General features: G+C 34.1%; 7 protein-coding genes across 21 annotated transcripts; 2 read left to right on the top strand and 5 right to left on the bottom strand.

Moving 5' to 3' along the window:
• Window positions 1–1,708: 1,708 nt before the first annotated feature.
• LOC111053189 (V-type proton ATPase catalytic subunit A) lies at window positions 1,709–38,947 on the bottom strand. 11 transcript variants are annotated; one of them, XM_039437986.1, is made up of 14 exons: window positions 38,821–38,947; window positions 30,829–30,933; window positions 29,456–29,568; window positions 28,297–28,402; window positions 27,568–27,689; window positions 27,005–27,142; window positions 25,690–25,841; window positions 24,301–24,442; window positions 21,044–21,173; window positions 19,700–19,826; window positions 9,414–9,662; window positions 7,830–8,036; window positions 6,576–6,765; window positions 1,709–4,318 (listed from the first exon to the last, which is right to left on the bottom strand). In XM_039437986.1, the coding sequence occupies exons 2-14, from the start codon at window positions 30,899–30,901 to the stop codon at window positions 4,226–4,228; spliced, it is 1,842 nt and encodes a 613-aa protein (XP_039293920.1). In that variant the 5' UTR covers window positions 30,902–30,933; window positions 38,821–38,947; the 3' UTR covers window positions 1,709–4,225. The 11 variants fall into 11 exon arrangements, with proteins under 11 accessions (XP_039293920.1, XP_039293921.1, XP_039293924.1 ...); XM_039437987.1 differs by having other exon boundaries at window positions 38,749–38,888; XM_039437990.1 differs by lacking the exon at window positions 38,821–38,947 and adding an exon at window positions 34,380–34,624.
• LOC111053190 (probable N-acetyltransferase san) lies at window positions 37,501–53,682 on the top strand. 2 transcript variants are annotated; one of them, XM_022340041.2, is made up of 4 exons: window positions 37,501–37,719; window positions 39,643–39,779; window positions 44,817–45,003; window positions 51,529–53,682. In XM_022340041.2, exons 1-4 carry the CDS (start codon window positions 37,619–37,621, stop codon window positions 51,725–51,727), a joined length of 624 nt encoding a protein of 207 aa, XP_022195733.1. In that variant the 5' UTR covers window positions 37,501–37,618; the 3' UTR covers window positions 51,728–53,682. The 2 variants fall into 2 exon arrangements, with proteins under 2 accessions (XP_022195733.1, XP_022195734.1); XM_022340042.2 differs by lacking the exon at window positions 37,501–37,719 and adding an exon at window positions 39,095–39,287.
• A 1,299-nt stretch (window positions 53,683–54,981) lies between these two features.
• Window positions 54,982–98,871, bottom strand: LOC111053191 (hormone-sensitive lipase). 2 transcript variants are annotated; one of them, XM_022340044.2, is made up of 12 exons: window positions 98,253–98,871; window positions 82,738–82,924; window positions 79,747–79,864; window positions 78,478–78,585; window positions 73,845–74,035; window positions 71,270–71,546; window positions 69,647–69,835; window positions 67,701–67,784; window positions 64,389–64,674; window positions 62,489–62,630; window positions 61,478–61,603; window positions 54,982–56,404 (listed from the first exon to the last, which is right to left on the bottom strand). In XM_022340044.2, the coding sequence occupies exons 1-12, from the start codon at window positions 98,609–98,611 to the stop codon at window positions 56,297–56,299; spliced, it is 2,175 nt and encodes a 724-aa protein (XP_022195736.2). In that variant the 5' UTR covers window positions 98,612–98,871; the 3' UTR covers window positions 54,982–56,296. The 2 variants fall into 2 exon arrangements, with proteins under 2 accessions (XP_022195736.2, XP_022195735.2); XM_022340043.2 differs by having other exon boundaries at window positions 67,575–67,784; window positions 98,253–98,867.
• Window positions 98,872–100,307: 1,436 nt separating this feature from the next.
• On the bottom strand, window positions 100,308–121,605 carry LOC111053192 (coiled-coil domain-containing protein 6). The gene is made up of 10 exons (XM_022340045.2): window positions 120,883–121,605; window positions 116,175–116,324; window positions 115,404–115,636; window positions 112,787–112,947; window positions 110,698–110,833; window positions 109,385–109,515; window positions 108,965–109,116; window positions 106,518–106,651; window positions 104,748–104,813; window positions 100,308–102,494 (listed from the first exon to the last, which is right to left on the bottom strand). The coding sequence occupies exons 1-8, from the start codon at window positions 121,096–121,098 to the stop codon at window positions 106,526–106,528; spliced, it is 1,305 nt and encodes a 434-aa protein (XP_022195737.1). The 5' UTR covers window positions 121,099–121,605; the 3' UTR covers window positions 100,308–102,494; window positions 104,748–104,813; window positions 106,518–106,525.
• A 3,690-nt stretch (window positions 121,606–125,295) lies between these two features.
• Window positions 125,296–137,115, top strand: LOC111053194 (quinone oxidoreductase-like protein 1). The gene is made up of 9 exons (XM_022340047.2): window positions 125,296–125,697; window positions 125,818–126,025; window positions 129,033–129,101; window positions 129,456–129,566; window positions 130,927–131,061; window positions 132,052–132,170; window positions 134,190–134,324; window positions 135,533–135,684; window positions 136,467–137,115. Exons 1-9 carry the CDS (start codon window positions 125,620–125,622, stop codon window positions 136,564–136,566), a joined length of 1,107 nt encoding a protein of 368 aa, XP_022195739.1. The 5' UTR covers window positions 125,296–125,619; the 3' UTR covers window positions 136,567–137,115.
• Window positions 137,116–140,628: 3,513 nt separating this feature from the next.
• On the bottom strand, window positions 140,629–151,545 carry LOC111053195 (thyroid adenoma-associated protein homolog). The gene is made up of 3 exons (XM_039437981.1): window positions 150,264–151,545; window positions 148,196–148,362; window positions 140,629–143,941 (listed from the first exon to the last, which is right to left on the bottom strand). Exons 1-3 carry the CDS (start codon window positions 151,537–151,539, stop codon window positions 141,659–141,661), a joined length of 3,726 nt encoding a protein of 1,241 aa, XP_039293915.1. The 5' UTR covers window positions 151,540–151,545; the 3' UTR covers window positions 140,629–141,658.
• Window positions 151,546–164,592: 13,047 nt separating this feature from the next.
• LOC111055896 (cytochrome c oxidase assembly factor 6 homolog) lies at window positions 164,593–212,591 on the bottom strand. 3 transcript variants are annotated; one of them, XM_039437978.1, is made up of 5 exons: window positions 212,282–212,591; window positions 195,049–195,131; window positions 171,387–171,450; window positions 166,968–167,121; window positions 164,593–166,012 (listed from the first exon to the last, which is right to left on the bottom strand). In XM_039437978.1, the coding sequence occupies exons 4-5, from the start codon at window positions 167,109–167,111 to the stop codon at window positions 165,323–165,325; spliced, it is 834 nt and encodes a 277-aa protein (XP_039293912.1). In that variant the 5' UTR covers window positions 167,112–167,121; window positions 171,387–171,450; window positions 195,049–195,131; window positions 212,282–212,591; the 3' UTR covers window positions 164,593–165,322. The 3 variants fall into 3 exon arrangements, with proteins under 3 accessions (XP_039293912.1, XP_022198897.1, XP_039293913.1); XM_022343205.2 differs by lacking the exons at window positions 164,593–166,012; window positions 166,968–167,121; window positions 171,387–171,450 and adding exons at window positions 190,881–191,158; window positions 193,750–193,915 and having other exon boundaries at window positions 212,282–212,527; XM_039437979.1 differs by lacking the exons at window positions 164,593–166,012; window positions 166,968–167,121; window positions 171,387–171,450; window positions 195,049–195,131; window positions 212,282–212,591 and adding exons at window positions 190,881–191,158; window positions 193,750–193,934.
• Window positions 212,592–243,793: the final 31,202 nt, after the last annotated feature.

The following is a 243,793-nucleotide window of genomic DNA, read 5'->3' as shown; positions in this document are numbered from 1 at the left end:
TGAATACACTTTTTCATAATACTCCTGAGTCCTGATTTGAATTTAAACAGAATATATAGCTGATCCATCAGTAACAAAGCTTTAGGAACTAAGATTTTCCACTGATTCATTTGAAATGAAACAGTTCTGAAAAATATCAACTTATTAGTCCAAAAAATCTTTAGATAATTCTTTGAAACATCAGATTCAAATGTATTTTTCTTTCAAGACTCCAAGTACGCGTACCATACTGCATTTTCAAAAACCTTTTTCTCTATTGATTTTCTCTCCACTTGTTAGATTGCATTTTTGCAAAATCCATAATACAAATATATTTTATTTATCGCTTTACTGGACATTATTCTCCAGACTGTCCAATTTGAATTGGGGTTTAAAGCAGTTTTGGGCGAATGCCTGTTGTTTTCACCTGAATTTAATGTAGGCTACTGTATGAATAAATATATAAACTATGCCATTAAACTCTTGGAATTAATAGAATGACATGACGGATAAATAGAGCATGCCCTGTGTTTTAGGTACATTGGAAATTAATCACCTATTTTATACAATCACCACCTTATCTAATTGACCAAAAATTTACTATAAATTCAAAAACCAACTTAATGTTTATCCAAAATAACAACGACGAGCTAATTATAAAATTTTCCATGGAAATGCATAGATTTGGATGATTATAGTCTGCTATTGTATATATAAAATTCTTGATCATTGATCAGTAATTTTCATATTTATCCTTGGAGAGGATTCATTCTCTAGACCTCTACAGAAATCGATCTGAATCTGGTAGCCAACGTTGTTTGAGTATATATAGGAAGTCTATTGCCATTATTTGTAACAATCAGATTAGATAGAAATAATAGGTATTGTTGCATTGAGACTGTAATGTTGAATCATTGACATGCTATTAAGCCAGTTACACATACATAAATTTTTAGCCGTCCTAATAGATTCTACCAGATAAAACGGAACTTGACTAACATCATCTGTTTAATCTAATAGGATTTGTAAGGACCTCAAAAAATCGTACGTCCAAAAATTGATGTGTGTGTAACTGGCCTTACAGTACAAAACTTTCAGTCCAATTACAAGTTGGATATAAGCTTTGATTCAAGTTTGATCCTAGATTAGATTTTCAAAATAAATTCAACGATCATCAGATCAACTTGACCAACTTTCAAGCAAACAATCGCAGATGGTGATGATTATAGAGCTGATTTCATGAAATTTGAGAAACTTTGGACCAACATTATAGATATATTGTGCTGTCCTGAAAGTATGATTGTGCCGACTGGGGCCATAGAATATATTTTGGAATAGTGGAAGTTTCCGGTGTGCAATTCACGCTATAGTGAGCTACACTATAAACTGTCAGCATTCATTATAAATAAGAATAACGTATCCCATTCAACCAATGCTGACAGACTTCAACATTATAATGAATCATATATGATTTTATGGTAATAGTGAAAGATATCTATATCATAGCCTACTTTATTCTATGAATCTCACCACAGCATAAGAATATGCTCCTAGGACAACCCATGATACGGTTCCCATACAAATGAAGGAAGTACATTATTCAACTTCAACTAAAGATCCAATCTCTATTATCCCTCTAGATCCAATACTCGCCAATCTCTAAACTTCTCTACTTTTACCATTGATACAACTATTTGGATAAAAGGTTACATAAATAATACAAACCATCTAACAGCTACATACTTTATTCTTACTACGAATTTACATCACTTACCTCTGTTTATGTTCAATTCATTTCAACAATTCAATCACAAAAATTAACAAATTCTAATCAAAAATTTTCAAGAAAGGAATGTTGATACTTTTCAGTTAAGATTAAGATGTGCATCTCTTCTGTACACATGAACAGTAAGTGTATATATATTATAATAACACATATATACCTTTATATAAATATAATTTATAATAATTTTATGTATAGCTCATTATATATTACTTATTGTGAACCCAAAATAAATTTCTAAAATCTAGCAACAATTTATCTAACACTAAGAATTGTTAATATATTATTGAATTTACACAGTGAAAACACATATGACACCACAAATACTTAGCAAACTTTCCTCGAATTTTTAAAAATCACAACAGACCTTAATCTGAGTGTCTGAAGTTCTTATAATATATATATATATATATTATACTCCTGAACAATCCACCATAAAGAGTACTAAGCCAACATTTTAATGACACTGAGACAGATAAGCTATTAAGAAATACGCTGGACAGCAAGGCATTATAAAGTAGCTGCCTTCATCAATAAATTATTATTAAAACTTGAAAGCTTGGGAAGTTTAAAAAAATGCAGCTTCTATGATAAATAATATTAAAACCATTAGGAAATTGATTTTAAAATCCAAATAAATTAATAATATGGTTAAAATTCAACAAAATTGCACAGCAAACTGAAAAACTTTCATTAAATTGTTATGATAATGAAGCATAATATTCAATATTCATAGGAGTGATTGAAATATTGTTGATTGCAAAGTTAGAGATAATAATCTGATAAGCTGTAATGGAAAATTTCAATACAAGCCTCTACTTTGAGAACCATTCTCCTGAATATCTACTAACTTATGGTAACAATTATCATTAATTATTTATAATACACAAGTTTATTAAATTTTTGATATAAAATTTGAAGGAATATTGTCCTCAAACATAATTAAAATATTATTACAGAAAGACCCAATTCTTCCAAACCAAACTCGAATTGAGGCTTTCAGTCATAGAAAAGATATCTACAAGGAATGTCTGTAGGTGGTTCATTTATAATTATGTTAGTCTGTGATTATTGGAGAGAACAAATTATTAAAAATTATATAAAAATAAAACAACAAAAAAGAACTATAGTATTGGATTCGCTTCATATAAGTTAAGTTATAATTATTATCAATTTATCACAATAGCAACACCGAAAATGATTCTGTAGAAAATTTAAACTATACACCTAGAACACAATCATTTCGAATTCTTCCAACGAAAAAATTTATAGTACTTACGCCAGTAAGTATCTTCAAAATATGAGGAATAAATTATAATACTGGGTTGAAATAATCTCATCAGAATTCATAGTAAAACAGTATGCTAATATTATGTGATGTGATCATTGCAGCAATTTAAAAACAACTATATAAAGCTTGAGGGTTGAATGAAGTATTTGGGGTGAATTCTATTATACAATTTATGGGATAAGGGAAACACTGACTTAGCAACAGGGTCTCTAGATATATTTATGAGTATTACTAGATCAATTTCTCAATTCACACTAGAAGTATAATTATTATTGTGCTCACTTCATAACTTCCAAATAATTAAATAACTTACTACAAGTATTTTTCAAAATAGTAATAGTTTTCATTGTAATGACAACGAATTTTCAAAACTCCGATAGCAATATAATAGACTAACTAGAACCTAGATTATGTTCAACCATAACCGTTTTTCAGTTGGAATGGTAAAGATATAGAAGCCTGCTAGGCCGTTAAAACTTCCACTTGTCTTTGACAACAAATTATCAGTCTAAAATATTAATATTTCAATTTCAATATCTGTGATGTTGTGATTGAATAAAATATTGTGAATAAAATAGATTTTAAATTGTATTCGATACAATGAGTAACTAATAATTTTATTATTTGATCTGTGAATTGATATTGTTCTCCACATTAAACGAGTTTGGACTATTAAGTATTATATATAATATATTATATCTATCAAAGAATACTAGCTTCTTCACTAATATTTCTCCAGATAACTAATTATTCCCACCACCATGAAATACACTACCTGTTAACATACAAGGCATATGTGTGTAGTAGTAATTATGGTTTAATGATCGTAAAAATTTACCAATCAACAGGAATGACACAATTCATGTGCTCCTTACTTAGAAGAAGATTTAGACCTATAATCTTATAACAATGATAATGATTGCTACAACGAAATGAAATTAATGAAAATGTATGTATATCTCTCTACTATACAATGATGATAATAATGTGTGACATCGAATGAGTATGTATGAGTGTGGTTTGAAAGGAGGTGGGAGCAAATATTCAATACAATAATCATTATATGATAACAACCACTGATTAAAAAAATGATAAAAAATTTGAGAACTGTTCAAAGTATAGATTTGAAACGAAAAAGGTTGGGAAACCTTAATTCAAGGTTAAGATGGGGTTTAGTCCTCGAGGTTTCTGAATGCTTGCTGGATGTCTTCGTGGAGTTGTTCGAAGTCTGCCTTCAGCTTGGTTTCTCCCTCCTTCTGTGGGTCCTGTAAAACATTACAAACAAATTGTAGTTTTTTGAAAATACTAAAAAAGATCTCTATTATTCATACGTTATTATCGTTTTCAATAATGGCTTACAAGATAATCCATTACAATAGTCCATTACAAGATAATCGCAAATTAGATAAAAATGACAAGTATTCTCTTGTTCCAAAGTTAGTAGACAGAAGGTTGGTCACTCATCTACAGTATTCAAGTTGAAATGCAATTGGAGTGGGGGAACTGCAGCCGTGACGTAGGCTGTAGTACAGAGTAGGCAGAATATCGCATTCTTGAAAATCATACAATGACGTATAGTCAAATTATATAACACAAACATATTCTGACATGCAAGCTTTCTGTTTCTGCTTTATAATAATTATCAAAACATTTTAATAATACAAGCATTTTGCTATTTAAAAGCATAAACCCCACCTCCTAACTCACCCTTTCAAACCCTAACGGTTTCTCCATCTTCTAGATCGTGTTTATATTTTGTAGTTTGAGTATACATCAGCTTGTGAATTTCGGGGATGAGATATTTTGATTCTCGTAGAACATGACTGTGTGCTCGATACCAGCATGTGTTCAGCGCATATATATGAATGGACAAAGCATCGGATTTATTGGGATCGGTTTATCCGTTTATTGGTTTCTCAAGATTGTTTTATGGGTTAATCTGAAATTACAATAGTATAACATTGTCTACTAACGCTTTTCCAGCTTATTAACTTTTTCATGTCACGTTTTTAGATCCTTGTAAAACTTTCAACTTCATTTTATGCATACAAGTTGAATGAACTTAAAATATGTAACATTATCATTAGAATCGGTGATTCATTCGCTATAAGTACGGAGAATTTTAAAGTTCTAGGTCAATCTTGAGGGGATTAAACGTCGATGTATTTGAAGATGCAGTGGATAAACTGTATGCTCAGTGTGGTTACTCTATCACTTTTTTACTACACGTGACGTCAGGCTGGCGTCCCCCCCCCCACTTTGAATCGTACATCTGTGAGTGATCAACCTTCTGTCTACTAACGTTGGTCTTGTTCTACTATTAATTTTATTTACATGAGATAATGGTGATAAATTCCCTTATCCTAAGAATAAAAATAAGGATAACTGAGAACAGTTTTTTTTCTGTAAGCGATTGGCTCTGTGGTTGATCTGATAAGCTATCAGTAAGATGAATGCACCGACTACTCCCGTTGTAACGTTGGCCACTTAATAAGACTCCTCTGAATGCTATTTATGAATTTAAAGATCACTTCCCGGTGGTTCGGAACCCACCTACTTGAACTGAGCTCACTCTCTTATCATGAAAATTTTATTTTTAAAAGCCTAGTCTCACTTTTTTGTACTCTTACTTATGTATAATGAATCATTGTAATTATTTTGTAACAATTTTTGGGAGAAATCCTGTTTGCTTCCATGTTTTCATAAAAAATAAATCATCGTCCGTCTCATTTTCTACGCGTAAGCTTAGAGCTGATATTTTCTAAGGGTATCACCCTCAGAAAAAAAATTGCCATAATATTGGGTCAATTGTGTTATTCGCTTAAAAACAAATGTTAGAGAGACCCTAAATGTGAAGGTTTCATTGATATTTTGATTAAAAATTTCAAATTGGATCAAAAATGTGAAATACGTAAACATAAATGGTGGTGCTATTTCGCGGCTTTTGACAAAAATTGGACTTACTGCTTGAATTTGCAAGGTTTGATAGAGTAGTAAATAAGAAAAAGACACATTTGAGCGGCGCTTGGCGCTTGAGTTAATCCTGAAGAAAATTGGAGCTGATGTAGAACAAGACAACCTAATTTCCCCACAAAACAATGACTTATCGACAGCCAAGATCCAATTGGTACATTTCAAGAACTAAGATTGCTTTATAATTCTGCGGACTGTTGTAATCTGTTACTGAGGACTCAATGTGTAGCACTCAACTTACAAACCATAGTTCCATATTAGACTTTCATTAAGTTTAGCATTTTAAATGTATGGAAACTCACGTTTCATTTCGAAATTAAATACAGAAATAATGAAGAATCACGATTTTCTTCTTTTCTGGATATTTATTGAATTTGTTTGCTTCATTCAGAAAAAAGGTTGGTAAAGGGAAAACAGCAACCATCTGAAACTGTTCCTTGATTTCTATAGTAGATTGTTCCAAGAACTGTTATACTCTGTTATTTCATTCATAAGTTAATTGATAGATGATCAAGAAGCCATCGAAAATATTTTGAATGTTGTAATTACCTTGAATTTCATGGAGGAGAGCTGATAGAGGATGTTGCCCATGGAGTCCTTGATGACGCTCCACGTGATTTTGTTTTCGCTCTGCGCCGTCGACTCGACCGCGTGTCGGGCCATGTCGTAGAACGCAATCATGTTCTTCAGCATGCCCACTGTCTTGTAGAACGGACAGAATCTGTCGTAGGCCGAGTAGCTACACACAAAGCACGACGCAAACAATAGTGTTAAGATCAGCTTTGCAAAATGATACAAAGTAATGCCAATTCTTATGAAAACTAAACAAGTTATTATGGAGATCATAAAGTACACAAGTAGTTATCAAGTAGTACATTGTGATGTGGAGTATGTCAATTATAATTAAGATTATGTAAAAATAGTTATGGATGAGTATAAATAGCAAAAAACACGAGCTAAATGAAAAACACGAGTTTTTATCAGAAGTTGATTGATTTGAAAATACTTCACCCTGGAAGACTGTGAGAATAGTTTTGAATCTGTCTAAGTGTGAGTTGCTATACAATATAGATTAACTGGTTTGAAAATACAGTACTTTACCATGGGAGATGAAACAGATTATTATGAAGATAATAAAAGAGCTATTATGAGTTTTTGAATGCGTAGTGGGCTGATTATTGACTACATAAGAGAAAACCGGAATCAGGAAAACAGGTTCAAAATGTATTATGAATTGATGAGAAAATCATAATGTGAACTTGTATGTGAAATTATTATAAATGAATACTGTTAGATGGACAAAATGATTGGATCAAGTATAATGACAATAATTGATTTGTGAAAAAGTCTGAAAAATGTTATTTGGAAGTACCTTAGTTAAGTTCTACAGAATCAACAGAAGGATTCAATATATGTTCAGGATTTAGAGCTAATTTATAGCACTAAAAAATATCAAATTCAGACAAAATTATAAGAAAACTCATGATAATAATAATAATAATACGTATCAACAATTATTTATATCACATAAATATGTGAATAACTTTTCTCATTCACTTCTGCAATAGGCCACTGTATATTATTATGTGAATTGACATGTGTGTGAAAAAATATGTTTCTTTCAGCTATTGTATGCAACATGTATAAAGTTTTTCAATAAATTAGAAATATTTCTAGACAACATTCCAGTGTTTCATTAAGGATAAATATCAGTACATCTCACCAACAACAGTATCTGATGTTTCTTTTAATTTTTAATGAGAATAAAATTGTATTTGATTACAGCTAATATTCGCGTCTTACCTGTTCTGTTGTAGGAAGTCGTCCTTGAGCACCTTGGCCACCTCGAGGGTAATCTTGTCGGACTCGGCCAGCGACGCCTTGCCCACCAACTGCACGATCTCCGACAAGTCCTCCTCCTCCTGCAGGATCTCCTTCACCTTCGTCCTCAGCGGCACAAACTCGGCGTAGTTCTTGTCGTAGAAGTCATCCAGGGCTCGCATGTATTTACTGAAAATCAACAACAATCATATAAACATAAATTATTCGACAATAAACAACAATCCCAATTATTCGAATTGAAGAGTTTCACTAGCTCATTCAATGCTTATGACAGGTATTCAAAGTAATCAAGTCGTTTCACTAAACTAGGCCCGGGTTCTAGGACATATATTGAATACAATGTACAAATAAATCTATTATGTGATACAGCATTATTAGTGTAGATTTAATAAGTTTCCTGGAAACTGGACTTAACATTGATTCTATTCAATCATCTTTATTCATTTATCTTCAACACAAGACACAAACCAAATAATAAAAATACATGAATAGCATTTGTTATGGTTGTGCAACCATGAGGATTTTTTTTTGAATGAATGAATTTATTTGCCAAAAACAAAATACAAAAACTTCACAAAAGAACTACTGCACTTAACTAAAATACATACATAAAAATTAAGGAAATGTTAATTTATTCAATTAGAAATAATAACGAAATAAATTATATCAATTTATTTGAAAATAAAAGCCTATATTTACTCTGGAATTTCCATTGTTTAAGGTTTTAGAAAAATATCTAGTTAATCAAGCAAATTAATAGATCGATCTCCTTCTCACATTACTCATAGGGAAATGTAGATGACGATAGAAATAAAAAATTAATAATACTATTTCAACGACTTTCAGTTTTAATAAATTATTCAAAATTGACGAACCAAAGATGTATTAAAGAATTTACAGTTTGGCCGGGTGGCACAAAATCTTTGTGAACGGCCAGTACTACAGAGAGGTGCTCCGTCGACTAACCACCCGAGTTCATCAAGTCCGTCCGGGGATGGCCGATTCGTGGATCCTCCATCACGACAATGCTCCGTCGCACACCTGCCTGCTCGTCACCGAGCAGTTGGCCAAACAGTCGAGGGTAATGTTGCCACATCCTCCTTACAGCCCGGATATGGCACCAATGGACTTCTTTTTGTTCCCCAAGATCAACAGACAACTTAAGGGGACGCGGTTCGGGACTCTGAAAAACGTTCAACGTGCTACGACGAGGGCTCTAGACAGCATAGAGGTTGCCGACTTCCAGGGAGCGTTCAGGGATTGGAAAATCCGGTATCAGCGTGTTATCGACTCTAATGGGGACTACTTTGAAGATTCCTTAAGAAAAATTGTAAATATTTTGCAAATAAAAAATTTCCTGAGGTCAGTCCGGTTACTTATTATACAGACCCTGTATAAACATTTAAACATAAAGAGAAATGCAAAGCCGTCGACTTGAATCTTAGACCCCACTCCGCTCGGTCAACAATGAGGCCTACGATGTTGGGAACCAATAAATGCTTTATTTATTATTTTTACTATATAGAAAGGCTTGCAGACACTAACCTGTAAGAGATGAGCCAGTTGATACTGGGAAAGTGTTTGCGCTGGGCGAGCTTCTTGTCGAGACCCCAGAAGACCTGGACAATACCGAGGGTGGCGGATGTAACGGGGTCGGAGAAGTCACCACCAGGCGGCGACACAGCGCCCACGATGCTCACGGAGCCCTCTCTGTCCGGGTTGCCCAGGCACTTCACGCGGCCGGCACGCTCGTAGAACGACGCCAAACGGGCGCCCAGGTAGGCCGGGTAGCCACTGAAACCAGCAAAAAGTCACGTTTCATTCAGCATCATAGATTGAGTAATGCTTACACAGGTGCTTCACACTTTTTAACAGATTCAAGTGCAATAATCATTATTATATATTCTCTGTTTGTACCATACAAAAGAATAGAAGCAATGAAATTGATACATAGTAGACAGAATTCGATAAATGTGGAAGTATAGATTAGTGAATGTAACGTAAGCTTAATAAGAAATAATATTATATAAAGTGAAGTTAGAAAATGCAAAAAGTAAGATGTGAAATCGAAGTTCAATCATCCGAATAACCAAGTTATCTAAAACATGTCCAAGATAGAAAGAAGACAGAAGAAACGTTAGTAAAAAGATCGATAGTACGAAGAATCGTTAGTAAAAAGTCAGGTTTGTTTGAACATGATAAATTGTGTAATTGTTATAGATCGAGTGTAATAGATGTGAAGGTATAGATGAGTGAATGTACGGTAACGTAATAAGAAATAAAATATAAAGTGGAGTTGGAAAATGCAAAAAAATGAGATGAAAGTCTACAGTGGAACTCCAAATATCTGAATAGAAAAGTATACAGAGAAAGAAAACAGGAGAAACATTAGATGAACATCTAAGGTCTAAGATCTAGACTTTTTCTCTTCAAGGGGCAGGAAAAATCAAGTGCATTGCACTTTTTGACAAATTTGAGAAGGTACAGTAATTATTAGTCTAAGTTGTAGTTTCTGTTTGTATCATAAAAGAAAATAGAAATAATTTACTTGTTACATAAAGTGTTATTCACATAAAACTTTATTAACAAAAAAATAATAAGAAGTGTTGATAACTTCATAAGTGAGAGACATGTGCGCAGGTATGAGTGCAATATTACAGAGAAGTAAAGAGAAGTAAGATCGTCAATTGTGGATGAGGTAATAACGGAAAATACTAATTTTTATAACAATGTAATTTCATTACATCAGAGAAGCAGAATCGACAATTTGGAGATAGTTGGAATCCCGGAAACCACAGGAGAAAACCTCATAAACGTACTCGAACGCCTAAGTAAGCCTCTTAAACTAAATTTCAAAGAAGAGGATGTTTCGGTGGTGCATCGCGTTCCAACAAAAAAGGAGACACTTCAATTATTGTCAAATTCACATCACGAAGGAAAAAGGCTGCATGGCTCGCGGCGGCAAAACAGAAGAAGGGAATCAAGCTGAAGGAAATCTGAAATTCGCCGACCGACAATCAGGTTTATATCAACGAACATCTTTCACCATTCTTCAAGCGTTTGTTCGGGAAGGCCAAAAAATTGAGAGATAAAAAGAGACTCATGTTTGTCTGGATCAGAGACTGTAAAATATTTGTAAAAGAGAGCGAAAAGTCGCGAACAAAAAGAATTACTTGTGATGAAGACATATTCAATTTACTTATCTAGACATATTCAACGGTGATTGATATTTTCCGTAATGACAAAAAAGCACAGTGCATAGGTTCATTGTCATTTGTTTTTTGATCTTGTCTTTGTGATAATCAATACATTATTACACATTTTTTTATATATATTTTTTTATTTCGGATTAATAAGTCTATTTTTATTTATCCACCATTTTATTCACGTCTTTGTATAATACATCTTCTATATTATCTAATTTTTCTTCCATATAACTTTCTTTCTTTACTCCCCTCACTCTTCATTCTGCTTCATTTTTTTCTCTTATATACAAATTTATATTACGATATAATTAATTCGAGTTATATGACTAATAACAATAATTAAAGCTTCGATGATTTGATAGATCTGGGATGTTACAGTACATTTGAGAATGATGACATAGTTAAGTTTTACCCCGATCAGTTTGATGATGGTTCCAATGATTTTATTAATGTTATTCATATGAATATTCGAAGCATAGAAAAGAATTTTGATGAGTTTTGTTATACTTTACAAAATTGCAAACTAAATTTTGATATTATAGTTTTATCAGAAACATGGATAAATGAGAATAAGAGCTTCGATTATAGTTTAGATGGTTTCACTGCACTAAGTAAACCAGGTCATCTGAATAACTGTAATGGTATATGTGTTTTTATAAAAAAATGGTATATTATTCGATGAAATCACTCAAGTAGGGGAGCAGATACTCTTTCAATGAGATTACAAATGAATGGTTCAATTATAAATTTAATAGCAGTGTATAGATCTCCAGCCGCTGACATTGATGTTTTCTTACCTGATCTTGATACGCAACTGAGAGACATTGATAAGACACAATAAATTATTTTGCTGGGTGACTTGAATATTGATCTATTACAAAATAGTGAAACCTCAAATGAATATATCTGTTTATGTGAATATATCTGAATATATCTGAATATACTCAGTTTAATTCAAATAAACGGTCTCAAGTCGTTCATTAACAAGCCAACACGAGTAAATGATAATTCTGAAACCTGTATTGATCACATTTTTTACAGAGGTCCGAAAATTGGGGAAGAAAACATTCTAGGAATAATTCATAAAACTTCTATAACCGATCATTTTTGTATAACTCTACATATTAATATAAACAAACAGGAACCTAATAAACCAAACAACTTGAATCATTACAAGGAAAAAATAAATTATTTCAAACTCATTGATTTGTTGAAGGAGGTTGATGAACTTTCTAATCTGGACGCCTCTACATACTTGGATGATATAGTTAACCGATTCGTAGAAAAGTTATTATCTTATAATTATAGAACTATCAACTCATCAAATAGAGTTAAAAAGTAAATCTAGACCTCTAAAGGAATGGATAAGTTCAGGTTGGTGAATTCAATAAGAATAAGAGACAAAATGCATAATACTTTGAAAAAACAACCTTTTAATGTCACGTTGAGAGAAAATTATAGTCTATAGAAATTTACTAAAGAAGCTTATCAAATCAGCAAAAATCAACTTTTATAAGAACAAATTAAAATCATGTGAAGGGAAGTCTTCAAAGAAAATTAAAATCTTCCTTATCTGGAAACCACTGCTGTTTCTAATTTCCGCCTAGTGAATTCTTTTTTTATGCATCCTACAAGTTCACAAGAAGTTATAAAACAAATAAATAATTTAAAAAATGGTGCATTCTCTGGTTCTGATAATTTAAGTAGATTTTGTTTAAAAAGAATAGCAACTTTTATAGCTCAGCCCCTAACATTAATTTTTAATGGATGTATGGAAACTGGACATTTCCCAAGTCACTTTAAAATTGCAAACATAATCCCATTGCATAAATCTGGGGACAAAAAGAATCCAGGCAATTATCGTCCAATAAGTCTCATAAGTAATTCATCCAAAGTTTTTGAAAAAATAATAAAAGAACAGGTTGTCTCATATTTAAAAAAGTTCAATTTAATAAACCAGTATCAATATGCCTTCCAAGAAAATAAGAGTACTGAGGATGCCATGACTGAACTTGTAAAAGAAATAACATCTAATTTCAACACACATAAAAAATCTTTGGCTGTGTTTCTGGACTTAGCCAAAGCATTTGATACTGTCCCACACATCAACCTGCTTGAAAAACTTGAAAAATATGGATTTCGTGGTCCGGTCTTGAAGCTCTTTGCTGGTTATTTGGGGAACAGAATACAAATGATATCTCTGAATGGAAAAGAGAGCAAAGTAACTTTAACAGAATTCGGCTAACCCCAGGGTACAGTTATTTCTCCGATTTTATTTTTAGTTTATATAAATTATCTATTGAGTCTTCCTATCAAGGGATGTAGAGTTTTGTCGTATGCTGATGATACTGCATTGGTTTTTACGGGGACTTCATGGGACAACGTGATATCCTTAACCAACATCGGACTCTCTGGTGTGAGAGTGTGGCTTGTTAGAAATGCGTTGACACTGAATTACTCGAAGAGCGTTTATATGACTTTTTCACCAAGCTCAAGTACTCAACCCGATGATATCAGAATTCAATTAAATGCAGTAAGAGTACACAATGTAAATTGCTTGTATGGCATGAACGGTGGCAATCGTAATCAACCGGCTTGCTCCTGTCCCGTTTTAGAAAGCGTGACCAAAACAAAGTATTCCGGTGTTACTCTGGACCCTCATTTAAGATGGAATGAGCATATAAATAGTATGTATAGCAAAATGAAATTTACGATCCACAAATTTTATAATTTGAGCTTACTCAAAAACAAAGGTCCAAGTAAAATGGTATACCTAGCATATGCTCAGTCAGTCTTCCAGTATGAAATTAGGGTGTGGGGTGGCGCTTTCAATGCACATTTCAAAAAATTGAATGTTATTCAAAAGGATATTCTCAAGGCAGCCTTGGGAGTGCCCAGACGATACCCTAGTCACCAACTTTTTCTAGAATTTGGAGTTATGACAGTCAGACAGCTATATTAGAAATCTAATTAAATATATCAGCAATCATACAGATATCTTTACATTGCATCAAACTAATTATATTTTCAGATCTGCAAACAGATACATTGTTCCTCGAACTGACTTAACTATATGCAGAAGACAATTCAACTATATAGTAAATAAACTAATAAATATTATTCCAGAACATTTTATAAAAATAAACCCCTTCTAAAGCACTTAAAACAAAAATTGAGAACTGGATCAAGACCGAAAATGTTGTTATCAAAATATTTCAACTCTAGGCATTCATCATGTATTTATTATCATGTTTTATTCAAATTATTTCCCCCTTTACTATCTGAAAGTTGTCTATCAAACTAAATTCAATTGATATAATGTTATCCTGCTCTGATTCAAATTAATTATTTCCCCCTTTACTATTGAAAGTCGTCTCTCAAACTGAACCCAATTTATATAATGTTATCCTGCACTAATTACAAACTCTTGATAATTATATCAAAATGAATATTTGTTTAACGAATTAAATTTTGTTTACGTTTATGTTTATACTATGAACTACTCCACTATCATGTTTTTTCTTTTTTGGAAGTGTATGCTAATTTTTTGTTTGAAATGTTTGCTAAATTTTTTTGTTTCTACAGTTTCTTTTTTCTAGTTTTCTCAAATTGGAATGCTTACTGAATGCTCGTTGCTAGCGCACAAATTTGTTTTGCTTACAACGCCAATATTATAATTATATTTTATTATTATTTAGTTTCAATAAAAGCTTTTGTATTTTTGTTAGTAAATTTCTAATGTATGAAACTGAATTTTGTTTTCCATGTTTTGTGAATTATTTATATGAATTTGGCAATAAATTTGATTTGATTAGATTTGATAAAGTGAAGTTAGATAATGCAAAAAGTAAGATGTGAAGTGGAAGTTCAATCATCCGAATAACCAAGTTATCTAAAACATGTCCAAGATAGACAGAAGAAACATCGTTGGTAAAAAGTCAGGTTTGCTTTGAGCATGATAAATTGTGTAAATGTTATAGATCGAGTGTAATAGATGTGAACGAATAGATGAGTGAATGTACGGTAACGTAATAAGAAATAAAATATAAAGTGGAGTTGGAAAATGCAAAAAAAAAAATAGAAATGTCCACTACAGTGGAACTACAATTACCTGAATAGAAAATAATACAGAGAAAACAGGAGAAACATTAGATGAACATCTAAGGTCTAAGATCTAGATATGTGGGATTTTTCTCTTTAAGGGGCAGGAAAAATCAAGTGCATTGCATTTTTTGACAAATTTGAGTACCTAGGTACAGTAATTTTTAGTCTAAGTTGTAGTTTCTGTTTGTATCATGAAAGAAAATAGAAATAATTTACTTGTTACATAAAGTGTTATTCACATAAAACTTTATTAACAAAAAGATAATGAGAAGTGTTGATAACTTCATGAGTGAGAGACATTTGCGCAGGTATGATAGATAGATAGATAGATAGATATATTTCTCGATCCATGAAACATCTATAGATGCATGAGATCACGTCAAAATATTAGAACACATACATAATAGAGTACTAGTCAAATTAATATGCCTTTATGGTTTCAATGGTTTTTATAGCATTACAGGTCTAAGCTGGATTCAGGCAGCTCAAAAAAACTCGTCAACATGATAGAAGGGGTTAGCGCAGAGCCACGTATGTAGAGTTTTTTTGAACTCTATGGTTCTCATGTCTCTAAACTTGAGGGGTAATTTATTAAATAAACGTCTACCCATTATCAGATGGCTGGACCTTAGCCTTTCCAGACGGACAAAAGGAATGTTGATGTCATGACTATGTCGAGTATTAATCCCATGAACGTTCGATCTACATTGGAGCGTTTTTCTACACTTATGAGTGTGAACAAGGCTATTGAATATATACAGATTCACTACCGTAAGAATGCCAAGCTCAACAAAAAGTGGCTTACAGTGGGCTATTCTATCGGCTCTACTCATTATTCTGATAGCTCTCTTCTGCATTATTAATACCTCTCCAATCCTGGTAGCATTACCCCAGAACACCAGACCATACGACAGAACCGACTGGAACAGAGCAAAATATGAAGATTTTACATATTCAAAAGGCAAACATGACATCAAACGCAGTAAGAGGAAGTTCACTCGAGACAACCTATCTAAAACCGTATCAATATGAGGAGCCCAAGACAGATCGTTATCCACCGTCAGTCCAAGAAATCTGGCCTTATTAGAAATCGAGGGGTCGCTCACATATGGTCTTAAACTGAAGACAACTGTCTGTGTCTTGGCTTGGTTCAATAGAAAACCATTAGCTGCAAACCAATCAGAAACCTGTGTCATTGCATTAGTAGCCCCTTCACCAACTGTCAGAATATCACGACCAGTATTTAACAGAGTAGTGTCGTCTGCATAGATATATGTATTGGCATCCACATTATAAGGTAAGTCATTCACAGCTATCAAAAAAAGCAGAGGCCCAAGAATGGAGCCCTGAGGAACTCCACATTCAACACTCACTGTAGGTGACCATTTTCCATGAATCTCAACCGTCTGTTTCCTGTTACAAAGGTAGGAGCAAATCAAATTAATGCTGTACCCTGGATGCCGAAGTAATTCAGTTTCTTAATCAGAATCTTGTGACTGACACAATCAAATGCCCGACTCAAGTCACAAAAGGTACCCCAGGCAAAACCCTTCTTCTCAAATTCATTGAGTATGTCCGTGACAAGAGCATCAATGGCATTGGTTGTTGATCTACCTCTACGAAAACCATATTGGGAGCCCGTGAAGATGCCCTTGTTCTCAAGAAAAAAACTCAGCTGCTCCGAAACAATACACTCAAAAACCATTCCTCAAGACAGGTATGAGCGATATTGGCCGGTAGTCTGCTGGATCCTCTCTGTTACCCTTCTTGAAAATCGGACACACTCGGGCAATCTTGAGGAAATCTGGAAACACTCCTTCTCTGAGGCAGGCATTAATGCACACTGACAACGGCTCAGCAACCCACTCACCAATTTCCTTCATAAGAGAGTTGGAGAAATCATAAAAGTCCCTGGATCTTGATGATTTCAGATTCCTTATTACTCTACTTACATCCTCAGGAGTGATGAGCTTCCAATTGAAGCTAGCAGTGGAGACAGGGCAACTACTTAAAAGCTCTCCAAAAGAGACATCAGTCTGCCTAATCCCTCTTCTTATTTCTCCCACACAATGTGCAAAAAACTGTGCAAAGGTATCTGGATGAATTGGAGCTATGTTCCTCCTACTTTTTCCAGGCCTCAGTTTGTTTATGATTGACCAGGCTGATCTGCATTTATTAGATGAGTTGTCTATCACTCTGCAGTTATAATTCCGCTTTGCCACTCTAATTGCCTCTCTGTACCTCCCCCTCATGACCCTATAATCGCAACCAGCCTGAAGCGTACCCAAGACCCTGAAAGAATCATAGGCTGACATTAAATTAAGACGCATTGACGCAAGCTCCATAGTGAACCATGAGTTCTTACTTTTCTTTGATCTTAGAGTGTTGGAATTTCGTCTTGTACTTGAATGCCTTTTAGGACATGTAATGTCAAAATGATACATCAAAGTACTGAAAAACTTATAAAAAACCGCAGAAGATGGTAAACTATGACTGGAGCTCATATAATCCTCATCCAGACCCAATTCCAAATTCCAATCAATCCTGGATATGCAGTACTTGAAATGTTCAACATTACCAGCCGAAATACACCTGAAAGTTTTGACTGAGGCATCCCCCTTTGCACCTGGTTCCGAGGTCTCCACCATGTCACGCAGTTCAAATTTGACAGCATCATGATCTGAGTAGAGAAAAGGGAGTATGTCAGATCTAACATCACCCAAACCAGCGTTGGAGAAAACATTGTCCAGGCATGCCAGATTACGAGTGGGTTTTGAATTACAACAATAGAAATCAAACTGGCGAAGCAAATTGATGAAATCCCTAGAAGTCTTTTGATTTCTCAAAATGTCAAAATGAGCATTCAAGTCACCTCCAAGAACAATCCTGTACTTACACCACCCAGAGAGAAAAAATCGTAGTATCTCTTCCAGCTTTTCCAAAAACAGGCCAGGATCACTGTCAGGAGTGCGGTACAAAGAGACCACTATCAACTTATGTGACTGAACACGCACTGCACATGCCTCTATGTGCCTTTCAATACAGAATTGAGACACCTCTATTTGCTGACAAGATATGTGATCAGCACAGAAGATCAGTGTACCTCCGTGTGATCTTTCCTCTCTAGCATAAAAGGATGCCAACTTATAACCGGGGATGACACACTGCTCTCTGCCCGAATCGCTAAGCCAATGCTCTGACACACAGACAAAATCAAATCCATTATGTCCTGAACAAAAATCCTCCAACAAATCAAATTTTCCTGCAATTCCCTGGATATTTAGGAACAATAACCCCAACCACAACTCCCCCAAACCCGAAACTGACCCATCCAGCAGCCCAATGTCACTCAGGTTATCACTGGGCATGAGCACCGACTCCCAAAAAATCACCCGCATCAACATTGGAAAATCCTTCATGATTCAGCGAATTAGACAAAAGAACATGGTCCACATTACCCTGTCCGGAGGAACAGATTGAGGCTTTGATTGATCCATGTCAGCACTGCTGATGACTGCAAACATTTCTTCAACCAATTTCAATTTCCCTTTTTTGTTAAGATGCAGACCATGTGCAGTGTGCAGAGATCTATGGTATGTCCACAAATTCAGGATGCTGATTGAATAATCAGGGTAAAAAGCAGGAATATTACGGATGATTCTGTTCACTCTTTTGATTGCAACATTAGTCAGTGAGCCTTCATCCAAGTCATACCTATAAGGTACAGTTGTGAGAATGATATTTGCATGTCGAAAACTATTAACAACTCGCATCAGCCTCTCAATGAATCTATCAGCACAATCCTGCGATAAAATATTGAAATCAAAGCTATTTGACCCCCCACCAATATAACAAAGTCACCAGGTTCTGTGCCCCTAATCTCCTTTTCTGATAGCATTTCATCCATCACCACCTCCAGAGGAGCACCAGGAGCAACGTGGGAAAATATCTCATAATACGATCTGGTACCCCTGGACAATTTCTCTCTTAGAATCTTATTCAGGCCTCTCCCATGACTATCCGACCATATTCGAATACCAGGATCCCTTTTAGGTAAACCAGCACAAGTCCCTCCAGCAGTCACCGATCCAAGTCCCCTTCTTCAAACTTTCCAGCCGCACAAGAACTCCCCTGATGTGCGGTGCAATGAGTGCAATATTCAAGTAAAGAGAAGTAAGATCGTCAATTGTGGATAAGATAATAACGGAAAATACTATTTTTTTTAACAGATAGTTAATGTTCCTTACTGTAATGACAAATTATATATACCAGATAACCAGACTGCACCAGACTGTACACCGACCCGAGTAAGACACCAACCCAGCCGCCAGAATATGTTGTCTCGCCTGGCGACCCTAATGTAATGAGCGCATCAAGGACTAATGTATCGGACACTTGGCGTGACAATTGGATACAATCGTTGAAACAGCAGAAAGTGAAAAATTGTTTCAGGGATATTTTAGTTTGAAGATCTACCTGTCGACTGAATTGCTTCAGGGAAAATTTAGTTTGAAGATTTACCTGTCGGCAGGCATCTCAGCCAAACGACCGGAGATTTCTCGAAGAGCTTCGGCCCAACGAGAAGTCGAGTCAGCCATCATCGATACGTTGTAACCCATGTCACGGAAATATTCAGACAGCGTAATACCTGCAAGCAAAATACAAACGTAGTCATTCAGTCATAGGCAGTGTCACTAATAAATTGAAGCGTAGATTGTTCATTGATAGGTTAGAGGGAATATAACAAGAGGAGTGTTTTTAGTATTTACAATTGCGGCAACTTACTGAAACTATGCGTTGACTACAAAACCATGATGAGTTGAAAGAAATCAAATCAAGAAGATATTGAAGTCAAGAAAATACAACATTTATTTCAATGATACTTATTGAAGTACAAGATTGATATCCTACGATTTCTCCCTCAACACATGATAGATAAAACAATAATTATTGTGGAGATACATTACACATACATTAGGTTGGTAGGCCCAAGCAAAAGGAAACAGAAACCAATAGAAAATGAATCAATACAATTTCAGATACTCAAAGAATAGTATGCCTACACTTGACGTGCCTTCTAATCTCTCAGATTAGACAATAAAAACTTATGCTTTTTGACAAGCTCAAGCTGCTTAAAGAAAGGGATCATGGATACGGAAAATTAGTGGAAGATAGATAGTGCTTGTCATTACGTCACTTTCCATTTACCAATTATATGTCTAAATTGAATGAAAGGGACCTGATATCAGTGGATATTTACCATATCATCGCCACAACATCACAGGTAGATATGTCTAAATGGAACGTGACGTAATGAAAACAATGGCAGTAACTTTCCATCAATTTTCAATGAGGCTTGTCTTGGCATAAAGCTGTAAGCTTCTATATGTCGTAGTTTTTCTATCGATGAAAATAAATAAATTTTCATTGCCGCTTAAAGGCTATTTCACACCGCTGTAGCGTAGCTTGAAATATGTATTTTGAAAGACATAGCCGACATATCTCCTAATGTTAATCAATCTGTCCATTTCAAACCGGCTTAGCGTACATTAGCATTTTGAGATACGGCGGCTATATCCTTCAGGAGACGTATATCAAGCTATGTTACGGCCGTGTGAACTAGCCTTAAGATTCAATAGGGGTGAAGAAGTTAGGAAACTTAGCTGGGAATAACTGTTATTATTCAAATATCAATAATATTCTAGTTGGGAAATTTTAAAATCAAGTATGAGTTTACCAGTGTAGATGGATGCCTCACGAGGGGTGAAGGAGTGTGAAAACTCAGGTGTGAATAATTGATATTACAGTATTATCAAAATCGATAATATTCTAGTTGGAAAATTTAAAAACGAAGTATGTGTTTACCAGTGTAGATGGAAGCCTCACGAGCGGCGACAGGCATGTTAGATGTGTTGGCGACCAATGCTGTACGCTTCATGATCGATTCTGTCACGCCGTCGATTTCAACGGTCAGCTCGGGGAAATCTCGCAGTACCTACAAAATTAAACACAGAATAAGAATAGTTATGCTGCGTCTATGAAATAAAATAAAAATATCCTTTATTAGGCGTAGTAAGGATTATCACCTAGTTGAGACTACTAGGTCACCGTGGAATATATATATAAGTTGAAAATGAGTCCTGAAGTTTCACGTTTAAAGTTTCAATAACTCCATTACACAATATTTAAATGCATAAAAATTGATTGGTCTTCAAAGTTCATTATTACTTTCCTTGCCCTATTACCATAGGTAAGGAAAGTATTGCTTTCCGAAAAAAATTAAGGTACCCCAACTTCTAAATTTCTATACGTTTCAAGGTCCCTGAGTCCAAAAAAGTAGTTTTGGGTATTGGTCTGTATGTGTGTGTGTGTGTGTGTGTGTGTGTGTGTGTGTGTGTGTGTGTTGTGTGTGTGTGTTGTGTGTGTGTTGGTGTGTGTGTGTGTGTGTGTGTGTGTGGTGTGTGGTGGTGTGTGTGTGTGTGTGTGTGTGTGTGTGTGTGTGTGTGTGTGGTGTGTGTGTGTGTGTGTGTGTGTGTGTGTGTGTGGTGTGTTGTGTGTGTGTGTGTGTGTGTGGTGTGTGAAGACACCAACCAGCCGCCAGAATATGTTGTCTCGCCTGGCGACCCTAATGTAATGAGCGTCACGTCACGTCACTTTAATGTCACATCAGACACTTGACGTGACAATTAAATAATTAAACAGTAGAAAGTGAGGAATTGTTTCAGGGATATTTTAGTTTGAAGATTTACCTGTCGGCAGGCATCTCAGCCAAACGACCGGAGATTTCTCGAAGAGCTTCAGCCCAACGAGATGTCGAGTCAGCCATCATCGATACGTTGTAACCCATGTCACGGAAATATTCAGACAGTGTAATACCTGCAAGTCAAAATACAAGCGTGAATTAGCTTAATTCACGTTTATTCAGACATCGGCAGTGTCACTATCAACGAAGATTGTTCGTTGATAGGTTATACTCCGTACAAAATTACATCTGACTTGGAGGAATATGCGGCGCAGAGAAATGGAGGGAGATCGGCCAATTACAGTGATTAATAGAGTCATAGGTAGAAGTGCAGTTCTCAATTTGTCGATTAGTCAGTCGACTGAATGCTTCCAGAGAGATAACTCCGTGAGTTTAACATGAGCGCTAGAATACTCACGAGAAATTAGAGAATGCTGGCCGGCTTATGACGGTAACTTTTCCGCCGTTGTATCCCTACCTCTGTATGCCTTTTCTGCTGCGCATGTCCCTCTCAAGTCCAAAGTTATTTTGTACGAAGTATAGAATGAATATAACAAGATGAGTGCTTTTAGTATTTACAATTGCGGCAACTTACTGAAACTATGCGTTGACTACATAACCATGATGAGTTGAATGAAATCAAATCAAGAAGATATTGAAGTCAAGAAAATACAAAATTTATTTCAATGATACTACAAGAATGATATCCTACGATTTCTCCCTCAACACTGATAGATTAAACAATAAGTATTATTGTGGAGATATATTACACATACATTAGGTGTGTAGACCTAAGCAAAGGGAAACAGAAACCATAAGAAAATGAATGAATATAAATTCAAATACTCAAAGAATAGTATGCCTGCACTTGAAGTGCCTTCTAATCTCTCAGATTAGACAAGAAAAATGTACAAAAAAAATTGACAAGCTCAAGCTGCTTAAAGAAAAGGATCATGGATGCGGAAAATTAGTGGAAGATAGTGCTTGTCATTACGTCACTTTCCATTTACCAATCATATGTCTAAATTGAATGAAAGGGACCTGATATCAGTGGATATTTACCATATCATCGCCACAACATCACAGGTAGATATGTCTAAATGGAACGAGACGTAATGAAATCACTGGCACTAACTTTCCATGAATTTGCATTGCCGCTTAAAGGCTATTTCACACCGCCGTAGCGTAGATTAACATTAGGAGATACGACGGCTATGTCTTTCAGAAAATGTATTTTAAGCTACGCTACGGCGGTGTGAAATAGCTTTAAGATGAGCAATTTAAGAGGAGTGGAGAAGTGTGAAAACTTAGGTAGGAATAACTGTTATTATTATTCAATATCGATAATATTAAAGTTGGGCAATTTTGAAATCAAGTATGAGTTTACCAGTGTAGATGGAAGCCTCACGAGCGGCGACAGGCATGTTAGATGTGTTTGCGACCAGAGCTGTACGCTTCATGATAGATTCTGTCACGCCGTCGATTTCAACGGTCAGCTCCGGGAAATCTCGCAATACCTAAAAAATGATACACATAATAAGTTTTCTTATTCTGCGTCAATCGCTGTGGAATATATGAAAATTGAAACATGAAAGTCTTGAAGCTTCAAGCAGACAAAATTTATGCATGAGATTGTTTATTTCAAACGGAATAAAATTGTTCTATTCTATGTTTCAAGTTTCAAAAACTCCAACATACAATTTAATAACATTGAAATCAATTGGTATTCAAAGTTCATTATTTGAAAACAGGCTGAAGATATGTAGTTTGCAGCTTGAAATAGAGAAACATACATGAAAGATTCAAGAAAACATATTTTTCAAATTCTAACACATGAACTCGCACTCAGAGTTATAAGTAACAGAGTATAATACAATATTCATGTCAGGTTTCATCAAGCTCGGTTAAGAAATTTGAACATATACATATCAGGAAAGCTTTGCTTGTACACTGTAACATATTGTGATTCTTTGGCAATAGTTACTTTCGATAATACCCGTGCACACTTGTAAATTGAACACAGCTTGACCATGTTCAACCAAGCTTGATGAAACCAGGCATTAGAAATAGATATTTTAGAATTTCACAATTAATGCTAGGTTGATTGTTCAGGATTCAAATAGAGCAATAACTTTTCAACATATTAGCTTATCTGGAGTCCATGCAAACTTCCTCTGCTTTGTTATTTGTTGATTTATATATTGGTAGGGATAAACAAATACGATATTCAGAAAATAATCAATTAAAACGTCTTCTATCTCTGAATTTTGTTATACGGTGAACAAAAATAGTAATATTTTTGTAATATTAAGATAGTAATCATTTATAATGGATTATACTATTTGGAGATGATAGATACTGTAATTTGATGTTGAATTACCTCAGACATTTCGTTTCCTCTCTCTCCGCAACCGACGTAGACAATGACATCAGAGTTGGAGTACTTGGACAGAGCTTGTGAGATGACAGTTTTGCCGCAACCGAAAGCACCAGGGATGGCGGTCGTACCTCCCTGCACACAACTGAAAATTCAACAAAAATCATTAGCTACGGTAAAATATAAAAAACAGCAATGGAAACAGATTTTCAATGGAATCGAATGACAAAATTGAAACAGATTGTATCCATCATACTTGGATTATTGTATAATATTCTGAATCTATCTTAGCATTCATACTACAGTATTCATTGATAAAAACAATATGAAAAATTGTAGTACCCTTTATTATTAAAAACTTAATATTTTAACAACGACTAGTTTCGACCATAGATCATTTTCAAACTAGTCGTTAAAATATTTTAAAGTTTTTAATAATAAAGGGTAGTACAAGTTTTTATATTTTTTTTTATTAATTTGTACAGAGGTAGCCCATATAAGTGGAGTGTTTTTACAGTATTCATGTATTAGATGGTTTCTCAGTGACCACGAATCTTGAAGTTATCATTGGCCATCATAAACAACTCAAAATGTTACACAAATATATCAATTTTTATGTTGTTTTTCATGATGAAAAATGTAATAATAACTCTGTTAAAAATTCTTTCACAATTTTCTTCTTCAACCTAAACGAGCAGGTGTAACAGTGTTCCGCAATGGGTAAAAATCATCTTCAATGAAGTTGAAAATTTGTAACAAAAATATATTGACTCCGGCTGGAAACAAACCGGAGATTTTTCCAGTTCCAAATTCAAGCACGTTGGCACTGCGCTGTGGGTAAATTGATTGACTTTTCATAGGACTTTAATATTTTTTGTTGAGGATGATGCACACATGAGTTCTAGGCTAGTGCTTGGGTAATGAGTCGGATGATGAAATGTGTGGGTTCCTACAGCTCAAGGTGAGCTCCGAAACACCGGGAAGCGAACATACAACTAGCAAATTGGAGAAAAATTCGTTTTTATCATTAAAATTAGAATGAATAGATTAATAGGAATAACCATCCGGCAAATTCACAATCTTTGTTCAAAATTTCAAGTTCGACAGTTCAGATATGATGGTGCGTCACACAACATATCCCTATCTTTCCTGTACTAAATTTTAAGTCATTTTTATGTACGGTATACTAGGAATAACAAATCAATAGTATCAATTCTACTATAAATGATAAAAATTGTCAATTTTCTATAGGGATTTGAGTTATTGGTTGTACCAACACTATGAACCCAATTGTATCCTATAAAAATTAAGAATAGAAGTTTGAAAATGAAGTTAATTAGGGAACAATAATTGAATAGTTTACTAATTAAGTTGATTAGGTAGCATACTCACGGGAACAATGAATCGAGCACACGCTGTCCTGTCAAGAGCGGATAGTTGGCTGGCAGCTTCTCAGTGACAGGTCTCGGCTGACGCACGGGCCACACTTGCAACATCGTGAACTTTGATCTCTCGCCATCGAATTCAGTTTCCAACACAATGTCCTAATTAAAAGTAAAAATTATATCAGTCATCAGGTTATTTGATTGATACGCTTATTGGAGAATACTGTTGTACTTGACAGTTAAAGTTGTAAGGGATAAAAAAGACGTTATATTCAATAAAAGCAAAGTTATCAAAAGCAATAGCAGTAAAGTTAATGACAGCAATAACAACAAGTTATTATAAGAATTAAAAAATAATTAATATTCAATAACATCAAAAACGACAGTACATCTATCAAGAGTTTTCCTAGTTGAAGCATATAAATACAATCTCCAGATGAATAGGAAGTTTAAAACTCTTTTCTAGCGATATTATTACTGTAGTTGCAGTAAGCCAGTAAGCCAACTTCAGGGTCACATTTATAGAAGTTTAGAAGACTGTCTTGTAAACCGAAACAGCTATCAGAATTATATGCAAACACTAGATAAGCATAAATTCATAAAATCACTAGTAAACTTATTTATTTCCTCTGAGACAGAGCAGTTTCAGATATTTATTCCATTACGAAGCTTCCCAAAATTTGAAAAATTAACTAGAAAAGCAATATTATTTTTTGTTCACATAAATCATTGGGGTTTGCCTAGTATGTGTACATTTTAGTAATTTTTCAGTTTTACGAGACACACTATATTTTGGAAGAAGCATTCGATTCATGTCAACGTCAACCAATGCAAACCGAGCTGTAGTTGAAGTAGTAAGAATGAGTTGTATGCTGTCGAATTTAAGATTGAGTGATTTTCAAGCGATGTGTAATAATTGCTGTAGGTACACAACAATATCATAATTGTTTTTATCCAATAATACTGTGTGGATCACATGGCTCCATTCAACATACAAATTTTACTACTTGAAGCTCAAGTTTCAAGTTCGCTTAAGATTAATAATGCTGTGAAAATCGAGAAAGGCACCTTTTTATAGAAATGTACTTGTGCCAACTACAATATTGAATATCAATTTCGAAATAACTTTTTTCAATTTCAATAAGTTATGGAATCGAAAGAATAAGACGTTTTGATTTGTCAATACCCCTATATTTTACTTATTCTTTCAATTATGGAGAAATACCACACCATCTCCACCCATACAATCAAATATTTATGTAATCAATGAATAAGTTTGAGTTTGATAAACTGAATCGAAATAGTTTAGTTATTTCACTTACATCAACAGTGTAGTTGCCAGGAGGGGCAAGATATTTGACGGTTCCCTTGGATCGTGGTGGCAGAATGAGTTTGTGTTTGACAAGGGTGTTCTCGTGTACAATGGCATATTCGTCTCCTCCGGTAATATGGCTGCCGACCTGCAAAATTACAATATTTATTATTAGAAGATAACAAAGTTCAACGAAAAATGATACCGATTTGAACGTTCAGAGTACGACGGTAATTTGAACGAAACAATTCAAATTTATTTGAAAATTCTTGAACATGAATAAGTTACTATTTTAAAATAAAATCATACCAATTTTTAATAAGTGTAATTCAAATCTAAATAGTTCATCATAAATAGTTGCACATATGCTTCGAATGTTCAGTACAGCTTATTTACAAGAATGCAAATCTAAACTATTGAACAATATTTGGAAATTGAAACTACAGTACTCTTTCGATGTCAGGTTGAAAGAGAACAAAACGTTATATTTTAGATTCTGAAAAAATTATCAAGAGAAATCATAATAATTCCAAATGTTTTTCTTTGCTGAACAAATACAAATATTGTGCTTACTTTGATGTTCAATGGATGGAATTCCCAGGCAGTGGTTCTGCTTAGAGCAGGCACGTTGACTCCCTTGGGGATGTAGATGCTGTTTGACAGCTCATTGATGTCCTTCAGAGGTCTCTGGATACCTGTACACAATTATTAGCAACCCACATCTCAAAAATAACTTCATAAAACTACAAATATATTCTATGAAGATGAGCATCATTAATGAATACTTCTCTACTACGATCAGTTCAGGGAGAACATAACAATGAAACAAGGAAGTAATAATCGTTTTTTTATTAGAATAGATCTAACACTAGTGGTGAATATACGAGTAAATTCAAGACAGAATTCTAAACATTACTGGAATCATTGTTAAAAATACCCCAGGAATCTTGAGACAGTCATATACAATGAGGAGAGACTCCAATGAACCAGAATTCGTCATTATAGAAATTGAATATCATGATAAGCAAGCTAAGAATGAACATATTCAACAGCTTTCTTTCCAACAAACGTTTACATCGGTCGTTTTACACATTCAACTTTACTTGAATCAATAATGATTTTTTAAATGCAATATCACCTTTTCAGAAAATATCAAATGATTTGTATTTTGCAACATTAGAATGTTATGTTCAAAATCATTTAACAGCACTACACATCATTAGTTACAGATGTGGAACATTCAATCAAAGCAATCCAATATTATGAATATCCATCTATTAGACTAAACTTAGATTTACTGACCGTCAAAAATGCTGCCCATGATACCAGGTCCAAGTTCCACGGACAACGGCTTGCCAGTTCTCAGCACTGGATCACCCACTGTCACACCTGATGTTTCTTCGTATACCTTCAAGGCAAAAATACACCCGATGAATAGAAAATACCAAGAATGCGATAATTGAATGAATATCGAGTGACCTGACTGGCTCAGGACTGTTGTCTTTGAGAATCAGAGTGAGTTTTCAGGTCGCAACTGATAAATTTCAGGGCTTCTGGAATGACAAAACGTTTTTTTTTTAATGGACCTGAAAACATGTCTATCCGAGTATGCGATAATCATGCCAAAAAACATGGATGAGGTTGATAAGTGCCGCTGCGTTTGGTACAGCTAAGCTTCATACAGATTTTGAAAATATTATTTAGAAAATCAATATTCTCATCCAATTATGAATTGTTTAGTCACGACAATAGTGTTCAAATTGCAGCGATGTGAGGGGGTGATAGAGTAATGCTCATGCGTTCTATTTCAACGCAATCTATTTTGAAGTAACTGACAGGGCAGCCAACCGTATGTTCTATTCACTAACCAAACCGATTCTTGTGATTGAACCATGTATAGCTTGATAATACAAGGGTCGATCAATCAGGTTGAAATTGAGTTCATCGTAGGTACGAAATATTGTTGATTGGATTGAAATGAGAATTATATGAATGCGAACTCAAAGGTTTCGAAAACAATGATGTTGAAAAATCGACATGTTCAATTATTATCGATGGTTTTTTATTTATATTCAAATATAAATTTTATTAAAAATTGTTTACAATAAAAATCCAAAATACAAAACAATAAAACCAAGATACAAGTATCATAGACAAATACAAAAATGACAGGCTTCATAGTGGGGTTGCTGAATAGTATGAGAGGAAGAGAATTACCTAGCCAACTATGGTTTCTCATTTAATAGGCGAATGAAGGGTTACTAAAAGGCAATTAGAGGTGAGGAATGAAGGGTGAAGATGAGAGAAGAAGGGAAGATTGAGGAAGGAAGAGAAGAAAAGATAGGCAAACAACAAATTGTAAGCTGATCAACATGAAATAAGTTGATTGAAAGTTCTAAGACTGTCTCTGAATAAATAAAAATATATGTTTTACATGGATAAGTATGAATGAAAGACAAACCTGGATGGTAGCCATGTCGCCTTCAAGACGAATGATTTCTCCGACCAGTTCATAATGGCCGACTCTCACCAGCTCGTACATAGCCGATCCTGACATCTTTTCTGCCGTAACCACTGAAATTAGGAAAATAAACAATTGATGGTGAATAAAAAATGGGTAATTGAAAAATACAATAATATCGGGGGATTCTAGTTCAAGTAAACCAGAAAATTGGAAATAATTGAGATACAATTGAGAAAATGAACTGGTATTATTGTTGGAAGAGTCTGGATGGAGTGCATGAGCAATGAGAGATAATGAAGGTTTAAAATGTAGTTAGACAATTATTTGTGTAATTCTAATTCTTAAACTATAAAGGTTAATGTGTGTAAATGAGCTGGAATTATTTTGGAGGATTCCTAATTATATAATCTAGTGAGTTTGGACTTCCAAAAGTTGATGTTCTTTCTATTGAAAGAAATAAGAATTATTGAAGAAATAAACCATTTTTTATGAGTTTGAGTTTATTGTTTGTCTTCCAACATTAGTGTGCTAAAACTTGAAGGAATATTTGTTATCAAATAAAAAATTAGCTGTCAAATTTCTGTTAACTAACTTCGTTGAGTTTATAAAATGAAAAATCAAGTCGGCCTGTGCTGAGTACGGAAAAATGTATCAGTAACGGAAAAAAAGCAAACACTAAACCAATCTCTATAGTGAAAAGTAGCGATTTAGCAAACTTTAAAGCAATTTTTCAATTGGCAAGAAAGTTTTGCTGATTCTGCTATCAGAATATTAATTAAAAACTCTGAATCAGAATTTGAGCTGATAAATTCAGTTCATTTATATTTTCAAAATTGTGCTAGAGAAGGTATAAGATTTCTTCCTACTGTAGATTATAAATTTTTCTGAAGTGAGTGACTAAACTTTCAATAATTTTCATTTTCATTTCAAAATTTTCACTCTCAATTTTCTCTTTTTATAGGTATTGAATAGAATTCCATCAACAATTGAGATTTGACTCTTTTTTCCTGTAAAACAACAATAATGAGCACACAAAAACAGGAGCTGATATTTGAAAGGCTAGCCGCATTTTGAGACGCGAAGACACGTGACACGAGTCTACCAGGTAAGTTAATATCATATATTATGATATTATGATGCTCACATGAAGACAAGGCTGGCACCTATGAATATTATTATAATGATAATATGATATTAATTTGTCTAGCAGACTCGCGTCATGTCCTGTCATGTCACTTATCATGCGACAAGCCTGAATAACAGAAGCAACTTCAATAGACTTGAAGTCAAGTGCGTCGCTAGAAAATTGAATCATCAAATTAAGAAAAACGTTTCAATTCAAACGAAAATCTATCATTTAAAAAACTTACCAGGACCGGATACAGCGAATACGTATCCATACTGTCCCTCCTTCTCAACATCTTTTACTTTTGGCAATGTCATCTTATCCTATTGTTTTTGTCTGCTTCAACAACCTGTAAAAACAAGTCAAAAGGATAACTTAACTTAAAATTCATTAATTATGAAATTGATTAATGAAGAAAATTGAGAATGAGATTTAATAGTGCAGTATCCTAGTGTAGAATCAAAGGTGAATAGGAATCAACATTATCCTTTCTCAATCATATAATAAAAATAAAAAACTATTATTCATTTTCAACTGAACCACAATACAATAGGAATATCGAATAATGGGATTTGAAGTGGATAATTGTTCAATTCAACTTGATAATATCACGGAAAAATCAAAGTATTAAAAATAAAATACCCAACAGCCAATATTTTATATGAGTACAATACAATTACACATCCGGATTCGGAATATGATATCTAAACGAACAAATAAAAATAAAGACGTAAGTTTATTTCAAAAATCTGAATGAGCAACTATAAACGCTTTGTAATGAATCAGTAATTCACTGTCAAGTCAAGATAAGGATTTACGATGCTCTAAAAAAAGTGAATTTTGCAAACGTTCAAACAAGAAGATAATTTTTATGCAGCATTCATGAATTATGGAGGAGTCAAGTATCACATAATTCAACAATTTCGGCAAGCCATCTTTATGCACTTCAAAATGTCAATTTAATTCTCCTAATCGATGAATCTAACCCTCCAATTCTATGATAATATTTATCTTTATGATTTACTCAGAGTTGCAGGCTACTCACTTGGTGATTAATTTTACAAATCAGAATTCAATTTGCGGAGGCCGAATTTAAAAATAAATCTGGATTAGCTTAGAAATGGTTCTGTAACTATTTAACCCTACCTATAATTAAAATCGGTTAACGACTCTTAGTCTACTATTACTGACAATTAATACATTTTTAAAGACATTTACATAATATATACTTATTTACTTCAAATATTTGAAACTGTATTTATATGGTGAGGTATTGTAGCAGAATAGCATAGCGTATTTTATGGAAAGGAATGTATTTATTCCCATGAATAACCAATATCTGAAAAAGGTATTAACAACAAATATTAAATTTTAAAAGTCGAACATGAAGATTAATGATTCAAACCTTTTATCCGTTATTTAAATATTTAATAAAAAGCTGAGCTGTAATTATAACACCAAATCTATCAATAAAACTAATATTATAATATTTTATCATCATATTTTATTCCGCTGTTGTTAATACCAATAAGACCTGCCATGAATTTATCCAACGATCATACATACTGTTGCACATTGAAAACAAATGTAATAATGAAGATTAGCGTGGTATGACACAAGCTAAAACGAAAAGCCACACTAGACAAATTACTTTATTTGAAAGCAAAAGGCTATTAAGTTAATTCATAACACGACAAGATTTCAAACAAGCCAACGGTGACGAACGATAGTTATGTGGGAGCAGCTTAAAAGTTTGAAAAATGAAAAAGACAAAACAGTAGTAAGAGCAGAGGCCCGGCCGGCCAGTGGGCCAGACAATACATTATGTTTTGGGCAGCTTCCAGAACAGAACAAAGCGACGAGCACCATAATAAAGCAGTGTTTGTAGTCCAAATTAGAAATCGCCGCCAACAAGTGGCTCCTAGCTTATTCTTTCGGTCGAGAGTGGTCACTCAGAATAGATTAAGCCAGCTGTCACATATGAAACTTCACATAATGCATTGAAATCTAATATTGTTTCAAGAACAATTATTGTGTTTGAATGATAATTGAGTAACAATTCTCCAGTTTAGGCCACCATCACGAACTGCGATTATTAATTCACTTATAAAATGGTAATAGTGTGTTCATAATTGAGTAGAAATAATAAATTATTATACTAGAACCAACATTTACAACTGATTCAAGAGTCATGAACAGTAACTTATACTGTAGTAGTTCTATATTTATTTATATCCACAGTATATACTTTGTAGTATTTTTTATGAATTGAATAGTACCCTTTTCACTATGAAGTATTTTTTCAATCTTGAGTAGCCCTACGTTACTTCTTGGTATCACAAAGTAAAAGGAATTCTTTCAATGTCGTAGTATCTACAATGATAAGCCGTCAAGTAAAGCTCCATTGTCCACGTGATACATTGGAATAGAATATTGATTCAAAAATAATTCTATTGCTCACTTAATAGCAATTGATTCATGATATAAGGATTAACATCGCATATATATGGATTAACATCGCAGTTAGTGATTAAATCCAAAGATTTAATTTGTTCCAATAAAATCCAAAGATTTATTTTGTTCCTTATCAAATGTCAAGCTATTTACTTCCCGATTCATTGTTGACTATACTACTGATAATGATCAATGAGATATTTCTAGCTGATGCCTTACGCCTTACACGATAGATTGAAATCGTAATGAACAATTGAATAAAATTCTATAATTATTCTATTATCATAGTGAGAATAGTTTTAAAAGAATATTTGTGCAAGATGGAATCGACCCAGCACCTTCAAATTTAAACTTCTCAATAGTGAAGGGCCTAACTTGGTTTTCTGTTGTTAATATTATTTTGAAATTGTAGAGTATGTGACGGGGTACTTTACAGCATATAAATAGGAATTAGTTTTGGGAATATAATAGGAATAGCATATAATAGGAATCGTTAGTTTTGTACAAAATACGAGTAATTGCAATCTACTCCCAGATCCATACGAACAGCAATTATGCTGAGATGAGAAATTTAATATTTAAGTTGAAAACAAGATTTAATATGGCAGGTGGAAATTTTACTGAGAGGTTTCAGTAAATTAAGTAGGTAAGTTTTGGGATATGTATTTATTTTCCTTACAACAGTATCTTATTATTTGTGCTTATTCCAATAAAAAAATGTGCTTACACGATTTTAAAAATATCATAAAAAAATGAGATAATACTTCATAATTAACATGACAGATGGTATTGAATATCTAAATGTAAGTAATTTGGACAAGTGAATATGTTTTTAAACCTGCTAATAGGGGCAATACTGTTATTTTTTCTAAAAATTTATTATTACAATATTATTGTAAAACTGGTTTTCAATCGGACCCTGTAAATGTGTACAGGTAAAAATGTAAAACTTCAATTAAATACAACAGCCGTCATATTTTATTTCAATAATAAATTATTATCGTCAAGCAAACAAAGAATCACCGACAGTGAATAATCACCAAAGGGCACACCTAGTAATCAGCTAGTTATTTACTATCTGCATTAATTCCTATAGAATCATATAAACTCTCAATTAGTATAAACCCTAAATTTACAGTTATAATATATGAATCACAACACCATCATCATAATATCATATGCCAAAGTCTATAGGCCTATGACTCACAACATAAATACATTAAACCAGATAACTAAATCCAAAGTAACGAGTCTCTCATAACACAATACCAAGATTCACAAACAAATGAGGCCATGATATTATTTGGAAAAATGATAAAACGACGTACTCATAGCGCATACCTGAAATTTACAGAAAAATACTACGGTTAACTGCCCTACTATCCCAATCACAGACTGAACATCTCTTCAGTTTCTTAACAATCAAATTAGACTATCGAATAGTGATGCATTGGGCCTTGATACAATATGAATCACAACAGCCAGTAAATAAAGAATGGTAGTCTTCCCTTTCAATTGGCCGTTTCTACAATGAATAGAAATCTAATGTGCTCACAATAATATTCTTCAAGTAACTACGCTCTTATCTCCCTCCACATTACAAACGTCTCTCGACTCCTCTTTCTAAAAATTTCCCTCTCTTTCAAACATTAATTTCTCTCTCTCTCACAAGCATGCGCGCAAACGCCGAAATTTAACTCTCCACTTTTGTCTGTCTTAAAATAATGCTATCAGTAATTAATAGCTGTCGTTATCAAATAACTAATACAAAGTTGTAGCTACAACACTACATGCAGATAAATGTTGGAAATCAATACTGAGACTGAATTATGTAAGATTGTAGGAGTAATCATTCTCAAATTATTTAGGAATTCTTAATATTGAAAATTGCAATATGAAGTATGGCTGTCATTGAGTTAATGTGAGAATGTAGTTTCTTCAACCGCGTTGTCATTTAATAGAATCTATTAATATTATGTCTATACAAATAGGTAAGTAGAGAAAAAAAATATTGTGGAATAGATTTGGCTGCAATTGTATGAGCACAAAAATTCAATCTAACTTACCACCGTAGAATGAGTCATCTAACGTAATCAGGAGTTTGCCGAAAATACGAAGGAACGTTATTCAACCATTAAACTGGTTGAATTCGATTGGATTTTTGTGCAACTGACCACTGGTGACGCTTTATAGCGAGCATATAGAATGTATGATTAGTGTAAACGAGAAAATATATAGTGTTAAAAATGAATACTGTAGATTCATTCATTATGGAAAAAGGGCGTAACAACAAGCTACCTATCAAATTACTAAATATTACTGTTTCATAACACAAATATTTAATGTGTCCAACATATTACTGAATTAGAAACTCAGTAATTCATTATAATCAACTATTTTAAATCGTGGAGTTTATTTTCACGCTGAATCAATCTACACTTTCAACTTATTATTATTATTATGATAATAATAATATTGGAGAATCAATAAGATAAGAACCCCGGTTCCAGAGTAGCATTGGCTCAGGACAGATGAAAAAGAGACTGATAAAAAAATAAAAAGAGACTATTCGGAAATTCTCTTTGAGTAGAGAACTGAAGTGACAAGACATTTTCATTCTTTATCAGATTCATAACTCCAAAAGACTTTATTGTGCATTGCAAGACAATTCAATCAATGACTTCAAGATGTATGTCCAAGACCTAGAGAATGACTTTTGAAAAGTTCCAAAAGCTTTCTCATGAGTGAATTAACTGATTAGGATTGGGATATATGCCACCATAAAGCTAAGCAATATAGCCTTTGAATCAGCAATGAAGCTAATTAAAATATACTAGCTAAGGTTTTGTTATGTTCAAGGGCCATATGCTCCATCTACATCATACGCTTATCTATGATTACATGTGGAAATGGTCACATTTTATGAAATTCCGGGTTTAAAACAACAGTTAGTGTTGGTTTAGACCTGTCACTGTTTAAACCGAGATTGTGCATATGGGCCTGAGATCATGAGCTTGGGTCTAAGATGGGCAATAGACACATTATTATTACATTATTTTTGCCTATATTGAATAATATCTTTTTACTGAAAACTGAATACAATGTGTTTTTACTGTATACTGAAAACATTTTCCCTATATTGAAATGTGTTTTCACTGAAAACTGAACACAATACAATGCCTGAATAAGTTTTAGAGTTTTAGCCTAAATTAAATATAGAGATAAATTCATATATGTAAAATTCTCCTGGATTCTGAACCACCGATTCTGTTAATACGTTTCAACGCAAATAAAGAGAAAAAGTTCGATAGGCAGTGTTGCTGACTAACGAGTAGACATCTAATTGCAAATTGAAGTGCCAGGACCAGGTTCAGGCGGATATCTTTCAAGTGCGCCTTTTTCCACAGCATAATGAGGTACGGCCTGATACTTTGTGGTCATGCAGCGGATGTTAGGGCAGAGCTCATCCTACAAAAATAGGTGCTGAGAGTAATGACGGGTAGTGGGACACGTGAACATTGCAAACTCATCTTTCGGAGGCTGGGGATCCTCACGGTGTACGAACAATACATTCTGCTGTGTATGTGAGGGAGGAGGGGAGCAGGTTGTCAACAAGAGTATCGATCTACAGACGGAGCTTGAGAGGAGGAAGCATGGTTTAGCTGCCCAGATACCAACTCACCATGACCATGGAGAGACATCCATACCTTTCAATCAAGATGTAAAACAGGTTGTCACAGAGAATCACGGATTTAGAAGCTGAAAAATTTGCAAGGACCATGATTCCTCATGACTAGAGGAGAATCATCTCTATTCCCTTGATGAGTTCCTGGGATGCTCATTTGAGGGATGGATATGACACTAACCAGATGTGACACTTCTAATCCAGAATCCTGGTCATAGGCAAAGCGAAAGGTAATCAATCTTTACTTCAAACATATTGTGTGACAATAATAATGTCATGATGTTAATGAAGAGAGAAGTTCATTTGTATATGAATAGTATCAACAATATAATCAACACCTAAAGGTTTTCATTGGTACATTATTTTTGCTCAATATTATATAAAAGAAATGGCACAATCAACTAAATCACAAGGTGTCTATTGCAATAATTATAAATGCAAAGGTCAATTTATTACCAAAATTTAATAAAAGTCACAGAAAATCATAGAATAATATTGAAAGGTTACGAAAAATTAGGGATGATTAGAAGAATCAATTATGAAAAGGAAAAAATACAAACGAGCTAATAAGAACGATTAAAGAAATGCCACGCCCAGAAAAAAGAATTATTTTTATAGAAATTATATAAGAGATTAGGTAAATATGATAAAAAATGTCTGAAAGGAAAGAATGCAGTCTACAATATTAGCATGTTTAAATTGAATTAATTAAACATGAGTACAGTATCAAACTCATCTGGGAATTTTACCATTCACTAATAATAATTGTTGAATCATGTGATGAGAATTAATCCATTTGAAAAAATATATATTATTGAAACATGAAGTTTGTCTTTTAATCACAATAGTAGAAGGGAAATATTATTGTTAGGCTATTTATTTGAATAGAACCCGAATGACCATAAAAGCTATAAAACACATGATTCAGGTTGCACATCAGTCATATTTTCTTTTAGACTACCAGAGAAGAGGAAACTGTAATTGGAATAGAAACTGGTAAGTACCTAACAGTCATTGAGCTAAATAAATTGTTCAATAAATAGAATAGTGTAAAGAGAAAGAAATGATAATTTACAAATACCTATACCTCTTAATGTTTTGCTAATAACTAAGAAATATTACAAAAAAATGATTAAAAATTGTTATATAACAATATTAAAAATAATGAAATCAGAAAGAAAAACAAAATGCAGTAAGATAAGTTAGGTGATTGCTTTGAATTTATAAGGTTATGGTAAGAAAGTAGGTAGGATCACAGCCCTATTCAGAAATGATTAGTGCATCAAATGTCTTAATCATAAATCATTAGTAATAATTGAGTATTTTAAAGTGATTTGACCATAATGTGAAAATAAATCAGGCATTCGCGGATAGAATAATATTTGAATTACAAATTATCTAAGTAAAAATTGGGCTTTCCAAGTAATAATTAGTAAAAACTTACATAGATGATAAATTCTAGTAATTGAGGATTAAAAAAAATTAAAATAAGCAAAGAAAACACTAAAACTGGCAGTTTATTTTAACAGGGGAGTAAAGTAGGAATGCACTCACATGACCAATAACCTTATTCTGTACAGCACTTTTATAGGATTCTTAGCAAACATCAAAGAAGTGAACAAGAAAACATGTTGACCAAATGTGTGTTACAAATAATCCAAAATAATATAATCAAATCAATGGTCACTTTAATCCGATTATTATAAGAGCCAACTATCAAAATTATACAAGTAGGCGGGTCTTTCAAGAATGAGGACAGCAACGCTTGATAAAAATCTAATCAATTTTAAGAATATTGTTCTTAAAAATCCGTGTTAAATGATTGGGTATAGCTTTATTACTATGTATTTAAAATAATATTAGCAAAATAATACCAAGTGTCAAGCTGAATACAACAAATCGTAACTATTTTGTCAAGCAGACTTCCCTAACACGAGTACAGGTAAGCTATCTGTAATGTCCATGGGATTAATGCAAAATTAGCAGAAAATCAAATGCAATATTGTCTTAACTAGTTGAAAATACCTTTTTGTAATAATAAATCGATGAAATGCAAGAGAAACAGCCAAATATACTAAAAAACTTGCAAATACTTACTGACTACAGAACAGCACCTCACCCTAATGTGCCAGCTGATATCACAAGACCTGTCAGCTGACACAGTCGACATGACTGCTTAAATCGGTCAAGTCTTTTTGTCACTGTAAAATCGATAAAAAACCATAGAAATGAACGTAAAAGTGGTAGAATAATTACAAATTAGACATTTTTGATTTTTTATAACAACATTAGTGAACAAAAATTCATAATTCTTATTTTCAAATCTCACAAAAAGTCTAGTCAAGTAAGACTTTAATGGTTTTACTGCGCATGTCGGGTAAGATTTTCGCCAATCACATTGGAGAATAGAATTGTTGGTATTCCATTATTTCCTACACTATGGTCAAAGTATATTATTTTGGCATGTGAACTTACTAATTTCCCTTGTATTTTATAATAATTTATTTAATTTAGATAGAAGAGCCGAAAAACTATCCTACCAATAGGTTATAAGCGATGACTAGGTAAGAATTACAAATTGTTTGTTAATTTACTTCACAAAATTGGTGACTATCAAAGGAAATTTGAGGTTATGTTGAAATGTTCGTCACCTCTGTGGTTTAAAATAATTATTTTAGTATTAATAATTGTAATATAGTTAAACATCCACTTTACTTGAATTTAACTAAATTGATAACAAGCTCTAAACTATGATTACATAATTATTGACTTTCCTAGTAACAAATTTGCCGCGGTTTCTAAAAGATTAGGTATTTCACCATGAGCTTGGCAAAATTTTCACGAATTTTCAAGAAAGCTATTTCCGTATAGTTTATGTAATTAAGTATATCTCTTATATGTTTATATTTTTAATTTCAGGGCTAAAATTGAATTGGGTGATGTCACACCACATAATATAAAACAACTAAAAAAGCTAAATACCGTCGTCTTTCCTGTTTCATACAATGAGAGGTTCTACAAAGATGTTTTAGAAGTCGGAGAATTAGCAAAACTAGGTAAGTTTTTACTCATTTTTTGCAAACTGATTTTATCTTGATACAAACGTGTTATTGTTGATAATGCATTAATATAATTTAATACCTACTTATTAACCTTCCGGTAGTCATACCCTACTCAATCACACGAGCAGCCGCGTGTTGCATTTTGTACAACATCCAATTTTCCAAATGTTCTGTAACTCACTCTGTTTACTATCAAAACATATTAATTAATTGTATAATTACTTTTTCCATCTTATTGGAATATTTTACGCCTATAGCCTACACATTTGGATGGTTTCCATTTCATAGCCCAATAAGGTACATCAAGCAAATCCATCAATTCTGTGTTATTGGTTCGTTATACAGTCCCCGTATTGAGTCTTTTGAGTCTTTCCCTATCTTATGCACTGTCGCGACTAAATGGCACCTAAAGACTGAACCATTGCTCGGTTGATACTGCAACTCAGTATGGGGTGAAAGTTTTGGAATGCATAGGTGACTCATTCACTGACACCACCCCATTCAATAGTTTTGTGCAGCAAAAAAATGATACTGTTGTACTTTATACAACAGCGCGACTGCCGGAAGGTTATTATTATAGTTGCCAAAGAACATCATATCTATAAGTTGAAAACGAGTAAAGGAATATTTCATCCATTCTTGTAGTAATCAATTCATCAATTAACTACTCACAGTCTGTGCATCACAATAATAAAACTCTCAGAAGAAAAAAGGGGATTCCTGAAGGAAAGCCCTTAGTTTCCTCTTCAAAAGTGAGTTTCCTGGCTGAAACTGACAGCGTGTCTACAATTCTGGCTGACTGGTAGATGAGGCTGCTCTGGGCCCTCCCAATCGGTAACATATCAGATCTAGCCTCAGCCTGTTTCTGATGCCATAGCCATGCACATCACCCCTGTTAGGCACAGCATGGACACTGTAGCAGGCATTTATAGCTGATCTGTAAATGAAAAGATTTAAAACAGTGAGAATCTTCTTACCCACACAAAGAGGCCGACAATGTGCCAAAAAGTCTGCCCCACAAAGAATAGGATTGACCATTTTCTGCACCAGTAGTATAGTTTTTACCTCAGAGGCATCACCCCACAAGGTGATACCACATGCCATCACACTTTGAAAGAAGGCAAAATACCCCAAGCGGAGATGGGCCTCCGGTATACATCTTCTCAGACTCTTGAGCAACAAGAGCACCCTGTTCAACGTGCAACAGGCTACCTGTATACCTGTGTCCGCCCCAGGAAAGCGTACAATCCAGAGTGAAGCCAAGGATCAACGATTTAGTATACAATTATATGAAATTTCTTAATCAAGGAACAGACCAGATAAATAGAAGATAGACATGGATAGATAGGATCATTAAAAGTATGATATTAAACATGGAGAAATAAGGGGACTAAAAATTAGCCGATCATAAACAGAGCACATGTCATTAGAGAACAATGATGGAATGATCTTAGGGCTTGATAAGAAGTCAACTCCAATCAGTCGGGAATCACAAGTATCTGGGTTCAAGCATAGAATAAACAGTATAGAAATTTTCACTATAGTGAGGTCCACGTTATAATGACAGTATTTGTTCAACTTTGGCTTTGCTATCCTTGTCTATCATTTGACAAAGCCGGTAGTGATATCCTTTTTCAGGTCCACAACGATGCCAATTATGTTTTTGACAGTGTAGAATTATAATTAATTAATGCAGAGAATCGGCATCGCTCTTCTTCTATCTTTATCCACTGCCATTATAACGTGGACCTCACTATAGCCTAGTTCAAGTGTTCAGAGAAATGAAGGGTTCCATGTAGAAATGCAGCATACAAAAAATTGGGGATGGATGAACTGATAAAGAATGAGTGGTGCTCTTTGTGATGGAAGAGTGAACTTTTGTAAAATGAAGGGGAATGTATATAACTTAAGTCAGTAGTGATGTGAAATTTCCGGGAATTTAAGGTCGAGGAAATTGGCTATTCCTTAATTTCATAAATTCCTAGGAATTTATTATTCTTGTGGAAATTTTCTAAAGAAATGTTATGTTTTTTTTTCTATTCAAAACAAGTGGCAACCTTAATTTATTCATAAACAGTTATAATTTGAGCTATATAAAAATATGAGAATAAGTAACTTTAGAACTGTAATAAGTTCAAAGAACTCATTATTCTAGATCATGGGATGAATATTTCATGATAGGTAAAAGGAGGTGATAGGTGATAGGAGAACTCTTATTTCCAATCATTCTATTGTATAGGTCTACCACTATTATCAAGCTACTTTTATTTATTGAAAGTTAATTCTGTTGTATATTAGATATCTGCCTGTCAGATAATCGAAGTCAACAAAATGTTGGGTGTACTTCGCCTTGTAATGAACAAGAAGTTTTTTGATAGTATAATACTAATAATGATAAATCATCTATTACTTGCAGAAAAAAAGTCTACAATAATTTAGGCTAAACAAAAATCCAAAATAAAGAGCAAAGTACAAGAGGACACATTACTTTGAGTGAACCAGTAAAATCAATAGTATCGATATAATACATAATAGTGTTATATATATAGATATATAATAGTGTTATCGTCCCGTGAAGGTCCCGTGTTATCGGATGGGCACGTTAAACTGTCGGTCCCGGCTGAAGTATGACAGTCGTAAGGCCCATTGACGGCTTAAATTATATATTCAGGCGGTGGGACCTTCCCGCAAGGGACTCCCCACCAACAAAAGCCATACGAATTTACTTTAATACAAGTGATCACTGATTTACTCAAAATAAGTGTAGCCAAATAAATAATCATATAGCCTAGTAGATGTATTGATTTGATGTGCGAGCTATTCATCCTGTTTCTATTAATGAATTGTTTTATTGATTATCATGTCAGATAAGACTAAATTTGAACTATTTTAAAAAAATTCATAGAATATAATAAAGTTTTAATGAAACCGCTTCTGAGGTCTTCAGAAGCATTACCTCCGTCACAATATACAGCAAATGTCACACATACAACATAATAATTGGAAAGATACTATTCTAAAAGAACTACAATATCATGATATATTAATATCATGTCCAAACAAAGAAAGAGATTTAAAAATATATATTCGAATATAAGATATTCTGGTCTTGAAATACAATGCAGTCACACAAATAAAAACAAACAAAAATGAAAAGTAGCAGTAGTTGATACAGTATGTACTCAATGTATGTACCTCAACATAATATTAATAATTTTACAAAGTCCTAGTCAGTTCATAGAACTCCTGGAAAGTGTAAATGGGGTTACTGATTAGGAATATTTTTAGCCTCCGCTTGAAAACTAGATTTTACAAACTTCTAAATTGTTCAGAGAGCGAATTAAAAAGCTTAACACCAATGAATAGAAATGTTTTTTGAGTGCTAACATACTCGTAGCGGTTGGTGATCAAGTTGTTCCTGCCTCTAGTTTGATATTCATGGGATATTCCCTGCTCAACAAAATTATTCAAGTTTTGCTTCACAAAGGTCATTGAAGAACAAAAATAGAGGGTAATGTCAGTATTTCTAATTCTTTGAAGCTCTCCTTACATTGAGTGCGTTTTGGCAGACCACAAATAAGCCTGATAAAACTCTCAATTATTCTTGGCCAGAAAAATATTCTCAAAAGATAAGTTCCTTTCCACTGGGAATATTCCCCACCCACATCACTGGCTGTGTGAATAATTTCAATAGCAATTTATAAAATATGGGAGCAACACATTACTGGCATACTTACAAACAGTGAAATATATAAACAATATGATACCAGGCTAAATACTCACTGGGTTCCAGGACACACTTTGGAATTGTAACTTGGATTAAAGGTCTTGAGAAAAATATTCTAGATTGGATTCCATTGTGAAAAGGTTTGATAGTGAGGTCAGCTTTGCTGTATGGAACGGAAGCATGGCCCATTCAAAGGGGGCAGGAAAGAAATATTGAAGTGACTAGGATAAGAATGGTGAGATGGATGTTTGCTTACTTACTTCTTACTTCCGATGTCTTCACCACGGTGAAATCTGTGGGATAACAAGAATAAGGAATGAGTTGTGTAAAGGCACAGTAAAGGTTGGTCCACGGGGTAAGAAGATGCAGTTGGCATGGATGAGGTGGTTTGGTCACTTACACGGAGAGAGCAGCATTTGCATCTGGATGGAGTGAGAGGACGTGGTAGAGCAAAAAAGAGATGGAAAGTCAGAAAAGCGGCTGACTTGCAGAACGGTTGGTGGAGAGAGGGAACATAGAGGGGGGGGCAGGGTGTTGTGGAGAAGTAGACTGCGATGATGGAATGAATGTCGACCCCATTCAAATGGGTTGAAGGCAAAGTCAAAGAATAAGAGGAAAATTGGCAAATAGACCATAAACTGTACTCAAATCACAATGATAGTGTCACAGATCATGTATATATCCACATTGAAAAGTCAGCCATCTCTTAATTACGAGTAATATCAGTCACCTAGACAAGCACCTGGAAGATTCAAAGATCTTGGCGATTCCTTACTGACACTCAGTAATAAAGTTTAGTTTAGTTTATAGACTACCTGCGTAACAACTTGTAATATAGAAAAGTTGAATATGCTTTATAAAGCACCTCCCCCCTTCCCAGCCACAGCCCCAACAATTGCCACCACTGGCCCACCCAACTGTTCAGGTCAAGCGCCGCCACTGGTGAATGGTTGAACATCCACACTTGATCAAAATTCAGTTGCACTCGCGTCAAGTTGAAAAACTTTGAATCACATCGTTTCACCAAAATATTTTTTTTCTCATTTGAAAGCATATTTACTTTGATTTAGAAATATAGTTATCAAATATTGAACCTTGAGGTTTATATCGTTTTGAGATTGAGTTATTGTACTCACAAAACTGTGTTAAAGCAGCCTCTCTTGATTTACTGTCATCTATGATAATCAAATGTATTAAGATGAGACTTCTTTGAAAGATCTTTCTCAATTTTTCTTGTCATTCCAAGCTAAAATTCATGGGAATATCAGCCTTGTTCTAATTGTGAATCACTGTTTCAATTTCAGCTTATTACAATGACATTGTAGTGGGAGCAGTCTGCTGTCGCATTGACAATGCGGAGAATGCGAGGCGGTTGTACATAATGACACTGGGATGCCTGTCGCCCTACAGAAGGCTCGGAATCGGTTCACTCATGGTACAGCATGTTCTCAGTTATGTAGAAAAGGATGGAAACTACGATAATATTTACTTGTGAGTATAACTGATGTTATTTATTTGTAAAATAATCAACAAAATCTCTAAAAGCTGAATTTATCTTGAAACTAAAACAAAGTTTTTCGACTAGTGAGAGCATTGTAAAGCCTAAGGTTGGCCACTAACGGTACGACATGATAAACATATATTTTAACCATACACACCTTTCATCATGCATTTTTTACTTTCCTTGCCCAGTTACCATAGGTAAGGAAAGTATTGCTTTCCGAAAAAAATTAAGGTACCCCAATTTCTAAATTTCTATACGTTTCAAGGTCCCCTGAGTCCAAAAAAGTGGTTTTTTGGTATTGGTCTGTGTGTGTGTGTGTATGAGTGTATGTGCGTCTGTGTACACGATATCTCATCTCCCAGTTGACGGAATGACTTGAAATTTGGAACGTAAGGTCCTTACAATATAAGGATCCGACAGGAACAATTTCGATCAAATGCGATTCAAGATGGCGGCTAAAATGGCGAAAATGTTGTCAAAAACAGGGTTTTTCGCGATTTTTTCGAAAACGGCTCCAACGATTTTGATTAAAGTTATACCTGAAATAGTCATCGATAAGCTCTATCAACTTCCACAAGTCCCATATCTGTAAAAATTTCAGGAGCTCCGCCCCATCTATGCAAAGTTTGATTTTAGATTCTCAATTATCAGGCTTCAGATACAATTTAAACAAAAAAATTCGAGTGGAATAGATTGAGCATGAGAATCTCTACAATTAATGTTCAGTAACATTTTCACCTAAAATTAAAAATAAGCTCGAAATTCGAGAAAATGTGATTATCCGATTGCAAACTGTTGGCAACTGTTGATTCTTTTGAATGATTCACTATGAAGAGATAGGAGACCTCGTGTGTCTCCAGCGTTATTGCCCTGTCACCAGCTGGCTCAAATCTTTGAATAGTAGACTTGAGATGCGCGGGAACACTAGCGTCAGGTGATCAATTTTCATAACGGCAAGGAAAGTTGTGTGAGTGCGCCACACCAGATTTTTGTCATCAGCGAGAGGCTTCTAACATGAAATGAACAACCAATAACAATTAATAAACCACAGGAAATTACAAATTATAATGATAGAAAAATAATTTAACTTCGAATAGAGCAGCGAATTAAAAACAAACAACAAAAAATCGGAAAATAAAAACCTAACCTCAAAAAATTTGGCTCGAAGCCTTTCGTTGTGATGACACAACAATGTATTAATGACGACATACGTTCATGTATTTCATATCTTAGTGGCCAGTCTTATGCACAGGACTGTGAATCGCATGATCGCAACGACTCTCAGCTGTCTTTGAATTTTTGAAGTAGTCGTGTGCGCAAGGGTCAAAAAGTAAACACTTTTTAGTAAGTAAATCAATCAATCAAATTAAAATAAGGCAAAAAGCAATAGGACTGATTCCATGAATTGTGCAAAGTGCATTCATGTTCAAGTTTGGCATTCAATCGGGTATTTATCAGAAGGCAATGAAATACGTGTGTATAGAAATCGGATACTTGTAGGCAGACACCGAGGGTAAATGATATGTTGTGATACTCTGCTATGGATAATGGCCGGGACATACATAACCGCACCGAGCCCGCGCCGCGGTACGGCCGAGTGTTGGACGTACTACGGTGAGCGAGAGAAAACAAATGCTTTCAAACGTGTAAGGACACATACTACCGCACCGCGTCAGCACCGTCACGGTGTTTGTTGCCCGAGCCGTGCCCGCGCCGTCACCGACTAGTTCAGTTTACTTTTTGACGGTGACGGTGCGGGCTCGTTTAACATAGAGAGTGAAAAACGTATTGAAGAGATACGGAATTTTACAATTTGTACGATCAAGTGATGAGAAATATGGTGAACGGAAAAATAAACCAAAAGTAAAAGTAGAACCAAATAAGTTAAGCAAAAGGTATAATAGACATAATAATAAATGATAAAATAAACAACTAAAAGTATAAAATAAGGAGCCCGTGACTGTCTTAAATTTTGAATTTAAAACCAATTACGTTTAGATACACAAGGCAGAAGATAACAATTTTTTGTTTCATAGAGACATTGATAATTGAAAATCAATCTTTAAAAGAGGAAAATGTTCGTCTGAGAGAGCAGTGGAATGCAGCTATTGACCGTTCAATTATGAATGATAAACTGATTATGGAGATGAAGGAGAAAAATTCATTTGAGATTGGAACACAAACAGAACATTTGCAGAGTTTTCATTCACTTACTACTACTAAAGATGCATTGGATAAGGAAATTGCAAGTCTAGAGACTGATATCGCTAAGAGTAGAATCTTGATTAGTTCATTAGAGATGGAACGAAAAAATCTTGCCGAATATTTATCTAAAGTAAGCAAAAATATCGAGATTACTGAAGAATTAGTTCTAGGGGATGGCAATAGGGAGATACTTGGTTCAATACCTAAAATCACTTGTACAAAAAAGGTAGAGAGAAAAATAATGATCTTCTCCGATAGTCAAGGACGTGAGCTGGCTAACTTATTGCAAGATATAATTTCACATCCTTATAAAGTCTCAAGTTTTGTGTATCCTGGTGCTGGTTTGTGCCAAATCTTGAATTCAGTACATAATTGTAGTGAGGTGATGCAGTTGAATAAGGACGACTTCTTAATTATAATGGGGGGAACAAATGACTTTGATTCTTCAGCAAACGAAAAAGATATTGTAATTCTCAGACTTGCAGTTGAGAATTTTCTGTTTCAAATAAGACATACTAATTTAATCATGGGGACTGTACCGTACAGATACGACATGCCGCCCACCTCATCTGTGAATATCTTGATAGAATCACTCAATAACCATCTGAGGGAAACTATCTCTAAGAATGCTATGTTGCTAGAGACATGGGATCTTTCTGCTGTTGAACATACTAGGCACGGTCTTCACACTAATAAAAGAGGGAAAATGAGAATTGTCAAAAGGATCTGTACCATAATTGGTGACTCTCTCAATGGGAAACAAACTTGTTTCTCTCCCCCCACTTTGAATAGGAGATCATCAATTAATGATTTGCATAGAGTTGAAATAATAAACATTGCAGGCTCTGAGGATACTATAGGTGTGGTTCCTACCTGTCTGGACGCTTTGTCTTCCGGACATTCAAATGAAGAATTGAATTTAAACTTTTAGCTCATGACAATGAGGTTGATTATGGTCATAGTATGGTCAACAACTTCAGCCTGGATGCACAACAAATTGGCCTACCAATACCTGTAATTCTTAGTCAAACTAGAAAACCAAAACCTCAAACAGATATATTTCTGTTCTGGAATTTACAGGGCCTGACAAACAAGATTGATGATCTTGCTCTTTTAACGACTCAATATAGTGTGAAAATTATTGCAGTAGCTGAGCATTGGCTCAGAGATACTGAGATGAATTGTATATCAATTCCGGGATTTAGTCTTGTATCTTATTTTTGTCGATCTGATAAGAGCAGGGGAGGAGCTGCTTTATTTGTAAAAGAAAATATTGTCATCAACGATCTTACAGATGTAAACAAATTATCCACTGAAATGGTATGTGAAGCTTGTGCCATTGAGATCCCAGAAAAAAGTAATAGCTGTTTCAATTTACCGGCCTTATAACAATGATTATGCTGTTTTCACTGCCTTCCTAAATTGTTTGTATGAGATTCTTTTGTTGATTTTTAAACGAGGTTTTTCGATAATTATTGGTGGTGATTTTAATGTAAATTTTGATCGTGAGTATAAAGAAAAAACACAACTATGCAGTATGCTCGATAGTTTTGGTTTAAGTCCTACCATAAATAGTATCACAAGACCAGGGATAGTAAATCCAGGATCTTGTATAGATAATGTATTAACAAATATACACGGTAGTAGATACAATGTAGATGTCATTCATACAGCTCTTTCAGACCATAATGCTTTACTTTTTGAAGCTGACATAACAGTTAAGCCTGCTCCTCTTTCTATGGATCACAGATTTGATAAAATTAGGCTAATAAATTATTGTAATATATCTCATTTCTTGGAGCTTATTGGATCTGTTGTGTGGTTTGATGTTTATAAATCAGATAGGGATAAAAAATTCAAAAATTTTCTGGACACATACTTAAAAGCTGTTAACACTGCTTTTCCTTTAATTTTTCCCAAGAGAAGAAATGCAAGACCTGACACTAAATGGTACACAGGTGAACTAAAAACTCTTAAAGATGAATGTGATGAGTTGTATTATCTCTATCAAGTTTACAGATCTCAACATTTAAAAAATCTGTACAACTCCTCTAAAAATAAATATAAGAAGTCAGTTAGGGATGCAAGAAAAAAGTACTTCAGTCACATGATTCTCAGTTCTCAGAATGTGAGTAAAACTACTTGGAACATAGTTAGATCACTGTCTAATGTTAACACAAAATCTACCAATGTAGGGTGCTCAATAACTGCAGAAAAGTTCAATAATTTTTTCACAGGACACATAGCAAACCTTAGCAGTAGGATTCCAAAGAGCAACCTGCTCTCTTCTGATTATTTGGAGAGGGTTGAGAAGCCAAATAGTAATTTTTCTTTTAAGTCTGTCACTGTGGAGAAGGTCTATGCAATGATTCATAATCTAAGTAATAGTAAATGTCTAGATATTTATGGCTTAAATTCTCTTTCATTGAAAGTCTCTGCGAAGTATATATGCGAAGTATTAGCCTACCTATTCAATCAATATGTTGTTAACTGTTCTGATTTTCCTCCTGAGTTGAAGAAAATAAAAGTAATACCTATTCATAAAAGAGGCTCCAAAGATGATCCATCAAACTTTAGACCAATATCAATAGTGCCTATATTTTCTAAATTATTTGAGATGATAATGCAGGAGCAACTCTCTGAGTATTTCGAAAAAAATAAATTATTGTCAGATAAGCAATTTGGCTTCAGAAAACAGTGTAGCACAAGTAAGGCTGTGCAGAAATTAACAAATCAAGTTGTAATGGATCTTGAGAGTAGGTTTCTTGTTACTTTCAGATCATTTGATATGAGTCGTGCGTTCGATACAGTCCACCATGATCTGTTATTAAGAAAATTGGAATATTATGGTTTGGAAATTCAGTCTGTTAGAGTGATTAAATCTTACTTAGAGGGGAGGAGTCAGTTTGTGTTTCAATCTGGATTTCTGTCCAGTGGCAATGATGTACTGTATGGTGTTCCTCAGGGATCCATACTAGGACCACTATTATTCATAGTTTATATAAATGACTTACCTTCAAATGTTGATTGTGCTACCAGAGAGGGTTTCTTGTTTGCAGATGACCTGGGTTTAAAAATAAAAGCTAATACCACATTAGAGTTAGATCACCTACTTGTGAATAGTACAAATATTGTGACTGATTGGTGCTCAGCAAATCATCTTACACTCAATATAGATAAAACCTGTGATATTAGTTTTAGTTATAATAATAGGTTACCAAGCAGTATTGAATCACTAAAGTTCCTAGGTATATATATTGATAACAGACTGAATTGGTTCTCGCACGTGGAGTCCCTAAGTAAGAAATTATCTAAAGGCCTTTATATGTTAAGAAGATTGCGTGGAGTTGTTGATGTTGACGTTTTGTTAAATGTTTATTATGCTCAGATATTCTCATTGTTGTCTTATGGAATCATTGTATGGGGAAATTGCAGTAGGTCCATTGAGATTTTTAGGCTTCAGAAAAGGGCAGTAAGAATAATAATGAATGAAAACCAAAGATCTCATTGTAGGCCTCTTTTCAAAAAACTTAATAGAACTTCTAACCTAAACTTCCCAAGTCGATGACAACAAGCATTGTTGACGTTGACATTCAGATTGGCCAAATTTCAAGTGTGCTAAAACAGCTGATCAAAAAACTTTTCATTATTTATGTTTATTATTCAATAATTGAAACATTTATAATAATATCATCTTATTGCCATATGAAAGAATAAAAAAGTATAAACTCAACCTCCCACATAATTGAACATAATCTTTTAGGTTATTTAGACAAATCAGAATAAAAAATGAAAATACTTGGACAATTTCCTGATATTCAGATTACCTCAGATTTGCTAGAGCGATGACCTTCCACTTTTGCTTTCAGAAGTGCTTAATGAACAATTATTCTCATATATATATTGTATATTTTTCTGTGTGGCGAAAAATAGCGTTCGCACCACGGGCAAAAATGTTTTTCCGGCTCTCAATCTTTTCTAGTCCTCGGACTTGAAAGCCGATTTCGAGCCGGAAAAGTCTCATTTTCGGCCCTAGGTGCGAAATATACTATTCCGGCTCTCAATCTTCTCTAGTCCTCGGCCTACGGCCTCGAACTTGAAAATCGATTTCGAGCCGGAAAAGTCTCATTTTCGGCCCTAGGTGCGAAATATACTATTACACACTCCAATAGGAGAACATTTAAATATGAAACGTATTTATTGACTGTAGTCAATATTTGTAGCTTCCCCTACAAATGTTCAAAAAATATTAAATTTTGTTTAGTTTTTGAAAATGTTTTTGTTGATAATCTCATTTTTGTTTGCAGACACGTCCAAGTAAACAACATCGGCGCAATAGAATTCTACAAAAAGTTTGGTTTTGAAATCCACGAAACGAGGAAGCACTACTACAAACGTATCGAACCAGCGGATGCCTACGTCCTACAAAAAACAATACGTCCTACCGCCGCCCCAACCATAACCCCATTAACAAACGGAATCGGCAATCATCATAGTGAAAAATGAACACTAAACCATTCAAAAACTGTTCTCCGGTCATTTAAAGACATTTCTTTCAAATCCTAGCTGAATGTGAAGCCTGTATTGTAATGTATCAAACTCTACCTATGTTCCTTACATTGTGAAAACGTTTTTAAAACATTCATTTACAAGTGTAGAAACCTTGCCAAACTTCTCATTACTCTCAAATTCTCAATAAAATAAGTGTTGTCTGAATTTTCAGAAACTAATTTTAAATTTATTGTTGAAATCTGTCCTAAATAGGAATCTCAACCTCTTCAGCTTTGCTAATATTTTCACATCATCTATACACATTAAAACTTTTTTCTATAAAATTAAGCTTTTCTTGAATTAATTCTCGGAGAAACTTCATATAAATCGTGGAAAATCGTAATTTTTCTTACTATAGTTGAAATTTGATAGATTTCGCTCATTTTTGTTACTTCCTTGAGCAAAATAAATTTTATGAAGTTAGTAGTCTTCACATTATTATTGATAAATTACAGTCTTCTATATTATTTTATTAAAGTTTTTCAATTACAGTTTAATAGATTTTTATTCACGTCATCCCTAGTATTTTATTGCAGAAAATATTGTTGTTCTACATGTATATGTCCAAAACTTTACTTCATTGATAGTTCTGGTTGAATATATTCTAAGGTTCAGGTGAATTACAAGTTCCTATATGAATATTTTTAATTAAAAAGATTCAAAGTATTTGAAAACTCAACTATTTATAGACGATTTTCTTTATACTCTGAGTTGTTGAACTGAATTATTGATTTTCATCTGAAACTGGCCTAATAGTATAATATTTTGAAAATTATGTTACCTCATTTAGAATACCACCCGAGTTAATGGAAATTTATTTTCCAATAGTTGAGAAAGTATGAAAGCTTTAGATTTTTCAACTTCTTTTACTAGAATTTCAACTCTAATAATTAGATTTACATTAAAATTAAACTGTTAATAAATGAATTCTTAACCGTTGAAAAGAAATAAAAATCGTCAAGTACTCTATTAATACATTCTAATGATATGCACAATATCTTCCAACAAACTATATCCATTTTCCAGTTTGAAACATGTTGTACTTAAGATCATGAAAATGTATTAATTTGTTACTTGACGATTTTCATTTCATTTCGATTATTGTAGTAGACCTTTATAGTAAAATTTAAATTTAACTGTGTATTGTCTCATTGGCACTATTATTTGAATAGACTTAGAACGTTGTCAAAAATCTTCTTTAATTAAATAAAAATTAATATTTTACAGAAGCATGCTTTCGTGTGTGCTCACACATCATCAGCTGTAAGCTACAGTAAAGTTACAGGAAGTAGAAAGATTCCAACTTAACAAAAACAAAAGCAAGAGCTACTTGCTTTTGTTAAGTTGGAATCTTTCTACTTCCTGTAACTTTACTGTAACTCTTGCAGTAAAAGTAGCTCTTGCTTTTGTTTTTGTTCAGTTGGAATCTTTCTACTTCCTGTAACTTTACTGTAACTTACAGCTGATGATGTGTGAGCACACACGAAAGCATGCTCCTGTAAAATATTAATTTTTATTTAATTAAAGTGGATTTTTGACAACGTTCTAAGTCTATTCAATTATGGAAAAGTTCCACAAAATCAACATTGACACTATTATTAATAATTGATGTCATCTTTAGAATGGCCATAGTCAATTTAATAACGCCTTTCAACTATATACTGTCAAATTATCTTAGTAAAATAAATATTAAGCTGTTTCCATAATTTTCACGAACCCTGTTTATCAAGTCTTATTTTTAAATTGAATTAATTTCACAATAAAAGTTTCTTGTATCGCTATATTTCTAAACAATTGTGCAGCCATCAATGTAATGCTCACTGATTCATTTCTGCGTTGTTATTTGTTGAGATTACCGTATTTATTGAATAAAACTATGGGTTATTTCTATTAAAAGCTTAACATTGTAATAATATGTGTATTTTTCATAGAGCAACCTTCAAATTCGAGTTAGCAATATAAGTTGTACAAATCGGATTATTGTTACTGGGAGACTCAGTATTATTAGACCACCAAGACCATTAACTATTTCCAAATTCAATTTATTTACAGCCAACAATATAAAAAATTGTAAACAAGGCTAATACTTTCCTTACCTATGGTAATAGGGCAATCACTAGCTACAGGTCTGGAAACGGTTTTATTCAATTTTCAGGTAATTTTATATAAAGTACGCTAAATTGTACATCTTAATTAACAGCAAACCAATACCCGTAGGGCTTCGTTTCGGCAGGGGAACTGAAATTCCGACGAAATCTTTCAACTAATCTTTCCTGTATAACTTGGTAACAAAGCATTTTCGGACCTATGTTAATTGTTACTTTTTTTCTTCTTTTGATGAAAGGAATCACGCCCAGACTTATGGGCACATTTTTCAGAACATTCTGTATAAGTTTGGCTAAAAATCAATTACAAACTTCAACATCATAGGCTCAGTTTTATTTTTTTCTAGTTTTCGTTATTTTTACTTAAATTTTACTCGGACTTTAATTTTTTTAGTAGGGGGAAAAATCATTTTCTCAAATATTGGGGCGATGTGTGTGTCCACTGTCCACGGTGTAAACTATGACCGTTCATCATAACTGGGAAATTTTGGGGGTACTCTCTAGAATCTAGAAGAAGCTGCTTGTGCATTTTTCAAGGATATGAACTGGGTACTATGGGCAGTTACACTACACTTAATAAACTATGATATGTAAAAATAAAAGCTACATTGAATTTATTTCTCATAATAGATGGTGAAAAGTATCAAAACTGACTCACTTTTCATAGTGTTATCTGTAGTTTTGTGCTATCTTAATCCCTCCCAAGTTCATTATTATTATTATTACTCTAATTTTTACAAGAAAGCACTGAATGGGAGAGAAAAACTAAGGATACTCCTTGTACTATTTCTCTCCCCAATTTAGATAATATTATTTTGAAAGTCCGAAATGAGGTTATGATTCGACTTTTCTGAAATTTAGTCCTTTTTCACTAAAAAACAACAGAAACTTATTATAGTGCAATTCTTTCATCTTTTGTATATTTTTTCAACTTAAACAATATAAATAGAGAAAATATGACATTGAAAGTTAATTATGGGTTGATCCGGACACAAAAAAATTATGCCCCATATTCCATTTTTTGGTTAATCCTCCATATCGCCACTGGTAAGAACTCACCTCTATAACATTATTTGGATGGAGTTGAAAATAATTTACATTTCCTAATAAAAAAACTAATAATTTTTATTGATACTTAGTAAGTATAATAACAGCATCTTTGGAAAAACAGAATTGTTCTGGAAAGCTGGAATACAATAAATAGTATGAAGATTAATTTTGTTATATATTTTATTCGGAACTCATAGGATATCCGACAAAATATTCAACTTATAAATAGTAATCATCAAATACCTGGATTGATAACTGAAGTAAATTATCAAAACTAACTGGAATATCAGTACTTAAAAATGTCTCATCACAACATTTACAATTTGATTAATATAATATTATTTTGTACCTTATTTTATTTTCGAAGAAAACTGAAAATAATTAAGATAATTATTCAGAGATAAAAACTAAATAAAATGAAAATATTTTCTTATCCTCATCAGGATTTTTTTTAAAATTACATTTAATTTTTGCATATTATAATTTTTATTGTGTATTGAAATAATAATATTAGGCTTTCCTATATCAAGACTAATGAAATATTCATTTAAAAAAAGAAACTATTGTTAGTTTCAAACAATAAAAAACGTTCTTCCATTATCCGCCGTAGACTTGATAAAAGATCTTTAAAATGATATTCAACCAGAATAAAATACTTTGACAATATTAATAACAAATGAAATCTCAATGAGAATAACTAAATAATCTAAAATAAATTTTATGTAACAATATTATTCTGAAACAATATAATATATATAATTTGCATCAAAAATAGAACAATTATTTACACAAAACTAAAATTAATGATACAATTATCATACTAAATATTATTATTGATGAAAAATAAGCATAAATATTAAATGGTGATGCGTATATTGTGAGTTATAAAATAGACTAATAAACTTATATTAAAGCACTAAATTACTACGTTTACAATACGAAGTAAATTACTAGTAATTGGAATAAAACGACACAGCACCTTTCACAATAAAACCAGTCTGAAGTTAGACCTAGAGCGCTACCTATAGTACATCAATCCAGATGCAAGAGTCTAGAATGATACAGGAAGCCACTCTACTCTAAAAAGTTTCTCAATATTTCTAGACGACCCTCAACATTATCACTTGATGGTTAGTTATCTCTAGTTCAAACTATAATCAAATGTCATGGCCAATATATAGTATTATTTTTGAACTACTATACACCAAAATGCATTATATAAAATATATTATGTTACCTTTGATTAAGCTTATCGTGATAAAAGACGTCTCTAAGCGCTGCACTAAATCATGTTTCAGTTAAAAATAATTTGACTTAGATGGAAATGGTTTGATTATATATTACAAAAACAACATAAGTGATGTGAGATTCATGTGCTGGGACTCGGAGTCTCCTCGACGACATCGGTTGGCAAGTTGAGCAGACTCTTTATGCGCTCAATGCACAGCTTCGATCCCTCGTACGCTTCTTTGCTCAACTGTAATTCAGTAAAAACAATTATTAGAGCTTATCTCTTGTCATAAATAAATTTCAATTCAATGTTTCATCAATTTTCTTCACATGAATTCTACAGAGTAAAATTGGTTAAATGGGTAGCGATGATGATATAATATATAAGGAATGCTGACAATTTAAAGTGAATCTCATTATACACCGATAATATATACAGGGTGTTTCAGAAGTAGTGTCGAGAATTTTAGGGTATTGTACCTGGATGCTAGGAGACTACAAATGTCATATTTGAAGTGTCCAAAACTCAGCGGTTATCCTTATAGCTGCCATTTTGTTTTTTTCACTTAAAGATTTTTATCCCAAGAACGAAATGTTGTATTGATCTGAAATTTGGCATGAATATTTATGCTATAAAGACTCAACTATAAAAAATAAAAAAAAATTTTCGTTGAAATTTTTCAAAATGGCGGCCATTTTAAATTTTTGATGGCGAATATCTCGAAAACCGTCCATTTTACAGAAAATTTACAAGAGACAAAAAAGTTAGCAAATTTTTTCACGATTCCAATGATACCTAATTTATTAATATTGGTCGAAAAATAACAGAGAAATTAATTTTTTTCGTACTGCATGCATGACCACTTTTCACCATTTAAAGATCAATATTAATTTTTTTAATAATTTCATGAAAACCGTTCTTATTACAGAAATATACAAGAATAACTTTCCTCCAAATTTTATTTTACATTGAAAAATATTAATTTCACTCAAATCGGTTCACTGATACTAATGCAGCAATTGCTCAAAATGCCGTCCTTCAACTTGATTACACAGTCTGCACCTTTCAATCATGGACCGTCGAACTGCTATAAAAGCATTTTCATCATCTTGAATGGCACCTGCTGCAGCAACCACTCTTGCCACAAGGTCTTCTTCGTTTTCTACTGGCGTGCTGTAAACAAGGTCTTTCATATGGCCCCAGAAAAAAAAATCTAAAGGGTTGAGGTCAGGTGAACGTGCGGGCCACGGTACTGGTCCACCCCGCCCAATCCACCGCTGACGATAGGTCATGTTCAGAAAGTCCGTAACAACATTTCCGAAATGAGCAGGGGCACCATCATGTTGAAACCAAATATTATATCTGTTTGCAAGAGGCACATCTTCCAAAAGTTCTGGTAGTATGTCTCTTAAAAAAGTAATGTACGTGGGAGAATTCAGACGATTAGGAAGAATGTATGGTCCGATCACGCGATTACCTAAGATACCCGCCCAAACATTCAGCGAAAATCTATGCTGATAACCACGCACTTTGACCTCATGAGGATTGTCTAAGGCCCAGACGTGACTGTTGCGAGAGTTGAAGATTCCTTCTCTTGTAAAGCTGGACTCATCGGTAAATAACACATTTTCTAGAAAATTTGGTTGGATAATGTCTTGCTGAAGAAACCAACGGGCACAGTTTACTCTTGGCTCATAGTCGCGTTCAACCAATGAGTGAACTTTTTGAAAGCGGAAGGGGTGAAGTCTTTCCTTGTTTAGTACACGCCACACAGAAGAAGCACTTGAATTGATTTGCTTTGCAACTGCTCTGTACTGCATGCAGTACGAAAAAAATTAATTTCTCTGTTATTCTTCGACCAATCTTAATAAATTAGGTATCATTGGAATCGTGAAAAAATTTGCTAACTTTTTTGTCTCTTGTAAATTTTCTGTAAAATGGACGGTTTTCGAGATATTCGCCATCAAAAATTTAAAATGGCCGCCATTTTGAAAAATTTCAACGAAAAATTTTTTTTTTATTTTTTATAGTTGAGTCTTTATAGCATAAATATTCATGCCAAATTTCAGATCAATACAACATTTCGTTCTTGAGATAAAAATTTTTAAGTGAAAAAAACAAAATGGCAGCTATAAGGATAACCGCTGAGTTTTGGACACTTCAAATATGACATTTGTAGTCTCCTAGCATCCAGGTACAATACCCTAAAATTCTCGACACTACTTCTGAAACACCCTGTATATATAAGGTGATTCATAATTATGGTAAAATATTTTAATACGTGATAGTAGAGGTAAAAATAAGAAAAAAAGTTCATATAAACATATATCCATAAACGCTTCATTAGCGAGCTATACAGGGTGAAAGATTTCGCCCGGAATTCAGTTCCTCTGGTGAAATACACCGATGCTGAATTGTTTGGGGACTAGTTTTTGAAAAACTTATGCTGGATTCATATGAAAAAATATCTGAAAAATTGAATAAAACTAGTCTGGAAGCTGTAGTGTGAGTAGTTTTTGAGAAAAAAGTTGAAATATGCAAAAAATTTAAGTAGAAAAACACAGACTTCTACGTTTGATGCCCAATAACATTCTTTAATGACCAGTAAACAAATATTTTTTCGCAGTAAAAATTGTAGAGAATTTAATTCTGAAAAGAATCATGTAAGCTGTGTAAACTAAATTCAAATAAAAGTTGAATAAAATGTATTCTTATGTAGTACATTACACCATAAAAATTTGCTGTTTTATGAGGAGAGAACTTATAACTCATATGTTGTAGCTGATTGCAAATAAAACATGGATTTTAATAACAGCTGTTTTAAAACAGCTGATTTATTATGTTTTAAATAAGAAAATATTCAAATGAAATTATCAGCTGAAAATTATTTTCAGAAATACTTTAGCTCACTGTTGAACAAAAAAAAAACAAAAACAAACTGTAAGTTAGGCCTACTGTAACCGCGCTGTGTTTTTGTTTAATCTATTAACCAGTTATTTGTAACCATTCCACTTTGCTTTCGTGTTGAGTGTTAACTTTTTAAAAATGGCAGGTAATCTTAGACATTATTCATACTCCGAATTAGCTGACATGCATTTAATGTATGGAGTGGGACACTACTGTAATAGTACTGAAGCAAGACGTTTGTATCAAGAGAACTTTCCTAACCGAATATGTCCAAGTTCAAGGTTTTTTGCCACTATTCATCAACGTCTGTCTGAAACAGATTCTTTGATATCCAAAGAGCACATTCATGCAGGCAGACCCCAATCTACTATGACTGTTGAGTTAGAAGAACAAGTTCTTAATGAAATTTATGAACATCCAGAGAAGAGCACAAGAGAATTGTCAGTGCAGTTTAATGTCAATCAATCTATTATTTGGGGGATACTAAAATAGCAGAAATTACATCCATACCACCTCCAGAAAGTTCATACTCTATTGCCACGAGACTGTATTCCCCGTGCTAGTATTTGCCAATGGTTTTTAGTGAAAATTGTTTACCCAAACTTTTTAACAACCGTTTTATTTACCGACGAGGCACACTTTACAAGAACTTTTCATAAAAAACCGAATATTTTATTTGCAATCAGCTACAACCTATGAGTTATTAGTTCTCTCCTCATAAAACAGCAAATTTTTATGGTGTAATGTACTACATAAGAATACATTTTATTCAACTTTTATTTGAATTTAGTTTACACAGCTTACATAATTCTTTTCAGAATTAAATTCTCTACAATTTTTACTGCGAAAAAATATTTGTTTACTGGTCATTAAAGAAAGTTATTGGGCATCAAACGTAGAAGTCTGAGTTTTTCTACTTAAATTTTTTGCATATTTCAACTTTTTTCTCAAAAACTACTCACACTACAGCTTCCAGACTAGTTTTATTCAATTTTTCAGATATTTTTCCATATGAATCCAGCATAAGTTTTTCAAAAACTAGTCCCCAAACAATTCAGCATCGGTGTATTTCACCAGAGGAACTGAATTCCGGGCGAAATCGTTCACTCTGTAAAGCTCGCTAATGAAGCGTTTATGGATATATGTTTATATGAACTTTTTTTCTTATTTTTATCTCTACTATCACGTATTAAAATATTTTACCATAATTATAATGCCATGTATAATGCCATTGATAAAAATGAAAGTAATAAAAATTCAAGTCACAATACGACTATATTTGAACAGTTTATGACCTAACTATGAAGATGACAACTTTTGTGTAAAAGATCTGGTATATATCTTTATTCGTATTTTAATTAGCTACTCACTGGAATTTAAGCCATTTTAGGTTATTGGTATTCATATTAGTCGTCGAGCCAAAGTTAATAGACCATAATTGTATGAATTTACTTGTTTGAGTACGATAGTCTCAGACATCTTTTCAATTTTTATCGATTTTTTTAGAATATATCCAGAGATTTTCTTAACATCTACGATCTTCACTACCACAGACAAACTAGAATATTCCATTTTTAATTATGATTTTGAAAATCTACAGTAGCGCTCAAATTATCCGAACTAATTGGGACGGGACCCAATTTGGTTAATCAAATATTCGGATGGATTTCTTAAAAAAAAACAACGGGAAATAAAAAAAACTCAATAAAATATAGGCTTATTAATAATAGTTAATTTTTTAATTAAATCCTTCCTTTCCTTTTTCCTTCGTCCTGGTACCACCAGAAGAAGGAGTTTATTATAGGAAATATAACAAACAAAAATGAAAAATACACATAAAAAGAAATCTTACAAACAAAACAAATGAAGAATAATAAAAAAAAGCAAGAATGACAAAATATAAGAAGGTTCCTTTACAGTGGAAAATTTCAAATATTATAAACCAGACGAAATATAAATTCTCCAAAACCTTCTAAAGAAGGTTTGACTGGAGGAGTCAAGTTTTACTCCTCAAAAAAAACCCATAAAAATAGTACATTGATATAATCAATCAGTGAATCCCAAAATAATAATAATCAATTACTTCAATAATAGGCTATTACTTCAATAATAACCACTTAAATACTTCTTTGCATGAATTATACTTTATTAAGAGGATTAATACTTTTTGCAAATATCGAGTATTCGTGGAAATTAACGGGAATTTCGCCTGATTTCTTCTGAAAGCGATACGGATAATAATTGAAGTTCTACTGTATTAAAAAAGCAAACATTGGGAAGTAGGCTACTAAAAATTATTAATGAATAGTTTTCAGATATTGAATGAATCCTAAAATATTTCACGTCTAATATTATTTTTCATTATTTGAATTATTGATAATATACAGAAAAAATGAAAGAGTAGTTACATACCAAAGAGAAATTGAGAAAGCCGTGTGGCAAGCCTTCAAGGACATCCAAATGCACGTCAGTGCCCAGTCTTTTCAATTTTTTCGCCATCTCCACACAATCGTCAAGGCACGGGTCCATGTGTAACGTCTGCAGAAAATAAGACAAAAAATTAGAACTCCATAAATCTGAAGAAATCTTAATGTTGCAAAATACTATAATGTTGCAGTCACAAAACTGTGTTTATTTTACAGTAATAATTAAATGACCTGCATAAATCTCAAGGAATTCTATTATTAAAATGTTGCATAGTCACAGAACTGTGTTTATTTTATTTTAACCTGTTTATTTGATGAATAATATTGTTTTCTGTGATGCGTTCAAAGATGAAAATTGAGTTTAAAATAATTGTATGAGGTGAAACATGATTATGAATTACATTGGAAAAATATGTAATCAATTCCAACTTAAGTCAATTCTTGCCTTTATCTGGAATTTTCCTTAATTCTAATTGAAATTTGGAGTTGAGAAAATATTTTTAACAGACGAAAGGTGAAGGAATTAAAATGACAAGATGATGAATTAAACTTGAAAAACTATAATTTCAATTAACTCTTGCATTATTCTTCTATTTTCCTCAAATTGAAATTTGGTGATGTCAAAAGATGTTTTTGTGGCAAAATGGTTTCATTAGTCATTGATAATATAACATAATCAAATTTTTAATCATTATCTTAGCTTGTTTACAAATATTAATAATAAATTATATTTTAAAGAAAATATTTGGATTCAATCACCATGAGTGAGTTGATTTAATCACCATATCTTTCACAATGTGTATGGGCACATTCATATAGGCATCACTACATAATAAAGAATAATTTTTAGAAGTGAAAAATCATATTGTGGCTTTGTAGAGCATGGCAATAGAACACAGCAGATTGAACATACTCTCGTATTACACGAAAAATATTACAAAACGGAATTATTAATTCCAAACACCATTTGTGAATAGGTGACACATTTAATACTCACAAGGAAACACGAAGGAGGGAATTTCTTGAGATCTTCATCAGAAGCTAGATATGGCGAGAGAAGAGGATCATTTGGTACTGCAAATTTCAACATTTCAACTGGAATAGGCAGTGTTACCTCTTCATCATCATCAACTGACGCGCTGAAAACGGAAGAAAAATTATTACTAAAAGATGAAGGTTTTCTGAAACGATGTGATTTGAGAACATGAAGTTTGCCGACGTTAGACGCATCATGCACAAAAATAGTTTTAGAAAATTTGCAATCCACACTTCAAAAACAAAGTTTTATAGATTTTCTAAGCACTAGATGACCAGAAGATAAAATCTATCTATACATTTGAATTATTATAAATAGTTCAAAGTTTATCATATATTATGTTAAAAAATATTAAGAAACTATTTTTCAAAAAATATCAACATGAGTGTAGTGATTTGATCACCATATTTTTTACAATGATTGTAGAAACATTCACACAGACATCACTACATAATAAATAATAATTTTGAGAAGAATTGTTGAGTAGTGAATTGATAACGCAATACATGAGGTAAGACTCAACATACAACTAACATAAAATTAATACTATTGTATTTTAATAAAACCTTAAAGTGAAAAAACACTCACATTCTTTGGTGTGGCGACGACCGTTTCGTGCTGGTATTGCACATTCTCAAGCCCGACAGAAACTAAAGTATTTAAGGTTATGAGGGTGAGTATTTGGTCAGAGTGGGGGTGGAGGGGAGTTTTGGCGGTTGATGGAGGTGGATTTAAATGAATTTGTCGAACAGGGTGTGGGAAGAAAATTTGATTTGATCATTGAGAATATTGTTTGGCTGTTGTTTGGTGTACTTGTATATTTCAAACTGTTCCAGTACATCTAATTTTCTGTTTTTGTGGGAATAGTGGAGTATTTCAAGGTTATTGTCTATGTCAGGGTGTGTGTGGTCAGTGGAGATAATGTGTTCTGCAAAGGTGGAATGGGATGAAGGGTGGGTAATGGCTCTTGTGTGCTCCTTGAATCTTTTGTTGAAATTTCTGGCTGTTTTTCCTTTGTAGAATTTACTGCAATCTGTACAATTTAGTTTATAAACTCCTGGTCTATTGTGTTGTTGCTGAGGGGTGTTGTGTGGGAACAAGAACTTCTTGAGTGAATTTGTGGTTCTGTATGCAATGTTGTATTTCATTTTCTTGAATGATGCTGCTATTTTGTAAGTTTTACTGTTGTGGTATGTGAGAGTGACGAATTCTGTGTGAGTGTCACTATTGTAGCTGTAAATGTTTAGCATATTGTTTTTGTTGTTTTTAATTTTATGTAATAGTTTATCAATCATTGAGGGTTTGTATCCCAATGACAACCACAGATTACAACACCGAACTGCGAGAAGAATGTACAGTACCAGCACGAAACGGTCGTCGCCACACCAAAGAATGTGAGTGTTTTTTCACTTTAAAGTTATATTAAAATACAATAGTAATAATAATAGTGAAAACGAGATGGATAACCAACAAGGGATAAAATTAATGATACAAAAATAACTTTGAAGTTTTAGATTCATATGTATGAAAAAAGTAAAAAATAATTGTTTTTTCCTTAGACATCAAATAAATGGCAAAAAATAAAAAGAGGCCAGTATAATCAAAAATGTTTTTATATTCTACGATTCAGATGTTCATCTGAAGAACTAAATATGAATAGAACCCTATTAATTGGGAAAACTCTCCCTGTTAAGCCAAAATTGACCGCTCGGAGAAGATTTTAGAATTTAGAAATGCACTTGGTAAATTGGGAAAAAGAGAAGCACTAATTAAAGTAAAAATACACACCTCAAATAAAATTTCTTAATTTACAAAAATATCTGATAAATAAGGAAAATTCTGATCGAAAGTCAAAACTCACCTCTCAGATAAAGTTTTTCCTTTGGCAGGAGACTTGACAGCAGATGCCTTATCATCAGGCAGCGATTTCCCATTAGCAATACCATTTCCATTAGCAATGCCATTTCCATTCATCGATCCATTCTCCACATTCTCCTTTTCCTCGCCATTCATGCCGTTCTCTTCGGGCACAATTCCGTTGGCCTCGTGTGCCACATATTTATCGAATATTTCGTCGACATTCTCTTCTTTGATCGTATTCACTTTGTTTGTCACATTCGTCGAGTGCTCGAGTCCGTTGTAATTCTCTGTAGAATCAAGAGGGAAAGAAACAAAAAATGATAATGATGAATATGAATAAATTACAAACTTATCTTTGAAATTCGAACAATATAATGTAATACGTATAAAAAAGGAAGCAAATTTAAATCAACTATTTCAAGCTATACAATATTTTTATACTTCCAGGACTATTGACAGAGTTCTGTTGAACATAATTCAACAAGATTCAGTGTTCAACAATAAATACAGTTCAATATTACAGTAATCCAACTATGGAACTTTTTATATACTTTCTGTAATTTTGAACTTTTTTATAGGGTGGATCAGGGAATTAATTGGATAGATCATACGGGATGTTTGATCAATAATTCAGTTGATCAATGGGCTAAATCATCGATTGATTCAATTGAAATTCAACTATATCGATTCACATTTGATGCTTAAATTGGAATTATCCCTATCACTATTTTATCAACTTCAATATTCTAAACACGTGAAAAGTACCGTACACCATACATAATAATACAAAACAATACAAAAACTCAAAACTTAAATATGATTTTGTTGGTTTTCTTTGTGTTGTGCTGAGTTAATTCTAGTTGAGTTCACATACAACACAGCAGACAACATGTTATAAGTAGTAGGACAACAATTCTGAGCACAACACAAGACTAATAAAAATTATCAAATTGTATTCTGTTGTGTACAGTAATGTAGTACTTGTAAGTATACAATGAAACACTACTTTACTTACATTACTTGCAACTACGTTCGATTATGGTTATATTTACGATTCAATCATTTTTATACATTTTTATTGAGTTGTGTTCAGTTAATATATTTCTAAAGGTGTTTTTGCGCTGTCCTGTGAGCGAGCAAAATACAAAAAACAACTTATTACTGAACTCCAAACATCTATAAACGATAGAAACGACACAACACAATTTTACTAATAACCATACAGTACTGGAGATATGTTTCGTAATGATCAGTTGTGTTGTTCTGAGTTTTGTGGTAACACAACACAAATTTTGAGTAATGTATGCTTTACTTGTGTTGTGCTGAGCTTAATTTAGTGTGAAAAATCTGGTCACAACACGAACTAACACAATGAGACAATACAAACACAATGTTTCCACTAAAAATTAACAGAAACAATACACCACAATTCTATGATAAAATAGCTGAAATTTGTCTCAGTTATGTTTTGACCATCCATCACCTCCCTCAACTCTATGACACAATAAGTTAATTGATAAAACGCTACTCCAACTTCATATCGTGCAATACAAATTCATATTTGAAGTAAGACCAACACCTATTATATAATTTTCACTTTACTATTAAACCTAATATTGAAAGATTGTTGGAATATAAAGATAGAGAAGAGACAAATAAAATAATATTGAATAAAACCGATTAATCATAATCCAATCAAACCCTAATTTTAATTTGTTTCATGGTTCGATTCCTGGCTGGATCTGTCATCACACATCACCATCCATGCACAAGGTATGCGCATTTTTAGGTATTGTTCGTAATAGTTGTCTTAAAGGCTTTTCAAGATATTATGAGGATAAGAACTGTGTTCGACATACTTTACTTGTTCCATATTGGAGGAATAATTTTCAGGGAAATGTATTGTAAAATGTACACTTTCTGGAAATAATATGAATTTGAATGTGGGCTTGTTCTAACTGGTTTCTTCTTATGAAACAAATGATATATTTTTTCGCGAGTTGTTCATTTTGTTAAGATTCATAAATTGTATTATTTTCCTAGAAGAAATTTATATTTTCAAACTAACAAGATAGTGGTGGATTGAAGGAGCGAGCATTCAAAACATATAATTAAAAAACCAGGTTCTATTTTGACAAAATTGTATGACTATTGGATGAATTGGAACATTCTTTTTTGGAATTAGAATAGAAAACAGCTTGATTCATCAGCAAGAAATATGAATTTGATGAAAATATATTTTTGTTAATTGAAGTTATAAGTACAATGAGAATTCTTTAATACATTGGAACCTTTGTTCTAAAATTATAGTAATAAGCTTGGTTCAGTCAGAAGAATTGTCATTGGATATATTCAATATTATTTTCCACAACCAAATTGAACTTTACTGTTATCATACAAACTACTATTGAACAGATTCATGGTGATGTCCGACAACCAGAATATATTTACAGAAAATATTGGATAAATTTAAGCAAGATTGAATACCACAACCAACACATTTCCTGGTTCGATTCATGAGTGTGAAGATGATAAATATAATATCATAGATAATACTTATTCCCTCCCGATCAGTGAACTTTTGTAAAAATAATAAATGAATAATAAGTTGGATAAGTTCGGATTGATAAAAAAATTGATAATTCCTAAAATAAGCGGAGCTGTACTATAAAAAAATTATCACCAAAAGATAATTGGATCCGATTAAACAGAATAATAAACCATAATCATGATAATGCGCTCGATAAAAAAGCTAAATCTGATCATGGATAGAATTATTATTGGGATAAAATTCGATAATGATCAAGATTAAGCTCAGGTTTCAAGATCGATAAATCTAATATTGAGCGGAATGGAGCTAAATAAAAAATATATAAATCCTATAATGAACAGGATTGTGCTGGATTTAAGAGATTAGACTTCTGATAAGCAACACGAATGTGCCTGATTTACAAGAAATATGATAATGAGCAAGATTTTGCTTGGTTCATAAGGTGAATGAACGTAATCATTATGCAAGAAATATTGTTCTGAAATAATGAGAATGATGAATATGAACAGTGCTGTGCTCGATTTTGAGGTTGCTAGCATGAATTGAAGCGAATTTCCCTCAGCCAAAAATTCTTTAAAAGCCGTTCAACCAGTGACCGTTGCAGCAAGCCTTGCAAACAAATATAACATAACACACCAATTTGTCTAGCATCATTTTCTTTCATTTCTTCGGCCGAGTAATCGATTTCGATTTCAACAGTGGTATCTACATATTTGACAGGGCTAAGTTTAGTAAGGTAGGATCGTTTGGACTCTTCCAGACCTGGGCGCACTGAGTAGGAGCGGCACAGTTTCTCTTCGAAGCCTTTCACCGCAGCTGCGTAAGCCTCAGGCGTACATGCGTAAGCTGAAACAGAAAAAAACATTTAAATGAAACTTGGAAAAAATTATTGATAAATAAATTGTAAATGAAGAAGAGTATCTTCAGTTTCTATCTTTAAGTTATCGTGCATGATGAGGGTACGTCTCTACCTTGAAAGTATTTAATGAAAGTCTTTTCAAGATAAAAATAATAACAAATAAATACAAAATAAGAACATTCTAAATTCTGAACAAAGTAAGTAAAATCTAAAAACATCACAGTTGAAATAAAATTGATGCTACATAAAAATATCAAAGTGGAACACAAATTCCGGGATATATTTTTACTATAATACAGGTATATGTGTTACTAGTTCTAGGTTCTAAAATCAATAGTCAAAATAAATTTCTGGTCCAACACAAATTTCATATACTGTAATTGATTTAAAAACTTGTTATGAAGTTCTTATCCTGTTTTAATATAAAAGTTATATTTTCCTGAATGTGACAATTTCACACTTCATATCATTCACGAAAATGTTTCACGGTTATATTAAAAAAAAATAATTTACCTCACGTGAAAGAGGAGATTCTGTTCTACAAATCAAAACCAAGTACCATTTTTTACCATTTCGGGTTACCGAGATACACAGTTTTCAATACAGAAATTATTAAATTATATATTCTGTATATTGAAATATGGGATGAGAAAATAAAGGAGGAATTTTCTATTTTTTGATCAAATTTCAGTTATGATACATGATTTTGAACCGCCTTGACGGGCTGAGAAGAATCAGCTGTAGTATGAGGAGATGTGATCATTCAGTCAAACGTTATAATTGTTTAAAGTTTTGATCCTTGACATATCCTTATGCATGCCCCCCACTAGGAAATACTGGAATTAAGTGTATCTAACGGGTGATTCTCATAGAACATAACCCTCGTAAGACGATTTCAGCCGAAATTTGTCTCTTTTTCGTTAGGAAGGCCTTGAAAATTTATTATAATGAGAATTTGTATTTTGGCTGTAGGACATGATTTTCTATTTTTGGGTGTATTCCCCCTCCCCCCTCTACTAAATCCGAAAATTCCTAAGGAATCCTGTTCAGAATTAATTTTTGTTTCACGAGATGTGTGGTTTTTTATCATTACTAGAAAAATATCAAAGTTGTATAGGGTAGAAGTGGTAGGTTTGCATAATTTTGAAAAAAAACCTTAAAAAATACCCCTTTTTTGAAAATTTGTAGCTCCGGAGCCAAAAATGGTAGAGTCCTGCGCGACCACTCAATTTATTGGAAATTTTATTATCTTCAATATTGTGGTGAATGCTTTTTCTCGAAAAACTCAAGGTTGTCGAGATTAAATGGAAATATTAAAAAAGTAGGAAATTTTGGGGGTTTTGGGGGTGAAGCCGCCCTCTGGCGTGTCAGAAAATTTCAGATTCGAATTCAGCGCCCCAAAATATATATAGAACCGTCGAGAAAAATTCTTACGGGACTGTTTCCTGAAAAAAGACCATTTGACTGGACTGCTAGTGTACATACAATATTACTTGATCGTCATTTCAAATTTATTCTGCAGCCTAACATTTACAGTATGACTCAACTTTCGGTATAATTTACTTTTTAGTAAGTTCGTTCAATTGATAATGAACTCAATCATTTTTGTTTAATTCAAATACGTTGACAAAATTCTAAACTGCAGCGCTGTATATCGTTATGAATATGTAAGCTTGAAACTTTACTCTCGGTCAGGGCCACCTTCTGGTGCGGCTACTGTATCAGATAAGTTGCTACTCTGATAATAATTGATCAATTGAGACTACCTTTAGGCTAAGTGAAAAAATTAAGTAGAGAAGGTGGATAACCTAGAGAAGGTATACGGTGTAAGGTGGTACAAGGTGTATACCTCTCAAGCATCCGGTGAGAAATCCGAGAGGCAGAAGAGGATCCATCAGACAGAGAAGACGCGCCGGAGAGGGCACAAAGCTGATGACGACCGGTGTGTAGGCGAGGAAGATGCCATCGGGAGGACGCACACCCATCTGGATGCATTTCAGTGTCAGGCACAGAGATAGGTTGCCACCCGCCGAATCACCTGTTCAATTCCAATAGAACACAAATAAATGAGACGGCATACAATGTAATGCAGAGTACATTCTTATTACTGGATCCCCATGTGAACAAATACTAGTCTCATGTCCGGTTTCATCAAGCTCAGTCAAAATATTTGAACTAGTAAAGCGTACCCGGCCTTACCATGTTCAGATGTCTTGACCGAGCTTCGTGAAACCGGGCATTAATAGTTTAATAATGCATCCATATTTATATTACAGGAAACAAGACGATCGATAAGGAAACGTAATTGCCATGTTTCAAACCTCTAATGTTGGATTGTAACAAGCGGAACCATACTTAATTCTGCTAGATACTTATTACTTAATACTTGATGTCTGATGATAAAACTGGAGTTCTGATGATAAAATCAAAACTCAAGACACGTTTTGACTACAAAAACTATCCAGGTAGAAAAATATAACATACAGTACTGTTATTTTACTATAGAATAATTGAATGAATGAGACAGATTCTTAGTATGGAAAAGCTCCACATCTCTTAATCAAGTGGTTATTACATATACAACAATTCTATACTATCTCAGTAACAGTTATGCTGAATTAATAAATAAAACTTGATTTCATTAATGAAATTCTATTCCTTTATGGTAATTAATTACTGAAAACTATAAAAATTCTACAAAAGTCATGTCCGTTTGGAAATATCAAGTTGTTATTACAACATTATAGTTAATCATTATAAATAATTAGTACGAAATATTTCTCTCATGAAATAGTACTAAAGGCTTCACAATGGGTAAAGAAATATTGTATAATTTTATTTTATAAATTTATTTATTACATTTTGTGCAGATGTACTTGTGTACCTGAGGAGAGGCACAACAGGGTCATGCCCAGGTACATGCTTTACCATTTCTAATTTATACTATACAGTCCAAATAAAAATGTAAGTTATGATACTTTCACTTTTCAAAAGAACTATTTACACTTCAAACTTCAGAAAACCAAGCAAATTTTAAATTAGATCGTTATAATAAATGTTTTCAATTAACAAACTACAAAACACTAATTATTCAATATATATTATAATATTACTTGCATTAAAAGTTCGAAACATGTTCTGTTGGAAAAATAAATGTTAAAAGGGTACTTTCATTTATTGTCTAAATTTAATATTTTCTAAATTTGGCTTAGTGGTTTTGTGTTTTGTTTCGGTTTTGTATATGTTTGGACTTTTTAACATCAAAATGAACTTTATTCCGAAGTGAAAAGTGTAAATTTTAAGTATTGTGCTCCCTATAACCTTAGTGTCCGGTTTCCCATTAGGGAACTTTGGACTATATACGGCGAGGTGGAACTACCCTTGGGTCTCCCCACCATTCAAAGCCATACGCTAATAATAATAATAATAAGATATTGTAGAAAAAGTATAATGCTATAATGCATCTACTGACCGCCAACGACAATGCGCTCAGCAGTGGTGCCCAGGAGAGCAGCGTTCTTGAGTGCCCAACAGTAGGCGTAGAAGATGTCCTCGAGCGCCCTGGGGAAGGGAGCCTCCGGCGCGAGGTTGTAGTCGATGGAGAGGATGGGCACTCCGATGCACTTGGCCCACTGGCACAGGTAGGTCTCGTGCGACCGTGAGCTCTGTGCCACGAAGCCGCCGCCGTGACTGTGGAACAACAGGCCCCGTGATGGCGGCTTCAAGCCTTTGCTGTTCGCTTCACCCATCTCAAAACAATAAACCAGTAATCTATCTAAATTCTGAAACTATTATCAGTGATATTACATTGAAATACAATAATAAAGTTTATCATTGTCTCTTTTCTGTTTAGGGCTACTTGAAATATACCTAAATAGAAATAAAAATCTCAGTACCCTTTTTTGAATTATTTTATCACAACATGTTTCAACATTCATACTAATTATACTAATCTAAACAATACTAAGATAAAATAATTCAAAAAAGGGTACTGAGATTTTTATTTCTATTCAAGTTTATCATGTTTGTTACAACATTTTACACAATGATTGAAACTCTGCCAACTGTACACCATCAACAAACTATTAATGATTGAGTTCATAATAGATTATTAACAGCTCCTATTGAGAAAACGATGTGTTGAAAATATACATTTGTTGCTTTATTTCTATTAATTTAATTTTATTGCGGATGATGCCCATATGAGCTTTTTGCTTGTGCGTGGGTAATGGGGAGTGCGAGGATGAGTTATGAGGTGATCAAACGTCCATGCCTTATCGATGGCATTCAGCGGGATTCGAACCCACAAACAGGTCTAGCAGACTGAAGGGTGCCACGCCTTAGTCAACTCGGCTATCTGGCTGGCAAATTAATGAATGCTATTATGTTGTTAATTATTGTAGGTACAGCTCCATAGACTTATATTACACTTATATAAATCACTAGCAGGTATTCAAATGTATAAATGAGCATGACAGTGCTTTCCAGCAGCGGCAGCGCTGCCTCCACCACGTTTTTAGGGTCCTGGGCCGGCCCTGCCACTTTATGAACATGATTATGAAATAGAACACAAACTTTAACAATTCAAACACTCTCAATATTGTTACATACCATAAAATTACAATTTCGATCACACAATGGTAAAATTGAAAGTGAATGGGAAATTCCAAGTGTAAAAAAGAACATGAACAAATCTTAATCGATTGGCATGATTTGTTATGTTAGTTCATAGATAATTATTATGTATACATGATAGTGTTAAAATAGTGAAATGATAAAAAGTATTAATAGGTAGTTGATATGACTACATACTATTCCTTCCCATTTCAAAGCTGACTTGATTGATAAATGAATAAAACTTGGGTGTTACAGAATCATATATAGTTTCAGTATTTGATATACACGTATAATAAATTATGATTACAATATTATACTGAAGATAATAATACTATTTCTTCGTATTTCAAAGCATACATGATGAATGAATAAATAATAATAAAAATAAATCTAAATTGATTTCCTTTAAAAAAATACAAACAAGCAATTAAACATAAGAAGTACAAAATATCTAAAATACAATACAATAGGTCTATAAAAAATATAGAATTTAATTCTATTGGAAATTAACCTACTCAACTATGGGAAACCCATGTACTAGAGTAGGTGTGAGTAGTAGTAATAGATTCTGGGTGGGGGTGCAAACTGCAAATACGTTGGGTAAGTGAGCTCACATATTGTTTGAGATTATGTTTTCTATGTGATGTCGTCCAGTTGAAATAATCCAGTTCTTAGCGGCAGTTTTGAATATTCTTGGGTTTTCTATTGACTTGATTTGTGCAGGAAGTAGATTGTGGAGTTTTGGAGCTAGGTGGTTGAAGTGTCGTTGATATATTGCCTTCCTAGCCACGTTCGTAATAAGAAGGTTTATGTTTCTTGTGTTATGACGGTGGTTGTTGAAAGCTTTCCGGGTTTTGTGTAGTCTGCAAATTATTTCCAAGGAGTAGAGCTGTCTTATATCCATCACCCCAAACTCATTGTAGAGCTGGTCTGACGGATAACGAGGTGGCCTCTGTTTGATGATCTTCATTATTCGTTTTTGCACTTTTAAGAGGGGGTCAAGGTGCACGTAGTTTGTTCCCCCCCCATCCTACAATCCCATAGGTAAGCAGAGACTGAACTAAGGAATAGTAGACCATCTTTATGCACTTCTCATCAATCAATGTTCTCTGCATTTCAAACTTGTAAATGGTCTTTCTCAGCTTCTTGCAGAGGTTATCTATATGATGGTCCCACCGTAGAAAAGAATCTAGTACAATTCCAAGATATTTTATTGTCGGTTTTCTGTGGATTATGAATGCAGTACTGTTGGAAAGGTTGACTGTTAAGAGGTTTTCTGTGGGCTGTCCATGCTGTGTTGCTGAGAAAGTTAGAAAGTTGGGAATATGGACAGGACAGTATTAAATTTATACATGATTATATAATAAACACGTATAGTAAATTAAAGTAAGATCATCAATAGGTTGTAGGTAGTTGAGGCGACAACTTACCATGCCTTCATACTTGAGAGCAGACATGAGCCTGACATCGAGCGGCTTGGGGCCGATGTGTGCAGAGGGGATGGGCACTTGCAGCGCAGTTCCGTCCACGCGATCAATGGTCAGCGGCTCCGGCGCAATTGAGATTATCCGGTTCACTCCAACTGATGCAGCTACTAGATTCGGCAGTCTTTTCATCATTTCTGCAATTAACACCAACATTTCAGCCTGTATTATAAATGACATAATCAAATAAATAAGAATAGATGACTTTTTATATGAAATAAAGTAGAACTAGAATGACTTTTTATTTGATGATGTGGCGAAGCTTGGTCAGTATTGTCCACTCTACCACTTAACCATGAAGAAGAAGGGAATATGCTATGAAAATTCATAAAGAGTAATTAATAAAAGATGGATATATGAAACACAGAAATTGAAAAATATCGTCGGCTAGGAGTGATGACGCCAAGACTCCAATTTTGTCCGAGATGACATTTACATCATAGGTTAAAGTTGTTGAATCATAATATGTCAAGTTATTTACATCACGATGAAAGTTATTGGAGTTAGTTTGGTTATTCAGGTAATTATTATTCTATCTGAATTATTCAGAAAATTGAAACAAACAATACAAATCTGGTGTGGCGCACTTACACAACTTTCCTTGCCGTTATGAAAACTTTCACACGCATATAAAGTCTATTTATAAACAAAGATCTGAGCCAGCTGGTGACAGGTCAATAACGCTGGAGACATACTATCTCTTCATAGTGAATCATTAAATAGAATCAACAGTTGCGAACAGTTTGCAATTGGATAATAACATTTTCTCGAATTTTGAGCTTATTTTCAATTTTAGGTGAAAATGTTACTGAACATTATTTGTAGAGATTTTCATGCTCAATCTTTTACACTCGAATTTTTGTTTAAATTGTATCTGAAGCATGATAATTGGAAATCTAAAATCAAACTTTGCATACATGGGGCAGAGCTCCTGAAATTTTTACAGATATGGGACTTGTGGCAGTTGATAGAGCTTATCAATGACTATTTTAGGTATTTTAATCAAAATCGTTGGAGCCGTTTTCGAGAAAATCGTGAAAAAACCTGTTTTTATATTGTAAGGACCTCAAGTTCCAAATTTCAAGTCATTCCGTTAATTGGGAGATGAGATATCGTGTACACAGACGCGTACACACACACACACACACACACACACACACACACACCACACACACACACACCAATAACCAAAAACCACTTTTTTGGACTCAGGGGACCTTGAAACCTATAGAAATTTGGAAATTGGGGTACCTTAATTTTTTCGGAAAACAATACTTTCCTTACCTATGGTAATAGGGCAAGGAAAGTAAAAAGTGCACAGTTTTTTGTGTGCAAAGCATGGTGCATTGTTTTCTCATTCTTGTTTTTGATCTTTTATAACCATCTTCGAAATGGAGCTGATTAACTCTCTTCCGAAATGTATAAAAATAGAAACGGAAAGAAAAATATACAGATACAAATAAAGTGATTGCATAGAGCTACAAGTGGAAAGGAAGAATATACAGGCGCAAAAGTTGGAGAAAATAACAAAATTAACAAAAAAGAATAATAATTGAAAGATCAATCAAATATGTAAACCGAATTTAGAAGAGTGGGATGAGTGAGTTGCTAGGAAATGATAAACGGGAAATAAATTATTGGTGATGAGAATAACACGCGATAGATAGAGAAACGAAGATAGATTAGAGGAAGCAAGAACATTAGACAAAGCTGGAAAAGCTTGGAAGAATTTTGTCGAAGAGAATGAAAAGGAGGAAAACCCTTATCACGATTGAATCAGAGTACCAAGGAAAACTGCAATATTTTGAAAGATTCTATAATAAAATATAAGAAAATTATTAATAAAATTGTTATTGAAGAATAACCATTTATCGATTGTAAAAATTCTATTGTAATTAATAAATTTCAATAATTACAATTTATCAACCAATAAGTACCTAAATATCATAGATTCTAGTTTTTATATGGAAAATGGTCCTAATGAGTACAACTGCATAATTTTATAGATTTAATTGGAAAAAATACTATAAATATTACTTGATCAGGTGAGGTTTCACTATAATAAGAAGCTGGATTTATTGGAAAAGTAAAAACATTTTTCTGGATGTCAAGGCTCTTATTCGTTTTTCAAACTAGGAAAGGATTTTTCAGTTGTTTCAAAGAATTTTGTGACAACTAACCTGCAGTTATTGGAGATGATGTATCTGGTACAACTATTATGAAAGCAGCATTGAGGAACCAAAAAAATTTAGTTCAATAGTTTTAGTTCATGTATTCTAATTCCATAATTTTAGACAAGAGAGGGTTCAATGAACATATGAGAAAATAAATTTTTCTAGAACCAAAAATCTATCAATCAAAGCCAATAAGAGAACAATATTTTCGAATTGTCAACTGACTGATTAATTAATGGTGTAGCTTTCCATACAAGAAATCCAATAAATAAAACTTTTCTACTTTCTAAAATCAATCCTTTTCATTTTAATATGTTTACTGGATGTTATTGCAATTTTTCAAATAACTGCAATTTTCCTACAATCAAACAAATATTATTTATCCTTAAATAATATAATTCGAAAACATGTTACATATAAATGCTGGAACCATGAATTATTAATACAATCTAATCTAATTGGTGATATTTTTTAATGCTAGGAGATTATTGGATTATTATTAGGATCATTAAGATCTTGGTAATACTATTTAATTGAAAAATCAACATTGAATTTCAAAATCGAATGAAAAATACCAAATGATACTCACAGCTAAAATAATAAAGTTTATGCCTCTTAAACTTTAATTCGATCCTACATAGCATAGTCTGATTTTTATGAATATTAAATCATTAAACCATTCATTAGAGAGATGGAATACTTTTGCACTATTTATAAATTAAGAACATTATTATACATTTAGTTATTTGAGTGAGCTAAACAGAAAGTACGGTATTTTTGAAGAGTGTGAAGCTTTAATGTTTTTTAATAAAAAGCTACTTCCTAATAGAGACCAAGGTAGTTTATAAACTTTCATTTGAAATGAAATATTTTTAATAAGTGAAAATCTAAAAGTTTTAAAATAGTGTGTGTAACTCAAATTAATTTTTGAATTGATTAATAATTACTTCATCACAATAAATTTTTCATTTTTTCAATAGAGCCCAAATGACTTAATGGTTGTCAATTTCTCCAAGGATATTCATAGATGAAGTTCAGTTTATTAAAAACAATTCAATCGGCTATCTCATACATACTTCAATTAATCAGATTGAGTTGGAGAGCTAGTCAACAATTATTATCAATTTATTATTCCAGATGAAGTTGAATTTGTGGCTTCATTTGGTAGGAATGTTGAATTTTTTTGGGACGGGCTTATGCAATGAATGTTAATTAGTAGTCATCTGCTAAATAGAGATAAGCATAGATAAAAAGAAAGCGAACCTTGGCCTCAGTCTGTGTTGAGAAGCATGTATGGCTTCATATTGAGATAATTTCGAAAGCTCCACCAGACACGTTTCTCCTGTTAAAGCCGATCATCCTTCTATTTATGAATCAAGTCCTTCACTTTAGTGTTAGACAATAGTATGAGGTTTGTGAATGGACATTGTGCATTGAGTTTCTCATTTTACACAGTAGTGTGAGGTTTTGTGAATGGAATTACAACAATTACACAACAAATAACAAAAATCACACAATACATAGATAGCCTACAATATTTTTAGCACACATTACCTTATGCAATTTACGATCTCTAGTTACCTGATACGAACTTTCATATTTTTAAAGGTAATGCCCATATGAGTATTGAGTATTCAGTATTGAGTTTGTGCACAGTTAATGGGGAAAATATGATGAGAAATCTACTTTTAATTCTAAAGAAATAATTCAAGTGATTTTCTATGTACTTAATACCAAATAATTGATTTGATCACAATGAAGTGTGATTAATAATTGTAAAGATTCACAATTGAATCCGTGAACATGAAACCATTTATTTATTCTAATTTCAATGGTACACACCACTTTTACCGTTATTCAATCAATAAAAAATCATTTTATGCTAAAGTAGCAATCATGAATATTTATGAATCTCATAACCAAAATATTATTTAAACCTTATTACATATAAGTTAATTTGATTCCCCTGATTGATAATAATTTGTTCTTCCAGCCTCAAATTCATAATCTTGGCTGTTTAAAATTGCGTATACATGACGAATCTAGAAAGCCAATTGGAATTTGTCTTTATGGGAACAGATTTTTCATATTGAACAGAGGAAACTATAACATTAGAGAATAATTGATGAGAATTTATCATTTTACTTGGGATGATAAAATAGAATTTAATTGTTCTGGAACTTCACAAAAACTCAACTTAAGAAGTGATGAGAAGGTAGTTCAGGATTCGAAAATATCAGTCATTTTTTCTTCATGATTGAATGCCTATTTCCAGTTGTACTCAAATCACTTGAAACTCATAAATTAAATAATATGTTTTAAATGTTCAAGATATTTTCTAGATTCTACAGATAAATTGTAGACTTATAATTGTAACTTATAAATTATAAGATTGGAGTGCATACCATTCTCTCCAAGGAACCAGAATTGTTTACAGAAGTTTACAGATGCATACTGGGAAATATTAACGATTCTCTTTGCTCGCAGTTCTGGATTGACCAAATATTTACTACCTGAAAAATAAATATGAGAATGAATGAGCTATCTTTCAATGTTTAAACAATCTCGCTCCAACAGAAAACAACTAAAAATATTGGTGAAGCTTGAAAATGTACAGTTTACATCCTCACATCTTCTTCCTAATATATTTACTGACGGAGAAATAAATGTGAAAATGAAATAATGGCAATCAAATTTAAACTTCACAGTTCATTAAGTAAGGACAGACAAAATATAGTTAAGCTTGAAACATTTGCAGCTCACAATTTTTCATCTTCCGGAATTAGACAGGCTACTGAAATTTATTTTTAGCTCGAAATCGAAGTTTCATTTCCTGATTGACAATTCATGCCATTTGAGAGGAAATTGAACATGCAACCGGATATTTATGGGAAACAATGCATACTTGACAAAATTTGCTCCAATCGATATTTTATAAAAAAAATTATTATGTTATCTATACTGTGTTATTCGAGAACTAATAATATCAAGAAAAAGAGGCGAAATTCGAACTTTCAAACTTCAATTTGCAGAGATCAAAATCTTACAGCTCTCGCTTTTTGTAAAGATTTTCTACAATACAATGTGGAGGCATAAATTTGTGAAGAATCGACAAGAACACTATTGATATAAAAAACACACTGACAATAATGAATTGGAGATGTGAAAACTATAGTAATAATTGGAAAATCCAATTGCTTTCAATTGAAATCCAACTATTGGAATTTTTCTTAAAAACTATGTGCAGTATTGGAGGATTTATAATTTCTAATTATTTTTATAAGTGGTTATCTATATTCAATTACTTTTTCACATGATATTTTTTTGATCTTTCACTTTTTGTATTATTGGAAAATGTTAAGAGTGTTCCCTCGTATTAATCCAATATATTTTGTTTTAAATTTTATGACAACTTCAAGTCTCTCCAATGCCAACATTCTTTGCACCATATTTATTTATTTCGAATAAAAATGTTTCAGATTTCTACAACCAAAAAGGAGATAACATTTCCATGGTAGTTATTCAACTTTTTGAATATTGAGATCATTAATTACGTGACAAAACATTCCAGTATATCAGTTGAAATGAGGAATTATTGCTGAATCTATTTACTTATCAGTTGCATGCATCTTTTGGGGAAAATGAGAGGTTGATGACTTATGACTTGTACTCACTGTTCCACAGGGAACTGGTGGCCCGTTCGAAGACCCCGCCGCCGCTGTAGTAGATCTCACTGAATGATGCCATCAGGATTCCCAGCCCTTTCAGCACTGTATGCATCGATTCGCAAAACTGGAAAAATATTCATCATACTATACACTTCTCCTTTTCGGGCTGGTGCAATTGATGAAATGAAATAAAAATTCTCAAGTGCCATTTTAAAATGTTTTATTCATTCACCACGACATGTTTCAACCATTTATGGCCATTTTCTAGTTGGAATCCCATAAATGTTTCCCGTTATCTCATACCAACAATAGATACTGGTCAAAAAATACTTAAAATTGTCACTAGGTGAAAGAGTGGTCATTCATTTTTCAAAATCGAAAAACTTGTATCATGTAAAATTTTGATGCGGATTTTAAGAGGATTACGGTTCTATGGAAAAATTATTTTTTGGTGATTTTCCGTTGGCTGTATTCAATCTAATTGATTTTTTCCAAAGTGTATACTAACCTGTTTTTAAAGCTCGATCCTCAAGGAATTGACAGTCGAATATTGCTTTCGAATAAATCAACAGACAGGATGACTAATTCAAAACAGCTATTAAAAACTTGAAGAAAGTTATTAAAATTGAAGTTTAAGGCTAATTCGTAGGTTATTAACTTTCAATGAATGCGCGTGATTCTTGAAATGTTTTAAAAACATTGTTACCTTAATAACAAGATGATACAATATTTCATTATCAAAATTAGAAATAATTATTAGAAAGATTATAATATTTTGGAAAAAATATTTTTGAGAATGTTAAATACTAATTATTTGTAAAGTATGAATAAGTTCGTTTGAAAATGAAATTATAATTTTTCTTGATTATTTTTTAGAATACTTTAAGTAATAAAACTAATCAGGCTATCTGAAAAATGACATTCTAGGATATTTCCTTGTTTCCAAATTTTAACAAGCCTTCCAATAATAATAATATTGAGTAATGAGAAAAAACAGATATAAATCATGTCAAAAAAGAAAAATTCTTGAATACTGTGTGACTAATCCAATCACTAAGACTCAATAGTTCAAAAAAGACTTGAAAATTGTACATGATTTGTATTATTTGAATTATTCAAAAGCGATTTGACAAGACTGTAACAACATTGCACATTTTCTTATTCGAATTGATTTTATTGGAATTTGAGCAAATCGGTGAATCAGATTAAATTCATAAATTGTTAAGGAAGTTGATACCATCAAAAATCAGTAGGGTATTTTCAATCTACCAACATATTGAACACATCAAACATTCAGAAAAATAAACGGCGTTCTAAATAAACATTACTTTTAAAAGTCTCCTCACTTTCTTTGTTTGAGAAGAGCATTTCATCGAAAAGTTTCCTTATGTTATTTCCACAACCAAAGAGGAAAATATGCAGTAATATTCGGACAACCGGATAACACCGTTCAAATATTTATGTTTGGTAAATATATTCATAAATAACAAAAGATATCGGGGCTTTCATAATGCGCTCCAGATTGAAGGAAGCGGAATTCTGTAGTATTGATATTATAATTCTGTACATAACGGTGCCACGATAACTGGGACTGCCGCAATGTATTTACATTCGAGGTTGGAAAACTAGAGCAAAGGTCCTGGTGCTACCAGCAGTGCATTTCTACACAATGAAAAATAATTGATAAAACGAATATTGTACTCAATAATTGAATTTTACCGCGGTGCCGACTTTCATTCAAATTGAAGCAGGAATGAATGGAGGATAGACTTCATCAATATTGATTGGACACAATACAATACTGGACAGAACTGTGTTGATACTGTAAAAACCAGTTCAACTAGAAAAAATCTCTTCCGTATCCTGATGAATTACGTTATTTTCACTACTTCAATATTGAATATACTTCTCACTACTATTGTCTCAATATTATTGTTTACAGAAGATTAGCATGTGCTATTATGTTGTTTATTGTGTTTATGGTGATTGTTTATATTAATATTGTGTTGTTTATTGTTTATTTACTTTTTCAACTAGAAAAAGTCTCTTACCTATCCTGATGAATTACGTTATTTTCACTGCTTACAATATTGAATATACTTCACACTATTATTGTCTCAATATTATTGTTTACAGAAGATTAGCATGTGCTATTTGTTGTGCTATTATTTCAAGTTTTGTAAACGATTTGAAGTAATTTCTCGACTTCATGACTAAATTCTGATCATTTGAATGATTGAAATTGAATCTCACGGATTTTATGAAAAATGTACTTATTACTAGAATTGTAAATCTATATAATAATGATGATGAAAACCGATTATAGGTTTTTGTTTGTCTCAGAGGTCTGAGTCATATTTATATTCATTCATATCAGGTAAGTGATGCACTTTCGGTACTCACGTTGAAAGGTGAATGCTTGTGGTTAGCTCTACTGACTGTCATGAGTCAAATGACTTGTTGGTGGTTCTGAAACGTAGAGCTCGTCATAAGCTCGAAACGAGCATCATGGTCATAACACTCATGCTAGGTACGTTTTTGATAAGTGTAATGTGTACTCTATTTTTCATCACCTTGTCGAATATAATTTTATAAGTAATTTTGGTGAAGGTAGAAATAATCTTCAAATCGCTTCAAATGTTCTAAAGCTTCAAACAATCTAGTGACAAGATTTGTTGGATAAAACATTTGGTCGTATACAAATGATTGTATTCATCTACTCATTTGTAAAATCATACTACAAATTGAAACACCTATTTTTAATTGAACACTCTTTATTCTTAAAGTGAGATTTACTGTCATATTATATTCCATATAATATTATAACATCAATGCTCCCATTCAATCATTCTAACACTTTTAAGTGAATCTCACTTCAGCTACTCTTTCTCCTGTTAAGCACTTTTTCTCTACGATTTATATATTCATCGATCATATTCATCGACAACGAATGAATTTTGAAATGGGATCGATAATCAATTGAAGCAGCAAACTAACCTGAAAGCCAAGACTCCTTCCATAGAAACAATACTGATTGAGGTTGTTGGCTCTGTAAAGTATCTCCTCAGGGGCGTGCTCCTCCCTGGGATAGAGGGAGCCCGGGTCGCCCCATGTGATCAGCTCTTGCAAGTGGGTCAGGATGAGCAGCAGGGAGCCCACTCCTTGGTCTATCACTTCCAGTTCCCTGCAAAAATAAAACAAAGTCAGAAATCACATTGTTGAAAAACTGGACTGAAAAAATGGTTCAGCTGGATTATCTGGTTCACCATAACTGAAACAAATTAATAGATGATTGGTGGTTTTGACCAAATTGATGTATAATAATAATTATTTCAAATATCCAATGAAAGCTATATACATAGAATAAGGACTTCCGCTACTGAGAATATTGACCGAAGAACTAAATAGCAGAAGTTCAATACTTGCAGTAGCAAGTCCTCAGTTCATCTATTTATATAGCTTTCATTTGAAATTATTATTATACAGTAATAATATTCCAGAAGTTGGTTAACTGCAATTCTAATAAATCTTCATTCGCCCAAGCTTTTATTTTTGTCAACTAACTTTCAAGTGTCATTTAAAATCTTTTTGTATCCTTTTTAACTTATGCAGATTTCCTTGTATCTCGGTTCAGTGTTAAAGGGACATTAGTGATCAAATTTCGCCACCTCATCCAGTAAGAGCCAAGAAAGACAAGTCAAGCTTGGTGTAATTCACTTTCATATCACCCTACCAAAATAAAAATTGAAAATATAGTTTTGGGTTCAATAGTTGAATTGAGAAAGGTTAATACGAATTTGGACAACACTTTTTATCGATATCAGGAATCAGATAAGTTTTAGATAATAATTGGATTTTGGAGAATAAATGAATGATTTATCGGATATACAATAATATTATTCTCGTCTTCTAACCAATGTATGTAACATGTGTCCTTGATATGCATTATTGAATAACCATATAACTTCAAATAAACTTAACTACATTGAACTTCTTAATAAAATGAGATTATTAATTAGTATTATTATGTTTGAAAAATCAATATTATGAGATTAAATTATAATTATTATGGATTCACTTTCAATTTATTCAATTAAACATACGATAAAACAAAAAATAGGGATGGTTGAGAAAGAAACAATTTGATCCTTTTCTTTCTGCCCAAATCATTGCAATGATTCGATATTTCAATTCATATTAAATAAGTAAATTAACACTTATGTTTCTCCCAAGTCTGAAGACCAATATCAAAGACAAAACCCCTTTCCTTTTGTATGTGCTATTATTAATATAAGTAGATCATCACAGTAGAAGTATTAGAATTAATTTTATTGGTCCTTCAGGTACTGCAACGGTAATTTGTTTTACACTTAATTTTTTAAGCATTCATTAATGGCGCATGAGAATTTCATGGATGAATTTTGAACAAATCCACAATATTTTGGAAACGTAAATAATCAATGGCATTCGAAAGCGCTCTATTAAAAAGTACGAATTGCTTTTATATACTATGAGAATGATGACTGCAAACCTCCAAAATGTAGTCAACAAATTGAAGAGCTTCTCATGTGTGTGCATGCATTATTGGTGCATAATCTGAGAAAAGTCCCTCAACAAAACCAATGTTATTGTAATTGACTTGAAATACATCTTTCTCAAACATGCATTTCTATTATGTTTACATAGAATCGCATAAAATTGGCATGCCCTGAACTAAATACATGAACAATTAATCATTGTTTGTACACTAATGAATGAAAATTCAAAATTTAAAACAAATACGAATCACAATGGTCTTATTCAAGAAAACTTTCTGATTATATAATCATAAGCCTCTATTTTACTTTAACCTTGTCTAAAATTTCATGTAAACACTTTTGTCTCACTCAATAATTAATTATTACTTACATTATACACCTGTCCTTGAAAACAATTTGATGAGTATGAATTAAAACTTAAATAGAAGTCTTCAGAGCAAAAATAGAAGTCTATATGGTTCTTTAGGCTAATTAGATACTTTAAAAGGAGATCCAACCAGAATTGTTCAGCAAATAAACTGTATTATTATCGTCATAGAATCTTTTGTAATGGATTGATATCATAGAGAACAAAACTTTCCAATGGCATAAAATTCTATTGTTTTCCTGTAATTGTGAGAACTAGGTTTTGTATGTAAAATTATTAATAACTCCTTTTATGCAGACATGGATTACATGATTACTTAATCTTCTTTTTAATAATTCTGAAATGGATTATGATAAAAATATGGGTTTACTCATAGAATAATATATCGTATAGATCATTCTATACAGACATGAATTCAAGATAATAGGTTATTTATATTACTGAAATGAATACATTTAAAAATATGAACGGGTTGACTCATTAAATTACTGTCAATTTAATTTGAAGACTTCCAATAATTAGCAAATAGATAGATATTCTACGCCTATGTAGTAATTTGCTTGTCAAATAAAAGTCCAGACGGAAATAATTATTGTAAATGGCGTCGTCAATTACCGTACTGATATGTAAGCTTTCAATTCCTTCCCAAATTTTCATTCCCACTCTCCCTTCAAGTCCTTCCTATATTCCTTTTTCCACTCTCCACTCTCTCTTTCCAATTCGCATAATTATACTGCATTTCTTCTCCAAATCTCACTTTGACCTTTATAGTTTCCACAAGATTTAATTCTAATCATCCTTAGAAAAGGTCAGAGCTCACTCAGTACCTACTGTCGCTCAGTCACTGACATCGTTCGGTGTGGTTACCAATTCCAATTTGCTTTTGAATATGGACCCGGTGAAGCTATCGTGATATGATATTTCAATCGTGACCGTGGTAATAAGTGGAGTTGAGAAAATTAGAAAATTCATTAGCACTTGAATGCCATATATATTTCTCGATATATCACTGTATACTCTTGATTTTCAATAGCTATGCTCATGACAAATATAAGCCTATCAATGAATGCATGTTTTTAATATTTATAGATACAGTATTTGATAAATTTATGATGAGGGGGTAAAAAAAATCGGTGATCCCTAGAAACAGGTGGCAATTGGAGACAATGGGAGAGAATCCTGGATACGCTAGTGATATAAGTCTGGTATTGCAAAAATAATACGTCTTCTGGGAATTCTATCAACAGAACAGTACGTTTTAAGTTGGTTGATACGGTATCAGGGATTTTTTATCAGATTTTAAAAAAAATTCTTATTTGAATTTCTGATCTGGATGATCATCATATTTAAGAAGTTTAGTACTCTTTCAGAATGTTTTTCAGGAGAATTAGGAAGTTCTCTCAAAGTGCCCGATGTTATGTAATCATGAAAGAAAGCTAGCTTTTTATGGAAAATATTCGTGAAAAAAAATTGAGCAACTATAGAGTGCCGTCACGCCTAATAACTGTGTCACTCATTTAGTATAGTAATCAAACAGAGAAGAAGCTACTCATTACATGCACCCACACTAATTGAAGTTTACAAGCGAAAAATACAGAGTAATAGTTGTAGCAAATCGCAATTTTACTCCAAGAACTTATAATCAAATGCGAGCTTTATATTGAATTTAGACAACCAATTGATCTCTGATGACAGAGTGAAGTATCTTCATCACATATTCACTGATTTCAAGTCTTCGATTGAATCATTATTCAAGTTTCTATGTAGCTGGAGATTTCACTAAAGCTACTTTAATTTTCTTGTGAAGTCAATTCATTATTGAATTCAGTTCACTCAGTCTTTACAAAGTCTCACTGAATTCCGTCCGCTCACGTATTCAGCACTCAACTTTGCCCACAATGCTATTAATGTAAAAGCCTCAAAATAAAGGCTTCTTATCTATTTCTTAATATTCCTTATCGCAAATATGTGTCATTTCAGACTTCATTTAACTGCATTATTGTAAATTAAAGATAATCTTACTAAATACAGGCCACTAAGTCTTCTCTGACTCAAAATTGATTAATTTATTCAAGTTTCTTAGACTCATATATAAAAGTATCTCCGGATTTCATTGAAACTGCATTACAGTCATCCTAGTCAAGCTCATTAATTTTAGTTTGGAAGTCTTTCTTCACTGACTTCATATTACTTTACTAATATGAAGTAAAATCTTGTTTACTCGTATAATAATAATATTCGTATGGCTTTTCTTGGTGGGGAGTTCCTGACGGAAGTTCCACTTCGCCTGAATATATCATTTAAGCCGCCAATGGGCCTTACGACTGTCATACTTCATACTTTATCTGTATTATAATAAAGGAAAGAACTGGCTTATACAAGTACGGGATAGGAAATTCACGAAAATATTTATTTACCGAGATTTAATTACGCCATGTTTTCAGTTTATCAAGTTTTTAATTGGACCCTTGAGGAGCAAGGGTTACCTGCTAGTCATTAATAATTTCCAGACCATACGATTACACATTGACAGCAAATCCAAATTTGTATGTCATTATCAATCATCAAATGAATGAAATATTTTCAAATTACAGTGATATATTTTTCAAGCTTACTTGTCACATACATGTCACTTGAAACTCCATCCAAGTTCTATAATTTTTTGTAAGGTCAAGTCAAAGTTTTTCCTCACCAACTCTTCACTGACCGAGTCAATGTTGAGCATTCAAGGTGTATTTTATTTTTTCCTCCAAGATCATTGAGAACTGGTTGCGAATCGGCTACAAACAGGTCTCTGCTCTGACGTTACTAGATTTGCCAGTAACGTGAGCATGTGTGAGTGTGTTGGTGTGCGAGATTTACAGACCTTGATGAGTGTTGTGAGTCGTCTACCGGTCTACAAGTAGTCAAGTACGTCAGTAGCTCTTCCTAAATACAAATCACCTTTTGGCCGATCGCTGTTACCAATTTACTCTCTTTAATATCTTTCTTCAATAATTGTTTTAGCTCGGGTCTTTTGCCGTCGGTAGTCTGGCGTTTGAACTTTTAGTCTAGATTCCATCCTTGATTTGACTCTCCTTTTTTGCTGCACTTTTCATGTAGCCTATCTCTATCTTCCCTCATTACATTCAATCTTCCTTACCTGTTCAACATTTTAGCAACATCCCTCACAAACCCTCTCCCTAGTTTCTCTCATTTTGTCTCACAATAAACCTCTCCCTGTTTTCTCCCCTAGTCTTTGTCATTTTCTCCATACAATCTCCCATTTCCTACTTGTTTTTCTATCACTTTCTGACATTAGGCCTATCTAAAAATTCCCTCTTTTCTCTTCCCTTGTTTCTTTCCTCACAGTAACTTGTCTTCTGCCCTCAAACTTTCAAACATCGTCTTTTCCACGATCTAAATTTTCTGTTTATTTTATTCTAATTATTTTACAGCTCCTCCCATAAACTATCACTATCTTTTAATATTTCTGTACATACAACTATCCTTATCTTCTTTCTCTACATACAACTATTCTTACTGTTTATTCTCTCCCTCCTTTATTACTTTCTCTACTGCACCCTCTAACTATCCATATCATCTTTCTCCCTTCAACTCCCCTCTTGTCTCTTCTCCCTTCATTCTTCTCATCTTCTCACGTTCTTTCTTCTCCCATACTTTTCCCACTTCCTCCCTTACATTATCTAAATCTGTCTCTCTTTTCCTCTACCCATTACCCTTTTACTTCCTTCTACACACACTATCTTCTTCTTCGTTTTATCAGCTTCTCTCTCTCTCTCTCTCTCTCTCTCTCTCTCTCTCTCTCTCTCTCTCTCTCTTTTGGCCACACGCCTGAACACATACAGCAAACAATAACAAACTGCGTCACCGGCTTTGATTTTCAATCGATCTCGTTCCCATGCAAGCTTTGTCTTCACCTGACTTCATATTACTTTACCTATATGAAGTAAAATCTTGTTTACTCGTATAATAATAATATTCGTATGGCTTTTCTTGGTGGGGAGTTCCTGACGGAAGTTCCACTTCGCCTGAATATATCATTTAAGCCGCCAATGGGCCTTACGACTGTCATACTTCATACTTTATCTGTATTATAATAAAGGAAAGAACTGGCTTATACAAGTACGGGATAGGAAATTCACGAAAATATTTATTTACCGAGATTTAATTACGCCATGTTTTCAGTTTATCAAGTTTTTAATTGGACCCTTGAGGAGCAAGGGTTACCTGCTAGTCATTAATAATTTCCAGACCATACGATTACACATTGACAGCAAATCCAAATTTGTATGTCATTATCAATCATCAAATGAATGAAATATTTTCAAATTACAGTGATATATTTTTCAAGCTTACTTGTCTCATACATGTCACTTGAAACTCCATCCAAGTTCTATAATTTTTTGTAAGGTCAAGTCAAAGTTTTTCCTCACCAACTCTTCACTGACCGAGTCAACGTTGAGCATTCAAGGTGTATTTTATTTTTTCCTCCAAGATCATTGAGAACTGGTTGCGAATCGGCTACAAACAGGTCTCTGCTCTGACGTTACTAGATTTGCCAGTAACGTGAGCATGTGTGAGTGTGTTGGTGTGCGAGATTTACAGACCTTGATGAGTGTTGTGAGTCGTCTACCGGTCTACAAGTAGTCAAGTACGTCAGTAGCTCTTCCTAAATACAAATCACCTTTTGGCCGATCGCTGTTACCAATTTACTCTCTTTAATATCTTTCTTCAATAATTGTTTTAGCTCGGGTCTTTTGCCGTCGGTAGTCTGGCGTTTGAACTTTTAGTCTAGATTCCATCCTTGATTTGACTCTCCTTTTTTGCTGCACTTTTCATGTAGCCTATCTCTATCTTCCCTCATTACATTCAATCTTCCTTACCTGTTCAACATTTTAGCAACATCCCTCACAAACCCTCTCCCTAGTTTCTCTCATTTTGTCTCACAATAAACCTCTCCCTGTTTTCTCCCCTAGTCTTTGTCATTTTCTCCATACAATCTCCCATTTCCTACTTGTTTTTCTATCACTTTCTGACATTAGGCCTATCTAAAAATTCCCTCTTTTCTCTTCCCTTGTTTCTTTCCTCACAGTAACTTGTCTTCTGCCCTCAAACTTTTAAACATCGTCTTTTCCACGATCTAAATTTTCTGTTTATTTTATTCTAATTATTTTACAGCTCCTCCCATAAACTATCACTATCTTTTAATATTTCTATACATACAACTATCCTTATCTTCTTTCTCTACATACAACTATTCTTACTGTTTATTCTCTCCCTCCTTTATTACTTTCTCTACTGCACCCTCTAACTATCCATATCATCTTTCTCCCTTCAACTCCCCTCTTGTCTCTTCTCCCTTCATTCTTCTCATCTTCTCACGTTCTTTCTTCTCCCATACTTTTCCCACTTCCTCCCTTACATTATCTAAATCTGTCTCTCTTTTCCTCTACCCATTACCCTTTTACTTCCTTCTACACACACTATCTTCTTCTTCGTTTTATCAGCTCCTCTCTCTCTCTCTCTCAAGTCCTCTCTCTCTTTTGGCCACACGCCTGAACACATACAGCAAACAATAACAAACTGCGTCACCGGCTTTGATTTTCAATCGATCTCGTTCCCATGCAAGCTTTTATCCACTCCACAACTGTCTGTCTATATATTGATTCTTATGGGTTGTTTTTTATTGACCCATCATATTTATAGCTCCGAGTAGCCTATTGTTTTTTGTTCTATTAAGCACCGCACCGTCTGTCAATTGATTTTAGGATTTTGGCAGTAGCATGCGCCACGGATTCTAGACATAGAAATATTTCGAGCATCTCAACAGCACTTCTTGAACCATTACGGGAGTTTTGGGCGATTATTGCCAGGATCTTAGACAAGCATGTGATTCTAAATGGGCATATTCAATGAAATACAGAGGAGAGTAAAAAGTACAGAATAACATATTTCCTTAATGTAACAGAATAGAGAATAAATAAAAGAATGAAGCTTGAATGGAAAGAGGTTTGAATGCAAAATTACATTATCATTATTTGAATAATTCAAGTAATTACATGAAATATATTGATTAGGTATGCTTTGCAAAACGCATAATAAATAGAATATGAAAAAATGTACTACGGAAAAGTAATTTTTCAAATGAGAATGTTTCAAATGGAAATACGAAAATTTAGATAGAATCATTCTATGCATAGGATTTTCCTTACGGGGTTTTCGAAGGTAGATTTATCAGGGACTAGCCAAATACGCTTTTCTTATCTCTGACATTACAATAGACGAAATACTAACCAAATAATATTCTTTTATCCGTGGTTTACTTTGTGCTTTCTATGTCAATAGTTAAAAGGTAGTGAGCCTTATGTTGTGATAATAAAAAAATGTATATTCAATTTGGCTATACAAGTTAAATTGAATAAATTCGTGATCTGAGCTTCTTCGAAATTTCAAAAAAGCAGACGATTCTAGTTCTACCTTCTATCAGAGATGGTACATTCGTAGACCTTAGCTATTATTTGAGCTTCTATTCTAGATAATTTCAGCAAAATTCGTGTTTTATCGATATTAATATTATAATGGAAAAATGACAGGCGTAGAAATTGACTAGTACAATAAACTGCTTGTATATTGTACTAGTTTATATTATGATTATAGTATCGGGCTCCGTAACATTGCTTATGAAATTAGAAATCGACCCTTAGGTGACGAGAAGAGAAACTCTTCAGCTTATTGACTGCATATTTATTATTGTGATGTAAGGAGAGCGACAAATAAATAGAACATGTTTTGTGCATTCTAATCAAGTGGGACTTGTAATAGGCATGGTCATTGATAACTAACCATCACTAGAAGCTTTAGCATCAGTACGAACACTTTACTGATATCAAAGATATTATGCATAACATAAAATTAACTGACAATGATGCCATCAACTAATGTTTGTTTGGATACTGTGGATAAAACTGTCTTAATAGAAAATATAACCTTTTTTTATTTCATTATTGAACAATTCTTTACTATCCATAAAAACATTGTTCAATTAAAAAAATATTAGATGGAAGAATATAATGTAGTAAATTAAGATGTAATCTTAAATCATAATAAGTTCTAATGTATCCAAATATATTCTATGAAGTCTAATCTTGATTTGAAATACTGAATAACTGAAATACGTAGAAATTAACAAAGCTATTTCTGAACAAAATTCAAGAATACATTTGAGATGGAAGAATACAGTCCACTCATTGGTAGAAATATTAACTGATTGATTTGGAAAGTTATTAATAACGTGTAAATATTCAATATAAAATTTATTTGTATCAAATAAAATTAATAAGAAATGTCATCATCTTTAAGGACTTTAAATCACAAAATGCCACTGGATTCCCTTCTTTTACGTTTCAAGAAACCAAAGTGTCTTGGTTTAGCTTCTGATAAGAGCCCTGAGTGGCCTACAAATCAATACTCATTACAAATGGAGAGCAATGAGTAACAAACATATGATTGCATAGAGGTGAAGGTCATGAATATTACAACATTCGAAGCTAGCAAATTTATTCAGATGCAAATGATGTATCTGATTTTTGAAAGGATTGAAACACAGTATCTACTTGGCCTTTAAAATTGTATATGAAGTGTGTTGACTCGAAAAATGTATGGAGGTAATAAGCGGAAAATCCTCCAGAAAATTTGTTCAAGTGACTCTTCACTATCCCAATTTTTTTTAGTTTTGGTTTTAATTAGGAATTGTTTGTTGAAAGAGATGTTTTTTAATGAGGATGATGCCCATAATGCCCTAGGGTTGTCCATTACATTCTTACGGATGATGATAAGTAGAGGGATCTAAAGTTTCACATGAGCTCCGAACCACATGTAAGAGATTTTGAATCTCAACAACTGTCAGTTAGAAGCTAACCTCAAGCTGAACTGTCAATAATCTAGTCTCAGCGATTAGATACCACTCTGGCCGCTGATTTAACGGAGTTTAACCACTTGGATCAATGAGTTCATGAGAGCTTCATAAGATATCGAATATGACAGTAATACTTCGCTAGAAATATAGATATAAGCTACAGTCTTAAAGTGTTTTACAACTTCAGTAAACAGAGTTGTTTTACTGTCCTACAGTAGAAAAGTTGTTTTTGCCAAGGGTGATGTCCACATAAGTTACAGAAATGAAATGAAATAATACTTTATTAGGCGGAGTTAGGACGTTAGTTACAGGCGTGTGTGTAGGTAATAGAAAAGATGATAATGCGAGATGATATTATAGGTGGGCCCCGAAACACTGGGAGGCGATTTTAGAACTCGTCAATGATCATAGCAAAGACCTCAAGTGGTCGGTCACCCATTCAACGAGAGTAGCAAACTTATGAATCTTAACTCATCTGAGCGATAAAAATAATAGTTTACTGAAAAATAGTATCAATAATGATTATTTAGTTGAAATAGTACAAGTCACATAATTGAACACTATTATTTTCCTATCGGAGATTGGAACTAATGACTCTACCGAATTCAAGAATGTAGGAACTAGTTTAGTTTGAGTCTAGTGCAAGGTCATTAAGCAGTCATTTCATGCTTGATTTGAATTGAGAATCGTTGCAATCACTGCAATCGTGAAGAGGATCAAGCTACTACAATAAAATTAGAATATAATTCAAGATAGAATTGAAGTATTTAAAATGAACTGGAATCTGTGAATAAGTAGCTATGGAATATTTGGAAATTAAAAATGTATTAATATTATTTTTATGTCAATATTTCAGAGGTGCAGTAAACAGATTTGTAAGATTCTACTGAGATTCATAACAAGAAAAGACTTTCAATATTACAGAGATAAAATATTTGTTTTCGTTTTTGTTTGCAGATGCTTGAGAACATGTTCCTGGAGTATAAACATTATTGAATTTCTTACTAGCCAGGCGAATGTTATAAGAAGAGTACTAAAATATGAACAATAATTATTTATTCAGAAACAGTTAGTCACCTATCTTGAACTAGAATTATTACATGAAGCATTTTTTGTCTTCTTCCAGATAGGAGCATTATTTTAATTGGAATGAAACTTTTTCAATAAATTATATTACTTTATAATATTAATTCCATTTCAGTAGTGGATTGTAATTTTCTTCTTTATGCATTTCAGTAATAGTTTATGAATTCACAATTTGGATAAGGTGTTGTTACATAATATTTACAGGGTTATAGCCTTACTCTAATAAGATAAAAAACAGATTTGTACGGTATTTTACACAATAATTTTAACTCATTAATGATACAGTAGGCATTACTCATTAGTAATCTAATAAACCTAGTTACAGTATTCATTAATTTTTATGACTATTTTTAATATTATAACTTTGTGTGTCAATAAGATAAGATAATCGTCCCTTGAAGCTGGAGAGTTACTAAATAATACTTTGAACCCTACATTTCAATCTTATCAACAAATCAGCCATTAATAGGCGCACTATGATTCATTCAAGAACTTTCTAATACTCATTGATTATGAATTACAGAGACTGAAGATTCGATGATTCTTTGATTCATTTAAATACCATTAATTATCGAAGATATCACTAAATTGTATTCAATCAATGAGCAATTAGAATTGGCTGAACAGGGCTTACAAGGGACAAGAATAACAATATCAATTTTGCTCACAAACCAATAATGTTGATGCCAATTTCAAATTGCTATATTATTTATTCCATATAGTGATCTTGAAGATGGTGTTTAGCTTTACATCCCAAGTACGAAAATCAGAACATATACTTGATCCTATTTTTTTTGAATTCGGAATATAAAATTTGGCTGAAAACCTCAGTAATATTTGCTGAAATTTATTATACATGCATTCATACATTCAATTTATTGAATTAAATTGGAAAAATTATCTGATACTTCATGAGATACTAATGAGATAATTCATGATAAACTGACGGAATACTCCTAATCACGTGACTTATTGACAATTTTATGAATTTTAGTAGACTAACCAAGAAAATTTACTTTCAAATTGGTTTGGAATCCACCTGAAACTGAAAATGGATTAGGCTAAGCCTTATGAATTTTAGTACAATAACCAAATAACCAAGAAAATTTATTTTCAAATTGCTTTGGAATCCGCCTGAAACTGTGAATGAATTCAGCCTTATTTCCTTTACTCACTCTAGAAGTCGAAAAGAAATTATCTTTAGCATAATTTATAATAATTACGCAAATTCGTAATTTATTGCATAAACAATAGTTTACAAGCTCATCAAATGGTTCATATTAAAAGTATTTACATTCATCCCATAATTCCTTCTTGAGTAAAATACAAATGATAATTTCCAACCAATATTACTTGAGGTGAAATAACAGCAGTAGACATGAAATTTCCTAATTCAATCAAATAGTTCAAATCAAACTTGCATTCAGATCGCTGTATTGAAGATGAACATGATCTTGAAATTACTATAAAAATGAGCAGGTAGGTAAAGGACAAGACTGATAGAGTGAAAAACGTCAAGAAATAACAATAAATATAATTTTGAAGAGCCAATAAGAAGAACACAATATTATAAGCCCACTTCATTGGTCATGATCTTGTATTCAATTGTTAATAATTTTCAACTGATTTGATTTTTTTTTTTTTTGTATTTATTTATAATTCTAGTTTTTACAAGAAAACACTGAATAGTAGAGAAAACTAAGGATACTCCTTGTACTATTTCTCTCCCAAATTTAGAGTAACCTGGTGACACAATCGCACGATGATTCCGAACAATTTATTTCATGGGTAATTAATTCCACGTGACTCATCACAGACAAAACAAATCAGAGGGATTGATGATTTTTGGCAATTGAACTAGGAAATATAATTGCCAATAAACGAAAACTGTTTGCATAACAGAAAAACACTGATAATGACAATTGGAATGCAATAGAGATAGAGCTTTATCATCATTAATTCTATTACATAACAAAAAACTGCTGTTCTCAAGTTCATGACCTATGCTGCCTGCTCCTATTGCCTTAATCATCACTTAAACTAGCCGATACAAATAGAGGAAGCTATAGTGAGTTTTCACTAGGAGCTGACAGCATTGGTTGAATGTAAAGAATGGGTGTTATTTTAATGCGGGATGCTGACAGTTTGAAGTGATTCTCGACCTACCAAACAAGCCCAATAAACGGCGCGACACACTAATCAAAATTCTATGGGGGTCAAATTTTAATTGAAGGTCAATGGATAAGTCTGTTTAATGTTTTTCGATAACCAACGGAATTTCCTAGCCAAGTACATGTTCCAACCAATTCATGTATATGGGCGTTGTTCTTGGGAAATGAGTACGGTAGTGCTTTGCATGAACTTGAAACGTGTTTTGATCACACATGCAGAATATATTTTATTATGTAATCGATAAAATGCGTTGTTAATATTGGAGTTGAATAATTCAAAATATGAAGAATCATTCTTCATAATATAATCCATTAATATGTTGTTAAGCCTTGTTATTATTTATTATATGTAAATGTAGAAAATTTTGAGTTAAGGAGGAAGAAAAGTTAATTTCATCAAGAAATTGAAAATATTAATTAGAATAGTTGTAATTAATGGATGTTTCTTGAATATCGAGAATATTATCAAAATAATTCTGAGCCAAGTTATGAAGGAAGAACATTTTTTTGATTTGAGGAAGAAAAATGTCTAGTTTATTCTTGGCAACATTTCGAATAGGAATTATTGGGTGCTGAATAAAAGGATAGAAATATATATATATATATATATAATATATATATATATATTATATATATATATATTATATATATATATATATATGGTATGAATGATAAAGAAGAATGATTTGGTGAAATATGTTATTGCTTAGAAAAGAATAACAATGGATAATCGGATACTCTCCTGATATGGACATCTCCTCAGAATTGATAAAAACAGAAAGCCTCATCAATACATGGAGGCCAGGGCACAAGTCAGACGACCTACAGGAAGGCCACGGGTGACATGGGAGGCAACTGTTTCACGTATAGCAGCAGAGGAAAGACCGTAAATCAGTAGAAGAGAATGGCTGCGGACAGAGAGCAGTGGAGAAGATGGATCCGAGGCGACCTCCCAACGCTGTGAAAACGGCACACTGGGTTAGATAAAGAAGAAGAAGATAATAAAGAATAGTAGTAGAGAGTCTTTAGACACTGAGAAGTAGCCTGTATGAATGATAAAGAAGAATGATTTGGTGAAAAAATATGATATTGCTTATTCTATGTTAGGTCTATTAACTTACGGTTCTTTAATTTTTTAGAGAATAGAATAAGAAAGATAATAATTTAATTTTATTCTCTCTGTTTGATAGGCCTACTTACAAGTAAGGAAGTAAGTATTGGGATGAATAACCTTTCAGAATTGAATCTTCAATGCTAATTCACACAAAAGAAGGCAAGAGGGAAAAAGTTCGGTCAAAATGAGCAAAGCAGATAATCTACAAAATCACTGGATTGCCTATTTATGAATAATTCAATAGAGTAATTTCTAATTAGTTTTCAAATTTTCAAGCACTGAATAATATTCTAAGGTAAAGTTGTAATATGACACTACCGTATATAAAACTTAAAAAATAAAATATTGAACTAGAAATGATAATAGCGGTTAGATGAATCAATGAATCATACTCTTTATACTGAAGAAGAAGCTTACAGATTATTATTATTACAATATAGCCTACGACCAATTGTCTGTGTTTCTGCGCATGAAAATATGCTTAGGCTATAAGTTTACTAAGTATTTGAGAGTATTAGCTTAATAGATTTTTCTGACAAGGATGTCAGAAAGAAAAAAAGAAAAGAAATGAGATATAAAGAAAAATAAATTAAATAGTACTATATGATCAATGACATGCCGGCTTATTCAAATAATTCACTTATTTGTACAGTATAAGCTTAAAATTCGCAATCTTCAATCTATTCTATCTAGGCCTTCTATTGTCTACTATAATAATAGAATTGACAAATTTAGATAAGACAATAAAAATGCCATTGAAATATTCTAAAATAAAACACCTACTTTTACTATTCTTCAATCATTAAAAAATAAATGAATTGAGAGAATGATAGGGTATGACATTCTGACCTAGGAAGTAATAAATTATGATACCTACCAGTTACCGTAACCTTAAAAAAACTGTCTGAATCAATAAATAACGTACGATAAGAAGTGTTTAATAAGGTGGTAGCCTATGCATCAAAATGTTTACTTTCATGATTTACTCCCAACTCCCATCCATCATGAAAAATGACACACTTTTTGTAAATTTTTCCAAAGTTTACAGCTTGGCTTATTTACGATGATTAAACTTACAACTAAGAAATTGATAAATAAACATGCTAACTTCTTAATCCTCATAACATTTATTAGGTTGAAGGATATTTTTAGGCTGGCAAGAATTTGACTTAGGTACTTATTTGTTATATGAATTTGTCTCTTTTGTATAGGGTAACCAAATCAAACAAATTTTCTTCAAGATAATGAATTAAAAATAATTCTAAAAAACCAATACGAGACTTATACTCTAAAAAGTGAATAAAGTATACAGACTTACTTCAAAGCTGTTCCTCTCCTGAAAAAATACGAGTTTCGGTTGGAAAATATTTGTTTATTAACTTTCACACCGTGTCGAACAAATGAGTCTGTCACCAAAACATAGCTCCGATATCCATTTCCACGTGAATTCTCATCAAAATCATATTTTGGGCAGATTTCTCGATAATATTCAACAAGAGGTCTGATGAGAATCAAATTTTCAACTATTGACATAAGACTTTTGTAAATTTTTTTACCCACTGAACTAGTGTCATTTTTATAATAATCTGCATTATTTTCGCATAAATCACTCAACTTATCATAGTCTGCAAAAACATCCTCAACACAAACACCATTATTCGAATCCTGACCTTCCATTATGAAATCCTAATAATTAGATTCAATAACTAAATGAAACAAAAATTTTGACATTAATTTTCAGCGTACTAGCGAGTGTCTACATTCTTATCGAAAATCATGCCGAACAGTCTGAAAGCTCATGGAACTCGAAAACTAATCAACGTTGTAATAATGTTAACGATAATTTTGGCCTTCAAACACCAGAAACTGTTGACTGACAAAGTGACAAAGAGAATCTAACCTGAACATGTTTATGCTCTTTGAAGTCTGTCAGAACCAGCTGTTAACTGCAGGTTGGCCAACACATCATTCAAAACTTCCCTTGAAACTAAATAAAAGTTTTGAAGTGACTCAATAATAATATTCTCGAATAAACTTTGTTGGATTTTTATTGATGATACTATTCAAAACACGCATGAAAAATTATTTCAGTTGCAGAAATTGATAGTATAAACAGTACAGTATAGACAGTAATATAGAGATAATGGAGCCAAGTTTAAATTTTTTCTTCTCTTTTGTGCATTGTGCGTGGTGCTGGTGATGAACAGTCATGGTATCAAAGGGGAAGGCCTATTATAACAATGCACAGAATACAAAAAATAGAAACAACGTTTCAAAAATTGTTTCTTTACACCGTAATAAAGGCTCGTATTAAGCCTTTGCTCAAATTTTTTCGAGGCGAGACGATACGCCTTTGCTCAAATTTTTTCGAGGCGAGACGATCGAAGGAAAAAATGGACAGCCGAGCTACGACAAATATATCCCATTTATATAGCATTCACACTCTGACATTCTTGTCAACCTTCAACCATTGCAGTGTGGATGGCAAAAAGACCAGCGATTTGGCGAAATGTGAATAACAGCCCACCACAGGCTCGGCCATTGGTGGGACACAAAGTTAGTGGTCACACAAGTGAAACACCACTCGGTCGCCAGAAACTGGTGTCTCTGCTGGCGACTCTAGTGTAATGACCAAACCATACTGAAAAATTGATACCTCGCAATTCTCTTGGACACTTGGTGTCATTCTTCTGGTGCCCCAATGTAATAGACGTACGGGCAGAACAGCAGATTAAACACGGCAAGGTCGGCAGCTACTGATATACCGTACTCTGGTGCCCTAGTGGTGAACCTGCCCGGGATACCAGTGGTTAAGTAAGTATCAAGTGTACGTGTCTAAAATGAGCTGGGTCGATCTGGCAACCTATGAGTCTTCACCAAAATCTGGTGGCCAAATCAATGTGCAACTATATAGTGTGTGGGAAGAGGTTTTTTCTACACGAAAGTAGAAGCAAGCAAGTAGAAATAGGAGAAAATTGAATAAATGAACACCATAAATAGTTAAGCCCAATTTATTGAATGAAAAATTGAGATTTTCGCCATATTTTGATAGGCGTTTCAACAGCTATCCATGAAAACACTTAAATATAGAACTCCCATAATCTGTCAACAATTGAATATTTTCCAAGAAAACTCGAATATAGCAAATATAATACAGGAATGTAGATCAAACCATTTACAATTTTTAATGCAATAAACAAAGTACAGTACTTGCATAACTCAATCAAGTTCAAATAATACAATTTTTCCCTGTAACTTACACATAAAATTAAAAGTAGTGCCAAAAATAAATAGGATTGAAAACGGAAAATGAATAACTTATGATATTATACAGTATAAGAACACAAATCAAATAGAATAACATACAATATTGTATTATAGAAAAAACGAAGTTTATTTATTTCTCACTATAATATTTGATAGCTATATTATTAGCAACAATGAAAGATACCAGATAATAATTATTAGTGGGCTGTATTCCAAAAATAGATATCATTGCAACAATAATTTTATAATTGTAAAAGGCATTTTTAATGTGAACACTTATATTGAAAATTATCGAATGAAAAGAAGCTCTCCTCCTCCTTGAAAATAATAGTTTTTATTTGAAAACCTGCCGCTAGTTGAAAACTAAATGCATCCTAAGAGAGAAGGACAATTAAGTGAGAAAACTAAAGCATTTCAAGTGAAATATAGGACATAATAAATAATTATTTTCAACAGATATTTCGTCATGGAAAACATGATTGAAAACATAGTATCTCGCAATACAGAATTGTAATAAATTCAAGTAATATACAGTATTTTGGAAAACAAAATTTCAGTTGTGAATAATAAATGGTATAAAAGTAATATACAGAGTGATTATAAAATGACTTTACAACTTTGAAAGCACATAAATATTTATTGAAATAACTTACAGAATTGAGAAAGGTGTCATTTTGTTACAAAACACTTTCAAGTTTAAGGTGTGGGTGTTATTTTGGTTCGATGTGACAACCGTTGGTAATGCGACATACATCCCACCGATAATCGATTTCTTGCCAGTCGAGCTACACTCGTACCAGCATATCAGGTGTAACTTGTGCAATCTGTAGCGATCCGTTTTCGAAGGTCATTAAGATTGTCTGGTAGAGGCTGAACATGAACATTATCCTTAATGAAACCCCACAGGAAGAAATCCATCGATGCTAAATCCGGTGAGCGAGGTGGTTATGCAATTGGCCCTGCATGGTAAATCCAGCAAAGTTGAAAGCGAATGTCTAGAAAATCCCAAACTTCTCCATGGAAATGAGGTGGTGCACCGTCATGCTGAACAAGATGAACAAGTGCTCTCTTACTTTCAGCCTGACGGTGAACCAGCTCTTCCCCACGGAAAAGTTCGGGATTTTCTAGACAATTGCTTTCAACTTCGCTGGATTTACCATGCAGGGCGAATTGCAAGGCCCCCTCACTCACCTGAATTTCTTCTCCAGTGGGGTTTCATTAAGGATGAGGTTCATGTTTCGCCTCTACCAGCCAATCTTAATGACCTCCGAAATCGGATCACATTCGGATCGCTACAGATTGCACAAGTTACACCTGATATGCTGGTACGAGTGTAGCTCGACTGGCAAGAAATCAATTATCGGTGGGATGTATGTCACTTTCCCAACGGCTGTCACATCAAACCAAAATAACTCCCAAACCTTAAACTTGAAGTGTTTAGTAACAAAATGACACCTTTCTCAATTCTGTTAGTTATTCCAATAAATATGTATGTGCTTTCAAAGTTGTAAAGTCCTTTTATAATCACTCTGTATTTCTTCAGTTGATCAAAATACGACATACCAACCAAATAGATTATTTTTCTTCATTAATTTCTAATACAACCAGAACAAATAATTCATTACATCACAGAGCACTTGAAATAGCATTTTTAATATTGATATCAGCGCAAGAGTGTGAAAAATGACCAAGTTTTAAAAAAAAGTTGTTGAAGGTCCTTAATGTTTCAGATACATCTTCATTGAAATAATAAAGAAAATTGAAAGAAAAACTTCACCTGAATATGATCTATTCCATAAATTATGACAACCTCTATTTTCAAGCAACAGAATCATAGTTGCTCCCTATCATATACACTCTGCGCAAATCATCACACTCTAATTGATAAATCCTAATTCATTGTATCATACGAATAAGAATGTTAACTTAAAGACTAGATCAAAATTTATAGCTTTAAAATGCTTGGAAACAATAATAATTAGAATGGTTAGTTTGTAATATACTGTACATCTCTAGCTGATTATTATTGAATGAATTGAACATTGAAATATCGATTGATAAATTGTGCCAAAATGAAGAGCTGGTTAATCAATTGTGTTAAGAGCATTTTTTATAGAAGAGATCGCAATGAATATATTGCAAAATCACAGGAGACAACTTTTGATATGGAAAAGTGATTTGTAAGGTCAGTAGATTTAAAATCAAATTTCACCCATCAATCGCAAGTTGTAGTCATTCACACAAAATACAGTATGGCTGCCTCTTGATGATTGAGCTGCTCTCCAATGTACATCTGAAAAATAATATAAACAAAGGTTACTATTTAGAATTTTGTAGTGTTCTTGAAAAAGAAATAAATAAAATAATAAATAATATTAAAAAAATCTTAAATCTAGAGTACCTTAAAATGAGATATTTTGCTTTTGTACAATCGTTAATACAGTATGGTATAGTCGTTTGGGGTGGGGCCTATGATATCCACATTAGTGATTTATTCATAATTCTAAAGTGTATAATAAAAACAATATTAAATAATTCCCGTGCTGACAAATGATTTTTAAATAGTAGCGCTCATCGATTTTCCATCAAGCTGTTTACTCAGCAGAAGTCTTCGGGGTGAATTGCAGCATTTAATTTGGATTTTCGTTTAATAATAATAAATAAATCCACGTTGTATACAAGTGAATCTCTATTTGTTGATTTCAAAGATTTTACAGAAGACAACTTTATTTCAAGAGACTCCTCAAACATATAGTTAAAAATAAAGATAAATTCTGTAGGATTGATAGAGCATTTTACAACTTAAGACTAGACAGTTCGCTGAGGTATGTTGTTCAAGATTCTAAGTTGAGCATGTTAAGAAGACAGTTGATGTATATGAGCTCTAGATTTATTAATATGATTCCATTTGATATTCATCAAAGAGTAGATTTGAAGGGAATAGAGGCTTGGATTAAGGAAAAGTATTTCTTTTCCCTGGGTCCTGAATGGTGGTAATATATAGCCTATATTTATATATTTTTTAAAGCAATCTCTATTTTATTTTTTGTAATTCCTAAGACCTGAATGGTAATCATATTTTTCATTTGATCTCTGTTTTGTTTCAGTTTTTCCTATTAGAAAATCTTATTTGTATTTTCTCTCTCAACATTTTTTATTACTCTTTTGTTTTTTTGCAGTGATATGAAATAGCTTTTCTTGTCATCAACTTGATTTTGTATTGTGTCATTTTTAGTATTTATTTTGAATCGGTCTTCTTTGCGACTCCCACCAGCGGTCAAAGACTTTTATTTTGCTGGTGGTGCCTGAAACAATTCTTAGTTTTTTAGTTCTGGGTGGTTAATTTTATTTTATTTTCTTGTGATAAGTGTTTGATTTATTAACCCTTTATTTGTTGCGTTGTTAAATTTTGGCAATAAAGAATTGAATTGAAAATAGCTATAACTCCAATACCAAAACCGCAGGTAAAATACATGACCAATGAGAACATACAGAGTGGGACAGAGCCGATTGACGAGTTTGGAAGGGTTATAAATAAGTAATGAACCGTTCAACTTGGAAAAAATCTTTAATGGGTTCAATTCAGTTTGAAATATAGTTTTTGGAAATTATATCAGATAAATGGCGGCCTTAAGCAGCTATACATTGATGTAGCGTATTTTAGAAGTTTTAGAACGCATTTTGGCACACTGCGATTGGTAAGGCCTGGATCTCTTCTCCTGATTAGCTCCTTTAGTTCTTCCAAAGTGTGTGAGCGATCTTTGAAAACTTTATTTCTGAGGTAACCCCATAGAAAAGGATCTCATATGCTTAAATCGGGTGAGCGTGCCGGACACTTCAAGTCCACCCTTAGTGAGATAAGCCGCCCTGGGAACATTTGTCTCAACACATTCATTGAAATGCGCCCTGTCTGGGCTGTAGCTTCATCCTGCTAAACCATATTTCTCCCAAGTCATGTTCCTCAGCAAGTTCTTCCAATTTGGGGCTCAGAAACATTTGTAACATTGTCACATAACGCTGGGAGGTGACATTGACGGTAATGTAGCAATTCTGAAAGAACTATGGCCAGCACATTCACCCGATTTAGAAGCATATGAAATTTTATCTATGAGATTACCTCAAAAATAAAGTTTTCAAAGATCCCTCACACACTTTGGAAGAACTAAAGGAGCTAATCAGGAGAAGAGATCACCAATCGCAGTGTGCCAAAATGCGTTCTAAAACTTCTAAAATACGCTATATCAGTGTATTGCTTCTTATGGTCGCCATTTATCTGATATAATTTCCAAAAAAATTAACAATTTAAACAATATTTCAAACTAAATTGAACCCATTACAGATTTTTTTCTAAGTTTAACGGTTCATTACTTATAACCCTTCCAAACTCGTCAATCGGCTCTGCCCCTCTCTGTATATGCACTTACTTCATCCATTCAAGACTAAATCTTTTAGTTTGATGAATCAATGAAAACGATGGTGTCTTGTAATCACAACATTTACCATCCTGCCAAATAATGATGGATGAATTTAAATAAGTCAAACTTACTAATAAGCACAGTTCCACCTCCGACCATTGAATGCACAGGCAACAAAGTATTTCTCTCTAAGTATCCTGAAAAACACAATACAATCGAATCAGTTCTCAAGTAAATGGGAAGATTCACCTCACTTCTCTATCCTTTAGTATCCTGAAAAACACAATACAATCGAATCAGTTCTCAAGTAAATGGGAAGATTCACCTCACTTCTCTATCCTTTAATATTCTTTTCTCTAGAAGTAATGTTGACCAGAGTTTTCAAGACCTCTTCAAAAAAAGACACTGAGCAGCCTAACCAGCTTTCTACAATATTCTACAAACTATTAAATGATGTGATAATAACAATTATCTTGTTCCGCTAGTTTTTTCATACAATATCCAAGTTTCAACGCTCAGCTCATCATATCCCGCCTATTCTGATGTACCAGGATTTGTGGAATCAAATCAAAATGATACAGTATATACTTATTAGTAATTAGATCATCGAAGTTATGGCGTTATTATTTCAAGTGAAACAATCTTATATTTCAGTTCATGAAATTATCGGCAACATGAAAAAGATCTCCGGCCAAAGAAAGATTGCACACGGATTGGCATCATTTAAATTATTTTCCGCGAATTGGGTATTTTTTTGTTTATGTTGGCAGTAATGTTACTTGAGATAATAATGCATGCTTTGTTCAATTGCGTTCAGTTAAGTAATCCGTTCTAGTGACCGGAGGGTGTATCAAGCTGGATTGCCATACACTAGTGACAGTGGAAGCGACCGGTACGGTGAGAATATTAATCCCATTTTCCCATAAGTTCCATTGGATTATTCATAATCGAATGTTTCGATGAATGATTATTCATACTCAGACGTGCTGAGTGGGAACAGTCCAATCAAAACTTATGGAAATTATATTTTTACTGTGCCGATCACTTTCACTGTCACTGGTGTGTGGCAATCCAGCTTGAAGGTCCGATATTCATCTGTAGACACTCCGTTGTAGCAAAAATTCTCTAAATTACGTTATGGTTGTGAATGAATTTTGGCCCCTGACACACCTAACATAAAAAAAAACACTAAACGATGGACTTCCTCGATGCAACAGAAAAGTAGAGCAGCCATGATTAACAGCACAACAGCAGTGATGGAATTATGCCCAGTTTCTAGGACACTTATTATATCTAATGGACTATTCAACTTAAATTAAATCTATAGGTTCATTGGCCCATTGGATTTGATGTGTCCTAGAAACAGAGCCTAAGACTAGCAGCTTGAAACTTGCCAGCCGGGTTGGTCTAGTGGTAAGGAGCGTTACAAACTTCGGTCTGCTAGCACCACCTGGTTCGTGGGTTCGGATCCCGCCGATGGCATGGACGTTTGATCATCTCACCAATTCACCAACGAACTTTCCATAACCCACGCAGAAGCAAAAAGCTAGTGTGGGTATCATCCGGAAAAAAAAGAATTTGCAGAGGTATAAACATAAAGAAAAAGTATGAATAATCAACGCAAACAACAGTACTGCAAAATTGAACAAAATTTTGCACATAATAATTGACTCACTAACGTATAAATAGTGTCCCATAAAGAACAACATTCAAATTCTCAACAAAATCGTTATTACTTGGAATTTTACAATCATTAATAATTGAAAGTCAACAATCAACTGCAGGAAATACACTTTCTATTTTAATGGAAAATATTGTAAAATGTCAAGTATATAATGATTTAATCAACAACCCAAGGGCTGCGTTCTTTATTGGTCACTCTATACTAGATGGCTACTCACCGGTAGTTCTAACATTTGGTGGTGTCCATAGGAGAAGCGGGTGAGGCAGGGGAGGGGGAAGTGGGTGCGGCGGGAGGTATGGCTGGCTTGATGAACCTCTCAGACGGTCGCTGACCTGGTCTCTGGTGGTGAACCTACAATCAATCAATCAATCAATTTATCAAGTTGGATAGATAAAACTAGAGATGAGTTGTTCAGGTAATCATTTATAATAAATGATGAGTCAAAAGTTCAATCAATGAGCACGCTCTGGGAACACGGTAAATTGTGACTACCGATAAAAAGTTCCGCATACCATGGGAGCCATTTTGACAGTAAGGGCCGTTTGCACAGTCAAAGTTTAAACTGAATTTAATCAGCTGGTGGCTTTGATAACCATTCTTGAAATGATTTCGTCTTTGAATATTTGAGATTGATGAAAGTGGAAGTAGTACACACTACTCTGGACGTTATGTTTGTAAAGCTGCCTTTGATCATTTACGCAGCTAGGCCTAGTAGACGACACACTTTGGTAGCAATCATCTTCAAAAGTGCGCGCCAAAAGTTTGAACCAAAGATTTTGAAGTGGCGTTCATGGGAACAAGAAGTAGTTTTGCACCAGTCTCATGACATGGAACAATTTACCACTGAAACTGAAACAATTTACCATTTACCGTGTTTCCAGAACAAACCCATTGAATCTCGAGAGAGAAGAAGAATTAAGAACAGCTCTTCAGCAAGTACGGTGATTTATGGACCGGAATCCAATTAAGCTTATGGACTTTCAAAAGATTAGGTATTATAACCCTTGCTAGTATGTACGTATACAGCAATGTTGTCTACATGAGAGGAAATGAAAACGGCTTTATACATCTCAAGTTTGATTTGCTGAATTCCTGAAAAATTTCCATAGACTTAGGAACACGATAAGATCTTAAAAAATGTCACCTATAGTGGGATTCACTTCAATCTCTCAGCATTTCTTATAAATGCCATCAAATCTTTCCATTCAACAAATGTTGACAGTATGATATCAATATCGTTATAAATCAACTCTAAGAGCCGTTTGCACAGTGTAAGTTTAAGCTAAAGCTTAAACCAAATCTGTTTTTTTTTTGTTTAAACTAAAATTCCGTTTGCGCAGTATCAGTTTAAACTCTCTATTGAATTTAAACTCTGGGAAAGTTTAAACCTCCAAAACAGGAGGTTTAAACCAAATAATTTGGATTAACTAGACATCTGTAAGATTTGATGGGAAAACAAATAGTAAATTATTTTTCGATGGTTGTTTTTAATGCTTCTGTAGACGATAATAATTATTTAAGTTATAGTGAATCATTATTTGAATGTAAAAATAATTATAATGGAGGAATTGATAGAAGTTTTTAATGCGATTGATAAGATGACTGCTAAGAAATTTTGGAATGAGAAAAATTGGGCGAAAAACGAACCATTTAAATTTCTGGGATAGAGAATTTTTTAACGGGTTTACTTGAGTAAAGCAAGTGCCAATTATTTAGTATTTGATTAAATAAACCACTTGATAGAAAATAAGACAATTTTTATTAGTGGTCTTTGATTAGAAAACATGTTTTTAATAACACATAACTGAGATATTTCTAATAAACGAGGAAGACAGTAGTAGATTTAAATAACAAAATAAGGTTTTTATCTTACAGTCTAGAATATATTTTTTGGTACCAACTAATTATAAGTTTGTTTCTAATAGTAATATAGCATTTCATCATTTTTTGAAGAATTGATCGCTTTCCACTTTTATTACCGTACAGCTTACAGCTCTGTGGATTTTGAACGAGGAAATAGTAGCTACATAACCTCAAATTACTGATGGTTTGTAAACAAATAACAAATTTCCTGTAAAAATTAACCTTCCTGATATTATAAACGATGACATTCTATTACCAACCTAACGCTAAACTAGTTTAACTTAAATTGGATTGGTAAATGCACTGAGAAAACCGATTCAAGTTTAAGCTTTCAGATTATCTTAAAATCGATTAACTTAATCGAGTTTAGCAATCTATACTATGCAAACGGCTCTAACTTGGTTAACTCCCAAATTCTTGTCAAAATGAAATGTTGAAAACATATTACATAGGTCGATAGCTACCTGGATTGTCTTTAGGACCCTTCTTATAAACGGGGACAACTCTAGAAATTTTGAGTACTTCTGGAAATGTTCCATCTCTAAGGCATCTATTTATACAATAAGGGTCAAGAATATAAGGAACTTTTCACCCACTCTGTATATTCGTACATTATTGCATACTGTCATATTGCATTTTTTATTGAAGTTTTTGGCAAAATAAAATTAATTTGATTTGAAATAGATTTGGTCGAATAGCCTTCTTTAAACAGAGAGGGTATCAAGGCTATAATCTATTTCAATGCACTATAGATTGGAAAATTAATATTAAAAAGTGAAATATGTTTAGTGTGTTACTTACACCAAGGCCCATATTGGAAGTATTGGAACTATTTGACATATAATGGACTGGGCCGAAATTGGCATGAGGTGGATAATTGACAGTGGCTTGGCCACAGGCGTAGCACCGAGGTAGAGATGACGACAGGCAACCATCACGACTATGACCTAAACCTACAACAAAAACGAATTTCACATTTGAAAACTCACAAAATCAAACTTTAAAATAATCAAAATCAACCTGTAGAGTCTATAGTATTATCTGATGGTGTATAATGTGATAATATGATGACCAATAAACAATAGATAAAACCTATCAGGAATCAATGATTGAGAATAATAATTATTTTTACTTTGTATTAAAAATTGTGGTTTTCAATCTAGAGTAAAGTATATCAATAGATAAATTTTTGTTTCTGAAGTAAGCAGATTGTTTACTCACCGCCTGGACTAAGTGGTCTAGATGAACTGGGTGATGGATTGTATGGTACTGGACTAGACACTACACAGTTCCTAAGATTCGCTCCAGATAAGGCGGCCTCATTGTATTGACGCTCTTCTTCCATTTCAAGGCTGTCAACATTCAAATTCATCTATTAATCTAATTAATGCACATGAATAACTTTAAAAAATGCAAACGAAAAAACTTGAGAATAAAGATGGTTAAATGTGATGATCTCTACCTTCAATGTGAGTGTATTAGGGATACAAAATACTGAATAGAGTCTATGCTTGTATTATTGACCAATCAATCAATTATATTTAATAATTATCAATACTGTAATTATAAGGATTTTATCCATGGGTTGTCATGGCAAAATTTTGAAGTGTTAAATACTTATAGTTTAGTAGCATACAGATATGTTTGGGAACATGAATTAACGAAAAAATAATAGGAAGATAAAATATACATGGGACAAGACATAAAGACAGATTTTGGAGTTATAAAAATGGTCAAGCATTATCTTTATTTACTTGGGCGTTACAATAAATGAAGATGGTAGGGACAATGAAGATATTTCAAGGAAAATACGGAAAGGAAAAAAAACATTATCAAAGCATTGCATCCAATTCTGTAGAGTAAAACGTTAACAAAAACAAACATATATCAGGCTATGATAGTGCCAATATTGACGAATGGATCTGAGGTGTGGGTCATGGATCAAATATATTCTGCAAAATTACGTGCCGCGGAAATAATGTATTGGAGGAAATACGCCGGTCTATCAATATTGGATAAAGTTAGGAATTGAGTATGGCCACCTAGGCCGAATGAATACGGAGAAAATACCATTGAGTCTTTGAACGGACTCCAAACCAGCATTAAAAACGAGGTAGATCAAGACAAGAAAAATATGAATAGCCAATGTTGGAAAAGAGTTGGAATGCAGAGGTTTGCGGAAGGATGACTGGAGAGATAAGGAGCGATGACAAAGGGGATGCGAGAATCGACTCTAAGTTGCAAAAGCTTGCCAAGAAAAAAAAACGTTTAGTACTATCCAAGAGCATGAAAATTTACAAAAATTTGAATAGTGGCAGCATCTGTTGATTTCTTCCAATTTCTTTTCATTCTCTCAGTGAGGGTAAATGATACCATTTATCATTTATCCTGTTTTCTGATCAACGTTTAGGGGTATTCGTAACAATTCCAACACAAATAGCAAATAGTCCAAAATCTTTGAGAAAACGTTCAACTATCTTCAGAACATCTATCATAAATTATATACAATAATGAAGTGAACATGATTAAATTACCTGCTTTCTGATTCGGACAAATGTCGGCAGAGGGCCTCTCTACGCTCGACTTCAATCTGCAGCTTCTTTTGCAGTCGCATGTTCTCCTCTTTGATGTGCTTCTCTTCTTTGGCATATCGCTCCATTTTCTCGGTATCTAAAATAGAACACAAATTTAATAAAAACACTTGTAGACATTATCAGAAACAGACGTTTCCAACACTATTTTCACACAGAATAGTAAATTATGATTCATTCATATTTATCAAATGATAATCAACACAACAGGAAACAAGAAACTAAAAAAAATACAAAACGTTTAATCTTCCTGATTTCTACAGTTAAGAAAAATAAAGTTTATAGCCATTCACAATTCTTCAAATATTCCTTCCACTTCCTATTATCAATAGAAATAGTGATAGACGTTAAGAACGCTTGGAAGGAGTCGAACTTGTGCTCCGCGTAGCGCCTATGATGGAAATCAAATTGTTAACACTTTTTATTATTTAAATTGGATAATATTTTTCAATATAATTGTTAAGATCATTACAAGAGTGAGAAAAAGTGGCAACTGAAATTTTTAAGTGGTCTAATAAGCGAGTTATGGGTCGTTAAAGTGCTAACTCAGTTTTCTTTGCAGATCATAAACGGTTTCGACTATATTTACAGAACTTACCTTAAAAATTCAAAAAATGTATCTTTCTAAACTAAAAAAATTTATTCCCCATATCGTTCATAAATAGAAAAGTAACATTTTTTTGTAAATTCGATAACTTGTTTATTTTGGCATGAATCGCGAAAAAACGCATATTAGAACAAAGCCAATGATATACTGAATGTATTAAAAAAAACTCCAATGGAAAATTCGAAACCGTTTATGATCTGGAAAGAAAACAGAGTTCAAAACTTCAAGAGCCCATAACTCGCTTATTATACCACTTGAAAATTTCAGTTGCCACTTTTTCTCACTCTTATAATAATCTTAACAATTGCATTGAAAAAGATAATCCAATTTAAAAAAAAAGGTACCGAACAGCCTTAATAAAACTTTTGAGATCTAATAAACTTTCATAAACAAAATATTTTATAAAAATAGAATAACACAAGCATTTTGGGACTTGTGAGGAATTGACGAAGACGGAAGAACAATGAGATTGGGGAATGAGGACATTGTCAGAGTCATAAAGTCACAGAGACTCAGGTAGCTGGGGCATGTCGGAAGATGGAGAGCACACGGCTGCCAAAAGTTGTTTACAAGGAGAGGTTGTTTTCAAGAAGACAGGGTAGGCCAAAAAAAGATGGCTGGATGACGTGACGGAGGACCAGAACATCATGGGTAGGAGAGGATGGAAAACTAGGATGGAGGATAGAGATTGGTGGAGAGGCTTGGTGATGGGGGCCAAAGTTCACGATGGACTGTAGCGCCGGATGGTAATATATATGCATATGCACTCATAGGTCAATAAAAGAATTAGAAACATCCAAAAAGTCAATAACTTCTTTGACCTATGTAGCCGGGAGACATTTCTGCAAAAACTGAGCTTCAAATTGAGAAACATAAAACTTCCACTTTGAGGTTGGAATACATGCCAATGGTAAGAAAAGCCGGATGGTAAGAAAGAATAGCACAAGCGACCTATGCGAAAAGTACACATGATTATAACTCCTGATACACAAATCAAAGATAATTTGTGATAATTTTGAACCAATACTATTATTTTTAATAATTCATCTGAATCCAAGGTGTATAGATAAATCGATAAGAAAGATCTGAATCGAGTTCAAAGGGTTCCATTACATGTTCAAAGATCAACGATCTTACTGTAAATCCTCTATTGAACCCGTGTTTGATTATACAATAATTGATGAAGGATTACCTAATACATTATCAATGACGGTTGAGCAAGTATTTGACCGTTTAATAGGCCCGTAAAGACCGTATCTACGACGACCTTGAGTTAAAAAGTAACTTAGCACGCCTTTTTATCTAAAACTAAAGAAAGTGGTGCTAAGTTATTTTGGCCAGTAACGGTTGTTTTGGAAATGTTTTGCTGCGATCAGAATGTTTAAAGCATTTTTTCTATTATGTTTTCTAGTAAATATGACTGACGCTCTTGCTGGGTGTTGGCCAACTGCTTCCTGAGCCGGGACACCTCGCCTCTTAGCGTCTGAATGTGAGTGCTGAGGTTGGTGGCCGTGTCACCCCCGTTGCTGATCTCCCTGGGCGACGCCGGATCCGACACCGGTTGGTCCAGCTGTATTTGCAGCATCCTGCAATCAAACATCATCGCAATAAATAAACCATTCAACATTTCTTACTGAATTATGCTCATCGATTTTCAATTGAATATCTGTGTTTTTGTATGTTCTGGATTGTAAATAGATAAATATTTTATTGGTAATAAATATTTTTTTCCAGAATACATGGACCATGTCAGACAAGATGTGAATTGGAGTGTGATTCAAAAAAGTCAACACATAACCAAACTAGAATTGAACTGTCGTATGAATTGGAATTGGAACCGTTTTGGGATTGAGCCTGTGTTATTTTGCTCAAAGTTGTGTATTCCTGAATAATTAAATTAAATACATTTTGAATTGAGATGAAAACAATTTGAATTTAGTATGTTTCTGAATTTAATACAAGGCTTTACTTGAGTGTTGGTAATGAGATGAATGTATTGTACATTCAATTTTCTAGTCTTCACAAGCAAACTGCCAGTGGACTGGAAATCTTTTTGTTCAATGTAAAATTTCACTAGATTTTGAGAAAATTTTAGTAAATAAATTATTTGATTTTATAAAAATCAATGCAGAAAACAAATATAAGTCCAGTACTACCCTATGAGTCTGACACTTGGAAAATGACCAAGAAAGAACAAAAGCTCATAGTGTTTGAAAATGAAGTGCTGCGAAAGATATATGGGCCCACGTACGAGCAGGGAGAATGGAGGAGGAAACATAATAAGAGAATCAGAGACGTCTACAATAACACAGACATTGTAAGCGTGATAAGATGTAGATTACAATGGGCCGGGCACGTACTCAGGAGAGGAGAAGAGTCCAATCTGAGAAAATATTTAGCACCCAACCTTCCAGGAAGAAGACCCCGTGGGAGACCCAGACAGAGATGGTGGTAACAGGTTAAGACTGACATGGAGAGGCTTGGCTTGGAGCGACAGAAATGATGCTGAGGAGCGAACTACATGGAGACAGTTTCTTGGTGCGGCCAAATATCACCTTAGATATATATGGCCCTGGGAGTAGTAAGTAAGTATATAGATCAGGAAAGATAAAAAACAGCCATACACTAGGAGAGATTGGAAGCCTGAAATGATCTCTCTTAACTATTTATTTCTTAAATTCGGGATAAAGAGCAGAGTTTTTGGCATTTGCATTGTACGGTAACATAATTCTGGTGCTGGTGCATGTTGTTAATAAATTTATAAATATGTGAAAAAAGGACGAGAAAATAATGCACATATTGAATGCAAAGATTTATTGATTATCTAGTAATTATGCCCAATTTGTTCTGCTAGTTACCATCTCAGAATAATACTATTTTGCTTTAATAGGTCGAAAACATTTTTCACTTGAAAATAGAATAAAAACAATACCTATTCCTGGCTATGAACCTGAATACATTGCCAAAATACAAGTTTTCTTACAGTGCCAAAAGTCGATTCAGTTCATTTAGACTTTTTATACACGATTTTCTTGACAGGTGACATATTATCTAAATGTTAGAATATCCATGCAATAGGGCCATAGTTCTCATTATTATTTTCCAAGTACAATCTATGACTTGTTGCATGTTGACAGTGTATGACTGACAGACAATTTCATCAATGATTTGAAGAATAAATTATTGATAAAAGACAAAACATCTTATTCCAATATCATATTCCATCTCAAACATCGTAATAATTAATAGCATCGAAAGTTTACTTCATGTTTATATTGGAAGCTTATTCTAAGTTATTTATTTTTGTGAATAATTCTTTTAGTATAGCCAAATAGTTCAATCAAAGAATTCAACACGCATTTTGAATATAAATTGGAATAGGAAACAGTTTTGGAAATAAGCAATTGTTGCCCTTCCAAGATATGTACATAATCGAACAAACAAATATAATTCATCTGAGTCACCGCATTCCTCAATGTCAAAATAGTTTTTGATCTCTGATGGAAAATTTACAATTCTGATAACTGTAATATGGCTCCCACAGACAGTCCTCAACTCATAAGCATAAAAACAAACTCATTATGATTAGAATAGAATGACTTTTCCATTTGTTGACGTGGCAAAGCTTGGACAGTAAACCTCCAACTACCACTCTACTACTTAACCACGTCGTTAGCAGAAAATACAAATACTCTACAATACAAAATATACAGAGATAATGAAGAAATCGAAACAAAAAAATGTAATATGAGTGTTAAATATGGAAAATAAAAGTCTTAGAAAATAAGCGTTTTTCAATAAATAAACTAAATCACTTAAAAATCGTTTGAATTGTAACCCATAATATAGATAGAATAGAATGACTTGTTTATTTGATGACATGGCGAAGTTTAGGCAGCAATGTCCACTCTACCACTTAACCTCAAAGATAGGTAATATTCGTATCTATCGTATACATAACATAATCTTCTATTCATTCAATCTACATAATTGTTCTATTCTATTGCAATAAATTTGATTTGAAATGAAAAGTAGCTCAAACCTTTTTTCAGTTTCCAATTTGTCCATGCGCTTCCAGAGGCGATTGACAAGCGCCTCCTGCTCCTGTTCGAGTGTATTCTCCAGTTCCACTTTCTCGCGTCGCAGTTGCTCCAGGTTCGTCTGTTTGGCCAGAGTCTCCGCTTCCAGTTTCTCTATTTTGCGCATCAACTTGTTCACCAGACACTCTTGCTCTTGTTCTAGAGTCTGTTCGAGCCGGCATTTCTCTTGTCTCAGCTGAGAAAACACAATTCGAAGGTAGAATCGATTCAAGATTCACTTATTGTCAGAACATTAAAAACAAATGTAAGACATCGTCAAAGAACATACAAACAATAACAAATTCAAAAAGAACAATATATCACAGGTAAAAAAATTTATTAGCCTACATTGTCAAGTCAGCAGGTTATCAGGACAGCAGTCAATTGAAATATTTTTCACATACAATTTTTAAACTGTCTAATCTCAAGTTCTTTTATTTTTACAGGTAACTTATTGTACATTCTTTTTCCAAATTGAACAAAACTATTCAACAATATGTGATAGTTACATTGTCATTCCGAGTGCTATAGGTTGTCAAGTACAATGGAATTAAGATAAGAGAAAAGGAGATTAAAATAGAAGACCCTGAAAGCTAGAAACATTGAACAATTTTAAAATTTTAAATATCTAAAATAAAAATAGATATGACTTTCTTATGCATTTTATGGAATCTTAGGATTAAATTGAAATGAATGTTAGCTTATGAATTTATTTGATTAAATTGTTTCCAAACCTGTGTAAGTTTTCGTGAGAGGTCATTAGTTAAACATTCTTCCTCCTGTTCATAATGATGTGCTAGAGTTTCTTTCTCTTTTTTCAGAGCATGAATTTTCTTCATTAACGTGTTGCTGATAAATTCTTCTTCTTGCTCCGCTTTGGCTTGCTGAAAATAGAAATAAAACTTATTATGTTCTAATTACTTACATAGCTAAACACGTTTTTATTCACGCGAACAGCCTTCCTACTAACATTAGTTACTCCATATCTGTGAGAGAAGAAAGGATTCCAATTTTTTGCAGGAAGCTTGAATGTATTGACTGGATGGAGGTCTCCGGTCTCAAAAGGCAGGAGTTCATGCTGGATAAGGCTAAAAATAAACTTTCTACTGGTGATATTTTTCAATTTGTAACTTATCAAGCTATAAAAATGGAAAAGTTTTCTCAGAAAAACATTTTTTTCCGATCAATACTTTTTGAGATATGAGCGTTTAAAGTTTAATTTTTTGGGACAGAACATTTCAAATTCGGTAAGATTTAAATCCATGAGATTTATAGGATAAGTTCTTCACGGTATTGTTGATCGAATAAAATAATAATCTTTTGAAAATATCAATTTTTGAGAAAGTTATTCAATTTACCAAAAATAACTCGACTAAAAGTTATTTTTGGTTATTTTTAGTGAATTGAATAACTTTCTCAAAAATTGATATTTTCAGAAAATTTTTGTTTTATTCAATCAAAATTACCACGAACAATTTATCTTGTAAATCTCATGGATTTATCTCTTACAGAATTTGAAATGTTCTGTCCCAACATTTTTAACTTTAGGCGCTCATATCTCAAAAAGTATTGATCGGAAAAAAATGTTTTCCTGAAAAAATTTCATTTTGATAGCTTGACGACGATGTACAAATCGAAAAACATTGAAAAATATCACCAGTAGAAAGTTTATTTTTAGCCTTTGCACAACCTTAATGTCTTCAACACCGAGTTCCCAAGGACAGTAAGTTAAGGAAAGATTCAAGAAACAGCAGAAGGGGAACTAAAGCTTATGGAACGCAAAAGGAAGCTAATGGAACTCACGCTCATAAACCGTGGTTTGATGATACTCAAGCCAGTGACCCCTGAAGATAAAAGCACTGATTTAACCAGTACCTGAACAAGAAATTCTACAGGATTCAGGTTGGCCTGGCGAAAATTAAGTACACATCATAGATCGTCATGTCGGATGATAACAGCTTCAAAGCAGCCTGGGACATCATGAATACAAGAAAACCACAAAAATGGAATCACTTCTCAGTCCGGACGACTTCAACAATTACTTTGTTAGTGTGTTAGGTAAAACAGCTTTGAAGTGTGGTGAAACAACATCCTGCACGAGTTGCCTGACCGTGGCTCCATGGCTCCCATCAACAATGTAGGACAGGCGCAACAACAGATGATGGACTGGAAGCCGGTGAGTGCTGAACGAGTGACCAACATCGTTTCAAGCCTGAAAAACTCCAGAGCTCAGGATATCTATGAAATTTTAACCTTTGTGCTAAAGGCAACAGCAAAACAAATAGCTGAATCGATGGCGGCAGCCATTAACAGCTGTTTTAAAGCAGGAAGGTTTCCACACTTTCTCAAGACAGCGAGGATATGGTCGATTCACAAGAAAGAGGAAACTAGTAATCCTGTGAACTTGAGGCCAATCTCCATGGTTTCTATCTTCTCAAAGGTGATAGAGACGGAGATGAAGATGCAGATGACCAACTTTTTCGAGGAAAATGGCCTACTGTCATCACAACACGGATTCAGAAGCGGACGATCCACAACAACTGCTCTCCTGGCATTGACAAAAAACATCCAGAGAACTTTTGAAGATGGCGAATTCCTTGTCCTCACATTGTGTGACCTCAGCAAGGTCTTCGATTGCGATCAGACCACACAACACATCGATTGGCAAACTGGAGAGATATGGCCTAGGTGGCATGGTCCTGAGGACAGTAACATCCTATCTCGAGAATAGAAATCAGTTGATCCAACTGAGAGGCGCTAGTTTATAACTGGAAGGTGTGGAGTATAAAGTACTAAAGGGTTCGGTTTTGGGCACCCTGTTGTTCATATTCCTCATGAATGACTTCTCAAGCAGTTAGAGGGCAGTGCTGAAAACTCACAGTTTCAGATGACAACACCTTAATTTCCAGAGGTGCCACTGTGAGACAGGTAAGGGAAGAGTCTGCCAGGCTCAGAAGTAGTTAAGTTGTGGTTTCTTGCCAACAAGCTGAAACTAAATGAGGAGAAAACAAGCATATGGTTTGCATCAGATCCAGTGAACCTGTTAGGATTCTGGATAGATGAGAGATTAAGCTGGAATCACCATGTGCACCAAGTATCCAGAGATTTGTACCTCCTCAGAAAGCTGAGATATGTGGTGGATCAAAACAGACTTACCATGGCCTTACTACTTACTTTTACTCTATTCGTCTTCCCAGCAGACCTGAGGCTGCAGGAGTCGTCATGCTTTTTGAGGATTTTCTCCTGTGTATGTAGGTGTGTACATTTACATATTCATTTATGTAGTAATATGGCCGGTCTGTTAAATATCCTCTAAGTCTAACATTCACTGTTTCACAGCTACATCATCTATGGCCTGCTCTTGTAGGGTCACGCACCAGCTGGCCAAGATGTGCCGCTATTGAAGAAGGCTGTGAGGATAATGTCATTTTCCAGCTTCAGGGGAAACTCCAGGCCACTATTTAGGGACCTCAGGATACTCAGTGTATAGTCGATATTGTATTGTACTCGCTGATGTAGTATATCAAGAGGAATCAGGAGCTGCTTCAGAAATGTGTAATACGAGACATGCCATTAAACTGGAGGTGCCCTGAAATTCTTCCTCAATAAATGCAAATCAAGGGAATAATGACATGCTCACAGAGAGTATATCTTATCTTAACGTATACACGGCAGTATAAAAGTAAATTTTGGCATCGTATCCTGTTCTCCACTTGAAGCCTGCATTCAAAAGAAATATAAATATATAATAATTGATCCTAAATTATTAGTCCAGTCAAGGAAAGGTTACAGAGGGAAATGTTGGGAAGACAATTTTTGACCCCACAGTTCTCTTTAAGGTAGTAAGGAGGTAAACATATCAAAAGTCCCCACCCCTACCCCATGTGCTAATGGAGGGGGTGGGGGTGGTTTAAAGGTACAATTGTTTGGTTTCTCGCATAAAACTCAATAACTATGTATCCTAAGGACTTGACTGTCATGACAAATTAAAGCTTACATAATTTGCTGCAATATTCAATCTACACCTTTTTCATATATCTCCTCTAGTATTCGAGATATCCGCGCTTGAAGGTGTGACATTTTTGAAGAAACACGTTTGCCACAGATTTTTTTCTATTTTTGCTCTTAGGCCTATAACTTTTTAAAATCGATGGGAAAAATCCATGCTGATTATGAGCTTTTAGAGCATTAGATTCTCTTCAATTTGATGTATAATTTCACACTTTTACGGATTTCCCTAGACCTTTTGTAGCAGCTTTAGTGTTGAGTGTGATATCTCCATTTTTGCAACAATAGACCAATGATAAGTAATTTGGAGGAAATGTTTTATACAAAATTTTTGACTTTGGAGCTTTGTTAAGACTAGTTGGGAGGAGAACATATCAAAAGTCCCAATTCCTAACTCATGTGCTTAGGGGATGAGGGTGGTTTAAAAGTTGCATTTTCAGCGTTTTGCTTCCACGCTCATATCTTGAGAACAATGAATTCAACCGACATAATAACTATTCAAAAATGAAGCTTGATAAATTCTCTACACTTTTTGTTCAATGGAATTTTGTGATAATCCCAACAGCTCACGGGATATTTGCTCTTGGAGGTGTGTAATTGTTAAATCAACAGGTTTTTAAAATATAAAAAATAGAAAAAAATCTGTGGCAAACGTGTTTTTTCAAAAATGTCACACCTTCAAGCGCGGATATCTGGAAAACTAGAGGAAATATGAAAAAAGTTGTAGCATGAGTATAGTAGCAAATTATGTAAGCTTTAATTTGTCATATGACAGTCAAGTCCTTAGGAGGGCTACATAGTTTTTGAGTTTTATGCGAGAAACCAAAAAATAGTACCTTTAAACCACTCCCACCCCATTAGCACAGGGGGTAGGGATGGGGACTTTTGATATGTTCACCTCTTTACTACCCTAAACAGAACTGCGTGGTCAAAAATTGTCTTCCAAACATTTCCCCGTATACTCTTTTTCGAGCATTCATTGCCTGGACTATATTTCTTATACAGAAAAACCAAAGAATAAATTTGATTGGAATAGATAGTAACATTGAAAATAAAAAACAATAAAGAGCATTGTTTGTAACTTTTCATTGACTCACTATTAATGACTATAAACTTATCGATTTTGCTATAGCGATAATCAATAAATCAAACATTAAATGTACACACAACGCTATTTTAGCCTACTGTCATTTCTATATAAGGTTAAATGTTTTTGAATTTTTCAAGAATACTACAAAATATGTTAATGGAATTAGTTGAAAACTCTTAGGCCTATCAGTAGATCCTGTAATAGAATCATGATAAGCATTAAGTTGATAAAGTAAACAAAATATAGGTCTTAAGAGCTTTGTGCTACGTCATTGTAGAAGATAGCTTACATTAGGCTTAGGCTACTTCTATTTAATAAAAATAAGAAAGAAAATGTTTACTTACAATGTTAACAGAAGCTTGTCGTAAATCTCTGTTTTCTTCTTGAACAGCTTTAACTCTCAATCTGTAGGTCTCTAGTTCAACTTTGAGAACCCTGTTTTGCTGCTGCAAAGATTCAATGCGTTTTTGTAGCTGCTCTCTGGTCACAGGAGAAGGTGGCATCATTATTGGACCACCATCGATTGAGCTCGAGTCACTCTCACTAGCACTATCAGCCATAATTTTGATTGAAATAAAATTTCACTTCACGTGGACTGGACTATCTCAAAATAGGCCAAGACACTTTGCAATGGCTTAAAACGTGCCGACAAATAATGGTGATGAGGTACTCAACTGTATGATATTATTTCAACAGAACAACTACAATATCCAATGAACAAATATGAAAATAAATATACATAAAAAAGCAATAGATAAGTTAAAAAATATGGTATTCTAACATCCCAAATTCCAAGTAACGAAACCTGACGGTGAACGAAGCTATGAGATGGACCAGGGGCGTAGGGGTTCAATTAGCAGGAGGGCAGCCGCACAGGTTGATAGAAATGCCATCACAATTTCATTGCCGTAATAAACGAACTACTCTTATATCCTATTTTTGTGTAATATTTATTTATATATGTTCAAGAATCACGTAAAATGATCAAAGAGATTGCTATATACACAATATCACATTTTCAACTATAACTATAAAAACATGGATTAAATCAGTGTTTTCAAAGAATAAAAAAGTAAAGTTCATATCAGCTGAGAATCATATGATCAGAATCACAAAATCTCTACAAACCACTCTCTGTCTCAGACAGCACCATATCGCGCATGCGTTAGCAACGGGTTTTTCCCGTTCCATTCAGTCAGTTCTTTGAATGTAACGTTCTTTGTGATGATGGTTACCGAGCCAATCGTCATTCTATTTGATGAAGATATTATTATCCAATGATCATTTATCATTAAATTCAATATAATAATTAATATATTATCATTTTATTTTATAAAAGAAAGAGTATCTTTGAAAAATATAATTAATAAAATATAACAGTTGTTATTTAACTGATGTTAAAAAACACTATACCCTAACTAAGTCAGCATAAATATTGTCATTTCAAAACAAAAACCGAACCCTCAACCTCCCCTTTTACATTTAAAACATCAATAAACATAACTATTTGAAAAACCTCTAATCCCTTCCAGCATATTGCAATTTCAAAGCAAAATCCTAACCTATCTTTCCACCTTTGAAAATCAAAAAGCATAATTCTACCTGGACCCTAGCCCTTTCTAGCATATTGCAATTTTAAAGCAAAAACCTAACCTAACCTTATGAAACATTATTGAATATAATCCAAAAAAAACCTAACCACTAACCCCTTATCCCTTCACATTTAATAATTTAGATTTCAAATCAAAATCCTAATCCCCTAACCTATCCTTTCACATTTGAAACATCAAAAAACATAACTCCAACTGCACCCTAGCCCCTTCTAGCATATTGAAATTTCAAAGCAAAAACCTAACCTTAATAATACCTTAATACCTTAATACCTTCAGCTTCATCCATTACCCACAATTGTGGGATCGATGGCGTCAAAAAATCAAAACACGTATAAACACATGAAAAAAAAAACTGTAACAGTTCAGATGGCAGTGATCCAGTGCTCATGCTCTCAATAAAATTCAAATTATCACTCATAAATTCGTTCACACTGTAGTATGCCTTTGCACACAGTAGCTTCCGGACGGTTCTCCTGAAGGCGGCCTCATCCAATTGCTTCACACTATTAGGCAGCTTGTTGTAGAATTTCAGGGCTGAAATCCTGTAACTGGCCTGTGATCGGTGGAGGCGTCTCCTGGGGATATCCAACAGCTCACTGCGCCTGGTGTTGTGGCGGTGGATGTCACTACGGGCAGCTAGAGTATGCTGTATCTTCTTGACATACACCAAGCACAGAAGGATGTAATGGCTGAAGACAGTCAGTACACCAAGGCGAGCAAAGATGGGCTTGCAGTGGGCAAGATGATCGCTGCCTGTTATAATTCTTATAGCCCTCTTTTGCAGTCTCAGCACATCAGCAGCCCCCGCTGAATGACCCCACAGAAGCAAGCCATAGGTAATGTGGCAATGGAAGAGCGCATGATACATCATTATCAGGTACTTCTCAGTCACCAGGCCCCTCATCTTGAGCAGCAGAAAGCAAATGCGGGAGAGTCGACTGGTTACTTGCTGTATATGACTGTTCCAGCTGAGTTTGCTGTCCAAGACAAAACCCAGCAGCTTCACTGGATTCTGAGGGTCACGCGGCTCACGTGACAAGCTGCAGATGATCCTTTGGGTCTTGTCCTCATTCAGCTGGAATCGATTAGCCAGTTACCGGAAGTGTCCGGGAGTCAGCACCACTGAGGGAGACAAGCTGAGTCCTTCCAGAAAGATAAGAGCCCAAGATGGAAAGGGCAGAGTCTCTAAGACCATAAAAGCTCAGCTTTCTAAGAAGAATGCTATGGTCCACGCAGTCAAAGGCTCGGCTCAGATCACAAAGAGCAAGAGCAAGAGACTCACCATCCTCGAAGGCAGCATCAATCCGCTCAGCCACATGGTCGACTGCACCCACTGTTGATCTCCCAACTCGGAAACCAAACTGCATGTTGGAGAACAGGCCATTCTCCTCGAAAAAGGCCTCCAGCTGAGGCTTTATCACTGCCTCAATCACCTTGCCAAAGACAGGAGTTATGGAGATTGGCCTGAAGCTACGAAGGTTCTCACGATCACCCTTCTTGAAGACTGGGACAGTTCTTGATGTTTTCAAGAAATCAGGAAAATTTCCAGACCTCAAGCACTCATTGACAGATGCAGAGAGAGGAACTGCAATGGCATCAACAACCTCTCGAAGCATGCTCACAGACATGCCAAACACATCTGGACTTTTTGAGGGTTTGAAAGAGCGTATGATCCTCCTCAAGGCAGCTGGTGTGGTGGGGCGAAAGAAGGAGAGATGCTCCTGTCCCGGCTGGATTCTTCCTTCCAACAGATCAATTGGATCAATGGCAGTATCAGGCAGGGAATCCACTATATCCTGAACCGAACCCACAAAGAAGCCATTAAAGTCATCCGGGCTTGCAAAGTCGATCTTTTTCCGTGGCATGGATCTGTTTGTATTTATCACATCCCAGGCAGCTTTGCATTGGTTAGGTGCATCCTCGATCTGTCGCTCAGTTGCCAACCTCTTAGCCAGCTCGATCCTCCTCTTGTAGAATTGTTTAAAGTTTCTATATCTAGCAGAGCTGTCAGCATCACCATCCTCACATCGGTTCTTGAGAGCGAGCATGAGTCCCTTAAGTCTGGCCAGATCATCAGTATACCACTCCCTGTGGCCATCCAGATGTCTAGGTCTCCTCCTTAGTGCCTGGGGGCGGTGCGGCCTGACAATCTCAGGAAAAAAGAAATTAAATCTGTCACGAAAATATTGAAAAAAAGCTGCAAACAACTCAGTACCACCTGAGGAGAGGAAAATATCATTCCAGGGTGTACTGGACAAGATACCTCTGAAATTTTCAAGGGCTGATTCATGCACAGGTCTCGTTCGAAAAATGTAATCAGCATGCCAGGTAGAAGAGGGCGCGACACTTGCCTCAGCCGCCTTCGGGAGGATGCAAGCAGTACTCAAAGCAGAGTGGTCATCCCCATGCAACTCTATCACATTTGTGCTGCAAAATTCAGACTGAAGGCTAACTGCAACGTTGTCAAGGCAAGCTCTTCCTCTTGTAGGTTCAGTGCAGGTGATATCCTAATAACACTTTATTAAATGTAACCTAAATTTAACCTAACCTCTAACCCTTTCACATTTAATACTTTAGATTTATTCATCATCTTTAGAGCAAAACATTAACATGTGGTTCATTTCATGAACATGTTCATAAACATGTGGTTCATTTCATGAACATGTTCACAAACATGTGGTTCATTTCATGAACATGTTCACAAACATGTGGTTCATTTCATGAACATGTTCACAAACATGTGGTTCATTTCATGAACATGTTCACAAACATGTGGTTCATTTCATGAACATGTTCACAAACATGTGGTTCAAAGCAAAATCCTAACCCCCTAACCTATCCTTTTACCTTTGAAACATCAAAAAACATAACTCTACCTAGACCCTAGCCCCTTCTAGCATATTGCAATTTTAAAGCAAAAACCTAACCTATCCTAAAAAAACATTATTAAATAATAAAACGTAACCCCAAACTCTTTCACATTTGTTGAACGATAGACAAGGATAGCAACACCATTGCAAATCGTACACTACCATTATAACGTGGACCTCACTATAGATACTCAAAGAATACTTTTGAATAACTATGTTATAACTGTGACTGTTGCTGGCCGTTACTCTGTTTCTGAGACAAAGAGAAGCTGCTAAATCACTACGCATGCGAGCATGCGCAGCAAAGATGCTACATAACCTCACATTTTTATCAACAACAACTACTGTCAAATCGATTCCGAACTTTCAAGTTTAGTTGTTAAGATAAACTACTTAGGATAGGTGATGATAGAATTACTCATTATTAATATTACTCTATTCGACACCTGTAGATTCTGTTTTAATTTTGAATTTTTACCTAAATTTTTCAGTGCAATGTTTACAATACCTAACTAAAACCTATTATTCTCGTTAGAGTATAAGTTAGTTAGTTTAGAGTCAATCATTTTCCAACTTTGTAATTTAAACAAGGATTAATATGTTCAAGACAAAAGGATCGGTTTTTATGGATATTGATAATGTGGGATCATCTCTGAGTTTTGTAATGTCGAACGAGGTAAGTTTACTACCGGTATGCGGTAGCTTACATCTCTCTTTCTTCAAGTACATTATCTATATTTTATATTACCTACGTTTATAGGTAACCAGTTTATATTCTATTTATCTCGTTTTTCAGGAGAAATTGCCTGAACTAGGAAAATACAGTGTGCTGATTGAAGTTAGAGCATGTGGCTTGACATTGCCTCTATGTGACATTAATACTATCAGTCAAACTCTGAGGAAATCAGGTAAAAAACGTGTCGCGGTCGGACAGGATATTTCAGGTATTGTAAGAGCAGTAGGAACTGATGTATCCAGTGTCAGGATTGGCGACCAAGTTGTTGGTAAGATTTATTGATATCAGAATAGCTCATTGTAGTTAAAATCATTAGGAATGTGAAGAAAATACTTTTTTTATAAACTTTGAAATACTAGTTTCGAATACAAGCCTGTTGGGCCACTTCAAAAGTTATAATTATACTATCTCAGAGATGAATAAATTTGTTAATAATTAGAAATTGTAATAGTAATTAGTGGAAGCGATTTGGTTTTGTGGTAGCACTGATAAGCTATCGATAAGAAAAGTCAAGCTCCATGCGCCTGTTACTCCCGTTGTAAGGGTGACTTTACAACTTTACTGTAAGAGCCGATTACCTCTAAATTCGATTTATAAGTTTTAAAATTTGTAAGACCTTATGTGTAAAGCAAAAACCATCCTTAGAAGAAAAAAGGATTCGTTCCTTATATTCGTTCCATATATTCACTAACACTGTAGTACGCCTTGCTTTTCAAGTGCTTGGATGCAACTCTCTCGAACGCTCTTAAATCCAACTGTTTTACTCCTGTAGGCAGTCTATTGAAGTATCGCAATGCCGAACTCCTGAAGCACACCTGTGATCTCTGAAGGCGTACTCTGGGAATATCAATCAGCTCTCGATATCTGGTGTTATGTTCATGCAGATCAGTCCGAGTCAACATGTACTGCTGGTTCTTCTTGACATACATTAGACAGAGAAGTAGGAAGTGGCAGATCACTGTTAGAATACCAAGTCTAACAATAAGGGGCTTGCAGTGTGCACGATAATCGCTTGCGGTGATGATTCGGGCAGCCCGTTTTTGCAGCTTCAGTATGTCCACAACCTTTGCTGAATGACCCCACATGAGTAGGCCATAGGAAACGTGACAGTGGGAAAGCGCGTGATTCACCATGACTAAATAGGCCTCAGTCACATGACCCCTCAGCTTCAGCAGCAGAAAACAAATTCTGGACAGTCCTGTGGTCACATGCTGAATATGGCTGGCCCAGTTGAGTTTATTGTCCAGAACAAAACCCAGCAGCTTGACAGGGTCTTGATCACCAGGAAGGTTTCTTGACAAGCTGCAGATGACATGCTGGGTCTTGTTTGCATTCAACTGGAATCGGTTTGCCAGGAACCATGAAGTTGAAGACCGCAGATGTTCAGCTGACATCTCCAACACCTGCTGAAGGTCACGGCCAGATTACATCAATGATGTATCATCCGCAAACGAGAGCGTTGAACCATCACTGTCGAGGTCGTTTATCATGATTATAAATAGGATCGGTCCCAGGATTGATCCCTGATGTACACCGTGGCTCACAGGGAGTGAACAGGAAGAAGCTCCACCCAGTGACATCACCTGCTGCCTCCCAGCCAGATAGGACTCCAGAATGGATAGCGCTGAGTCCACTATACCATAGTAGCGCAGTTTCAAAATCAGGATGCAATGGTCAACACAATCAAAGGCTCTGCTCAGGTCGCACAAGGTCAGCTCCAGAGACTCTCCATTCTCAAACACCTGTCCAATACGTTCAGTCACTTTATTTATTGCATCCACAGTTGACCTCCCTCTTCGAAAACCGAACTGCATACTCGAAAGAAGGTTTTGTCTTTCAAAAAAGTTCTCAAGCTGGGGCTTGATGACTGCTTCAACCACCTTTCCAAACACTGGAGTCACTGAAATTGGCCTGAAGCTGTTAAGGCTCTGGTGGTCCCCCTTCTTGTAGACAGAAACGGTTTTTGAGGTCTTCAGGAAATCTCAAAAACACCAGTTCTCAGGCAGTCGTTGACAGCTGCTGCCAGGGGATCTGAAATAGAATCAATCACCTCCCGAAGCATATAAGCAGACATGCCGTAGATATCAGGACTCCTGGATGGTTTAAAAGACCGGATTATCCTCCTAAGGGCCATTGGAGTGACTGGACAGAAGACAGTTAGCTGGACTGACTGCTATAACTAGCAGTACAACAAAACACTAAAATTGGTTGACAAATCACAATCATTAAGGCTGCTATTACTATTTCAAAACTATTTTTGACGACACTACAGTCAAGTTTTTGAATAAAAGTTATTAAAACTAATACTCACGTGCGACAACAAAATAGTTCAAAACAGAATTATTAACTAGCAGTTTGTCATGAAAAATGAAATAGATGAGTGCTTCTTGTTGGCTGACCGCCAGATGCTGTTGTCCTGCTGTCGGGGTCGCCAGTCCAGCAGCAGTCATGGTGTTTCACTGGTGTCCCAGTGTAGCCTGAAAAAGTAATGGTGTGTCACTGGTGTCCCAGTGTACGTCATGGTGTTTCACTGGTGTCCCAGTGTAGCCTAACACCAGTCATGGTGTTTCTCTGGTGTTCCAGTGTAGCCTAACATCAGTCATGGTGTTTCACTGGCGTCCCAGTGTAGCCTAACACCAATCATGGTGTTTCTCTGGTGTCCCAGTGTAGCCTAACACGTCATGATGTTCCAGTGTAGCCTACTCTACATTAAGCCCTCAATTGCAGCCACTTGTGGCTGAATGTAAAGGTGCGTACAGATTTACGCGCCGCGAACATGAGCAATTCACTTTTGATCAGCTGATGCCAAGCTTTTTCTTTCTGTATCTTACCGTTTCTGTAAAAATACAGATATAATCAGCTGATTAAAAGTGAATTGCTCATGTTCGCGGCGCGTATATCTGTACGCACCTTAATACAAGTCTCAGATGCTATGTTATATATGACATAGTTGGAAATTATGTGACTAATTATCTGTTCAAAAACAATAAATTGTTTTAATACCATTTATAAAAAATAGTTTTCATTTATTGTCTGCTCGTGGATTTACATTGGAAAATACTAGTAGGTTATTGTGTATTTGAACTTGAACGAATTGAAAATCAAACAGAAAATCTGGTTATTTCAAAGTAATTTTTTTTCAAAGAATTTAGGAAAAAAATTGAGTTATCCCAAGTTGAAGTAACATTGCTCCAAAATAGTCTTATCTTGAAAGCTATCCTCACAGTTTGAACCATCATTTAAACTAATTCTATTTTGTAATTATTCCTTCACAGGTATCATTCCTCTGGATTATGAACAATCAGGTTGTGCTGAGAAGATCGTTCTTCAGGAATATGATGTCGGTACGGTATCTCATTTTTCTACTCTCTTATTTTTTTAGATTTCCGTATTTATTTACAGTTTGAAATACTCCACATTCCAATAGAAAAACGTGTGTTATAGAAGTGATTCGTTGCAATAATTTATTTATTGAATGAAACCACAATATCAACTTCCACAACTACACTTGAATTACCACAATATCAACTTCTCAACTACACAAAAAGTGAAAATTCATTTATTTTTGTAGTTTCTAAATAAATTGATATGAAATTGTTTCACCTTTATTTTTTTACAATTCAAATGTGTGTCCATACATTTTTATGAAAATGTGTATATAAAATTACTTTACTTTTACACTTTTGTTATGTTTCCAGTGGTAAAACCAAACTCCGTGAGTTTCATAGATGCGGCGAGTTGCATTGGAGAGGGAATGACAGCATATCTGGCATTACACTATCTTGGGCGCATGACATCTGGTGATACTAGTAAGATAAGCATTTCTATTACTGCCTGAAATGCAACATATATTCAATATTCATTAGAATCCTCCATTCCATAATATAATTCCACATTTTTCTGATAGACTGGAAAATTTCTGAAACTGTATTAATTTCGAATAGATTTATACTAGATAATTTCGAATAACCAGTAAAGGAAAATCAGTTTTGTTGATAGCGATAATTTAGAAGCTTAATCATTGTATAATTTATTAATTTATTCGCTTAAATCAATTCTATTCATTCCTTTTTCTATGCATGTAATTGTTTCATCGATAATCAATGCGATGATATTACAATTGAATGTGGAACTTCAAAGTCATTGGATGTAGTTGAAGTATTGTTTGGTATTTATTATTTTGTGATGAGTAAATACTTGTACCAATTGTCAATTAACTACATTTTGGACCGGTTGCATAAAAGTCAAGTTTTAATAGTGATTAATTCCACGTGAACCAATCAGAGAAGGCGTTTTTGAAAAGACGTCTTCTCTGATTGGTTCTCGTGGAATTAATCACGGTTAAAATTTAACCGGCTTTTGTGCAACCAGCACTATGTCTTTCATTTAATAACATGAAGGAATCTGGACAGTAATGTCTACTCTACCATTTGTTCACAAGAGTAGGCTATATTATTAAAATAGGCCATTGTTATTTTCAATAGAATTAAAATTTTATGAATAAAACTATAATTATCGATAAAATTTTTCATTCGTCTTATTCTATTCTGATAAAATTGATTTTCAAATTGTATAATACAGTTAGAAGAGAGAATTTCATTGGAAACTATATTATTTATAACTTCCCCAACTTTAAATTCTGCTTTAAATTTATTTGTAGGCTCTAAAATGAACATAGCACAAATATTTTATACACTAGTACGCAGAAACACAGTACAGGGAACTTTCTGTGGCAGTACAAAGAAAGTTTGTATTGAATATCCTCTATATCAGCGCTAAACAACAGTCTGCACTGGAGATTTTCTGTACGGTACCAGTACAAGAAATAGTTTCTACTAAATATTTCTTGTACCAGTACCTGTTTGTACTGGAATGAAATCAGTGCTGTCTATGCCTGTAGTTCGTGAATAAATTTAACAGTTTTGCAACATTGAATTTTATCATTGCGGATGATACTCACGTGAGCTTCTTTTGCTTGTGCATGGGTTATTCGATGAGATGATCAAAAGTCCATGTCACCGCGGAATTCGAACTCACGAACTAGGCGGTGCTAGCAGACTAAAGATTTGTAACACTCCTGACCACAAGACCTACACGGCCTGTAATAATATTGTGTTTGTTAGTTTGTTTATAATACAGTCATGTAGGCCTAATTGATTTCTGCAACAGTATTGGTGGTGAATGGAGCCAGCCCTCTAGGCAGCGCCTGCATACAGCTGGCCCATCACTGGGGCGCGCGTGTTGTCGCCACCTGCTCCACTTCAGACGAAAAACTCTATCTACAAACCCTCGCAAATAAACTCGGTGAGAAATTAATCCATTAGTTTATTCTGTATTTACTCTTCTCTTGTCATGTAACTTATTTCTAAAAACATTATGCACATCACAGGACCTTTATATTTTAAATAACATAGCTGTTAAAACAGTGGATTTCATTTAGATATTGTCATATACATTGTAGACACAAATGAATGAATGAACCCATGTCAGCGGTATTTATTAAACACGAAAAAACATTTACAATATGAAAAACCAGAACCTCCTATATACTAGGAAGTAGGCATATACAATATAGGAAGTCCTGTAAAAACGTTATTATTTATTCAATGTTTTCGAATATTTATGGATTATTGGGTCAATATCTTATTTCTATATCTCATTCTATTCTTTATTCGAACATTCAGTCACCTATCCAAGTGAAAATCTATGTAACGTAATGAAGTACAATGAACAATTGTTGAATATATTCGATATCAAGTGGAATTCTATGTAAGATTGATCAATAGCAATAATTATTATTGAACTAGTTTTTATTTGCATAGTATATCATTCGGTATGTAAGCAAGCATGTGATTGCAACAACTATCCAACTATAAACTGAAATCAACGTTGCTTTTTACAAAATAGTTCCTTCCAAGGTACCTAGAATACATTCTAGGTATTCTAGGTACATTGGTTTCTTCCTTTAGAAAAGCTATAATTTATTACTAGAACAACTGTAAAAATCCATCTGAAAAACAACTCAATTCAAACATGTCCTTGTAGTTCCTGCCTACAAATTTCTCGTTCTGAATTTGATGATTTCGTTCTGATGATAGAGATTGAGATATGCAGGAGAAATTGAGAACAAAATACATTTTTCTATGTTCTATGAAGTTCAAATTGATTCATAGATTCACAGACTATATCAAATTTCTATTATATTTGTACCTTATCAAGTAATGAGTGCTATTGTTTCTAAATAATTATGAATTTGACGATTGTCTTATATTTTCTTATATGAATTTATTTCAGTACAAGTTGTTAACACGGCTGAGAACAAAACTGATCTGAGAGCTGTGTGCTTGAAAGAAACTGCAAATCTTGGCTTCACACTGATCATTGATCAAAGAACAAATAATGTCTCTTCACAGGTAACCAAATTTAATTATAAATTTATTATGTATTAGCCTACGAGCTTCTATTACACAGGGTTTTATAGATTAATAATTCAACACTAAAATTCAATTTTTTAATTCAATAATGGCTTACATTTGATAAGCTCAGACAATAACGTGAGGATACTCATTATTTTTTGGAAGTCAATTTTTTATTCATTCTTCCTTATCGTGTTTTTTTCTGAGATCACCTGTGAAACTCTTTGTTTATTAACTACAGTTTCAGTGCACGATGGTCTTCCTGATGTGAGCCCTTCTGTTTTGCTATTTTGAGCTTCTTAAACGTAGGTGGAATCAATATTATTCAAACTGTACTTTTGTAAAGTAAATATTCTATTTTATTTTGCTTGACTATTTATTTTTTATTGGAATTGCTGGAACTTTCTCTGACAACATAATTAGCTTTATTAGTATTAAAAGTCTGTGTTGAGATTATCATTTCTGACAAATGATCATTAGATGACAAATTTTGTCCAATTATAATTGTATTTTTATGAGTTTATTATTTATTCCCAATCATTGATGTCTAAAATTGTATGCATACAAATCTAAATTTCTCTCGTTATTGTAAGCCTCTAAGAAGTAGGAATCAATTTGTCAAACGCTGTCAAAAAAGAAAATGGAAAAACGTTGCAGACTTTTCCGCTGCGAATCGTGTTTGGTGTGTCGAAGTTGAAGGTGAAGGTCGTTGCTATGATAAATAATGTTGGAGGTCGTTACATTAGCATTGGCCAGTTGTCATCTAACTCTGGCTCCGCCCCCTGCCAAGCTCAAAGTAATCAATAGTGAGATTTGCTGTACTGTCAGTATTCCGTATGAATAAAATATAAAGCTCCCCATCCATTTAATGCTGACAGTATAGAGTGAATTTCACTGCAGCTCCCAACCCTTGTTCCGTTGGTCAGCTAACACTAACTTCACCTGCACGATGACCTTGCAATGCAATTTATACGTTTACTGGTCAATACATCGTTAATTATTTTGGTTGAAAACACTGGATTGTTTTCACAACAGAAGATTACTTCTTCAGCTATGTCCTCCTATTCGATAAACCTTGTTTCGTATATTGATGCATGTTTATCACGTTATTAACACAGTCAAAAAATATTTATACAAACATAGTTTTAAATTTAGATGTTTCAAATACCAAAATAATTATAATAATTTTTAGGCATGCCACTCAGTTATTTTGAAAATAGAAAATATTCTCTTATTATAGAGAACATTTTAAACAAGAACCGAAAAACAAACTTACTCCTAGAAGTATATTCTTGGTATCATTGGATGCGTCTTTTAAAGCTCCACAAACTGGAAAATATTGTGTTGATTAAAAAAGTCAAGTCTTTTTTTGGCTATCAATTTCAACTCAAGGGTTGTCCTTCTAATTAAAGGATAGACTGCTTCTCATCCGGTTTTCTTTTCTCTTTCAGTTATGCGAAATAAAGTATGGCAGTCAACGCCATTAAAAAACAACATTACCACACAGACCTATCAATAAATAGCTTACTAATAATAAAGAGAGGAATTTAGCAGATATTTTCAATATTCTATTTCTATTTTTCAAATATTTTGCGGCCAGGCTAGCCGAGACGACAAAGGCGTTGCACCCTTCAGACTGCTAGTGCTATCTGGTCGTGGGTCCGAATCCCGCCGGTAAACATGGACGTTCTATTAATCTTATCAAATCACCCACACTCTTTACATTACCCTAGCACAAGCTAAAAGCTCATGTGGGTGTCATTATCTGAACAATATCATCTTAGTAAATATTCAACATAAATTTTGTAAGCTGTAGGGTGTTAATCATTGATGTTTGAATAACGGTTATTATTTTAGATATAGTACATTTGTAGTACCTAGTAATCAAGTTATTAGTATGAATAATTATGTTTAATTTGTCAATATATTTATTGTAATAGATACAGATAATGTGTTATTTTTTGAGATTTATGCTAAAAATAGAATGAAATAAATGACTCCTCGATTTCCTCGTAGGTAATCAAGCATAATATCAATGACGTCGACTCAACTACCATGAAAGACTACGACCCCTCAGTGTTAACAAATCACGAAATTATTTCCTGTTTGTCAGTTGGAGGCCATTGGGTGACAACCAATCCCAGTCTTCAGGTAAGCAACTCAAGGTTGAAAAGTTAATAGATCATCGGTCTATACCTAGAACGGCATCTAGGAATCATTGTAATTTATTAGATGCTATTCCTAAATGCCTGAATAAAATCTCATGCAAGCTTTAAAAAAGTTAATGTTTGTTTTTGTTTTCAAAAATCATTTGTTCATAATTCAATACTTTATCACTTATTTGGTTCTTAGTTTGAGTTCAGCTATTTTCACATGAAAATTGATAAATTTCTCATGTTATCGATAATAATAATAAAGTTTCAGCGGATTCGAAAAAGATTCATATCAATGAATTGAACATTGTTATCAGATTTGTTGGAGAAGCTCATTTCATTATCAAATTCTGCATAAAATATCTCTATCTATGTCAAATTCTGAAATAAGTGTGGATAGTAGAATATTTCATCCCCTTACCTCACAACTCACAGTTGGGTTCCAAAAATAAAAATCTCTCATACGTACATGTTTACAGAACAGAACAAAAGGATGAGAGGTTGCGGTATGATCACATTTGATGCACGTATGAACAAGTGGTCATGCATGACCAAGCGCGCGGATGAGGAACAAAATCTGGAAAGAGCCATGGAACACTCATACTGAACGCGTGCACTTGCTGGTGGTGTTCAGTGTGAGCAGCCACAGATGAGTCTTAACTTGTTTCTATGGCTATTCCCAGATTTTGTTTCTCATCTGCGTGCTTGGTAATGCATGATGTCACGTGCACTTGGACTTACCTGCATCCAATATGATTATATCCTTATTTGTTGATGGAAATATTTTCCAAATCCTCCGAATATCTAGTAAGTAATACGAGTATTTCATCTGGTGATATTTCAATTTATTTTTTGATACTGTTGAAAAAGGGTTTGGTGAAATTTACATCTCAATTTGGCACTTTTGAAGAAGCTTAGTCCTTAGTGTTAACTTCTTTTATGAGAAAGTGATTGCATTTTTGTGAAAAAAGAATTTCCACTTTTATTTTCATAATTTGATCAACATCACTGGGAGAAGAAAAACAAACAAATATTCCAAATTAGATTAATATCAGTTCGAAATAAAGTCAAGTCACTTTTGACTGAATCATAATTTTCTGTCCAACAATCGTTTACTTGAAATTTAGAATTTACAACGATTAAATAAGCAGTAAAGATGGAATACCACAACCAACATTAAATTTATAATTTTTTTGTCATTTTTAGTTGGACCCACCTCATTCCCAGCAACTATCGTTGAGATGTGCATCGTTAGGCTTCCTCATGGACCAGCCTTGGCTCATGAGCGGCAGCTTCCAAGGAAAGTATCAGCACATACTCATGGATGTTGTCGAGAAAATATCAACTTACATCCTAAGGTATCGTGAACAAAATTACAATTGATTTATTTGTTCAATCTATTGTGTGTGCATTAAGTTCAACATTCAATGAATTTAATTCATTCAACATTCAGTTTGTGAACATTGGTTCAAACATTCTTTGACGGTAAATGTATATTATAACCTTTGCCAAAAATAATTGATCTATTTTGACTAAATATTTCATTATGGTATGAATGTGTTGTGGGACCTGTAACATGGCTACACACTGATAGCCTACTCTTTCAATAATATTTTGGCTATTGCTAAATCTTTAGTACGTTACTGTTGTAAATAGTTCTTCTTGTAATAGTGCTAGAAAAGTAACCTCTAAACTACTATAATGTGATTTACATCAAACTGTTCCTTATGAATGCGGCGGAAAACATCAATGCTTCCCTTTCAAGCAATGCCAACAGTTGCAAGTGTATCTTACTATTAATAGACCAGCCATTCTCTTCTTTTTTGACGCTATTTATCCAGTGAATGCTGGTCATTAATGAATATTACTGAATTATTGAATTTAATCCTGTTATCTTATAATTGGCAATTATCCTATAGTCATGACAAAGGAAACCCCTTTCAACATCGGAGGTATCCTCATAAAATCCTCTTCAAACGTTATGTTTGCAGTTTTTCTAGTCTATCTCATTCTCCCTAATTTATCAATTAATAGACAAATAAATATCCATTTGAAAATGATACATTTTGTCTCATAATCTGCCTGATTAAGGATATTTTCATTTCATTTCACAAATGTGATAGTTTTTTCTATATTTTAGGCCTAACATTCATCATTCAATCCACCGAGATGGACTCCTTGAAGCTTGTCAGGATATCGGGGAGTTGAACGTTGGGAAAATAGTATTAAATATCAATTGATCAAGTGATGATAAATGATCGTTGACTGTTATAATATCACCATACAGTATCTACATATCCGTAAATATGATTTCAGATTTATGTACACGGGTGATTCTCTGTTTAAAATAATGTTATCCTAGAATTTCAAAATTGTGAAGTACGAGTCATAAGATTTTGTAAAATTATGTAAAGTTAGTGTACAACGGGTGACTTACAATATAAACTTTTCTTTTTTTACTTTTATTTCTCATATTTTTGAAATATTATTGTTGATTAGCTTTTGTGAAGCTTTTTGGTGAACTTGTTCAAATGAAGATTGTGTTATATACTGGAAATGCATTGTTATAGAGTTATTGTTTGGGTAAAAAATGGTAAATTCCACAAGCTGTAAGAGTCTTTGTAAATGAAATCTACACTAGAAACAGGGATTTTGTAGAATTTCTCCATATAAAGGTGAAAAGAAAGAGATGTTGTCAGTTCCACATCTCATGTTCGTGGAATGTTTGCATGCAATTATATCAAGTGAATGTATTTATTTTTGTGAAATATAATGTCGTTCATCAAAAAGTTGGCTGCTTCAATTTAATTATTTATCTACTGACATTGAGTTACTTAGTTTTCGAACTAGTAGTTCTGTGAACAGTAGACCTCGCCCTGTCTGTATTTCGTGTCGGCGAGATATCGGCTGTTGGGGTTGGTGTATCAGAAATGCTAACATCAGAAACTAATCTTCTACAAGGCATACTGGCAACAGGTCAGCCCGAGTTAGAAGCAGAGAAAGGTCGAGAGACAATACTATGTTATTTTAGTTTTAATTGCATGGAATCAATAGTGCACAAAAATTACATGCAGAGGCATACAATTAATAGTCCACGCAACACCTGATTTTTTACCAAGTTACATTGAGATATTAATTGCATGCAATGAAGCATGCAATTAATAATCCACTCGACAGCTGATTTATGATGAATAATTCTATAGTCTGATTTTCACGGTAATATTGACGTTAGAATGAGACTCCTTTTCCTTTTGTTTTATCCTTAAAATTAATAATTTCAAAAAACCTTATGTATAAGTCGACGCGAAATTCAAAAAGGAGCACACCTGTCAAAATGCATGAAAATCTATTGCCGCGTTTTGCTGTAAATGCGGAACATAAATATTATAAACATAAAAATAGAAATAAAAATCTTACCAAGATTTTTATCTTTCTTTCTATTTCTATAAAAGTAGCTCTATACAGAAAAGAGATAAATGGATATATATATATATATATATATATATATATATATATATATATATATATATATATATATATAAACATAAAGAGAAATGCAAAACCGTCGACTTGAATCTTAAGGTGCGTACAGATTTACGCGCCGCGAACATGAGCAATTCACTTTTAATCAGCTTATTAAAGGTGCGTACAGATTTACGCACCGCGAACATGAGCAATTCACTTTATGTTCACTATGTTTGCGGCGCATATATCTGTACGCACCTTTAGACCTCACTTCGCTCGGTCAATTATCCTTAGAATGCAACATTTCAAAAAACCTTGTATATACGTCGACGCGAAATTCAAAAAGAACATACCTGTCAAATTTCATGAAATTCTATTGCCGCGTTTCGCTGTAAATGCTGAACATATAAACATATAGAGAAATGCAAAATCGTTGACTTGAATAAATTATTGTTATTAGTTACCTACAGTAAGCGTATTGTATACTGATTGAAAGGAGGGAAGAACCTAATAGAAACTTGAAGCACTTATAATTATTTCTAGAAAAACAGGCTACGACAGACTAAGTTATAGGAATAGACTAGGTTAGACTGCGGAATAGGTCTAAGTACAGAAATTCCACTTAACAGATCTTCAATTCAAAGAAAAACTTTAGCGTTTCTTCATTCAATACTGTTTTGAGATACAAATTTTGTATGTAAATGTTTGAACAGATCAACTTGGAGCAAGTTTGAACTTTCCAAATGGGGTTGTGTGAAGCATACGGTACTTAAAATTGAAACTAGAACCATCTCTATAGATTTTTTCTAATAATAACAAATCTCTTTCAAGTCTTGATAACAATTGCAAATCATTTGTCTTCATTAATTGATTATGATGACGATTTGACAATGTAATTTGATTGCATCTCTGGTTCAATTGAATACAAATTCAACATTTTACTACTACTACTACTATTATTAAATATATACTACATATATTTCATTTTTGCCTCACTAGAACGTAATTAGCTGTTTTAGGACATCATATGAAGGTCGAAAGAGATCAATCTCCGACGAGATCAACTAGACCCGAAAATGTTTTCTTTAGGCTACCCGAAAAGAAAAAAACCTTCAATAACAGCTGATAATATCCGATCACGCAAATTTCAATTCGTCAAGTTTTCAAGTTTAATTTTGTCATTTAAACAGTACGTCAAGATTTCTGTTGGTAAAGTTCTCATTTAGTCTAGTTTTCATTACATCAAGTTTTTAGTCAGTCGATTTTTTAATCCAAGTGTTCAGTTCATAATGTTTTCAGTTTGTTTTTGTTGTGTGGCTATAAATAGCATTCGCAACTCGGGCAAAAATGTTTTGCCGGATCTCGAATGCTTCAAGTTCTCACTCGAGCCTGGGCCGGCAAACACACACTTTCCGCCCTAGGAGCGAAATATAGGCCTACCTACTATTACATGGAACCCCGGTGAAACGAATATCAAGGGTGCATAAATCGTTATATCAGGGTACTAGCCGTCAGGCTCGCTTATCCGTCTACCCGACTGGATCGTATATTCCCAGGAATAGCTCTGATTGAAGTAGCAGTGCCCAATCAATTTTTCCGCGATAAATGCATTTCAATCTTCAACTTGGTGCCAACCTAACAAAGTCAACACAACTTAATGCCAACCTGACAAAATTATTAATTTAGTTACCAGAAAAACTGTTTCGAAGAGGTACTCTCTCTAGATTATAGTTCTATATTAACATATGGTATGGACATTTCAATTATAATTTCAAGATATTGGAATAAGAAGAATATACATGCTAAAAGACGAACTTTAAACCCTTAAAAACCACCCTTAGAGTTAAAATATCGCCAAAAGATTTCTTAGTGCGCCTCTAAAGGGCCAACTGAACATCTCGCTTCGCTCGCCATATCCGTCTAGCCAGGGGGCTCCGCCCCCTAGACCCCCGACTGAATCGTCCAAAAATGAGATCAGCGGGCTCGCTTCGCTCGCCTGCATTTTCATTTGAGCATGCTTCATTCCACCAGAAAGTCAAAGTACTGAGAAAACGCAGAAAAGCTGAGAAAAACGCTGATTTTGGGCGTATCTTTGATGAAATATTAGAGTCACCTCATCACAAAATTTTCAGACCCTAGCTAAACCTCTGTACCAAATTTGAACATTTTCTATCTATTACTTGATAAAAGAACTGAGAAAACGCAAAAAACCGCTAATTTTGGGCGTATCTTGGCGTTATGGCAAATTCCTTCTAACACAACATTATTATACACCCCAGCTGAGCTTCTGTAGTAAATTTGAACATTTTCTGTTCATTTGTTCTCGATAACGCAAAAAACGCTGGAAAAACGCAGATTTTGGGCGTATCTTTGGCTTTATTCCAAATTCATTCTAACACAACATTATTACACCCTAGCTGAGCTTGTGTACCAAACTTGAACAATTTATGTTCATTTGTTCTCGATAAATCTGAGAAAAAGCAAAAATCCGCTGGAAAAATGCTAATTTTGGGCGCATCTTTGACGTTATTGCAAATTCCTTCTAACACATTATTACACCCTAGCTGAGCTTCTTTACTAAATTTGAATCTGTTTGATTGTTCTCGATAAAGCTGAGAAAACGCTAAAAAACGCGGATTTTTGGGAATTTTTCCAAATCCGTTCTTAGTGCGCCTCTAAAAGGCCAACTGTACATACTTACCAAATTTGAAAGTTTTTGTTCCGGTAAATTTTTAGTTCCGCGAGTGAGTGAGTGCCATTTCGCTTTTATATATATAGATAGATTCTACAAACGTAATGTACTCGTATTCACATTTTTTTGCGAATTAATTCAAGGGTTTTCATAGAAAAAGTTTATATTAAGGGATTAGGTACACATAAGTTCAAATTAGTATTAATACAATTCATTTCCACAAAATAATTATACTATATAACGGTATATAACAATGTTGATGATTATCCTCTTCATCAAGTTTATTAATTTAATAATGTATAGAGTAAAAATAATAATTAGTAACAATATATAAAGTACAAATATGAGTTAGTTACAATATAATATAAGGTGAAAATATGAATGAGCAGTAATTTGGTAATTAACTGAGTATTCATACATTTACAAAACCTATGTTAAATGGTCTCCACTCAGAAGGCACTTGCAAAACGCATAACATTTATATACCTTTACATTCACCTCGCCCTCGAATTGAGTTTTCTGTACAAAAATAATAGTTAACATACTCGTTTCAACTAAATCTGCCCTGAATTAGAGTTTATTAATTAATTGAATCAGCCCTGATTCAGAGTTCATCTATATTAGCAAAAGTAATTCTTTATTGCCTTTTGAAAGACTAATTCACTAACCGTCCCTTTATTCACTTTACGTACGTTTTACTAAGTATCAATAACGTTACTGTATGAAAATACTTATTCAATCTCAATTTTTGTTTATTGGCTTAAAAAATAAAAATTCATTCAAAATTCAAGGAATTACACTGTGATTGCACTAATAAGGAATTGAATTATGAATTATTATCTCAATACATTTCTCACAGTATAGACTTACATCTTAGGTCTTGTTTTATGGCTCATAAAATGAAATATTCGATCAATATGTAAGTAAGAAATTACACTTCCATTGCACCAATGAGTATTTTTGATTAATTATGGCCTACTATATCGATACATTTCTTACTGTATAAACTTACATATTTGACTTAATATTCGTTTTATTGCTTATTGCAGTAAATATTCTATCACTATGTAAGAAATTACACTTTGATGTTAAACCTTTGATATGACTTCAAAATTACACCAATAGTTATTGAAATTGAAACTATTACTACCTACCATTATAGGATCCTCTTTAGATTATGAACTAACTGTATATTGATATCGTTTTTTGAGATAGTTGCGACCAAAATCGCTTTCATCTGAAATTAGTTTGAATTCAGTTTGTATGGTTTGATGTAGCCATGTTTCATCCTTATAGAAATTATCAATTCCGTGATCAAACGGACTGGTCGTTTCAATCGGTGCAGCTCTGCTTCCTAAACTGAAAACATTCCACAATTGATCAATGGCTGTTCTCAAGTTCATCATTTGCAGCATGAATTGAATTTTCATCAACTTTTGCAAGGCAACGAATGGATTTGGGACGTCTAGATTTGTGGTCGAATAAAAATCGGGAAAAAATCTACACGCTGTCATTCTTATATCCAGGTTTTCGTCCTGGAGAAGATTGAATAATGTCTGCCACAAAAAAGAACCCAGTTTGTCGGTTTCTAGATCGAACACTTCGGTCTCAATCAAGTCTGTCGTCGTCATTCGTTTGAGGAAAAACGCGCGGAAGCAAGGCACACATTCAGCCGCTATGTTGCGCAAGTCTTCATTGGTCTGGCTTGGGCTAGACCATGCCGACAAACACTTCAACATTTCTAAAATTTTATACAGCCTGTTCTTAGAGTAAAATTCGTCATCTGAGAGCGAACTTAGAATTCTACAAGCTACCAACATCCCTAAACCTACATCTACAAACTTGTAACGAACTCTTGGTTTTTTGACAAGAGATAGAATAAAATCAAAGAGTTTGAGATCATTGGAAACAAACCCATTCAGCAGTTTTTTCATCAACTGTTCAATGACTTCTGGTTCATGACTACTTTTCATCACAGCCATTACAAGTCCGCTATCGTTTTCAGCCTCATCTGTAGACGGAGCCAACACACATACTCTCAAGAAAGCCAACGCAACATCTGTGATGTTATTTTCTAGTAGACAAAGTTTCTTCAAGTTAGAACTCGCATCTTTCGCACAAATATTCTCAACGATTTTTGCTAGCCATAAAGAAGAGCCCAGATGTGGTTTGTAATGTGAAATGCTGCTATTTATAGTTACACAATTATCCTGCTTTGTTCCGAAAGTAACTGATGGTTGCCATAGTTTGATCACATCTACTGCAAGAGATTTCAAAAAATAAGTTGTTTCAGGTAACTTTATCAACGTTGTTAAACACTGGAACATATCTACAAACTCTCCTTTCGAACTCAGATCATGTATTTCTCTGAGGAATACCAATCTCAAGGATAAGTATTTAATATTCATGACCAATCCATGCAGCAAATTCTGATCTAGAAAGTCGCTCGAACAAGCCTGTTCTATACTAATCGTGATCAAAGTAACCTCTGTGAACATTTCTTCAGGCAGCAGAAGGTTAACACTGATACGAGCTGACAGTTTTCTCACAAAATACGAAGGACTTGAAAATAGCTTTTGTACATACTTTTTGATGTTATGAGCGAACTGCGCGTATTTCTTATTGTACTTTTTGAAGCATGTGATGGAGATATTTGAGAGGAGAACAAGTATTGGCATCAGTTTTGCATGAGTAATAATGTCGGGTTCAGATGAGAGGTCTTCTAGTTTCTTCTCAACAAAGCTGAAGAGCTGAGGCATGTGGAAAAATAACTCTTGCAGGGGTGTGGTCTGATAATTATCAAGATCAGAATCGTTTTGTGAAGAGTCTCCCTTCATACGTCTCATCAATCTCATGAGCAACGATTTAAAAAGTTGTAGAGCTGCGTTTTTCACTGTGTAGATTGGGGACGATGATTTATCGAAGCAAATGCAAAATATTTCTTTAGCGAAAGGAAGAACGTTGAGTCGGGAGTCTTGTACAAGAGTACTCAATATGTGTAGGGCACTAACCAGCGGTGTATCTACAAGGGAGTCGTTAATGAGGTTACCTTCCAAAGAGCTGCTGCTATTTTCGCCGATTATTTCGATAAGTTTGGATATTGTTTTGCCTAGTAGAGGACTGTTCGGTCTAGGATCGCTAGCCACAATGCTGTGAACCAGAAACGCTCTCCCAGCCGACCGTCTAGACAGCGAGCAACTAGCATCCGCGCTGATGTTTCTGAGAAGATTGTCCAAAATCTTAGCAGGCAAACTACGGTCTTCAGTTGAAAACTGCTGGGATTCGTCCATGACAGATTTAGCTGCTGAGAACATGGAGGAGCCGGCAACATCCATCGCTCCTTTGTGCCTGCATTTGTTCAGAACGGTTTCCAGTATGGAGAAGCAACGGCAGCATGAGCCTTCCATGCATTGCACCACGCCACTTGTGATCAATCCACTCGCCAACATGCAGCAAATCTGAAACAGTGGTCGATCTGTAGTAATGCACCTGATATTTTCAATGAAACCATTCTATATGATGGTTAAATCCACTTATTTACTGAACAACCAAGTTCAGAACAACCAAATTTAGATAACTAAATTGAAAATGCATTTTTTTGAAATCAATATGATAGTTTCAGTTGTTATCAATATTAAGGAAACCAGATGCGAAGATAATATCCATATTGAATGATAATTATATTGAGAGGAAGAACTCAAGTTGTCACATCCACTTGAATATTTAAAAATCAAGACTCCGTTCTTAAATTATTATCAATCTCTAGTAAACCTGATGAGTAGATGAAATCCATATTGAATTAGACTAGAAGATATCACAATCACTTATTTGTTGAAAAATCTATATGCTAGTATATGATAGTAACTTACTATCTTTAGTAAGTTAGATGAGAATATAACATCCACGTTGAATAAAATGCTCAATAACGTCTGAGAAAAAAATAACCTGTCATTTTTTTTTAAGATTACGTCCTAAAGACTCCAGTCATGGAGTATAAGACAAGTCATGTTATTACATAATAATTCTAACACTAAGTAGTTCAACCTAGTTTAGGTTTGAAAGGAATTCTTGTACACTATAAAAAGCTTTATCAACTAAATATTTTTTCATTTGTTTTTTGAAAATCTTCAAATCATCATTACTTTTCAAGATTTGAGGTAGCTTGTTATAAAATTTCCTACCAATATAATCTGGTTTTTGTTCAAATAACCTACTATTGTGACCCATTATATGATAATCTGCTCTGTTTTGCGTATTATACTCATGAACATCTGAATTCTGGATCACACCACTCGTTTTCACATGCATTACAACTTCATATACATACAAAGATGGCACAGTTAATAGACCAAGCTTTTTAAATAAAGGCCTACAAGAGTCTAACCTATTCACTTTCTCTATACATCTGAGTGCCTTCTTTTGAATCTTAAACACTCTGTCCATATTTTGTTGAGATGAATTACCCCATACTAAAATAGCATACCTAATATGAGATAGTATAAGTCCATGGTAAGCAGTTAACAGTAGTTTTTTATCATTCAGCCTAGCAAGCTGCCGCAGGACAAATACCCCAGATGATATCTTATTACATATCCTCTCAATGTAAGGATGCCATGTTAATTTCCTGTCCAATAAAATTCCCAAGAATGCTACTTTCTCTTCTTGGTCTAATTCATTTTCCTCTACAAACACATTTATTTCTCTATCCTCTACTGAATTATATTTACTTTTGAATTGTAGGAATTGACATTTCTTACTATTTATTGTTAATTGCCTTTGCTTCAAGAATTGGACAATTGACTGTACTCCAGTAAAAGCATTTATTTCTAGACTATCTAATAAATAATTGTTAAAGATAAGCGATGTGTCATCAGCAAACAACAGAGCTCTGTGATCTTTTAACTCTTTTGGTAATTGGTTCACATACAACAGAAACAGTAAGGGACCCAGAATTGAGCCTTGAGGTACTCCAGCCTGGACCTCCAGTTTTTGAGATTTAATTTTTACTATTTCATTCCCATCCACCTTGGTAAGCTCAACACACTGGTTTCTACCTATGAGATATGATTCAAACCATTTTAGTTCTATACCATTCACACCTACAGTTTTTAGTATTTCCAATAATATTTTATGGTTCACACAATCAAAAGCTTTGGATAAATCAAGAAATATTGCGGCTGCCTTCTCACCTGAATCTATTAGTCTTTCAACAAGGGATACTATTGCAGTCTTAGTAGATTTCCCTTTCTGGAACCCATGCTGTTCATCACATATGAAATTAATTTCTTCCAGGTGCATCAATATTTAAAACTACTCTTTCAAAAATTTTACTTATTACATTTAGAATACTAATGGGTCTATAATTTTCAACTCTTTCAGAATCACCGCTCTTGAAAATTGGCAAAATTTTTCCTTGTTTCAGATCATCAGGAAAAATACCCTGCTCTAGTGAAGTATTAAGGAGATGCAATAAAGGGTCCAGTAATTCATTTTCACATTCTTTTAAAATTTTGCTTGAGACCCCATCCAATCCTACTGTTTTTTTGTTATTCAAATTTTTTATTATTCTTGACAACTCATCTCTTGATAATGGATGAAATTTAAATACCTTTTCAATTGGCTCAGCATTTAATGTAGTTGTATTATAAGTATTAGTGTTCAGTGACTTTTGGAGATTATATGCAACCTGTTGATAATATTTATTGAAAAAGTTACAAATGTCTATACTATCATCCATATAATTTCCATGTTCATCGATTATCCTAGGGACATTAGTAACTGTATCTTTTTGAGCTGCTCTCCTATTTCTATTAATTACCTCCCAAACAGCAGAGTTAAAATTGGTACTAGTTGTTAATATTTCAGCTGTTTTCTTACACTTAGCTTTCCTCACTTCTTTTGCATAGTTTTTCTTTAGACATTTGTATTTGACCTCACTCGGAACATCCCTCACTAATTTAAATTCCTCATAAGCTTCCCTAACAATATTTCTTTGAGTAAGAATATCTTCTGTTATCCATTCATCTACTTTGTTTAATTTACTTTTTACTTTGACTTTTTTTATCGGACAGCATACACTAATGTGAAATCTTAGAGTATCAATGAATTGCTTATATTTGTAATTTAGGTTACAACTGTTATAAACACTACTCCAATTTTCTTGAAGCAGTTCCTGCTTCAAACAATTTATATTTCCTAGCTCATATTGCTGAATTTCTTTCACAAAAGTTTTTTTTCTGCTTGGATTCTGGCCCTGCAACTTAACATCTAAAATTTGATAGTTATGATCTGATAGATCTGAGCTACCTAACCTGACATTACAACCTTCTATATTTGTGAGGATATTATCAATAATTGTCTGTGAAGTTCGAGCTACTCTTGTATATTCGTGGACCTTAATTTCTAAATTATTCATATTAATAATATCTCTAATATCCTCTGTCATTTTATCCTGCCTGGCAAAATCAGTATTGAAATCTCCTACTACTATAACATTTGTGAAACGAGCGGTTGTAATTTCCAAAAGTGTATGGAGCAGCTCACAAAATTTTTGCCAGTCTCCATTTGGTGACCTATAGATACCTAACACTGCTACCTCGAATCGACCATCAATTTTTAACCTTAGTCCTGTCACCTCTAAATCCATATCAACAGAAAATCTCTTAACAAAATCCAGTTCATAAGTTTGGGTATGTTTAGCATTGCTAGTGAATATACATACACCACCACTTCTATGAGCTATTCTAAAGTAGTTTGAAGAACTGGGGTTTTTGGTTTTGGCGTTTTTGAATTTTGGTTTTGGGAACACGTAAGTACTCCCGCTATGTTTACATTTCTATTATTAACCTTCGGTGTTCTACTTGAGCTCATCTTCCTATCTAAGAAATTATATTACTTGCAATAATAATAATTGATTTATAAATGATAGGATTTTAATTTGGTTATAATTTTAGTCAAGTAAACTATCTATGTTTATTTTTTAAATCTCGAAAACCTAACCTCAAACCAACCTCTAAACGGTGTTTGGCTTATTAAAATAGAATTAAGAATTAAAATCTAAAACAAAATGATAAAACGTGATCAAGAAACAATTAATAATGAAATAAACACAAAATTTGTACTTATCCGTGACTATTTATAACACAAAATCTTCCAAAACCCAGGAGCAAAATTATGTAGGACTTTCATTCACAACCTCTCAAGGTCACCCAAGGGCCATGCAGGTGGAGGGTTGGTGGTAGGATAAGACATGTGTGGCTTGCCCAATCCAAGTCCGTTGTCAGTTTCGCTGTCAACGAAACTCTGTGTTTCGCTGTGACAATATCTGTCTGTATGACCAACGTCGGATCGGAACGCTGTATGCGTTCTAGTACTCTAGAATTCTAGTACTCTGAATTGTCAAAATGTGGCACAGCCTACAAATGTAGGAGCATGCGGTTGAAATAGGAACATTTAACGAAAAAAAATTAGCTTAAGCTGTGAATTATTTTGAAATTATTAAAATATAATTAATTTTCATATTCAATTGTGTTCTATGAACTTTCAGATAGTTGAGTCTGGTTGCTAGGAATTTGTGCCAATGTTTTATATGATATATTCCATTGAAGTCACAAATAAAATTATCCTTGTTCACTTGAAGCAGGGAAAATGCTAGTTTTTGACAGGAAGCAAACCTCGATTATTACTACGAACAATATAACATTGTAACTCACCTTCAAATTGAACCAGATGCAATTAAGAACCAATTGATGTGAGACTGGAAGCATAAGTACTTCGTCATTGCTGCTACTGATCTCAGATTGCCTCACTATTTCCTCAAGAGAATTCCCCATATCAGCAAATGATGGAGAAAATTCCGGAGTATTCACCAGTGCAAAATCTACATTTTAGAGCAAAAAAGTAAACATACTATCAATATTGAGGTGTTAGGAACAAAATTTTTGTAATTTAAAAATTTGTACTTGAAGAAATTGAAGAAAAAATACATTCAGAATGAAAACTAGAATAACGTGCTTTGTAATGATGCACTAGTCTATAGTGAGGTTCAAGTCAGTGGAAATGATAGAGCGGCCTTGTTGTCAAGTTCCTTTTCCCCCTCGCCGTCTATAGTAGCCTAGATAGCTGTGATTCAAGCAACCCGGTATTTCTGATACAGTATACATTTCTGATTCTTGTTAACAATGATCAATTATATTATAAACACAAAGAAAACTATTTTTTCAAGATTTAATAATAATTTTTCGTAATTGAAATGAATTATTCTGGTACCGGTAGCTCATTCTACATAACCTACATAACTTAACTTCATAACCTACAAAAGATCTGGAAACGGTGCAAAGCTACAAAGGATACAGTAACAGTACCGTCGACCGGGGTGGGTGACTTTGTCCCACCTCGCGCAAAAATATTCAAATCAGTTTATCTCCGCTCTCTGTTATCCGAAATTGATGTTCAACATTGATAGCCGTAGCCCTGATCATTATCGAGGTTCTACAATCGATATCTTATCGAATCTTGATATATTAGTTGAATTATCGACATAAAACTGCTTGCTTCATCTTGTGATTTAGTTGACGGAAAACTTCGTATTAGAAAACTTATTTCTAAATGTCTTATGATATCGGTGAATACATATTATTTTGTCATTTTTATTATATTTCAATTGGTATATCTATAATATCCATAGTTGAACTGGTTAGGGTTCTGTTACTAGTTGAATACAACGAGGTCTCTTTTAGGTTAAACTTGGGGTGACTTTGTCCCAGTATAAAAATTGTGATATTATGCAGGATATGATGCAAATACAAATCAAAATATGAAAAATATAATGTATTCTACCTAATGAAACAAAATAATTACCTTGATTGAGTTTAATACGATCTTAATATTCATTTTTAACTGATTCTGCAGCTGAAGCCAATATGCCTCGACGCTAAAAAAAATCTTTAGGTAGCAGAAACTGAAATATTTTTCAAAAAAATAATTTGTGATTTTTTGAAGTGGATTTCATTTGTTTTCAATGTCATTATTCATTATAAAGGTGTTGGTTTCCCTTTGTCTAACTCTTGAAAATAACTTTTTTCCATATATTTTTCAAAGTGAGACAATGTCACCCCAACCCCTGGTTGACATTGTCTCTTAATTTCAAAAAAATATATCTTCCTTAAAGTGGAGAAAAATATGAACTTTTTATAATGAAAAATTATCTTCAAACATTGCAGAATACAATAAAAAATATTGCAAGAGATTTGTTTCAACTCAAGTATTGATTGCAAGCGGTTTAAAATCTCAACTCCCCAAAATTGGAACAAAGTCACCCCGGTTTACCGGTATATGCTTTGTCTAACCTTGTTTAATGCCAGACAAGGGAAGCATGCCAATGTTAATCAGGTGCTGACTTGAAACCGTGAATCTCATAATAGTGGTATGGTTGCAAATTCAGTCTGCTGTGGCTGTACCAGTCCAATTCCATCTGACATTATCTTTTTGGTTGTATTTTATTTTTTTATAATTGAATGATATTGTGTATGACACTGTAACACTGAGATTTTTTTTTTAGATGAAGATTTTTTTCCAACTCAAGCTTTAGATTGTGTGTAGAAAATGATGAGATGAGATGATATCACAGTGATCTTGAGTTTCAAGCATTTTGTGTTTATGAAAAATGTTTTTTGCAAAAACATTATATTTTCAATTGATAATGTTTTGGATAACAATTTATCTAAGTCTTCATTGACTTATGTGGGCATCATAGCCAGGGAAAAAGAAATTGATACTTGCCTCCGTCTTCTGATGGATCATCCTGACTGTAGGATAACAAAGCTATCATTGTTGCGACGTCCTTCTCCATAATAGTGATGATATCCTCAAGCAGCTCACAACTACTCGACCTATTCTTGGCCTCACATTTCTTGGGAAACATTTCCTCCACAATGTCAACAATATCATCGATGAGGTCTTGTTTGTTCTTAGCCAGGTAATTTGTCAATGTGTTCGAAAATGTTGAGAATGTTCCAGATTTGGTTTCTTTGAAGATTTTTTGTATTTCTTTAGAATTTTTCAATGTTTCAGTGTAGTTGAACTCGGTTTTATCAGTAAGTAGAAGCATCAACGCCCTCAAAACTCCATGCAATGGATGGCAATGAAGAACCGCCATGAAAATATCTTTAGAAATCACTGACAACTGTGTTTTAGCAAGGTTGATGAGATCAAATGTCACCGTTGGAATTATTTTGCTTTCGTTGAATACATTTGGATTTGAGTTTTTCAACATGTTGCTGATAAGAGAGTAGTCGCTTTTAAAAGCAAGGATTGTGACAGTTTTGATAAGCAACGCACCACTCTCAATTTCGTAGAATAGCTTACTGGAACACATTCCTTTCCCAATATTGTACAAGTGGTTCAGTTCCTCTTGATCATCCTCATCAAACTTGAAATGATTTATGAGTATGTCTGCAGCTAGGTTTCTTACCGAATCAGATATGTCATCTATGCACGATAACAATAGTTTTCTGCTGGTTTTTGAACGGAAATGCCATTTTTGAGCAGCTGTGGCTTCCTCTTCAACCACGCCACTTTTCTCCTTGGTGTTACTTTTGCGTTGGTTTCTCTCTTGGCCGCCCCCTATTCCAAAGTAGATCAACACAGCGTTGTACAACATAAGTGAAGTCATTTTGCGTTGATAGTTGCAGTGTTTTTCTAGATTAGCGGACAAAAACTGATACAAGTCTTCGACAAAGTTCACTGCATCTTCAGTGCTTGATTGTTTAGCGACAACTGACCCGCGAACTCGCAGAAAAAACGTGACACAATAGTTAACCATGCTCTGTCGGAGATTCGAACGATCGTAGTTGACGTTTTCAACTAGAAACTGTTTAACTAGTTGATATTCCCATGCTTGTACGTTAGTTAACGTAGACGTTTCGCAAACAACACCAAACGCGTTACAACGGACATCCTCGTCACTGCACTGCAAACAACGTTCCAAGAAATCATGGTCGACTCCTTTCGGTTGCCAATTGCCCGATTTTCGTTTGATTTTCCATAATCTGATCATCGACAAGTACAAAAAAACACAGTTCGGGAGAGGAAAACTAAGGATACATTGTACTATTTAATGATATATTATATCATTTTTAAGTTGTAATAAAAATAATGAATAATAGAACGCAATGAATGATCACATATTGAATGACTTTTGCAAAATCCTCATGTCAGTGATTATAATTGATTTATTTAGTTATTCATTCATGGAGACAACAGGTAAAAACCCCATTTTGCCTCCTTCACACAATAATTTTTAACATAATACAATTTTCAATAAAAAATGGAAAAATGAGAAAAGAATAAATTATAAAAATAGCCAATTATAAAATTATGAAAATGAAATAAGATGAAAAATAGAAGAAATATACAGTTGTATATAGAAAAATATAAATACAGTAACTGAATTCAATATGAAAAATGCACAGTTATACCTTAGTAAACTATAATCATTACTAGTATATAGATAAGGTAGAAAAAATGTGTCTGTGTAATGTACTACCACTAGCCTTTATGAGGATAATTGAAAAAAATGTAAGCGCAAATCGATGTAAGCGAAATGATGGACCACATACTATTCGACTAAATCATATGAAATTCGGAATTTGGAAGGGGAGAGCCAGAAGATGTCCAACTGCTCAGAACAACTATTGAAAATTCGTTGAGCTCTACTTAAAGGAAAGTTATAATGGCTCACCGTTCTGGAGCGAGAAATATATAATGAAAATCCAGAACGTCGATCAATGGTATTAATGTATAAGTTAATTTTAGAAAGCAGGTAGGAAGAATCAATTATTATCTGTTATTTTTTAACAGATTGTACAGAGAAACAAGTAATTAACATCACGTCTTACTTTCAGTGATTTAATATTGAACATACTTCTGAGGGAGTTGGTTGGGTAATCAAAGGAACAGAAAAACCTGTGCTTTTTATAATACATACATCTCAAAAATTTGTTTTGCAAGCGTTCTAGAAGGTGAATCTATCTATTATGATAAAGAATCCATACTTCGCATGCTTACTCCAACAGACTCCTCACAATTGATTTGTATAAGAGTAGCAGAGGTACCACATCAGTGAAGGCCGAGCAGGTCAAAATGAAACCCATCTGTTGAATGGCTCTGTCAGCTATGTAATCAATACGTGATTGAAAGAAAGGTCTGGGCTGAAAACTACTCCAAGGTCCTTGAGCGACTCTACCTTTTCCAATGGGATACTATTTATATAGTAGACACCTGCATGAGTGGAGGACCGCCGAGTAAAACTCATTAATTTACATTTACTCACATTTATTTTCAGTCTATTTTCATCACACCATCTAGACAGATTATCAATATCCCTCTGCAAATCATAGCAATCACTTCGATAATTGATTTCTTTGTATAATTTTACATAATCTGCATACAGAAGGCATGAGGATTCACTGATAGATTCATTAATGGCTCTAAAAGGACTGCAGCACAGCCCTTAATCCTACATCACATTGTTTGCACATGTATCTTGATTCTTTCCTATTTTTTTCATCTACCGTGGAGTGGGTACAAACATGGCATTTTCTCATTACACGTTTTGTGTTTGGAGTTTCCGGAACTAGAGAAGGTAAATGTCTCTCAGTAAGTCTGAGTGGTGGCTCCTTATTTGATGACCTTCCTCCACGATTGAAAATCCTTGCAGTATGATGCTTCTCTAGCAGCTGACGAATAACTTGCAGTTGGAAATCAGCTAGTGAAATACGTTCACCTGTTTCCACCATGTACAGTGCATGGGAATTCAACAAAATCAAGTCAATTGAATGGAAAAAAAACTTTCTTATACCACTTCACTGTTTTGCGAACACACTCCACTGAGCTCAGCATCATGTCAGTTCTGTCAACGGATCCCATATTTTCATTGTTGTCTACAATACATAAAGGTTTTTCTTTATACTCGCCAGTTTTGATGTCTTTCTTGTGAGTTTTTACTATCTCATCATTGTGTAGTGTTGTCAACATTGTTACATTTTTTTATCCATCCATTTTAGAATCATTATATTATTTGCAGATCTTGAGACTCTTTCACCTCTTTTTTAGGATCTGGTAAAGCTGGCATCAATTGTCTGTTACTGTTTACAGTACCACATGAATTAGTCTCTAGGGCATGAAGATACAATGACAATTTTGGGCTGGTGTACCAATTATCGGTGTATAATGTATGTCCTTTGTTGATGTAGGGCTTCAGAAGAGTCGTCACTATACTTCCAGAAATTCCTAGTCCATCTGTCAATAGCAGTCTTCAGTCTTTTCAGAATTATTACTGAAATGGAGCATTGACAATAAATTCAAAAACCCATCTCTCGCCATGATCCTTGAAAAAATTGGTGATTGTAGTAGTTGATCTGTTGACCAATACTCCTTTATAGAGTTCTTTCTGTTTCTTGGCATTAGCATGCATAAGGCTATAAATGTGTACATTTCATCTTTATCTGTATTTGTCCACTTTCTGAGATTCGAATTGGGAGCAAGAGTCACTAAAGCTAGCACAACACTAAAATACCTATTGGTCTCTGTTACTACAATATCAATTACATCGTCTGTCAATAGTAATGTAAAATAACCTGCACAGTCAGTATTTTCGGGTATATCTACTTGAATTCCAAAATGAGATTGATCAAATTTGTGAGTTTTTGGAACAAAGATATCATCAGACCATGGCAGGGTTTCTTTGAATTTTGTTCTTGATCTCTTGGGAGGAGTTGGTTCTTCAGCTGCTTCTTCAACTTGCAGTTGTGATTCACTGTCACAAACAAATTCCTCTTCTGAGTTAGTATCCAACAATATTTTACTGGTTTCAACGCGAATGAGATGCCATTTCCCGTAAACAATGTTTTGAACTGATTCTAGGTTAGAAATAACATGCTTGCAGTGTGGCAAACATTCACTGGTAGCATGATTTTGTTCGTCGCTTTATCCAGTGCCATGTGGCGTTCAGACACTGGGAATGAGTTCATTTTGTAGCCAAAGGAGTGCAGCACATGATGGTAGAAGAATGAACCTGATCGAGTTAACTCGACGATAGTACTAACACGGTGAAGTTTGAAAACCTGTATACTCGCCAGTAGGCTGAGAAGCCAATATGCTCTCGTCGAGTATACTCGACGTCAGTACCGAAAGGGTTAACAATAAAGATTGGAATCGCATCAGGACCCTCGGAGCAGCCCGACCTCAGCCCATTGATAGCAGACATATCATTGAAAGAAACCATCCCAACTCCTCCATCCGAAACACCCAGACATCTCCGGAATGCCCATCAGCCTCATACACAGATTGAAAGTATTTAGAAAAGCCATTAACGATATCAGACCCGGAGTAAGACTCTCCGTCCAGTGTCATGGTTGACTCCACAAAAGAAGTTTTTCTTTTTGAATTAACGTATTCCCAGAAATCTTTTACATTATGTCGTATTCCATTTTGAACTCTAATCAAATACATCTCACAAGATAGTGTAATTCTATTTTTCAGGGATGCACGTAAAGTTTTAAATTTATTGTCATGATAAGACAAAGTTTTTTCTTTCTTGAGCACTTATTTTTTATTTCCAAATATGATATGATATCAGATGTAAACCAAGGAGGATACTTATTATTTGAGAAATTCAACCTCCTCCTTGGAATAAATTCATCAAAATTTTTGTGAAGTACTTCATAAAAATTACCTACAGCGGAGTCAACATCACTACAACAAAACACAGAGTCCCAACTGCAATCGCGGAGTCCGCAATAGAGGCCGAGATAGTCTCCCTTGGAATAGTCATACGAATATTCGGGTGAACGATTTGAGTCTATTTCTGACACTTTCACCGCATATGAGGCTTCCACACAATCATAATGCAGGGTGATAACAGTCTTGAGGAAGGAGTGGATCATCGCATCTCACTACATCAACTGGCAAGTTGCTCAAAACAATATCCAGTGTTCTACCGAGCTCATTTTGCACTGAATTGTAAGAAATTAGATCATAGAATGACGTTAAACGACAAAGAAATTTTGCTTTACATGAGCCAGAAGAGAGATCATAAGTATCAGAGCTAATTTCAGGTAAATTGAAATCAGCAATAATCATAAAATTTCAATTAAGTAAGCTATTCAAGGATTCGATGTACTCACAGTAACCAAGAAAATCATTTGAAGGAGTGGAAGGTGGAATATAAACAGCATTTATATGATAATCGGTTGAGTTTGATTTCATTTTAATCCCTACGGAATCATAACAATTATAATCATTTACAGATAGCTCACTACAGAGCTCCGATTACAATGATCTTCTCACTGCGATAAGTAGCCTCCTCCACCCCCCTCCGACTACCATCACCCCCTCCTCTATCACACCGATAGATAGACAAAGTAAAGGTCATCAAAAATTTCACACCTGATTATGCCGTCATACAGCCAGGTCTCAGTGAATACTATCAAATCGCAATTTGCACTTAGAAGAGATTCATACAGATTTAAGGTTTTTTACGTAATCCTCTAAAATTTTAATAATACACAGACAAAGAAAAAATTAATGACATATGAAGAAAAAAAAATTATAAATACAAATAAATGACAAGAAGTGAAAAAATATGAACAAGATAACATATAAGTCGATCATCTCAGCCCACCGGTAACAAACTGTTTTCAATATTGCAAAATATTAAAGAAGACAAGAAAAAAATTACTCTCCTACGTTAAGGTTATCGTAGCAAACTGTTTTCTGTATTGTAAATTATTAAAGAAGACAGGAAAAAATTACACTCTTAAGGTTATCATTCATATTTCCTACATCAATGGAATCAATTTCCTATATTCTTAAACAACAAATAACTTGAGTCACCACCACTATTCTCCCCCCCTCTTACATTTCCGAAAAAATAAATGATAAATAACACCACAATCTGTTATGAATAAAAAGACAAGATATTTGGCCGTCAGTGTGGATAACCACCATGATACCACCACAACTACTGAGAAAGAATCTATAATAATGAAGACTACAGGGTGTCTCACCAAGGTTGTAACAGCCGTTGACCACAGATTCTTCACAGCATTTCTGACAAAAAATGTTCAGTAAAGTTTTTTTCTATCGACCTTAGTTTTCGAGATACAGTATATAGATTTTTCGATATTTTCAGAATATGCCTACTTCCAGTCATTAAATACTTAATAACTCGAAAACTACTGGTCCTTTTCGAATTTATACTCATTCGAAAGCTTATGAAATGGAGAAGTTTTTGAAATATTGAAACCAATATAATTACCCGAAGAAAAATGGAGAAAAAACGGTTTGAAATTTGATTTTGAATTTGAAGAATAGCATTTTTTCAAGTTTTAGCCCTAATAAAAAACTACAAAATATCTAACAACAAATAAAAATAAATTTATCTTGTTTGAAATATTTTTCTTTTTCCAACAATACCCTTGAAATTGAAATTCGACCAGTAGTTTTCGAGTTATTGAGTATTTGATGATCGGAAGTAGGCATATTCTGAAAATATCGAAAAATCGATATATCTCGAAAACTAAGGTCGATAGGAAAAAAGTTTACTGAACATTTTTTGTCAGAAATGTTGTGAAGAATCTATGGTCAACGGCTGTTACAACCTTGGTGGGACACCCTGTATAAACAGGGTGGGTTTCACCTTGCATCCCCATGTACCTGGTCGACAGCTTGTTGACATTGCGCTTCAGCTGCATAATCTCGTGAGCGATCGTGCGTCCAACAAACTTCACTATGAATGGTGGAGGATTTCGTGAATCAGGTCACTTTTTAAGACAGCAGTCAATCTCCTCTGCACCTATATGCACACCTACAGCTTGGCAAGTTTGGAGCACACCTTTGAGACGACCTCCTGATCAGCAACTGGAATACTCCAGAAGTATCTCCAAAGTATTTCGTCTAGCGTACTGCTCCAGATCGTCTGCTTGCATCGACAGTCATTAATTTTCTGCTTTAGAGCTTCATTTTCAGAGTCCTTATTATCTCCTGCTGTGAGGCGATCAATTCTCCCTGTGAAACAAGTATTTCAGCGTTGTTGTCGAGTTCTGCATGACACGAACTGAGGGACTCTTCTAATTTCTCGAAGCTGCTCATAACCTGCTGCTTGAAATCATTCAAGGCCTCAGTAACTTATACGGGTCCACAGAGCCTGATGAATTGACGAACGCTCCAGCGCTGGAAGTTTTTACTGAAGTCGATTGGGCCTCAGTACCCCGCTGACTACGGTGACCCGCCAAACAGTTTCCGCACTTCCAAGAACTCAGGAGTTCGAGCTCAGCTTCACTTAGATCTAGGTCCGACTCACCCCTGATACATCTCCCATGGGAAATCGAGACACACTCAGCGCATACCAATTTGAACTTGTCAGATCTTCCAACCAACACTTTGCAATCCACACAGGCACTCATTTTAGTACGGTAATAAAAATTTAATTCGGCTTAAAAAACTGTTTAAACGAATAAATATTAACGAAAGAACCGGCAGGCTTAGTAAGTTGACCGACCAAACTAAGCCAAACTATTCATAAATCAACGGGAAGCCGATTAGAGAGAACGGAACGAAAAACGTCTGCTCGCAATCAACTCTCTGATAGAACTGATTCTATCGTAATATTTTACCGTAAACATTTCTGATTTTATCGTAATATTTCTGTTCGTAATTGAACGAATAAAGACAAGAATTTGAAACAAATCAAAATTAAAAAGAAGTGATGAACACGATAAAAGTAATCAAGTACCCTTTTATATTTATCACAACACATAACAATTAAAATAATGTGTCGAGATAAAATTATAAAGTATTTAATAACTTTTATTCAATTCAAAATTCAATTCAATTCAAAAAAGATTTTATTTCAAAGAAACATAATAAAAAACAAATTCCAGCTGTACAAAATAATCATACACTTGACAATGAATAAGGTACACTGAAAAGAGTCTTAAATTAAATACAAATTAATATGAATAGGAAATAAAATTTTCGCATAGGCATTGCTGCCTGTGTGCGAAAATGAGTCCAAGGTAGGTATCTTTATTGGTTACTCTTGTACAATATATACTTATTAACTTATCAACTTATTATTTTTTACTCATTTACTAATAACTACAAAAATGATAAAAAATTAAATGAAGGAAAGAAATAAGCCCCAATCCCCAACCGTTCCCTATCAAAAATTGTATTCGTAAATATGTAGTAATTTTACATATATAAATATATATAAAATGGTACAGTAATAATTATATTATATATGTATTAATAAATAAAATGATTATTCATATTTAAGCTGTACTAAAAATGAATCACCTGCCCACTCTATCCCAGTCCCCGATTAACCCCCCAAACCCCGACCCCAATTGCAGAAGAAGAAACACAGAAAAAACTCGGCGAAACACATTCACACAAACACACACACACACACACACACACACACACACACACACACACACACACACACACACATGAAGCCTCAATAGGATTATTTTGAATAAAAAAAAATATTTAAAATATTTTTTAAGATTGTTTAATAACAATTATTATTTTTAAGACTAAACTGAATTCATCTAGATTACAATCTAGAATCTGTACTCCGAAGTGATCAATCTCTCACAGCACTCATCTCTTCCAATACTCGAAATCCACCTTTTGACAGCTATTTTAAATGAAGATATCGTATAGTTGGCGAAATCCGCTGGAGCTATTGGAAGATGTTTCACCAAAACGTGAGCTATATAGTAGGAGTTGGTAATAAATATAGTTCTATTTACTCTAGGCATTTGAATATTATACTGTACTGCTCTCCTAGTTGCATGACTATGTGTAATGGTATTGAATATGCTAGCATGATTCTTGAATATGTACGATGCCAAGGTTCTAACATATAATTGTCTGACATCAAGCACCTTCATATCCTCAAACACTGCGTTGGATGGGTAATCTCGACGCCTTCCAAGTGCAGATTTTATTATAAGTTTCTGGGTGGTGAATAGTGGGTTCAAAATAGATCTGTATCCTCCTCCATAAGCTAGAATTCCCCCTTCAATAATGGACTGTACAAACGCATAGTAGATTGTTTGGAGTTCATTCCTATTCAGATATTCTCTGAGTTGCCGAAAAACATAAATCATTTTTCTCAGTCTACTGTTCAGATAAGCAACATGTGCAGTCCAATTAAGTCTGTTGTCCAGAATGACACCCAAATACTTGTAAGAGTTCACCCTTCCAACCGATGCACAGGCACAAGAGTCATTTTCAATGTTCCCACATGTATGGAGTTTGATTCCTTCAACTGATGTGTCACTTGAGTCCCGAAGGGAAATCGGCATTATCTTTGTCTTGCTAACATTTAGTGTTAGAACATTATGGTCAAACCATGACTTCAAAGTGGCTAAATCACATTTTGCCCTATGCAGTACAGTTTCCCAATCAGGTCCCCTAACAAGGACAGCAGCATCATCCGCAAAAAGGTAGATCCTACTATTTAAGTTCACTTTTGCAAGGTTATTTACATAGATTAAAAATAATAATGGACCCAAGGTGCTACCCTGGATAACTCCATATTCTACCTCTTTTAACTGACTGTTTACTCCATTTATGACAGTTAACTGCTTGCGGTTACTAAAGTAGGAATTGAACCAATCAAGTGGAACTCCATTTATCCCCATAAGTTCCATCTTTTTAAGCAATTTTCCTCTATCAACGGAATCAAATGCCTTAGCCAAGTCCAAGAATATTAGAGCACTCTTTTCATTGTTACCTATAGCCAAATTCAGGTCTCTAGTTATAGAAAAGAGGGCATCTGAGATATTTTTTGATTTTCTGAACCCATATTGGGAGTTAGTTAGTAATTCATTACTTTCAATGTATCTTGTTAATTGATCTTTTACTATTTTTTCAAGAATTTTGGAAAATATGCTAAGCAGGCTGATTGGACGAAAGTTTGAACTCTCTCTAATATCTCCTGACTTGAACAATGGGACTACTTTTGCTATTTTGAAAGCATCAGGAAATATACCAGAGGTAATGCTTAAGTTGACAATATGTAGAAGCGGAGCAGATAAACTGTCAAAGTTAGACTTCAGAGTATCGGAAGAGATACAATCATAGCCAGGAGCCGAGCCGCCGCGCAGGGAGTTAACATAGTTGCGCAATTCAGTATTATCTATAGTGCGAAGGTTGAATCTACTGTGCACTGCATAGTCTGAGTCATTGACAACCGGTGGGCCAACAGGGTTAATTTTGCTAGCTAGACTACTTCCCACGTTGGAAAAATAATTATTGAATTCATCTGCAACCTGTTTTCTTTTGTCTTCTAAATATGTCTTACCTGATGTATACTGGTCCAGTGGAAAAGGGTCTTTGTTTTTTCTCTTACCTGAAATTTCATTTACTGTTTGCCAAAAAAGTTTAGGGTTATTTTTTGAGACAAAAATTTTAGATTTGTAGTATTGGATCTTAGTTCTCTTTATTAACGAATTCAAGTGATTTCTGTAAGTAATGTAGTAATTTTTGAGTTGTTGATTGAAGGGTTGATTTCTGAGCTGTTTACTTATTTTATCCCGTTCTCTAATAGAGCGTAATAAACCGTCTGTCATCCAGGGCTTTAATTTTACCTTTCTGTTACTACTTTTTCTGTTTTTGTAGGATTTACATATGAATTCATCTAGTGTGGAGAAAAACAAATTGCATGATGAATTTATGTCTTGAGAACTAGTAACATTACTCCAAACACACTTGCTGATTAACTCATGAAGAGTTTTTTTGTCAATATATTTATCTTCTTTTTTTGATGAATTGATTCTTGGGAATGAAATTTCTAATACAATACTGAAATGGTCGGTTACATCAGTCATGACTACCGCTGTTTTTAGACTATCACAGGTCTCGTGTCTGACAAAGATATGGTCTATGCATGACTTACTGTTTCCTTGTACCCTCGTATATTTATCAATGCCGCTCATGAAACCATTTTCATACAACATATCAAGATATCTTTCTGTTTTATTATCTGCTTGTAGTATATTGGCATTAATGTCACCCATCAGAATACAGAAGCTATTTATATTGAAAGAGTTATAATAGTTATGCAATGCTTCGGTGAATTCATCCAGATCACTGTCGTGAGTACGATAAACCGAAAGAAGGTTTATATTTTTTCCCTGGAATGATATATCTATACTTAAACCATACACGTGGGCCAGCTCCATCTGTCTACATTCATTCACACTCACTCCCTCCCTCACATACACAAGCACTCCATCATTTCTGTTTCTCCATCCGCTTGTTTTGAAAACCCTGTAACCCTCTAATTGAATACCCGCCGTATCATCCCCCAACCAAGTTTCTCCCAGCATTATCACATCCCATATTACGTTACTTCCTTGTAGATAAGCTATGAAGCTATCGAAGTTTTTATTGAAGCTTCTGATATTCAAGTATATGAACTTTAGGAAATGTTCACCATTGGAAAAAACGTTATTCACCTCAAAAGCTTCAATACTTTTACATTCAATATGTCTATATTCATCCAAGTGAATGTCCCTGAATGTCATAGAAGAATATATTAAAGAATAAACTAGTTAGGGAAGAACACGAAGAAAGAATTTATGGTGATAAGAAAGATAATTGGAAACCCGACCGATAACGGCTCAACGACCAATGCGACCGTTGAAGAAAAGAAAAAAAACCCTACCTCGCTCAGCCCTCTCAAGAAATAATATAATAAAGACCTACAAACCCCAACCAAAAATGTATAGAAAAAGAATGTAAATATGAAGTAATAAATAAGAGACATATCTATTGATCATGAGTTAAGGAATTGTAAACAAAATTGAATAAATAAAATAGATAAACCGCATAAATTGATTACATGAACAAACCCACCGGCAGTGATAATTAATAATGTACTCAGAATAAAAGAGAAAAATGAGAGATATTGATTTATATAATTATTAGGTACTCAATAATAGTTTTCCAATATCGCATAAGCGAAGCTCATAACAACAATCATTCTCTTCACAAGAAGTGAAATGTACTTTTTATAGGCTTCTATGTACAATTAGAATAGATACAATTTATCACATCATGTTTGTTGAGTGACCACCTATCATCAAACATTAGATATTGATAAAAATTTATCGCTAGTTTCTCTTCCAATTATATAATATTTCATCTCATTCAAACGTCATGGAAAGTGAAAAAACTTAACTTTTATTTATCATTAATTGTACTGAATAGAGTTTCAATACTAATAAATTTGAATAAATGAATAAAGAAATATGAGACAACAAAATAAACCAAACAATCAAGAGCCAAAAAAGAATAGTTCGTCTGAAGAGTATGTCTATATACATTTCAGAATAAATTTCTAAAGACCAGTCTAGCAATAAGAAATGGAAAAATAACTCGAAACAATATTGATCTATCAAGAGCTGCAAAGTGATATCATTCATTTTTAAAAATAGAAATCAGCGTTTGTTCTTTTCATGAGATAATTCTCCTAATTCTTGCTTGTAACAAGATAATTATTGCGATAAGGCATCAGCTGCAACACTATATTTTATTAAGAAGCAATTATTGCGAGTGATTGAAACTTATATTACCGTATGATTCTGCCAGTAGATATTTGATTTCAGCAATTCAAGACTATTAATACGGTAGTACTTACAATATTAATTTATATAACAATCCTTAATTTCAATTTATCAAGCAAGTAGAAAAACAACTAATTTAAAATAATTATTGCCTTCTTCAAAATTCTATTTCCCATACTAAAGAGATTTACCAATCCTTAACTAAATATTTATAACATATTTACAAGTGTAAATTGGCTTTTACAAGTATCATTCAATTCAGTATTGAATGTAAACTCTTCTCGATGGGATATCTCTAAATTAATGTGACTAATAAGTTATTAAAAAAAGCCTATTATTAAAGACTAAATATGTCTAATGAAATTTGCAATTCCAGGTATATTCCACACATATCTATGCAATTTTTGTATTTGATGAAAAATAATTGAATAAGCTATAAGTATTTGTTTTTAGCAGACAGCAGTTTCTGCATTTATGATATTATTAAAATAATTTTATTCATTTAATATAATATAAAATTTATTTCAAATAAAGATTATTTATGAGAGAAGTTATTAAGTTACTAAAAAAGGAATATTTCGTTTTCATTAGTTCAAGAAGGATTGAATTGCCTAAAATACCTTGTTGAAATCGCAATTCAATAGTTGTAAATAAAATAAAATAAATATAATAATACTCTCTAGTTACTTCACGTTATTCATACATTTTAATAGTCCTTGATAGTTTGATTGTGTCTTCTTTTATGTTCTCGATATGACCTTACGGATGAATACATAAATAAGTTACCAGATATTCGGTGTTCACTTGTTCGTCGGCTGATTTATGCCAACATCAGCAGATACCTGGGCACCAGTGTATGAAGGACTTGCCGGTTGTCGACCCACTGAGATCCCGTCCGCTGCTTCCAAGCCCGGGAAATTGAGGTCGTCTATCGTCTCAACCTTGACGACTTTCGAGGCGGCCGTGACCCTGATCAGAATTGCGCCATCCTTGACCCATGCGTATGCGATGTGTCCCTCTCTCACCAGTCTCCTGGCATGACTGAGGAGGGTCTTGTTGTGCTGAGTCAGATGTTCATTCACGAATACGGGAGTATTAGTGTGGAAGGCTCCGCTTATGTGTGCCGTGTTCAGGCCCCTCTTTTGTTTGGCGGCAGCCAGCCAGTCAGCACGCGTCGTTCTACGCACGAATTTAACTATAATCGCTTTTTTAGGTCCAGGCAGCCGATGAGCGATACTTATTTCGTTGCGACACCACTTTATATTTAAAGCCTGGGCTAACTGTTCCAATATAGCATAAATGTTCTCATTGTTTGTGTAAGGGATTCCGCAAATTTCGACGCTTTGTTTTCTGCTATACTGTTCTAATTTGGAAATTTTTAAATTGACTTCTTTAATTTCTTGTTTAGCGCTTGTGAGGTTAGTTTTTAATTCATCATATTTCTGCTTAAGATTATTATTTTCCTCCTTAATATCATTCATTTGTTTGTCATATGAAGTGGATAGTTGTGCAATCATTTGCTTCATAGAGTTCATATTATTATTTAAGCCCTGAGAAAGTTTGTTTTCAAACCCTGCCAGTCTTTGATCGAGTCTTTTATTCAAATCACTGATCGCATTGAGTATTTCCGAATTATTATTTTTATTATTACTCACAGGTGCATCAACAGGATCGTTGGATTGAGCTGCCTTTCCTCCACACTTAACGCACCGGAAAGCGACTTTACGATTCGGTTTTCTATCGGACTCGCTAACACAGTTCACATGGAATATGTCGTTACATTTCACACACTGTAATATTTGTTCAGGATTACACCCGGTCACACTTTTATCGCACTTCAAACATTTATTCATCTTGCGGCTATACACTGCTTAGTAATCGAAAAATAATTTTCAAATAATAACGTCAATTTCAATTACACGGTAAAGTTATAGGCTGAATATTATAGCAGGCAAGAACATTGAGCTGAGCGAGACAGGCTAGGATACGCTAGCAGATAAGAACCTCTCTCATCGAGCTCCCGATAGCAACTGATATAATATATGTTATTTATTCAAAAATATAACTGGAGGTTCCGAAATATTATTTACAAGTTAAATTTTACATTCCTGCTCACTGCACTTGTTTATAACCTTCTAATCAATCAACTTTTTTGATTAGTTTTTCAATTTTTTACTCTCTATTGTGAAAATATTATGTTTTCAATAAGTCCGACTGACAGTTGACACTACAGCCGCATTTCATTGGCCAGTTCCGGTAGCAATTCTCATCACATTTGATCCACGCTCTCAACAATTTTTCAACCAGCTTCCTAACAGCTGGAACTGGGTTTTCCCAATTCGCCATGATAATATCGAAGAGTTCATTCTTGTAGCAAATTTCCGAACAGATATCATCACTACAAACTAAACACTTTCTAGCAATCTCAACTAGAATTTCAAGGCATTTGAATGCTGTCAGTGTGCCAGATGAATGCGTGAATGCTACTCTATGACAGATTTTGAAAATATCCCTGAATAATGCCACAGATAGCTCACCGTGGGAAATGGGAATCGAGCTATCACACTCGAGCAAATTCAAACAAAACAACGTGACATTGTAGTCTCGATCACTTTCCCTTCGACAGTTAACGTTGCTGGATATCAGGTAGTCCAGAATTCTTTTACATTCTCGAAGGTACTCTTGTTTTTGTGGCCCATAGTTATGGAGGTAGTTCAAGATCTTGAGAAGCGCCCTCCAGCCCAGAGTGCGAGTCTCGAGTCTCAGAGCGAGCACTGCGTCTACATACTCGACACAACGCGTTCGCCAAATTGCTTCGCTGTCCGTTTGCTGTTTGGCCGTTCGCTTCGATGTGTCGAGTTTACCACAAAACGAAATGAGATCCTGGAAACACAGAAAAATAAAAACCAAAATGTGCTGTCCTTTCTTGTTGAAGTATAGAAGTGGAAACATACAACTAGAAAATATGAAGAGGATTAATGTATAAAAATTCTACAACATCTCTGATAGAAAAGTTCAATTTGTAAAAAAAACATCAACATGAATGAATCATATATTGACAACTTTGTAAGAGATTTTTATTTTGTAAAACGAGACTCACTTTCATGGTCGAGCTCTACTATCTTTGAGATTTTTAGTTTGTCAATACTATAGCTATCTAGTCTAAAGACTAATCAGCTAATATTAATTCCTATCCTAGCACTACTTGAAAAATTAAAGAGCGTATTTCTTGTCTGCTATTATTAAATTGATGTGTATTTCATTGACTAAAAGCGAATAATTCAATGATTTCTTTGATTTTTCATTGAATAAGCACTAAACTTATTCTACACTTATTCAAACGGTTTCCTCCTTTTGAGCCTCCACTCGAGTGGAATTGAGTGAATTTAGAGGCTCAACCACCACTAAAGTAAGTACTTGAGTACTTTTATGATGTCATGAGCATTAGACATAAATTTTTGTCAAAGTTCATTTTTAGTATTAACTGTTTCATAAAATTTACTATAAAGAAGCTTAATATCTTTGAATAGAGAGAAGAAGAAGAATTAATGATTATCATGACGAAATTCAAAGAATGAACTGAAAATTTACTAAGAATGAACTGATGCTGTACACTAGGGTTCATTTTATACAAGATTTCAAATAGTTTAATTTACAAATTTGAGAAAATATTCCCAAGAGACATCAAAATAATTATAATATGAAAATTTAGATAAAAATAAATGAGAAATATGTAAAAAATGAATTCAATTTTCAAGAATTGAGAAATTCAATTTTTCTGCAATTATTCAAGTAACAATGTCTCAAATTAGATTATTATTAAAAATAATCATCGAACCTGAAATGTTTTGATGTCTTTTTTTCCTGTAACATTTGAAGATTTGAAAATGTTTGTAAAAAAATTTCCAAATATGTCTGCTGGCTCAAAAATTTCTAAAAATAGTTCCAAAACATCTTCCACTTTTGACTTCTCCTCCTCCATATTTCTGTTACTGAAAAATAAAAATAAACAATAAATATAATTTTCCTCCACCAACTGTCTCAAGTACTTACTTTACTTCCTGGAACATAATACTAAAGTGTCACTTTTTCGCTCTCGGGACTAAAAAATTGAAAAACTCCCTAGCGAGTAAGAGTAACTCTATTTAAATAACAAGGGAAGCATCTCTATTTTAGAAACTTACATTGGTAATAGGTTAGAAGGTCTAAGCTCAGATGAGAAAGCATAATAGAGGTGTCTGTCATTGAGTCAACTGAATTCAATACCACAACCAGAAATTTGATTAACTCATGAAATATATGTTTGTATGATAATTATTATATTCTTAATATTAGTAGACAATAAAAATTTATACAATTTTTAAAATATTTTATTCTATTCAAAATACCAGCCAACAAATATTTTTGATCTGCAATTCAAATCTGAACCGCGTGATCTGGAGTCAGCCATCTTTGGTAGCTGCTCAGCTGATATAATTGTTACAACTTTTGCCGATAGATAGCGCAATCGGCAGTGCCAATCAGACGACCGGTTTTTAGGTTTTAGATTTAGGTTATGTTGTTAGGAATCATTGTCACCAATACGTAAGTTATTAGAATGATTTTATTTGCAGTTTCTATAGAAAAATGTAGATGGAGGAAAAATGTTGTGTTCATCACAAGCGAAAAATACTTTTTCTCCCTCAGGAAAATTGCTGCCCTCGGCTTCGCCTCGGGCTTCAAACTTTTTCCCACAGGGAGAAAAAGTCGTACTTTTCACTCTAGATATACAAATAACTATTTCCTCCACCAACTGTCTCAAGTACTTACTTTACTCCCTGGAACATAATACCAAAGTGTCACTTTTTCGCTCTCGGGACTAAAAAATTGAAAAACTCCCTAGCGAGTAAGAGTAACTCTATTTAAATAACAAGGGAAGCATCTCTATTTTAAAAACTTACATTGGAAATAGGTTAAATGTAAGGTTAGAAGTAGGTTAGGGTATTTGGAAGGTCTAAGCTCAGATGAGGAAGCATAAAGAGCAGTCATTGAGCCAACTAAAATTAATAACTCAACCATAAATTTGATCAACATATATAAAATATAATGTTTGTATGCTAAAATCATTACAATAGGCCTACTTCATATTAGTATACTATAAAAATTCATAAATAACATTGTTCTATTTAATAGAATAATTTTAGAGTTGAGTTTGCAAATAGTTTTTAATATTCCATGTTATTCAAAATACCAGTCAACGAATATTTAGGAAAAATGTGGAGGAAAAATGTTGTGTACATTAAGAGTGAAAAATGCTTTTTCTCCCTCAGGGAAATTATGTCTTTGAATAGAGTAAACAGGCTTACCCGATCGGGCCGATATAATCTGATCGAAGGAATGGATGACGAAATTGAGAGTTTAAAGCCAAGTCAACGAAGTGTTATAGAGGGAAAAGTTTGGAAGACAATTTTTGACCCCGCAGTTCTGTTTAGGGTAGTGAGGAGGTAAACATATCAAAAGTCCCCACCCCTACCCACAGTGCTAAGTGGGTGGGGGTGGTTCAAATGTACCATTTTTTGGTTTCTCGCATATAACTCGAAAACTATGCATTTTACAGACATGACTATTCAATAAGAAATTAAAGCTTAAGTAATTTCCTATAATATTGATCTAACAACTTTTTCTATATCTCTTCCACTTTTCGAGATATCGAATCTAAAAGCTTTGAGATTTTTGAAAAACACATTTTCCCTAAATTTTTTGCTAGGTTTGCTCTTATAACTTTTTGAATATCGATGGGAAAAATCCATGCTGATCATGAGCTTATAGAGCATCAAATTCTCTTTAATTTGATGTATAATTTCACAAGTTTACGCACATCCCCACGACTGTTGCAGCAGCTTCAGTGTTGAATGTGACATCTTAGTTGAGCAAAAATAGACCAATTGACAAAGGAATTTGGAGAAAATGTTTTGACTTTACAGTGTTGTTGGGACCAGTTAGGGGGTGAACATATCAAAAGTCCCCAACCCTATCCCTTGTGTTAAAGGGATGAGGGTGGTTTAAAAGTTGCATTTTTCAATGTTTTGCCTACACGCTCATATCTTGAGAAAAATGTGTTCAACCGACATGACCAACTATTCAGAAATGAAGCTTGATAAATTCTCTACAATATTTGTTCTGTGGTGATTTGTGATATATCCAACAGTTTTCGAGATATAAGCTCTTGAAAGTGTAAAATTGTCAAAATAACAGCTTTTAATCCCATTTTTTGATGTTTCAGGGCCTACAACTCTCCAACAATGTATTATAAAAATGAATGCTCACCGTAGATTGGTAGAACTTTGTTTTCTCTTCAATTTGATGTATTATTCCACTACTTAATGTTTTCCTTCTATTGTTATAGCAGATTCAATGTGGGGGGTGGATATCTCGAAAAGTGAAAGAGATATAGAAAAAGTTGTTAGATCAATATTATAGGAAATTATGTAAGCTTTAATTTCTTATAGAATAGTAATGTCTGTAAAATGCATAGTTTTCGAGTTATATGCGAGAAACCTAAAAATGGTACCTTTGAACCACCCCCACCCCCTTAGCACAGGGGGTAGGGGTGGGGACTTTTGATATGTTTACCTCCTCACTACCCTAAAAAGAGAAACCTAAAAATGGTACCTTTGAACCACCCCCACCCCCTTAGCACAGGGGGTAGGGGTGGGGACTTTTGATATGTTTACCTCCTCACTACCCTAAAAAGAACTGCGGGATCAAAAATTGTCTTCCAAACTTTTCCCTCTATACCATTTTTTGAGCATTCATTGCTTGGACTATTAAGAGAGGGTCTCGTTAACAGGGAGGTGATTGATATTGCTATTGATTTGCTTGCTGCTCTTGTTGTAATTCGCAATAAATTTTCCAGTGAAGCCATTATTGACTTTATTCCTATTATAACATCTCTTTTGAATAAATATGACGCTTTTTGAAAGAAAATTCTGATTTGAATAATCTACTAAATGATGTAAATTTTGAGAAGGAGTCTCGAATTGAAAAATTGAAGATGGAAAGAGAAACTAGAGCTATGATAGTCGAAGACTCATTATCTATTAAGAAACAAACAGAAAGTGAAATGTATGCCTTGAAACTTAAAATCAAGAACTTTGTGGAAGAACTACGGTTATTGCTGCAGTTGGAAATGACATAAAAAGATGAAAAAATTGAATTGGTAGAGGCTGAGTCTAAAAGTATTTCATCAATATTTAATTCTGACGAAATTAACCGCAGTAGGTCTACTAGACTCACACTTGATTCTGATAACCCTTTCATCACGCCTCGATCATTTGAACGTGGTTTGTACGTGGCAGTGGCTTTGAACGCAACCATTGTGTTACAACAAAGTGTGTAATAATGGATATTTTGCTTTTTTCCAGTCTGTTGTCAAATACTGCTTACTTTTTATGGGGTAGCTCTGCTAGGGTTCACGAAATACTCAAGTTGCAGAAAAATGTTGTAAGGATTATGAGCAATGCAAATTATTTGGATAATTGCAAGCCTTTATTTATTTAACTGAAGATGAAAACTATTATCGATTTGTGAGTTTTTGAATAAGCTATATATATACTCTTCAAAAAATGCCTTACATTACTCTTGATAAAGACATCCACTCACATAATACACGCAATAAAGCAAAAATTAGGTTTCAGTAAAGTAGATTGGAAGCTTTCAGGTTTGAGTAAGAAAGAGACCTGTACCACTTTTCTTATACACTGTGTCCCACGAAGAAGCTTATACGTTTAATTTTATATTACGTGCCCATTTATGCACCGAACTTTTTCAAATTTTACACAGTTCACAAATATTCTGGGAAAATTTCAGCCCTCTATATTTTGTAGAAACAAAATGGCGGCATATTGAAAATTTTATCAATTCGCTTCTTATGAAAACCACTTCCATGAGTTAGTGTCTGATTTGTTTACTACAGTGCGGTTCCAACGCAAATTTAGTACCTACTTTTTAAACTGTGTAAAATTTAAAAACGTTCGGTGCATGCATGAATGAGCACGTAATATAAAATTGAACGATTAAACCTCTTCGTGGGACACGGTGTATATTATTATATAATTTCATGTACACAAATTTTAATGAGTAATGTTCTTAACTTAGCTCTATTTTACATTGACGTTGTCGATACATCATGTATTTGTTAATGGGAATAAAAAATATTTGATTTGAAATACATTCTAATCAGAGTATAATTACAGGATTCCTTTACAGGAATACTTACGGGTTGAGGGTGGAGGTAGGTTGATGTGTCCGAACTATTCTGATCTACATCATTGCAAATGAACCTAGAAGAATAATAAAGAAGATTTGCAAATTATCATTTGAGAGACAATAACATAAATAACAATATAAAAATCAAATAGCTCAATCAACGATGAATCATTGCATGTTGAAATAAATGAGATGCGATCTGTGAAAACATGCCTCAAGTCGGATTTAGAGTTTTTTGTTTTTTGCCATTCTTGATAGAGCATGAAATTCTGAAATAATTCAACACCAGGTTCATGTTTCTATAATAGAAAATGAATTTGTTATGTATTTTAAAAATGTATCTCTTAAATAAGTAATTATTGGAAAAGTCGTTTTTGTATAACTCACATGCTTCAAGATAAGAGTATATCATACAGGTAGGTACTCAAAATGTTCAGTACTTTATGTAGAATTAGAATTATAGTAACCAAAAAATTTCCTAAAGAAAATTCTGCATGCTATCTGTGAAAACCTTGAAAATGGAGAGCGCTTAATTCGAATAATGAGTTTTTCATTAGTAGTCACAGTTGCAATAATAAAAAATGTCTTCAATATTATTTGAAATATTCTTAAATAAATTATTTAAGTTTAATTATTTTATTTTATTATTTTTCTTAAATAAATTTGGAAGTATAAGACTCATTTATGGAATAGAATTGAAATCACAGTACGAGTTTTAGATGAAATACAATTTTTAAACACGGTACTGCACATAATAATTATTATAGAAAGTCAAGTCTGGAAACGAATCTGTTAGTTAAGACTAGACAATTATTTTGTTAATGACGAATCGGATTAACCATGAAGTTGCATAAAATATTCCGACTGAGCATGTCTTATTGTGACTGGATGATGTAGGATCTAACCTGAATGTACAGGAAAACAGGATAGAACAGTCGAACCATACGTTTTTCTATATTATGAAAAGATATAAATTAAAATAATATTGTTTAAACATATTTTTCAACAAATCAGAAAAGAATTGATGGAAATTGCTATAAAAATAGAAAAATTGCAATTCCTGCAATAAGAGTGGAAAGTTCAAAGCTCTAATGCCTTGCAGATACATGATTTTTCTGGGTACAGTACAATAAATCGTAAAGCCTTAGTATTTTCCAGTGCTCCAAGCTTCCAATAATTCGTTCACTACAGTATAGAACGAATACTTTTACAGTAAGTTGCCGGTGCCAACAGCCAACAGCAATGATGTCCCTACTTCTAAGTGTGAGGCGAAAGAAGGAAATGGATTGTGAAATTAATAGCCTATAGTGCGCAAAAAAGTTGAAAGTTGTTCATTCATCAAAATTCGCTGTTATGTAGGCCTAAGTTTTTAAAAATTCGCTGTTATATAATATAGTTTCTTAACAGTTCGAAATCACTGATAAGCCCTTACCGCTTAAGGGAATACTAAATTTCAATTTTGTAGAGCGATTATGTCACCACTTACTTCCTTCATCTATGATACTACAGCATTTTCAATAATTTCAGTTGGAATTTCTAGTTATTTGATCATAAAAAGTAACTCAATTCAACTTCTCAGTTAATTGTTAAAGGTGAGAATATCATTAATGAAATAATGATTTATTACACATACACATATATCCTTTTCCGAAAATGTAAATTGATATGTTTAAACATTTATGTAAAATCTGACAAAGCATTTATTGGAACGGTTCCACTTGTTACTCCTTCCGCTACTACGTAGACATCATGTCGTCATTTTGTTTGTCTGCGCTGACCAGTGACGTCACAGTCGGTTCTAAGACACTGCTTTAGTCAAGTTGGTTTTCTATACTTCTATTCGTACTTTTTCGTCGGATTATTTGCCGTTGCAATTTTAATATTTGTACTATTCGATTTTTTGGAATTTAATCTTGTCTTTAGGCATCTTACTTTCTAGATATTTGTTACTTTTTCACCAAACGTTTGTAAACGTTTTACCTACGTTTCAAACACATCCGGCATCTTCCTTTTTCTGAACAGCATTAGCGGTTTCCGTGTCTTTTGCAATGGTTCTTAGTCAAGAGCGCATTTACGCTTTTGGTCTAAACCTTTTATCCATTTTCATCGGACCTACGAAACGTTTTTAAAGGTGAATTATTCTTCGAATTAATTCGTTTGTTCTATTCTTCAATTGTGATTCAATTATTCATTGATTGCTTCGTATATTTACTCTGATAAACTTTTGATAAACTTTGTCAAAAATTGCAACCTCGTGTCGGCGTTCATCGCTATTTATTTGATCTACAGAACATTTTTAAGCCTACATTTCCAATGGGGGATTTGCCTGCTGTGGTGGACGTTTCCATTCTTGTCATCGCATGGCCAGATCACATCATCGCTTGCTGATGTCCTGTTCCTGTGGGTATTGCGGAGTCATTGCCTGTCTGCCTGGCTGCATCTCCTCTTCAAAATTTTATTCAGGTTATGTAAATTGTTCTATTCAATTTTCATTTACGTATGTATCATAATTGATTTATTAATGTCTATCTTGACATTCAATTCTGAGGCCACTGATGCCTACTTATTGTTTTATTAATGTCTATCTTGACATTCAATTCACTGAGGCCACTGACGCCTACTTATTGTTTTATTAATGTCTATCTTGACATTCAATTCAGTGAGGCCACTGACGCCTACTTATTGTTTTATTAATGTCTATCTTGACATTCAATTCTGAGGCCACTGACGCCTACTTATTGTTTTATTAATGTCTATCTTGACATTCAATTCACTGAGGCCACTGACGCCTACTTATTGTTTTATTAATGTCTATCTTGACATTCAATTCACTGAGGCCACTGACGCCTACTTATTGTTTTATTATGTCTATCTTGACATTCAATTCACTGAGGCCACTGACGCCTACTTATTGTTTTATTAATGTCTATCTTGACATTCAATTCACTGAGGCCACTGACGCCTAATAATTGTTTTATTAATGTCTATCTTGACATTCAATTCACTAAGGCCACCGACGCCTATTAATTCATTGGATTTGACAGCTACCCTTGGCTTCACAAGTGATTTTCTGAGGCCACTGACGCCTATTAATTCATTGGATTTGACAGCTACCCTTGGCTTTACAAGTGATTCACTAAGGCCACTGATGCCTAATTATCGTTCGATTGATGTCTATCTTGACATTCAAATCACTGAAGGCCTATGCCACATATATTTTTATGTATTTTACTTGTTGAGCATTATTTACAGCTTATTGTCATTTTTTAATCATTAAGATTGAACCTTACAGCAATAACTTTCATTATAGCACTCAATTTATACTCATTTCAGGTATCATTAATATTACCTTTTCGTTTATTGTCAGACTTCAATGGTCATTAATGTCATTGACCTAATCTCATTTAAATTTTGTATTTCTCTAACGTGTTATCATGTTGTAATTATCCCAAGATATTTGACTCAATCTATTTACAATTGTTTTTTGTATGTGGCCATCTGCCTATTATTATCTTATTATTATTAAATCTTATGTTGTTGATTCATTTAGTCTTTTATTGGCGTACTTACCACACTTCAAGCTATCAGTATTTTTATGCACAGAATTCAAAGATTTATTTGTAGGTATTAATACCAACTATCATTCACAGTCCACTGCCCTGACCTTGGATTCTGTCATAAAAATTGGTCCTCCGGCCCGTTCATTTTTGATCTAGTGTTACCTAGGATAATTGTTAATTTTTATTACCCATTTCTTGGTCCATTGAACCTTAGGGTTTCAGTGACCGTGTGCCTAATAGTCTAGCTTGACGCCAATGATTAGGTCCCACTCTAGAGTATATTTTATTCCATTGTACCTTTGTATGTTTATATTGTTTAATATTAAGCATTCACACACTTGTTTCAAATTTTCAGTACTGGCTGCAACTCAAAGCACGCTGCGACGTGTATGCACCAGCTATCAACTATCTTGTACCCTGAGAGACTGAACCACACTGAACTGGTCACAGACGGCTATTGCGCATTGAGAAAACAACACACGGCAAACTACACCGCCTTGCGAGCTCGCTACTTGACTCGCCGCACAGCAAGCTTGATACAACTTGCCTCAAATGCACAGGCGTGCCTCTCTGCGTACTGGACCAGCACCCAAGGTTGCTTATTGGTGCAGCAATCGCATTGCTACAGTGCAGCATCGTTTCATTCACTTAGGTTTTTCTGTTAATTTTTAAGCATGTCCGATCATGAGGAAGATTCACTTCCTGAGCCTTCTGCTCTTTTCAATGCAAGAGACAATTTACACCAGGAAATAGATTGGTTCATAACCAGCTATAACGATTATGTTGTGGACACTGAAGCCACTTATTATCAATTATTGACTGTCAAAAATGAACTAGGTTCACTTAGAATTAAGTATGATAAAATACATGAACAGCTATGGAATTCAGAGTTGCAAGCACAAGACACTTCAACTCATTTTGAGATACTTAATAAGTTTATCTCCATTACCTCTAAGGCAAACGCTGCATTAACTGCCTTTGAAAGCAGACAACGCAACAATGAGGCCACTGCTGGTGCTTCCCAGCGGCCAACATCTCAAAACTCACATTTGGCAAATTTTCAGTTGCCTCAGATTCTGCTTCCACGCTTCAATGGGGAGCTTTCAAAATGGCAAGCATTCTCAAGTGCTTTTACTAATATTATTGGTAATCAAGATAATATTAATGACTCATTGAAATTTTTCTATCTTTGTCAATCACTCAGTGGTGAAGCTCTTGCTAGAGTGGAACACATTGAAGCTGACGAAAATGGTTTTCAGCTTGTTTGGAACCTCTTAAGGGAGAGGTATGACAATAAGAGATTAATTGCTGCCAGGCACGTCACGGCAATTGAATCTCCGCCTACCATAAAGCGTAACTGTCCACAATCATTACGGGCATTCATTGACTTTTGCAAGTCCCACATTACCGCGCTCGAAGCGCTTCAACTTGGAGTCCAAATCAAGGACTTATTGTACATGCACAAAATGTTGTTGCAGTTGGATACTGCTACTGTTCAAGAATGGGAAAAGAGTGTTGGTATACACGACATTCCCACCATTGATAAATTTTGGAATTTTTTGGAATCACAATGCAAAATCATGGAAGCTGTTGCTTCAAGCTCAGCTAACCATCATCAAGGAAATGTACAGCAAAGTACATCCAACTCGGTTGGTGCTCATAGCAAGCCGAAGTTCAATCAAAATCAATTGAATGTTCAAGCTAGGATGCAGGTTACTACCTCTTCTATGTCACCTTGTAGTTTTTGTAATTCTGTTGGTCATTTTCCAAATCGTTGTAATGAATTATTGAAGTTGCAGGTTACTGATCGTTGGAATGCTGTCTGTGACAAAAGGTTATGTTATAATTGCCTCAAGCCTTTCACACCCAATCATGTTTGTTCGGACAAATCATGTACACTTTGTGGCAAGAGTCACCACACTGTTCTTCATAGGTCGTATCCTCAATCACGAGACACTCAGCCTACTTCTAAGGATAAGGTAACTTCAAAATGTTATTCATTCTCAATCCTTTGCTCCCTCCAAGGGTAAGAATGCTGTTTTGAATTCCGTCATGGTTCAGAATGCAGAAACAACTAAGCAAGCTGTTTCTCATGCAGAACAGCCTCAGAAGAACTCTCATGTCACGATGAGCTCTACTTCGTCACTGTGTTTGCAACAGCAATCAACTGTCGCTTTGTTACCTACTGCCGAGGTTTTGGTTCAAACTTCTAGTGGGGAATTTATTAAAGCAACCGCGCTTTTAGATTCTTGCTCTGATTGTAATTTGATGTCAACTAGGTTGGCTGAAAAATTGTCACTTGTTACCTTGTATTCTGACACTTTGATTCATAGTGTAGGTGAGAATAAGACCAAATCATCTATTTCTCATTCAGTTTGCTTGTCTTCATCTGATCATTCATGGTCGGTTGAAGAAAATTGTATTGTAGTTGATAGCATATCATCTAATGTTCCTAGTGTGAACATCAATCTTTCCAAAATTTCAATTCCCGTTGAACTCAAATTAGTGGATCCATTGTTTGATCAATCTAAACCTGTAGATTTGTTACTTGGTGCTGGCATATTTGCATCTGTTCTTCAGCCTGGTAAATTGTATCTAGCTCAAAACGCTCCCATCCTTCAGAAAACCAGTCTAGGTTGGGTCATATTTGGTTCTTGTAAAACCATTCGTCCTATTGCAGCACCTCGTTCGTGCCTCCCTGCTTCACCTGTGGCCGCTCCCCGTAGGGTCATGTCGAATTTTCTAACTTCAAATGATGTCTCTCATCAGTTAGAGAAATCAGTTCAGGTATCAGTTCAGGAAATCAGTTCTCAATCAGTTCAGGTATTAGCTACCACTTCTTCTCATAATGATGTTATTTCAGGCATAATCAATAGTTGCTCAACTTCTCACAAAATTGTTCGTACAACAGCGTATGTTCTACGGTTCATTCATAATTGTAGAAAAGAAAATTCAGTCACTCCGCGCTTTGGTCAATTAGCTATCTCTGAAATTTCAGAAGCTGAAAATTGTATCTTCAAATCCATTCAAGAAGAGGCCTTCTCTGCTGAACTTAAAGCATTGCGTCAAAATCAGGAGCTATTGCCTAATAGTTCTATTAAAGCCTTGTCACCATTCATTCACTCAGATTCTCTGCTCAGAGTTGGTGGACGTTTGCAAAATGCAAATGCTTCCTTTGATTACAAACATCAAATATTGTTGCCTAGCAATCACAAATTCACTCGTGCATTGATTGTTGCTCACCATCGTCGTCTAAGTCATGCTGGTGTGCAGGCCACCATGGCCAGTGTAAGACAACGATTTTGGTTTCCCTCCACCCGTCGCACCATCAAAAGTGTATTGCAGCATTGCATATTGTGTTTTCGCTTTTCGGCTCTTCGTTCTGAGCAAATCATGGGTAGTTTACCAGCGGCCCGCGTTCAGGCTAATTTTCCCTTTTATAATTGTGGTTTGGATTACGCCGGTCCTATTTCCATCCGTGTAGGCGGCCCCAAATCTCGTACTTTTTCTAAAGCATACTTGTCGCTGTTTGTGTGTATGGTAACTCGTGCCGTTCATATTGAAACTGTCTCGGAACTTACTTCCAAGGCATTTATTGCTGCTCTGATTCGTTTTTCTGCTCATCGTGGCATTCCGCATTCCATTTTTTCGGACAACGCCACAACTTTCGTTGGTGCCAACAATGAGCTACGTGAGCTCCACGAATTTTTGTCCTCTGATCGTCTCAAATCAGATATTCATGACACTATGTCTGTACTCAACATCCAATGGCACTTCATTCCTCCTCGGGCTCCGCACTTTGGTGGACTCTGGGAGAATGCGGTAAAAAACTTCAAACGTGTATTCCGTGTAGTCACATTCAACAAGGTATTTAACTTTGAAGAAACCTGTACTCTTGCTGCTCAGGTCGAAGCCATATTGAATTCGCGCCCTCTTGTTCCCTTGTCGGAAGATCCACATGATCTTGCCTACTTGTCTCCAGGTCATTTTTTGATTGGACGTCCACTTACGTCATTACCCTTCTTGCCGCCTAACACCAAACACATTGATCATCGTTCACGTTGGTATCAACTTGCTGTTTCTATCCAGGAGCTTTGGGATCGATGGTCTCGTGAATATTTAACCACTCTTCAGAAAAAAGGCAAATGGCTAAACAGTTGTGAAAATTTGAAGGTCGGTACAGTTGTCATCTTGAAGGATCCTGGTTCCGCGCAGTCCACTTGGAAGCTGGCGCGCATTACTGAAGTTCATCCTGGTAAGGACGACAAGGTTCGAGTTGTCACTGTTCTCACTCCCTCTGGCACTTTGAAGAGAGCTATTTCGAGTTCAGCACCTCTTCCCATTGATGAGGATTCTAGTTAATCCCCTTGCTCTTATGGTTCATGTTGTATTTTCAGGTTTCATTGTTTTTTCCCCTGGTTCTCACATGGGGCCCAGTTTTCAACTTCCAATTGCCTTGCCAGATTTTACATATTTCTTACTTTTTCTTATTGTGCCATACCCCCGTATGACACAAGGGGCCCAGTTTATGTAAAATCTGACAAAGCATTTATTGGGAACAGTTCCACTTGTTACTCGTTCCACTACTACGTAGACATCATGTCGTCATTTTGTTTGTCTGCGCTGACCAGTGACGTCACAGTCGGTTCTAAGACACTGCTTTAGTCAAGTTGGTTTTCTATACTTCTATTCGTACTTTTTCGTCGGATTATTTGCCGTTGCAATTTTAATATTTGTACTATTCGATTTTTTGGAATTTAATCTTGTCTTTAGGCATCTTAGTTTCTAGATATTTGTTACTTTTTCACCAAACGTCTGTAAACGTTTTACCTACGTTTCAAACACATCCGGCATCTTCCTTTTTCTGAACAGCATTAGCGGTTTCCGTGTCTTTTGAAATGGTTCTTAGTCAAGAGCGCATTTACGCTTTTGGTCTAAACCTTTTATCCATTTTCATCGGACCTACGAAACGTTTTTAAAGGTGAATTATTCTTCGAATTAATTCGTTTGTTCTATTCTTCAATTGTGATTCAATTATTTCATTGATTGCTTCGTATATTTACTCTGATAAACTTTTGATAAACTTTGTCAAAAATTGCAACCTCGTGTGAGCGTTCATCGCTATTTATTTGATCTACAGAACGTTTTTAAAGTGTGAATTATTCTACAAATTAATTCATTTATTCTATTCTTCAATTGTGATTCAATTATTCATCGATTTCTTCACTCATTTACTCTGATAAACTTCATCAAAATTGCAACCTCGTGTCGGCGTTCATTGCTATTTATTTGATCTACAGAACGTTTTTAAGCCTACATTTCCACTGGGGGATTCGCCTGCTGTGGTGGACGTTTCCATTCTTGTCATCGCATGGCCAGATCACATCATCGCTTGCTGATGTCCTGTTCCTGTGGGTATTGCGGAGTCATTGCCTGTCTGCCTGGCTGCATCTCCTCTTCAAAATTTTATTCAGGTTATGTAAATCGGTCTATTCAATTTTCATTTACGTATGTATCATAATTGATTTATTAATGTCTATCTTGACATTCAATTCTGAGGCCACTGACGCCTACTTATTGTTTTATTAATGTCTATCTTGACATTCGATTCACTGAGGCCACTGACGCCTACTTATTGTTTTATTAATGTCTATCTTGACATTCAATTCAGTGAGGCCACTGACGCCTACTTATTGTTTTATTAATGTCTATCTTGACATTCAATTCTGAGGCCACAGACGCCTACTTATTGTTTTATTAATGTCTATCTTGACATTCAATTCACTGAGGCCACTGACGCCTACTTATTGTTTTATTAATGTCTATCTTGACATTCAATTCACTGAGGCCACTGACGCCTACTTATTGTTTTATTAATGTCTATCTTGACATTCAATTCACTGAGGCCACTGACGCCTACTTATTGTTTTATTAATGTCTATCTTGACATTCAATTCACTAAGGCCACCGACGCCTATTAATTCATTGGATTTGACAGCTACCCTTGGCTTCACAAGTGATTTTCTGAGGCCACTGACACCTATTAATTCATTGGATTTGACAGCTACCCTTGGCTTTACAAGTGATTCACTAAGGCCACTGATGCCTAATTATCGTTCGATTGATGTCTATCTTGACATTCAAATCACTGAAGGCCTATGCCACATATATTTTTATGTATTTTACTTGTTGAGCATTATTTACAGCTTATTGTCATTTTTTAATCATTAAGATTGAACCTTACAGCAATAACTTTCATTATAGCACTCAATTTATACTCATTTCAGGTATCATTAATATCACCTTTTCGTTCATGGTCATTAATGTCATTGACCTAATCTCATTTAAATTTTGTATTTCTCTAACGTGTTATCATGTTGTAATTATCCCAAGATATTTGACTCAATCTACTTACAATTGTTTTTGTATGTGGCTATCTGCCTATTATTATTTTATTGATCCCAAGATATTTGACTCAATCTACTTACAATTGTTTTTGTATGTGGCCATCTGCCTATTATTATTTTATTGATCCCAAGATATTTGACTCAATCTACTTACAATTGTTTTTTGTATGTGGCCATCTGCCTATTATTATCTTATTATTATTAAATCTTATGTTGTTGATTCATTTAGTCTTTTATTGGCATACTTACCACACTTCAAGCTATCAGTATTTTTATGCACAGAATTCAAAGATTTATTTGTAGGTATTAATACCAACTATCATTCACAGTCCACTGCCCTGACCATGGATTCTGTCATCTACGATTTATCTGGATAAAAAACACGACTGTATTATAATATAATCACAAAATTTATTCTATGATGCAATTAATTAGAACGGTATTTCTATCATTACTGATTGTATTTTTTTAATTAATAGAATAATAATATGAAGTTTGGAATTTAATGTAGGAATAACTTTATAATATTCTGTAAATTGATATCTGAAATATTATATTATATAGAAATACCTGTAGTATTATATTCTGGAGGAGTGACCTGCCATAAATTACGTTGGCTAACCTTATGCAGATTTTTTTCAATTATTTTTCAGCAAGAGTAGTAGTTGAAAAGTCTAATAAAATTACAGTAGTTTTACAATATTATCCGAATTAATTTGGACTGATCGCTATACGAGCAAAACACTCTTCATTAAATAAACTGCGGTGAGTTTACTGCAATTAGTTTTGAATATCACTTTCCTTTGCTATAGGCGCGTATCAAACTAATGTTTGTTTGTTTGTTTTTAATATCTTCCCAGAGACTCTTAACAGAGTATGAGAATTGTCAAAAAAAAATGCTTGAAAAGATTATTTTCAATAAGAAAAAATACACATGACACATACTCAAATACATACATACACATACACACACATACAAACACATCAACACACAAAGGGCCCCTCCCTAAACATATATTCCTGTGTGGTATAAAATACACCTTCCATCAATAACTCTTTCAACTTCTTTCCGAATAAATTGAGATCTTCAACGTTTTTCACATCATCATGAAGCTTTCTAAAAAATTTAAGACCATATATGTTGGCTTCTTTTCAAAAAGAGCTGTCCTATGGTACATGGAAGCAAAGTCTCCTCTATTTCTGGTTTGATACCTGTGGGAATCACTATTTCTAGCCGAAGCCTTATTTCTCCTGAACTACATAATCACCTCATAAATGTAAAGAGAGGGAACGGTGATAATGCCTAGCTTCTTGAAATGATTCCTGCAAGATTCGAGAGGTATAATTCCTTTTATTGACCGTATAGCTTTTTCCTGCAGCCTGAAAACTCTCTCCAAATTCTGACAGGACCCACCCCGAACAACAATGGCATAGCGAATATGTGACATAATAAGGGAATGGAAGACTGCCATTGTCAGTTTGGAATCATTTAACCTTCTAATCTGTTTGAGTGCAAAAACACCTGAGGAGATTCTATTACAAAGCTGATCAATATAGTAATCCCATGATAAATACTGGTCTAAAGCTACCCCTAGGAACATAACAAAAAGAGGCTTGTCAACATTTGTATTATTTACCTGGACATTAATATTATGTGTTGGCCTAGAGTTATTCTTATGTCTAAACTGTAAGTACGGTATTGTGATTTCGATTCATTTATTCCAAGCTTAAGTTGTTGAAGGTATTGGGCTATGGCATTTATGTTTAAAAAAGTGTCAATTTCTAAAACATTCACATCTTGTGATCCACAAATGTAGGAAGTGTCGTCAGCATATAATAGAACTCTACCCTGTGATATAACCTGTGGTATGTCATTCACATACAAAAGAAACAACAATGGTCCAAGGATACTTCCTTGTGGGACACCTGCATTTACTGATAAACTATTCGATAAATGTTTCATCAACTGCCCATCTTCCACCCTTGAAATCTCAACAGCTTGAGACCTATTCAGGAGATAGGACCTGAACCACTCTAGCTCAATACCTCTCACACCCACTTTCTCCAACTTCTTCATCAAGATTTCATGGTCCACACAGTCAAAAGCTTTGCTTAAATTCAGGAAAACTCCAACAGTCTTTTTCCCCATGTCCATCATGTCCTCAAACATAGAATGCAATTGCCGTCTTCGTGGATTTATCCTTCTGAAAACCATGCTGCTCCTGCGCCAATATTCCATTCTGCATAAGATGCCCAACAAGACGAATTAACATGCATTTTTCAAACACCTTGCCAACAGAATTTCCTAAAGTGATCGGTCTAAAATTGTTTGCCACATTTTTGTCACCACCCTTGTGGATAGGTAGTATTTTTGCCTCCTTCAATTTATTGGGGAACACACCATTCTTTAGTGATTCATTTACTAGATAAGTGAGTGGAGTAAATAAGTTCTCCTTACAATACTTGATTACCATTGTCGACATTCCATCCAGACCGGTAGACATTTTTCCCTTCAAACCAATCACAATCCTATCCACCTCTTCTTCTGAGAAAGGAGCAGCTATAAACCTGTTAATTGGGTTTGCTTGGTCACCTGGATGAGATGCAGAGGAATTTACACTGTTTAATGGTACAGAGTTATTAATCTTTGTGCCAGCCTCCTGAAAAAACTTATTTAAATAGTTTGAGACCTCAGAACCTCCTGTTAGTACAATTCCCTCATCCGTCACTACTTTTCCTATGTAAATGTTCTCATTTTTTCTTAATGCACCACGCTCCTCATTTATTATCCTCCATACTGAACGATTTAAATTTTTGGACTCTTTTAATGAATCTGCAATAGATTTACCCTTAGCTATTTTAACCTCATTTATATAGAACCTCTTCAAATTCATATAGTGTTGCTCCTTTGCATAGTCTCTACTTTCCATCATGCGTTTGTATGCAGCTTTTAAATCATCCCGCAACTTCAAGAGATCATCGGTGATCCATTTATTTTTAATGTTCCCTCCACTAACTAGGACTTTTTTAATAGGACAGCAAACGTTGTAATGATAATTCAAAGTTTGTGTGAATGCTGAAAATTTTTCATTTAGATTATTTCCACTATAAACATCATCCCATTCTTCCCTAGAAAGATGCACATTTAGACAATTAAGGTTTCCATCACTTACATCTCTCGAGCTTTTTGAGACCACTCGACTTTTCTCTGCAGATCCATACTCATCACTCTGCACCCTTAAAGATTGAAATGTATGGTCTGATAATTCAGAGTTCTTTACTACAACAGTGCAATCTACTATATTTGTTACTAGCAGGAACCCGTGCTTCGCAAGGATCTAATTTCAAACTTGATAATCTGAAAAATTGACGTTATGAAATTTTGAACAATTGGAAATAGGCCTATAACCATCCTTGGTTAATTAAGAATCTAGCCTACATGCAAAATTTCAAGTTAATTAGTTCAGTAGTTCAGACGTGATGATGCGTCAAACATAATTTTCCTATCCCGTACGTGTATAAGCCAATTTCTTTATTTTATTATAGATATGGTCAACGACTGCAAGAGATAGGAGTGTGGAACAGAATAGTTGTGAAACTATGATAGCGCCAGAAGTGTCTCAAACACAATAGTAGGTACTACATAAACTTTTTGAAAGTGATTTGAAAAATAAATGTTAAAACAGAACTGAAAGCTGTCAACCTTATCATTCTACCTCCATTTAGAGAGGCTTTTGTTTGAGCTGAATGAAATCTTCTATCTTCTATATTATATATATATATATATATATATATATATATATATATATATATATATATATATATAAAAAATGAATGTCTGTTTGTGTGTTTGTTCCCTATGACTTGAAAAATATTTGACATAACGGCATGAAACTTTGGGAATATGTTGTGTGAATATTGGGGATAGTTTCTGACCAGAAATTCTAATAGGGTGGCTAATAATGATTATTTATTAATCCATTTTTTACAGACTTATGTTTTCGAAATTGTCGGCCTAGCGGCTACCGAAGAACGGAAAGATGATCATGATTCAAGATCATATTGAGATGTAAATGAAAATATTGATTGTCAGATAAATTTCATGATTCACCAAATAAAGTAAAGTGTGACATGAGATACATAGACTTTTTGGCGGTACGTAGTTCGCCAGGTAAGCTAGTTGTACCTAAATAAAGCTTTACTATTAATAGTCGACGCTGAAAAAAGACAGGCTCAATCACCAGGAATACTATAAATTCTATGAAGGACCAGTACGCCAATAATTTTGAGTAGTTCAATCACTTCCATTATGGACACTGGATACATATTATGGACAATCAATACGTATGAAATTTATTAGCTACGAAATGAAAAACTTTGATTGAAGTGACCCAGACTACTACAATATGAATAACCATTTAGATCAAATATAAGAAATTACTCACATATCTCATCAACTCGTACTTCTTGTACACAAAATATCAACACAAAAATATAAGTTATATTGAATGAATTCACGGCTAATAGTACTCAAGTTTGTCTTTTTCTGGCCGTGCTACAAATAAATGTAGGTTTATGTTTGACATCTTGTTTTTGTAGTCTTGTTGTCTATTGAGAAATCTTTCAATGTTTTTTTCTTGTTTGCATTAAAATTTAAATTTGAAAAAATAATTATCAACAAACTCCTAACCAAAGAAAATCTCTGTGCTCAGTTCTAATGGAATGTATGAGACTCCATATACAGCTGATAGAAGGCCAAGCATAAGCATACAACAATGGAACAAACACGTGGCAATAAGCTCGCGCTTTCGATCCACAGAAAATTAAATTCGATCAGCTGATTGATAAAATTATTTTAAGCTTTCCAATGATTACAACATATGTTAGAATATCATGTGTCAATTATATCAGTTCCATATGGCATTCACCTTACCATGTTCATAACCTTACTAAATCGGATCCTTTTTCATCCTTTGAAACTCTTAGAGGCAAAATATCTCAAAATCCGTTCTTAGTGTGCGTCTAGCATGCTTGAAGAATATTTGTGCAGAGTTTTAAGTCTGTCGGCCATTTAGTTTGAGCTGTAGTGTGATTTTACATGGAAATTTTCAAAAAATTCCCTCTCCTGGACCCCTCTCTGCTCCTGGTCAGATTTTTTCTGCAGAGATCTGATTTTTTTTTCGTAGCTGAACAAAAAAGTTCCTCATGACTTTGCTGTGCAATGAGCGGTTAAAAAGTACAAAATTTTTTAGGGGCCCCAGATCCCTCAGGGGGGCAAATTTCTGAAAATCCTTTCTTGGTGGATGTTTTGAGGCTATCATAAACAATTGTGCAAAATTTCAAGTTTGTAGGCTCAGTAGTTTGGGCTGTGGTGTGATTTCAGTCTGTCGGGGCATAGCCTTTTATAGATATAAGAGAAGAGAAGAGAAGAGAAGAGAAGAGAAGAGATGATGTTGTCGATAATTGTCCGAGTGTCTCTAGTGATCCTAGTAAATTCACTAACTTTTATTATGAGGTCATTTTCGGCAAAGAGGTCTTTAAAAGCATCGCTCATTGGGTTCTTTACATGAAGATCAACATTAAAATCTCCTGCTATTACAATTCTATTATACTTCTGTGTTAGGTATTGGAGAACTGTACGGTATCCATCTTGTCATAAAAATCATTCCAATCTCCGTTTGGCGATCTATATACTCCAACAATAAGTAAGTACTTGGAGTATACTATTCGCTGAGTAATATTTAATGACGCGAAAAAATTAAGTTATAATTAAGGTTATGAACACAATATTCTACTTTAATTTCTGAAAGCAAGAAACGAAAGGAAACAGGCTATCTTATCTGAGACGGAGCTTCACCAAAGACACAACCGTCCGCTACCACTGACTTCACTGCCAGAACTGATTTTATTTTCTGCTGATAAATTGAATTGAATCTCACAATAGTACGTGAAAACATGTTTAGTCACAGTACTTACTATTTATGATTGAGAGACGCAGCCCAGCTTAATTCAAGTATTGTCTTGTCTTGTCTTGCCTGACGTGTAGGCTAACAGATGGGCGAAGATACGCATCTGTTTATGCGACTGAGAAAGAATACTAGAGATTCTTATCTAAGTTCTCACATTTTTGCTGTAGCAAACATTTGAACACACCCAGTAGAATCAATTGTAGTCTTTCTGTGTCAGCCGCATAAAAAAAATCGTCCCTTAAAACATGGACCGTTTCAAATCATGAGAGACTCCCTGTATCACTCTAACGTTTTCTGCTATTTATATTTTCTAACATCATTTGAAGCTAAACGATTCAAAATTGTCAGTTGATTAAATTATTATTTTCAGTCCACATTCTACTTTTAATGTATAAATTGAGTGATGTATGTTACTACAAACTGAAGAGTTCTTTCCAGTCGCGTTTTTATAACTGTGAATTTGGCTCGATTTTTGTTAATCGATGATAATAGGTATGATATGCATAATATAATTCAACAACTTAAATAAATATAACTGTACAATTATATTTCTGAAAACCTCCAAGCCAAAAGTTTGATTATAAGCTGTTCTAACCTAAACATCAGCTTTTGTACTGTTGTTGAGGTGAGTTTGGTGAGTTACTATGTTCACAAAGTGTGTTTTATTGATGGCTGAATTAAAATCAGTAATTTTAGTTCAACGTGCGTTCCGACGTGAATTTGGAAAAAATCTAGCAAACAAAAATAACATAACACGCTGGTTCAAACAGTTTGAAGAGACTGGATCAGTTGAGAAACGGAAACCAACCGGCGGACCAAGTGTACCAGATGAAACGGTTAAACTAATTAGAAAATTGGCAATTAGAAGTCCTGGGAAGTCCATCCCTTGTCGTAGCGTTGAATTAGGGATTCCAAAAACAATGGTTCACAAAGTTTTACATAACGTTACAATTTCGCTGTTAGAATGTTGGACAGAATAAGCGAAAACGAATAATTTTTTCATGATATAATACATTTTTACAGATGAAGCTACTTTCCATGTGAGTAGATGTGTTAACATACACAATTCACGAATAAGGGACTGAAAACCTACACGCAATTGTTGAGAAACAAAGTGATTCGCTTAAAGCTAATGTTTGGTGTGGTGTGATGAAAAATCGCGTAATAGGACCTTTCTTCTTTTCTGAAAGAACAATTATTAATGGAGTTATTAAAAAGTAATGGATCTCGACATGTTAATTAATTATTGCTTTCCTCAGCTAGATGAACTCGAAAACATTCATCAATTCAATTTCCAACAAGATGGTGCTCCTCCACACTTCGGTGCATTGGTGACGGATGTTTTGAACGAAAAATTTGGAGATCGATGGATGGGCCGGCAGGGACCTATGCTGTGGTCTATGCTTGTGGGGTTACATCAAGAACATAGTTTATTCACAAAAAATTTTGCGACTTGAACCACTTAAAAAAACAGGATTAGGCCTAATGAAGCAATGACAACCATAAACGAAGAAGTGTTAGCGAGAGATTGGAGAGAAATTGATAATCGTTTGGACATTTGTCGAGCGGCTAAGATCGCACATTTTTAAATTGATCAATTATTGAAATTTTATAATTATATGTAAAAAACTGTTTGAGACGACAAATAAGATGAATAAACAACATTAACTGTAAGTAATTTGTTTTTCTTTAAACCATGTTCGAAACCCTACCATTCTTTTCCGATAACTCTATATTATTGTGAAGTACAAAGTTTAACATTAAAGGCAAGTGATTAAATGAAAATAACACTAAGCTCAGGGGTATGTTTACATGAAGTTACATTTTCATCAAGTCGTTATTAAATAGCAAAAGCATAAATTCATAAATCGATCGGCTGTGCTTGCCATAGTATCCACGTCTAAAGTGAAGAAGCCGTTTTCCTTCATTACAAAACTTCAAAATTGTGTGAACAGGATCCATACATTGAAGTACACAGTATTGAAAGTATTTCAAACAATTTTTCAAAGATATCCATTTAATTTCAAAAAATATCAGACTTGGAAATGAAGATTCAGTCAATAATGTCTGGCAATCCACTCAATAATGTATTTTGTACAAGTTAAAAGTATAATTATTTCATAAAGCGATTTCATAAAGAGAACTATACTTCTCAGACACAAATAAAATAGAAAAAATCTGGTGTGGCGCACTCACACAACTTTCCTTGCCGTTATGAAAATTGATAACCTGACGCTAGTGTTCACGCGCATATCAAGTATACTATTCAAAGATCTGAGCCAGCTGGTGACAGGCCAATAACGCTGGACACACACGAGATCTGCTATCTCTTCATAGTGCATGATTAAATTGAATCAACAGTTGCCAACAGTTTGCAATTGAATAAATACATTTTCTCAATTTTCAAGCTTATTTTCAACTTCAGTTGAAAATGTTACTGGACATTAATTGTAGACATGTTTTCATGCTCAATCTTTTCCAATCGAAATTTTTAGTTTAAATTATATCTGAGACCTGATAATTGAACATCTAAAATCAAACTTTGCATAGATGCTCCTGAAATTTTTACAGATATGGGACTTGTGGCAGTTGATATAGCTTATCAATGACTATTTTGGGTATAAATTTGATCAAACTCGTTGGAGCCATTTTCGAGAAAATCGCGAAAAACCCTGTTTTTGACAACATTTTCGCCATTTTAGCCGCCATCTTGAATTGTATTTGATCGAAATTGTTCGTGTCGGATCCTTATAGTGTAAGGACCTCAAGTTCCAAACTTCAAGTCATTCCGTAAATTGGGAGATGAGATATCGTGTACACAGACGCACATACACACACACACACACACACACACACACACACACACACACAGACCAATACCCAAAAACCACCTTTTTGGACTCAGGGGACCTTGAAAAGTATAGAAATTTGGAAATTGGGGTACCTTAATTTTTTTCGGAAAGCAATACTTTCCTTACCTATGATAATAGGGCAAGGAAAGTAATACGTGCATCATAAAACAGGTGTGATTGAAAAAAGAAATTATGGAAATTGAAAATTCGTTTGAAGAAGGATACTTACTTCTAGAATATATTACTTTACTTGGCATTTTTTTTTATTTCATTTTTTGACAGAACAGCTACAGCCTATGACTAGCCGGTTTTGCTGATTCCATCAAAAAGGCTTACCCTCTTTTTTTCGCTCTGTCTCTCACACTATTAGCTCACAGACTCTCTGGATTCTGTGAAATCTGGCAGCACTGTACTCCATAGGAGTAATGCTGCAATCTAAGGTTCACACATAGTTGGTTAAAGAATTTCATTAAAATGTGAAGTCACTTAGACTTTTAATTCAGTGGAAGCCAGACAGTCATATTCAAACAAATTTTAATATTGAATCCAAACAGAGGAAAATATTCAAGTACTATAACTCTTCTGTGAAGAGTTTTTCAAAAAGGGGTTTCAAATAAGGATTGAAATTTAAATATGATTTAGTTCCATCAAATGAAAGCATTAGTTCTAAGCTTTGTTATTATGAAATCGAAGGTGAATGCACAAAAAACAACACATTATGTAGAAATATTGGTATTATTAATCACTAAATTCAACAAATATTATCGAAAAATAACAACAACCCAACATTGTAATGAATGTTGGGTTAGGATAACACAGTTTTCAATAAGATACTAGCGCACACATGATAATTATTCAAATAATTTATGAATGATTAAATAATAAATTGATTGAATAACTATTTCCAATTAGCTGCTTCTACGGGGTCGTACCCTTCTTTCTCGATCTTCTCTTTGAATTGTAAATATTTTCTTTTTCTGTCAAAGTGTTTAACCTGGAAAAAAACAAATTTTATAATGATACATTAATGAATAATCCTATCAATTGGTGGAAATATTGAAGTTGTATTCTCAATGAACATAATAAGTGAAAGAGTTGATAGATAAGAAATACCTGTAAAGTGATTATTAATCACAATTAAACAGTTAGAATCATAGAATCAAAATAACAGTTATAATCACAATAATAGAATCAAGATTACCGTATTTTCTCGCGTACCACGCGTCTCCATGTAAGACGCGCACCCTAAAACGAGAGTAAGTTTATATGAAAATAAATAAAAAAACTATAGGAGTAATACTAATGCTTCTATTGGAAACTCCGTTTAATGATATTATTCATCTACAAAATATTCAATAAATTAATGATAAAATGTGAGTTGCCTTATCTAGAAGTAAAATAAACATGATCAATACATAAATCGACGGTAAATAGTTATCACATTGTTGACAAACTGTTCACCACACCGGTATTGTAGTTCCATTTGGAAACCCAGCTTATGACGCCCAAAAACGAATTTTGCTTTGGATTTTTTGAAAAAGGTGCGCGTGGTATGCGAGAATATACGGTATTAATAATAAGTTACTTCTATAAGTTATTAAAAATGCTACAGTAAGTTCCTAACTTACTTGAAATTGAAAAATGCTTAAGCAAACTCAGCAGTAGCTGGAAATAATATTGTTTTGTAATGGTGAATGCTAAGTCCATTTGGACGATTTTTAACTCTTGGTATTAAGTCAATTCTCCAAATCTTGATATAAAATATCAAGTAGAAGTAGAGTGGCAATTTGAATCCCAAAAAGGGGTATCTTTTTCACTATTATTTTCTCTAACTCAAAAATGTAGAGACTATATTAAAAATATTAAAATTGTAATACAGATACAAATGAGTTCAAAGACAGATTGAATACAGAACCGAAATAAAATGTTGCTCTGCAGTCACTTTTAAATATAAAATTATTTTAAAAAAACTTCACGTATTTTATTATGCGAAAGAAGATAGCTTTATTTTATGTATTGATTCTTTTACTTCTGAGACATCTTTCCAACTTTAATGTTTGAAACATATTTTTGCTTTTAAAAGCACTTTTCATAAATCTCCCTCAATTGATATGATAGTATACAGACTAGACAGCAATAAAAGTGTAGAGATATTCAACTTGGATGCTTTGAAAGCTTAGATGTTTATCGTGTGAGCCATTTGAATAAAAACCAATAGCGTTAGTTTCATTATTGAATCTAGAAATAACATCAAGGTAGATGTAGAGCAATTATTGCTGCGCGGAATAGAATTTTCAAATTGTGACAATGGCAATAAAAATAGCAGAGGAAAAAGTGAACGGTTCAGATCACAAAGAGCTGGCAGCCACTTGACTAAGTGGTGCTCAATCCGAAAATATAAATTAGTTTAGTGTCATAATTTGCAATTGGTGTAATGAGGGCAGCTGAACTCCCAACCACTATTTTGGCGGTACTTGAGAATAGCCACAGCAAATTTAGGCACTAATTTTAGCGAGGAATCCAAGAATAGTGGATGTTTTTATTGCTTCTAAACTATGTTTAGAAATAAATGTTTTGCAACAAACTCTAAATTAACGTTTAATCAACTCTAAATTAACTTTTAATTATGTTTTTAACTCTTAAACAAACTCTAAATCATTATTATCCAACGAAAACCCCAAATAAATGCTGCAAATCACCCCGATTATTTGGGATTTTAATTGGATAATAATTATAAATCAATTAGCATTTTAATAAATGCATTCTCTATTTAATTCCATCTGAAACTAAATCAATGCTAAAGTAGAAACATAAGTTCTCCCCAGTACACTAGCTCCTCACAGGAAACTTCAACGAATTCAAATTTTGCAATCAAATAAATAATATTCATAGATCCAAGTGAATCTATCCACAACGAATAGAATTTCAATGATACAGAACAGTTGACATTTTATTAAATCTATAGAAGTTATTTTTACCGCTTAATGATATTTTTGCAGTTACACGATGTGCATTTTGGATGTCGAGATGTAGTCTGGACGTGCTCGGGGCGCTGAGCCCCATCTTTATCAGGCAAGGAGTACCTTAATACTCAAACGATTTATGAGGCAAAATGAGATAACGTTTTAATGAGGTAATAGAGTTACTGAAGATGGGGCTAAACGCACCGAATCGCGTCCAGACTTGAAAAGCACTATTTTAAAAGTGAAAGGAGTGCTTCATAAAGTTTAGAATTTACTATGTTTATCATTAATTTATTTACTATTGCAAAGGGGGAGAAGTGCTTCATAAAGTTTAGAATTTTTATATATTAATCATCCACTCATTATCATTATTAAAATTTTTATTTTTAAACAGATCTTATCAGAGATCGTTATATTTCTTTTCGTTTGATAATCAAACGATATCATCGTTTGATAAATCGATCGTTTAAATAAATTCGAATTTGAATTTCTTGTCAAGCATTTTTCCAAGTTAGATTCAGCATTAGGTTTGTTAACCTATACCACTGTACACTATGAATATATTGAGTTGAGAAGATTCAAATTGTTTGGATTGATGAGTGAAAGTGGATTGATGACTCACCCATTGCGCTGGACAGAGGTTCTCGTAGACGGAGCGCGTTTCCAAGCACTGTTTCGCCTCATCTGCATTCAAGTCCAAACACTCCCAATATTTATCACGTGACTGCCAGCAAGCCTCTCGTTCACTTTTCGTTGGAAACGACATTTTCAACGACCACCAACAAAATCTACCGCATCGACACAGAATCAACAATTCAACAATTCAGGAAATCTCATTCACTTCAACTCCAATCAAGTTCATCAAGAGAATATACACTTTCCACAGCATCTCTGAATAAATGTACGTTATAACACGTATGCTTCACTATTTCAATATTTTTTTTCAAATATTCGAGAAATTTTCTTAATAAAAAAAATCTCAATTGAAGAGGTTCCACAGTATCAATATTGATTTTTTTAAATATTTGTTTTCAACTAGCAGGTAACCCGTGCTCCGAAAGGGTCTAATTAAACCCTTGACAAACTGAAAACTTGACCTACTAAAATCTTGAAGAATATTTAGTATATTCACAGAAAAGTTTTACAGCATCAAAATTCTTCTTGATTTTTTTCTCATTAACCTCTTACTTTTCAAAAGTTGGATTGTTAAGGCAAAAATGTTAGGGCTACAATCAGTAAAAGTTTTACATAACAATTATATGAATTTGTATTTATTTCGGGTTGGAAAATGATGAATTTTTTTAAGATGCACAAATGGTCACATAATTAAGAAAATTTCATCTAGCTTAAAGGAATATCAAGAAGCTTCCATCTGAGCCTGTCGCTTCAATTCAGATATACTGTCATTGGAAGAAGCCATATAATTGGGCAATGATTATGTTTTAATTCATCAATTATCTTTCTTCAGATGATAATATGGTGGTTTAAAAATCACAATAGGCCTACCCTATTGTACACGACTGATTGGGGTTTAGAGAGTTTCCACAATTACAATACACGGTTGAACACGATTGATATTATAATATTGTAAACATTCATACTACAATATCACGAGTAGAATATCACAAAATGAGCCAGCAAGCAACAATACCGAGTAAAGTATCACAATTAATAATTCAGTGAGCCTTCAACACAACATTTTGAAAACGACAATTCTATTGTAAATCCACTATTATAAACTGTTGAGCCACATTTTTAAACAATACCGAGTGGAATAATTGAACTAGAATATTACATAGACCGATAGTTTACAAAAATTATGATTCCGTAATAAATTAGTGAACCACTTGTTTCAACAATATCGCTCAAGCAAGGAACGCGAACTAACAGGTAGTAAAAACTTGAGAGTTTCACTACTCACCACTAGATAAGCCTGGGCACCAATCAGAGAGCAGCTTTAGGAAGGGTCCACCAATGGGAGACGAGATCGCCGTTAGCAGAAGTCTGTCAATGAAAGAAAGAGACACTGAGGATAAAAATAAATACGAGCGTGAAGAGAATATCGAGAAATAAGTACACACGTTGTTATTTATAGAAATAACAGGAGAGGTGAATAGGAAGGAATCAAGAAGTGTGTTTACATATGAAGTGAGATAACTCGAAAACTATTTTTCACCCGCTGGGAGAATGAATACGGGTGTGAAGCGACATATAAATATTTTTAGAAATAAGTATAGTGCTGTTAGTTTCGGTAATTTATTGGTTTTGTGTTGGCTAGCATAGCAGCTAACTGCATTCAACTGCCACCGATATCACAGCTTTGAGCAAAGCTGAAGATGAAGCGGTGAAGCGGATGAAACACATCTGACACTGCCACGGATAGATAGATAGATAAGATATTCGTCAACGCATCAACACTTGAGCCCTGCTTATATACAAGTGATTGATTCAGTACAGGTGGACATTTCTCATTAATAGTGGAGATTACAGTGGGTATTTATCAAACTCTGAAATAAGGTGGGATGGATTCAGCGGATTTCAATGTTGATAAATAGTTTATCATTAATCCACATTTATATTTAAAATACTTTTGCAAAACTACTAACATTGAGGCCTTAGTGTTGATTCGATTTACTTGCATTATGCGTCGAAACAGAGGTTATTGGACCGATATGGGAAGGGTGAACTTGTATTTTGAAATCATGAGTTGATTTTTGAAATCATGAGTAAAAATAATTCAGGTGCTAATTAGCGACCTACATCTTGAAAAAATCGTAAATCAGGCTTGGATTACATTGTTAGATAAAACGACGAAAAATTTGACTAGATCAAGCTGCACTTGACAAAACGTTTATTGAAAATTGAACAGAATTAATGATTTAAAGTGTTTTTGATAGAAAAGTGTCTTACATCATAAAAAAGAATGCAGTAACTTAGATTTTAGTGGACTAAATCGAGTAAATACATAAAACAAATACTGTAATTGAATAATGAGGAATAAATTCTATATGGAATTTGAAAAGAAAAGTGACTTATTGGAAAAGAATACTGCGTATATAGGAAAAAATGGAACTAAATAAATACAGAGTGAGTCATATGTGTGGGAACCCTTCAATAAGTTGGAGACTGTTGTGGATATAATACGGTAACTTCCAGGATAAGTTATTGGTCAAATACTCTAACTTTTGACGTACAACTGAATTTCAACCCCTCATAAGGGGGTGACTTGGAGTTGTAACTCGAATATTTTAAATATAAACATGCATTGTGTGATACATCATTTTGAAGATCTTTTTAAAACAAGTAAGATGACATAAATAAAAATGTTCTGTGATACTTGTATCTAAAATGGCGACTGATTGAAGTTTTGAACTTCAACTTGGTGGCTGGTTGAACTTCGTACCGCCAAATAGTTAATGCATCTCATGACAAACTTTAGCTGGATGCAAACCTGAGGAGGCGCGATGCGGCATTTTGCATCCAGGTGCTTATTGCTTTGAATGAAAGCACTCACACACACACACACACACACAACACACACACACACACACACACACACACACACACACACACACACACACACACTGAATCGGGCATGGCGTGGAACAGTGTGATAAGGCAATCTCCATAAGATCAACACTTTGTATCACCAAGCCGCGCCTCCTCAGGTGTGCTTAGATTTAGCTGAATCTGATGAATAGTATAGAATAAATTTTATTTCACTTGTTCAAAATGCAATACAATATGAATATATAGTACATATTATATATTTATGCATTATACAATATTATTACAAAGCATTAAAAAATAAATAAATAAAAAGTATATAATACATAACTAGCATATTACCTATTTGTTTATAAATAATAAACTGTAAATTTTAAAATTTGAAGGGAATTTTGTATTATGACCAAATGAACATAAAATATATCTTCTTGAAAATACAAATATATTTTATTAATTGACATTGTACAACCAAAAAATAATGTATAATATGCATATTGATGCAAGTGGAATAAATACTAGCTTGCAAAGTGAGAGAAATATCACTCACTGATGCATCACTATATTTTTATGAAAATTATCCAACAATCAGTATTTACATTTATATCTCAATATGGACTTCCTATGTGCTTAGTTATATATTTTTTATCTAGTAATAATTTACTAAAAATCAATTAATTCTAAACACCGAAGGCAGCACAATCATTCGAAACAAAGCAATGTCTTTAGAGCATGTAAGTCTTTAACCTGAGGCCGCACTGCAGGATGGTTACACACAGAACAGTCATTTTGTTTTTAGTCGGGGCGTTTAAAATAAAATACATGGGCGGTTATGGAGCAGCACACACTATTGTCCACTATCTACCGACGGCTGTTGGATGACGCAATGATTATAACAGCTGACTTTTATTTCTGTGTATGGCCAGCTCACTAATCTTCTCCCATAAGGATTACATGCAAACTTTGAAGGACCGTAGAAAAGAGTCCTGAATTAGGATTATACATTTTATTGGCCATAAACCTGGTCCTGAGCATAACAAACACAACTAAAAAAATCATGAAATTCGGTGTATACATAAAAAGTTATTGAATGTCAAAATTTGAGGCTTGATTTTTATTTATATAGGTAGATAGATAAGATGGGTCTGATTCAATAGAATATTTATTTAGTGTATTTATTATTGGAAGAGTGATCCTAAATTTTAACTAAAAATGTAATATTATTACATTATAAATGGTTTCTATTGAATTTTTTTCAGTAATTAGAAGAATAAAGTAATCACAATTTCAATTCATGAGTAGGTATTCAAATGTGAATGTCTGTAAAACGGTTTGAAATATGGATGTGCGGTATTCGCCATTCATTTTCTCTTGAAATTCTGTATCGGAATCATGTATCATATGACCACCTTCCCATTTATAAAAATGAAGTTGGATTCAGTATTCAATAAAAGATGGAAAAGTAGTTTTTTTTTTAAATTCTAGTATGATCCCAAATGAAACCTACTGCCAAATTATCATTGCAAAAGAAATATTGAACTGTTTCTATGATTTTCACCAACTCTGTATATAGTTGTCTTCAGTTGATAAGTTAGGACAGATTACAAATGATGCATTAAATCAATAATATCGGGGCACCGAGCTTCGCTCATTATTTGTATTTATTGATAAACATAGCACAATTTTTTAAAATGATCGTGTTTATATTTTACACCTGGCTATACAGCTTATGAATTTCGGGGATGCGATATTTTGATTTACCACATAATCACTCGCTCACTTTTTACTATCCTCAGACGACGAAAGTCTCAGCTGTTTCAGCCAAGGATGAATAAATTATCCTTTAATGACGTTCAGCGAGTTTTCCCAAGGATGAGACCTAGTGCAATCGAATTTTTATATCATAAGCCTACTATGTTCCAATTTTCGTGAAAATCGTTAGTGCCGTTTTCGAGATCCGTTGAACATAAATAACCAGATATCCAAATATAAAAATATAAACAGGTATACAGAAATTGCTCGCTTAATATAATAGGATAGATAATTAGGATACATAAGGCTGTCCACTAACGGTAGGACATGCATATTTTGTCATCAGCGAAGGGCTTCTAGCATAAAATAAAACCAGTAACAATAAATAGACCACTGGAAAATTACAAATTAAAATGATAGGAGAATAATTTAACCTCAAATAGAGCTGCGAAGGAAAAGAAACTAACCTCGAGAAAGTTTGCTGGAGAACTTTCGCTGTGATGGCACAACAATCAATGTATGACGACATGTGTTTCATGCATGATTGTCCTACAGTTAGTGGCCAGACTAATATTATACATACCTACATGATTTGATAACATATCAAATACATGCAAATTATGTTGATTGATTAATTTTATTCAAACAGTAATCCATTCAAGCTTACATTAATTGCCAACCAATTTTAAGGATAGGCCTACACTGAAGAGCATTATTTGAGACTGGAATAGTGAAGCAGCAGGAATTTCTGTACTTGTATTAGATGAGTTCTTTTTCAACTTAATATGTTGAACTTGAACTAAGAAGACTACAAGGATATAAATTAATACGTTTTGGCACCAGGATCAGATAAATCTTATAAATCAAGAGAGTTGCCAGACGTCTTGTTAATTTGGACCTCTGGTGAATGTGAATTACATAATACGACCACACCATTGACCATCAATAGCCATGACACTAAATGAGTTCGAAATAGGGGACCATTAGGCCTACACGCTCACATATTCTATAACAGATATTTAGTACTGTAATATAAATCGCTGATCAAAAAAAATGGACATTTAGTCTCACGGAAACTAAAGGTTGCAATATTATAGACCAGTAAATTTACGCATGAGAATTTCAAGTATAACCAAACTTCAAATTTATCAGATCAAACTCAGAAATAGAAAAATTTTGTAGACCTCACGCAGTTTTCTCATCCACAAGTATCTGATGTCACCTGTTTGAAAAGTTAACAAACTCAGTTCACGTTTGAATTTGTATTCCATCTTCTATCTTCTTCTTATATAATTATATAAAAGCGAAATGGCACTCACTCACTGACTGACTCACTCACTCGCAGAACTAAAAATCTACCGGACCAAAAACGTTCAAATTTGGTAGGAATGTTCAGTTGGCCCTTTAGAGGCGCACTAAGGAATCTTTTGGCGATATTTTAACTCTAATGGCCCATAACACCTGAACATGGTAGCGACTAGAACCGGAGCCGGAGACAGTGGAGATACGACCACCGAAGATTCGATGCAGTCAACCAGCCAGCACACCGAGTCTACATTCGCCGGCTGGCCTGCACAGACTACCGGTCAAACCGACAGCAGCACGACGCAGCCGCCCGCTTCCACCAGCGAAACCGGGGCAACGCAGCCACCCGCCTTCACCAGCGAGCCCGCTCGACCAACCACCCTGCAACCCAGCGCGCTGACCGTCAACCTGCCTGCTCCACCGTCAACCTCTAGTCACGCCACTACCGCAACCAGCAACATGGCCAACTTACCGGCTCCAGCCGTCAGCTACACCGGCAACCTCAGCCAGCTGACCAGCATAGCGACCCTGCTACCGCTCTTCCGCGGCAAGCTCCATGAAGACCCCATCACCTTCATGCGACAGTGCACCGAGCTGCTACAGGGTCACCACATTTCCAGCTATACCTGGGTCATGCTTCTAAAAGCGCAACTACAAGACGACGCCGCCGCCTGGTGGAGAGACTACAGAGAATTCGTCACCACCTGGGAACAGTTCAGTGACCGACTTCAGGCCCGTTTCTCGGGAGCCCATAAAATCGCAGCCACTCACATGGAATTTTATGGCACCACCCACAAACCGAACCAGCCAGTGGAGCGATTCATCCGTCAGAAGCTCCAACTACAGCAGCGCTTAGGAACCAACCTAGCTGAAGACGAGGTGATCGCCCTGCTCATCGGTCAGCTGAGTTCCGAGCTTCGCACCCTAGTTCGAGCTGCTCGTCCCACGAACTATGAAGAGCTGATCATGATCGCCAACGACCTGGAAACCGACCTCAACAGTCGACCAAAATATAAGTCACCGAACCGGCCAGCCAGTCATTCCTTGGTCACGCCACCGTGGATCCTGCCAGCGTCACCAAGCCTCCTTCCAACGTCACCGAAGACCCCTCGCTCTTCTCGGCTGACGGAGACTCTCCACGGTACCTAGCAGCCACACCTCCACGGGCTATCAAGAATGACCCAGTACCAGTCGTCACCCGGGTCACCGTCTCACAACAGCAACCGCGTCCGGCACACCCTTGCGCGTCAACCACCCAGCCGTCACTCATGACCGTCTCACTCACAACGGATCGATCGCCTACCCGTCACGCCACCGTAGACCCTGCTAGCGTCGCTAAGTCTCCTTCCAATGTCACCGAAGACCCCTTGCTCTTCCCGGCTGACAGAGACTCTCCACAGCACCCAGCAGCCGCGCCTCTACTGGCCCGCGAGAGGACAGCATCACCAGCCGACGATGAGCGCGTCATCGACCACCAGCCTGGGGAGGAACATGCAACTGTGACCCACACGCACCCGCCACCTACCGGGGTCGCTGTCATGGACGGAGTCACCAACACTGCCCTCGCCGCAGTCGACGAACAGGTCACCAACGCTGACCCAGCCGCATTCAGCCACCAGGTCACCAACACTGCCCCAGCCGCAGTCAGCCACCAGGTCACCAACACTGACCCAGCCGCCATCAACCAGCCGGTCACCAACACTGCCCCAGCCGCAGTCAGCCACCAGGTCACCAACACTGCCCTGGCCGCAGTCACCGACAAGGTCACCAACACTGCCGCCCCAGTAGTCAACAACCACATCACCAGCCCTCCGCCCAGCCAAGCACTGAACCTAGCCGTGATCCAGATAGACGGACAGACTCTACCCCGGATCCCTGTCATCCTCGCGGGTAAACAACTACACGCTCTACTCGATTCAGCCGCAACGCACAACTTCGTGAGAGCTGCCCACCTCGACCACAGTACACGGATCCAACCGCTGAAGCTACCTGTACTGCTGGCCAACCGTCCCACTAGCTGCGAAACGGCCATACAAGGACATCTGGAACTCCAGATCCAACAGCACATTCAAAATATTCCCTTCCTAGGTCTACCTGACCTACGCGAAGACATCATCTTGGGACGACCATGGTTTCAGGAGAATAAGGCAGTGCTTGACTTTGAGCAAGACAGGCTAATCCACGGCAAGACGCAGTGAGATACGATCTTCTGGATAGCGCAACCACCAGCCTCAGTAGAGATGGACACTCACCTGGTTGACAAGTTACTAGAAGACACGCCCAGCGACCAGCACCGACGGTTAACAGTATTACTGCAACAACATGCAAAATTGTTCATGGAGCAGATGCCGCCCTCCATCACCACGGCCGCCACCATGACAATTCAACTCAACAGCTCAGAAATACGCAGCCAGCGGCCTTACCGATACTCACGGGAGAAACTGCAAATTATCGAGTCCGAAGTTGCCGCCCTCAAGGAACGCAACCTGGTAGAAGCCAGTGATTCGCCTTACAACTCTCCAATCGTCATTGTCCCCAAGAAGGACGGCACATCACGGTTCTACCATAGGTGGCCTCCACCTTCCTGCGACCAGGAATACCCTTCCGCGGGTTACCAGATCGGCGACCAGGTGCTCACACGGAATCATCAACTCTCAAACAAGGCTCAGAAATTCCACGCGAGCCTAGCACCCAGATGGAAGGGACCATATACGGTCGCCCACAACCAAGGAGCTGTCTACTGGATCACCCGTGACAACGAGACCATCAAGGTGTACGAGACTCAACTACGCCCGGCTCCAACCACCGACCAGCAACATCTCTTGGAATAACAACCCACCTGTTGGGGAGACCCTTCTGGTCTTATTTCTGTAATTATTGACCACAACCCACCTGTTGGGGGAGACCCTTCTGGTCTCACTTCTGTAAAATTATCACCCAATGGCACTTTTGTATATTTTGTAAACATTGTATCTTGTTTTTTTGCAATCAATAAATTCTCGCCGTGGCTACCTCAAACGGGGGGGGGGGGAATTGATACCTCCCTCGCGTTCGCTACCTTTCAGCCTGCCGCTCTGCTCTGCTCCCCACGCCACGCATCAACCAAATGAATGGTTGACCCACCCGCCACCAGGGTGCGCCTCAGTCGCCGCCACCCATTCCTGCGTTTCTATTGGCCGAAGCACCGCCGGCCAATAGCAGCGCAGGTGAACTCTGGGACTGTGAATAAAAGGGGGCTACTCAGCTACCCTCGATAGCACTTTCTCACTAGCAGCCTTCCACTGAAGAGCCAGAAGAGACCACCAGCCGAGACCACTACCGAGATCAGGAGCAGAGCAGCGAGCAGGCCAATGAGGGAACCACGGCGAGACTAACCGCAACCTGAGGTGTCTTCCTTGTCTACTACCCAGCCGATGCCTAGGAGGAACCGAGCCGGCCGCCGAACCCAGAAGAGGAGGGCCCTATGTCGGCTTCGCCAGGTGGAGGAGAGGCTGAGGCTGTACACCGCCGCGCCAGCTGCGCCCCAGCCTAACAACTGGCGCGCGGTTCTGGATGCGCGGGTTGGGTGCCGAACCGACATCGGAGTGTGTGCAGTGGAAGCCTACGACCCTGCCTGCCCGGGGTTTGACCGAAGGCCCCTTCTAAACGAGGAAGTGGTCGAGGAGGTCCTCCCGGCGGAGATTCGGCACGACCTCTGGCTAGTAGATCACCCGGTCAGCCCTCTCCGTAGCCCGGGTAAACCAGAGTGGAGACTGCGAACCATTGACTTGAGCCCCTGCCGGCCTGCTCTCGCACCAGACGGACCTGTCCGGGACCCTCGTGCGGCGTGGTATCGCGCCAGTCGACGACTACTAAACATCTAGCCTGCCTTGGTCCCTTTTAGGGCCACCAGCAACAATCTTGGTCCCTTTTCAGGGCCACCAGCAACAAACTTGGCCTTTTTCAGGGCCACCAAAAGCTTTTTCGGACAGTGGTAACAAACCCCTCGCTCGACCCGACTGAGTAGCCCAATTGATGAACGAGCCACACCTTCCGCCATATCAAGAGGTTCCGCTGAGGTCTACATGCAGGCGAGCGAAGCGAACCCGCTGATCTCATTTTTGGACGATCCAGTCGGGGGTCCAGGGGGCGGAGCCCCCTGGCTAGACGGATATGGCGAGCGAAGCGAGTCTGACGGCTAGTATGATATAATTCATCCAGTTCCGTGATAATCTTTCCCTCTGATGAAAATTATTTTTTTACAATCAAAAATATTATAATTTCTTCAGCATTATTTAGTTCATTTGATTAATTTTAATCACCTATCAAATTAGTTTTTTTTTCAAATGTGAGAATATTGATACTGATGGGCACGCATAATAATACCATGACTGCAAAACAAAATATTGAAACCAAAGACCTTAAAGATGCATAACTCTTTAAGGTCTTTGATTGAAACTTTACAGAAAATTTACAAAATCCAAAAAATAGCAAATTTTATCAAGATTTTAAGGGTACCTCATTTATAAAGATTGGTCAAAGAATAACAGAGAAATTAATTATTTCCGTACTGCATGCATCACCACTCTCACAATTTAAACATAGATATTATTTTTTTAATTCCAATAATTATTGTATTTGAGATGAAGATTTGAAACTCGGTGTGGCTCCATATGGCCATACAGCTTACATTTTACAAAGTTTTTCAGATGATCTTGTTTGTTCATGGTCATGCATGCAGTACGAAAAGAATTAATTTCTCTGTTATTCTTTGACCAATCTTAATGAATGAGGTATCCTTGAAATTTTGATGATATTTGCTAACATTTTTGTCTCTTCCTAAGTGAAAAAAACAAAATGGCAACTATAAGGATAACCACTGAGTTTTGGACACTTCAAATACGTCATTAGTCTCCTATAATCCAGGAACAATACCCTAAAATGTTCGACACTACTTCTGAAACTCCTGTATAGTGATATGAGAGTTTAGTTTACTAAATTAAACTAAACAGTTAAACTAAATTGAACAGTTTTTTAATAGTGTGCTTGATAAAGTTAATACTTTGTTAGACGCGAAGTTCGAGGAACTAAAAAGTGATATTCGAGAATCAATACAAGAACTGAAAACATTGTTCAGTCGATAGGAGGTGAATTAGGTCAAGTGACTGAAAAGTGAGAATTTTTAGAAAAAGAGAATGATCGACTCTCATGAGAATTAGTTAGTTTGGAAAATTATTCTAGGAGAGAAACAATTTGCTGTTTTTCAACTTGCGTTATGAGGACAGTGAAAACTGGAATAAAACCGAACTTATTATTAATGAATTTATCGAGAATGTTATGAAAGTCAAACTGGGAACCTATGATATAGAGAGGGCACACCGCTTGTGGAGGAGGGGACGGGAAACTAGGGCTATAATCGCGAAATTTATCAACTGGAAAAAGAAGATGGAGGTACTAAGGGCTTTAAATAATCTGAAAGGGATTCCAGTGGGTATTTCCGAGTACTATGCTGAGTGTACAAGACGCACCAGAGACGAATTAAAACCGTTCTTGAATCAAGCCAAAGCAGGCGGTTTGAAGGCTTTCCTTAAATTGGGCAAGCTGATCGTCAACGGAAAACCCTATTCCAAAAACGAACTGGATCGAGATGGCTTACCGAAGCAGAGCGCTCAACAGCGGAGTCAACGGATGAACAGTCCCCCGCCAACGGGTGGGAAAAATTCTGAGGGGCAGAGGTTCATAACGCGGAGGTTGTGGACCCCATCACGACAACCTGTTCGAGGAGGAGCCGAGTGTCCGGAAGTAATCAACAATCCCCCAGCGGTAACCGATAACTCTCCAGAGGAGCGAGAAAATCTCCAAACAGCATCAGCCGCTTCCAGGTCCCCGGGTCCGGGTCCAACGGGAGGTGACGTGCTGACGACCGGAAAACCGACGGAGCTGGAGCAGTGGCTGAGCCAGGGCGCCATTACAGAAAGCTGAGTACGGAAAACGCAGGGCAGCGACCCCGGGAAAAGTGCATAGCAGGAAAAGACGAACGGTAGGAGTGTTAATAATTCGAAAAATAGTAATGGCGTGAAAGGTAGCCTAATTCACAATTTCTAAATATCATTTTCTGGAATTGCCATGGAATAAATAATGTTTCTAACATGGACGCTGAACAATCTAAAATATCTAACAGTTTTAATGTAGTAGGAATAAGCGAAACTTGGGCCCACAAAGACATACATCAATTAACTTTTCTGAATTGATTCAGAAAAATTCTATAAAGGACATTACTTTTGGTAGAGCGAGGGGTGGGCTCTTGTTTTTGATTAAAAAAAGGGTTCAATGTCAGATAATACAGAGTAATGATACATTTATTTTTATCCAAATCAGAACTGTGAGTCCTTCTCTAACAGTAATTATAGGACTTGTTTACTTGAGATTAGAAAATATGAATACTGATTTAGAGTTATTGAATAATTTCTTGAGGAACAACTCCTAACTTATTGATGAGATACCAGTAATCATAGGTGGTTATTTCAATTGCAGAGTAGGAGATCTTAATCATCCCTTTAATAGCGATGTATTTCAGTACGCAGACCTATTAGATTTAAGACTATCTTGTGATAAGATGGTAAATGGATTTGATAGAAAACTATTTAATGTGATGCAAAAAAAACTCATTCTGTTTGCTGAATGGCAGAACTAGAAATGATTCACCAGGAAACTTTACTTTTGTTAATAGAAATGGTAAAATCACTATAGACTTGGTTTGGGTGAACTTGAACTATTTGCAGATAATAAAAGATATGACCGTATCAGACTTTATACTGTCTTCGTACCACTTCCCACTTCTGGTTGAAACTAGATTAGGCGTCAGTAGGATTCAGGATGGGGAGAGGGGGTTACAAAACAATTCGAGCAGATTGGTGTGGTGAGCCGAAAAAGAAGACTTGTACAAAATGTCAATGCGGTCATCAATCCGATTGGATAAACCTTGTCATAATATCGATGATTGCTACGATAACCTAGTACTGTGAAAGAGGAGGCTGAGAATTTAGATATGATAAAGATTTCTAACAGCAATACTAATTTCAAAAACAAAGCATGGTACGATAAGCAGTACATTGATGCAAAGAAGGGTCTCCGAAAAATATACAGAATTATGAAATAGCAATTTTAGTGAGGAAACTTTGAATACATATTTGTTGCAAAAGAAATCGTATAAACTGCTCTTGAAGAACAAGAAAAATGATTATAGTATTTAAATGAAATGAAAAATAAAATTTCAAAAATGTGAAATTCAAAGGAGTTTTGGGCAGCTGTCAGATTTTTTAATAGCAGGCCATTCACACATAATAACATAAGCGATCAGATATGGATGGATTTTTTAAAATAGAAAGTACACTGCTGAATTGATTTCTCCGCCTCTTTTTCACGATGCTTCACATCCTATTTTAGATAATAGGGATTACCTATGATGAATTACACTGTGTGCTCCATTCCATGAAACCCAAAAAAGCCCCTGGAACTGATGGTATCAGCTACGAATTCTATAAAGATTGCACAAGAAAGGCAATCCTAAAGAGAATAGCTATTATAGGATGATCGCTTTGATAAATTCTTTGGTGAAGATATTTACGAAAATAATAGAAAATCGGTTGATGAGTTGGATAGAAGTCGGAAAAATTCTCCCGTAGGGCCAATGCGGATTTCGAAAAAATAGAAGCTGTGTAGATAATATATTTACATTGAACTCAATAATATATTAGCAAGTTGAACACAAGAAAAAGGTCCTGTTTGTATTATTTGTCGATTTTGAGGCTGCGTTCGACTCTGTCCCCCACTACCACCTTTGGCATAAACTGGAAAGCCTCGGAATAAACAGTAAAATAGTGAGGCTTTTGAGTGAGCTGTACAGAGATGCTGGTTTAGTGATAGGCAGTCATACAGTCCCGGTTGAGAAAGGCGTCTGGCAGAGAACTTTTGTTCTCTCTGTACCTAAACGATATTGACACCTATTTCAAGAATCAAGATTCGTTTATAGTCTAAACATTAAAAATAATAATGAAACACATCGTCAAAAAATATACAAGCAATCACAAATTTAACAATATATCACAGGTCATATAATTACATCACATTATCAAGTATTTTTCAAACAAATTTAACATCAATAAAACACAGGTCATAAAAATTACAAATTGAATCACATTACGTATTTATACATTACATCTCAAGTCATTTCAGAAGCTGAGGTTTGCATGGCATCCCTGTCAACGAGGAAACTGATATTCTTACCCTCCTCTACGCTGATGACATCGTTTTATTAGCTGAAAGCGTCCCCGACATGAGAAATAAATTGAGATGTCTGGAGAATTATTGCAGTGAGCTGAAGTTGAAAATAAATGTTTCAAAAACTAAGATAGTTCTGTTCCATAAGGGGAGAATGAGAAGATTGCGGCCTTTCCGTTACTCAGGCGGTGAAATAGAAATAACCAAGACCTACAAGTATTTAGGTGCAGATGAGCTGGTCGCTTTGGAGGGAACTGCGCGTCAACGATATCGAGGGCTAGATGCGCGACGGCCGCTATGATGAATGTTTTAAGCAGAGCTCGATCGGTTACATGGGACAGTAAAGTAAAACTATTCAGCGCAGTAGTTTTACCGATGGCCATTTATGGCTCTGAAGTTTGAGGACTGAGTTGTCTCGAGCAGATTGAGAAGGTAGAACTTTACGTTTCTAAGAGGCTCCTCCTCCTTAATAGAAGAACGGCTAGTTGGGCAGTACGGCTTGAATCAGGAAGAATTATGATAGCGAATATAATATTTTACAGAAGCTTGATGATATGGCTTATTAAATTAATGAAAATGCCAAATCATAGGTATCCGAAAATATGCTTCAGGAGACTGCTACAAATATAGGCCTATACCTCAAATAACAACCAGCGCTTGCTGGATAAAAACATGTTCAACTGGGTGCATCAATTAAAGGAACAAATCACTGTCGCATCTGTGCAGTTTAATTTTCTTGGTAATGACGGTACAATTAACCCCCGAAATTGAGAGTAAAATGTGGGAAGTGATTTCCAAGCATGCTATTGCTCTTCATGAAGCAGACAGAATAAGAGCATTAGAATCGGTTTCATGCCCGGCATATAAAACGTTGAACCCTGACTTCACTCTAGACGAACAACTTCTGCTTCAAACAGTCTACACCTGGGTCAGATGTGTATTTCAACTACGTTTAGCTTCCACACTTTCGATGTATTTATTTGTAGACAATAAAGGTATTTTGATAGACTGCACTGAATTGTGCCCAATCTGTAATTTACAAGAAGAAGAAACGATATCACACTTCTTAGTGTACTGCCCTATGTACGCAGACGCAAGGAGGCAATATATTTACAACTATATTCTAAATGTAGTCAATATCAAAGACCAATAGATGGTCCTATTGTAAAATTTTTGCTCAGAGAAAATTAAAAAAACTTATATAGCTGTACACGAAGTGCGGTTAGAATTGGGGAATTCAAAATGGAAACGACAGGTTAAAGATTCAAGTTAAAATGCCGGATAATTCAATTGTTTGCTTTTTTTATTGTCACTTCTATTGTTATTAATTAGACCTGTTGCACTATTTTTGTTTTATCGTGATATTGTTATAAATTGTTGAAATTTAGTTAGTCTATTGATATGTTATCTACTGTTATGTTATCTATTGATGTTATGCAATTATTTAAATAGAATGAAGAGTTGAAATATTGTTTATGCAAGAGCAACTCTTTGTATGAGCTAACGCTTCAAACAAATAAACTTATTTATCTATTTATTAAAACATATCTCAACGTGGACCCCAACCCCATTCAGCATATTACAATTCCAACCAAAAACCTATCCCCCCCCCTAACCCAACTTTTTACCTTTGAAACACTTCAATAAACATAAATATCGGGGACCGAGCTTTGCTCTGGAGTACAAAAGCATGAAAAATTTATTACGAAAGAAGAAATTATAATAACATTCATAAAGAAATGTTCTATCTAATCACAGTAAATTGAGATTAATTCCCAGAGGAATGAAAAAATTTACCTCACAAAGGCCCAGTTGCATAAAAGCCGGTTAAATTTTAATCCTGATTAACTTCACGTGAACCAAATCAGAGAAGACCATTTCAAGATGGATCTACTGGAATTAATCTGGATTGAAAATAATCTTCTTTCTAATCTCCGTCTTTTTAGCAACCGGCACTAAGTACTTGATTGAATTACAAAAGTTCAACAGCTGAGTCATAATTTTGACACAGTCCCACACACATGAACTCGCTCACTCACTTCCATCACCAACAGACGACGAAATAATTATTAAGGTATCAGCTGTTTTTCCAAGGATGAATAATAATTATCCTTTTAATGTCCTTCAGCGAGTTTTCCCAGGGATGAGACCTAGTGCAATAGAATCTTTATATTATAAACCTACTATGTTCTGAATTTCGTGAGAATCGTTAGAGCCGTTTTCGAGATCCGGTGAAATACAAACATCTAAACAGAAGTTGCTCGTTTAATAGTATAGGATTCAACCTGATCGCAGATCGGCGTAATTCTAGGACCAGAGGTGTGTGAAAAGTCTTGAACAAAGTGCGGTTAGTAAATTTTAACTAATTTATTTTTATTTATGAGTGACAGCTGTTTAATTTTTATGATTTTGTGATTAAAATAACTTAATTAATTTGATGAGAGATATACTGGGCCATATGAATAAAGTTCAGCATTTGCTTATACTTCTTGAATATTGAGCATATGCTTCATTTTCTATGAATAAACGTGAACAGACATTTTGCTCATACTAATCTTTTATTTATGAGTGACATCTGTTTAATTTTTATGATTTTGTGATTAAAATAACTTAATTAATTTGATGAGAGATATACTGGGCCATATGAATAAAGTTCAGCATTTGCTTATACTTCTTGAATATTGAGCATATGCTTCATTTTCTATGAATAAACGTGAACAGACATTTTGCTCATACTAATCAAAAAAAAGTTTGAGCATTTGCTCAAAAATAAAAGCTTAGGCTCAAAATTGTATGAATAAACTAGAGCATTTGCTCAACTTTTGAAGCAAATGCTTCATAAAAGGTGAGTCTAGTCTGAAGCAGATTTTCACCTTTTGTTTATAGTAAAATGGCTCAACTAATTTAAGTGAGTAAGATGAAACTATACCAGATACGATCACAACCAATAGTTGAGAACTATAAAACTCTTTTTAGATTCAACCATGATATATATCACTATTATTCCAACAAAAGAATAAATACAAGAGGTACCTATCCGATATAAAGATAGCCAACACAGAATAGGAAATAGGCATTTAAGAAGATGATTATAAGAAGACTATTGAAATTATAAGATTATGCTGAACATTATTATAGAGATGACATTTTTTAACGCTACTATTTCATTCAAAAATCAACTAATCTAAAACAAAATTCTTAGAGAACATAAATGATATGATATTCATGATAGAGAACAGAGCAGACGACCAAACACAAGCGGTGTCTATGCTTGCATATTTAGTGCTAACCTTTAGTTATAAAAACAAAGTAAGGCCACAAAGGCGAATCAGCTTATGAAAAATCTTTAAAATACGTGAGCATTTGCTCCAGAGTTTAGAAGCATAAAGTAAAGCTTATTCATATAAAAATTAACAAATGCTCATGAGCAAAACCTTATGCTCCATGCTCATGAGCATATGCATTGTTTTTATTCATATGGACTAATTTTATCAAGACTGGAATTGAACCGAAAAAATAATTTTGTTTTACACAAACGTGTGTTAAGAACTTTGTCATTCAAAAAAACTTGACTACATATTTAATTTAAAGACAGCTTGGAGTTTACAAAATTGTTTAAATTATTGAGCTAAATTAAATAGCGTTAAACTTAGGCTATACCTTACTGTAGACTGTTTCATGCTTAGAATGAAAACATATTTCAAACGGAAAATAAACATTATCAGCAAAAATTGAAACCTCAAGCCGTATTTAAATTAAATGGTCATTTTTTTTGAATGACAAAGTTTACACAGGTTTGTGTGAAAATAAATTATTTTATTCGTAGGCTAGTTATTCAATCGTTGTGATTCTAACACAAGTTAAGAGATATGGTTGACGTAAGTCAACCAAACCGGGTGTAAGTGCACGTCTAGTGCCAACATACCTGTAATCAAATTTTTGGTTGGGATCGATTTAGTATGTTATTTTGAGCACAAAAATTAAACGGCGGTCACTATTGTTTTTAAAATAAACTAAGTTCAAAGTAGCACAATTTTACATGCATTTAACCTATGAGTAGCAACCATTTTGATTATTGAAATCATCAAATTATGATATTCCTAATCTGAGTTTTCCTAACTCAAAGCTTTTCCTAACCTTAGCTACTTATAGGTTAAATGCATGTAAAGTTGTGCTACTTTAAACTTGGTTTGTTTTAAAAACAATAGTTTTATAAAAACTTTTAATAAATTTGTATTATTGATAATATATCAAAAAATAAATGCATATTAGCAAGATAAAAATCCTGCAACGATATCATGATGTGTAGGCCTAATTGAAAACAAAATGCTTACCACTCAAGACTGCAGTAAAACAATATCTTCAAATGTGCTTTCTGTACGTTGAAATGCTTTTCATATTGAACTCGAATCACAATATTAAATAGATATAACTATTATTATGCAGAAATTTTAGTCATTAATATTATTATAAAAGTGAGAAACACAGAATATTTTGAACTTTCATACTTCATTCATCATTAGGTTAGGTTTAGTTTATAAAAATTATGCCACCTGCCATCATGATAAAATGTCATTCGTTCTATATCTCAAATGTGCAAGTACTACAATTTCTAATGCTCTTGTACATAATATAAAATCATGAACACATTCCAAATGGTATTTTTATATTGCCATTTGTAATTCAAAACTTGAATTTCCCAACATTTTATTTTACCATCAAAATTCAATTGAACAGAGCCTTTGGTTTTAGGCTTAGACCAGTTATAGAATAGGCACGGCCCATTGTATATTCATACTGAAAGTCAATGAAGCCAAAATGTACTGCCTTATCACCATATCGTGACGTCAGCATCGGATGAAAAATAATGTAAAAAACTCTGCAGAAAAGTTTTCTATCCTATGCTGACGTCACGATATGGTAATGTGGCAGTAAATGTTGGCTTCAGAGGCTAGACTTCCCAGCGTGTCTATTCTATAACTGGTCTAAGGTTTCAGGCTATGTTCTTGAACTATACAAATTGAAATCTTGCAGTATTGAGGCACCACCACAATCATGTTCATGTCAAGGAGCTATATAGAAACTATAGAGTGGCTGAGTGGCCGCTATCACAGAGAAGAGGAGAAGATCTCTTCTCTGTGCCGCTATCGAGTCATCTTAACCATAGAAGTGAACATATCCCTGAATGTGAGAAGTGAACGTATCCCTGTTACGAATTGAACATGGGCAGCCATGACAGAGAGAGGCAAGAAGTGGCGGAAAATTTGAATGGCCCTATTGATATAATGGGAACTTGCATAAAAGACAAGGCGCAAATCAGTTATATTTAATAAATACTACATTGCATTTTTATCGAGCATTTTAAATATATGTATTACAGTTGTTTTGCATCCATAGAATTAACTGTTTGAAATGCTTTACTTGAAGCCTTGGTGGAATTAATGTAGCCTAAGTTACAGTGTTAATACTGCTTAGCCGTACAAGTGCTTTAGTAAGTTGAAATGCCATATCGTAAATTATTATTTTAGAAATTGGATTATTTTTTTAGTTATTTTGAGTAAGGAATTCAAAAAACTAGTTTATGAATACGTTTCTTTGATATCGGCTTACGGTACTTATCCACATAACTTCAAGTTCATAACAAGAAGGCAAAATATGATAGTCAAAAAAAAAAAAAAAAAACTAAGGCCGGTATTAGATGGTAATATTCTGTCATATGCAGATCATATGAAATAAGTTGTACGAAATCATATACCGTATGTATTATCATATTATTATATACCGTATATAATTATTATATACCGTAATGATCATGTTAGGCCGGTTTTGTTTCTATTCTATTCACGGTAGCGTGAGTTTATTACAATGTTGCTGTTTTGGAAACAAAAAAGCTTTTTCATAAGAATAGAGCCACCTTCGGTCATTGATAAATGATAAATGATTCTTATTGCCTTTAAGCCATCAAATACAGCAATTGGTTCATCAAAGTTTACAAGGTACTAAAATTGGTTTTTAATAAATATAGAGTTCAGTCTATCCAAAATACAGAAATATCACAGTAAGATTCAGGTACTTTTGTAAAACACATTGATAGTCCTTTCAGGAACACTGAAAAACTTATTCATTTCATACATAGGAGTTTGTTTCAGAAAATTATAAGTGCCCCGGAGAATCTCCTTGGTTGGTAGAGACCTAGCTGCTGCCGGAAGCCTGTTGAAAAGTCTGGCATTTAGGTTGCTAGGGCTATTCCTCACTCTGCTCAGCCTTGTGAATGACACACACATATTTGTTTTCTTGTTGTCAACTGGCACTCTTAAATACATTGTGTCAAATTCAAGCCGGGACCTCGGGAATAAATACTGTAAAGCCTCAACCAGCTCCCAATAAGTACGGTATAGAACTCTTTACATCTTATTTAAGATAGTACTTAAAATACTATGACAATTCATTGATTGAAAAAGGTTGTCATACTCAATATTATCCTGTACAAATAGAGACAAAAAATTGTGAAAAAATTAAATTTCATCTCCCTCAATAAAATTTCACACAAGTAGACAAAAATAATATAAAAATAAGTTCATTTTTATTGGATAAAAAATTGAAATATGTTCATTCTACAGCTAATAAAAATGTTTGGGAAACACTGGTATTATTATTGTACAGTACTAGAACTTTCTTGCTATAGGTTCAACCAAATTCTTCATAGAAATAGAATTCTTCATTAATATTATTAAATTATTAAAGTGCTCACAGAGTTTTTATTTTCGACTATTTTAGAGTTCCCGCGAACTCTTTCACTAATTCGAGAGCGCTGAATTCGAATCTGAAATAAAAATTTTGCTTTCTCGATTTTTGGTAACTACACGCGCCCGCCCGGCTGGAAGAGCCTACACACTCACAGATTTCGCCCGAGCCGAGCCGAGCCTATCCGCGCCAGTAGCTCTGGACGGATTTGGCCTGGCTCGGCTCAAGCAAAATCTGTGAGTGTGTAGGCCAAGACAGGCCAATTCCGCGAGCCAAATCTGTAGGTGTGTAGGGCCCTGTAGTCCTCTTTCACACGATAGGAGACGTGTAACTTGAACACTGAACAGTGTTCAGGGTTTTTTTGTCGAAGTACATTGAGTCCAATCGTGTCTTTCACATTGGACAGGAACCGAGCTTTTTGTTACGTCTCTTCCCCTCCAGGCAAGCAGAAACCTGTTTTGATCGAGATACTAGCGGACAAATCGCGGCTTTCACATGAGGATCCTACGTCTCTCCGGTCATCACTTTTTCTCAAAATTGATTGAACCCACATCACTTCTGTATGAGCTTACAGAGTATTAGTTAATTATTTAAATAGATTAAAACTCAATTATTTCGGAAGTTGATTGAGTTAATCGTATATATTTCTCATAAATCTTGAAATACTTAAAAGAACAAAAAGAGCTTCTAAAGTGACTACAATTTTATCTGGAGCTATTGTTCCAATATTTTAGCAGTTACCAACTGGAAATTCAGCGATTTTGGACTTGTGGTATTCAAGTAACAGTCTTTAGAATAATTGAAGTGAGGTATCAGGTTGTGACTGGAAAGATACATCAGCTCTGGGTAACAAGATTTGTCATATTCATAGTTAATTCAAGAACCTCTCGGGATATGCTCAAAGATTCTGTCTTGAAATTTCATCCTAAGCTTGATTGAGCGATTGAAAGTTCATCCCGAGAGGTTTCTGAATTAACTATGAAGATGACAAAATCTTGTTACCTGAACTTCTTTGTTATCTGTCCATTTCACAATAACAACTTTTTTTCATTGTCAGCCATCTCAATACTATATCCTCGTTCAACTTTCTCCTCTTTGATTCCAATCTCACTTCCACGAAGTCGATTACTTCTAATTGTTCCAAGCACTAAAATCCCATATGTCTGTCTGAGGTAATGCAATAGCTCCAAAGATGTGAAGAAATTATCAAAATAAATATTGCTGTCTAGCAAGGTTCTGGAATGGTCTTGCATAATTTGAGGATGACTTTACCTCCAAGTACAAACTCTTCCTCTATTCCTGGCAATGAAATTTCTTCTCTATGAACAATGAAGTCATAGATGATTCCAGAAACACCTGATCGAACAAATATTTTAAAACCCCATTCATGAGGCTTTGATTTGATGTATTGTTTCCGTGATCCAGCACGTGTTCCTTTGAAGGGTGCCATCATCTCATCTATTGACTGCTGCTTTTCATTCACAATATTTTGACAATTTTTCCTTATTATGTCAATTACTGGCTTCAATTTGAAGTACCTATCAGTTAAAGTTTTTGTAGGGTCAACAAATCTCACATACTTTCTCAGTTTCTGATAACGTTTCAGAGGTATGACATCTGAAATCTTGGGAACTCAAAATTGCCTACTCCAATAATCCAAGTAAATGACGGCAATTGAATGACTCCCATCAGCAAATGAATTACTATGAAATCCTTGATTTCTGCTTTTATTGTGTTTATTGAAGCCCAGTCTAATGGACAGACCGTTGGTTTGCTCTCAAAACAATAAGTTCTAATTGACCGATCGAAGTGAGGTCTAAGATTCAAGTCGACAGAATGACATTTTTCTTAATGTTGAAATGTTTAAATGTTTAAATGTTGTCACGTTATTTTTTCCAATAACGGGTTGCCCTGCTTGGCTGCAGTCGATAGAGCATGAGTCATAAATTATATAACTCTTGTTGTGGTTCTTAGAATATATATTATAACAAATTCTTACTGGCTCGCCCAGGAGCTCCCGCAATTCTCTGCTCTTGCCGGTTACTGACGTTGGCTGCTCCAACAGTTCACAATTTCTGTGACTGATTTGTCGAAATCCGCAAGTATAGAGCCCAGGAGCTCCCGCAATTCTCTGCTCTTGCCGTTACTGACGTTGGCTGCTCCAACAGTTCACAATTTCTGTGACTGATTTGTCGAAATCTGCAAGTATAGATGCGAGAATTTGCACTGCTATAACTTAAAGCTATAAATTTGAGACTCTTCTGGTCGTATTCAGTGATATTGGATAATTTATATAAATCTCTGGAATGTATTATTTCCAAAGATTTGACTATCAATGCTGTATATCGCTGTCTTAACCAACTTATTCGGTGAAGAATATAGTTGGATGGTAATCTTATTGATACTCCAATATTGGTAACTCAATAGATAAAAATGAGATTTGTCATGCATGGAAGTAGGGAAACAAATAAAGGGTACATAATAAAAATTTATATACAACACAAAAAAATCAACGAATAAATAAATATAGATATGTATAGAGCAACAAGCAAAAATAGTAAATATAAGAACAAAATATATATATATATCAAAAAAGAAAGTATCACAGATTAGCTCACTAGTTTTTTAGCACGAAAATTTACCATGTCCTTCTTAAATCATTTACCATATGCATTTATTTCATGCAGCTCAGATATCAACTTGCTGCTGCTTGTCAATAAAAATCTCAAATATATCTTCTTTCCAAATTAAATAAAAATAATCAATTGATAAATTATAAATCTCAAATATAATAATATGTATATAACTCAGTATATATCTCAGGGCTTAAGGTTTGGCCTCTGATGGAAATTAGATAAATTAATTTATCCCGTGAACATGAGCTTCATTTATACCTTTATAATTTGCTAATAAAATTAATTATCGAGTGAGTATATATATATATATTACAACATTAAATTTAAATATTCCTTTCATCTGTGTATCCTTAGATATATAAATCTGATATAGTTCTTAATTAATACTTTTTTAATAATTAAAAATTAGAATATGTTTTTGTACTTTTTAAGACTAGCACAAGTTTTATATAATTTCAATATTTATATAACCCCTCGACAAGCTAGCTTTTTAAATCTTATCCAACTCAAAGCACTGAGGGCGCCCTAGATTCATATATTTCTCGATAATTATCATTAACGTGCTGAAATTCACAAGATGATGGTGGCAATCCGAATTTCCTGTCGTCCTGGATTTTCTGGTGGCCGAAGTCATCTTCTCCAAGGGAATAAATAAATATCTAAATGACTTATGCTTTAATACAGCATCACAAAGTCTTATAAAAAATTAATAAATGAATTTAAACTTTAAATCTTTCAAACATAAAATTTAACAAAAAGGGACTTGTGCTCTATAAAATTTGGTGGCATTCCATGGTGGCGTCTGGCAAGCAAGTGGGCTCTGATCTCCCCTATTCACTAAGGTCATACTTCCGTCTTCCAAATTTGCATATATTTAAATATCCAACTACTATGCCATTATAAAAATCAAATAGTCCGTGCCAATCTGCTAGGCTATTACCTATCTCTTAGGTATTACATTTTATAATTACTTGGATTACATCTGATGCATAAACTGAGTAGTGATAACTTATAAATTCTTATCATTTATATAAATACCTATGGTTATATTTGAATCGGCTCGTTATTGCTGCCCATCAACTACTGCAATTTGATTGGTTCATCCAAAATTCACAAATGTATCCATGCGCCTACTGAATATACATACTTCCTTAATATTTTTATTTATTTTATGTGCTTTGTACATGCTCATTACATATAATAAATTTTTATAAACTTTTTAAGTTGTTTTTCCATTTATAATAGCATGCCATGTGGTTACCAAATCCTCTAGTTGAATACTATTTGTTGACAACAAAAATTTGCCAAAGGTGTCTGGCCAAATTTCAAATTACATGGCTTGATCAATTATTAGGTTGCCAACCAGTAAGTATTATAGCCTAACCTCGAAATTCAAATATTTTATATAATAGATAGCAAATAAAATTCTTTTCTATTTGGCTGTTCTAATTGTAGCCAGGATACCCATTATTATCTAATCTTCCACTTGTTGCTATCACACCCGGCGATAATAGAGCAGCTGTTTGCTCGAGACCTATAAAATCTGTTCATTTAGCGATTTTGCTTGCTTATCAAATTCAATTTATTACAATGTTTAAATGTTCAAATGTTTAAATGATTAAATGTTTAAATGATTAAATGTTCAAATGTTTAAATGTTTAAATGTTTAAATGTTTAAATGTTTAAATGTTTAAATGTTTAAATGTTTAAATGTTTAAATGTTTAAATGTTTAAATGTTTATAATTTGCTAATAAAATTAATTATCGAGTGAGTATATATATATATATATATATATATATATATATATATATATATATATATATATATATATATATATATATATATATATATATATATATATATATATATATATATATATATATATATATATATATATATATATATATATATATATATATATATATATATATATATATATATATATATATATATATATATATATATATATATATATATATATATATATATATATATATATATATATATATATATATATATATATATATATATATATATATATATATATATATATATATATATATATATATATATATATATATATATATATATATATATATATATATATATATATATATATATATATATATATATATATATATATATATATATATATATATATATATATATATATATATATATATATATATATATATATATATATATATATATATATATATATATATATATATATATATATATATATATATATATATATATATATATATATATATATATATATATATATATATATATATATATATATATATATATATATATATATATATATATATATATATATATATATATATATATATATATATATATATATATATATATATATATATATATATATATATATATATATATATATATATATATATATATATATATATATATATATATATATATATATATATATATATATATATATATATATATATATATATATATATATATATATATATATATATATATATATATATATATATATATATATATATATATATATATATATATATATATATATATATATATATATATATATATATATATATATATATATATATATATATATATATATATATATATATATATATATATATATATATATATATATATATATATATATATATATATATATATATATATATATATATATATATATATATATATATATATATATATATATATATATATATATATATATATATATATATATATATATATATATATATATATATATATATATATATATATATATATATATATATATATATATATATATATATATATATATATATATATATATATATATATATATATATATATATATATATATATATATATATATATATATATATATATATATATATATATATATATATATATATATATATATATATATATATATATATATATATATATATATATATATATATATATATATATATATATATATATATATATATATATATATATATATATATATATATATATATATATATATATATATATATATATATATATATATATATATATATATATATATATATATATATATATATATATATATATATATATATATATATATATATATATATATATATATATATATATATATATATATATATATATATATATATATATATATATATATATATATATATATATATATATATATATATATATATATATATATATATATATATATATATATATATATATATATATATATATATATATATATATATATATATATATATATATATATATATATATATATATATATATATATATATATATATATATATATATATATATATATATATATATATATATATATATATATATATATATATATATATATATATATATATATATATATATATATATATATATATATATATATATATATATATATATATATATATATATATATATATATATATATATATATATATATATATATATATATATATATATATATATATATATATATATATATATATATATATATATATATATATATATATATATATATATATATATATATATATATATATATATATATATATATATATATATATATATATATATATATATATATATATATATATATATATATATATATATATATATATATATATATATATATATATATATATATATATATATATATATATATATATATATATATATATATATATATATATATATATATATATATATATATATATATATATATATATATATATATATATATATATATATATATATATATATATATATATATATATATATATATATATATATATATATATATATATATATATATATATATATATATATATATATATATATATATATATATATATATATATATATATATATATATATATATATATATATATATATATATATATATATATATATATATATATATATATATATATATATATATATATATATATATATATATATATATATATATATATATATATATATATATATATATAATGTTTAAATGTTCAATGTTCAAATGTTTAAATGTTCAAATGTTCAAATGTTAAATGTTTAAATGTTTAAATGTTCAAATGTTTAAATGTTTAAATGTTTAAATGTTTGAATGTTTAAATGTTTAAATGTTTAAATGTTTAAATGTTTAAATGTTAAATGTTTAAATGTTTAAATGTTTAAATGTTCAAATGTTTAAATGTTAAATGTTTAAATGTTAAATGTTAAATGTTTAAATGTTCAAATTTTAAATGTTTAAATGTTTAAATGTTTAAATGTTAATGTTTAAATGTTTAAATGTTTAAATGTTTAATGTTTAAATGTTTAAATGTTAAATGTTTAAATGTTTAAATGTTTAAATGTTTAAATGTTTAAATGTTTAAATGTTTAATGTTTAAATGTTTAAATGTTTAATGTTCAAATGTTTAAATGATCAAATGTTTAAATGATTAAATGTTCAAATGTTTAAATGTTTAAATGTTTAAATGTTCAAATGTTTAAATGTTTAAATGTTCAAATGTTTAAATGTTTAAATGCTTAAATGTTTAAATGTTAAAATTTTTAAATGTTTAAATGTTTAAATGTTCAAATGTTCAAATGTTCAAATGTTCAAATGTTCAAATGTTCAAATGTTCAAATGTTTAAGTGTTTAAATGTTTGAATGTTTATATGTTGCACATTTACGGCGAAACGTGGTAATAGATTTTAATGAAATTTGACAGTTATGTTCCTTTTTTAATTGCTCATCGACATATATACAAGGTTTTTGGAAATGTGCGTGAACACTAGAGTCAGGTGATCAATTTTCATAACAGCAATGATAGTTGTGTAGGTACGCCACACCAGAATTTTTACTTTTTAGTTGGGAAAAATATCGGATGGATGACCGATGTCTAGGTAAAACCATCAATAAGTGAATTACATCTGTTCTGAACAAAGCTCAGGCTAGAGCTACCAGTGGACTGTAATTTACTATTCAAATAATCAAATACAAACAAGGGGCAAAATTTAATCTTCAATTTGAGCCAGGTTATTTGTACAGTTAAACTCTGCATTAATGAACAATAAAAAAGAGCAAAAACTCACCAGATTTAATCCAATTTTGTCTACTTGCCCTTCGAAGCCTTTATTAGGTGTTTTGGTCAGATTCAGGTGGGAAGAAATATGGGAAAAAGACAGGTTTGCTTCCGGGCAGCCTTTTCATGTTCAAATTGCAGGCTCTGTATTGTATTTGAACAAAGCTCAAACTGGATTCTTTATTAATTCAAATCCGATTCAAATTAATTCAATTTAACACTATTTAAGCTGTTATATTCAATTCACACACACTATACTCAAACAATTATCTACAAGAAATTTCCGATTGAAATTACATTACAAAATACAAATTCGGTCTTGCCACAAGACAATGGGGACGAGACAAGCGAATGACGAATAATGGACGAAAGCAAGAACAACTGGACAAAACAGCTGGACGATCTGCGCTTGCGCAAACAAGCCTACTATTGGCAGAACCAGTCTGGCATTTGGCGCTACAATTCGAATGCTCTGGCCGGACCATACCCCCGCCTCTGAAAAACTATTTTTCAGCCAAGTTACAAAACTGAAAAAACCAAGGAAAGGAAAAATCCAGACATGCCAAAAAGAACAAAAACACCAACACCAAAAAACAACACAAAGAAAAAATGCAACAAGCACAACAACTATTGAGTTGGGAGTGGATACAATTTTGTTACTAGGTCGAATATGGAAACAGCGATTACACTTAAAAACACAAATACGAATAATAGAGCGAGCAATACGAATAATAGAGCGAGCAGACAGTATCCAGAATTTCTGTCTGATCAAGGACAACAATAACGAAGGTTCAGCATGACAATTCTTCTTGTGATGATAATCAATTAACATCGATACGAAAGTGTCAGATTTTGGTAAGATCATCTGATGACAAGTCTCAAATTCCAGTCCAGCATGACAAACGACCGCCGACGCAAATCACACCTCTATCAATGAATGGAGACAGGCGACGTAGGCGCATAGAACAATCCTCTCCCCTCTCTAATTGCACAAATTCAGATGAAAAATGTATCTTCTGTACCACTTTACATAGATACCTCTCAGAAACATCGAAATCTGATTCTTCTGATTGGGGTAAGATTTGTAAGAATTTGAGAACAAGAATTACAATCCTTTAAGCCATCAAATACAGCAATTGGTTCATCAAAGTTTACAAGGTACTAAAATGTTTAAATGTTTAAATGTTTAAATGTTTAATGTTTAAATGTTCAAATGTTAAATGTTCAAATGTTTAAATGATTAAATGTTCAAATGTTTAAATGTTTAAATGTTCAATGTTTAAATGTTTAAATGTTCAAATGTTTAAATGTTTAAATGTTTAAATGCTTAAATGTTTAAATGTTAAAATTTTTAAATGTTTAAATGTTTAAATGTTCAAATGTTCAAATGTTCAAATGTTCAAATGTTCAAATGTTCAAATGTTCAAATGTTTAAGTGTTTAAATGTTTGAATGTTTATATGTTGCACATTTACGGCGAAACGTGGTAATAGATTTTAATGAAATTTGACAGTTATGTTCCTTTTTTAATTGCTCATCGACATATATACAAGGTTTTTGGAAATGTGCGTGAACACTAGAGTCAGGTGATCAATTTTCATAACAGCAATGATAGTTGTGTAGGTACGCCACACCAGAATTTTTACTTTTTAGTTGGGAAAAATATCGGATGACCGATGTCTAGGTAAAACCATCAATAAGTGAATTACATCTGTTCTGAACAAAGCTCAGGCTAGAGCTACCAGTGGACTGTAATTTACTATTCAAATAATCAAATACAAACAAGGGGCAAAATTTAATCTTCAATTTGAGCCAGGTTATTTGTACAGTTAAACTCTGCATTAATGAACAATAAAAAAGAGCAAAAACTCACCAGATTTAATCCAATTTTGTCTACTTGCCCTTCGAAGCCTTTATTAGGTGTTTTGGTCAGATTCAGGTGGGAAGAAATATGGGAAAAAGACAGGTTTGCTTCCGGGCAGCCTTTTCATGTTCAAATTGCAGGCTCTGTATTGTATTTGAACAAAGCTCAAACTGGATTCTTTATTAATTCAAATCCGATTCAAATTAATTCAATTTAACACTATTTAAGCTGTTATATTCAATTCACACACACTATACTCAAACAATTATCTACAAGAAATTTCCGATTGAAATTACATTACAAAATACAAATTCGGTCTTGCTACAAGACAATGGGGACGAGACAAGCGAATGATGAATAATGGACGAAAGCAAGAACAACTGGACAAAACAGCTGGACGATCTGCGCTTGCGCAAACAAGCCTACTATTGGCAGAACCAGTCTGGCATTTGGCGCTACAATTCGAATGCTCTGGCCGGACCATACCCCCGCCTCTGAAAAACTATTTTTCAGCCAAGTTACAAAACTGAAAAAACCAAGGAAAGGAAAAATCCAGACATGCCAAAAAGAACAAAAACACCAACACCAAAAAACAACACAAAGAAAAAATGCAACAAGCACAACAACTATTGAGTTGGGAGTGGATACAATTTTGTTACTAGGTCGAATATGGAAACAGCGATTACACTTAAAAACACAAATACGAATAATAGAGCGAGCAATACGAATAATAGAGCGAGCAGACAGTATCCAGAATTTCTGTCTGATCAAGGACAACAATAACGAAGGTTCAGCATGACAATTCTTCTTGTGATGATAATCAATTAACATCGATACGAAAGTGTCAGATTTTGGTAAGATCATCTGATGACAAGTCTCAAATTCCAGTCCAGCATGACAAACGACCGCCGACGCAAATCACACCTCTATCAATGAATGGAGACAGGCGACGTAGGCGCATAGAACAATCCTCTCCCCTCTCTAATTGCACAAATTCAGATGAAAAATGTATCTTCTGTACCACTTTACATAGATACCTCTCAGAAACATCGAAATCTGATTCTTCTGATTGGGGTAAGATTTGTAAGAATTTGAGAACAAGAATTACAATCCTTTAAGCCATCAAATACAGCAATTGGTTCATCAAAGTTTACAAGGTACTAAAATTGGTTTTTAATAAATATAGAGTTCAGTCTATCCAAAATACAGAAATATCACAGTAAGATTCAGGTACTTTTGTAAAACACATTGATAGTCCTTTCACGAACACTGAAAAACTTATTCATTTCATACATAGGAGTTTGTTTCAGAAAATTATAAGTGCCCCGGAGAATCTCCTTGGTTGGTAGAGACCTAGCTGCTGCCGGAAGCCTGTTGAAAAGTCTGGCATTTAGGTTGCTAGGGCTATTCCTCACTCTGCTCAGCCTTGTGAATGACACACACATATTTGTTTTCTTGTTGTCAACTGGCACTCTTAAATACATTGTGTCAAATTCAAGCCGGGACCTCGGGAATAAATACTGTAAAGCCTCAACCAGCTCCCAATAAGTACGGTATAGAACTCTTTACATCTTATTTAAGATAGTACTTAAAATACTATGACAATTCATTGATTGAAAAAGGTTGTCATACTCAATATTATCCTGTACAAATAGAGACAAAAAAATTGTGAAGAAAATTAAATTTCATCTTCCTCAATAAAATTTCACACAAGTAAGTTAGACAAAAATAATATAAAAATAAGTTCATTTTTATTGAATAAAAAATTGAAATATGTTCATTCTACAGCTAATAAAAATGTTGGGGAAACACTGGTATTATTATTGTACAGTACTAGAACTTTCTTGCTATAGGTTCAACCAAATTCTTCATAGAAATAGAATTCTTCATTAATATTATTAAAGTGCTCACAGAGTTTTTATTTTCGACTATTTTAGAGTTCCCGCGAACTCTTTCACTAATTCGAGAGCGCTGAATTCGAATCTGAAATAAAAATTTTGCTTTCTCGATTTTTGGTAACTACACGCGCCCGCCCGGCTGGAAGAGCCTACACACTCACAGATTTCGCCCGAGCCGAGCCGAGCCTATCCGCGCCAGTAGCTCTGGACGGATTTGGCCTGGCTCGGCTCAAGCAAAATCTGTGAGTGTGTAGGCCAAGACAGGCCAATTCCGCGAGCCAAATCTGTAGGTGTGTAGGGCCCTGTAGTCCTCTTTCACACGATAGGAGACGTGTAACTTGAACACTGAACAGTGTTCAGGGTTTTTTTGTCGAAGTACATTGAGTCCAATCGTGTCTTTCACATTGGACAGGAACCGAGCTTTTTGTTACGTCTCTTCCCCTCCAGGCAAGCAGAAACCTGTTTTGATCGAGATACTAGCGGACAAATCGCGGCTTTCACATGAGGATCCTACGTCTCTCCGGTCATCACTTTTTCTCAAAATTGATTGAACCCACATCACTTCTGTATGAGCTTACAGAGTATTAGTTAATTATTTAAATAGATTAAAACTCAATTATTTCGGAAGTTGATTGAGTTAATCGTATATATTTCTCATAAATCTTGAAATACTTAAAAGAACAAAAAGAGCTTCTAAAGTGACTACAATTTTATCTGGAGCTATTGTTCCAATATTTTAGCAGTTACCAACTGGAAATTCAGCGATTTTGGACTTGTGGTATTCAAGTAACAGTCTTTAGAATAATTGAAGTGAGGTATCAGGTTGTGACTGGAAAGATACATCAGCTCTGGGTAACAAGATTTGTCATATTCATAGTTAATTCAAGAACCTCTCGGGATATGCTCAAAGATTCTGTCTTGAAATTTCATCCTAAGCTTGATTGAGCGATTGAAAGTTCATCCCGAGAGGTTTCTGAATTAACTATGAAGATGACAAAATCTTGTTACCTGAACTTCTTTGTTATCTGTCCATTTCACAATAACAACTTTTTTCATTGTCAGCCATCTCAATACTATATCCTCGTTCAACTTTCTCCTCTTTGATTCCAATCTCACTTCCACGAAGTCGATTACTTCTAATTGTTCCAAGCACTAAAATCCCATATGTCTGTCTGAGGTAATGCAATAGCTCCAAAGATGTGAAGAAATTATCAAAATAAATATTGCTGTCTAGCAAGGTTCTGGAATGGTCTTGCATAATTTGAGGATGACTTTACCTCCAAGTACAAACTCTTCCTCTATTCCTGGCAATGAAATTTCTTCTCTATGAACAATGAAGTCATAGATGATTCCAGAAACACCTGATCGAACAAATATTTTAAAACCCCATTCATGAGGCTTTGATTTGATGTATTGTTTCCGTGATCCAGCACGTGTTCCTTTGAAGGGTGCCATCATCTCATCTATTGACTGCTGCTTTTCATTCACAATATTTTGACAATTTTTCCTTATTATGTCAATTACTGGCTTCAATTTGAAGTACCTATCAGTTAAAGTTTTTGTAGGGTCAACAAATCTCACATACTTTCTCAGTTTCTGATAACGTTTCAGAGGTATGACATCTGAAATCTTGGGAACTCAAAATTGCCTACTCCAATAATCCAAGTAAATGACGGCAATTGAATGACTCCCATCAGCAAATGAATTACTATGAAATCCTTGATTTCTGCTTTTGTTGTGTTTATTGAAGCCCAGTCTAATGGACAGACCGTTGGTTTGCTCTCAAAACAATAAGTTCTAATTGACCGATCGAAGTGAGGTCTAAGATTCAAGTCGACGGAATGGCATTTTTCTTAATGTTGAAATGTTTAAATGTTTAAATGTTGTCACGTTATTTTTTCCAATAACGGGTTGCCCTGCTTGGCTGCAGTCGATAGAGCATGAGTCATAAATTATATAACTCTTGTTGTGGTTCTTAGAATATATATTATAACAAATTCTTACTGGCTCGCCCAGGAGCTCCCGCAATTCTCTGCTCTTGCCGGTTACTGACGTTGGCTGCTCCAACAGTTCACAATTTCTGTGACTGATTTGTCGAAATCCGCAAGTATAGAGCCCAGGAGCTCCCGCAATTCTCTGCTCTTGCCGGTTACTGACGTTGGCTGCTCCAACAGTTCACAATTTCTGTGACTGATTTGTCGAAATCTGCAAGTATAGATGCGAGAATTTGCACTGCTATAACTTAAAGCTATAAATTTGAGACTCTTCTGGTCGTATTCAGTGATATTGGATAATTTATATAAATCTCTGGAATGTATTATTTCCAGATTCAGGTGGGAAGAATTCTGGGAAAAAGACAGGTTTGCTTCCGGCAGCCTTTTCACGTTCAATTGCAGGCTCTGTATTGTATTTGAACAAAGCTCAAACTGGATTCTTTATAAATTCAAATCTGATTCAAATTAATTCAATTTAACACTATTTAAGCTGTTATATTCAATTCACACACACTATACTCAAACAATTATCTACAAGAAATTTCCGATTGAAATTACATTACAAAATACAAATTCGGTCTTGCTACAAGACAATGGGGACGAGACAAGCGAATGACGAATAATGGACGAAAGCAAGAACAACTGGGCAAAACAGCTGGACGATCTGCGCTTGCGCAAACAAGCCTACTATTGGCAGAACCAGTCTGGCATTTGGCGCTACAATTCGAATGCTCTGGCCGGACCAACATCAAATAGTAGACATCGATGTTAAAACATCAATGTTTGATGTTGAAACATCGATGTATTGATACCCATCCCTACTTTCGAGTCGCATGAATTGGGAATATCTGGAACTTGAAATATCCTACAGCTAGCCGGAATTGGAAATACGTATATGGAACTCAAAATATGTTGACAGGCGGAGCTTCGAATATCGTGCAGGCTGGCGGAACTCAAAATATCTTTTTCCTATACAGTTACCTTGAAAAGTGACCATTCCTGCACTGATTACAGAACACAAAGAATCACTTTTCCACATAAGTGATTACTTTGTGTACTCCAGATTTGCAACATGACAACATGAAATAGTTGGTAAGCTATACAGAGTGAGTCATATGTATGGGTACCCTTCAATAAATTGGAGACTGTTGTAGATATAATACTGTAACTGTCAGGATAAGTTATTGGTCAAATACTCTACCTTTTGACATACAACTGAATTTCAACCCCTCATAAGGAGGTGACTTAGGGGTTGTAACTCGAATATTTTAAATGTAAAAACATTAAATATAATTTAAATATAATATAATTTTTAAACAAAAATATTTTTAATGCAACATCCATTGTGTGGTACATCATTTTAAAGGCCTTTTTGGAACAAGAAAGATGGCATCGACAAAAATATTCTATGATACTTGTGTCCAAAATGGCGGCTGATTGAAGTTTTAGTTTTTAAAGAAATGAGGGGTTGTAACTAAAATATTTTGAAAACACCCATTGTGTGTAACATCATTTTAAAGGCCTTCTCAAAACTAGAAAGATGCCATCAATAAAAATGTTCTATAATACTTTTATAGTATTTATATATTGTACTATAATTTGGTGTGGAAGCATGGACATTGAATGGATGGGGTGAGAAGAAAATACAAGCCTTTGAGATGTGGACCTATAGCAGAATGCTGAGAATCTCATACACCGATCATGTTAAAAACGAAGATGTTCTCAGGAGAATGGGTAAGAAACTGCAACTCATTGGTGAAATCAAGGAGCGCAAATTAAGGTACCTGGGTCACATAATGAGAGGACACAAGTATGGAATATTGATTGCACCTCATTATGCAAGGCAAAATAACAGGTAGGAGGTCAGTGGGGCGAAGAAGGATATCTTGGTTGCGCAATTTAAGGGATTGGTTCAAGTGCACCTCAAATGAACTTTTCAAGTCAGCTGTAAGCAGGGTGAAAATTGCTATCATTATAGCCAACCTCCGTCATGGAGACGGCACATGAAGAAGAAGAATACTTCTATTAAAAATGGAGGCTGATTGAAGTTTAACTTTTTAAAGAAATAATATTGATAAATCTGTACCCGAAACCCGGAAAGATAGATTAGGAAAGTGGTGTCAGTCGAAGTGGTGTCACTCTGTGACACCACTCTGTGTCACTCTGCTACCACTTTAGAAGTGGTGTCAGTCAGAGTTCAATTTTCACTGTTCAAGTTCACCCAAATTCAATCAGCTGCTCTAATATAATTATTATGCTGTATTCAGACAATACCTACTATTACTTATAGTAATAGTAGGTATTGATTCAGATAAGCTACGCCATACATCCACATGTATATGCACTAGTAGTTCTGTGAACAGTAGACCTCACGCAGTTTTCTCATCCACACGTATCTGGTGTCACTTGTGGGGATGTTTCACAGAGACAAGTAGTGTTTTTAAACGATGATAGTCACATACAGACAAAGTTTCATAGAAACAAGTAGTTCTATAAATGGCAGTCTCACAGGAACAAGTTTCCACAGGGACAAGTAGTTTCATAGAGACAAGTCTCCGTCCAAGCTAGTAGCCTTGAAAAAATTACCTGGTCCTTCAGGTTGGGGGTTTGGTGAGGGGCCATGAATCCCTCGCCGGATAAAAATCACACGTTGAGAATAACACAACACAGCTCAGATCGGACCAGAAACAAAAGAAAATGAAAATGCACCAATAGAAAAAAAGATATGGATTTGATTTTAGCAACTTGGAACGTTAGAACACTTAAAATACCAGGAGCACTATATGCATTGAAATGACAGTTAGAACGTCACTGGGTTGAAATCGCTGCAATTCAGGAGATGAGATGGCCAGGGAACGGAGTTTTGGAGAGTGGAGACTGGACCGTGTTCTTTAGTGGTAGTAATGATGGAAGAGGAATGACTGGTACTGGATTTCTGGTGAATAGGAAAAGGAAAGAAGCAGTAATCGGTTTGAGACAAGTGAATAAGAGAATCAGCACTCTAAGATTAATATCTCAATTCTTCAACATCACATTAGTATGCGTATATGCTCCAACAGAGGATACCGATGAAGAGTTTTTAAGGTCTTTTGCAGAAAAATAACAGCATGAAGTGCCCTACAATCATGCAACCTCATGAGATTAAGTCTGTCAAAGTCTCCCAAATCGAATGTTTTTACAATAAAATCGATCTTTTCAAGTTTGTAAATATATTTTTCATTGGATACAATATTCTTTAACAAATGATTCCATTTTATGGGAGGTTGTAGGTATTGGTTCAATCATGATCATCAATATCGTATTGCGAGTATACACATACGCTTGTGGCCTTCCTCCGTCACTGTCCCTGATGATTAATGACGCCCAAGTCCTCCCATTCATAGCGTCTGCCTATCCTTATTGTTATTCTGATCAATGGATCGCTCAGTGGACAACGTTTTCTCTGATCGCTCATCTAACGACACCGTAATATTCTATCCCCCCTTCGGCCAACAGTAAAAGCCTCCCCAAAACGCATTTGTCGATCGGTTATGTCCGATGAGCGATTTTGGGGGTTAGCAGTCCGCTGAGCGATCCATTGTTCAGAATAACAATGAGGATAGGCAGACGCTATGAATGGGAGGTCTTGGGTGTCATTAATCATCAGACACAGTGACAGAGGCAGGCTACAAGCGTATGTATACTCGCAATACGATATTATATTGATGTTGATGATTCATCTCAATCAGTACCTACCACCTGCCACCTTCATCAATTTTTGATAAAGTTATTCAACTGTCAATAAATAACTGGAATTTATTTATTCTGTCGTTTTTTGAAAATGGAATAGCTTTTTCAAAAAGCCTTTAGCCTTTGCACAGCCTTAAGGTGCAAAAAATAAACTTTCTACTGGTGATATTTTTCAAAGTTGAATATTATCAAGTTGGTCATTTTTAGCTAATTGAATAACTTTCTCAAAAATCTATATTATTGTTATTCTAAACAATGGATCGCTCAGTGGACTATTTTTTGCCGAATCGCTCATCGGACGACACCTGTCGATCCACCACTGAATAAAAAGTATAATAGGCTATCAAACTACCTGTCTGAGAATTTTTTTGGTCCTGCACTATTTGAACCACTTTCTGTGAGAAATCGTTAGCGAATATTTGTCTGTATCACATAACAAAGAATCAATTCTTTGCTTCGTTAACAATCATTTCACAATCCCTTCCATTATCATACTTATCATTTCTGATATACTTATTGTTGACTAATTGAATAGAAGCAACATCAACCAATATTTGATGAATACCAATAGGAAAAGATTTGAATAAATAAAATCTTATTTGGAAAATGCAACTTGAATGAACTTTCAAATTTGTACACCGACTTTCTCGCAAAATGTCTTCCTAGATTTCTCTGGAGAGATTGATGGCGCCTGAGAACAATAAGAATTATTACAAAGTAACAGTTCTTTTTCAATGGTCCATGTCAATACTTTTAACATTGTAACGCATTTTGATCGTTGCATTACAATAACAATCAGGGTGGCTCAACGGTTCTTCTGTTTTTTTTTGTTTTTTTTTAACCTTTGAAGTTGAAATGAAAAAGCATGTTGACTGCTATAGTGAGACTCAATTGTCAGCGTTAGTTGGATGAGAGAGCATTGATGTTATTTATGAAGGATACTGAAGGTTTGAAGTGAATCTTATAGGAGAACGGTAGATGAATGATTCAATTTCATTTTCTAATATGGATTGCTAATACGGAAATTGAATACAATGAATTATCTGACACGATGCACAAGAACGAAGTATCGCTTGTCACAAATCTATTGTATTTTTTGTCGAAAAAATCTTGAATGCAGATTAAAACAGATTACGGACAGAAATGAGGGAAAGAGGAGAATAGACGATGAAATGGAAGAGAAGTAGAGAGAGGATGGAGAGAGAAAAAGATAAGCGTGATGCTTCAGATGGATGCGTGGAAGAGGAAGAAAGAGGGATGTGTTTCCCCAGAGAGAGAATATGAATAAGATGATAATATAACTTATTCAGAAATATGATGATGCAAAAAGTCAATGTAGTGAAGCTGCGGTAAGGAGAGAATAAGGAGAAGGAAACAATGAAGAACAATAAAAAATGAAGAGAGAAAAGAGAACAGGAGTTAAAATACAAAGTGATCAAAATAATGGTTAGGAAGAGACATGAGGATAGAACATGTGGAACTGAGATAAAAAGAAAGAGGGAGAAAGAGGTGGGTAGATTGATAGGAAGAGAAAGGATAAAAAAGAGCAATAATAAATTTATCAGGATAATAATTTAGGAGTTTCCAGAATTAAGTTGACGATCAGACAAAGTGATATTATTTTCAATAATTGTGTGAGCTAATCTACAAATAATCTCAAAAATAGAGTGGAGAGGTAGTAGGTGAGACTAGTCAGGTCAAGTCAAATCAAGTTTTATTGTTCACATCGGTACACATCAAATAATTATAGGCTACATTGGAAAGCAGCGAAATACAAAATGAAAATATTCCAGAAACAAAAATGTATTACATTATAATCAATATAATTACTATTCAACAGCAATGAACTAAAAGCAACTATTAATCTATAATGAAACTAAAATAATCAATTGCTCCCGAATAACAACGCAACAATAATTAATACTGTACAAAGCATACTCTTCTTTCATTGAGGGAATATACCATCATGTATGCTAGAAGAAATAATGTGAACAATTACTGCTCACAAAGAGCAGTGGCAAGGGCTTCATGAAACCCTTGTCCGTGAACAGGAGTTGAGGTTTAATCGGGAAGCGATATAAGGGAAGAAAAAAGCCTTCACACACACACCCGCGCACACACACATTCAATCATCATCATCATCATCTAGTAATTTTATTGATTGATTGAAGCATTTCCTCTCTTTAAAATATACTTATATTATGAATTGTAGTTCAAATTGCGAAAATATGGGAGGAAGAATCACCAGTATAATTTTTGCATCAACATAATTCATGACAAGGGAGGGAAAAAATGAAATGAAAAATAAAACATGAGACATAACAAGTTATGAATAAAACAATGTTTTTAGATCAAAGCTCAAAGAGGAAGGATGATAAACAGAGAGAGAAAAAAGATAAATTTGAAGAAAAGAAAGAGTAAATGAAAAATAGACTATGAGACCAGGAAGGATGGAGTTGAAGTTGGAGAGCCGCCGAGAATGGCAATTGAGAAAAAAAGGGAAAATTCACTCTAGAGTAGTATAAGTGGGATAAAGAGGTGGACGAAGCAAAATTAGAGTGGACGAATTCAAGAGTGAGAAGCAAAATTAAGAGAGAAGGAAGATTAAATTAATGAGACATCATCCTACGGGAAAATGGATTAATTGGAAAACTGTGATAAGAAGAATGTAAAGCAGGAAAAAACATAAGAGAGGTAGAAAATGATGGTAATAATACTCATTTTCAACCTCTCTAGAGAAACGAAGAGAGGAGGAGAAGAGGTTGAAGAGATGGTGGAGGAGCAGAAGAAGGAGGAAGAGAGGAAGAAGGAAGATAAATAGTAGTAGTAGAAGAAGAAGAATATGGTGATGATGATGATGAAGCCGAAGAAGAAGTATAAGAAGTAGAGGAAGGATAACTGAAAAGATAAGATAAAGGGAGAGTAGAAGAGAGATGGCAGTTCCCATTGTGACGGCAATAAATCTTTGACGACCCATAAATTTTTGGAGAACAATAAATACAAAAGGGTGTAGATATTTTATATGCAGAAAACCTCTGCGATGACCTCTGCATTATTTGACTCTTCAAACAAACAGAAAAAAGCCTCCCAACAACAAAACAAGGCGCATAAGAAAAGGAAGAATGATTTTTTAAATATGTTGAAATCGATTGTTTTCTGTGCCGTTTCTTATATGCGCAGAGATTAGTGTGATGACCTCTGGCTGAATTCTTTTTATCAGTTGTTGACTGAATATATTGAAATTTAGAAAGTAGCGATATAACTTATCAACCTGTCACCTTCCTTAATCGGATTTGTCATCTTCGAACTGTCAGCACTCCCCTTATGAATAAGACCCTTGTTTTCTGTTCAATCTCTACTGACAGTTTTTAATGAAAATTACAATCGATTTCCACGAATTCTATAAATCCATACATACCTTGTTTCCTCTACCTTGGAAGAATGTATCAGTTACATGTTACGTCTACAATTGACTGTCTTTGGACAAGGTATGAATTTCGTCTGATTTATCCTCGTTAAACGTATGGATAACGTTAAAAATTGATTGTCTTCAGTATTAATAAGGATTAATCTTGCGTTGCACAGATTCTTTGTTAAGTATAAAATATCAGATTCTCCTGAAATTGAACTTTCCTCGATTTCATCTCTTGAGTGTGAGATGTAGTGAACATGTAGTAGAATCAAATAGACCTATACTTACAAATTTGTTTGTAAAATCATGAGATTATCATTTGGAATACGGTTGTAATTTGAACTTTGACTTGATTGAATACCAAATAAATCCAGGGAATATTGGTTTCAGTGACGGTGAAAGAACACATACGAATGACTGTTTTTACCTATTTCTCGCTGACGGACGGACACACAAGGACAAAATTCTCTCCGATTGGTCGTTTTCACATTACCGATATTTTATCGTCATGTCACTTCACGTCAGAATGTGAATGTGACGTGAGAATGCCCCTCCCGATTGGCATATTCTCATCAACAGCTGATCCTCAGCCAATCGGAGAACATTCTGGGTTAATAATATTGCTATTAAGGGTTGAGACTAGCAGCAACTAATCCATCTGTATTATTAAAAACGAGGATTCATTAACAAAATCATTGCATCGACTTGAATGATACTACATTGTTGCTCATGAAAATGGAGTCTATATAGCAACAGCCAATAAAAATGCGTTGGGAGCGTGGCTTTCACCAAGCAGTTGAACTTTATCAAAGTAAACTCACATTTGATTGGTCGACGTGTTGGCCAATAGCCAACTGACGTTGAGATTGGTGAGGCAAATAAGAATATTGTAGTGGCGAGAGGGCGTTTAGTAAACAAACTTCTCGTTTCTCACATTGTAGTTATCTTATTCAGAATATGATAGTGGATCCAATCAAAAGAAGTTGTTTATGATGATAATTTTATATCAGATCTATTATTCACTGCACTCACTAGATGTATAAAGAAGATTTCTATGGGAACTACAGAATAATCCATAAGAATTCGATGTATTGGAGTCAAATTTGTTGAATTTCCATTTTCGCGAATGAATTGGTAGAATTAATTTATTGATAACTGGAATAAATTGATAGTTTTGAGCTATTCTAGGCTTGCAAAATAGTAAACTCATAAATAAATTACATTCATTTCTACATTTTATATCCATGTTCATTCCACACATTATTCCAGCATAAATTCCTGCAATGTCAACTTCACCAGATTTATCTATCATTTTTATATCCACGTTAATACTACTATTTTTGCATGAGTTCCAAAAATGTCAACTTCACCAGATAATTACCCAACTTCACTCCGAAAGTAGCCATTTCTTCTGTTGATTGTTCATATTATAAATTATCATGACTCTCTAAAATCCTTCCTGACCGCTTATTAGAGGAATGTGAATTAGTAATTTCTCATACTGTGAATGAAACATCATGTCGTATTACCCGTACATTGTTAATACAGTATGTATAGCTGTGCAGGAATTAGTTTACAGTTCATTCTTCCCGATACTCATCATTATTCTAATTGCTATTTTCTGTCGAATTACCATTTTATCCACGTTTATTTTCGATGTGCACCCATAAGCGAAAGACCATAGACCAAATAGCATAAGCCTACATTTTGAACAAGCTCTCGTAGATACATAATAATTACTACCGCAAGATAAAATAGGAAACAACTCAAGAGAATCTACAGAATACAAGAAAAAATTGAGACTCAGTCATACTTACGGGATGTTAATAAACAGAGAGCTGTGGCTTCCGACTCATACATGCTTCACTCCATAGTGGTAGCATTGGTTGAAGGGGGCAGCGTAGGTCTTATTCATAGCAAATTCTGTTAGTGAATCTCACGTAGCATTTTTATCAGAATGCGTCACCTTTCTGAGTGTTGAGGTTGGAGAAGATGGTGATTGAAGCTGATGATTGATAGAACAACCTGAATAATATGCGAACGAGCAAGAAAAAGAAAAAGAAGAAGCAAGAAGGTGTAGAAGATTGAGGAGGGAGAAAGACTATGGAATGCAGTTAACGATTGTGGCTGTTGATATTAAGAGATAAATTGTATGACAAATGTTGTACATTCATCAATGTGATACATTCACTGCGGAATAATATATGAGATGAACAAGATGTTGGAAAATGAGAAGCTGATGTTGTTACTTTCATAGATGATGAAATGCGGGAGTTGATAAAGAGCTAGGAGAATAGAAGAAATCGATACTAGATGTGAGAAGAAGTCTGAGATGTGAGAAGAAGATGAGATGAAGAGGAAAGATGAGCTAAAGATAAAAGGAGAGTTGAGGACATGAATACGAAAGTGAAGGAGCAAAGAAGAATAGAAGAAAGCAGGAAGAATGCTGAGTAGAGTGACTTCCGCAAGTGTGTAGGCCTCACCTTATAATTTCAACGACCTGAAGAAGTATGGAATGATGTGAGAGATTCATTCTGTCCATTGTGGCAGGAGGCGAAGAATGCACTTGATGAATGGGAGACCAAACACCGACTCTGCTGGCAAATTTGGGCACGGCTTCTATTCACTTTAAACTGTCAGCATGCTATGAGAATAGCATCAATGCTTTCCACTTTCAACCAATGCTGACAGTATAAAGTGAATCTCACTACAAAACAGAAAAATAAATAAGAAAATACATAACAGGATATGAAAGAAGAGAAGAAATGGAAATGGAACTTTGATCACCAGTAATATATTCGAAAAGAGAGTAGGTAGGGTAAATACTCTTTTCATTCCTCATCTTCCATTCTTATCTTCAGAAAGTCTTCCTTTTTCCCTCTTCATCACCTTTTCTAAATCAAGAACCTCCTTAATTCCACTCCATTTTCAATTCTCCTCTATTCTTACTTCTCTATTTCTTGTTCTCTTTCCTCTCCACCACCTCCTTTCCAAACTTCCTTCCTCCTCCCCCATCTGTGGATTCAATAAGTTCCTTATTCATGTCCACCTTCCTTTTCTTCGCCACCCCCTTTCATTTCACAGTTCTTCCTTCTTATTACATTATTCTTAAGTCTTTGTCCCTCTTGTCCCTCTCATTCCCTTTGTCCCTCTCATTCCCTTTGTCCCTCTCATTTTTGGTAGAGAGTTAGTGGGGAGGATATTTTTAATATTCTTTCCAAAGAATGAACATTGATATGTCCAAAGCTCCGCCAATTTATGTAGATGCATAACAATATGATTATTATCTATAGTTATTATATTACAAACTGCTTTTTCATATCATATACAGTTCAATAATTATTTTCTTAGTCTATATTATGTAAATTCATCTATAATTTTGCTGTATTGTAAGCTATTGTATATAAGTGTATAAGCCAGTATATATTGTAATCTACATAAATAAAGTACTCAATCAATCAATCAATCAATCAATCAATCATCAATCTCTCTTTGGTAGAGAGTTAGTGGGAAGGATATTTTGAATATTCTATCCAAAGAATGGGCATTGATATGTCCAAAGCTCCGCCAATTTATGTAGATGCATAGCAATATTATCTATAGCTATTACCAATTATTGCTTTTTTCATATCATATGCAGTTCAAAAATCATCTTCTTAGTCTATATTATGTGAATCCATCTATAATTTTGCTGTATTGTAAGCTATTGTATATAAATGTAAAAGCTATTGTAATCTACATGAATAAAGTACTCAATCAATCAATCAATTCCTTCCTTTCTCATTCGTCTTCCTAATCGCTACCTTCTATAGTATTCTGTAATTGAAAGTAATTCCTAATTTTACTCCAGCTACTTTTATTCCTTCTCCATTCTCCTATTTCCTCTCTCCCGTCTCCATTTTCTTCTGTCTCCGCTCCTTCAATATCTTCTCACACACTTTCATTCTAATCCTCCTTTCTACTATATAAATCTACTTCCCCATTCCTTTTCCCACTATTTCCATCATTCTTTCTCAATGATATCTCAATTATTGATTTAAAAAACACAGATCTGTATTGAAAAACAGCGAAAATGACTCTAATGCATGAGACAAGGGTGACGAGGTAACGGAAATACATAGAAGAGAACGTTGACATTTGAATTTTGAAACAAAAACGCATGAGAAGATGAACAAACATGAAGCAAAACAAAAATTCATCAGAGAAAGATTGAAATACATGAGTGATTGCATACTAAAATTGAAGGAAATGAGAGTAATAAAGAAAAAGTAATGATTGAAAACTACAGTCAAACGAAAATACATGAGAGTGAGAGATTTGATTTGATTTGATTGAGTACTTTATTTATATACAATATATACTGGCTTATACACTTATATACAATAGCTTACAATACACAAAAATTATAGATGAATTACATAATATAGACTAAGAAAATAATTATTGAACTGTATATGATATGAAAAAGTAATTTGTAATATAATAACTAGTGTAAAAGTTGAATTATCAATCTTGTATACAGGATAATAGCTCTTGGATTGAATATTTTTTCAAATCTCATCATCTTCGACTCAAAAGTAACATTGATCAACACATTCATTGGCGTGAAACTAGCATTATTGATTGAGTTGGGTATTATTTTGCATTATTTTCATTTGCATAGAGATGCATTACTAATAAAGTGGGCAGTAGTATTTCCGTCATCGAACCATATTTGAGAGAGGAATAATAATTAATTTTCTCTCTCTCTCAATAATTTCAAATAGCTTATTATTCATATGCATGTACTAAATGAGTAGAATAGGAAATTACATCTCTTGTATTAGACACTTTCTCAAATATAATAAACCCAAATCGAATTGTTTTTTTTTCATTTCGGCTGAAGTCTTGCTGACCGATCGTAGTGAGGTCTATGTTTCAACTCGATTTGATTTTGTCTGTCTGTATGTAACGCGATTACGGCCAAACGCGTTGATAGAATTCGATGAGATTTGGCAGGAATATTCCTTTTTCAACTGCGCGTCGATGTATACACAAGGTTTTTTGAAATTTTGCATTTTAAGGATAATATGAAAAGAAAAGGGATTCCTCCATACTCTGATATCACTATATATATCATCTACTTTGAAGATAGGATCAATCAGACTATAGAATTATTCATAATCAATCAGCTGACAAGTGATAAGTTATTCGTTGCATGCATTACACAGATGTCTGACCGTGTCAATATATTTTATGATGTTCGCCCATCTGTATCAATATTCTCACATTTGAAAAACAAATTTAATAGGTGATTGAAAATAAAATAAAAAAATCTGGTGTGGTGCACCAATACCTACTATTACTTAATAGTAATAGTAATAGTAGGTACTGCTTGAGTCCAAAAACATGATTTTTGAGCATTGGTCTGTGTGTGTGTATGTATGTATGTGTGTGTGTGTGTGTGTGTGTGTGTGTGTGTGTGTGTGTGTGTGTGTGTGTGTGTGTGTGTGTGTGTGTGTGTGTATGTGTGTGAGTGTGTATGTGTGTATGTCTGTGAACACGATAACTCCATTCCTAATCAACCGATTGACTTGAAATTTTAAACTTAAGGTCCTTATACCATGAGGATCCGACAATAAGAAATTTAATAAAATTGAATTCAAAATGACGGAAAAAATGGCGATAATTACTAAAAAACCAGGTTTTTCACGGTTTTCTCGAAAACGGCTCTAACGATTTTCTTCAAATTTATACCATGGATAGCTATTTATAAGCCCTATCAACTGAAATGAGTCTCATTTCTCAGAAAAATTCTGGATCTCCGTAATATTCTTGAGAAAAATGGCGGATAATGACTAAAAAACCATGTTATCCACGGTTTTCTCGAAAACGGCTCCAACGATTTTCTTCAAATTTATTCCATAGGTAGCTATTTATAAGCCCTATCAACTGGCATGAGTCTCATCTCTGGGAAAATTGCAGGAGCTCTGTAATATTCTTGAGAAAAATGGCGGATAATTACTAAAAAACCATGTTTTTCACGATTTTCTCAAAAATAACTTGACCGATTTTTTTCAAATTCATACCCTGTATGGTTATTCATTAGCTTTATCAACTGGCATGAGTCTCCACTCTGGGAAACTGATGGGGGGTCCACCCCATCCTTGAGAAATGGACTTAGTAACCTCCTTCTCATGCATGAGGTAGGTAGGTAGCGCAGTTCATAAAAAGAACACATAGTCGAGATATTTCATCTGTAGAACAGCTGTTTTGACGACTTTAAAAAAATGACGACTAAAAAAAAACTTCGAATTTCACAATTTACACAAAAGAAAAAGTACCTCTGAAAACAATTATATAATTATACACATATAGAGAAGTCTGATCATGGGATTCTTCCTTGATCATGGGAATCATGAGATTCAAATATGAGCAAGGAAAGTTGTGTGAGTGCACCCAGTTACAATACCTACTATTACTTAATAATAGTAGGTATAAGTAGGTAATAGAAGTAATAGTAGGTATTGACTCAAGGGACCTTGAAACGTATAGAAAACTTGAAATTAGGGTACCTTAATTTTTTTTGGAAAGCAATACTTTCCTTACCTATGGTAATAGGGCAAGGAGAGTAAAAATGATTAAATGAACTGAATAATGCCGAAGAAATTATAATATTCTTGCTTGAAAAAAATTGATTTCAAAATAGTTGAGAAATATTTTTATCAGATGGAGAATTATCACGGAACTAGATAAATTAATTATCATATGGGATACAAATTCAAACGTGAACTGAATTTGTTAACATAAGTGAGTTTTTGATCTTGGAGAAAACAAATAACAGTTTTTAAGAGTAAATTATGATTCAACTGAATCAACCAGAACAGGTGACATCAGATACTTGTGGATGAGAAAACTGCATGAGGTCTACTGTACATTGAACTACTAGTATTGTTTATATCATAATATTCTTATGGCTTTCATTGGTGGGGAGCTCCTGACGGAAGTTCCACCTCGCCTGAATATATCATTTGAGCCGTCAATGGGCCTTACAACTGTCATACTTCAGCTTAATTGTTAAAAAAACACTGTTCATTAGATGGCAAACTGGCATGAAATCCACTCCTAATTTTCATGAACTAGCCTACCCTCACACTAGATTTGAAATTTAAGTGAGGATAAGTTAGAGTGTTGATTGTCAATTGATGGTTTTAGATTGGAAAGTCAAAGTCAAGTTAAAACTTGTAACCGGTACTGTAAGCTGGCGCTAATCAACCATACTAGCATTTTGTGTAAACTACAGAATCTTTTTTCCAATAACATACGAGAAAAATGATCACCTATAAGACCAATCATAGGCTACTTAAATCGTGTGGTCTATAGTAGTTGTCCAATAAAATTAAGCAATTCAACAATGAAAAATACAAAATGTAATTATAATATGATTCTACTATTTATGATTATATATAATATTAATTATACTCCACCTCATCCACTCTTTTTCATTTAATTATGATATCTTTGTTCCTGAAACTATTCTTTTGACCTGATATCCTCTTACTCCACTCAATATTTCGATTTCTATCCAATTGAATTTCAATTTAGTTCAATCTCACCTGCAGGCTATGAGATAATGAAATTCTCATAAATATTGAACTATGTTACTAACTAAGAATGAGACCACCATATTGATTGATATAATAATTCAAATGTAATACTCATAGCTACACTAGTTTGATAGATATAATTCAGCTGCATCCATTAGAATAGAATAAACTTCAAGTTACATGTTACCTTGGAGGTAGACCTAACGAATAGATTTTCATGAAATTTACAAACGCCAATTTGCCAGTAAACGTTCAGCAATAATATCTGGACCGTTCAGTTTTCAATTAATAATGAAACCTAACCTAACATTCACTATCAACCTGTCTCTCTAACTGCATAGTACAAGTTGAGCTCTGAAATTGATCTCAACCCACTCAACCCAGTGTCTCTCATTTTACTCCTGCAACTGCTCCAATATTCCTGTTGAACATGATTTGAAAAGCGTTTAAGAAACGTAGAAGTAAACTATCTCGGAAATATTATTCTAACCTCAAAACGAGAATCGCTTTTAAGAGGCTCTCTATGTTCCACTGTTCGATGCCAACAATTATATTCATGAGTTCAATTTCTGCGCCACTCTATACAGCTGTAATGCTCGTTGCTAGTTACTGTATTCATGAGTTTCATCTATCTGCGGCTTGAATCTGCCGCAATAACTATTCCTTGCGCCTACAGTGACTTAACACGCTTCACACCGGACAAGTATGTCTGTGAAATAAACATGTCACAGACAGTTATTTGTTGGGAGCCATTTAACAAGGCTATAGCTGCGGTAATATCAATTAATATTCAATTACGTGTTTTCTTTAATTATTCGAGGTGAGAAAATTTACGAGTTTTGTAATTGGAA

Source organism: Nilaparvata lugens, chromosome 11 (genome assembly GCF_014356525.2).
Source record: "Nilaparvata lugens isolate BPH chromosome 11, ASM1435652v1, whole genome shotgun sequence".
Classification (NCBI taxonomy): Eukaryota; Metazoa; Arthropoda; class Insecta; order Hemiptera; family Delphacidae; genus Nilaparvata; species Nilaparvata lugens.
This window is presented reverse-complemented; position numbering and strand designations above follow the sequence as displayed.

What these genes read in the sequence shown, in the direction of transcription:
- LOC111053189 (XM_039437986.1), bottom strand. Translation starts at nt 30,901, where the DNA reads ATGACATTGCCAAAAGTAAAAGATGTTGAGAAGGAGGGACAGTATGGA. An exon ending in ATTCGCTGTATCCGGTCCTG is followed by an intron (nt 29,569 to 30,828) that starts GTAAGTTTTTTA and finishes TCCTAATTTCAG; the next exon opens with TGGTTACGGCAGAAAAGATG. An exon ending in GCGACATGGCTACCATCCAG is followed by an intron (nt 28,403 to 29,455) that starts GTTTGTCTTTCA and finishes TTTGCCTTGAAG; the next exon opens with GTATACGAAGAAACATCAGG.
- LOC111053190 (XM_022340041.2), top strand. Translation starts at nt 37,619, where the DNA reads ATGACCATAAAAGCTATAAAACACATGATTCAGGTTGCACATCAGTCA. An exon ending in TGTAATTGGAATAGAAACTG is followed by an intron (nt 37,720 to 39,642) that starts GTAAGTACCTAA and finishes TTTTAATTTCAG; the next exon opens with GGCTAAAATTGAATTGGGTG. An exon ending in AACTACGATAATATTTACTT is followed by an intron (nt 45,004 to 51,528) that starts GTGAGTATAACT and finishes TTTTGTTTGCAG; the next exon opens with ACACGTCCAAGTAAACAACA.
- LOC111053191 (XM_022340043.2), bottom strand. Translation starts at nt 98,611, where the DNA reads ATGGAAGGTCAGGATTCGAATAATGGTGTTTGTGTTGAGGATGTTTTT. An exon ending in AGGAGAGGAACAGCTTTGAA is followed by an intron (nt 82,925 to 98,252) that starts GTAAGTCTGTAT and finishes TTATTTTTGCAG; the next exon opens with GGAACTGGAAGTGATAGACC. An exon ending in TGAGCGCATTGTCGTTGGCG is followed by an intron (nt 69,836 to 71,269) that starts GTCAGTAGATGC and finishes GGAATTGAACAG; the next exon opens with GTGATTCGGCGGGTGGCAAC.
- LOC111053192 (XM_022340045.2), bottom strand. Translation starts at nt 121,098, where the DNA reads ATGGCTGATAGTGCTAGTGAGAGTGACTCGAGCTCAATCGATGGTGGT. An exon ending in TCTCACGAAAACTTACACAG is followed by an intron (nt 115,637 to 116,174) that starts GTTTGGAAACAA and finishes GTGTTTTCTCAG; the next exon opens with CTGAGACAAGAGAAATGCCG. An exon ending in CTTCCAATATGGGCCTTGGT is followed by an intron (nt 106,652 to 108,964) that starts GTAAGTAACACA and finishes GATTGATTGTAG; the next exon opens with GTTCACCACCAGAGACCAGG.
- LOC111053194 (XM_022340047.2), top strand. Translation starts at nt 125,620, where the DNA reads ATGTTCAAGACAAAAGGATCGGTTTTTATGGATATTGATAATGTGGGA. An exon ending in TCTTCAGGAATATGATGTCG is followed by an intron (nt 129,102 to 129,455) that starts GTACGGTATCTC and finishes TTATGTTTCCAG; the next exon opens with TGGTAAAACCAAACTCCGTG. An exon ending in CATGACATCTGGTGATACTA is followed by an intron (nt 129,567 to 130,926) that starts GTAAGATAAGCA and finishes TTTCTGCAACAG; the next exon opens with TATTGGTGGTGAATGGAGCC.
- LOC111053195 (XM_039437981.1), bottom strand. Translation starts at nt 151,539, where the DNA reads ATGATCAGATTATGGAAAATCAAACGAAAATCGGGCAATTGGCAACCG. An exon ending in TGATCCATCAGAAGACGGAG is followed by an intron (nt 148,363 to 150,263) that starts GCAAGTATCAAT and finishes TCTAAAATGTAG; the next exon opens with ATTTTGCACTGGTGAATACT. An exon ending in GCATCTGGTTCAATTTGAAG is followed by an intron (nt 143,942 to 148,195) that starts GTGAGTTACAAT and finishes CCACTGTTTCAG; the next exon opens with ATTTGCTGCATGTTGGCGAG.
- LOC111055896 (XM_039437978.1), bottom strand. Translation starts at nt 167,111, where the DNA reads ATGGAGGAGGAGAAGTCAAAAGTGGAAGATGTTTTGGAACTATTTTTA. An exon ending in AAGACATCAAAACATTTCAG is followed by an intron (nt 166,013 to 166,967) that starts GTTCGATGATTA and finishes CTGTGTTTCCAG; the next exon opens with GATCTCATTTCGTTTTGTGG.